We start from the raw sequence: 241,110 nt of genomic DNA on the forward strand, positions 1-241,110 counted from the left end.
TAAAATATATAATTGTGTAGATGTGGATCCCCTCTAACTTTTTGCCCCTTGTCTATTCAGATTAGCTTGCCCTTAATAATAAGTAAATTTGTTCCGAAGAAACTCTTAGTTTTTACTGAATGTGCTCAAAATACATTAAAAATTATCTTTATTCGCATTTGGCGCTGCTGGAACCAAGTTATTTTACTGATGAGCTCTCGGCGTATGCTACAGGCTGGGCCATACAGCGTTTGCTTTTTGAACCACCTATTTTTTTCTGAATGATAACACAAATGACATGTCAAATGTGTTCATAATTTACTTAAAGGTTTGACATTTACGTAATGGGACGGTATACGCTTGAACAAAATTGGGAAATATTGGAAACCTATTTCCAAAGTGGTGAGTCTTCTTTTTCTTTTCTGATTTTCACATCGATGGCTACGTCAATAAGCAAAATTGTCGGATTTGGGGCTCAGAAAATCCACACGTTACGGAAGAGAAGCAAATGCATCCACAACGAGTCACTGTTTGGTGCGGTTTTTGGTCTGGCGGCATCATCGGGCCATTTTTTTTTGAAAATGGGCGAGGAGCCGCGGTTACAGTAAATGGCGAGCGTTACCGTGACATGATCAACGAGTTTTTGTTTCCAAAAATTGAAGAGGATGACATGGACGACATTTGGTTTGAAGAGGACGGTGCAACTTGTCACACTGCCAAAGTTACACTCGAGCTTTTGGCTACCGTTTTTGAAAACCGAATAATCAGCCGAAATTCCGATGTCAATTGGCCGCCTCGGAGCTGTGATTTAAGCCCTACTATAAAGCCAGTCATTTGAACGATATTATTTTTCATTCATAAATGACAATGTTCAATCTTCAAAATAAAAAAAAAAATAAAAAAAAATATTAGTTAGTTTTTTTTTATAGCTGATTCAAAACGCAAATTTTACATGGCCCACCCGTTATAAGCTTGATTTTTAAAGCTAGAGGTGGCTTTCTAAAGCTTAAGCAGAGGCCTTTACTAATGCTACATCAGCAACTTATATTGTTTGCAATTTAAATGTTGTTGAATTTATCGGTGTGTGTGGGAAAGTTTTTGAACTGCCGCTGGTGTTAAATATATTAAGTTATAAACTACTTTCACAAATTCAGCACAATTTCATGGACTTCACATTGCCATTGAATGACAATGACAATCACTACCATCTCATAAATATATACCTATATACATACATACATGTGTATGTATCTACAACATTAATTTGGTTTCCTTACGCCCATCCCAAAAATAGAGAAGAACTCTCACTAATTTTTGTATCTTTCATGATACCCAATTAAAGTAGTCGATTTTCGAAATGGCAAACTTTATCAATAACCACGCCCTCTTTGCATACATATAACAACAATTTGAAAATTGCTATATTGTTATATTTAAGTAACCAATTAAAAACAACTGGTAAAATTTCACTTAACATTTAAAATTTTTTTTTTTTTTTTTTTGTCGTTTATTTGCAATCTATTTTTAAAATAATAAGCAAATTATCTAACTATTAACAATTTGACTTATATTATTGAGCTCCATTGAGGTCAATAATGATATATATGTATACTACGATTAATGTACACTTATATTCAGACTTATGTGTTAGATTTTAATACATTTTAATATTAGATTTATCTATTAGGTTCTGAATGGAATGTCTAATACATGATGTCTTTTAAGTCTATTAATTTCATTAGTTTCATCAAGTAATGCAATTGCTAGCGGGTTATCGTGATAACTTAATCTCTGTAAATATTTTGTGGTAATTTTTTTAATTTCATCTTTTATAAAGGGAATTTTTAGATCAGTATGTATGGCTTTATTTGTGACGAACCAGGGTGCACTTGTGATAAGCCTTAAAGTTTTTGACTGATATCTTTGCAGAATTTCTATGTTAGAATTGCAAGCAGTTCCCCACAGTTGTACTGCGTAGGTCCATACTGGCTTTAGTAGAGCCTTATACAGTGCACTCGCGGTAACTCGAATAGCCGCTAAGTCGAACGACGTGCTAACTCGAACACATTTTTTCCCCTATTGACTTCTTTGTAACTCGAACAATAAGAAAGCGCTATAACTCGAACAAAAAAACAAATTTATTTGTACACACATTCTTTTCAAACATGTACATTTTGTACATAGATACATATGTAATAGTATATGTATATAAATTATATGTATACTAGTGTATTGTCCATATGAATATTTCGACGTTAATATCCCGTTAGTTTTCTGGGAACAACATCTTGCATTGACCAAATTGCTTTAAATTTGTCATTTGTAGTATATCAGTGCACGTGAGTAATGGATCGTAAAAGGTTGAAGTGTTTAACATTAAAAGAGAGGGCTGAAGACCTTAACAAAATTAAACGTGGACGTAGTGTTACTTCTCTAGCGAAGGAATATGGGGTAGCCAAGTCCACCATAAGTCTTATAAAAAAGAAAGATAAGGCAATTTATGGCTTGCACTAACGCTACCGGCAACCATAAGCTTAAACTTCTCGTTATTGACAAAGCAAGAAATCCTCGTGTTTTCAAAAATTTTAACTGTCCGGTGGAGTACAAAAATTCCAAATCAGCCTGGATGACTTCGGCGATTTTCAAAGACTGGTTTCATAATTCGTCGTGCCGCAGGTAAAATCCAGATTCATTAAAACAATTTTTTTAACCAAGTTAAATGACTTTAATATTTGGGTAAGAAAATATTTGAAAGATGGGGGACTACCTGAGAAGGCTCTTCTTCTAATTGATATTGCCCCATCACATCCCAACGAAATCGAATTAAAGTCCGAGGATGGTTTAATTTTAACTATGTTTATGCCGCCGAATGTGACACCATTGATCCAGCCAATGGACCAAAATGTGATTCGTATAACGAAACTATACTACAGAAATTTTCTACTGGCTTCCATTTTCAACAATCGATCGAAAAATCGATATCGATGACTGTTTTTTTAACATAGCACACTCAATTGATAAGTCGAACAAATTCGATAAATCGAACAGCGCCTGTTTTAATTAGTTCGAGTTATCGCGAGTGCACTGTATATTAATATTTTGTTATTTAGATTTAAAATGACAATGAAGGAACTTCTGTTATCGAACATACAAATAAATAAATAAATAAATAAAGTTTCAGCAAAACTATGGCCCAGCCTAGTGTTTGAATGAGGTGTTGATACCCAAATGTTTGTATGTATATGTATATGCGAGCACAGAAAGACAAATAGAAGGGGCAGACGATAACAGCAATTGGCAAATGTGCCACATATTCATGCGCACGCATTCAATCGCGAGCTAAACGTGCAGCATTTGGCTGCCGTACAAAAACATTGAATTGAACTGTGGAAAGTTGTTGGGGAACACCAAACGACCTGTTTGTAGCACAGTGTAATAAAGTGTTGAGTTATTAGAAAAAAATGCAAGGCTAAGGAGTTTAACAAACATTTAAATTGATTTAAAACAAACAGCGAAAGCATAGGAAGAGGAAGAATAATGGCTTACAAGTACATATATGAAGTGCAAAGGCCAGCAAAAAGCGGAAACAGCGTTTATCTGTAGGCAATCCCCTGTTCTAAAAAGCCTTAACTGTAAACATTTTCAATGAAGCACTGAAAACATGCAAGAAAAACTTTGTAGTTGGGGACATGAATATATTATTACATTAATATTATTTTTCGTTTTGCTCTTTTTTAGATAAGACTTGGAGGACTACAACTTAACTCTATCGTCGCTATATGTGCAAATCAAAACGATTGCGAAACCTCTGATTTTCTGTTCATTTGCTTATAGGGTTCGCCGTCGCAGCTGGCGGTATTATCAGTCGGTTTGTCTTGGGGTATAAACCCTGCGCAGAAGTCAATTTGTGTCGGAGTAAACGCGGAAACAGCGAGTTATTTGATCAAACCGCCTTATAAATAAAATTAAACACCCTGAAGCGTGTGAGATGCATTTTTTTCTGACCATAATATTAGCCACAGAAATTACAAGAATGACAAATGTCTATGTTCCAATCCTTCTAACGAACAGACGTATCCCATTAGAAGTAGACATACAAGTACTTGATGCCACTTTATCGACAAAAAGAGTGGTCAAATACCTAGGAGTGCAATTAGACACAAGGCTAACCTACTGGGCGCATGTAAACCATGCTGCCACAGGAGCTGCCAAGGTAAGCGGCATGTGAAGTAAGCTCATGGCAAACCTTGGAGGTCCAACTCAGGACAAGCGAAAACTTTTAATGGACACGACGAACTCGATTCTCTTATACGGATGCGAAATATGGGTAGATTCGCTAAGGGTTCAATGCCGGCGGAAAATTCTGCAATCTGTGCAACGCACCTGTGCTCTCAGAGTGGCTTCGTCATACAGAACAGGATCTGAAGCAGTGGTGTTAGTTATCAGCGGAACCATCCCTATAGATATTGGAGCACAAGAGCGTAAACGGAGATGGGAGGCAAAACACACAGGAATCCCAGTACCACGCTTCTCCGATATTACAGTTCAAACACTCACACTTTGGCAGGCAAGATGGAACTCTGAACGGTATGGTAGATGGACAGCGAGACTAATACCCGATCTAAAAAAGTGGGTAGAAAGAAAGCACGGTGAGGTTAACTATTACCTCACACAGTTTTTGTCCGGACATGGGTCCTTTCGCAAGTATTTGTGGCGAATGGGAAAAGTGAGCCAACCAAACTGGATATGTGGAGATACTGAGTATGATGATGCGGAGCACACCTTCTTTAAATGGGAGAGGTGGAACGTAGAGAGAACAGGTCTGCAGCGAGCTATTGGTGTATTTACACCTGTAGAAATTATCGAGAAAATGATGATAGACGAAGAAAAATGGAATGCCGTCGCAAATTTTGTGGAGGATATTATCCGAAAAAAGAAACGCGAAATGGAAAGCTATGCTGAAGAGCATTGAGCATAGGTTTCTCATAGTTTCTCATAGGCGACCCTGGACGCAGGGTGAGTAAGTAAGCGTCCTTCTTAGGACGCCGTCTTGACACTCTACCGTGAAGCAATGCGGAAGCAGTCCCGGGGTGGAGGGGAAACTCCAAGAGAAGAGGAGAGATATTTTAAGTTGAATCACCACACACGTAGCAGTGACGATTATTATATGGTGCGAAGGCATTTTTAACCCAACCTCACCGCAAAAAAAAAAAAAAAAAAAAAAAAAAATCCTACAAACGAAGTTTCCAGCCACTGTTAGCAACAAAGAACGTGCCATGCCACCACACTTCTTCACTCAAAGATTTCGAGTGAATTATGCTGCACATATAAAGGTTCTAGAGACAATAGTCGCTGACATTCTTTATTGGATGTTTGACCGAGCTCCTGTGTGCGTCTGGATGTTTTTCCACAAATGGAAGGGACTAAAGCTTTATGTCCTCTCGGAATGGCAGATAGTTTTTGATAAGGAGCTTTATTATGACAGAACTTCTCACTGAGGTTAATAATTTGCCTAGCTTTGAGTCTGTCAATAAAACAATTCTTCTTTATCTTTGTCGAAATATTGTGTTGAAATAAATACGATTGGCTTAAACTGGATGAAACTAACCAAACATAAAGTCTAAAAAAGTCTAAAGTCTAAATTCTCCTCGAAGAATGACTCCGTGCTTACAGTCTATCTAATAGAAGCGTGATCCGAAAAATTAAAACTTGGAGTACCGTTATAAAAAAACATCGCCTATTTGTATTCCAAGCCCACATAAAGCAGTTTTTTAGAATCGAATTTGTCAAATAGTTTCTAAGTTATGGCGAGCACGTTTTTATTAGACTACTGTATATATATTATTTATATTCCATTGATTCTTTTCAAATTTAATCAATGATTGCCATTGTCTAGCATTCAAAACTAAATTTCTAGACTAAGATCTCTTCATGTACAGATTTTATAAGTTAATTCCAGCTGTGTTGGTGATATTTCCTATTGTACTTAGGTAATGTAGGTCCCTCCATTTGTGAAATAACATCCCCAACATGCCATAAATAGGGTGCAAGGGCCAATTATATATACAAGTATATGCATATGAAATCTTAAGAGAACATATATTTTATGATTTTGATTTTGTTTTATATCCCGATGGAGAGAATAATGAGATGGCGCCTATCGTGGTCCCGTTACTTTGCTCTCAGCGAATTTGGCAACTAGTTACGTGATTTTAGCTCCAGTATGGCCAGATTACCATTTTCGTAACTTGATTTAGTGTTTTTTTTTGTTATTTAGTCTCGGAGTTTTAGTTCTTTCTTCATGACATTTTTCTAGCTGTTCTAATTAAAATGTAATGTTTATAATTTTGTAAAATATACATTTTTTAATAATTATTTAAATAATTCACTCAGTTTTATTTAGCTTTACTTTTTTTAACATCTGGTGGCATTGCCCGCGACTGCAGGTGTTGTTGGTGTTCTTTTGCTTTCGGCAGTCAAATCTCTCTCTCGCTACTGCAGTGTTGCCTAGCTTTGGATATAAAAACGCACTAAAATGCCCATTCAAAGAAAATAACTCAACAAATTTTTATTGAATCACTTAAAGAACTTTGTATACGTGACAAATTGTCTTTAAAATGTGGGGTTTTTTTTTAAATAAATGTGTTATGGTTATGTACAATTTAATTTATGAGTTTTTTTTGTTAAGCGAGAATCTTTTGTTAATGGAACGACTTTTTTGCTATATTTGAAGTTATGTAACTAGATAAGGTACTCTTTTTGTAAAAATGTCAGTATGGTTTCTTTAGTATTTTCTGGTATTTTGTTGCTTATTTTTACAATGAATACAACTCTTAATGTCCTATGTCTCACTAAGGATTGATGACCGGAAGAAACGATTACACCTCTATGGTTTTAATTCGCATTCAATAAATTCAAACGCTTTTTAAAGTGTGTAAAAAGGTTTTCAATCTTAAGAAGTTTGGAGATAAGAAGATTTAATATTCTTGCATAACCTTAAATGGAGCCAAAATTTAAATTTGCACTTTCAAATTATCAAATTTTACAAGAGTAAAAATTTCATTAGCACTAAAATCTTCTCAGAGTGACATTTTTTAACCTTTTTTTGTTTAATAATATAGTTTGTTTTTTTAACTTAAAAGAAAGAAACAAACACGAAACTTAAAAATTTTTGCATTTTGGGTATAAAAAAGCATTAAATTTATTGTGAAGACCAAATGGGTGGCAACACTGCACAACTCGGCAAACGTGACGTCACGCACTCTTTAAGGGCGCAATCTTCTTTCTATCATTCTTGCTTTTATGTAAGGTGTGTACTCAGCACGGTTTCTCTTCAGCTAGCATATGAAAATTGATTCTTCGAGTTTCTCTTCACTTTGCAACAATTTATTAAAAATACAAAGTTGTTCAACTGCATTTGTTTCACGGATAAGTCTACTCTAAAAACTTCTATACCCTTACGAAATGCCTTTTATTTTATTTTTGATGCCAATGTTATCATACAGACATGGCATTAAACCCTTTTTAGGCATAAGTAACATACATACTTACCAACCGTTCCATTTCAAATGTGCCCACTGTGCGTGGCGTTTAAATTATGGGCGAAATGCCGTATTTGCTTCGTTTGCGATGTCGTAGCACGTGTGAGAATGTAAGGGTGCTAATAAGACTCAAAAGATCGAGGATGAAAATGTGTCGATTCGGCAAATGAGGCGAAGGAGTTTTCCTAAGTGCGGTTGTAAAAGTGATGCATTAAGGTGTACACATACTGTACGGAATACTAACTTGGACAGCCCACGAAAATAGTAATTATATTCCATCAATTTAAGTGCTATCCAAATAAACGCTATCTTAATTTAAACCGCCTAACTGTATGATGTGTATATATGTATTTTGGCCTATATGAATTTGTGTGTATGTACCAGTATTTGCCTACGAGAATTGGAAATATGATTTCCATATTTTCAATTTTTCTGAGTGAAGTATGCAAATTAGCTGGTTTCCCCAATCGTTGAGTCTGCATTTTTCCCCATAAATCGCTCGAGCGTTTTGTTTGTTCAATGGTTTTAGTATTCTTTGCTTTTTTTATCATACGCTTTCGATTCGATTGGCTGATAGGAAACCCCCAAAAAATTCTAAAATTACAACATGCAGCGCAATAAGTGCGCATTCTGTGACTTGAGCACACGCATATACACGAACAAATTAACTGCCTTAGTTTCAATTTGCCACATTGACACAGCCGCTTCACGAAATCACCTCATACAACAAATATTTCTAATGCACATATTTGTTCATATAAAAAATAATTCTCCAAAATGTCGCACAGTAACCAAAGTTTGTGGCACATGCCCCAATTTTGCCCAGCTCCACTTTCGCATAATTCAACTTTCCAAATGTTGTTGGTTGGGGTGTCCTTGTCGGCACGGCGCGTCAGCTTATCACAATTTGCCCGCCAACATTTCCCACGCAATTTCGTGCAATTCAGCAGACCTTGCACGAATAGCACGAACAACAACAGCAACTACAAATGCTGCAGCACTGACAACAGCAATAAAATCATGAAAAAACATTGCCTTTACTGGCAATGGCACTGGCTGTGACATTGGTGGTGGTGGTGGCGTTGGTAGTCGTGGCAGTGGGAATTGCCGTGATTTCAATTCATCTGCTGCTTCGTCTACTTTGGTATTTGCCGCATCAGCAGCAAATGTTGCTTCTGCACTCCTGCTATATACATACATACATATATTCTAGTATAATTTGGTCACATCTTGTGGGACCAATTTACGGCCTTCAGCAGGTTGCCATACTAAAAAGATTTGGTAAATACATATTTACGAAAGTCTGTAATAATAATCGATATCGCTTATTGGTCTGTTATCCCAGTTGTTTCAAACAGCACTCATTAATATGTAATACGTGGCTGACCATCATCACAGAGAAGTTTAGCTCGTTACAAATAGGCTAAACTAAGAAGTAAGAAACGGATTACGGGGAACAATCCATGGGGACGACATGTGGACGACAAGGACACCATAACATTATCGACGATTCGCTGTGTACATCTTTTCCGGAGCATTTTGGAGTATAGAGCAATATCTTTTACCGCTGTGCGGTTTCCGCCACATTTATGCAGATGGTGAATCTTTAAGTCAGCCCATCGACTGGTTAGATTCATAAAAGTCTGGGAAGTTTGCAGAGGAGTAGTGGATCCCTTGATCCTCGCTATCCGTTTAATCCTATATCTTGGCCTTAAGGGCAATGGACAATAATGCCTGAGTGCTTGGAAAAGCCTCCGGCAAGGGGGATACTTCATTACTTTCCAAATTTTTTGAACAAATCACTTAAAATAGTTAAAAGCAAGTAATTATTGTTGTTTTTCCGAGAATGGGAATTCTTACAATATATTATACTTATACAAGTATCATAAAATGTTAGCTAAAACTACTGATAAGGCCGAAATAAAGTAGGAGTTTGCTTCAGATTTTAATTAAAATTTATAAGAAGCCAAATAATATCTCGAAATAGGAAAATAAAATTCTTCTGAATGATAAAAAAATACCTACGAAAGACTATTTTGAGACCTCGAACTTCTTCGGATTCTTCAAAGGTAACAAATCTTCAGTCATACATCATCTCCATTGACTAGAGTTTAATTGCTTTGTACGGCGAATTTGTGATTTGCTTTGTAATGACGAAAGTTGAAGAAAGCATCTAGTGACGCCATAATATCCTGTTTCTCTCCGATAGTTAAATCGTTAATAACTGCTTGTTCGGTTATGCATGTAATAAAGCTTTACAGATGCTCATATTCTGCATTACAGTCAGCCACCGATAGAGGTTCTTTTTGCAAAATGAGTCGGATAGAGTTTATGCTAGTTATGGTAAAACTATAAGTATATATATGCATGTATACAGTGGCCGACATAACTATGCATACCCTACCTAAGGGAAAATTAAAACACAAATATTGTTTTCTATTATATCATTCAAATTTCGATTAACTTATTAATTTATTTATAATATAGTAACATTATAAAAACACAAATCAAAATATTTCAATTCCAAAAACAAAATATTATTTTCATATTTTTTTTTTATAAATGCCCAGAAACTTGTAGCGACAAAATTTGCGTACCCTTGTACTCTACTAGTAATAGTAAAAGTAATAACGTTATGCAAATGACTCAATACTTAGTGTTGCCGCCTTTTGCGTTAATTACAGCCAAAACGCGGCGTGGCATACTGTGAACTAATCTCTTAAGAAGCTCTTCAGGTATTTTATTCCAGGTCTCTTGCAGTTTCTGAAAAAATTCTGCTTTCTTTGAGCGGCAACTTGATCGATCGATTTTTTCGTATAAATATTGCCATAAGTGCTCGATAGGATTTAAGTCGGGGCTTTGAGCTTGCCATTCTAAAAGCTCTATTAAGTTTTGTCTAAAGTATTCCTTTGCTACGCGACTGGTATGTTTGGGGTCGTTGTCTTGTTGATAGCTGAAATTGTGTCCAATACCCATTCTTCGTGCCGAGTAATTTTTCCTTCAATATGTACCAGATCTGATATACCGCTATATGAAAAACAGCCCCAGATAAGCACACTTCCCCGCCAAAGGTAATTGTGCTTTGCACGCACTTTGATTGGAGCCTCTCATTACTTTTCGCCACACTTTTTCCCTTCTTTTTGTATTTTTAAACTCAAACTTACTCTCAAACCATATAACCCTCTCCCAGAAACTCAATGGCATATTGAAGTACTTTTTGGCAAATGCTAGTCGCGCTTTCATGTTTTTATTGCTGATGAAAGGTTTCCTGATCTTGTAATGACTAGAAAACCCCTCTTCACGAATTCTCCGCTGAATTGTTCGCTCGCTTACATTAATTTGAAGACTTTCTTTAATAAACCTTGCCGAAGTTGTCGGGTCTTTCTTAATTTCCCTTACTATTTGCGTGTCATCGCGAGAATTGGTTATCTTTGGCCGACCTGTTCTTGGAGCGCTCGCAAAGCCGCCATTTTTTTTTAACTTTTTATAACTCTCTGGATTGTTGACTTGCATATATTATATTTTTTAGCAATTTTGCCATACCCCATTCCAATTTTGTGGTCCTGAACAATTAGTTTCCTAAATCAATGCTTATTTCCTTCGACTTAGGCTTTAGAATATGCTAAAAGTATATTTGTTGTAAAATACAAGGTAAAATAAACACCAAAAGATTATTTCCATTACCTTTCCAAGACGAATTTGGGAAATATTTAAAACGAAGGACAACACACGCGGATATTTAAGTGGCATGCACACTTTTGTCGAATCCGAAATGCAACTGAGACGCAATTAGTGAAAATTATTCTGCTATGTGAAAAGATAACGGCACATTTTTAACGGCCCTGGTTTGCTAGCTCACACTTAGAAAAATAATGTGTACAATCTTAAATTCGAGGGGCAGATTACGGACTTATTTCCATCACAAAATATTTCTTTAAGGGGTAGTCATAGTTATGTCGGCCACTGTATATCTATAATTCTCACGTTTAATTTATTTTTATTTTAGCAGAAGTCATCAAACTCATAAAAAAAATGTAAAAGTTGGCTGCCAAACTAATGACAATAAGAAAACGAGCAGAACGGATCATAAATTGTACCAGACCTGTACCAGGATCACATCGTTATTGTTGCTTTTGCACGCAACATTTTTATTCTAATCAAGCAAGTTAAATAAATTATCGTTAAGATTTTATGGCCGATCATGGCCGATTTTTTATTATTGAATTCAAAAATGCTCGATGTATTGCAAATGCGAAAACATCCATAATTGGCAGGTTCTCAGTGCGATTTTTTTAAAACTCAAGTGCAACTCTTCTTAAGAAAGCTGAGGAGTAATTATGGTGAAAATACCGCCGCCTATAAGGTCTATCGTTAGAGGACTAAGTTGATATTTCTTACTTGAATAAGCTTTCAGTATCTTTTATCAAATAATCCTTAAGAATTTAAGAATTTCCCTTCCACAAAAAAGTTTTGCCAAAAGAGGTCTATTGGTACGCACAGTATTTACATGAATACTAAAAATACAATCTGGCAACTTCCGTTTACTTTCTGATGTTTTAAAAGTAGCCCACTACATGTTTTTGCGTCCAACCGACTGTGCCTTCGGTGTTGTGTCGCTTCCCATTTATTGTTGCACAATTGTTGTTCGTATGGCCAAATCTCACCTAATGGCGTTTTCCATCATTTGCCGGCTGATGCTGACGCTGACTTTGAGTTTGTGCTTGTGCTTGCGCTGGTGATAAAGCTGTTGTTGTGGCACTCCAGCAGCTGTGCGCCAATTGTTGGTGTGGGGAGGGGCGGTAGCACAAAAGCGCGTTTGTGTGCACACTTCGTTTTCTGTGTTGGCTGCCTTGTGTGCTATGGCGCGGCTGCTATTGGCATTTTGATGCTTTTGTTGTTGTTATCGTTGTTAGCACGGCTGGCACGGGCAGACTTAGGCATATACTCGTGCATACATACTTATGTACATATGTATGTGCATGTGTGGGAGTTTTCTTTAATTTTTATTCTGATTGTGCCGCGAAGTTTTGTGCCGAACACAGCTTGCACCACCTTCTCAAATTGAACCGGCATTGGCGCATTCTTTTTAAGATGACGTTAGTGTCAGGGAGCTGCAAAATTGGTGTACGAGTATGTATTTACATACACAAGTACTCTCAATTTTCGTTTTTTACTTTTTCTTGTTATGAAAATCACAAAAATGTTTGTTAAGATTTCCAAATTAGTTATGATGTTTTCAATAAAATGTACACCACCGAACAACCCCGTGTCTGTGAGATACTTCTCCTTAATATGTTGACACTACACATCTTCCCTTGTGGCTGGCCAGCGTCATGATGAAGTTCGACATATTTGAAAAATATCTGCGCTCTCTATCCATTTGAAAATCAACACCGATTTACTTTTATTTAGTTTGCACTAATATTGAGGCCATAGTTTACTATTTTTTAATTAAAAAGCAAAAGAATCCTAGAACAGTAAACACATATTTTTATTTCGTATTTATAGTTTTTGAAAAAGAGTTTTGCGCGTGTAACTTAAATACATTTTATAAACAGTGATATTCAGTGAACGCCCTGCATAACGGATTTTCGGTTTAACGAAGTAGCTAAATTATCTCATAGTCCAGTCAAAAGAGACAAAAAAAATAGCCAACTAAGTAATTTTAGGACTATGCGAGTTTATGGTTTTATTATGTAAAACCCATCACTGTGAACTTAAATTTGAGTTTTCGGGGTCGGGGGTTGTGTCCTGCGGCCGCCATCTTGGAAATAAGGGTGCAACTGGTTTTTGCGATTATCTCGTGAATTTCGAAAGTTACGAAAATTTTGTAAAATTCAAAACTTTTTATTGTAAAATTAATCATAAAAAAGTTATAAACAAAATTACGCGAAAAATGAAGGGATGAATTTTTTTCAAGCGTAATAACTTTTTTTTTATTGATTTTATGGAAAATATACATCAGAGCTTTTTTATAGAGCATTCTTTTGTGAACATTTTTGTCCATAAGTTTTTTTCGCTATCTTTATTTAGTCTTATGATTTTGAGCTGCTAAGCGGAGCAACCATTACATTAGCGAAGCGCGTACATGATTATACAGGCCGACAAAATTTAACCAACATTCAGACCCAGAAACCAGACTATATATTTCCGAAGGTTTATGATGAGCTGAATCCAAATCTGAATTTGGTGAGTTAGCACACTTATGGTGTGAGACAAAATTTTAAGAAAAATAAGACTCAATTCAAGAAAATTAGTAATCGACTATATCATGTCTATGTTATCTCAATCGATTTTCAGGTGTAGGAAAATTTAGAAACATGAAAATTTCAAAATGCGATATCTCAGCGAAAAAAAATGATATTTGAGCAAACTCAACGCCATTTGAAAAAAGAAGGCTTGTATTTAAAGATGCCATCCTTTAATTTTGGTGATCGATATAACGAACGGAACGAAGGTTGTTTATGTTTTTTCTTAAACTTCGCTTTTTTTGTAAAAAACAAAGGTTTCGTTAAGCTAACGCTAAGAAAGTGCATGTATAGGGTGGGCCTGTAAAATTTGCCTTTTGAATCGGCTATAAAAAACAAGAATCAATATTTTTTCAATTTTTTTTTTATTTTGAAGATTGAACATTGTCATTTATGAATGAAAAATAAAATCGTTCAAATGACTGCCACGACTGGTTTACAGTAGGCCATTCGATCAACCTAATTTTTAAGCACATTTTCGATTGTTTGGGCTCCAATTTCATTAATGGCAACTTCGATTTCGTGTTTTAAAGCATCAATCGTCTCTGGATGGTTCGCATAGCATTTGCCCTTAACGGCTCCCCACAAAAAATAGTCCAACGGGCTTAAATCACAGCTCCGAGGCGGCCAATTGATATCGGAATTTCGGCTGATTATTCGTCTTTTAAAAACGGTAGCCAAAAGTTCGAGTGTATCTTTGGCAGTGTGACAAGTTGCACCGTCCTGTTGAAACCAAATGTCGTCCATGTCATCCTCTTCAATTTTTGGAAACAACAAACCGCGGCTCCTCGCTCATTTTCGAAAAAAATGGCCCGATGATGCCGCCAGACCAAAAACCGCACCAAACAGTGACTCGTTGAGGATGCATTTGCTTCTCTACAGTAACGTGTGGATTTTCTGAGCCCCAAATCTGACAATTTCGCTTATTAACGTAGCCACCGATGTGAAAATCAGAAAAGAAGAAGAGGACTCACCACTTTGGAAATAGTTTTTCAATATTTCCCAATTTTAATCAAGCGTATAGCGTCCCATTTCGTAAATGTCAAATGTCATTTGTGTTACCATTCTCAAAAAAATAGGTGGTTCAAAAAGCAAACGGTATGTGGCCCACCCTGTATGTAGTTTGTCAAAAGATTCAAGGAATTTTTTTGGTGTAGTCTGTTTTATTTCGTGTGATGCAAATGGAAAGCGTTTATCATTGCAAACTAAATTAGAGATTTTGGGCGATTCCACCAATTAAGGTTATAGCCGCGAAATAAGGAGTTCCCAATAGATCGATTGACACTATAAAAAAACTTTAACTTAAAATCGAGAAATACGATAAAAATAAAAAACGCATCACATGAAGTAAACGGCGACAACGTCCTTGAATCGACATTGGCTCTTGCAGCAGCAGTTTTCCTTGATTTAAAACCTTGCTGTTAGTTATATTAATAATTAATATATTAATTTTGCAGTATTTAGTTGAGATCGTGGATATTTACGGAAGGAATTGTGCTGAGGGTTTTTCAGACTCCGATGAAAGCGAAAATGAAGATGATGGAGCACACATCTCGTATAAGCTACTCGTATAGGCCATACTGCAAATGAGGTTAAATATGATTGACTATCTGAGCAATATCAAACAACGTTGAACTGTCAAAACTTTCAAACGCAAGAAATCGCAGTGCAGAAGGACTTGAAAATTGTTAAAAAAAACAGACGCGTATGGCAGAATTTTTCGGTAAAAAATTAATAAAATGTTGTCGTTGAATTTAAGACAATAGGCTTCTTCGTTTCGCCAAGCTTTAGCAAATGGTGAATAGATAAAACGACTAGTATAAATAAACTTATCTTTGTAGCGCTGGAAAACAGCTGGCGAAAATTACATTTCTTTGCGAAAATAGTGAGTACCAGTTTTATGAGGTACAACAGCAGTCGCTTGCGGTGAATATTACGCGATAACTTTGTTGTTACTTTCACATTAAAAACTTTCGTCAAGTGAGCAGAGCCCTTAGATAGCGAGCGGAGAAGTGGCGAATCGAAGGCGCGTAATAACGGGTGATTTTTTAGCTATTATCTTTTTGAACAGTTGGTTTAAACAGCTGCAGCACGTTTCGTGTTTTGTTTCACTGTCAAACATCTTCAGTTTGGTCTATAATTTAACCATGAATCGTCTTTATTATAAAAATGCGTGTTCTGTTAAGAAAGTTTAAGATCCACTTGTTTATCGACAAATTGTGTTCAGCGACGAAGCTTACTTTTGGATCAATGGGTACGTAAATAAGGAGAATTGTCGATTTTGGAGTGAAGATCAGCCAGAAGAATTGCAAGAGCTACCAATGTATCCAGAAAAGGTCACAGTTTGGTGCGGTTTATGGGCTGGAGGTATCATTGGGCCGTACTTCTTCAAAGATGTTGTGAATCGTAACGTAACTGTGAATGGTGAGCGCTACCGTGAAATGATATCCAACTCTTTTTTGCCCACATGATTTGCATGACATGTGGTCTCAGCAAGACGGTGCCACATGCCACACAGCACGCATAACAATGGACTTGTTGAGAGGCGAGTTCGGTGAACATTTTATTTCACGTTCGGGACCTGTTAATTCAGACAAGCCTGCTTCAATGAACGCATTGGAAGACAACATTGAAGCATTTATATGTGAAATACCGGCCGAAACATTTTGAAGAGTATGCCAAAATTAGACTAAGGGGATAGACCATGTGAAGCGCAGTCGCGATCAACATTTGCATGAAATAATCTTCAAACATTAAATTATATGGATTAAACATTTCATGCATTTTTCTGAATTTTACGTGTGTTTTTTTGGAAAACTTTCCTATAGCTCTTAAAAAATCATCCTATATATACTTTTTTAAATGGATGCATTTAGTTATTTAATTGAAAGATGGTATTGTGGGTAAAAAAAATACTCGATTAAACGAATTTTTTTGATTTAACGAAGTAGGCGCACTACATAAGATTCGTAATATTGAAGGTCCACTGTATCACATAAATTCTGTAGTTAATTTGACCAGAAAGCCCCATTTTATACTTCGTGCATCACATTTCAGTATTTGATTCAGGATATTCAGGATTTGATTTTATTGGTTATTTTCATTCACAGACATGATTTTAAAACCCATAGATGCAGTATAGAAAACTACCCATTATAGCAAAATGTATTTAGTGTATAAAATATGGGGGCTTAAGGGACCTGTACTTTGCCTGTAAGAACTTAAAAAATTGAGATATTTTATTTGTATTAACATTGGAATGTGTTAGTGTGTCAAAGAGATATATGGAACATATTTCAAAAAAAGAAAAAAATGTGCGAATTGTCTGAAAGGCAGAGAGAGTGTTAATGCAAAAAAAGAAACGATCAAACACTTTCAGAAATCTCAACATTTTGCCAATTAAAGACGTCCAATTGCCAGATAAACTGCAAATAGAGAAAAATTCTTGATTTTGTGGTAACCACTGAAGGTTCCTTTTACAACTTCGTCAGAAATAAAAGCCAGAGTGCAAAATGGTTTTGGCGCAATTGTTGCAAATAGGACTATCAGACAGCAACTTTTAGAACGCAATCTACGGGGATGCAAAACTATGAAAAAAGACAATGTCACGTGCCACAACAGCCAACAAGAAGCAAGCGTTTAGAATCCATCAGAAAATATATTTATTCATTAACATCTACATAATATTGATGAGTGATGAATAAAATTGCATCTTATGTGGAACTAATAGCAGAACTTATGTCTGACGTCTTCGTAACAAATTGCTCTATCCAAGACACTCCTCAAAGATGACAGGGTTATGGCATGGGCAAGATGGACGGTTCGGTTCTTCGAAATTTATTATTGAAACACCTTGTGCCATATCTGGGAAAATTTCCGCTATCTATTTGTTCGCAAGAAGTTCCTAATAAGGCAACTTGCAAACACTTATTTAAAATGTGACAAGTCGAGAATGGAGAATCAGTGGTTTCAATATCGGAATATGCCAGTTATCGAATGGCGTTTTTGAAACCCGAACTTAAATCCGATCGAAAATTATGGACAATTATGTATAATAATAATTAAAAAAGAGTTGTGGCAGTAAAAGCAAGGGCTGTGCAACAAATGTGGATCATTCTCGTACAGAAGTTTATAGAAGTCCTAATCTTTGTGATGTTAGTCGTGACTTCGTAACAATGATATTCTTATATTTTTCGCTTTCATAAGAATTCATTACTCAAAGTTTTAAAACTCTTAATTCAATTACAGAAATCTTAAAAACTGTTTACAAACAAATATTTGCTAACATAAAAAATACATTCATGTAAACTACTGCGCATATTTACAAGTACATACATGTGTATATGTGTATGTATGTATGCCAGCGTATAATTTTTAATTAAAATATTTCCTCGTCATATCAATAATTTTTGCTGTGGCATCGTTCGCTTGCAGCAACATTTGGCCAGTGCACACAACTATGGCTAACCATTCATTCATATGAAATTACATCGATAATACCAGATCAACTACACAACCACATATACGAGTACACTGTAGCTGCAATAGCAAATGCTTAAGCGAGCAGAAGCAAAAGCAAAAATACAAAATAAACAAAACAGCACCGGCTGCTCTTGAGTGTCCACCGATGGCTGACACTTATTTCTTTGCTTCATTTTTGTATTATTTTTTTTTTCGCCCAAGCAAATGCCAATTTCAGATGTGCCGCGCGGCAAGCAAAGGCATGAGCAAGTCAAAGAATGTAAGCGAAAGGTGCATAGCAGCTGGAAACCGGCAGGCGCCGAAGGCACTCAAGCGGCTGCCGCAAACAGTGTTCACTCATCAGCCGTGGAACAGCTGTTTTGCCAACAACACAAGACTACCCCTACTAGCGTTGGCAGCGCGCATGCGCCACAAAAAGCCTTTTCCCAACTGCTACGGAAGATAACAGATGGAAACAGCTACAGGAATCGAATGGGTAAATGCTCACATTTGTATTGAGTGAGAGGGAGCGAAATTTAGAGAGACATACAAGTACAACCAACTAGTCTCTGATCTCAACACGAAAGGACACAACCAGACAAAACGGCATTCTAGCCAAAACGAACTTTCAACTATAAACGAAAAGCCAAAGACGAAAACGACGTTGGACCGTGAACACGTGAAAGCGGATGAAAATTTTCAGTCAAGCCAAGAAAAATATTGTATTTTTTAGAGAAACATTTCTAAGAATCACTACGAGTATATTTACGTAGAGAAATAAAACAGACTGACGGTATTTACTTGTGCAGCAGTGGTTTTATTCGTTGTTTCTCCTGTTTCGCTATGCTGCATTGGGAGTGTGTTTTCATAGTGTGTTTGCAAAGCCAAAACGACACAGCAGAAGCAATAGCAAAGCCGATGAGAATGTGGCGCTGGTGTTGCGGCTAGCTTTCGTTTCAGTTGAATTCAGTGCCATCGGAAAGTGCGTTGTTATTGGTTGTGTTCAACGGATGAAGGAAAAAAACGGCTCTGATTGTTTATTGTAACATTCAGCTCTATTTAACTTTTTGCTAGGTTCTTAATGGAACTAGGCATTTAGAAATCGTGAGTTATATATTGCAGAGTGCAAATTTGTGAGAAGCGGAAGGCCAGAAAGTTTGCGGCCTCAGTCTTTTGTGTTGGTGCTGCTTAAACGTATCCTTCACCGTGTGAGTTTATGAACCAGTGAAACACAGTTGACAATTTAAAAGAGCTCGCATGTAAACAAAGCGGATATTTACGAAAACACTTGCTCGTTTGCTGGAAGAGCGTGATAACTAAAAAAATTATAAATTCGAGGAAAACGGAATTAAAGTTTTCAATTTGCAATTCTTCCCTTACTAAGAATAAGGCATATCGTGTCAATAATATCGCAATTTTTTCAAACTGAGGAGGAGCTGGCGGTAATTTCTGCACACTTAATCACAAAACGAAAATTTTTTTCTCCAGCAAACGAGAGACATATGGAATTAAAACTAAAATGAATACTTTACGAAACCCTATAGACTAAAAAGTGAGATGATGTAATGTAAGAACAATGAAAATTACGTTTGGGAACTATCATGACACATATCAGCACAGCTGTTTTTCAAAAATATTAAATTAATATTAAAAAAAATCCGTGCTTATAACAAATAAACTGGAAGGAAACACAAAAGCCAAAGTAAATATACATAAATATCTATTAAAAAACAATAATAAAATTAACCAGCCAAAAATTAAAAACCAAAAAAAAAAATAAAAATAAAAAAAAAAACATAAATAAAAAGTGAGTTCAAATTATTTTCTGATGAAATGTAAATGAATTTAACTAAGAGACGAGTTAAAACAGATGCCCTTTTGTGTGAAAATTAAGTGAAGGCAACAGCAAAAAAAAAGATACCGCAGTCGCTAACCCAACAGCAAAAAATCTACTTAGGAAATTTGTAAAGCGCGGAACAATTTGAACAACAGCAATAATATTGAAGTGAGACTCGGAGCAATTGACAGAAAGTTTACTAAAAGTTGAAGGGAGGTCTTGCTGACAAAAACATTTGCACGTGGTTCGAGGTTGCTCGGTATATTGCGGGCAAAATTCATTCAAAATAAATAAAAAAAAAACTCTTACTCTTACACATACTCATAGAAGTAAGGAAAACAAAATAAAACAGCGACGTCAAGCAGCCACTGAACAGAATCTGCCCGCTCGTTGCTTTGCTCTCCCTTTCCACTTCATATGTTTCCATTCAATTTTGCGCTGTTGACGTGCTGTGAACGAACTAAAGAAGGATAGAAAGCAGCTGCAGCTGTTTCACTGTGTCATCCAACTGACTGCCCCACCAAACAAAACAAAACTAGCAAATACTCGTAGTAAATGAATGCATATGTATGAATGTATGTATGTATGTATATTTGTTGGAGCAAGTGAATGTGTGTACAAAGGTGAAAAATAGAGGAATAAAGGCGTAGATATTTGTAAATGCAGCTGAAAATTGAATACTTTTGAAAATATATCCGCTGTTACAAAATATTGCAAAACAGACAGTGCGTTTATAGAAGGCAGGCCTAACGTTAAAAGTCTTCGGAGCCTCTCTCTCTTTCGCATAAGTGTTTCTAAAACAAATTACAGTTTCAGTGGCAACAAGAAAAACATCTAATTATGTAGTTGCAAACTTCGTTTCAGTCGCCGCGAATTATTGAACTAAAAATTTCTCAAAATATCGGTCAATGGGAGAATATTTTTGTCCGCCTATCAAATTCATATCCATTGATTGAAGAGCACGAGCTAAATAGGATTGCATTTGGTGCGAGTGAATGGGATACAAATAAATAATTAAGGAGTGTGTACATATGTTTTTGGAGCACCACTTATCAATCAACGCCAACGCCGTTGACACCCGCCCCGATAACATTCACTTCGACACGTAATTGATCAAAAGCCGTACTCCACTCCATCACTTGAACTGCGAGAGTAGATGTATGTATGTATGCAGATGCTATATCCTGCCTTCGTTAGATGAGTTTGTCGAAGTTTGTCTTACACCCAGCACTTGTGAATTTATAGACATTTGAACTGGCGGCACTTTTATCATTGGCGCATTTGATTATGGTAAGTACTCATTTGTGGTTTCAAATTAAATTTCATAAAATGCAGCTCTATAAATTTTCAAAATATGTGGGTTTATAGTTTTGAAAGAATTAAATATGCTTTACGCTTAAAAATTACTTGGAAGGATCAATAAATCGTTGAAAGTTAAAAAGGAACCCGCTATTTGGCAATAAACGTTTTATTTCCGAATATAATCTTATGTTAGCTCGACACACTTCACCTAAAAAGGTCTTTGTTTTATCCACGACCTCTTTATTCGGCTCAAATCTAATGCGACTAAGCTATGGAGAAGATGCTTGGAAAGTATGCTGGGCGAAGGAGGTTTTCGTAGCCTAATTTATGCAGTTTTGTTTTTCTCGAATTGCTTTATGCTTTTTATAAGATAATATAACTCTGCAGGTATGCGTCGGTGATCATTTTACACTTTACCATTTTCAAGGTAGTCGATTTGAGAGATGCCGTTCCTCGGCCTCGATTTACCATTACGTGTGTACTCCAATTATGCGTATTTTAGCAATTTCCCCTCATTTTCAGTGACGTATTGAACTACATATACCTGTATTTGTAATTAACCAGGAAATACGCAAAATATATTGGACAAAGTGTGATTGAAATTTACAGTGCTCTCATAAGAAATATACTATAATGCCAAATTGAAAAGTGAGCCTGAGTTGTCAATCACGCCTGGGGAGTACGAGATTCATCATGCAAAATTTGACAAAATATCAAACAAATTGCTGTTTAATTAATTTTTATTAAATATTTATTTAAGAAGTCAGCTTTCAAACAAAGACAGTTGGTTGGTTAAAGAGATGATTCTTCCAGAATCCAACTGGCGCTTCCGCACCATTTTGTTGCCACATCCTCGCTACCAACTTGTTTAACGATTATTTACAGCATGGCTATATCCAGTCTGTGCGGTTTAAGAACCCTATTAGATTGCTGACGTTCTAAGCCAGACAGTTGTTCGAGATTCTCGAACAGCGGTTGGCCCAGGGTTAACATTCTATTCTTTTATAGGGCATGGCATTCACAGAGGAAATGGAAGATTGCTTCCTTTTTTCCGGTTGTTTACAACTGTGACAGTATGTATTGTGAGGGATTGCCATTTCGGCTGCTTGTTCTCCGATAGACCAGAAGCCAGTTATGAGCCGTTAGTCTCCAGGCGTCCCGTCGTTTCATGCTTATCAATGTTGACGACCGCTTAAGGTTGTAGGTGGGCCATAACGTTCTGCTAATTGCACAATAATTGCAATCTGCACAAAGTCAGTAAGAACTAAGATATTTTTTTACCAATTTTGAAATTATGTATTTTTTGTTTGATTTTCGGTAGCTCCACTAGAAACTCCTAAGTCCTTGTGAATACAAGTTTTTTAAGTGTCTGAGGATACCAGTTATCGTTGTGAGAACTTTAGACTACATAAGTTGCCCATTATGCTTATGATTTTGTAGGCATGTGTACATACTTTAAAACCTTAGGGAAGATGAAGCCAGAAAATTTTCTGCTGACATTTGATCTGATACTTGTTTGCAAATTTCATCTTCCATACAGGCGAATGCCAGTATGTCTCACAGCGAAGTCTTAAAGAAAGAGTATGTATATAATTTTCAAAACACAAACCGCCATTAAAAAAATATATGTAACATACAGTTTGTGTTTTTGAATTTCTTTTTTCAGTAGAGAGTAAGTCTGAAACTATTATAGTGGTTTTGACAAGTCACACCGTCTTTTCCTTCAGTATTGTTTGATTTTTCGTGCCACGAATCTGACGGCCGCTAGCGCTTCCTAATTTAATCATCGTTTATTAATAAATGTTCACGGAGTGCTTTGCACAACGTCCAATTCACAGGTTGTACTGCTTTGTACGACTGTTGTAGGTCAGAGGCATATTTCTTTAAAAATAAAGGAAATTAATATTTTACGATATGAAAGAAAACATATGTGGTTTAATATCGTATATATTATAAGTATATATTGTACAGGGTGAACGATATGAAATGTTACCAACTTCACACTGCTTGTATCTGTAAAAGAGCTCATGGCATCAACGTCAAAATTCTTCTAATGACTGTTCAATATATTGTTTATAAGCCATCAAAAGCATTTGCGTCACAGTTTTGTTGAATTTTTTATTCTGTGATGGATTTCAAACGTAATAGTGTGATTGCGTTAAATTTGGCTGGAAAATCACAACCAGTCATTGTTCGCGAGCTCAGTCACCTCAAAGTGAATAAAATGTTTGTGTATCGTACTATAAAACGTTACAATGATACTGGTAGCAGAATGGCCAAAGAACTGAAAATATCGCAAGACAGCATTCGACGCATTTTGAAAAAAGAGCTCACGGTCAAGGCTTACAAGATCCAAAAAACACACGATCTTTCACCCCAGCAAAAGAAAGTTCGGTGCGAAAGAGCAAAGAGCTTGCACGAACGTGGCGAATTTCCTAACATTGTGTTTTCTGGTGAAAAAAATTTCCCAATTGAGCAGTTCATAAACACTCAAAACGATCGTGTTTACTTGACCGAACGCTCATACGAGAATTTGAGCCTACGTATGGCCACTTCAAGCAATTTCCCATCGCAGGTAATGGTTTGGGCCGCAGTGACCGCTGATGGACGCTCTCCAATCGTTTTTATCGAGCCTGGTGTCAAAGTGAATGAGACTTATTATAGGGAAAATGTTTCACAAGCTGCTTTAGAGCCGCAAACATTTCGATCGTAGACCATGGACTTTCCAACTGGACTCGGCACCGTCTCATAAAGCTCGTGTGAACCAAGAATGATTAAAAAATCATGTTCCACCCTTCATTTCGTCCACACAATGGCTTTCGAATTCGCCAGATGCAAATCCGATGGACTATTCCATCTGGTCCATTTTGGAGAGCAAGGTCGGGACTAAAAAATATGCCAGTATGGATGCGCTGAAAAAAGTGATTATACGAGAATGGGAGATTTTAAGTAGAAAATCTAGGATTAAAAAGTATTATAATAATTATTTGAAAATGATTATAATTCACTACGAATATAGAAAAAAAGAGGTTGTCTGTAAAGTCGGTTTACTGACGATAGTTTAACGTGTCAACGTCATAAGAAAATATTGATGGAATGGTTGCATTTTTTGTTTTGATGTTATTTGTTTGATAGATATTTTGCATGTATATAGAGAAGGAGGTAAATGGAATCGTAATGAAATTGATCAAGTTACATTTAGACAAACGTGAACAATTACGAAACATTGATCGAATTCATGAAAATATGTTCAATTTCGATTGTGCATCAGACGTTAATAAGTCAACAACACTAAGAGGCAACATTATCGATTTGCCTTTTTCGAGACACTTTACACTCGAAACACTTCCTTTCATTTCCTACCTTTTCTATCATCGTCCTATACTCAACAGAGAAATGGTTCATTACCATGCACACAGGAAGAAGGCATATGCAAATACAAATGCATATGTGAATTTATATACATATGCGCATATACATACATATTCATACAAATGCATATGTAAATTTATATACATATGCGCATATACATACATATTCATACATATACATATATGCTCACTCAAGTAGGAGAGAGCCAGATGTCGAACGTTGCCGAATACGGGGGCCAATTGTGCTCTTTGTCGTTCATTCCGCGCTTTCGCTTGCAGTTCAAGCAAGGTAATGGCGATTGAGCAAGGTAACGGCGATTAAGCAAGATAACGACGATTGAGCAAGATAACGACACATTTTTTCGTGCGTGCAGCCGGCTAAGTCGAATTATGAGACGTTATCACGTCAAAAAAATGGTAATAGGGAATTAAAAATTCGCAAAGTATCTATTTTCGCTCATTATAATAATCTAAAGGGCTTGAAATTAAAAAGGTAAACGAGAAATTTGAACCGACTTATTCAGTAGGTACAAGATATGAAATCACCAGCTCCAGCTCCCATTCGCTCCGGCCGTAATGAAGAAAATAATTGAAGGAGATGTAAATGCAGCTGGAAATGCGCTTACCGGTGGTGTGACAGCCACGCAGTAGAAGAAATTTGTAATTACTCGACTCAACGCCCTTGGGCTATTAAACAAAAAGCAATTGAAGATATTACTTATGAGTAGAGAACTTTTTTACGCATGGACTTTAAAATATTATATGTGCTTAATAGAACTAAAAAAAAAAATCGAACTTTAAAGAGCCACGCAACTTTGCTAGGAAACCAATATTGGATTACACAACTCCTGATAAAAGGATTTGTGACAGACCTAGGCCAGAAGTAACTTTCCATCATTGGTGTAAATCATATATCGATTAGGAGATTCTCTCTTACCTAACACTTGTCCGGCTCATTTCGAAGCATAATCCTCCATCTATTAAAAAACACCTTTGGGTATATAACCCGACAGTAAGTTTCGCAATTGTTTTGTTTTGATTTTCTTTATTTTTGTTTTTCAATTGCTTATAAATAAAAATTCGTTACACTGTGCAACTGTATGCTGTAACTGTATTTCTTTTATTGATCTATTAGAAATGAGGTGTCATTTAAATAAAAATTCATTCAGGCTCCGCAGATTGCCTACAGTGGATTTTATTACTCATTGCTGGCGGATGGTCGTCGTACGCTGGACGCCGTGCGCTTCATTCGTTTGACTGCTTCAGCTATTTTAGCAGCTGCTCAATACAGCTGCTGTGCTCATATGTGGATATTTAAAAATAATCAACAGAAACATGCCATACATACATTTATTTATGTGGACATATAAGTATGGAAATATATGTGTATGTACATGTGAGATATGTAAGTGTATAAGTGTGTTCATCCCCATGTGTTTCGATGCCTAATTTTGACTTATCGACGTATTGACTGGTATTACTCGTATTAACGGTATATTTTCAATCACCATGCCATACTTAGGCGTTCATAGCTCCTTTCCTCTCTGTAATAAGTTTATAAGATACTAATAGAAACATTTTGAATATAAACAACGAATTTCATTAGGCCAGTAGCTTCGTGTACCCAACATCGTTTCTAAATTTACATTTCAACAAAATTTTAGTTTAATTGGTGCATTTGGCAAGGCTATATGTTGAAAGGCAGGTGTTTCTACATACAAATTTTTCTGCAGGTGTTTTTGAGCTTTAAATGCACGCATACAGTTCCGAAAAAGAGTAATGAGGGCTGACAACTTTTCTAATATATAACTATGCTATACGTCAGCAATGATGGTTTATTTTCTTAGTTGATCTGCGCACTCGTAATAAGCCCAGGGAACTCGAAAATAGTAATCTATACCAAAATCCATACTGGAGTATTTAAGAAATAAATTAAAAAAATGACAATTTTCTGAAAAACGTCTTTCTGTAAATTTCGTTCCTTTTAGTCTTTTATTCTTTTAAAGAAAAAAATAATTGAAAATGAGTTTCATGGATTGATTGGAGATTTTGAGGAAAGATCTTTGACTACATACTTATAAGATCTAACTTCTGAAATCCAAGTCATTGGCCATTCGTTACGCCATTCGCTCGATGCAAGAATTGAAAACTAATTGAGAGTTGTGCCGCATTTTTGTCATAAAAATATCTAGCGAGGATAGAAAGCCTCAAGAAAATGGGAAAATTCCAGAGATTTGTTTCCATGTTAATCAGCCGGCAGGTGTAAGAGGATTACAACCAGCATAGCTTTGTACACATTATTAAACCAATTGAGAAATGAGTCGGTATCTGTAAAACTTTAAGACTTTTATAATCGAATCGCTGTTCGAAGTCACAAATTTCGAAATACCTTTTTTTAAAAAGCATACTTAAAATTTACAATTTAGAAAATATTATTATTTAAATTTATCTGTAAATGAAATGTAATGTAGCTGAAATTGAAATAAACTTTAAGAAAAATTTAGGAATAGTCGAGATGAGAATTAATAGTAGAAATTAAGGAGACAAAAATAATTTATGCAAATGTACAGGGTGAACGATATGAAGTGTTACCTATTCAAAATACCATAACTTTCTTGTGTGAAACTAGTTTTTATGGACAAAATTGTTCGAAAATGATTACAATTTTAACATACATATATTCACTTTAGCATCTATGTGACCAGCGTTTGCCTTGACTATAGCCTTCAAACGGTCAAAAAATGAGTTGCATGCTGCACGAATGTGATCTTGAGGTATTTTGGCCCATTCTCATATAATCACTTTTTTCAGCGCATCCATACTGGCATATTTTTTAGTCATCACCTTGCTCTCCACAATGGACCAGATGGAATAGTCCACCGGGTTTGCGTCTGGCGAATTTGAAAGCCATTGTGTGGAACATGATTTTTTAACCATTCTTGATTCACACGAGCTTTATGAGACGGTGCCGAGTCCTGTTGGAAAGTTTATGGTCTACGATCGAAATGTTTGCGGCTCTAAAGCAGCTTGTAAAACATTTTCCCTATAATAAGTCACATTCACTTTGACACCAGGCTCGATAAAAACGATTGGAGAGCGTCCATCAGCGGTCACTGCGGCCCAAACCATTACTTGCGATGGGAAATTGCTTCGAGTGGCCATACGTAGGCTCAAATTCTCGTATGAGCGTTCGGTCAAGTAAACACGATCGTTTTGAGTGTTTATGAACTGCTCAATTGGGACATTTTTTCATCAGAAAACACAATGTTAGGAAATTCGCCACGTTCGTGCAAGCTCTTTGCTCTTTCGCACCGAACTTTCTTTTGCTGGGGTCAAAGATCGTGTGTTTTTTGGATCTTGTAAGCCTTGGCCTTGAGCTCATTTTTCAAAATGCTTCGAATGCTGTCTTGCGATATTTTCAGTTTTCTTCCACTTCGACGTGGATTTCGTTCAAGTCGAGCCTTCACTTTCCGAACCATTTCTGGCGTTGTTGCGGTTTTTTGGACCACCTCCATAGCGTTTTGCAATGCTACCAGTATCATTGTAACGTTTTATAGTGCGATACACAAACATTTTATTCACTTTGAGGTGACTGAGCTCACGAACAATGGCTGGTTGTGATTTTCCAGCCAAATATAACGCAATCACACTATTACGTTTGAATTCCATCACAGAAAAAAAATTCAACGAAACTGAGACGCAAATTATTTTGATGGCTTATAAACAATATATTGAACTGTCATTAGAACAATTTTGACGTTGATGTCATGAGCTCTTTTACAGATACAAGCAGTGTGAAGTTGGTAACACTTCATATCGTTCACCCTGTAGTTGGCTTGTAATGCTATCGTAAGACTGAATGCTATAAAAAATGGTTACATCTCGACATCAGCCACGGCGAAGTCGTGATCTAACTCACTGACCTCTGTCGAAACCGACTGCTAACTGCCATCCCTCAGTGAAAATGACTTTAAAAAAGTAGAACAAATTTGGATCAAGCAAAGTTATTTACAAACGCTAAATGCCGTAAAATTTGAATGCTGATATATCCAAAATTTTCGTGTATTCTTTTTTAATTAAAAATAAATGTTTTATTTCTTTAAATTCAAGACGCGGAAAACACGCTTTCGTGTGCGCCTAATATAGAATATCTGCTCCAGCTACAAAGCCAGCACACATCTACATACGTTGCACATACACACATTCATTTGTATGTTCGTATGTATTTGGCGCATAATCAAGTGTTTGTTTCAATGACATATGCGAGAAATTAAAAACAGATGAACTCAACAGCAATATAAGCCACCACTTTGAAACAGAGTATGCATATGCATATGTACATATGTATGGGACTACAAAAGCAATAACAACACGCAAACACACATTAAAAAGAAAACATTGATTGCTTATACCCTAAAGTAGAACAATTTTGTGGTAATAACAACTTGTAGTAAATACAAAACCAAAATGGAAATGGACGTATGAGTATACATACATCTATACATTTTAGCATTTTGTGGATGTGTGGATCTTGAATGGCTGCTGCTGCTGTAGATGACAGACGAAACGGCTGCATGTGACATTGAATTTAGGCCTTGTCCCCTCTTGCTTTTGCTGCAGTTCCGAAGCCTTTAATAGTGCTCATAGTGCTTGTGCTGATGGCGACTTAACTGTTCCTGTTCCGGTCACATTCGAAGCTGCATTTTTTTTTCACTACTTTCCATTGTTGTTGGGTCTGTAGAGTTGTGTTTTCATCGATATCGTTTAGCCAACATATGTAATGCTCATACATAGCTATGTATACGAGTATGGCGTACAAGTTGGGCTGGGTGCTGTTGCTAATGGCGTTTAACGTCTGTTTCTTATGGCACAGCAATCGCGAGCATTCACCGCACGATTTCATCTGTTCATAATTGCATATGCAATCGGCAGCAGGCAGCAGACAGCAGGCGATGCCAGTGCCAAAAGCTTTAGCTGTTGCTTATAAAGCGTTCATTCATATATACATAAATACTATACATATGTAAATACAATAGAAAAGTAAGAAAGTGCCAGTAGAGTGAATTTGGTTTGGCTTTCGATTTCATTCGTCTTTTTGAAAACTCAACAGCGCTTCAGTTCGATTCTATTGAATTTTAGTTAAGTAAAAACGGTCGAAAAATAATCTGACCTAAACTTATTTGATTTCTAAAATCTAAATTATAAATTTAATTTTTCTTATTATGGAGCTTTTAACAGCATTTTTAACCAAAGCAGATTCGAAACTCGTAATTGCCCCCTTCACTATCATATTTTGTTGACATTGTTGACTTATCTAATTAAATATGCTGTAAGTATTAATCTCTAGGTTCCTCCATTTGTGGAACAACATCAAGACGCGCACACAACAAATGGGAGGAGGAGCTCGGTCAAACATCCAAAAAAGGGAGTACCCGCCAATTAAAAAAAAGAAAAGAAAAACAGTATTAATCCCATAAGGAAGCACACACAAAGATGCCTGAACTGCGATATGAATAAACTCATAAATGGACCATTCTGCACAAATGGCTGCAAAATGATGAGACTCTACCGATACTATACCACAGATATTGGTACCTTACGGAAAACTTAGATTCGATATGAGTATACATTTCGAAGATGGTAAAGCTTTAGAAGACATTAAATGCCATTTATGTACGAAATCTTTACAAAAAAACATAATTGAAAAAAAAAAATATGCTGCAAGTAGATAGCGGCCATGACAAATCTATGTACTTTATCCTAATAAAATTTTAAACCATTTGAATCGTAGCAGACACCTCCCTTCAGCGACGCTTTTTTAGTACATACAAATCCTAGAAGTTTTTTAATTTTATTTCTCTTGAGCGGACAGTCCTTTCATATCACGTCCCTCCCACTACAAATTCAACATTTAATTTGCGCTCCTTTCCCTGGCAACTGTAGTACACTTTGCAAGACTTTATGGTCTTCTTGTCTTGGCCCGTCTGTCGCATCTCTTGAATGCCGTTGAGATCAGCCTTTTTCGTACGAGGACATTACCCAACTGGGTGGAGACACCTTCCGCATTAGGGCACCAGACATTCCAGGTGCATGCCCTCAAATCATATTCTTTAGTTAGTTTGCCATGGTCGTCATCAGGCCTCGTCCGGCTTTGCATGTGTTCTCATCGGAAAAGAATTTTTATGTGGCGATTCCCAAACCCAGCATACAACCAGATATTCTGTGGTTTTTCTGACCCAAATGGGTATTCGAAAGCTACCCAGAGGATATTTAGGTGAAGTACGGAAGTTGTGTGCATTTTTAATCGCATGCCAAAAGCGATTAGAGACTTTCTTCACTTGAGTAGACTTCTACCCGCGGAACCAGCTTGAGAAAGAAAAATGGCGGTTGCGCGAATCTGAAGAAGACTGTGTATTCTAATGTAGATCGCACCAAAGATGCTTAAGCGTATATGGATCAGTGAAACCCGAGCTAAAGCGACGTACGCATCGAAGTATAGAGTAAGACTTTGCGATAGCGTAATTTAATGGACCGTGAAAAAGAAATCTCGTCAACCGAACTCAACAACGAGTTACTAATATAATAATAAAAAGAGATAGGAGATCGAGACTTAGAAAGCGGTAAACAAAGCGGGTCGATTTAAAAATCGCTCATTGCTCTGTGAAAATCGTATTCTAGGGATCAAAATAAGAAACTTTGCCGAAGGTCGAAAGAAAAATTCCACTTTGACCCATTTAGAGGGCTTCAATCGAGTACAAATGTATGACCGACCCCCACTAACTTTGGACGGCCGATCCACCCATGCCAGTGGCACACCCCCTGGAACTCCCCTGAGGGGTTCCCCATACAATCATTTCAAAATATCACAATTTTTGGCCTTTACATGAGAAAATAAACTAAAAAGTTCGACCCAAATTGGGGGACATCAGAATTCGTTTTAGAGGTATGGTTCCTTCGGCAAAGTTTCTTATTTTGATCCCTAGAATATGATTTTCACAGAGCAATGGGCGATTTTTTTGCCTCCCGACCTCCGACTTGACGTATTCCTCGATGTGGCAAAGGCATTCGATAAAGTTTGCTTGTTAAACTAAAATTAATACTTCCCAAATGATACTACGAAATCTTTGAGTCGTACTTATCAGATCGCTACTTTCGAGTCAAGCAAGATGATGCTTAAACAAGTCTACGACAAATAAAGGCAGGAGTACCTCAAGGCAATGTTCTTTGGCCTCTACTGTACCTTATCTTTACACGAGACCTACCGTCTGATCGTATTTACGTCACAGCAACGTTTGCAGATGACACCGCGCTGATTGCGGTTAGTGAAAGCGAATCGACAGATACATTACAAACCTCTTTAAATAAGATCTCCCAGTGGATTACACTAAACCAAACAAAATCTGTACACGTAGTTTTCACAAACACTAAAATACAACTTATACATGGATGATCAACAGGTACCCAAACTCTGCGAGGTACGTAGTTATGACACTTGTTAGTAAACTTTGTTGTGTAAAACATGTTAAGAAAAGAGGGAAGAATTGGGTATCAAACTCAGAAACATGCAATGGCTCATGGGTAGCAGATCAGCTCTAACTACAGAAAATAAACTATTAATCTACAGCAGATACTAAGACTAGTGTGGAGTTATCCAAATCCAACAGTTCCAAAATAAGGTTCTTAGTTGCATTGTCAAGTCACCATGGTACTGCAGAAATTCCGACATTGAGTGCGACCTTAATTAAAGTGGCCCAGAAAGAAAGATAATAAACGACATCAATAAAGAAGCAAATGTTGTCATATTTAAGTTGCTTGTAAGTCATTTGCAAATATATAAACACGTCGCAATAAAATTAAATAAAAAAAATCTCAGCTGTTGAACCAGAGTTATCGACATCGACAGTTCTCATGCAGGTAAGAAAGACCCTACACATCTTCCAATGATGAAATTATGCACTATTCATCTCCAAAGAGAGTCCATAAATATTTTTATTAAAAAAAATAATTTATTTATGTATTTCAATTGTGTTTGCTGGAATTGCCATATTTGTCTCATAATTAAGTAAGTTGTTGTGCGATTCACTTAGCCTCGAAATATGGCTGTTATAACACCTGCTTAAATATTTTACCAGCTTTCGTCTACAGCGCGCATTTCTTTTCTTGCTTATTAGTGAATTTACAAAACCAAACAATAACTTGAAAAGCACGCAAGTGCAACTAAAAACATATGATCAAATACCCTGCAGAGACATTCACTACTAGCAAACTTGTACGCTTCCAGAGAACTTATTTCCATTACGAAGTATAGCATTGGAATGCTAGGATGTTTGGTCGAAAGCTGAACGGTAACCCATCGGACTATATTAGCGCTACCCTAGACTTCCGACTAGAGTTTAAGGTAATGTTTCCCACGGAAAAGGAATGGGAGTTAAATTTAGTAGTTAAGGAATATACTACCACACTTTACACCGATGGATCCAAGATAGATTGCGGCGTCGGCACGGGTGTATATTCGTAAGACCTTTAAGTCCTCTCGCCTGGTGAATTAGAATAGCGCCTTCTAAGCAGAAGTTCTCGGGATAAGCGAAGCTTGCAGGATAATCAGAAGTCATCCACAACAACTATCAGAAGCTTGTATTTTTTCAGATAGTCAAGCAGGCATCTTAGCTATAGTAAAGTCAGCAACAAACAATTCAAAAATCGTCAGACTTAGTACGCGCGATAGATATCACTCTCATCCATGTACCTGACCATAGGAACATAGAAGGAAATGAGAAAGCTGGCAAGACAGGGGCTTCCTCTAGAGTATTCGAATTAGTATCAGTGGGCTGCTCCCGAAGCGTCTACAAAAGAGAGATCATTTGGCACTTCCAGAAGTAGGCTGCTGACAGATGGACCAACACCAATACCTACAAAACAGCGAAGGAAACGAGGCCAAATTACAACAAGTTCAGAACTGACGAGCCGTTAAGAAAGCCAAGAACAGACTTGTTTTAGAATTACGTCAACAATAACCTGCCATTGGCCTATCGGAGACCATATTAGGAAGGTGGGGTGGCTGTATAACGATTCAAGAATATTTTAGGGAGATATACCTCCACTATCTGTGGAATCTGTCCTGGTGAATGAGGGGGAAACTGTCAATGAACAACTTGGTAGAAATTGCAGGAAAGAAAATAGATGGCATAGAGATGGATGGAGAGTTTTATGTTCAATTCCTCGGAGAGGAATCAAATTTGTATTCTTTGTCGTGATGGAAACCAATGCCTACTATACCATTAAAAAAAACACTCATTTCAATTTTACGTATGTTCTACATATGTGGCCAGTATAAATGGATACATGGAGATTTTTTTAAATTCGATTTACTGATATTTTTCGAGTTAATTTTTTTTTTTAATTAAAAAAGAGTATACCTACATATGTATATTCTAACAAAATTTTCACGGCTTGTCTATAAATGTTTGCAGGGTTTGTTGTTGTTAAGGAATTTTTTTCCAGAAATGTTGTTCAATACGTAGAGTTTGGTGAATATAAAAAAAGAAAGAATAAAGTGGTTTGAAATGGGCGAAAACAAAATATTTTTAATCCAAAGTATATGACACTAGTTTTCCTGTGGTTTTCCTGCAGGGTATGCACTAGTAGGTATATGAACCGGTATGTGTACATTCTCATTCGTATGTATGGGGTTATACCTGTGTACATAGGTGTTTTGAATGGCATTCGTGTCATCAAGTTTAGTCAAGAAATTGCAGCTTTTCTGTTGCAATCGAGACAACAGCACGAGTTAATTATCTTTAAATTACTTTGCTAATTTATTAAATCGTGTTAACGGGGAAGGAGGCAACGGCAATTGCCGCAGTCAAAGCAATTTACGATAGCACATCTGCATCGACAAGCCCTGCGTAGTTAGAGTTATATTATATAAGTAGGCGTTTGCACAAGTGGCATATGATTTTACTTTAATTTGTACGCGAATGCAGGGGTGGATTTGTGAAACTTCTGCATAGTTCGCATTTCTTTTATATTACGGCAATATAATCGCCGCAATTGATTGACCGCATTTGGTTTGAATAATTGATGCTCAATTTCTCAATCAATTGTATATATGTATGTATGTATGTATGTACTATGCACATTTGTCCGCTTATACGTTCGCGCATATATAACAGACTCTGACTCAACAAAAAATACCTTTCGTGTAGAAAGATTGTTGCACCCAAACTGATTCATGGATTACAAACTTAGATTGAAGAAAAAGAAATATCGAAATATGTGGCAATTAACATAAATAAAAGTGTGAAAAGTGAAGAAATCTATGCAGGAACCGTGGCTCCCATCAATCGCAATAATTCAGCATTTCACGCACTGCCTTGATGAAATTGCGCACAAAGATCGCGGATTATCCAATAACCTTATACAATTGAGCTGGCAAACGGCCGTATGTGGCACTAGAGCTTAGCGCTAATTACAGACCAAAACAGGTATTGCTCTTGCTGCAATTCCCAAGTTATCAATGGTTGGCGACTTATCTGTACCTGTTCCGGTCACATTCATGGATAGAAAATGCATTTTTTCTTAACGGCATTATTTTAGGGGGATTCTTAAAGTTTTGCAAAATTCTTTCATGGTGCGCGGATGACACAAATTGTATACTTTTCCAGTCCGCTCAATAGCACAATCAAAAACCCATGCAAGAAAATATTTGCAATGTCTGAAAAATTGCTGCTCCAATAGTATTTTAAATACTGGTACATATAAATATTTACTTGCAACAAAGTGCAGGAAGCCAAGGCGACCCCGTGCCAGCTGTTTATTGTTGTCTCTTTTAAGGCTGCTACAATTTTGCAACAGGGGTGCTCATGCCCTACTGCTTATTTCAGTAAAGGATTTTTCCATTTCTTGCTATTCTGCCATTATGCAAGGCATAGAGAATCCCCCTATTGTTGTTGCGTCAGTAGACTGCAAAGAAGACAAACGACAGACTATTACTTCGCTATAACTTCTCAGTCATAAAATATTTCATTGAACAGTAACTATGTTTTGCATTTTCGAATTCAGTTTTCGAGTCTTTGCCTATTAATTTTTAAAATTTTTTCATTTTTTTAAATTTTCATTTGGTTGTACTCCAATTCGCCCATATTGTGGAAGAAATGCGACTGAAGCATCGTTTGCGAATGAAGTGCGCCATGAAGTGGAAAAGAGCCTGAAGGTATCGGACGAATGATGTTTGCGGAATATCAAGCTGAGTAGAGTGACTGCCAGTGCTGTTTGTTAAGGTAGTAGTCTGGTAACTTACACGTTTTTTAAGGCTATGCTTGGGACATTTTTTGGAAGGGAAAATAAAATTCAATCGGTTTGATTTTCTGATATGTTATTAAAGGTATCAGAAGGTGTACACAAAAATTTTCTTTCTTTTTTTTAATGTTTTGATACTATTTTTGTACACTGCAGCAAGCGGCAAAAAAAGAGGTACAGTGGCTGGCCGGCGTGATTTCGTCACTTGTGGTCATCTGAAACAGAAAAAACAAATTGCTTATTAATCAGTGTGCTTGTCGTTCTGGCGTTCAAATGATTTTGACAAAAAAAAAAAAAAAATGGCGAACTTCGTAAGAAAATTGCTTTTTTTAAAGTGGAAATCGGATTAAAAAATGGAAAGTTAGGGACGAAATAAATTAAATCCACTACCCGCCAGAACTATTGATGTGTAGAAAAACATATCTAAATTTCAGCTCAATCCGTTAGATAGAAAATTTGTTTTCACGACGGCCATACGGAAAAACGTTGTTTTGAGAAAAACGCGTTTAAAGTTTTAGCGACTTAGCGCGCGCAAGTACGAGCCGCTCTCATGTATGTGCTATAATTTCGTCAATATTTCGAATTTCGGTCTAAAATTTGTACAGTATATTACCAATATATCGCACTGTCAAAATATGTAAAAAACCGAAATTCGAAATTTTCAAAATATATTAAGTTACCAGACTACTACCTTAAATTGGCTGGCCGACTTGCAAGTGAATCACCTTCGGGCTCAAAATTGCCTTGTTAAAGACAACTTTACCATCGATCACCTGTATAACTATATGAGTCAATCGGATTAGGAAATAGCAATCACAGCAAGGTCTGCAGATCAAAATTGCATATTCTAAATTTAATCTATAAATGTAGGTAAATATAAGTTTTAAAGTGTATGGATCAACGAAACCGGAAAGCAAGTATTGAATAAAATATTGATATGGTGCCTCAATTGTGTATGAAATAATTGTTTCGAAATAAGAAATCAAATACCACATTTGCGATGCATACGAACAACCTCTGGTTTAGTAAAGGCATTTTGCGTTTTCTGCATGCGATTTGCTATAACCGAAGTTTGACATTAAAAAAAGTATTTCATTCAAAATGACAAATACACCTGTGCGTTTCGAGAAAATTGTAAATTAGCGGTATACCACCGCGTAAAGCATTATCACACATGCAACTACATAAGTAGATACGTACACTAACGATGGAAACAACACAAAATAAATCATTATTGCAATGAAATGGCTCAACGCGCACAAGCAGACCTTTAAGCAGCAGGAATCAGCGGTAATTGCTAAAAATAAGCGGTAAATGAGAAAGCAAACACGCAACCGTTGTGGAAAAATTGAATGAAGCAGCAAGGTAAAAACTCCGATTGAGTGGTTCAAGGAGTAGAATTTCATACCAAGTTTTAGATTCCTTTTATAGAGCTTAGCTGTAACTTTTCTATTTGTGTTTCGAAATTTTTCGCAGAACTGAAGCTTTTCTGGATTGATTGATTTTTACACATTCCATTCTCAGATGTTCGCTAGCGAAAAAATTCTCACACATTTGCGGCTCATTTATTATTTTTCCACATTTTATTTCTTTGTTTGTATGAACCATTAAGAAGAAATACAAAACAGAGCGGGATCAATTCATCAATCAATCAATCAAGTGATTAGTGTGCTTAAGCAATTGACAACCCAGAGAGTTGAGCGAGAAAATAGTATGGGGAGCTTAACGGCATTCAGCTAGCGAAAGTCGTTGTCGAAGCAGCAATTGGCGCAAATGAGGGTGGAATTACGAGCAACACACACTACGTACTATACATACATATGTGTGTTTTTGTATGTGACGGGAAGAAATGTTTTTGATGTGAAAACGGTGGGTGGTACTGCAATTGGGATTCTGGCGACGGCAGCATTTAAAAATGCAGCCAGATGATGTGACACTGGGGCAAGCACAGGTGAGCCAGAAAATGGCACACTGATAACAACAACAAAAGGATATAATTTTTGGAACAGATGTAAGTATAGGGTGGGTCATGTAAAATTTGATTTTTGAATCGGCTATAAAAAAAAACGAATCAATATTTTTTTAAACTTTTGTTTTTATTTTGAAGGTTGGACATTGTCATTTATGAATAAAAAATAATATCGTTCAAATGACTGCCACGACTGGCTTTACAGTAGGCCATTCGATCAACCCAATTTTTAAGTACATTTTCGATTGTTTGGGCTCCAATTTCATGAATGGCAATTCCGATTTCGTGTTTTAAAGCATCAATCGTCTCTAGTGGGTTCGCATAGCATTTGTCCTTAACGCCTCCCCACAAAAAATAGTCCAACGGGCTTAAATCACAGCTCCGAGGCGGCCAATTGATATCGGAGTTTCGGCTGATTATTCGGTTTTCAAAACCGGTAGCCAAAAGTTCGAGTTTAACTTTGGCAGTGTGACAAGTTGCACCGTCCTGTTGAAACCAAATATCGTCCATGTCATCTTCTTCAATTTTTAGAAACAACTCGTTGAGCATGTCACGGTAACGATCCCATGTACTGTAACCGCGGCTCCTCGCTCATTTTCGAAAAAAAATGGCCCGATGATGCCGCCAGCCCTAAAACCGCTCCAAACAGTAACTCGTTGTGGATGCGCTTGCTTCTCTACAGTAATGTGTGGATTTTCTGAGCCCCAAATCCGACAATTTTGCTTATTGACGTAGCCACCGATGTGAAAATCAGAAAAGAAGAAGAAGACTCACCACTTTGGAAATAGGTTTTCAATATTTCCCAATTTTGTTCAAGCGTATTGCGTTCCATTTCGTAAATGTCAAACCTTTAAGTAAATTATGAACACACTTAACATGTCATTTGCGTTACCATTCTCAAAAAAATAGGTGGTTCAAAAAGCAAATGCTATATGGCCCACCCTGTACTATATTTGACGGAATTAAATTTTGACAATGTGAAACCCAAGATTCGATTAATTTAATGCGACAAGAATATACTTAAACAAAAATTAGCATACATGTTTGTCAGAGTAAAATTTCAAGCCAGCCGAATTGTTTTTTGCATTATTGCCATTCGATTAGTCAACATTCGAAGGTCACTATGAACATGAAATATCAAATGATAGAAAAAGTAATGGTAACACTCGATTGCACTTCAAAAATCCCAAGTTGAGGATAAACACCCACCAAAGCATGCATAGGCAAATATACTATGTACTACATAAGTATGTATACAACACTGTAGATGTCTACCACCACAGGTATGCATCCTACAAGTGCTTAGTTATGATAGATGCGATGACATCAAATGCGATGAGCAAGCGAAAACGGTGACGCTGACATGCGAGAAAGTCATTGCTCAACCCACGTTCGTTCTTTGCCACCGCCTCTGCGGCCAAAGACACAAACATGAATGGATGAAAGCATTTGTGGAATGAAAAGTGGCACGCACAACTGACGCCATTCGACAAACTGGCACTTTGGCCTAACCAGGCAAGAGAGTACAATGTTTTGGCTAGTCGATTAGAGTATTTTCGCTGATTACTTTGGTCTCATGCATTTAAGATTTGGCCAGCGCTTCAGGAAATGATAATTAGTGTAGCACAAAGTGTTGCTGGACGATGTACGTCGTCAGGGTGAGAAATATGAATAAAATAATTGTAATTTTACAGAAATGATAACTATTAATCTCTGACATAGAGCCACATCGTTGCAGGTAGCAATTTTTGCAGGTATTGAAAATATTTCTTATTAGTACTAAATGGCATTTCAACATGGAAAGGCCTAGGTACATACGTCTTCATAACATTTACAAATCATACAATTGTATTACGAAAATCGACGCCCTGTGAAAAGTGTTCATCGCGCGCTCAAGCCCACTTATTGTGTACATAACCGTCCTACCGAACGCACTATTCGGCAAACCATCGGCAAAATTGAAAATAATTTTACGTTATTCGATGATAATCGGCCGATTACACCACGTACAGCCCGAAGTGAAGACAATATTGTGGCTGTAAATGAGAGTTTTGCCGAAGACCCCAAAAAAATCGATTCGGCGCCGATCTGAACAACTTGGGCGATTTTGAGCAAATTTCTGGGTTTGAAAGCTTAAAAAATACAGCTACAGTTCAGTCGCTGTGCACTTAAAAAATTCGCATTTTGGGACCCGAATGGCGATGAGGCTAATTTTTGGCTTAATGGAAACGTCAATAAGCAAAATTGTCGTATTTGGGCTGAAGAGCATCCCGAAGCCATTCAAGAACAGCCATTAAATCCACTGAAAACAACCGTTTGGTGCGGCATATGGGCTGGATGAGTCCATAAAGTAAAGTCTGCTTTGTTGATAAATCAACTTCAATTGAGGCATTGGAAGTCAACATTACTAAAGTTATTTACGCGATAACGTTTACGGATGCCCGAATTACGGCGCCGTTACGGCCAACATTTGAAAGGGATTATAAAAAAAAAAAAATAAATGTCATGAAAGGTTGTACACAAAAATAATAAAGATTGGAATATTCGTTGTTTAATTTTAATTTAAAATTCGATACCTATAAATTGATCACTCTTTATTACCGATTATGGGCACATTAGCCAGTAGGAAGAGAATTAGTAGGAAACCACCATAGCTTTTGTTTCTTGCGATAAAAATATAAAATGTATGTATCTGATTAAAAACACGAGTATGTTTGAAAACAAAAAAAAAACATTTAAATAACTAAAATGTTACGAAAAAATGTTAAATTTTTGCATCTTCGCACAATTCAAGTCCTTGAGCTCATACCATTGAAATATGTTTATGAACTGTGAAAAATTAAGCCATCATAGCTATTTTTCGAAAAAAGTTGTAACTGTTAGTAATTATAATAATAATGCCTTCATAATCCTTGAAAAGAATTAAACTTCTTGATTGAACAGACGTGCTTTTATTGGCTCTTCCTTTGTGAAAGTTTCGTAGTGAATCTACCAATCGTACAATGTTTAAAAACGCACAGCGTTATAGACGCTTTAGCACTGCAACACAATACATCTTGTGCAATCTTAGTCCAACTTTGTTTTGCAAATATAAATACAAACAAAATAAAAACATAAAAATAATAAAAACAACTAGTGAAAACATTTAACATATAAAATGCCTGTGGGGCGCTCTCCTGCCAAAGGCAGGCTCCGCTCACCAGCGCAAAAGCAACTAACAAGTGCTTACTCCAGCTACAATATTCCATTCTCGGCAAGTGAAATAAAGAGTAAGTCATCAGCTGTACAACCTCACCTCGCAACCGCCGTTAACTCTATACCCACAACTCTGCTCTCATGGAACGAGCAATGCCAAACTCCAACTGATCTAATCAGCATTTCTCATCCCACCACTTGTCTGGTAGCTCTCACAAGCGCAACAACAATTACAACAGTTACAACATCAGCATCAACAAGCAGAACCGCTACTACTCTTCAATTTTCTCATACTCGCCAATCATGTCTACATGCCCAAACATTATGATATGATCGGAATATCAGAAGGATCTGTGAAAACCATTTTGAAAGACCATTTGGGCCTACGAAAAGTCAAATCTCGTTTGGTACCGAAAACTCTCAATTTCTTGGAAAAAAGTCGTCGCGTTGATGTGTGTGAAACAATGCTTTCAGACTATCAGGACAAGCTCAAATGTATCATTACGGGAGATGAGACTTGGATTTATGCTTACGACCCTGAAACAACCAACCAATCAAGCGAATATCGTGCTAAAGGCGAGGCCAGACCAAAAAGAGCACGTCAAAGTCGTTCAAAAATAAAGGTGATAATGACAGTTTTTTTCGATTTTCGTGGTGTGGTGCACTATGAATTCCTTCCACCTGGCCAAACTGTTAATAAGGAATAATATTTGAGCGTTATGTGTCGTTTACGTGAAGCAATTCGTCTAAAAATACCAGAATTATGGGCCAACAACTCTTGGTTTTTGCATCACGATAATGCACCGTCTCACACTGCACTCATTCTTCGTGACCATTTCGCCAAAAATTCCACGCATATCGTTCCGCAACCACCGTATTCACCTGATTTGGCTCCGTTTGACTTCTGGCTATTCCCAAAACTCAAGAGACCACTCCGGGGAACGCGTTTCGAGTCGATTGAGGAGATAAAAGCTAAATCGAAGAAAGTGCTGATGGCTATACCGGAAATGGACTATTTGGCATATTTCTGGGGATTGGAAAAATCGTTGGCATATGTGTATTTCATCGAGAGGGGATTATTTTGAAGGGGATGCAATTGATTTACAAGAATAAATAAAGATTTTTTATTTTACAACGAAATTCACCTTACTTTTTGCCCACAGTAGTAAGAAAGTGACTATGTTCCAAAGAAATGTTTACTTAGACACAAGTAATTTCACCAAAAATTAAACAGCTTACTAAAAACTTTAATAAGAAAAACATTACTTCTAGGGAAATAGAAAAGGATAGCTGGCTATTTACCACACTTGTGCGTAATAAAATGATTTACTTTGAAAGGTTTGTCAACAACAGAAATTGATAAATAAAGGTGAAAGTGTTAAAGGAATCAGAACTTTCATTTCCAACTGTGCAACGATGGGCTTGAGAATTCAAACGTGTTTGTACACGTGTTGCAGATGAAGCGGATGAGTCCCACTCACAGGCCATTCTCTCCTAGGTCGACATGCTCAAATATTGAACGTACCTAATTTCGATTATTGGAGAAGTTCTAAGAATGAGAAGGAGGAAGAGTCTTCTCTGCCACTGTCCTGCGTGGCATGCCACTAGATTTAGTTACTTCAGGTCAACGTTCTTCAATTATACTGATGACTTTAACGATACAAGTGCCAACCAGCTCAACGTTTGAATTAAAAACCAAATGTTTTAATGAAGAGTAGCAGGTATCTTCTGTGGTATCACAATGGATCGGCAAATGCCTGAGTTGGTTTAAAAATCGACTGCCACTTCTACCTATCTACCTACCTACCTGCATCTCAGGTGTGGTGGAGCTTGTTCTTATTTTCAACTTCACCTCAATTTGCAATCCTATATTCGACATCAATTGGAGGATACGGATTATCAACATATCAACAAATATCTCAAATATCTGAAAAGTAATTGTTTTATGCTTGTTGTGTACTAGTACTTTATGCTAGCTGTGTAAAGTTGACCAAAATTATCTAGTACTGGTTTACAATTCGTCAGAAGCAAATAAACTGGAAAGGAGTATTAGGTTTCTAACTACTCGTATGTTTTATATTATAAAGGCTTTATCAAAATGTACTTTTACACATATAAACACTTAAATAATAGGTTTACTTCATATAAATGCATAAATTTACACGCATAATCGTTCCAAAAATCAAAAACAGTTGATGTGGAACGAAAAAATCACTACGTCAATTGTTTGCACAACGAACTCAATTTGAATTATGACATGAACACTGACAGACTCGCTAAATGCTTTGATAGTTGATGGAGAGTTGGCTGCAGGCGAGGGTGTCAAGTGCCGTTTGCATTTGATAAGCCAGGAAATCAGTTTTCCAAATGCCGCGGCAAATACTCTCACGAAGTCGTTCTCCTACTCTCCGCTAGCAATCATCTACGTTTAGTCGCTGTTAATGACAGTTACAACAAGTACGCGCACCAATTTCCATAGATGTATGTACACATGTATATGTATACATACACACAAACACAAAATCAACAACAAGAATAACAATGCCAACTAAATATACGTAAACAATATTAGAAAGAACATCGCCACAAAACACAAAACGAATATTCAGTAACATTTTAATTTCAATGATTTTGTGGAAAACGTAGCTCGGGAGGGTGGTGTGCACGTTGCACTACGAGAGTTTGGGGGTTGCATACGGTATCGTTTGTCGTAATTTGTGCGGGGGTGGTTAAGTTGAAAACGGAAGCAAACCGAAAACACGTTAAAAATTTCTTATCTGCGAATGTCAGCTGACATTTAGCCGGAGCGCGTGGAAATTTCCATTACAAAGCTTTCGTGAGAATGTAGAAAAAAATACTAACAGAGAATAACAACATAAAATATAGTGCTGGTACATGTGTGCATAAACATACATATAGTACATACACCATTGCTCCGAAAGTTAGGCTGCGGAAGTGCTGCAAAGAAAAGCAAGTAATCACGAAATGTGTTCAAACAAAATAAGCACACTACAGAAAACATGAGAGTGGGGCAAGTTCATGAAAATTGGAAAAACGGATGAAAATTCGCCAAAAATGCCAAAAACACACGCAACGGTTCGAGCGAAACAAAGCAAAGCCATTCAAGTACTTACTAAATATGTACACACGTACGCATACAAATACTAATTTACTTGCTCTGAAAATATAAACGGAAATAAGAGAACAATTTCGAGCTCCACTGTAATTTTGTTTTAGCTCTTTTATTCCCTTTTTATATTAAGAGAGCTGCAGCTATTCACAGAAAATATGAAAAAAAAAAATGTGTCAGAGCGATTTACTAGAATTATTTTTTGCGTAAAGCAAGTAGAGAAAGTAAGAAATCTTAGCCAAAGGGCCAGTGAAGTGAAAAAACGGAAGTTTGGATAACGAATTCACTGACAAATTCTGCAGAGAGGTAAAAACATTTTGTCGTTCCAAAAATGCCTATATAAGACCCGAAAACGCAAATACGTTAGTTACTATCCACCAGACGTTACCTGAGTGTCCAATACGGGGAGGCCTGTTGTACCCGGGTAATAACATTTGCATTACCAGTTACACTAGTTTAAAGCCAAAAAAAACCCCAAAGAGCAGACAATCAAATTCCTATGTAACAGCGGTAGGTTTTTCTTATGTAGTTTTCGAGATATCTTCAAATAACGGCTTTGGATTAAAGAAAAAAAAAATGGATCAAACAAATTTGTAATAACTGGAGATTTCATTAACCGTTGAATCCGTTGAAACCGGTGAAGTTATACATCAAATGTAAGATGTGGTCTATTAATCCTTTGGTAAGATGGCAAAATGTTTGACTGAGACTTTCCTCTAATTTGCCTCGTGTGTATGTGCCTTGGTGCTGTTCAACAAATAGAGATCCCTATAGTTTTATATTGTATTTGTATGTGTCATCGCAATTAGAGGAAAGCGGAGAGGGTAGGGTAGTAGGGTTTGAGACAAATTTCGAAGGTTTCTTAAAATAATTTATGTCAGAAGATACATATAAGATAAAATTGTTTCAGTGTTTTAAAAATGCACAGTTTCGGTGTACCATAACTAGTAAACAGTAATTAGGGCTACTTTGAAAGTGATATATATCTCATAAACTATTCGTACTTGGTGCTACAGAACAAGTGTTAAATTCGATTATAGCTCGCGCTCTGGTAATTGTAGATCGGTTGGGTGAGGTTATTGTGGCAGTCGGCCTAGAGTAGCCAACTCACTTAAACCATGTAGGTCCGTTGTGGTACCACTGTGTAATATGGGAACCTTACTGTTTATTTTTCATGGACCTTAGATATCTTATGAATCGTCGGAAGGGTTTTATCCCAACACCGGATAGTTCCGTAAGAGGGTCAAAATGGTACTTTCCTAACAACCTTGCTTTACTGCTAGATACGACTGGACAATTACAGAGGAATTGTTTTTTCCTCGTCTGTGCAACTTCTGCACTATTCATGAGAAATAGATCGGAATAGATGAGAATAGATCGGTTAGAGAATATTATATTTATGTATCGATTCTTCAAAGTTCTGCTTTTTTAATTGTTTTTTTTTCATTTATAAAAATCACGTCACGTACAATCACGAGTCGAAACAACAACTATCGCTGCCTTCATGGACGTGGAACGCGGGTGATGGCTTTTACTTTTCGGATTTTCTACTGCTATACTCTGAAGAAAGATATTACAGATTCGCGCCTAGTTCTGATGCAGAAATTCGATTGGCAGGCAAATCTTAAAAGTGAGATGATTTTTGTACAACATTGCCGTAATCTTTCAATTGCTCCTAAAGCTCATATGAATCAGCTCTACATATGGCGGAGAGTACTTTTTTTTAAGTACTAATTACTTTTGTGCTAAAGTGTTTCTCGCAAGTACTCAGTTGGATATCGGGTACATGGTTAAAGTATTTCCTTGCGTTTCTTTCTTTTCGTTTTGAAAATGCAGGAATCATGCTTAGTAGTTTGGCAGTATTTGTACCTCTGAGCTAGGAAAACGAGTTCCACCAGAGTCCTATAGTGGCATTTCTGGCTACAACTTTAGAACCTAGATTCAAACGATTCACTTAAGATACCCGGTTGCTTATTCCAAAGCACTCCAAAAGATTAAAGAGCTTTTTAAGGCTGAATTTATCACTGATTCATGAAGAAAGAGGACACTGAGATGACTTATGATTTTTGAGAGCATCACCGAAGTCTCGTGCTTGGGCAAAAAATATTTTGACTAAACTTCGAGGTATGTAGCGGCACCAATTTCAGCATTATTTTAATCCACATGTCCTATCCTTTTAAGAGAGTTGTTTCTCTGCGAAAAATTTAGAAAAAGTCCAATACGACTAAGTATCGAATACATTTGTAGCATGAATACTTCTAAGAAGTACCTATAGGTATCGAGTACATGGCGGTACTATTAGTTAAGTTAGTTAGTTGAACCTTCTTCGCAAATTAGGCGAGGCGCGTTTGATCCATTAACTCGATCGAAATTCCATTTTAAAACTTGCACTGCTTTGGTAAGATAGCTTTCATTTTGGAATTTTAAAAAATACTTCAAAATGTTTTTCAAATGTAAGCGATACGTCCTATTCATCTGGGAATAGGATTCATGCGAGTTCCCAAACCGATGGTCCACCCCTATATAGTAACATATTTTCAATTAAAGAAGTTTCAGAAGAAGTTCCCGAGATATTAAAATTTAGTACTAATTTTCCTTAACTTTCCTTAGCGCATTTGCATCAAAATGGTTATCCAAGTAAACACGGATATGGGGAAACACAATGCATTTGATCTAAAGTACTAAAGTACTGCGATCGGAGATTTCGATAAAAGCCAATAAAGTCAAAATAATGGCAATTTTACTTATTTTCCTGCTTCTTTTCTTTTACTGCACTTTTAGACGAATGGTTGCTAATTTTTCGAAGTAATATCATGTTTAGTAACTAGCTTTTCGAACACAATCCAGCGCCTGGGATGCTTCTTTTATATGTGGCAATACCCCACTCCCGTTAACGGACACACTTATTTGGGGCACCGCGAAAGAATGAATTCCGTGACCGACCTTTCCATCGATCAATACGGCAATTGCATAACATTATACAAAATTGAGGAATCGTGTGTTATATCGGTTTTAGTTTAGTTCTTATCTATGAGTTTTGTAAGCCGCAAAGAGTAGGCGGTATAACAACAGAAAGAATGCGGACAAAGCTAATGACGACCAAGAGCATATGAAACGTTTCCTAATGAGAAGCCCAGACATGAATTTGCAATTCAAAGGTTTTTCAAAACCAAAAAAAAAAAAATCCAACAAATACAATTAACTTCAAAAAAGTATTGTCAAAAAAATAAAATTTAAGATAGAACTAAAACTTTTGAGCATCAATTGCTAAGTGATATATTGAAATAGCGAATATCTCCAGAAAGAACACTACTTCCAAAAATTTACAGTTAAGCGGTCGAGGTGAGTTCATCTGCATATGTTTCCACTTAGTTAAAGTACAGGAGGAAGAAGATGCGTTGGTTTATTTTTCTCCATACAAAATAGGGATGTTTTTCGCTATTTTACATATTTTAAGCATTGAGTAGGGGATTGAATCAAAATACTTTCGATTTTTAATTGTTTTTAAAATACGCTTTTCATTCGCCGCACGTAAATCAGTGTACAATTTTATTTTTAAAATATATAGTTTTGCACACGAGAGGAAATATATTATATAAATCGACGCTTATTTTTGATTAAAAACTCTATCCAATTCATATAAATTTTTTCGATCGAAAAGCTGGACAGCGTAGTAAGAGCGACAACCGAAAAACGCGTAGATTATCTGCACAGCGTTGGTTTTGCTCCCAGAAAGTCTGCTAGTGGTTTGGCTCGACACAGCCTACCGCCACCAACAAAAAATATGCGATGTTTGTACGCCTGAAATAATATCAACAACTTGGAATTTCGAAGGCTGGCAAACGAATTGAGAGCTAGATATGTATGTATGTAGTAACAGCAGTGATGGCAACAGCTGCCGCTTTGCCACAATAATTCACAATTTTCAGAATATTAGATGAAGCGCAGATGCTAGAAGTAGACTCCCCCTATAATATAGCAATGTGAGAAATATTTGGAGGGACGAATGTGGGTACGTACATATGCATGTACAAATGTGTGTGCCTGTGCCCACGATTACGCCTTTTGGGTGCGGATAATTGAGCCCATTTTTACAAAAATATTTTGAATAACGTACGCGTGCATGTCTGTACATGTACAAGTATACATACATACATATTAGGGCGGGTCGATTTAAAAATCGCTCATTGCTCTGTGAAAATCGTATTCTAGGGATCAAAATAAGCAACTTTGCCGAAGGAACCATACCTCTAAAACGAATTCTGATGTCCCCCAATTTGGGTCGAACGAAAAATCCCACTCTGACCCATTTAGAGTGCTCCAATCGAGTCCAAATGTATGACCGACCCCCACTAACTTTGGACGGCCGATCCACCCATGCCAGTGGCACACCCCCTGGAACTCCCCTGGGGGGTTCCCCATACAATCATTTCAAAATATCTCCATTTTTGGCCTTCACATGAGAAAAGAAACTAAAAAGTTCGACCCAAATTGGGGGACATCAGAATTCGTTTTAGAGGCATGGTTCCTTCGGCAAAGTTTCTTATTTTGATCCCTAGAATATGATTTTCACAGAGCAATGGGCGATTTTTTCGCCTCCCCACAAATCGACCCGGCCTAATACATACATATATTAGGAAAAGAAACACTTTGGTGGGACGTTATGTGTACATACCATAATTAACTGTGAATATTATAATCAGCTTAGTGTCTTTATAAAAATATTTTTAATTTTGATCTAATAGCCAAATATTCGACATATGTAACTACTCATTAGGCTTATATAATTATCTGTAAACAATAACAAATTTATCTCTAAGCGTATTCTTTCTCTCCTTTTAAGAGTAGTTGAAGAAAAAATCAACTTTCTTCCATCAGGTAATATTTATCATGAAAAGAGAGGGAAGGGTATGCTGTCACGTGCGTAGGTGTTTCAATTTATTTATTCATACTCTATGAAAATACAAGTTTCTTACAGACTATGGGCAAATAAAAAGGTTACATACAAAAACTTAGGAAGGTAAAAGAGAAAAGATAAGAGTTCAAATTTTTAGCAAACTCATATTTCGCTAAAGAAAAATCAATCAGGCTACAGTTGTCTTAGCTACCAAAGTCTGAAGGTTTATTAGAAGCAATCGATTTCACATAAGAATGAGTTTCTAAAATATTTTCCAATAAATTTCCTCAAAAACACTGTAGCGTACGCACGGGTTGAACAATTGCCAACTTCAAACTGCACAATTAACGGCCGGTGGGGGTTTGTTGGACTGGAAACTGAATTGAGTGCGTCGCCTTGTGGCATGGAGTATAGTTCAAGCAAAGCTGAAGTGTACTACAAAGTGGACTGCACTGGACTCAAGTGTGGTGAATTGTCTGCACTTGAAATGACGCACATTTCAGTCACATCGCATAGAAGGAAATATTAAACTAAATTCAGAAAAAGTAGCAAAAGGAAAGAAGTCGCAAAAAAAAAAAAATAACAAAACATTCAAAAACCGCGTAGCACTGCCAAATTGTGTTTGCCAAGTCTCAAGTGGACAAATAATTTAAGAACAGGCACACACGCATGCATATGTAGTGGGACCTGTCAGTAGCGCTATTGCGAGTTATTGTATGCAAGTGTTGAGTGAATTATGCAGTAGGCATATTGTACATATTTAATGTAAAGTCCCTGCATGAATATCCATTGGTTTCAAACTGGTTCAATCCTATCATTTCGCAGGACGCATTACTTCCCCTTCTCGCACGGTGTAATATTTTCGCTTAAATATGGTCCTTGTATAGCCTTAATGGTAGACATGCACTCCCTCCTAGTAGCAAATTTGTTCCAAATTATCCATTTTACCATTATGTTTAGGTTCCATTAAAGTTAGATTCCTCTTTTCTTAAATGTAATGTATTCAAAAGTGATCGTGAGTAAGTCGAATGGTCAACATAGAAACTAAGTTCCAAATAATTGATTTATTACGGAAAGGAGTGCCTGTAAAGAAAGTTTTCACGTTAGCCACATGACTGTGCAAAGACTAAGAGAAAATATAGAAGGAAGTGTTTTTAAGAATGAGATAGGCCGGCCAAGAAAAATTAGCCTTCCTATACTCATCATCTGACAAATGTAGGCACCAGCAATGATACAGCCGCTCTTAAAGTACTCGATATTGATGCAAGTCAGTGGACAGCTAGGTGAATCGCTTCTAAACTGGGCGTAAAGGCAACAGAGAAGAAGAAGAAACCAATGCTGACTAAACGCCGTTGCACAGCCCCTCTTAGTCTGATGCGAAGCATAAGAAAACCTTAAACGCGTTTTGCTCGAAAGTAGATTTCTCTGGACTCATAACTCGACCAATTCTCTTTGCTTGCAGTTTTAACTGAACACATAAATAAATATTCACAATCACATTCTGTATAGAAGTTCAAATGGATTTAAAAGACATATTACATACTTATTTAAAAGGAAAAAATTTGGATAATGTGTTTTTTTTTTTTTTTTGAATTGATCGAACTTTTTTCTATCGATACATCCCACCTACTTCTAAAGCCTACTAAGTTCTTTTCACATTTATAATCGAACATTAATTAAATAAATTGCGCGTACAGATGGTGGGCCTTCAAAAGAGGTATCCGTCGTTGTGTTTTATATTACTTTGAAGCAAGAATTTATACATTAATACTGCAAATTTTCCAGAATTTTGATTTATTTTATTTACAGTAGCCTAAGCCCGGACGGAACGCACATTTTTTGAGGTGCGCACACTAGTGGGCCACACCATATACCAACCTGTACAAAGCTGTGATATTAAATAAGTGTATATGAATTGAGACTGACAAGTGTCTATATATCTCAACAGTTTTAAGCCGACTCCGAACGGCAGATATTTTTTATGAAGAGCTTTTCCGTGGCAGAAATACACTCGGAGATTTGACATTGCCTGCCGAGGGGCGACCGCTATTAGAAAACACTTTTTCTTCATATTTGTGTTTCACGGAGATTCGAACCAACGTTCTCCGAATTCTGAATGGTACCCACGCACCTACTCATTCGGCTATTTGCTTCTATGATAATATGTACCTTAAATTGTAAACTTTTGTTCGGTGTATATCAGATGGTGGGCACTTAGATCCTTTAGTCTGAACACTCCATCGTTTCTGGCAAAATCGTAGCAAAATTGTTCGTGCTATGTTGAGACAAAATATTGATAAGTAAAATTAATTGATAAGTAAGATCGGAACATACTTTTTTTGATATTCTGTTCAGCGAAAGCACTGACAATTAAAAGTACTTTTTTTGTGTCTTTTGAAATACTTTGACAAGTGATTGTAAACTGATAAACCTAGGATCTTGCCTATTGCCTCGGTAAAAATCATACCGAAAGTAATTAGAGAGTGTAATATTTATCAAAATTGGTTTTCGACATGTGTGTAAATGAATAAACTGAATAATCGTCTGCAGTTGCTGGTTCGCGCAAACGAAAAAGGTCTCGAGTGCAAAGGGTTAAAAGCACCTTACCGAATTGCGGACACCATAGTAATATTTTAGATTTCAACAAAAGTTGTTTTGGATTTTGGGACTTACATAAAAATTAATAAAATAAAATGCAACTGTTCAAATTGGAAGTTGATGGCTTGTCTAAAACCTTATAACGATTACAAATTAGTGGGTGTAAAAAATCTGTGCAGATTGCTGATATATGGTTCCCCGCGATTTGGATCTCATGTTCTGTTTGATCGATTCAAAGAACATCTATCGCGTTCCCCCGTTTTAATAGCCGAAAGGAAGTAATGGAAAAATCGAAGACAGCTCTGATGGCTATACGAAAAATCGAACTCCAGAAAAGTTTTGAGAGCTGGATCAAACGCTGGAATAAGTCCGTGGCAAAATCTACTAAGCTTGTATTTTGGATTATGTGATTACATTTCGGGAACTTCTTGATTCCTCTGAATAAAGGAGGTAATATAAAATACCTTGGCATACTAAACATTTAAAGAAATTAAAGAACCTAAGTAATAAATTCTTTCGTAAATTCAAACAAACCAAAGAATCTGTTAATTATTTGGAGTTCTAAAAAATGCAAGTATCTATTTGAGTTTTTACATAATAACACAATTTGAGTTGTGGAGTTTTATAAAATCTAAAAAGCAAATGTGATCTGCCATACCAGCTCCCCTTTTTTTTCTATTGAAGGGGGGAGCCTGGTTTATAAGGGCAAAAAAATCAATTTTTTTTTCGTTTTAAGCTATTCCTAATATATTTCAGAATATTCACACAAAGTTACAGAGCCTAATTCTCAATATTTCCGAAGATACAAAACCAAAGGTCGGCGAGTGTTAGGTAGTTACGCTGTGACCGGACAGCTATAGTACAAACTTTATCTTCTTTTCTCGACTTTTCATTTTTATGATTTCTTTGAATTGGATGAATGAAAAAAAAAACTAATGAACCTTTTGAAATGAATCATAGCTTGTTCCCTTCAGTATTATTTTCGATTCTATTTGAACTAACAAAATAGATAAAAAATTTTTTTCAAGATTTTTATACCAAGTTGAAGTGAATTTTGTTTTATAGAAAGGCATTTTTTTCTTTAAAACCTCCAAAAAGTTGAAATTTTGGAATTTCTCTCAGTTTTCTTAGTTCATCTAGAATAAATGATCATGATAATTAGAAATCCATTTGAATTTTTTGCTTCAGATAATAATTACGAGCTGTATCTTGTACGCCAGTTGGAAACTCCAGCCTTGCAGCGCTCCACTAATTTCTATGTTAAACATTTTTTTCAACTTATTTTAACCAGTACAAAAATTTTTTATACTTTTTAAATGTTCATTAAAAGATAGAAAAAACTTTGCAGTGCTAAACTAATTTTTTCCTTAAAACAAAAAATCGCAAAGAAATGCAATTTTTAGATCTCATAAACCAGGCTCCCCCCTGAAGTGGCTAACCTCTTCGCCGATTTTTTAAAATCGAATTTTATTACTCCGTCTGTTAGTGATTGTGAGTTTGAGCATGATGCGAGTTCATCTATTGACTCTGGTTCTACCTTCTTAGCTTCTGATAATGTTGCCAAAGGTATTGCTAAACTAAAGAACAACAACAAACATATGTGGATAGTCTTCCGGTTGTTCTGTTTTAATTTTTGCTTTCCTACTCTCTTCAGTTGATCATCAACAGATTATTATCTATAGGTAAATTTTTTGATGAGTGGAAATTGGCTTTAATAACACCAATTTTTAAAAGCAAAAGCAATAGTAATATGAGTTATTATAGACCTATTTCCAAGCTTTCGACTCTCTCGAAGTTCTTTAAATGCATTGTAAAATATAAATAAATCGCCACTACGGAGAATTATTTTTTAATGCAGATCTTATTGAAGTGAAACTTCTTTAGCGGTGGTCTGATATTTGAGCGAGAATGGAGAGTGAATTGGAAAAAATGTAACGTTTAGAGATTTCGTTACGCGAGAGAGAAAAAAAGATACAACGTAGAGAGAAGGAGAAAGAGAGCTATACATTTTTTATACCTAAGACATAGGCTTCGTTGTAAGACAGAGTATACAGATCTATAACATAGAGAAAAAGAGAAGGAGAGCTATACATCATAATGTTACGCGACAGAGAAAACAAAAAAAAAATATCAGAAAAAAAGTTGCTGGTCATGTTGCAGCGCATAATATCAGTAAAACAGCGGTACCAATCGGACGACGCACATCAACAATCCCGCTTAACAACAACAAAACGATTACCGCTAAACGATCACATTTACCATTAGTTTGTGCTTGTGCGACGACCATTCTCACGTATTCTGAAGTTGTTTACGAATATGATAAAAAACATTCGCAATCATTAGTTTACGTTGCTTTATCACGAGTCACTTGTATTGAAGGCTTGTGGATTATAACGAACGGAAATGATTTTAGATTCTACCATGATCGTCAGTCTGTCTCATTTACAAGATGAATTCCGAAGACTATCGTTAAATAGACTGGAAACTGTGGATAAACAAATAATCGATTTCATGACTCAGAGAAGAGGGCTATCTGTATATACTCTTAATTGTCAGAGCCTACGAGCACATTCCGCAGATTTAACAGACTCTGTCATCCGCAAATCGAGTATAGTACTTTTGTCCGAAACTTGGTTAAACAATAACGAGGATATTAGTATACCAAATTTCAATTGCGTCATCAAATATAAACGACTAAATGTTAGAGCTGGCGGTGTGGCAATCTACCACAATCAAGATGATAGCGTAAATATCTTCACACCAAACATGAAAATGACTGCAAGGCAGTCTCAGTCATATTCATCAACAGTCACACCAGTTGGCGATGTTTGCATTGCAGAATGTCAAACCCTGAATGGAAAAACTATTGTCGTAGCCGCCATCTATATCTCACCGAACCAAAATCTTGATGACATAATATATTTCATTCACCGCTCACTACTGGTTTACAGTCAGGCAGGTGCAAATGCACTTTGAAGAGGCGAAGACTAAACTCCATTGATTTTCGGGGGAGATTTCAGCGTAAATTTCGGATCCAATGATTCTTTGCCGTTGATTCAATTTCTTCGAGAAACATTCGGTTTGCAGATAAACAATAACCCTAAAGAATCAACAACAAAATCCGGAGCTACACTAGATGCAATTTTCACACGTTATCTAGAAAATATTGAATCACGTACATATATTTCATATTTCAGCTACCACAAACCAATTATAACAGTATTACCAATTGAACCACCAACAGATGATAGCATAATGCATATATAGTTAATAAAATCGAATTTTGGTTGCACAAATTTTATACTGTTGTATTTCTTTTGAAATTATCCCTATCTCCTTCTCTTCCTCTCTCGCTCATTCTCTCTCTCTCTCTCTCTCTCTCTTATTCACATTCATTCACACACAGAAGTTTCACTTCTACCACGTGTACGATGCTGCACATGAGTTTTTTTTTAAACGCGATCTCTCCGAAAATGTGCGGAGAGTATAAAATATCTTTTGTACATCCCATAAACTTGATGGGCGCTCTACCATTTTCTAAAATTAAAAAAGAAATGCCGTTTTTTTAAAAATTGTTATATCGATAAATTCCACTTACTTCCCATAATTATTATAGGCGTGTTTTTGTGCATGAATGCATTGAAAATGTTGCAATTGTTCATACAACTGAAATTGACAACTCGCTAATCGAAAAGTGTGCGGTTTGCTCTAATCAACCTTTGTGACAGATTTTTGACTAATAGTCGGATGAAATGAAAGCACTTTGTGAGTCATTCGAAAATACTGTTCTAAGTACTTGAAATATTGAGCCTAGCAATTTAAGAATAGAAAAATATACACACGCCAGACTTATTCATGCAGAAAAACTCGCTGCATGACCAAAAATAGCCTGTCATCAGCTACACCTGCTGCCATGCACAGTTTTAATTGAATTCCTTTTAACAACAACAACTACTATAGCTTCCTAGTCAACATCTGCAAAAAAATATAAAAAAATGCATATAAAAAATATAAAAACTATGAAAATTGAGGCTCTACTGCGGCCACAACAGTCGCCGCTATTGTCGTCGAAGTCGACACGTGCCAGCATATGTTGCCATGCAGCAGACTAACAACTGCAACACCAATAATATCAAGGAAAACAACTCACATTGACACAACCTCAAAAATAGCAAAAACAATGCAAAGCCATCAGAAACGGACGATTTTACAGCATACAAATATAGCGTCGATGCATTGCAACAAATACCACCTTTCGCGTAGTGATGGCGAGCGAGTTACAAACTCACGTCCCACGAAGCGTATGTATGAATGTGTGTGTTTATATATGCAAGCTTTAGAGTTATGACTACTGCCAAAGGCCGAATTACACAAACATATGCAGCAAATGTTATAAAATTCTAAAGGAAAAGTTGAATTCTGTCGTTAATAAAAAATGTTTCAACGTGGCAATATCGTTTGCAAATGTGCCACCTATGCATATCGGTATCCAGCCGGTGATGTTTGCCACAAATGCGTTGGAGGAAAGCCATTAAATTCCATTCAAAGGGAGGCGGGGCCGACGTATACCTACGTTATCCAGGGCGCTACACAGTGGCACATTTAGCATGCAGACGAAATGCAATTAGGCAACTCGGCAACTCGGCAAAACAGTCAACACCCCACATGGCTGTCTGCAATCTGTGCACCACCTACCCTTCGCATCGCTACGGCAGCGATTTGTGCCAACAAGCGTTTCAGAGTTTATACGTTCGCAATAAGTGTGCGAGGCGAGGTGGATCCTGAGTAACTTTCTCGAGCATTGAAATTTGCAAACTCCTCGGCAAGTATGTCTCAGTCTAAGAATTTTACTTAAATTGTACACAGTTTGCCACCTCTTCTTCAGATTTACACTTTGCGTGCATACGTATAAGTGAGAGCTTGTCCAAGCAAGCACGTTTGGTTTAAATTTGTTTGTTTGTGAACTTTGGTGAAGCGATTGCTTTTGCTTGTGTTGCGAGTACGTGACTTTGGCCTTGTTAGCAATATTCAATTTCCTTGTGCTTTTCGTTAAATGCGAACTGCGTTGTAGTTGACAAAACGTTCTCACAGCTTTCCTTGAATTATCATGAATATTACAGTAATATTGTCCTATTGGTATTGCTCAGTACTTAACACATGGACTGAAAAGTCCCGGGCCTAACACATAGATGGCACTAGTTTTATTGCATTCAATTAGTAGGTATATGTGAGTATATATAATTGCCGCTTACACCCTACAGTTTTAAGCGGACTCCGAACGGCAGATATTTTTTATGAGAAGCTTTTTCATGGCAAAAATACACTCGGAGGTGCCTGTCGAGGGGCGATCGCTATTAGAAAAAAACTTTCGAACCTAATTTTTCCGAATGGTAGTCACGCGCCAACCCATTCGGCTACGACAGCTTAAAAGGACAGCTGTTAAAATTTCAAGATATTCTATTCATTAGTTCGTGAGTTATTGTGCTAAGAGTGACGCTACTTTTGTTATTTTCAAAACAATGGATTTCATGTTTTAATTTTACACTGCTTCTTGATGGGGGAAAATACCGTTCAAGCGAAGCAATGGGACTCTGCTCCATCAGAAACAAAAGTAAAACGATGGTTTGCTGACTTTAAACGTGGTCGTAGGGACACCGATGATATACGCCGCAGTGGATGTATAAATGAGGCGGTAACACCAGAAAACATCAAACATCAAAAAAAATCCACAAAGTCGTTTTGAATGATCGAAAAGTGAAGTTGAGTTAGTTAGCTGACATTGTAAAGATGTCAAAAGAACGTGTTGGCTTTATATACGGTTTTTTAATAAGGGCGGGTAGATTTTGAAATGGAATGTCGTGGCGTTTGCTGAGTAGCACGTAGCGCCGTCCTGCTGGAACCACATATCGTCTAGGTTCATATGGTTCAATATGGGCCATAAGAAATTGGAAGGGCCACCACGTCTACCGAAAAATGGGCGCAATGCGCGCAACGTTTGCGTTAATGAACACTCATTATGATAATAAAGTTTTATCATTTGAACGTGCTGTTCAATCGTGTAACTTGCCATGATGATTTGGCATAAACAACTGAATAATAAACAAAAGATTTGACAGATGTCACATATTCTCTTCCAGCAACTTTTGCAATTTCGTAAACTTGCGTTTTTTTTTTTGTAGCCAAATCACTCAATTATCTCTTTAGAGCTTTTTCCGGCGCGAAGTGACTCTAGTATTGCAGCTCTTCTGTCCTGCTCTCGACTCATCGCTTCACTAGCACTTACTCCGGCACTCCAATGTCAATCAAAAAATATGTCCCTTACAAGCGGTTTTAGACTTAACGCTACTGCTCCAGAGCTTTCGAAATGTTTTCCGGATTTACCTCGACGGCCCTGTATATCGAAAATTTTGAATTGCTTTTCTCGGCATTTTCATTATATTTTGGAAACGACACTCTTGCAGCAAATGCCCCTCATTTGTATATATTTCTTTGGGCAAACAATTTCTTTCAGTGGCCTAGTTTAATCTACCGTGATTACAGAAATCTTTTTTTTTCTAAATTGAACGGATCAAATCGTAACCTACATATTTTTGGCATTCTTATTAACCGTCAATCATTTATAATATCGAAGTACCTTTCCATTTTTTTCAAAATATTACATATCCACTCTTTTTTCAAGATCACAACCTAAACGCTCCAAACACACATGTAAATGTAAAATGCTTTTAATTTGACAGTTTTAGTAGCTGCATTAGTGACAGTTTTTCGCCACTCTGGCTGTAAGCAAAAAGCAAATCTAGCTCGACTATGACTAGGATACGGTACTCTTTTAATCAAAGTATGGTATGCTCTAGCTGGTATGCTCTAGTATGGTATGCACCATGCTACTTAATTCTCACTTAGTCCTTCTAAGTGCTTGCTGGGTATATTTTTAGTCCAATGTGGCACCAATACGCATTTGCTCGCACCCAAATTACAACAACTCATTGCGTGCCACCCATATTTGGCAGCTGCTGCCTCAGCTACCAATGCCAATATTACGCCTATTGCTGTTTTTTTTGTTGCAGCTGCGATAGTCGCAGCGATGGTCTGCACAGCTGCGACCATATGTGAGCAACAATTTTGAACAGCGTGCGCATTCGTAGACCAAGTGCGTCAGCTATGTATGTACATTGCTTCTAGGCTCTCATCTTTGGTAATAATGTCAAAGCATTTGCGTCTTTTGCGTTTTTCTGTTGCTTTTGGTGTTATTACTGATGTGGACGGTGATGCTGATGCCGATGCCGATGACGATGCCATAGAAGTTAGGCATCTGTTTCATATCCAAACGTTGTCATTTGGCCACTAGCATTTGCTTTTGGCAACGGTTTTGCTGTTCGTGGCAGCTGCGAGCCAACTAAGCGAAATGTTGCAGCTGTAATTGCGCCGAAAGCATTCCCATTATTGAAAATTGTAAGTGAACGAGTGAGTGAGTGTGCAAAGAGCGACGCAGCAACAAAAACAATTGCAGCGCAATGCCGAATTTGTCAGTTTGAACGCTAACAGCAGTCGCAACAAAAAAAAAAAAAGAATCTAGCAATAAGCATCAACCGCAACACTGGTGAGGCCTCAACCTCACTTTTAACAGAAGACAGATGGCGGTGGTGGAATGGCTTTGAACAAGTTAAGTAAAAACCATTAATTCTGAATGTTAAGTAGGTAAGGAATATGAACAAGTGCCACATCGATATCCACAGATTCCACATTGAAAACATGTCTCCGTGGGATAATTCCATGTGCTGTGTTTCACGTGATGTGAGAGTAAACCGATTTTTATGTATTGATCTACTACCAGACGTCTGGAATTAGTATTGTGATTTACAAGTCTGACTCTCTTTACTTTCATTCCGGAAGGACATTTGCTCTTCGTATCTATAGGTGCATTTGTAGACATATATATGTATGTATATGAAAATGTATAGCCTTGGAAGGCCGAAGGGTCATAGATGGATTGTGTGTTAAATACAAATTTTAGCTGGATGTTGCCACCTATTTGCACTAAAAAGTTATTTTTATAAGGTATATTAAAAATATACATAAATATTACAGGATGGGTATTAGGCAAATATTTTTTGATAGCGTTGCCACCTGAATATTTATTACTGCACAGACAACACACTGCTGATTACTATTGAGGTGGATATCAAATGAAAGCTGTTTAAATAAGTTTTAATAAAAAAATTGCTAACTGGTGTTGCCACCTATTTTTTCGAAAGTAAGAAATTGTTTACAAAAATATATTAATTGTAAAAATAAATATTTACAGATGTATATATGTATGTGTATAGCTTTAACCCAATAACATTTTTAAAAGGTGTTGCCATCTTATTTAAAACAACTTGAAATTAATAAGAGAATTAGCATATGGGTATCTCACAAAATAGTGGAACAACATCAAGACGCACACCACAAACAGGAGGAGGAGCTCGGCCAAACACCTAACAGAAGTGTACGCGCCAATTATTTATTGTTGTTTTTTTTATCTCACAAAATAATAAGGAATGCTTTAATAAAAATCATTTGTGTTTGGAGTTGCCACCTAACTTTAGATGCAAATAGTAAATAATAGTAGGTACTTTCATTTGTTTTATTTTGATGTGGGATTCACGTACATTTTAAATAAAAAGTATTTTTGAATGCCCGTACCCGAACACCGCAATCTGCTACAAACCGAAGTTGAAGACGAAATTTGAAGAAAGAATATATGAATTGCTCGTCAATATTAAGTCCTTTGAGGTTTTGAAGAGTTCAGAGATTTTCAAGTAAGCACTGATTTATTATATTACAAAAGAGAGGATCTTTTTGGCCACCCTATATTAAATTTGACTTCAATTGATTCTGCTGATGAACTAATTTTATAGATGACTGATCGGCAAAGTTAATGATACTGGCAGAGTCATGAGGACGTATAGGTCCCGCCATCTATCGTTACGGATTTGAACTAGGTATTATTTGAAGAATGGTAACACTTAGCTGTCATCTGATTTGACAGAAAATTAGTTTTATTCTTCCGCTGAACGAAAATGGTTGTGTATACGCTCAAAGATTGCTGGGAAATAGTGCGACATTGCTTTGAAAATCATGGTAATGTTGCAGAATGTGTCAATCTTTTGCGCACTGTCTCCGAAGATCGCATTATCAGCCGAAATTCTGATATCATTTGACCGCCTCGGAGCTGCGATTTGACCCCGTTGGATTATTATCTTTGGAGTGCCGTCAAAGACCAGTGTTATGCCAACAAACCGGCAACAATTGATGCACTGAAGACCAACATACGCGATGTCATAGCTGAAACTCAGCCGCATGCAATCGAAAATGTGTTGAAAAATTGGACCGATCGTATGGGATGGTGCATGGCTAGCCGAGGCAGCCATATGAATGAAGTTGAGTTCCATCATTAACCGGAAGGCTTATACTTCAAAATAAAAAAAACAGTTTGGAAAAATATTGAGTAGTTTCTTTTTTATAGCATTTTTTATTCCGTAAAGTTATATGGCGGACCCTGTATATAGATTACTAAGACAAGCCTATGTGCCTGGGACAAGGTTCTGTGCCATTTTATACCTATAATTATTTTCGAAATCGATGACTTGCATTGCCTATCATACCAAAATTCTACTGATGCAGTCTTCCATACATGCTAAGTTCGTCGTCACAATTAATTCCCTTAAAAAGTATTGATTTGACAGGATTTCAAAAATTCTCTTGACCCTAAATTGAGAAAACCACTACAAATTACTAAACTTTTGTTTTTGCTTGCAGTCTTTTACGGAGTGTGCTGTGTACACGGGTCATTTATCAGCAGCAAGACTCAGTCTAATAGACTTTGTTGCATTATGAACATGCACTGCTTCGTATCTTCGGATGAAAATCTTACTGCACCTCATTACTGATCTTTCACTAGTTTGCTTCCCAATATATGGTAGGGCACGTTTGTTATTGAAAAATTAATGGTTATTAAGTGACGAACTGCTGTACAAAATTTCAAAATTATTGATCAAGTTGAGTTATGGCGAACACGGATTTCAAACAGGTATAGAAATGTACGAACAAAACTCATAACTTTCATTTCGAGGCCTTATGCATTTAAAAAAATAAGAAAAATCGAAACACCTTAACTAACTCTCTTAATGCCCAACTTGGAAAAACTTCCTCTATCTGACCAGGATTAATGTTTAAAATTTTTAGAACTGCTGCAAGGGAGGGATCACGCGGTCTCGCATATTTATTGGTTTAATTTCTTTGCTCTTAGGAACAAAGCGTTGGCTAGCATCAAAATTTTTGTTTGCCAATTTTTTTCCACCCTTCTTTTCCGCAATAAATCTATTAATTCTTAGTGATCATCGTTGAAAAAATTACAATTAACAAGCAATATAAAGAAATACAAAAATGAGAGTGGGCGCAAAACTTTAACAATTGCTTTGCTTTACGTTTTTTACTGCTCGTTCTCTCGTGCTTGTTATATCAACTTGGAATAGCCTTGATAGAGAGCGCCCGTGTACCAATAAGATTACACAACAGGAACAAAAATATGTAATTTATTATAACTTCGAGAAGATAACAGTTGCTGAAATGAGAGGTGTTACTCTCTGTAACAGCATTGTTCGTTGGTGTGTGTAAGCTCAACCAAATCATAAATTTAACTGGCATACACTCACACACAGCTGCTCAAGTAAAGTGGAATAAAAAATGTGCCTAATCCGACGGAAAAATAAATAAATTTGCAGATGTAAAAATATAAAAATTTAAGAAAAGCAAAAACAGATAGAAGCAACTGAAATAAGACTTAGTAATGAGATCTATTGCTGCGCCGTCGAAAGCTGTGGGAGAGGAATCAGCTGCGCTTTCATCCCCACTTCCTTTTCACACTACGCTGTCCCTTCTGCAGCCGCGAGTAAGACCATTAAAGTCCACGACCGAATCCTATTATACTTAAACGACTAGCGGTAATGACCCGGCAGCAGGTGAAGTGGTGCAACGATAGCAAAGCAAATACAACAAACCATCGACTTATTACGTACACTGCACCCCCATGCCTTCCACTGATTTTCCGCCAGTTATTTTACTTCTGTTTTAATGTTTCAGTTGTTGCTGCAGCGTCATTTCGAACAAATGTTACCACTCAATGTTTGTCAGCGCCGTCAGCAACACCTGCGACCATTCTCTGAACAATATGTAAGCCGCCCAATAAGGCTTCAAATTCGCAAGGGTGGGCATAAATATCAGGTCAGTCAATAAGTTCGTGCGTATTTTACCCATAATTTCAAATTTGTACGATTTTTGCGTACAAAAAATTATTCGCGGAATGTAACGGAACTATGTATATATATTTTCTTTAATATATTGTGCACTCAACAAGTGATCTTAATCGCGGATAGAAGCACGTGTTGTTAAAAAATAAAATGGAATCTTCGTATTAGAGGCATATTTTGTATTTTTTTTTATAAAAGTGGTAAAAATGCAACAACTGCTGCTGCAGAAATAAACACTGTTCACGGAGAGGATACCGCGAGTGTAAGGACTGCTCAAAAGTGGTTTTCAAAATTCCGCAGAGGTAACTGCGACCTGGAGGATGCCCCGCGCGCTGATCGCCCTGGAGTCTTTAACTCCGACGCCTTGCTCGAACTCGTGGAAGCTGAGCCAAATTTGACAGTCGATATGATAGCTCAGAGGTTAAATTCATCGCATGGAACAGTTCACAGGCACCTGGTTCAGTTGGGAAAGGTTTCAAAGCTGGGGAAAATGGGTTCCGCATAGACCTTTCGTCACCAACCTTCAGCAGAGAGTGAATGTGTGTTCTCAGCTGCTGCAACGGCTTGAAAATGAAAGTTTTTTCAACCGTATCGTTACTGGTGATGAAAAATGGGTAATTTACAATAATCTGGTTCGCAAACGCCAGTGGTTAGATAAAGATGAAACACTAGAACCGACCCCTAGAGATGACCATCACCCCACGAAGATTCTCCTGTCTATTTGGTGGCATATGGCCGGTATTGTTTATTATGAACTTCTGGAACCAAACCAGCCGATAACTGCTGATTATTATTCCCATCAGCTGTCAAACCTGAATGAGGCACTTAACAAAAATCGACCGTCTTTAGTGAATAGACGCAAAGTTTTGATTCACCACGACAACGCAAAACCTCATACCGAAAGGCAAACATTAGACAAGCTGAACAAGCTCGGATGGGAGCTAATGCCGCATCCACCATACTCTTCGGATATTGCACCTTGTGATTATCACCTTTTCCGTGGACTTCAATCCCATATGAATAACAAGAACTACTCCTCAAAAGAAGCTATAAAACGAGATATCGAAGCGTATTTTGGCTCCAAGGACAAACAATTTTTTGAGCAGGGAATTAAAAATTTGCCTAAACGTTGGGAAGACATTGTAAATAATGGAGGAAAATATATTATTGATTAATAAATACTTCAAACATCTTTTTTATTAATTTTAAAACCACCTTTAAAAAACGCACGAACTTATGGACTAACCTAATACTTAGATGTAAGGTAGAGAATCTGAACAGATTTGCAACAAACAGCAATAGGTCTGGCAAAGCTTGTGCCGCAATAGCGGTACGCAGATTGGCAGCAAAACTATCTCGTATATGTGTACATATATTTTGTTATAGCTCGAAAAGGTAATTATTGTAATTATGTATGTGTGAAATCCGCAAACAAAAATATTAAAACGCTTCCGATCAAGTGGACAAATGAGTTTACAAGCAAGTTTATAGCAAAATCAAAGCAAAAGGTCCACCAACTATTCTGTCGCACACTAAATTATCGGTAAACATTGCTTTGGGATGCACATATGTATATCTACATATACATATACACGAGTGTATACATTAACGCATAAGCAATAAATAAAAAAAAATATAGTATGCTGGCTCAACAGTAGGTATCTGCAAAGCTGCTGTAACCATATAAGTTCGCTCACATTTTCACAGCTTCAAGAGGCGCACAGTTGTTGTTAGCCAGTTGCTGGTAGTGTGGCGTAGCATTTTTTGTTCTTGCGTAAGTGCACAAGGTGGCATGTGTGCGCCTGTTTGTGTTTGTGTGCGGGGTGTGGGTATCTGCCGAAAGGATAAAAATATTGAAAATGTGCGGTTGACATTCTCAAAGGGATTACAACACCAAATGCAAACGTTCGCACATCTGCAACTGAAAGATACGAAATGACACACCAAACAACAGCTGTGAAAAAGCGGCAAACACAGCATCCACTTTCTGAATATCTGCGAATGCTAACTCCTATTGCGAGAAACGAGTGCGGAAAAAGTACGTGAAGGGCCGTGTTTGAAGAAAAAATCTTTAATTTCGTGTTTACTCTTGAAGTGTTTTTAGTAAACAGCCGTTATATTAAATAAGTTTAAATTTAAAAACTGTTAAAAAGCTTTATATTTTTAGGTGAAGCCGGATTTATAATTTCATTAGCAGCTGGAATGGCTTCAATTGATTAATGATTACTTTCTTTCACCGCCAAATGCTTAATTAAATTAGTCCCGTCCAAAATCATTAGTGTCCCCGATTTGCTAGTTTGACCCCAGTTTTCGAAATAGCGGTATTTGGGAATTATTTTAAGGTGATCCGTTCTTGGTGCTAATCAGAAGTAATTGAAATTCTGCTAAAAATAGTTCTTTGCCGAATTTCAGAAGAATAGCACTAAAAATGCGCAAGTATTTCCTAAAAAGGCTAAAATTAATTAAAATATATATGTATTAAAATGTATTGCCATTCTATTTTTGTTTCATCGCATTTATATATGCTTTAAGAAAATGACAATGCTAAATGACAATGACCATACGGGCCACCCCAAATCAGTAATCACCGAAAATTAAATCGAAATTTTTCGTAAATTGATCAAAAATGAACCGAAATCATAGTTCAAATTTATGGAATCCTAGTTGATATCTCCAAAACATCGATTTATCGCATTTTAATTGATCATTCATTTGGACTTTCGCAAGATCTGTGCACGTTTCATTCCGCGCAAGTTAACTGAAGACCAATAATTGCTCAGAATTTAACATTCGAAAGCTCTCCTTAAAGCGGCTAGAAAAGACAAGAATTTACTTTACAACATTGTGACTGGTGATGAAACGAGGTGTTTCCAACATGAATCTGAAATTAAGCGTCAAAGTACCGAATGGAAGCTTCCAAAAATAAAGTCGATGCTTATTTGTTTTGACGATTCCAAGGAAAATGTCCACAAGGAGTTCGTGCCAATGGGCCAAACCGTCAATGCAATTTCCTATTTTGGCGTTTTGAAGCGTTTGTTGCATCGCATGCGTCGGAGTCGCCCTGAATACCCCGAAGGAGAAAGCCTCCGCTTATTGCTTGATAATGCATCATCTCATCGATCCACTCTTGTGACTGATTTTTTGACTAGAAATCGCATTTTAACCATCAATCACTCACCGTATTCGCCTGATATGGCTCCCTGTGACTTCTACCTACTCGGAAAATTGCATTTGGCCATGAAAGGAAAATGTCTTGCGTCCGTAGAGGCCATCCAAAAGGCTTGCACCGACATCCTGAAACACTCATTCGAAAAGCTTTTAGATAGCGCAAAACAGTGTGTCAAGGCTAGAGGGCACTATTTTGAATAAATAAACTTGATGTTATCAGAACAAAGCTCCTGTCATTTCTGTTTTAGCTCAGTCTTGTTTATTTTGGACTTCACCTTGGGTTTTTCAATAAGGGCGGGTAGATGATGAAATGGAATAAAATGGCGTTTGCTGTGTGGCACGTAGCGCCTTCCTGCTGGAACCACATGTCGTCTAGGTCCATATGGTTCAATATGGGCCATAAGAAATTGGAAGGGTCACCACGTCTACCGAAAAATGGGCGCAATGCGCGCAACGTTTGCGTTAATGAACACTTATTTTGATAATAAAGTTTTATCACTTGAACGTGCTGTTCAATCGTGTAACTTGCCATGATGATTTGGCATAAACAACTGAATAATAAACAAAAGATTTGACAGATGACACCAAAACAAAATGGCTGCCACAGGGCGCCAAAATCGACCCGCGCCAATTAAAAAACCCTATATATCGTTCATGTTTACTCAATTGACTGAAATGATGGCGTGATAGTCGCCTTAAATATAATATTGTATTTCTTTCAGTGTATGGGCCTTTTACGCTTACCTTATGCTACCAGCCCATTATCCTACAATCTGTGCTAACTATCGCTAAATTACTTCTAATCAGAGTCAGGCTAATTGTGTGATATCCAGTAAACCTCTCAAGAATCATATATTTGTTACCTCGTTTAAACTCTTCAAAATCTTTTCGGATAATGCGAAAATAAGTTGCAAATAATTCGATGTCTGAATTTGGTGCCTTATAAAAGATGGTGAGCACGTTGGAAGTGCGAATAGCTTTTCTCATTTTCCAAGTGTTCCAATCATTCATCATTAAAAATATTCGACCCGATGTCTATTAACGGCGGTAGAACAATTCCAATTTAAAAATTGTTCACCGTTTCGTGTTTTACATTCCAGAAATAATCCATTGCTGCCGATATTTTTGGATCACTTTACGAACCAATCATTTAGAAGTAGTAGTAGTAGAGAAGTCAACTTTATTTTGTGTTATTATTACACCTGCCTACTACTTGAGCTAGTTCACATATAAGTACATGATTGCGGAGAACATACACATTTTTGATGTTGAGTATAAAAACTAAAGTAAATTAAACTTGGAAAATTCGTGAATCGGGCTTCTTGTGCTGGCACCCACCTTTTGAAAGTGTCAAACGCAGACGAGAAATTTCAAGTTAAATGTACGAGTATTTTGCTGCCGACGGCAACTGAAATGTACCAACTGAAGTTGGAACTACCCAAAATCATCAGCGCCAGTAACAACAAAATTTAAGCAAGTGAAATTAAAGCCAGCGGGAACAAAACATTATTTCAGGCTCTTTACCTCACCGTTTTGCTTCCCACCAGAATCAGAAGGCCAAAAGGAATATGTAAGTAGAATTCTGAAAATCACTGCTTGCCAACACCGACGAAACAAACGAAACCCAACCACTCTGCAGGCAGATTGGGAGCAGAGCCGGAAATAGCAAAATGTGCATGCAGCACAATCTCCAACAAGTACCCATACATACGCACACGCTCACACAAAGGGTGGCATTGGTAGCTTCTGTCACTGGCAGGCAGACAGGCAGGCAGTCGACAACAGTTGGTGGCAAATTGTGCGCGCTTAATGGTTGGCAACACTTGTGCTGGCGGCAAGCGGTCGCCACTAAAGAAACAGGGAGGGGAGGGCACACGGTCACAAATCGTGCCACGCACTGGCCTATACACACACACACACACACACAGCACACTGGTTGCAATAGCATTCGCCGATAGCAGCGGCATTTTCATTGCTGCGCACATGGATCAGTGGCAGTGGCTGTGTCTGTGGCAGCAACATGCGCGCACTCCATATGCCCCATTCGTTGTGGCGCGCAATTATTTTCACAGCAATTGCCAACGGCTGTCGTTGTCATTATTGTGGCGCTTTTTGTTTTTACTATTGCTGCTAGAATTGCTGTTGCTCTTGTTGTTCTTCCATTTACTCTTGTTGTTATCGCTGACAGTTGCCTGTGGTTCTGCTGGCAGCTGTATTGGCGGCAGCGACAGCAGTAGCGGCAGCGGCAGTGACAACAGTTTGTGCTTCTGACAGTTTCCATTTTCTTTCTCAGCTCTGAAAATGAGTAATTTTTGAAGGGCACAAGTACCATTATATGCAAGAGTATGTGTGTGTATGCATGTATAGTTGTGATAACAATAACAAAGATTGCCACCTTCGGCGCTGACTGGTCCACTCTTCGGTAGCAATTTTCCATTTTCCCGCAGAAAAATCGCATTTTTCACTACCACTACTCAGATGCTACTGAGGCGTGTATGTATGTGTGTTTCATACGTATACACAAACGTATGCCTGTGCGAGCACTTGTAAGTACGTCCTTCGGTGCCTTCATGTTGGCGCTGGTGTTACAGTGTGGCATTTGCAACTGACATTTCGCTTCATTCGTCATTTTTGTGGCGCCGTTGGCAAGCGTTACATACAAGCGTGGTGGTATTGGTATTGGAAAGTGACTGAAGAACGGAAGTTTTGCAGTAAATACATACCTACGTATAAAACAAACTTGTGTTCACGTGAACAAGAGCGAATTGTAGGTATGTATGTAGAACATAGTGCTGATTCCACATATTTTCTTTACAGTAATTGCAACTATTGTGTTGTTTGTGCTGTCACTGCAGTTGTCACTGCTGCTCCGGCAACACAAAAGGAGAGAAAATTATGTGCGCTGCTGTTGCTGCCAACACCAGTCTCACTGCCAGGACAATTGCTATTACCGTCGTAAGCATCAGCACTGCTATGTTGCTTGTTGTTATTGCAGTGTGTTGTCAACAACAGCTGACATCGCACGTTCGCCAACACACGAACGACACACATGCATACATGTCTGTAGCAGCTTGTCAGAGGGAACCCCTCTACTACTTACATACATGCACATGTTGGCTTATTCTTGTTGGCGTTGTGCCATTGTTTTTATATTGAGCTCGCTTCTTTGCTTCAGCTGAGCTAAATTCAATTTCTGGAATGCCAACGATCCAGTCACACAGCTTTCGCACATACCCTACACCCATTTAAGTAACTAACAGCTTCGTTCCTTTTTGGTTCTTTTGGTTTTTGCTTTTACTTCAATTTCACATCCTTTACAGTTTTGCTTCTTTCAATTTTGCCGTTGATGTATGAAGTGCCCCTCGTGGTTAGTTGAACTTGTTATTTGTGCGGCAAGCAACTTCATTCAACGAGTCGAGTGAAATTGACTGAAGTGGAATGGATGCGAATGTTGCTGTCTACTTGCTTGTCACGACTACACTTGTTGGAGCAGCAAAACATGCGGTTTCTTAGTAAGCGGTTACTTGGCGTTTAAATAAAGCAAAGTAAAAGAAAACCAGTTTTTTATTTTTGCAGATTTGCTTTAGAAAAAGATGCGCTTTGTACCGCATATTTACAAAGAAGTAATGAAATATTTTAGTCATACGCTCTCTAAGTGGGGTATCTAGAGGTGGTCATTTAGCGTTTAAGCCTTGTTAAAGCTTTTTCTAGTCACGTGCTAAAAATAAAATAAAAGCTAAAAACAGCTAGAAAACTAAAAGAAGACACGTTATGCAAGTTTAGTTTCTTATTGTCTTTGCTGCCTTTACGGAGATTGTTTGAATACATTATTCCAGTATTTGCTTGCTTATGTAAAGTGAAACCACTTGACCTATTAAACCGTTCAACAGTACTAGGAGAAAATCCGCATATGCCCGATACCGGAACCCAATGGCAGTAAATCTGAGTTTTTTGTTTTTCATCACTTAGCCAAAATTTGTTTAAATTACCTCAACCTTTCAATAAGACCTCAGCATTAAAAATTATCCTAATGCCATAAAAATACAGGGTGGGCCATATAGCGTTTGCTTTTTGAACCACCCATTTTTTTGAGAATGGTAACACAAATGTGATCATAATTTACTTAAAGGTTTGACATTTACGAAATGGGACGCTATACGCTTGAACAAAATTGGGAAATATTGAAAACCTATTTCCAAAGTGTTGAGTCTTCTTCTTCTTTTCTGATTTTCACATCGGTGGCTACGTCAATAAGCTAAATTGTCGGTTTTAGGACTCAGAAAATCCACACGTTACTGTAGAGAAGCAAATGCATCCACAACGAGTTACTGTTTGGTGCGTTTTTTGGTCTGGCGGCATCAACGGGCCATTTTTTTTCGAAAATGAGCGAGGTTACAGTAAATGGCGAGCGTTACCGTGACTTGCTCAACGAGGTTTTGTTTACAAAAATGGAAGACGATGACTTGGACGACATTTAGTTTCAACAGGACGGTGCAGCTTGTCACACTACCAAAGTTACACTCGAACTTTTGGCTACCGTTTTTGAAAACCGAATAATCAGCCGAAATTCCGATATCAATTGGCCGCCTCGGAGCTGTGATTTAAGCCCGTTGGACTATTTTTTGTGGGGACCTGTTAAGGACAAATGCTATGCGAACCATCCAGAGACGATTGATGCTTTAAAACACGAAACTGAAGTTGCCATTAATGAAATTGGAGCCCAAACAATCGAAAATGTGCTTAAAAATTTGGTTGATCGAATGGCCTACTGTAAAGCGAGTCGTGGCAGTCATTTGAACGATATTATTTTTCATTCATAAATGACAACGTTCAATCTTTAAAAAAAGCAAAAAGTTTGAAAAAATATTGATTAGCAAATTTTACATGGCCCACCCTATATACGTCATAGATACGGTATATGGGTATGAAATGAGAGAAGAATATGAAAATAATTCAAAAATAAATTCTTTTTCATAAAAACCTTTGCCCAAAAAGAGAAAATGGTTTTTTCTTTTCTTTAAATTTGCCCTTCAATATCTACGATTATTTTCAAGGGATTGATTAAAAAAAAATATTGTGACCAAGACCATTATAGGCCGCCATAAGTTAACTAGTGGATTAATGTTAACCAAGGGCTTTTTATTTCATAGTATTAATTACACTAACGGTTCACTGTAGTCAGCCAATAGTTGAGACGATGAATTAAAAACTAAAACTATTGCAGCCTTTGAAAGCAAGATCAAGCAATATGTTTAGTTACTTACACTAACTACAATTCTTTGCCAGAATAAATTTTAAAACAAATAAAAATTTTACAAGAGCTGGAAAACAAATTACGGCTGTGACAATTAAGTTAAAATCGGCTTTTAATAAAAATAAGGAATTTGCGGAAAAGGAATCTGGTAACTCATTTCACCCGCTTAAACAATAAATAGTGACTTTGATATATACTTACTATATATACTGTGGGCAAAAAGTAAGGTGAATTTGGTTGTAAAATGAAAAAACTTTATTTATTCTTGTAAACCAATTTCATCCCCTTCAAAATAATCCCCTCTCGATGAAATACACTTCTGACAACGATTTTTCCAATCCCCGAAACATGCCAAATAGTCCATTTCCGGTATAGCCATCAGCACCTTCTTCGATTCAGCTTTTATCTCCTCTATCGACTCGAAACGCGTTCCCCGGAGTGATCTCTTGAGTTTTAGGAATAGCCAGAAGTCAAACGGAACCAAATCAGGTGAATACGGTGGTTGCGGAACGATATGCGTGGAATTTTTGGCGAAATGGTCACGAAGAACGAGTGCAGTGTGAGACGGTGCATTATCGTGATGCAAAAACCAATAGTTGTTGGCCCATAATTCTGGTATTTTTAGACGAATTTCTTCACGTAAACGACGCATACCGCTCAAATAATATTCCTTATTAACAGTTTGGCCAGGTGGAAGGAATTCATGGTGCACCACACCACGAAAATCGAAAAAAACTGTCATCATGACCTTTATTTTTGAACGACTTTGACGTGCTCTTTTCGGTCTGGCCTCGCCTTTAGCACGATATTCGCTTGATTGGTCGGTTGTTTCAGGGTCGTGAGCATAAATCCAAGTCTCATCTTCTGCAATGATGCATTTGAGCTTGTCCTGATATTCTGTAAGCATTGTTTCACACACATCAACGCGACGACTTTTTTCCAAGAAATTGAGAGTTTTCGGTACCAAACGAGATTTGACTTTTCGTAGGCCCAAATGGTCTTTCAAAATGGTTTTCACAGATCCTTCCGATAACAGTCAACCGACGATTTTTGAGCACTAATTCTTTCACTTTATTGACGTGTGGTCATCTGTTGACGTCGATGGTCGTCCGGAGCGCTCCAAGTCAACAACACGTTCTCGACCCTCTTTGAAGTCTTTGTACCACTTATAAAGATTTTTCTGCGACATGGTCGAATTACCAAATGCCTTCTGCAACATGCTAAACATTTCCGCAGCCGAAATTTCATTCCACAAACAAAATTTGATGGCACTTCTCTGCTCAATCAAATCAGACATTGTAAAAATCGAAAAATGCACTCTTGGTCGTTTGGTAAACACAAGCGTAAATATATTACTGACAATGACATTCACATGAAAGTTGGCCCAGATGTTATTAACAGTGCTGCCAACTCATGAAAAGAATAACTAGAGCGAAATTTTAATCCCGCGAAGTTTGACAAATAAATTCATATTACTTTTTGCCCACAGTACATACATATGTGTGTAAGTGAATACGCTCTGAATTTGTATTATTTTACTTTTACCAGTGTTTTTGTACTCTTTTTGAATAAAATTCAATATATTTTTATGAAAGAAAAATCGAGGAATTTATTTGTTTTTTAAATGCTTTTGATATTTGTTGTGTATATTTTAAGCGTTTAAACCATGTTTTAACGGAATATTTTTGGTAACTCTAGTAATTCAATTTAGCTCTTTGTTCACTTCCAACTACTATCGTCCAGGTCACACCTTAGCATTTGTTGTGAGTTCAGAAATTTAAGCTTCACAGAACAACCTACCAACAAGAGATACCATTTTATGTACTTTTTCTACCTAAGCACTCATGCATTTATGCACATAAATACTATATTTTCGTAGCAGCATTTTTTTCTTTGCCCCACCAAAGCGAAATTTGTTTACTTTTTGTCTCTTAGGGAAGTACATTACCGAAGTGAAAAGAAATGGAGTACATCAGCACTTAGTGGCTGTTTCAGTTGTTCTGGCGTTCTGTTCAGTATCGGTGATCAGTTTATGTCGAAATGTGCTGCCAATTGAAATGAAATGAATGCAGGCCGATACGAGACTGACGATGCTCCTGTTACACTTAAAACAACTATCTCAAAAAAAAAACAAAGTGATGTAAATCACTTCGATTTTTATGGTCCCGGGATCTCCGGGATCTCATTATTACAATCTCGGGATCCTGAGATTTAGATATTCATTATTTTGCCACAACTTAAAGCGATAAATTGCATTAATGTTGCTGAGGAAGCTCTCCTATAATTTAATAAATAATAAATAATAAATAAATGAATACTAAATATACTTTTTATTTAAAGATAAAATTATTTCATTAGCAACAAAACAAAAGACAGTAGCTAAAATTATAAGCTTTTAGTAACACCTTAGTGTGCAGGTTCCTATTTAGGTGGTTTAAGGTGTGTCGAAAAATGGCGAAAAAGCAAACAAATGTTTTGTGGTTGAAAGTAGTTAATATATCGATGGTTTACGAGAAAAGCGACACAACTCAAAATTAACTCAAATTCGGAGTTCTGCCGTTAAAAGCAAAAATCAACAACAGAGTTTATATATTTTTATCTGGAAAAGCGTCACAAGCGAATCTTGAAGCAATTCTGAGAGATGGTGTTAATTATCAATTCTCTAGAAAACTGACCCACCTCAGTATTTTGTATTTTTGAATTATGCCACTTTTCTCGAAAACCGCCGATATGTAACTTTCAATTTCATACAATTTAAGTGGAATAAGCAAAAAATAGTGGCATTTAATGCATATTCATTTATGTTACAATAAAAAGGAAAGTGCAGTGTTACTTTTTATATTAAAGAGAAAATAAAAATAAAAATGCTCAAACATGTCCGTATTCGCTAAAAGGATAAAGTAAATATTGCATTTTTCCCAGTAAAAGAAGATTTTTGTCTACGTTCTTCGAAAGAGATCAAAAATTCCGAAATTCGGCACTTAAAAAAATTGAAATACCGAAATCCCGAGTTTGACATCCCTACCATGTATATGTGTATGTAAGTAGAAAGGAAAACTTGAAAAGCATTTTAATGGACTTCCATTGAAAAGCAGCTACACGCAATTCCGTTGTAGAACGAGTATCCAACGCAACAACACAGCTCCATTCACAAGCAGTGAACACTTAAGTCACACAGACAGTTAAAAAATGTAAACTTTATCAGCCCTAAAGGAAATTGTGCACACTTTGTAAATATATATGTTACCGTGGATGTCCGAAATAGGAGAATGTCGACTGAATGTCAACAGATACCAAATACGTCGGTGAAATACCGAATATTTCATTGCACTGTTGTACATTCGGACACTCTCCGGTGTGTGTCGACAATCGCATATACCCGTATGCTCTGATGGAGGTCCGAAACAAAAGAGTCAAAAAACATGTGACTAGCTCTCTCCCGCCAAATCATTTGTTCTGCTCGGAGTCAATCAGCTGTGTCAGTCTTATGCAAGCTTTGATACCGCGAGCAACGTTTTCTTAATTTTTTTCCGATACCCTAATTTATATTAAATGGATGCTTCAGTAAATCGTGATCTTTTTCTTGAAAAGTTATATGCATTAATTGCGGGTAAATGAGAAGACAATTGCTTTTATTTTTCTCAAGAAAAGTATTCTAAAATAGTTTCTGTAGTGGTTTTTGCTAATATTAAATGCAAGACACCTTTGGATTACAAACGATTAAAACGTTTTGATGTTTTAAAAATTAATGATGAAGAGGTGTTAATTGTACCATTAAAACTAGAGGAAACGAACATATGTACAGTATTATGTTACTAATTAAGAATTGTGAAACTCTCACCAGAATAGGCCACGGAGGAAGAACACGTATGCTTAAAGGGTTGCAAGTTAAATACAAAAATATTACATATGAAGTCGTAATGTTGTATTTAAATTTATGCAAACAGTGTGAAAAGAAACACAGTCCACCTAAGAAAGGTACAGTTGTGAAGCCAATGGTTAGTTCTGAATTAAACTCAAGATGTCAAGTTGATCTGATACTGATAGATCTGCAATCAAACAGAGATGGCGAATATAAGTTCATAATGGTGTATCAAGATCATTTAACTAAGTTTGTCCAGCTACGACCTTTGAAAACTAAACGCGCTGAAGAAGTAGAGCATCACGTTCTTTCAATATTTTTAACATTTGGAGCACCAGCAATATTGCAATGAGATAATGGCAGAGAATTTAGTAATCAAGTGATATCCGAAATATGCGCTATGTGGAAAGATTTTAAAATAGTTCCTCGTCACAGTAAAACACACAGCTCAGTTGAAAGGGCCAATCATAATATACAGAATACTATATGCTAACTGCATGGATGAACAAATGAAATAAATAAAATGCAAGTAAATGGTCAGATGGCTTATCCTTTGTTCAGTTTACCAAGAACACTACATACCACGAAGGAATACGCCAAAGTCCTTATGAAGCCATATTTGGCGTTCAACCAAAAAGAGGCATGCATCGTGTTTTTTTACCTGGCGAACAAATCGCAAATATTGAAACTGAAGCACAACTTGAAGAATTTGCCAATACTTCTGAAACCGAAGAACAGCTCGAAGAAACTGTTAATGCTTATAAACAAAAATTGAGCATTGAAAAATATTGAAGAGCACCTACAACTTACAAAGTCTTCACATCAAATTCTGACTGAAAAACACGAGTTGATTTCCACAAAAAGAGCGGCCGCGAAAGAAAATCTTCTACTGCAAGCAACAAAAATGTTACAATCTGCACAAAAACAATTTCCTCCTGCTAAAATTGGTGATAATGTACGGATACAAGTCTCTGATGTCGACCGTGGTCGTACAGATAACCGAAATGTGTTAGCGGTTGTTGTTCGAATAGAAGACTCCGACTTCTATAAATTGGCAAATAAAAATGGTACCCCCAAGCAGCTTTACACACGTAATCAGTTCGTAATTTGTAAAGAAAAGTTAGTTTCCATAGATGAGATTTCTTTTCAAGAAAAATCGCTGAGAGAAGCAGCTGCAGCTAATTCAAGAAGCGGGGGGCAAGGCTATAGACGCTGTCATTGCAAAAGGAAGTGCTCTACAAATAAATGCAGTTGTAAAGGCAAGGGACTCTTTTGCAATTCGAAGTGTCATAATAGTTTAAATTGTTGCAATAAATAAGATTTCAATCACCTAAGTAAGTATTTTTTTTTATTACTATTATTTTCTTTTCTCATGTAGAATGTATCGTGTACCATGAACTACGGAGAAGAAAATATAAATCTCCAACATGTTCAACATTCACCATTAGTGCATGGTGACTGTCAACATTTAGCGGTGTAAGTCAGAAATAAGGGTATTTAGCAAATATTTCGGACATACACCAAGCGACTATGTGAATGTTGACATTCACCGGTGAAAGTCGACATTCTCCGGATTTCGGTGTTTCACTGTAACATATACATATATATATATATATACACAGGCAGACCTTACGGTTATTTCGTGTGTGAGAGAAAGAGTCTAAACAAGTTTTTATCAATTTCCAAAGAATGTTAACTTCTGTTGACTTTGTTGCTTGTAATACTTTTAATAAGCTTTTATAATACCAACAACAAATCTCATCACAAAATGTTAAATATTTTATAATTTATCAGCCATGATTGTTGTTTTTTACATTCGCGGCCTGATTTCTACTTGAAAAATATTTCAAAACTTAAAAGTAAAAGGCACCTATAATATAATTTTTTAAGAATCAGCCTTAAAAAATTATATTATAGGTGCCTTTTACTTTTAAGTTTTGAAATATTTTTCAAGTAGAAATCAGAATCAGTAAGAATCAGCCTTAAAAAATTATATTATAGGTGCCTTTTACTTTTAAGTTTTGAAATATTTTTCAAGTAGAAATCAGACCGCCTTTTTTTAAGAATCAGCCTAGGCCGATAGTCTTAGTAGCTAGTGCCTCTTTTTTGTAATATAGTTATTTATAATTATATTTCATTATTAATAAATAAATAAATAAGAATCAGCCTAGGCTGTACTTGCGCACCAAGCGTTTTGTAATAACCCAGAGGGCGTTACAAGGCTTCACAAGGTACTTTAAGTGACTTATTGCATTTAACGATTAAATAAAGGTTTAGAGGATTTGAAAGCACAAGCAACTGTGTTGTTAACTGTGTGAACTTGTGCAGAACCTTCCAAACACCTTAACTATATTTTTAATAGTTCAAAGTTTACGACATATGGAAATATGTCACTTGAAGCACCTTTGTGAATACCCCATATATAATATTTCCCAAAAGCCTTCTGGTTAGTACTCGTTAGTAATTTTATCGAAACTTGTCTTTACTTATCTGAAGTCTTGAGTGGCTTCATATTCACCCAATCTAGCGAGTTATATGCCTATCACTTTTGAAGCTCTTATCCTATATACTTAGATTGAGTGCATGCAGATTTTGTGCGTTTGGAAACAAAAATTATATTGTAGTAAACTTTGTTACTATTGCAGTATATTATCCACAGCTTTAATTAACCTGTCTTATTGGGTGATTGTGATGTGCCAGTTTACTCCATTCATCGACGTTGTTCGGATCCTTCATATCGCATTAGTCATAAGTCAAAAAACCAAAATTAAAAAAAAAATTTTCAAAGTTTTAACTTTACTAAACCTTCCTAAGTAAAAGTAAAGACATATTTTCATCTGTTAATAGATATCGCCATGCAATTGTGACACATTATAAAGGAGCTTAGGGTTATTTTCAATAAAAATTTTTTTGGCTTATGACTCTATTGAATTAAATGCGTTGTCTCTTTCCTTAACAGAAACCTTTCAATATTTGTTTAAATTTCTCTTCATAATGTCGTGGCATCCCTCCTTCATTAAGTGTTAGATTCATCAAAATCGGAAGTTATGTTTGGTCTTAAAATAATTTGCGTGAATATACGAATCGTGCGCGGTGGAAAGCTTGCATTTCCTAACAGGACGGCTTCTCAATACCAAATATATAAGTGTGAATATGTGCGAAAGAACGCTAGACATCGGCAGCATGTTAAAAATTTCAAAAGGAAATTTTCATATAATGACGGCTGTGATGAGCCAGGCGCAGAGAAAAATGTGGTGAGCAGTGGCGGTATTTTGATGACGGAGCACAGTTGCGGCGAGATGGCAGCTGCAGCTACATAGCACAAGTGGCTTCAATTTAAATCCCATTGAGGCAAAACATCTGTGTATTATTCTCAACAGGCAGCATGAAATACAAAACTAACAACAACAATAAAAACAAGATGAAGAGAATGACCTCATTGATGGCTAAATAATTTGAAAACTAAAGAGCGAATACATACATTTGCATACATGCACATACATACATAAATACTTAAAAGCTACGGAACTATTTAGGAAAAATATGTGTAAAGATGCAAATGTATGCGTATGTACAGCTGTTGACAGCTAATTAGAAACGACACTTATTTCAAAATAAATTTTCCATTTTCCTTTTAAACACGTATTTTCATAACTTTTTGCCAATTTTATTTAAACGTATGATAAACTTAAAAACTAGTGGAAAATAATTTAATCGCAATTCTTTATTAAATATATACAAAATATATTTTTTAAAGCATGTGAAATGCACGATTTGGATAGCGCAACTATCGAAAAACTGTTTCGTCAACTTTGCCGTGTGCTTTGGATTATTATCCTGTTGAAACTTCCATATAACAGTCAGATTTTCTTCAGCCCACGGCAACATTACATTTTTTAGTATATCGACGTATTTCTCCTTATTTAAAATTCCATCAATCCTATGGATTGGGCCAACACCATTCCACCAGAAACATCCCCACACCATGATTGATCCTCCACAATGCTTCACTACCCGTGAAACGTAGCGAGGATTGAATTCTTGGTTGATTGGCCGTCGAACATACCTTCTACCATCTGGGCCTATGCGATTTATCTTGGTTTCATCGCTCCAAACGATATATTTCCATTGATTTGGAGTCCATGACCAATGGGATCTCGCAAAGACTACTCGCCGTCTCCTTTGTATCTTGGTTAGAAGGAGTTTCATGCGTGCTGCTCTGCCATGCAGTCCAGATTCGACCAGACGCCGAGCAGTTGTCCTCCTGGATATTTCGAAATTATATTGATCTTGAATTTCCCGTTGGATGTCAGTGGAAGTCTTTTTTGGGTCTCTTTTGGAGATGATTGCTATCTTGCAGTCAATTTCTGCTGAAGTTTTCCGGGGCCTTTTCTTACGTGGAACATTGTCAACAGGCTTAAAAAGTTGGATATGTTTAAGGCGTTAAGAACCATTTTTTTTGAGCATTTGACTTGCTTAGAAATTTCACTGTACGACTTTCCAGCTTTACGAAGGTCAAAAATGGAGTTGCGCAGGGCAGGTGTACAGCTGCTGCTTTTTCCAATTATACATCTTGAAGACGAATATTTTAGTTGCTTTTAAACAACCAATTTAAAATATATACATACCAAAAAGTTGATTATATTACTATTAAAATAACACAACTTGCCGAATATGCTTCCATTGAACAACTGTTTCTAATTACTCGTCTCAGTTTATTTACCTTGAACTAAGTAACCCATGCACTGCGTTGAATAATATTAACGGTACTTCAATTACAAAACTAGGCGCATTGGGTAGTAAATAGAGTAACAAAAGCAATGCAAATGATTTTAAGAGAAAAAATAACGGTAAATTTAAACAGTTTAACATTATGCTCATCAAGCGTTTATCAAAAAAGAGCGTTTCTAATTAGCTGACAACAGCTGTATGTATGTATTTATGTCAGGCCAAAACTTAAATATTACAGTGTTTTATTTTGGCAAAACTCTGACCAAAAAGTAAGAGCCCATTTTCCCTTGCAGGATGCGAAATTCGAACTTACATTTTAAGGCTTTATTCTTAAATTATAAAAAGAGTTTCTAAAAAGTGATTCTTATCCGATTTGGATTCAGTCATGTGGCTCGCACCCAAACCAGATTTCATATCATAGTTAATTAAATTTGCTAAGTAATTACGCTTTAATTTTAATTACAACAAATACAAGCCGGTAGTCTGCACTGGTTGATTAGCTCTTACTAGCCGCTCTCCTTTGAGTGTAAAGTTCTGCTATACACTGCATTATAAGGAAACGCTAGCAACAGGTACAAAGAAATTACAAGTGCAATCAACAATGAGGCGAACAATTATTGAAGCACCGTGACATATTAGAAACGAGGACATAAACAAAGAACTGCAAATTTCGAAAATTAAATCAGTTATAGGATGTTATACAGGTGTTATTTTGAATAGCGCGCTATTTCGATAGATGTCACTTTTGAAGCTGTCATTTTTTGATATTTGACAAGTAGAAACTACGCCATTAATAAAACTGGAACGATACACGCTTAAACAACGCATTGAAATTATTAAAATTCAGTATAAAAATTGTGAAAATTTGGCAGAGACGGTTCGTAAAATTCGAACATTTTTGGGGCATCGTGAAGTACCTTGTCGGACCGCAATACAGAAATGGGCGAAAAACTTCGTGCTGTTGGGACAAGCTAGTGACGTGAAGAATAAAACCCGTGCACGTCGCTCAAGAACAGCCGAAAATATTGCTGTTGTAGCCGAATGTATTGAAGAAAACCCAGGTTTGTCCATTGCTCGTCGTTCTTTGGAATTAGGCATTCCACAAACGTCATTACACCGTATTTTGGATATAGTTTTGTGTCTTAAGGCTTTTAAAGCTGAGTTAAGACAAGAACTCAAACCGGCCGATCATCAACAACGTCGTGTCTTTGCTGATTGGGTCATTGAAATGCATGAAAATGAACCGGAACTCCATCCGTAAATCATCTTGAGTGATGAGGCCCATTGCCACCTCGGTGGCTTCGTCAACAAGCAAAATTGTCAGATCTGGGGCTCAGAAAATCCAAGAGTTATTGTTGAAAAGCCTCTCTATCCTCAACGTGTGACTGTTTGGTGCCCTTACTTTTTCGAAAATGAAACTGGTTACTGGAACAGTTACGGTGAATGGATGGAGCTATCGAGAGATGATTAACGATTTTTTATAGCCGGAATTGGATGGTATTGATCTAGACAGCGTTTATTTTCAACAAGACGGCGCTACGTGCCACACAAGCAACGAAATTATTGATCTTTTCGGGGAAACCCTTTATAATGCAACATATACTGAACTGAACTGTCTATACATCTTAGTCAGCTTGCAAAATCTTTTTAGGGGCATCAAGTAACACCCAACTATGTAGAAATTACCTACCAGCCCAAGGTAAGTTAAATAAAAACATCTACTAAGTAAATGCTGATAGGCTAAAACCTATTATTAGTCATTAAGGAAGAGGAAAGATGCAGTTATGATATATAAAGAAGAAATTTATTAATAAAAAATACAAAATACTGCGTTAATATCATATGGATAAATTGCAACAGCAGAATGTCGATGTAACATTGTAACATTGTAACGTTATCCCTTTGCAGAATTTTTAAATTTATACAGAGTTTAAAAATGTGATTTACATGCATAGATTTTATACCAACATTTAAATAAAAAACTAATGAAAACCAGTTAACCACAAAAATGTTGCGCATATTGTAAAAAAAAACTCTGCGTGCTAAAATCTTCTGCTAAGTGTACTATTTACATTTTTTATTGATAGATAGCACGGCATTTCTTAGTTATTTTCATTTCTATCCATTTCTCTCTTTCTAACTGACCAGTTTCTTTCCCGCACTTTAAAATTTATTCCATCATTACCTTATCAGTCTTATCTGACTTCTTGAAGAACTCCAAAACTTCTTCCCTTACTCGTCTTCGGGAATGGGGCTAATAAACTTTTTCACAGTCAACTGTGGCCTCTCTTTCAAATTCATTGTCTTCCCTTAAGATCCCAATTTGAGATTTAGTTGATGAGTCGAGGCCACATTCCGTCAAGCGAATGCTCAAGCAGAGCCATACACTGCGTTGAGTGTGTCGAAATACGTGCATGATGAAACTGCTTATACGTCACATTTATACGCCACCATAAATTTGGAAAAACTGACATCATCCCGCGTAAAGGGGAAGCTAAGATCTAAGGTCTTAATTTTTTCGAAGACTCTTTCCCGCAATACAGCGCGGCTTTTGCGCTTCGCTCGAAAATCTTGCCCCTGAGAAGCCTGAGGAAGATGGTGTAAAATGCTGCGAATTGATTCGTGAGACACGCTAAGGTCATGAGCAATCTCACTCATACTTAAATTTTTTTTTTTTTTTTTTTTTTTTTTTATTGAAACGTTATAAATATTTAAATACATTTCATTCTATTACACCTAGTTCACAACTATCAAGTAATATTATTTTATTAAATTCAACAGTATTTACAGGAAACACGTATATAACTGGAAGACAGCTGACAGAAATTTACATATATTTGTCAGTCATCAAAATTTCTGGAACAAGATCATTTGGTTTTTTTCGTTTAAGTCTCCGGCATTGGTCATCTAAATTGGCAAGTCGCCGAGCCTCCGGGTTAGTATGTTTTTCGAGTCTTTCGGCATGAGCTACAGCGTAATGTTTGACAACTTCTGATACTAATGACATCTTTAGGTCACGATGTAAATCAGTGTTCCTCACATACCATGGCGCGTTTACTGCGTTCTTTAAGAACTTGTTTTGAAATCGTTGTATTTTTTCGATATGAGTTTGTTTGGCACAGCCCCATAGTTGTATACCATAAGTCCACACAGGTTTAAATACTTGTTTATAAATTAAAAGTTTATTTTGTATGGAAAGAGGAGACTTCCTTCCAGTAAGCCAGTTTAATTTTTGCATTTTGAGGATTAATTCCACGTGTTTTATTTTAACGTGCTCTTTCCAGCATAGTTTGGCATCAAGCGTCATCCCTAAGTACTTCGCCGTATTGGAGTAAGGGATTTTCGTGCCAGAAATATATACGGGATTATATTGAATTTTTTTGTTTGTAAAATCCACATGAAGTGACTTGGCTTCATTAAGTTTTATACGCCACTTTGTAGTCCATTCGGTGATTTTGTTAACATCTTCTTGAAGTTTGCGAGAGGACTGTGTCTCATCATCTCCAATTGCTAAAATGCACGTATCGTCAGCAAAGGTAGCTATAGTGCTAGTCTCAGAGACCGGCAGGTCAGATGTGAAAAGCACGTAAAGTATAGGGCCAAGGATACTGCCTTGTGGAACCCCGGCTTTAATTCGCTTTAGGCTTGAATAAGAGCTATCGCACTTGATCCTGAAATATCTGTTATTTAGATATGAAGTAAATAGGTCCGAAAACTCCTTTGGAAGCAAGATTTTAATTTTATGGAGTAGTCCGTCATGCCATACTTTGTCGAAGGCCTGAGCAACATCGAGAAATATGGAAGAGCACACTTTTTTCTTTTCAATTGCTCCTTCTATCACATTTGTGATCCTATGCACTTGCTCGATTGTTGAGTGCTTTGCTCGAAATCCGAACTGGTGCATAGGAATAAGGCGTTTGTTTTCAATCAAAGGCTTTAACCGCTGCAGAATTATTTTTTCGAGTAGTTTGGACATTATAGGTAGCAAGGAGATTGGACGGTATGATGACACTTCGTGAGGACTTTTGCCAGGTTTTGGTATCATTATTACCTCTGAAATTTTCCAGTACGTTGGCACATATTTTAGCTTAAGGCATGCATTTATAATTTTTGTTAGCCTAATCAATGTTTTTTGCGGAATATTATTTAAGGTTTCAGCGGTGATAAGATCGAAGCCGGGTGCTTTTTTAGGTTTCAGGAGTTTTATTTCACGCTTTATCTCTGCAGGCGAAGACAAACAGAACTGGTTTTCAGCTTGATGAATATCTGTAAGCAATGGTGCATGATGTGCTTCATGAGGCTTAAATGTTTTTTCTAAGTGATCAGCAAAGACTTCCGTTTTTTCAATATCGCTCTTAGCCCACAAGCCATTGGGTTTTTTAATTGGAGGGTTTTGTATAGTTGGTCTTTTAAGGTATTTTGTAGATTTCCATAGGGAGTAGTCAGTACTTTTTTCCGCTGTTAGTTCCTGTACATAGTGATTGAAGGATACGTTTTTTAGTTTATTAATTTCTTCTCTTAAATGTTGAGTCATTTTATTTAACAAAGTTTTTAGCGATGGTTGTCGGGTTCGTTGCCACTTTTTTCTTAACTTTCTTTTTTCGGCGATAAGGGAATATATTTCATTTGGATAACGAAGTCCAGGTTGTTTTGCTGTTTGAGTTGGTGTGCTGTACCATGCGGCATTTTGGATTTGTTGGGTAAGCAATAATACTTCTTCAATAATTTCATTATGTGACGAGAGTGTATTTTGTTTTTGAACGTTTTGATTAAGCGTATATTTGAAATACTCCCAATCAGTAAACTTGTTGGTCAGAGTAGATGCTTGTTGTTTAAGTTCAATGCCTTCACTTAGTCTTAAATATACAGGTGAATGATCTGAATTTAGGTCTGTTCCTTCATATACTAGCAAGGATTTTTTGCAAATTTTTCTTACAATGAAGAAGTCAATTAGATCTGGAGTTTTATTTTGGTCTGTTGGCCAATAAGTAGGTTTGCCGGTGGAGATAAATTCACAGCCAGTTTCTCTTGCAGCTTTATAAAGTTCACGACCTTTAGTTGTTGTGAGTCTCGAGCCCCAATGAACGTGTTTTGCATTGAAATCTCCTCCGATTATGAGTCTCCCCATATGCTTTTGAAGTAGTTGTTTATACTGCTCTGATTTGATATTATGTCGTGGAGGACTATATACCGCAGTTAAGCATATTTCGTTCGTTTCGACATTTATTGCTATGCTAGTGGATTGAAATTCTTCAATGCAAACTTTTTCTTTTTCAATATGTCGTATACTATTTTTAACCAGAATTGCACTTCCTCCTCTGGCGTTGTTTAAAGGGTGATTTGTATAATAAGTGCTGTAATTTTTCATCTTTGCATATGTATGGGTTGTTAAGTGAGTTTCTGATATAAGACACACATCTACTTTTTCTATTTGAAGAACTAGTTCTAATTCGTTCAAATGTTTTGTTAAACCGTTCGCATTCCATGTCATAATTCGAAGAGATTTCTCCATCCTTATAAATTTTTATTTGCGAGCTTTTCGAGTCGATCCAGACGTTTTTCCAGAGATTTATAAAAAGTTTCTTGCTGGTTTAGGAGCGAAAGAATTTGGGAAAGTGAATCATTACTATTGTTTCCACTGTTTCGAGATTTGGGTATATTTTCTCTTGCAATATCTGCATATGTTTTAGTTTGTGCTGTTTGGACTTCAGTGCTGCGTCTATTTTCAGTGTATTTAACAAAAGCATTTCCACGGTTAGCTGAATTAGTTGGAGCTATTTTTGTCTTATTGTCTCTTATCTTTTGTAGTTCCTTTGCTACCAGGCATCCTCTGTAGTTTGCCGGATGTTCCTCCCCACAATTACAGCACTTGGGCATTTGTGTATCTGGTTTCGTGCAACTAACAGTAGCATGTTTGCCTGCACATTTTACACATCGAGGTGGCTTGCAACAATAGTTCTTTGTGTGGCCGTAAGATTGGCAAGTTTTGCATTGGGGTATCATTCTAGATGGCTTAAGAGGCTCAATTTTGACAATCGAACCCAAGATTTTTGTAATTTCGTAAATTTTTTTAATATCCTCCTCACATTTAAAGGATAGTATAAACATGTTTAATGGTTCTTTGGTTTTCCACTTAAGTTTATTTATTGCATTTGTTATTTCAAACCCCTGTTCTTTAAGATCTGATATTATAGATACTGGGTCACATGTGTGATGTAGGTTCTTTACTATAACTTTAATTTCTCTTGTTTGCTTATTTTCATAGGAGTACCACGGCATATTTGCCGTAGTTAAAAACGACGTTACTTTTCGATAATCCAAGCTGTTAGTTAGATTGAGTTTGTGAACGTTATTGTTTTCAAGTTTGATAGAAAAATCATTTTCTACTTGGTTTTTAATATCATTATACAATTTCTGATAATTGACCACACCTGTTATCATTATTGGTGGTGGTCGACGTTCCTTTGGTGCCGAATTTACAGGCAAAGATTTTATTTCGTTTTGATGTGCGGTTTGGGAGATTGGTAAAGATGGCAGAATTTCGGGTGATGTGTCTGCTTTGCGCTTCTTGCTTGGGCGCCTTTTCTTAAGAATCCAATCAGTTTCACGTGCTAATTCCTCTTCGTCGGTATGAAATTCTTCAATTATTTTTGGATGCACTTGAGCTGGCTCTTGACTTTTACATAATTTAATATTTTCATTTTGTAATTGCAAATTTTGTTGCTTCAAATGATCATTTTCTTCCTTAAGCTCATGACATATTCGCTCAATTCTTTCTAATTTTTCTAGCAGCTGCCTATTTATTATTTTTTGGTCAGATACATTTTTGATTTCGGCGCCTCCTCCCGGAGGCGGTGAATGAAACATACCTCAATTTGTTGATAAATATTTATAATTGCTGTTTTTTTTTATTTTTTATTTTTTTAACTTTTATTTTATTTTTATTTTATTTTTTTTTATTATGAACCTGGCAACCCTTAATGTGAAGTGTTATTGAAGGGGGTTTGTGTTCAGGATAGTTGAGTTAAGTTTTCGTTCCTGCAGTTGGTTTGTGTATTGGGAACTGACAACTTTTAGCGCAAACAGCTGATTTGCAGTAAATTTATTGTTCTATCAGCAATTGAGTGATTTGTGTTGAAGATAGCGCAATAGTGAATAAAAAGTTTTCAAAAGTTTTCGTTTCACTATTAAGTGTTGAAAACCCGATTTCAGCAATTAAATTTTTTTTCGAGGCGATATCACTCGCGAAAGCGGCACGCTTGGGGCGAACCTTACGTGACTTGCGCGCTTATAGACCGAACTTTTCGTGATTCCAACCGGAGTCTTTTTCTAACACGTCCACTCGGTAAGAAATTTGATATGTGTCCATACTTAAATGATGGTTTTCTAGCACTACTTCCTGGACTTTGTCAACGTTTTCATCCTTTGAAGACGTTGATGGGCGGTCAGATCGGGGCAAATCTTCCACTACTTCTCGGCCCTCTGCAAGAGTAGCCTTATATCACTCGTAGACGTGTATTGCAGGCTGGCTTAATAAGTTAATAATTTTATGTTAGTACATAGGAAGCAGTAAAGTTAGTTAAAGTAACTCTCAGATATATTCAATGAAATGATCGACCTATGGGTGGTGCTATGATCCTTTTTTATGAAGAGAAGTTTGGGAAGATCATGGGAAACAGGAACAGTTTGCCAAGAGCGTAATTATAAATTTAGAAGGCGACTTAACAGTAACAGTAGGGGACAAAACCAATGCTCAAGAGCTTTTTCATTCCTGTATCATTAAAAAACGTTATGGGATTCAGTGGATAACACCTTTTTTCTCAATAAATTATCAATTTCCCAAAAAAGAACTATAAGATTCAGGTATTTATTATAAAGGAACATTTAGAGAGCAACATAATCAAACAATAATAATAAAGCCTGCTTTTTTGCTCCTTATCATAATTGTTACCGTTTACAGCTTTTATCTCTTACATCTCTAATGGTCAAAATCAAGTGTCTCTCAAGCTTAAAACCAGCGATTTAATGTACCTGTTTCCCTGAAGTAAATCCAGCGCTGATATGTTTATATTGCATAAGATGTTTCAATGGGGCAAGCGAAAAAAATAAAATTCGTAACAAGCTTGGTTATTGTTTTGCTCTTCTGTTGCTATTTGTCATTGCAGGTGTTCAAATATCTATGGCCCCTTTTTTGAAATGTGAAGTCTTTTAAAGATTTGTTTTTTGGCTGCTTCCTCTTTTTGGTATATCTTTAAGCAGACATTACATATGTACGTAGCAGTTATCCATGCACATATAAGCGTACAAAACATTTTCAACTGCAGCTGTCACGTCTACCACGCCACGCCACCCTCCACTTTATCAGCCCAAATCATCGTTGCGCAGCTATCTTTATCAGTTAGTCAGCCAGACCCTGTGTCATTTCCAATTGCCGCCAGCCAAGGCGATTTTTAAGCAATTTATGAATGCAGGTGTTACTTTTCCAATCAGCTATGGGAACAAAAACAAAAAGAAACAAAACATAGCAATGGTGAATAGAATAATGAATGGCAAACGGGAAGAGGAAATCAGCGGAAAATGTTTTTCTCACAATAGCTCTTCACCCATTCACCACTCACCATTGCCCAAATATGTATGCATGTACATATCTTGCAAACGCCGCACTCCCTTCATCAATCTGTCTGTCAGCGCAACAGCTGCTGATGGCTGGTAATAGCGCACACATAGACATATATATACATGCACACCGTGTATACTCATACACACTAATACATCTGTATATTTATATTCCCACTGAAGAGAGCATGGCTACGAGTACATAGGCACTGCCTATGCTGCCAACACTTGTTTTGATGCTTCACATTGCCGAATGTTGTTGGCAGCAGCTGGTGCGATTGACGTAGCTGAAGCCGTGGTCGTTTTGTTGCTATTTATTTGCGTTGCTGATTTTTTAGCAATCATGTCTGGCAGCGACTGTTGCTCTGCATTCACTGATTGAATGCTGATTTCATCGCCAGCATCGTTTATTGTAATCAGTCAACAACAGTTTGGTTGCCGGACAGCCATTGGCGGGCTAAGAGGGCAGCAGACAGCCGGGCTCTATGAATGCAGGCAGCAACCAGTTGCTGCTGGCACTTACATATTTTTACATACATTAATGTATGCAGTAAAATACCAGGTTGCTCTGCTAGAACCCACATAGAGGCGTTCTTCCCCCTGTCGACTGTGCGCACTGATTGTTTCCCAGGATGTTGCCATCTTTGCAGATATCGCTCGATTTTTCTAGGGAAGCATAATTTGCATGCAATAGACCCTTCGTAAATGTTGCTTATTAGGACTATGAATAAGTTCGTTTCGGTTTTACAACAGATGGCGTAACTTGATTATTATTCCATCGATCCACATTTCCAAACATTCATTGGAGAGCTACTGTCGTAAGGCACAAACGTCAGTATAAGTTTTTTATTTGAAGCGTAAACAACAATATTTTTACCACACTTGAAAATGTCGAATTTCGTGCCAAATAATGTGTTTTTGCGGGGAATTCTTCTTCATTATTTTAATATGAAGAAAAAAGCAGCCGAAAGTCATCGTATCTTGGTGGAAGTTTATGGTGAGCATGCTCTATCTGAGCGAACGTGCCAGAAGTGGTTTGCACGCTTTAAAAGTGGTGATTTTGGCTTGGAAGACGAAGAACGCGAGGGTGCGCCGCCAAAGTTCATGGATACCGAATTGGAGGAATTGCTCGATCAAGATCCGGCTCAAACGCAAGAAGAGGTTGCAAAAACTTTGGGAGTTGATCAATCAACCATTTCCAAACGTTTAAAAGCCATGGGAATGATCCGAAAGGTAGGCCATTGGGTGCCGTATGAATTGAAGCCAAGAGACGTTGAACGCCGTTTTATGGGATGCGAACAACTGCTTCAACGGCACAAAAGAAAGGGTTTTTTGATCGAATTGTGACTGGCGATGAAAAGTGGGTCCATTACGACAATCCAAAACGTCGGGCAACGTATGGATACCCTGGCCATGCTTCAACATCGACGTCGGCGCAGAATATTCATGGCCTGAAGGTTATGCTGTGTATCTGGTGGGACCAGCTGGGTGTTGTGTATTATGAGCTACTGAAACCGAATGAAACGATTACGGGGGATGTCTACCGACGACAATTGATGCGTTTGAGCCGAGCACTGCGAGAAAAACGGCCGCAATACGCCGATAGACACGACAAAGTTATTTTGCAACATGACAATGCTCGGCCACATGTTGCACAAGTGGTCAAAACATACTTAGAAACGCTCAAATGGGATGTCCTACCCCACCCGCCGTATAGTCCAGACCTTGCGCCATCCGATTACTATCTCTTCCGATCGATGCAACATGGCCTGGCTGACCAGCACTTCCGTAATTACGATGAAGTCAAAAAATGGATCGATTCGTGGATTGCGGCAAAACCGACCGAATTTTTCACAAAGGGAATCCGTGAATTGCCAGAAAGATGGGAAAAAGTAGTAGTAAGCGATGGACAATATTTTGAATATTAAATTTGTAACCATTTTACGTCAATAAAGTTTCAAATTTCGAAAAAAAACCGCACGAACTTATTCATAGTCCTATTAACTACACAAATGCGTGCTGAAAACTTCTGGTCGATTACCTGTGGTTAGAGTTTCAAGAGATATATCGATATATCGACTGAATTTGATAACGCAACGTATACAGTCCTGTTCACTTGTAAGCCACGGTTTTCAAGTGAAGACTGTACCTTGCGCGAAAATAAACATGCATCAAAATATTATTCCATCTAACGGTATTTCGCACCAGTCAAACTTCAGCAGCTGTAATATTGCACTTGATTTATTGGTTCACTTGAATATAGGCACTTAGTTCGCGTGTTTTAAGCATTCATTGAGTTTGGTCTAAAACTTCCTGATTCTAATAAAGCAGATTCTGGGAAGCAGAAAGGATTAACAGATTGCAAAAAAGGACAAATCGCTATCTTGACCTCAGAGGGACTTTCAAATCGCTAAATGGCCAAAAAAATTGGTCGAAGTCCAAATGTTGTGTATCTTTATGGAAAACAAAGTGCCTCCTATGGTAAAAACTACAAAGGCAGAACTGCGAAGGAAATAACAAAGAAAATCACATTTGAATAAATTTTGCAAAGAACGCCGCCTCGATTTTGCAAGGGGCCATGGAGTTCTGGTACAAATAACGATCCCGGTGAATGGAAAAAGTAGTATTTAGTGAGGAAAGGAAGTTCAATCTTGATGAGCCTATTTCCAAGACTTAAGAAAGGAGGAAAGGTACTTGAGCCGACACCACAGCCGTGAAGGTGGTGTTATGGCATGGGGAGCAAAATCGTACTATGGCGCGTTCGAATTGAAAATTGTAGAGTACAAAATGACGGAACCATCTTTTCGTCAAATAAAAGAATAATGATTTGAACATAAATATTATTGAAAACCTATGGGAATGGGCAGGTTTATGAGAATGGGCAACAATTTGAAGACAAAAATGCTTTAAGTGCATCCTGATCAGAAATTTCATTAGGCTATCTGGAGAATTTGTACTAACCCATTCAACCAAGCAAATTTTTAAACAAGGTGACAGCACAAACTATTGTATTAAGCTTTAAATAATAAATTAAAAAAAACAAAATTTCCTATATTTGTTATTATCTTTTCTTATTTGGTTAGTGCCTCTATTCAAAAATATTACAGCAGCTGAAGTTTTACTGCTGCGAAATACAGTTAGATGGACTAATATGAAGTGAACTGGGCTGTATGTATATAACTACTTATATATATTGTGATATGTGAGCTTCCTTGAATTACGATTTTTGTGTGTCCATGTTTTCTGTTTCCGTTTCATCTAGGAACACCTAGTGACTTTTGGTTCACTTTCTATTTTTAACGAAGACTCTTTTAAATTTAGGTTGACCACAAAAGACGCCTGTGCATCACCAATTCTTTATCTGTTAAAAAATTTGCTATATATCAGAATATTGCTTTGCTATATTCGTAATATTGATATCGATTTACGAAATTTGCATCTCTAGCTGCGGCTGTCGCATGGGGGCGTTTCGCGTAATGCGCCGAAGCTTTATCAGCGCCCATTTAGCTCATTAAATGTCTGCACCACTAATTCGCATGTCAAGCAGTAATTTTATCATGGCCCCCTCATCAAAATCAACAACAATCCACCCTCATTGAAAGCATTTGTACGATTAAACTGTGAGAAAATCATCACTTGTCATATTTTTACATTTATATTTATTTAAGCCTACTTTTTCGTATTGAATCTATTTAAATATTTTTATTTATAACATATCGTGCATTTGCACCAGACCATCAAAGCTGAAAATAACTTACAATTATGAGAAATTTAACTCTAAGTATTCAGGTGGCATATATTTCGACATGATTGTTTCTACATAAATATATACACATTTACATAAGTATGTGTGCACATATATACATACATACATATATAAGTATACCTAATGGCATGGGAGGGAATTCGTTTTATTCCTAATAGCTCCTGGTGACGCTCAAGCATGCATGTTTTTTTTTTTTTTTTTTTTTTGTTTACGAAGGGGGAATCTTTCATAGATACCGTCAACTTAGACGGCATGCACGATTCATACTGCTTGCTAAGGGTACACCTCATTCGGGACCACGCACAGTCAGTAATTTTCATACTGTCTGGACTTGCAAAACAGTACCCCTACGTACTAAACCCTTGAACTCCGTCTCCTCCACCACTCTCCCTGCGGAACTGCTTCAACGTATTACTTCGCAGGGCTGGTTAGCTATATAGCTTCGTCAATGTCTATCGGTTAATGCGTCTCATTTGCTCAATGTATCTGAGTTCTTTTTGAACTCTAGTAGCGTATGCAGCTATCTCCTCCCACTTTTCTTCCGATTGCAACATGAACTCGATTACGTCAGTTGCATTTGGAATTATTCTTCCTGTGATAAAGCGTGGGCAGTAGAAACTGGCATGTTCCACGTCTTCTTCTACATTGATGCACACAGGGCAGTAGGGGCTGTCATCATGCCCGAACCTGTGCAGACATTTCCTAAAACGTCCATGTCCAGAAAGGAACTGTGTCACATGATAGGTTGTATCTCCAAAACTCCGATTTAGCCATGGTCGCAAATCGGGAATCAGTTTATAGGTCCATCGCCCTTTACTGGAGGTATTCCATCGGTCTTGCCACCTTGTTAGTGACACAAGCCGCTCTTCTTCTCTCACCGCTTTTTTATTTATTTCGGCATCCGCTGCACATCTGTCATAGACTCGCTTCATTTCACTCGCGAGAATATCCGCTGGTATCATACCAGCTATGACAAACGCCCCGTCATCCGATATTGTTCTGTAACCGCAACATGCCCTTAGGGCACTTAGCCTATATACAGACAAGCATGCATGTCCAGCAGCTTATATGTGTGTGTGTCGGGTGCATGACGCTAATATCTAAAATTTTTGATTTTCATCATGCAAAAGCCGACAACAAGTATGTGTGACACGAAGCATGGTGACGTGTGCCACCCGACACGCACACATATAAGCTGCCGGACATATATGCTTGAGCGTCATCAGGAGCTATAAGGCTACATAATAACGCAGGTTTACTTACCCATAATTTTATTGTTTGTACGTTGATTTACCATTTTGCAGCACTGAAAAAAATAGGCATTCAGTTTGTAGTCCAATGCATGTATATAAACACTTATATCCGATGGAAGGTGATAACAATACCATAATACTTTTCAACATGTATATTGCTTCGCTTGAACGGTATTTTTACCCATCAAGAAGCGTGTAAATTTAAAACGAAATTCATTTTGATCCATTGATTTGAAAATAACAAAAGTAGCATCACTCTTAGCACAACAACTCACGAACAAATGAATAGTATATCCTGAAATTTTAACAGCAGTATTTTTAAGGTTATTACTAACTAACTGAATGCAATAAAATTAGTGGCATCTATGTGTTAGGCTTGAGACACTTCAGCCGATATGTTACTTAATTACAAGTAATGATATTTTTTTTTATTTTTGTCTGAGATGCGGCACCATCACAAAATCACGATAACTTATCCTCTTTTCAGGTTTAGTTCTGTATAAAATGATTTTTTTTTTTTAATTAAGGACACGTGGACTAGGCATACTTGGAATAGCACGTAAAAAAATTAAGCGCACCGAATATGTCATACCTCCTAGGTGGAGGTGGAGTGGGTAATAAAGTGCATTGAAAAAGTGTGCTTTGTTTTAATTTAAACATAAATTCCAAAGTGTCATCTGAAAATCACTTATATGCGTGACAATAGTGTATTTTAAAAAGTTCAATAGCCTGCGGTCTACGCAATTCATTTTGCTCGAGACTTATAGCCAAAAATTCAAAAATTTATTTCCCGCGAACATCAGAAATATATTTTTATACGTATATCATTTCTTAAGGATACTTCAAACTGTAATAAATTTAGATTATTCTATTGGGTTTAAAATTTTACTAAATTAAAAAAAAAAAAATTCAAATACAATTTTTTTGCTACTGGTTTTTTAAACCAAGACAAATTTTAATATTTTTTTGCTTAAATTTAGTACTTTAACAACAAATATTTATTATTTGACTTTAGATCTTTCCTTATAATTTCCTAAAATACAAAAAAAAAAAATTTCTTAGCTTGATTAACACTAACTTGTAATTTTGATTAGGTTAGGTTGCAGCTGTTGTTCACTATAGTACATATCCACTCAGGCTCATAACCCATTCTCACGCCGGGTGGGGAACTTATCCTTATCTCTGCTAAAACCAGGGTGAACTTTTCAGCTCATTGAAAAAATTATCTCCGTAAAGTAGTAAATCTAAGTCAATGGTGCAGGAGGTGCGAGATCATCTTTTCCTCATTTAGACAGCTTCTATAATAGTCATGAGTCTGTACGCCCATCTTCTGGGCATGACTGCCTATTAGGCAGTGCGCCGTTATAAAGGTGTTTAGCATTCAGAAGCGGCCACAATTTTTGGGCGGTCCCGCGGTTGGACTCGTTACGCTATTTTTCATTCACTGTCTTTACAATTTTACAAAGTCTGAAAGGGTATGCCTATGTTATGTACTCATGTCTCATGATTCAATGATAAAATTACTAAAGGTTTGCTCACTAGTGACATTCGATTTTTGACACTCCCTTACAAAAGGTTGTATTTAAGAAGGTGAATAAAGTGGAACAAATTAAATCTTTTTTGGTAAAAATGGAAAATGGGAAAAGTATTTTCTTACATAAATGGAAACAAACTGCGAACGGTTTAAAAAATTAATTTTAGCGCAAATTGCCAAGAAATTATTTCACTTAATCCAAGATTTTATTTTCTGAATTAATTAATAAATTTAAAACCGATCGCGAAGTTGCAAAGCTTCGCCAATATGAAACTATTTTGTTAAAAATAAATAAATAATTGCACGTACAATTCTGTTAGTTGTTTGGCAGAGATCCTCCTCCTATTTGTAGCGCGTGTCTTGATGTTGGTCCACAAATGGAAGGACCTGCAGTTTTAAGCCGATTCTGACAGATGGTTTTTTAGGAGGAGCTTTTTCATGCTAGTACTGTGCTTTGCACTGCATCCATCCATGGTTAGATGGGCTTATTAGAAACAAGTTCCGTCGATCCAATTATCTCTGAGTCGTAACTCTTGGGGAAATGCAAAACATGAATTCCTTCTAAATCAACACATCACAAGAAATAAAGCTATGTAAATTCTCCACTCATCGATCTTGCAGTACGTCAAATACTCTATTATGTCCTGAATTAAGCGGTATGTATTCCATGTCATACTACCATAGTCCTGAACATACCGATGAAAACTCTTGAGCGAGTTGTTGCTCGTAAGCAGACCATTTTGAAAATTAAATGTTTTTTCTACAAATTTTACTTTTCCTCCGCTTTTACTAATCAACTGTAGTGTTTAGAGTCTTGCTAAGGGAGCCGATTTGTCAAGAGAGAACGAGAAAGCTGCTTACTGAGCAAACCTTTTATCATTGAATCAAGATATGTAAGAAAAACTTTAAATTAAATCTTAAGAAGTAGAAGGTATTGCCATATAGAAATAAATACATTAATAATTTATAAAAGGCCTTGGCTGCTAGCACTCCTGTTAGTTATTAAGTATAATAATTGTATTATTGTACCTAATCTTCTTCTTCTTAATTGGCGCGATAACCGCTTACGCGATTTTGGCCGAGCTTAACAAAGCGCGCCAGTCGTTTGTTTCTCGTGCTAACCGGCGCCAGTTGGACACACCAAGTGAAGCCAAGTCCTTCTCCACCTGATATTTCCAACGCAGAGGAGGCCTTCCTCTTCCTCTGCTACCACCAGCTGGTACCGCATCGAATACTTTCAAAGCCGGAGCGTTTGTATCCATTCGGACGACATGACCCACCCAACGAAGCCGCTGGATCTTTATTCGCTGCGCTATGTCTATGTCGCCGTAAAGCTCATACAGCTCATCGTTCCATCGCCTGCGATATTCGCCGTTGCCAACGTGCAAAGGTCCAAAAATCTTACGCAGAATCTTTCTCTCGAACACTCCAAGCGTCGCTTCATCGGATGTTGTCATCGTCCAAGCTTCTGCGCCATACGTTAGGACGGGCATGATGAGAGTCTTGTAGAGTGTTAGTTTTGTTCGTCGAGAGAGGACTTTACTGCTCAGTTGCCTACTTAGTCCAAAGTAGCACTTGTTGGCAAGAGAGATTCTACGTTGGATTTCAAGGCTGACATTGTTATCGGTGTTAATGCTGATTCCTAAATAAACGAAGTCTTTTACAACCTCGAAATTATAACTGTCAACAGTGACGTGAGTGCCGATACGCGAGTGCGCCGACTGTTTGTTTGAAGACAGGAGGTACTTCGTTTTGTCCGCGTTCACCACCAAACCCATTCGCTTTGCCTCTTTGTCCAGTTTGGAGAAGGCAGAACTAACAGCGCGGTTGTTAAGGCCGATGATATCAATATCATCGGCATACGCCAACAATTGTACGCTCTTATAAAATATTGTGCCTGAGCGATTAAGTTCTGCGACTCGTACGATGCTCTCCAACATCAGGTTAAAGAAGTCACACGACAGCGAGTCACCCTGTCTGAAACCTCGTTTGGTATCAAACGGCTCGGAGAGGTCCTTCCCAATTCTGACGGCGCTGTTGGTGTTGAGCAACGTCATCTTACATAGCCGTATTAGTTTTGCGGGGATACCAAATTCAGACATAGCGGCATACAGGTAACTCCTTTCCGTACTGTCGAATGCAGCTTTGAAGTCGGCGAAAAGATGGTGTGTGTCGATTCTCCTTTCATGGGTCTTTTCCAAGATTTGGCGTATTGTGAATATTTGGTCGATGGTAGACTTTCCAGGTCTGAAGCCACACTGATAAGGTCCAATCAGTTGGTTGACGGTGGGCTTCAGCCTTTCACACAATACGCTCGCTAGAACCTTATAGGCGATATTTAGAAGACTAATCCGGCGGTAATTGGCACAAATTGCAGGATCGCCCTTCTTATGGATTGGGCAGAGCACACTTAAATTCCAATCGGCAGGCATGCTTTCATCCGACCATATTTTGCATAGGAGCTGATGCATGCACCTTACCAGCTCCTCGCCGCCATGTTTGAATAGCTCAGCCGGCAGTCCGTCGGCGCCCGCGGCTTTGTTGTTCTTTAGCCGTGATATTGATATTCTCACCTCGTCATGGTCGGGTAACGGAACGATAATTCCGTCGTCAACGATTGGGGTATCGGGATCTTCACTTTCTCGGTGACATGCGTAGCTGTCACTGTTTAACAGGTTCGAGAAGTGTTCCCTCCATAATTTAAGATTGCTCTGTACGTCAGTCACCAGATCACCGTCTTTGTTCTTACAGGAAAACGCCCCGGTCTTAAAACCTTCTGTAAGCCGCCGAACTTTCTGGTAGAATTTTCGGGCGTTGTTCCTATTGGCCAGCATCTCAAGCTCCTCGCACTCACGTATTTCGGCCTCTCGTTTCTTCTGTCGGATAATACGTCTCTCTTCCTTTTTCAGCTCTCTTGTAGCGATCCCACATGGCTCGCGTTGCGCCCGATCGCAGCGTGGCTCTGTAGGCGACATCTTTTCTTTCGGCGGCAGCATGACATTCCTCGTCGTACCAATTGTTTTTTCGGGCTCGCCAGAATCCGATTTCTTCTTCGGCGGCGGTACGTAGGGAACGAGAAATGTTGCTCCATTGCTCGCGCATGCCGGTGTGTTGGGCAGTGCTCTCCGAGAGCAGGAGTGAGAGTCGAGTGGCGAATCTTCTGGCTGTCTGTTGTGATTGCAGCGTTTCGATGTTGAACATTCTTTGCGTAGGTAGATGTACGTTTTTTGCTGCACAGAGGAGTGTGCGCAATTTGGCTGCAACAAGGTAATGATCCTAGTCGATGTTGGCTCCTCGGATCGTACGTACATCTAATACTCTAGAAGCGTGTCTTCCATCTATCACAACATGATCGATCTGGTTTCGCGTTTTTCGATCAGGGGACAGCCAGGTAGCTTGGTGTATCTTTTTATGCTGGAATCTGGTGCTGCAGACTACCATGTTTCGGGCCCCGGCGAAGTCGATCAGCCTCTGTCCGTTGCCGGATGTTTCGTTGTGCAGGCTGAATTTTCCGACTGTGGGACCAAAAATTCCCTCCTTGCCCACCCTGGCGTTGAAGTCGCCAAGCACGATTTTTATGTCGTGGCGGGGGCAGCGCTCATAGGCACGTTCCAAGCGCTCATAGAAAGAATCCTTGGTCGCATCGTCCTTCTCTTCCGTCGGGGCGTGGGCGCAAATTAGCGAGATGTTAAAAAATCGCGCTTTGATGCGGATTATTGCGAGACGCTCGTCCACCGGTGTGAACGACAGTACTTGGCGACGAAGTCTCTCTCCCACAACAAATCCGACACCGAATTTGCGCTCCTTTACATGGCAGCTGTAGTAGACATCGCAAGGTCCTAGGTTTTTCTTACCTTGCCCCGTCCATCGCATCTCTTGGATGGCAGTGATGTCAGCCTTTACTCTCACGAGGACATCAACCAGCCGGGCAGAGGCACCTTCCCCATTAAGGGACCGGACATTCCAGGTGCATGCCCTCAAATCGTATTCCTTATTTCGTTTGCAGGGGTCGTCATCAGTGTTGGAAGTTCTCATCCGAGGCTTTGTTGCTGTTTTCATTGGGGGGCTTTTTAAGTGGCGGGTCCCAAACCCAGCGCACAACCAGCTATGCTGGGATGCTGCGCCTTCTCACGTTAGCTCACTCCCGAATGGGTGTTCGGAAGCTAACCAGAGGATACGTGGGCTAATCCCGGACGTTGTGAGCTGCTTGAACCATATGTAGAAGAATCGTCCTGGCCACTCCCAAGTGAATGGCGATCAGTAACTTTCCCCACTTGCGTGGACTTCTACACATGGAACCATCCTCCAATCATAATAAATAAATAAATAAATAAATTTATAAAATATAAGTATGCTACAGTCTCCCCCTTTGGAGTGAGGAACTCGTCCCGAGCACAAGCCAACATCTACTGGTTACCGCTTTTCCTTGGTCGGCCACACTTCTTCAAAGACTGGAGAGGATTGGGATGCTCATTTTTCCCCTCCCCGTGGAGTAAAGCTGCACCTAGTGCGTATGCACTGGCATCTGTTTTAAGGGTTTTCAGAAAAGAGAGTCGATAAGGTGGACTAAAAATAGGTTCGTGATCACTCGTATCAATTTTGTGCTCTGCATATGGAGTCGGTTTGTCGATTTTGCCAAACGCTTCTGCGTGATTATGAAGTACGCTGTCGAGCATGTCTTTTCTGCTCCTGATTCAAGTCCTTACCATCAGTAGATTTTAGTATTTTGAAGTCTATGGAATAAAGCCTCGTAAAATCGGTGTCATCATAGTTTGAGATATTGTAAATTAGATCATTAAATAGTGACGGCTGCAGCTTTCTGTCTGGGGTTAGAGTATCGGCCTTTTGTTTTTTGAAACAGTTTTCCGGCGTGTGACCTTTCTTTCGACAAAAATTGCAACGTAATGCCACTTCACTGTTAACACTCTTTGCAGTTTGATCGGAGTTTCTACTCCTACGTTCAATTAAAAAAAGTTAGGCTTCTCGAGCCTCGCTGAGCAAATCTTCATAAGATGATATCTTCCGTCGGCTTACTCTTTCCCGGATTTGTGCGTGCACCATACCAAACAGCATGTCTAGTTGTTCTGCTTCGGCAGGGACGACATCTAGTTGCGAAAATAAAGCTCGCTTCTTCTGAACAAATGTGTCCGCCGGTTCCCTCTTTTGTTGCTTTAAATCAAACCAGGTCGGTTTTGAAGGCGAAAAACTTTCGCGCAGTCTACATGTAACGTCTGCAAAATCAACGACTTGCTCCTTAATGGCACGCCACCATTCTGCAGCATCACCCTGAAGTAGCATTATCATTCCTTTAACCGCGTCCACATCCGTAATTTTCTCCACCGCTTTGAAAGTTGAAATTGTCGCAATGACCTCTTCCACTCTTGCTGGACTACGCTCACCATTATAACTACACGTGGTAAATGTTCCTGTGCGGTCATTGCTGGTGTGAACTAAATTCATCAACCGTGGTAGGTAACCCCGCATCAAGAGATGATTCGCATCCTTAAAATATTTTAAGTTTTATTACGAATAGCGTCTTATTTTTTATGTAGGTTTAGTTCGGCCTTTTATATGGGAATCAATCGAAAGTAATATGTAATACTGTACACAATTGTAGGTCCTACAAAAATATTTTCCGAGCACTTATTAAGGTATAGAGTTTCACAATGATTTCAAAATGATTTAAAAGACTAAAAAACAAAATTTCGTTGGAGTAAATACGAGTGAAATGATAACAGATGGTTCGTCGTTGCGCGTGCAGCATTCAAAAACTACTGGAGGGACTTTGATCAAGGGCGACATTTGGAAACATCTCATTTTAATGTAAATATTCATGTTAATTCTAGAATATTTGTAGAAAAACTGGTCTGGTTTGTGGTTGAAGTTGAATGAAGGACACTGCAAAAAAGGACACTGCAAACTTTTACATAAATAAAGTTTGAATTCAAAATATTTAAGGGTGAATTTAGAAACACTTTTGCTTAACTTCTTATATTTTTAGGATGCAATAAGTAGATATTTATCATCATTTATCATTTTCATTCCAGATGGCTCTTGACGGCAAAACAATAATTAAAGAAGAAATCACAGATAAGGACGCTTATGAGGCTGCAACATCCAATAATCCTAGCCGACGGAATAAAGGTTGGTATTAAATAAATACTTACCAAATTTTTTTTTAATTTACATATAACACGGGTTGCGGCTATGGAATTTCGATTTTGTACTCCTTTACATGACCGCGCCCTTCTGCTGGGTAAAGATATTTCCCTACATCATTGAGAAATGAGTTTACTCCTTCCCGGTAACTCATCCATTTTCATTTGAATTATTTTTGATGTGGCGATCTTAAATAACAGTTTAATACCGCGCAATTTGTGTTTGAGTTCTTGAATGCACCATATTTTTTTATGTGGAGAAAATGAGCAACAACTTTTCTGACGATTTTTTTTTTAAATCAACGAAAACTTCGAGCCATTTCAAATTTGTCTGTGCTTTATTACATTAAAATAAAATAGTCTATAAAATAACGTCCTCATTTTTTATTATAATTAAAACTTTGAAACTATGATTTTTGACGAATTTCTTTATGAAAATTTGACGATTTTTTATAATTCTTGCATAATTTGGAACTTTGATTCATATGATATTTGGGGTAGAATAATTAGAACTAGAATAGATAGAACTTTATAAAAATCAAAAGAATCGGAAATTTGTCTTTTCTGGGGCATACCACTGATTCCATGAAAGATACTCGTATGCAACCGAAATCGATCGGAGATTTAAATGTATACTTTTTTGAGCGAAAACGGGCAGTCCGTTTGCGAGTGAAGTGCCTGATTTCGAATACTCCGAAGACTTGGCATTTTTAAGCGAAACGTCTTCGCAAAGCGTGTAAGTAAATCTTCTCAATATTTTGTGTCAATATGTATTTATATATGTATGTGTGTTAATTTGAATATTATAGAACATTTTGACGCATGGACAGTCTAGGAGGAGCTTCGACGTCAGCTTCGTTCACCCCGGCTGTAATTATTTAAGATTTGGTATAAGCTTCGACATTTTTTAACATACACCTTTTCCTGTTCTACTCCACACGTTGACACTTAGTACATTGGCAAAGCGCTCCAACAACTCTAGTGCGGCTCTGCTATACGCTTGAAGAAAATTGGGAAATATTGAAAACCTATTTCCAAAGTGGGGAGTCTTCTTTTCTGATTTTCACATCGGTGAAAAAATCCACATGTTACTGTAGAGAAGCAAATGCATCCACAACGAGTCACTGTTTGGTGCGGTTTTTGGTCTGGCGGCATCATCGGGCCATTTTTTATCGGAAATGAGCGAGGAGCCGCGGCTACAGTAAATGGCGAGCGTTACCGTGACATGCTCAACGAGTCGTTTCCAAAAATTGAAGAGGATGACATGGACGACCTTTGGTTTCAACAGGACGGTGCAACACGTCCCACTGCCAAAGTTACACTCGAACTTTTGGCTACCGTTTTTGAAAACCGAAAAATCAGCCGAAATTCCGATACCAATTGGCCGCCTCCGAGCTGTGATTTAAGGTCGTTGGACTATTTTTTGTGGGGAGCCGTTAAGGACAAATGCTATGCAAACCATCCAGAGACGATTGATGCTTTAAAACACGAAACCGAAGTTGCCATTCCTGAAATTGGAGTCCAAACAATCGAAAATGTGCTTAAAAATGGGGTTGATCGAATGGCCTACTGATAAGATAGTATTTTTCATTCATAAATGACAATGTTCAGTCTTCAAAATAAAAATAAAAGAGTTTGAAAAAATATATTGTAGATAAGGTTTTTTTTTATAGCCGATTCAAAAAGCAAATTTTACATGGCCCACTCTATACAAGGATATAAAATATTAAGACCGATAGTCTTAGCTACTAGTGCTTTTCGCAACATAATACTCATATATTATTTAAAGTTCATAATTATATTTCTAATAAATAAATAAATGTTAAACATTAATGAACAAGAACTTATTTCGATTTTGATTTTATATTAGTTTGGGAAAAAAGAAAAAGATTTTCTCGTTAGATGGCTGTAGGAATCGATATCTCGTGAAGCATCGATGAAACAATTTACAGTTTATGCTCGTTGCCAAGGTGACATTTCACCTAAACATATTCTTTTAGTTTTTTTTTTTTTTTGAAGTAAAAAATGCTTTGCGTGTTTCAGGGGGTTAACAATGGAAGCCAACAAAGAGAAAATTTTACAGTTTTTCTTTGATAAAGGCGAAAATGCAAGCCATGCCGCTGAAATTGTGAATGGTGTTTATGTTGCCGATATTGCAACAGCTAATTATGGGCAATTTTGGTTTCGTCAATTCCGTTCAGGCATTTTTGATGTTAAAGAAAATGTCGCGAATGTCGGCAAAATCACAGGAATAATAGAAGTTGACCGGCATGTTAGTAGTCGTAGCATCACCCAGGAGCTAAACATGGACCATGAAGCAGTTTTAAACCATTTAGGCAAAAATAATAAATTTCTTTTTCCACAAACTAAATTGTTTTAATTTAAAAAAACAAAACAAAAAAAAAATAAATAATTGGAGTTGTTTTAAGCGGTTATACGCAGTTATGACTTTCAAAAAAATCGATTTTTTTTATTGCATTTTTGTAATGTACATATATTCATTGAAATTTGAAGTAGATCTAAGCAATACTTTCGGAGTTATACCTAAATATGTAGAGATGCCTCGGCACGTTTTAAGGTAGGTATTGAAACTTTAAACGTGTTTTTTTCAAAACGGCATTTTTCAAGTCGGTGTACACGATATCTCGAAAACGGCTTGTTTGATCGGTCAATCTTTAAAGATACATTTTCTAGTAATTAATCGTTCCTTTTGTAAATCTGATACTTATTTTCCATTTTATAATCAATTTACGTCCAAATTTTAACGTAAAAATCGAAATCATTTCTTTTAAAAGCTGCCATTTTGTGAAAATTCACTATTTTGATTAGCCGAACGATTAATTACTAGATAATCTAATATATTAACAAAATTTGTTTGGTTTTTTGATTTCAGATAATCCAATCCTGAGTTACGATGTACACCGTAAATCGTCTTTTTTTAAAGGAGGTTCCAGAAATCGCCTGCAGCGCGCTCTATAATCAACATTTTCATAAATAAAAAATTTTGTTACGTTCTTGAAGGATGCTTTTATAACCGCCAAAAATTTGCAAATTAAAATATTCTGAAGTTTCTTCAGGATAAATCCTTGACAACCCGTCTTTTATTTGCTTCATAACTGCGTATAACCCCGTAATTTACTATATGTACATATAGAGGTAAAACGAAAAATATCCAAATGCTAGTAAACCTGTAGTAATGCTGTAGTACAACCTGTTAAAAGAATACAATTAGTTATACTATTATGCTTAAAAATACTTTTCCTGTCAAAATATGCCAATCGCTTCTGGGGCGAAATTTGTTCAACTTTCATTTTTACGTTTCTTCTTATTTGACAAGCAATGTGGCTAGCAACATTTCACGCTCTGGAGTTAGTACTAGCACAAATCATTTAGAACGACTTTATTGTCAGAACAGGAAAAATATGTGTATTCCTATCGGTTGAGCAAGCAGTTTTAGTAACAATAGTCATACTCTTCCACAGAAAGTAGGCGGCAAGGCGCATTCATTAAAGGTGGCAGCACTAGACCAACAACAATGTTCTATGCTTGATTGTCAGAGCAAAGTATTGAGAAACTAGAAATCAAATAATGAATTCGCCTTGTTTCAATCTGAGCTGACAGCCACATGGACACGGCGAAAGCAAAAACAAAAAAACCACTCAGCTGATTTACCAACACCACCTTTAAATAGATTCGCCTTGGTAGGCGGACTGTATAAATTCGAACTTACAAATAAAGTATGCATACACATAACTGCCAACTACCCGCTTTGAATACTAATAATGCTTGAGAATTCTTACAAGAATAGCAAATAAAAAAGTGGGCAAACTATCTTCGTGTGAAATAACACATTACGTCAGCAAATAACATTCAAGTGAAATTTATAATTGTGGGAAAATATTAAAATAACACGACCTGTGGCTGAAAATAAAAGAAGGAAAACACCGACTGACGGAATGCTCTTCCAAAGCTTAAGAAAATCAAACACACAAAAATGAATACAATAAAATAATCCTTCTTAATAATAGCAAATACAACTTACACACATTTTTATGTATGTATGTATGCATAATGATGGAAATTTCGCTAAAAATAACAATCATGTAACAACAAAAATATAAACAACAAAGATCATGCAAACTGAGGAGAGATTAGTTTTGTACGAGTTCTATTCCGAATTGTGGAAGTTATTTCATTCGTCGCCTTCGCCGAGTACACTCCAATCCTGCATTGCTGGGAAAGCAAACAGGTGTCTGCCATGGCTGTTTGTGAGTTGTGTCATGCAAATTCTAAGCAAACACATGAACCGGAAAAACATCGTCATTCACCCCACTCATCAAAGAACTAACCGACCAAAAAAATTGTATAGAGTGATTCAAGGAAGGGGATGAAAAAGTGGGTTGTTAGCGCAATAAGCACATAAGTGACAATCTCAGCATTGGTAAATTTAAGCCTGTGAAGCCTTTTCATGTTTAATGCTACTTAACATAGCGACCCCAAAAAAGAAAAGATTATTATATTTTGGTTTTCTCGCACTACTTTTGCAAGTCTTTAATATTTTTTCAAGGGTTTCTCTTGAGCCTGCTTCGTCAGCAAAATGGGACGAAATTCAACGGATTCAATTCAGCAAATGAAAGAAGAAAACCAATCAATAGGTTAGGTACTTCAAATTGGTCGCACATAGTCTCATTTTAAACACGGATATTGAACACTCTAACTTATAAACAATTATCCAGCGATTTATTTCCTTCTTGAATGGCTCATTAATCGCCTAAGCGCAGATGGACATTTAACATATTACACCCTTCGACTTTCGCCCTTTTAGGTTGGTATATACTGAAGTATTATCAGATATTACGAGTGTAAATGTAGGATATTCTTACGAAATAACTAATAATTCAAGTAATAACTTAACTTTAATTGGCGTGAAACATAAATGATAGAAAATGTTTTTCTCTTTCACTATTATGTGCCACTTGTTAAGGCAGCCTACTCAACTAACAGAGAATTTCTCATGTGTACAGTTAAGTGTTCACGATAATAAATAGCAGCGTGATGCACTGCAAGGTTTTGACTACCTATTTATTTTTTGTTAAATTTTTTTGTTTATTTTTATAAAAATATGGCTTGTACTATAAGAGCAATCTTATGACTTAAAATTTAATTTGTGTAAAATCGTGAAAGATTAAAAAAAATTGCATCAAAATTTCAAACTTTTTAACCCTTTCGAACCGGAAAACAACCAGCGAGAGCATTTCGAGTTTAGTGATATATCTAGCTACTTGTTTCTAGCCCGCTGTTGTTTTCTTTAGCTAAAAGTTCGATCATATTCGTTGAATTTGGTGCACTAAGCCAGTATTTTTGAAAGGTTGTTTGTGTGGTGTTCTGTGTTAATTTTTTTGTTTTTGATATTAGTATTGGGTTCAGATTTGTTTGAAGGGGATTGATTGTCGCGAGAACGTTTTAACTATATAGGATCGTTGTTGGTTTTTTCCTCTCTTGCTTGTTTTCCTTCGTTCTTATTTCAATTCATTATAAAGGGTATTTCGGAATTTCGGCTGATTATTCGGTTCTCAAAAACGGTAGCCAAAAGTTAGAATGTAACTTTGGCAGTGTGACAAGTTGCGCCGTCCTGTTGAAACCAAATGTCGTTCATGCCATCCTCTTGAATTTTTGGAAACAACTCGTTGAGCATGACACGGTAACGCTCGCCATTTACTGTAACCGCGGCTCCTCGCTCATTTTCGAAAAAAATGGCCCGATGATGCCGCCAGACCAAAAACCGCACCAAACAGTGACTCGTTGTGGATGCATTTGCTTCTCTACAGTAACGTGTGGATTTTCTGAGCCCCAAATCCGACAATTTTGCTTATTGACGCAGCCATTGATGTGAAAATCAGAAAAGAAGAAGAAGACTCACCACTTTGGAAATAGGTTTTCAATATTTCCCAATTTTGTTCAAGCGTATTGCGTCCCATTTCGTAAATGTCAAGCCTTTAAGTAAATTATGAACACATTGACATGTCATTTGTGTTACCATTCTCAAAAAAATAGGTAGTTCAAAAAGCAAACGCTATATGGCCCACCCTTTATTAATAGTAAGTAAGTAATTAAACTGTCTACAAGTTTGATCTAACAACTTGAAGTTGGTTCCGAACTCATACCCTTCAGATGTTCTTCCTCCTAAACATAAGCACGAAATATGGAGCCAAACAATTTTAGCTAATTCAGAAACAATATTATGAAAAACAATTCATGTAACAGAGGTACACATTTTGGCTTCATTTAAATAAAAAGTTAGTTTAGCAAAGTGATATAAATCCAACAGCTGTTAGCGATTATAAATAGTCATATGGATGTATGTAATGGATGTCGTCTGTAACAATTGCACAAAACGGAATTGGTTAGGTTGGTCATTGCCGCATTTGCTGCCACAGTAAATTTTGAACAACTTTCGTGCGATACAAACAAAGGGTAACATATGCGCAGAGCATAGAGTAACACAGATGCTCCCCATTCGTACATACATATGTACAATGTACATACTACATATATAAAAGTGCTGAGCAATTCGGTTTAACCCATTCACCATGGCTGCAATGCCATTAGCAAACATAAATTTTGATAGTTTTTTGGGAATTTTGAATGTTGCCAACGAAAAAAGGAGCACAAAAATTTCCAGTGCTGAAGAATAAAAATTGAACAGGAGGAATATGTTACTATAGAAAAAGTTTAGTAAGCAACTTTTACATTGTTGTTGTGCCGCAACAACCACAAAACTTTGCACACCCACAGCTCAACTAAATACATACCTCGAGGCAGCAGCTGCCACCGTTGTGGCAATTCTAAGCTTCGTCATCAGCAGCAACAAGAAAAAAATGTCTAAAACAAAGATTACAATAACAGCATGAATAGAAGCTTCTTCTTCATCATCCAACAGTTCAACTTTTGTCCCAATCACCTCCTACTCAATGACCTTATCAAGTATAAATATTTGCCACAACTGCCCATTTGTTTTATATGTACTCGTATTTGTTCATTTGTGGGACGGCACTTGTGCATTCTCGTCCATTCTCATTTCGTCCAACGCGCACCCTTGGCCTACTGATATCATATCGAGTGTACGTAAAATTCGATGTGAATATCGCATGCCGGGTCGGTTTAGTATGAACATTAGGCTGCACCAACAAAGTGGTGGAATCTGTTTACTTCTCTGATTTCTTAGTTTCCACTCCTTGAAATGTTTCATTAGGTCTTATTATGAGCAAAACATTCCAATCGAACAAGGGCCTCAATACACTTCTGGTGTGATGAAAATGATTTTTTTCAAAACTTCTCTAAATTTTAACAAAATAAGGGAAACAGGTGACCGCCGTATGGGTTTGTACATAGCACAAATGCCGCACGCCACAAATTGCAGGTGTATCTCAGCAAAACATCTAAAGAATGATATTCGTGCCAAGCTAAACATACTTTTTAAAATGAAAATAAATAAGATCAATGCTCCAGCATTTCAAGTTCCATCCTCTTCAAGTCTCTCACTTTTTTATATAATAGCTTATTTCACAAATTGCAAAAAACTTCATCTTAAATAATCCATAATTGATTTATTTTTCATATTTAGTTCAAGTGTAAACAAGTTCGAGTTTTTCTTCCGATTTGTGGTGAACTTTTTGCTTCATACTACCCCCGAATGGCGAATGGCTTTTGGTAAAAATTCTTTTCATTAAAAAACTTTTATTTGAAAAAAAAAACTGTTTCTATCATATTGCTGTTTCATGAAAGCACACATTCCGCTATGGGGGATCAGCAGTGATCGATTAACACTGAAATGCAGCGTAATTAATATAAAAACTAAGATTTTCCTTCAGAAAAAAAGTAAAAAGTAAAGAAAAACTATGCCTATACATATGTACCTATATATGTACATATATGTACGGGCAAAGAGTAAGGTGAATTTATTTGTCAAACTTCGCGGGATTAAAATTTCGCTCTAGTTATTTGTTTCGTGAGTTGGTAGCACTGTTAATAACATCTGGGCCAACTTTCATGTGAATGCCATTATCAGTAATATATTTACGCTTGTGTTTACCAAACGACCAAGAGTGAATTTTTCGATTTTTACAATGTCTGATTTGATTGAGCAGAGAAGTGCCATCAAATTTTGTTTGCGCAATGAAATTTCGGCTGCGGAAACGTTTAGCATGTTGCAGAAGGCATTTGGTGATTCGACCATGTCGCAGAAAAATGTTTATAAGTGGTACAAAGACTTCAAAGAGGGTCGAGAACGTGTTGATGACTTGGAGCGCTCCGGACGACCATCGACGTCAACAGATGACCAACACGTCAATAAAGTGAAGGAGTTAGTGCTCAAAAATCGTCGGTTGACTGTTAAAGACCTTACTGATATGATCGTAATATCAGAAGGATCTGTGAAAACCATTTTGAAAGGCCATTTGGGCCTATGAAAAGTCAAATCTCGTTTGGTACCGAAAACTCTCAATTTCTTGGAAAAAAGTCGACGCGTTGATGTGTGTGAAACAATGCTTTCAGACTATCAGGACAAGCTCAAATGCATCATTACGAGAGATGAGACTTGGATTTATGCTTACGACCCTGAAACAACCGACCAATCAAGCGAATATCGTGCTAAAGGCGAGGCCAGACCGAAAAGAGTATGTCAAAGTCGTTCAAAAATAAAGGTCATGATGACAGTTTTTTACGATTTTCGTGGTGTGCCGCACTATGAATTCCTTCCACCTGGCCAAACTGTGTAATAAGGAATATTATTTGAGCGTTATGCGTCGTTTACGTGAAGCAATTCGTCTAAAAAGACCAGAATTATGGGCCAACAACTTTTTGTTTTTACATCACGATAATGCACCGCCTCGCACTGCACTCGTTCTTCGTGACCATTTCGCCAAAAATTCCAAGCATCTCGTTCCGCAACCACCGTATTCGCCTCATCTGGCTCCGTGTGACTTCTGGCTATTCCCAAAACTCAAGAGACCACTCCGGGGAACGCGTTTCGAGTCGATTGAGGAGATAAAAGCTGAATCGAAGAAGGTGCTGATGGCTATACCGGAAATGGACTATTTGGCATGTTTCGGGGATTGGAAAAATCGTTGGCATAAGTGGGGGGATTATTTTGAAGGGGACGAAATTGATTTACAAGAATAAATAAAGATTTTTCATTTTACAACCAAATTCACCTTACTTTTGCCCACAGTATATACATATATAATTGACGCTCATATATCTGTTAAGTGTTTGGCCGAGCTCCCTAAAAGGAGGGACCTACAGCTGTAAGAAGCTCTTTCTGGCGGAAATATGTCCATTCGCCTACGGTCGGACCAGATTTGACTAATTTTCTTTTGTTTTTAAATGCAACCAATTAATTGCAAAAATTATATCATTAAGAATTAAAACGGTATCTTCAACCATAATTCAATTAAAAGAAATAAAAGTGAACTACCCTAATATGTCTACGTATGGGAAAGATGTAGATATGTTTATTGATAGTGGATCTGTCTGGTTCACTATGCATACTTGCTTGTGCATATGGGGAATGTGTGATTCAACTGTTTGTCCCATCTGCTGGCAAAAAGTATTTGCAAAATTTTTATGACAATTCACATATTTTCTAAAACAAGATGTTGGGCACTTTTCTTTCTCCACCTTTCTACCATCACAAAAAACTATGCAATGCACTGAGCAAAATTCTAGCAAGTTGTGCTGCTTCACAAAACTCTTTCGTTACAATTTATTGTATTTGTAGAAGCCCCAAGCTAATGTCGCCTAAGCACTTTTGTTTAAAACCAAACTGAATCGCCTAGTTTGTGTGTTATGTTAGAGAGGCCTTTATAAATGAAAGGCTGACGTTAGCCTGCCGGTGAAGAAGAATGTACATACATACGTGCATACATACATTTATTGATATACGGTTAAGTTTGCATTTGCCGTTAGTTTGTCTAAAATTTGCACAGCTGAGTCCATACACACGTTGATTGCATGGGCGACTGAGGCTGCTACTAAAGGGGCTTTCACCCAAATCATCACTATCTCTTCCTAGGCTGACTGACCGCTCATCGAACAGAGGATTAGTGATAAGCAATCGGCCAGGGAAATTTCAGTGCTCATTGGTGAATATATAGTACATATGTATAAGTACATATGCGCATATGTGAATTAAGCAAAGTGTGGTAAAACTGTGGTTTGATGGCGATGGCAAAGGTACGAGTACCCATTACGGTGATGGCTATTGATGATGATAATAACAAGGCTTTGCAATCTGAATATGGTCAGTATTTCTAATATGTTCAAGCTCATAAATATACAGTGGTAGTCAGGTAAATATTACCAATACCGAAATCTTGGGATCCTGATACTTTTTCTTAGAAATGCCTATTGCTGACCCGCTGATGTATCACTATAAAGCTGTGCCTCAGAAAATTGTTCCTAAATAAACGCATATCAGTATTTTTCGAAGCTTCTGCTCACTCGCGTTATATCTTCCAAAAAGCCTTTAAACTACTTTGGAATTGTTTGCATCTTCTGTAGGACGTCCCTATTCACAATAATACCTAGATACACAGTGGGAGCGGTAAATAATATTATAAATAGTTGAATAGTTGAAAAAACTGTAAAGGACTACTCTCTTCTTTCTAGTCGCGTTCTTTTGCAAGTCCACAATATTTCTTCCCGTAGATTTAAAGTTGTTCTAGGACTCAGCAGGAATTATTCTTAAATTGTAACAGGCTTTCTTGTCGGGCATTTGTAAGTTTAACAAAATCTTCGCTTATGAGTCTAACTGTGAAGCATGTAAGGTGGAAGAAGAAACATAAAAACACCGTTACTCTAGAATGTTCGCACGAGCGTACCTCTGTGTGAATATAATTGCCAATACAGATTATCTCTTTTCTTGGCGTGTACACCCTTTTTGGGTGTTTGGCCAGCACCTCTTCCTATTTGTAGTGTGCGTCTTGATGTTGTTCCACAAATGGAGGGGCCTACTGTTTCAAGCCGATTCTGAACGGCAGATATTTTTATGAGGAGCTTTTTCACGGCAGAAATACACACGAAGGTTTGCCATTGCCTGCCGAGGGGCGACCGCTATTAGAAAAATGTTTTTCTTAATTTTGCTGTTTCACCGAGACTCGAACCAACGTTCTCTCTGTGAATTCCGAATGGTAATCACGCACCAACCCATTCGGCTACGGCGAACGCTCATTAACGATCTTCAAATTTGACAGGAAAATATACAGTAAGCCTCAAAGCTCTGTTCTCTCAAATGCGCTTTCCGCTGTTTACAATCTTTACAAACTTTATTTATTTTAATCAACATTCCAATTTTGTTTAAATTAAGAAACCATGTTCCTACATTAAAGAAGGTGAGATAAAGGGTCTTTCAAAACGGATGTCACTAGTGAATAATTCCCAGACGGTACTCTATTTTATGCAACGCTAGAATAACGCACTAAAATGGTTGAAACCTATTATGAATTGGTGAATTGGTTCCTTGAAAATCATCATTAGTGAAGAAGCCCATTTCCCACTGTGTGGATTTGTCAACAAACTAAATTTCCGCGTCTGGGGAGAAGAAACCCCTCGAAATGTACTGTTTGGTATGGGTTTTAGTCTGGGGGAATAATTGACTCGTTTTTCTTCGAAGATGACGATTTTATGTAGCCTGATCTTGAAGGAATAGACTTAGACGATCCTTATTGTCAACAGGATGGTGCCACAAGTCACACAATACGGAAAAACATTGCATTATTGCGATCTGAGTTGCACGTAATGGTAACATAAACTGACCACTTATCTAATCTAACTATACTAGACTACTTTTTGTGGGGTTTTCCGAATGTGAATAAGGTAACAGCGACTCCAGAGCTGAAGTACAACATTCGCATCGAGATCGCTGAACTTAATGCGATAATGTGGGAGCGAGTCCTTGCACATTTTAATTCTCCTATGCCAGTTGGTAGACGTGCTCATGGTGCACATTAAGTGATAACATTTTTCACATATAATTGTTAAAAGGTGTTTTTTCAATAAATCAGAAAGATTCTAAATTTGTATATGTTTTATTTTAAAACAACATCCAGGCGCGTCTATTGGACAGCCTTTATACTGCAACTGCGTTATCAAGCGCATACAAAAGTAGATGCATAGATTCCCGGACGTATTACTTCTATGCGTGGGAATGTGGGCAATTATGGGAACCCTGCAGGGAAAACTACTTGTGCCTAGCTAGAGCACTTCTGACTGGTTCGTGCTCCTCCTATTTCTTGCATGAGCAGCTAGATGTTCTGGTACTAAATTTCACACTTGCACTTGTTCATGTATAAGTACAAACATACTTGTTTAATACATAAGAATGAAATTGTAATTTCACTCCCAGAGTTGCCGTTGTCGCTGTCGCAATTTTCGTACCATAAGTCTTATAGAGCATATTGTTCTGTTGAATATTTGTTCTGTTTTAATTTTTTCCTAAATTACCCAATTTTGAATTAAACATTCATATTTGCTTAAACTAAAATTTGATCCCGTTTCAAATGAACAATTTTATGCTTTAGAACATTATCACATTCCGAAAAAAAGATATTGAAAAGGAAAAATCGGCATAGATAGTTTATCCCCTTTCTGAAAAATTAGTAAAAAATTGAAAAGGAGTCGGTGTAAACCATAGAATTTTTTTGTTATTTTATGAATGGTATTTAATTATTTATATTTTTAACTTAACCATTCCCGTGGATTGACAGCTATTTGTGCTTAGTTACCGAGTTCTTTATACTCATATACCATCCCATATCTCTTGGTATTTTTTTTTGTAAATCTTTAATTTAGTAATGATGCCATTCGTTATGATATTTTCAGGTTTTAGAAAAACAAAAATCTGTTACAACCAAAACCATACAGAAATAAAATATCATACAACTTAACTTAGTATTTTCAACATAATTGTTGGGGTTTTCACTAAAGCTTTGACAACCAATATCTTAAAAATTATAAGTTTCCTGAATCCATGTACGAATTAAGGATACTGCCTGTGCCATACCGTCCGAATCCCAATGAATTGTTTTGCTTGCGTTCTCGAAGTTTTTAATCGAAAAAGTAAATATAAAATATTTGACTGATGTGGCATTTGAATTTATGTAGTTTCACAAGTCGTTCCTTAAGATGGGCCTATTCTTTTCCGACTGAAACACACGACAATCAGTTTATAATCTAAATCAAAATACGTTTAAGCAAAACTACACTTGTTTAAATAAAAAAATATTTACTCTGTTTGCGTAGATGCGTCAACCAAAGATGGGCCGTCTCGAGCTTACTCCAGCAATGCAACATTTCGATAGGCATCGGAAGAGCATTAATAGAGAACTTCGCCTTGTTCTGATCTTGCCCGATAGCGAAATCCGTTGCCGAAAAGTGGTACACGCAAAGTTTTCGCCTGGTACTTTCTTTTGCCTTTGTTTAATAGCGATTTTTTGTTCTGTAAGAGAACACATATTTTTTCTATTTTGTAATTTTGCTGAAGGTTTGAACAGCAGTAATAAACCACTCGATATATTTGTAATAATTAGGTCGAAATCTCCCGACTTGTGTTGTTTTCAAAAAAAGTAAGAAGAATGATTAAATTATACGTAAGAGCGAAATGAAAGGTTATGACATTTACAGTAATATTTTGCTAGAATACTGTGGGCAAAAAGTAAGGTGAATTTATTTGTCAAACTTCGCGGGATTAAACTTTCGCTCTAGTTATTTTTTTCATGAGTTGGCAGCACATCTGGGCCAACTTTCATGTTAATGTCATTATCAGTAATATATTTACGCTTGAGTTTACCAAACGACCAAGAGTGCATTTTTCGATTTTTACAATGTCTGATTTGATTAAGCAGAGAAGTGCCATCAAATTTTGTTTGCGCAATGAAATTTCGGCTGCGGAAACGTTTAGCATGTTGCAGAAGGCATTTGGTGATTCGACCATGTCGCAGAAAAATGTTTATAAGTGGTACAAAGACTTCAAAGAGTGTCGAGAACGTGTTGATGACGTGGAGCGCTCCGGACGACCATCGACGTCAACAGATGACCAACACGTCAATAAAGTGAAGGAGTTAGTGTTCAAAAATCGTCGGTTGACTGTTATCAGAAGGATCTGTGGAAACCATTTTGAAAGACCATTTGGGCCTATGAAAAGTCAAATCTCGTTTGGTACCGAAAACTCTCAAATTCTTGGAAAAAAGTCGTCGCGTTGATGTGTGTGAAACAATTCGTTCAGACTATCAGGACAAGCTCAGATGCATCATTACGGGAGATGAGACTTGGATTTATGCTTACGACCTTGAAACAACCGACCAATCGAGGGAATATAGTGCTAAAGGCGAGGCCAGACCGAAAAGAGCACGTCAAAGTCGTTCAAAAATAAAGGTCATGATGACAGTTTTTTTCGATTTTCGTGGTGTGGTGCACTATGAATTCCTTCCACCTGGCTAAACTGTGTAATAAGGAATATTATTTGAGTCGTTTACGTGAAGCAATTCGACTAAAAAGACCAGAATTATGGGCCAACAACTCTTGGTTTTTGCATCACGATAATGCACCGTCTCACACTGCACTCGTTCCAAGTGACCATTTCGCCAAAAATTCCACGCATATCGTTCCGCAACCACCTGTATTCGCCTCATCTGGCTCCGTGTGACTTCTGGCTATTCCCAAAACTCAAGAGACCACTCCGGGGAACGCATTTCGAGTCGATTGAGGAGATAAAAGCTGAATCGAAGAAGGTGCTGATGGCTATACCGGAAATGGACTATTTGGCATGTTTCTGGGGATTGGAAAAATCGTTGGCATTAGTGTATTTCATCGAGAGGGGATTATTTTGAAGGGGATGAAATTGATTTACAAGAATAAATAAAGATTTTTCATTTTACAACCAAATTCACCTTACTTTTTGCCTACAGTAGTACTTTAATCCATTAGTTCTCAGATAAAAGGGTAAAAACGACCCTTTTTTAAGAAACCTTTCAAAAAAAAGCAGTTTTGGAAAATCTTAAAGATTTGTTTTACTACTTGCGGCTTTTCCTGCAGGGTAGGTGTTAAAAATTAGCATAATTTCTGAATGTTTGCAACACTTTTATAATATTGTAAATATTACTTGCGTCAGGGAAAACACATCTGTTAAAATAACTATGTTTGGAGGTTGACAAAATTCTCATGGCAATGAATATATAATGAATTTTAAGTGTTGTTGTTTGGTGACGACAAATTTGTATGGGCGTACTGTGTTCTATTGTTTTATCACCAATTTAACAATGAACGCTGTTGTGCAAAGCTTTTGCAGCTAAACAAACCCTTAAAATTTCCATCTATTAATTTGAGGTGGATGAGAATTTACTCGCTTTGTTTAATTTTCTTTAGTTCTTCACAAATTCATTTGGTGAACACAATTAATTATAAATTTTAATATTAGTGAAGAAGTAGGCATTAGTTGATGGCCGTAATACCACTGACGAATGTGAGTTTCTTAATAAAAATTCTAACCTCTTACTTAGTGTTTTGATATAAAATTTAAAAAAGGGCATTTTAAAAGTACGTGAAAATATTAAAATAATACACTATTTTTTACTCTGACTAAGAGTCATAAAATTAGCCAATAAAAAAGTATAAAAATGTAGCTTTTTTCATAAATGTGTTCAAGTAATCGAGAGCTACGTAATTTCAATTAATTAAAACGTATATTAGAAGTGCCAAGATAAGCCAAGTCCTCCTCCACTTGGTTCTTCCAAAGCAGTGGAGGTCTTCAGCTGCCACCAGCTGAATACTTTCAGAGTCGGAGCATTCGTATCAATTCGGATGACATGCCGTAGCCCGCGGAGCAGCTGGATCTTTATTCACTTTATTCGCTTCATACGTCGCCATAAAGCTTATGAAGCTCATTGTTCTATCGCCTGCAATATTCGTCATCGCCAACGGAAAGGCCCATAAATCCTTCACAGAATCTTTCTTTCGAACACTCCATGGGCCGTCGCATCAGATATTGTTATCGTCCAAGCTTCTGCGCCATAAATACAACAAGCATGATGAGAGACTTACAAAGTTTTGTTCGACAAGAGAGAGGACTTTACTACTCAATTGCCTCCTTAGTCCAGAGTAGCAATTTTTGTGAAGAGAGAGTCTCCGTGCGATTTCAAGGCTGACGTTATTATTGGAAACAGATGAAGCTCTCTGCTTTTCCAAATTTATAGCTGCCAACAGTGGCGGGGTTACTAAGGTGCGAATGCGAATGCACTGACTCTTTGTAAATACTTCGTTTTACCTCCGTTCACCTTCAGATGCCTTCGCTTTGCTTCTCTATCCAGATTGAGTAAGACAGAACAATCAGCGAGGTTGTTAAGACTGATGATGTCGATATCATCAGTATACGACAGTAATTGTACTCTCCTGTAAAAGTTCAGTTCTGCAGCTATAATTATCTTCTCCAGCATGAACTTAAAAAATCGCGAAATAGAGAGTTGCACTATCTGAAATCATGTTTGGTAACAAACGGTCCAATTCCGACGGAGCTGGTGGTATTGCTCACCGCCACTTTGCATAGCTGTAGTAGTGTTCAGGGTTACCAAACTCAGACATCCTTTTCGCGCTATCGAATGCGGCATTGAAATGGACAAAATGGTGCGGTGTCTGGCGATCCCCTTCTCGCGGGAAAATAATATTTGATCGATGGTGGATTTAGCAGGTTTAAGGTTTAGTGTGCCTGGCATTTTTATTCCAAAATTGACAAATTTTAACCCAACTTTTTGAAATATCAGTTGTACTTTCAGTGTCGAATTCTTTTTATCTGATAACATAGTGTTATTATAGCATAGATAGGTGATTAAGTAGTTCGTTAAGATACGCATGAAGAATGAAGCCAAGCAACTGAAATCGACTTCCATATTACAACTGAAGGTACCGGACCGTCAACTTTTTGCTTCAAATGGAAGATATGAGATGTACTTACTCATTTACTTATGACAAGAGCTGAACGTGGCTAAGCAATTCTTGCACAAAGCATTTTTCATTATCTCTAATTCCATGTGTTTGAAAATTGTTTCGTAAGCAATACCTATAGCCAGTGGCGAACTGCAAACGAGCCAAAGTAAAAAATCAGCCCTTTCATTCAGCCATCTGACAGTCTAACTAATCAGACAACTATTCATTCTACCATCAGTGTTGTTTGGACAGGCTAATGGAAATTCTCATTCTCAACCACAGAATACGTACATATCACACACTTGTACATACCTCGCACAGGTGCTCATTCAGGTTTATGGATATGTGGGCAGAATTGTTTGCCTATTGTGCGGGTCCGATAACGATGCTGGCAATGATGTCAGCAAGTGGCAAGTGCCAGCAAGTTTGTGTGTTTGTTAGTACGTGATGAAATTCGCCTCACCATCATGCGCCGTGGCATGGCAAACCCAAACGGCACTTGTCGCAACTGATGGCAGCTTCTTTCGTGCACCCCTTCAATCACCTTCATATTCGCATTTTCCTTCAGCTGGAGTTTGCTTTTGTGATAATAATTTGTGGATTCAGCTGCAACAACACTCACTCTTGCATAGTCGCAACCTCAGCAGCAGCAGAGAGTAAAGATGGTAGCAGCAGTAGCTTGCAATGTTTGCTGACCCCCTATACTCGTATATACGTAAGAAGATGCGTTAGGCAGGGCCGTACTCCATACGTAAGATTTAAAAAAGTATTAGAAACTTTAAATTTTCTTTGAAAAATATTGACTGTGGTGACTTCTTTTTAACCAAATTCAAGTTTGGAGGTTTAAACGTATAGTATTTTAGATGGTAAATAGTGTCAAAGTTGCCACAAACACCTGACATTAACCCATCGTAATTTGAACAATACAAACAAAATTTTGTTATCATCAATTATAATATATTATTATTAGAGACGTTTAGATATTTTGCTTAACGTAAAAATTAGCACCTCACTTACACAGTGCCAGAAGGTTCTATGTATTAGGGGATACCGAAAGTTTATGAATGTTTACATCTGCCGCAACAAAATCTAAACAAATAAAATTTAGCTAAAATTAGGGTTTTTATGCAGTTTTTAAAGCTGGGGATTTTTAAAATACCTTGTGTAGAGGAAAAAGTTAGTAAAATTCGATAAAATACAATAATTATTTTCTGGAATTCTTCTGTAAAATTATGGTATATACAGTTTTTGGGGCCGAGGCATTAATTTTTGATGTCTAAAAGGTACGTTAGCTGGCACTACCGTCATTGGAGGGCGATCGCTCTTGGAAAACATCTTTTCTATTATTTGATGTGTCGTATCCGCAATAGGCTCCGTAACCAACTAAAGGGTATCCGCACAAACAGACCCGACTATGGTGGCCACCATATCAGTAAGCTTGTAAGATAAAGTTATAAGGATAAACAAAAAAAAAAAATAGTTCCAAAACGTTTGTGTTCTCATATCACCGCCATCCTCTTTATTTAAAAAATATTTACTGATACCAAGTAACATTGACAAGACAGTAGCAGAAGAGAGAAAAATCTATAAACAAAATTTGACAATTTAGGGACCTAATAAATAGACCAAAATGAAATCAGCTCTCTTTAAACGTGCCTTGAACGGTACTATTTTTCATCCACTATTTTTCAAGTGCAATTACACAATAATTATATCAGTACAATCTCTATGAAGATTTGACGTTAACTTCACCATAACTCTCATAAACTAGTTGAAATGCTTTTTGAAGAAAAATTATTGCCTTTTTAAATTTTTTTTAATTTAAATTTGGAATGTATGAAGCTTTACAGTCCATTAAATTTTATTTTAGAATTTTCTTCCATTCTGCCGTCCTTCTTTCGACTTCAAACTTACACTTTATTATACTAAAATTAATTGGATTACAAAAAGTTTTTGCTGATTAAAAAGTTTAATATTTTGATGACAATTTTTTTGGAAATTGGGTGACAGTTTGGAACAGATTTGTGAACTACAATAAATCAAAAATAACCCCACCGATTGCAATATTATTGTTGCACTAAAAAACATCAAAATATTTGCTATTACTCTGCATTCATCAAAAGTACGTTCACATATGCATTAATTACCAATAAATCCACAAAATTAATATACCCGTACACATATGGCAGATTAACTGCAAAATTGACAAGCAGCCGTCATTATTGTTGTGAAAGGTTTTTCTTCATAGAAATTATTTTGGTGGAATATTTCGGTGTTTTTGGCTGCTTTATTAGCAGTCGTAGTTGGAGGAAATCCGTAAACGACATTTACTGAGGTTTCAAAAAATTATGGCAGCAATACGCATTAGAAATTCGATATTATATTTTATAATTAGTGATAAGAGGGCACGTGTTTATGGACATTTCTACGAGTTTTTCAACTTTCACAAATAATTGTGAACTTTGTAAAGTTTTAGAACGAACAACTCTAATGTATGTCTGTATGCATGTAAATATACGTGTATGAAAGTTTGCTTGTTAGTATAAATGTGTAAATATTTTTAAGCATTAGAACGTGAGCTTTGTCGGAACCGAAAGTGTACAGCTTTCACCATCTAACACTCAAACTTTCTTACAAGCTACAGCTTTCTTCTATACTCGTACAGCGATGGCTGTCACTGTGGAATGCGCCAAGTTTGCGATATGTCATCATTCAATGTTTTTGTCGTGTGCCACTGCTGGCATTAACAATTAGTTTTTGTTGCTCATTCTCATCCCTTTTTGTTTGTGCTCAACTCTGCTGTTTTGTTTGCATCTTTCTTGTTGCAGCTGTTGTTGTTTTAGCGCGGTTCGTTTATCTCGATTTGCTTTGTTTGCACAGCAAATTGTCTTCTGTCGGCCAACCGAGCGGTCGACCAAACCCAGCTAGCAAACCCAAAAGCCCACATAACAGCTCTGAGGCAAAATTACACCCACACCCCCTCTACCAGCATAACACATACACGCACACTCACACACAAATACTGTTGACATAAAGCAATTCGAGTGGTGTTGCTCTCTTGTTTGCGGGTGCGACGGGTATGTGAACAGCAGAGCAATCAATGCATAAGCAGCAGGTGGACTTGGATTGAAGTGGGTGAGTGTCGGCGTATATGATGGATCATGTATCCCTGTTGGTTATTCTCTACAATACCATTATTGTTGCCATCAGTTGTTTACATCCAGCCATGCGTGCGAATACACATGTTTGTAAGTATGAATGCATGTAGGCATGTATGTGAAGGAGGAGAGCAAGTTTATTGTAGAGTTTGCAAAAGACATCCTGTTGTCATCATTGCTTCGTTACCCCACTTTCATCTTTACCCCTATATTCGTCAATTTGAAGATGCCTCAGCTGTTCGTAGTTTAATTCGAAATTGCTTTACAACAATGTTTAAAATTTACATCAGTTTCTAGCATATCAATTTCAACAACCAACACGAGCGGCGTTGCTTGCAGTTTCTAGTAATTTCTCCATAAATGCACTTTTTATTTTATATGCAAGTATAAGTTTTACGTGTGATAATTTCACAAACATTAAAACAAACTACCCTTTAATGTATTTTCACAAATTTTCTTATCTAACACACGCTTGTAGATACATACATACATACATATAAAAACGTGAAAAACTTCCTCTAAAGACCATCACTCAATGCTGCCCCGATTTTAACACTTTGTACACCGTAACACACTGTTACACCGTAAAGCTTATTGGTCGTAGATGGTTTGCATGTAAGACTCAATTTGGCTAGGTGCTTCCACTTGTTTGTGTTTAAAAATATAAATTTATAATTTATTACAAAATAAACGGAAGCATTACGGAGCTAGGATTTCTAAGAAAATTCAATTCTTAAATAATTTTTTGAAAATATTGTTATCTGAGTTTGATTGCAGTCATAGCAACTTGTCACAAATTTCATTTGAATGTTCAGATAAAGATATCAATGGAAAGGTCCTTAAACAAGTTTTAATAAAATAACTAGTTATATTCTGCTAATTATTATTTTTATGGAAATTACGAATTTTACTAAAAAACAGATTAATTGTAAGAAATTATGTATATGCAAGGCTTATATTTGTACATATGTATATACACGCAAACATTTCGGTCGTAGACCATGGACGTTCCAACAGGACTCGGCACCGTCTCATAAAGCTCGTGTGAACCAAGAATGGTTAAAAAATCATGTTCCACACTTCATTTCGTCCACACATTGGCTTTCGAATTCGCCAGACACAAATCCGATGGACTATTCCATCTGGTCCATTTTGGAGAGCAAGGTGAGGACTAAAAAATATGCCAGTATGGATGCGGTGAAAAAAGCGATTATACGAGAATGGGCCAAAACACCTCAAGATCACATTCGTGCAACATGCAACTCAGTTGTTGATCGTTTGAAGGCTATAGTCAAGGCGAAAGGTGGTCATATTGAGCTAAAGTGAATATATGTTAAAATTGTAATCATTTTTGAACAATTCTGTCTTTGAAATCTATAAAAACTAATTTCACACAAAAAAGTTATGGTGTCTTGAATAGTTCACCCTGTATATGTATATTTGGCGTTTGCTCTCTTTTTGTGTACAGTATGTTCTGTTTTTATGCGGCTTTTTTTTATGCGGTTTTGAAATAGTGCGGTTTTTTTTAATTAAAAAATGCATGTCGACCTATCGGGAATTGTACATATAAACAAGATTCTAAGCCAGCTAAGCAAAACTCATCACAGATTACATCAGAAATGCTAACCCTACAAGTATGGAACCGCCTGCATAACCATCTAGATCAGACGTGTACATTTCCTCAAGTGACGTAAGTGATTTTACGCCAAATCCTCAACGAATGCGCAACATGTGGGTATTGTCTGATTCTATTTCTGACGTAAATTTATTTTTCGATTCTGACGTTTCTTAAATAAAGATATAATTTTCAAAAATACAATATTTTGTTTATGCGATTTTATTTAATTATTTCAGATTCATGCGGTCTATGGAACGTATCTATAGTTATAATATGGGGCTAGTGCCCTTTTTTATGCGATTTTATTACATTATTTCAGATTTATGCGATTCTTAGCACTTTTGAAACGTATCTATAGTTTTACTATAGAACTGGTAGCTTTTTTTATGCTGTTTTTTTTTTATGCTGTTTCTTGCGGAACGTATCTACCGCATAAAAACAGAATCTACAGTATTTGGTCGATCTTCTCTTCCTATTTGTGGCGAGCGTCTTTTGTTGTTGTTCCACAAATGGAGGAACCTACAGTTGTAAGCCGATTCCCAACGTCAGATATTTTTTATGAGATTATTTTTCATGGCAAAAAATACACTTGGCAACCGCTAAACTAAACTGTTTCTATCATTTGGTGTTTCATGTATGAAGATTCGAGCATGTGCTCTTTCGAATGGTAGTCATGAACCTCGTAATTTAGTGCTGTAAGAGTTAGATAACTTTAATTAAATAATATTTTTGATAGGCGTGCCAAAAATATTTAAATTAATGATAAAATTTAATTAGAGATTAGGAAATATTGGATTTTTTAATAAAGAAAAATGACATTTTTTAATATAAATGATCGGATGTTTATTTCATTGTAAAGACGAAGGTATGCCGTTAATAGTAGAAAATAATATCAGGCAAATGACCACCATGACCACGCTTACAGCACAATATCCTTTTCATGCAATTTTCCATAGCCGAATTGCCCTATGTCCTCGATAGCCTCACGAATTCCATCTTTGAGGTCTTCAATCGACCCTGGGCTGTTGGCGTAGACCTATTCTTTCACGTGGCCCTAAAGGAAAAAGTCACAATTGTGATCACCTCTTCGAAAGATAACACGGTCCGAAAATTTTTTAGGTAAAAGATCTATGGTTTCGTTGCATGTGTGGCACGTAGCGCCGTCTTTTTGAAAATAAACGTTGTCCAAATCAATACAATCCAATTCCGGCCATAAAAAATCGTTAATCATCTCTCGATAGCGCAATACATTCCAAAATAACACCTGTTATTGGAAAACCCTTTACAGTATTAAGCAAAATGTGTTCAAAATAATGAACAAAGCTTTAAATATAATTATTTGTGCATAGCGCTGTCATATGAAAACACATTTTTGAATGGCTCTACCACTTAATTCTTTATTCACTAACTACAATATTAAAATTGATACATATATTAAAATAAAAAACAGTCAACGAATAACTGAAACTGTTTATATGCCTTTAAAATATTAACTTAAATGCTTAAAGAATTTTATTCTATACGCGTATACCCTTTTTGGGTATTTGGCCGAGCTCCTCCTCTTATTTGTGGCGTGCGTCTTGATGTTGTTCCACAAATCGAGGGACCTACAGTTTCAAGCCAACTCCGAACGGCAGGTATTTTTTGTGAGGAGCTTTTTCATGGCAGAAATGCACTCGGAGGTTTGCCATTGCCTGCCGAGGGGCAACCGCTATTAGAAAACACGTTATCTCTATTTTGCTGTTTCACGGCGATTCGAAACTACGTTCTCCGAATTCCGAATGGTAGTCACCCACTATATTGAGGGTTATAGTCCCTTTAGAAAAAAACTCTACATAACGAAGCAAAAATGTCTATATAATGAAGTGCATATTGTCAGTATTGGTTTAATTGTTGTAAAAATTACTTATTCAGCGAAAAGCAAGTTGATTTGCCTCCACAACAAAACTGCAATCAAAAAGCTCTAAACATTTTTCGGGGCCATGCACTCTACATCAAATTATGTATTTGAGGGCATGGGTACATATGTAAGTAGAAAAATCCATTGACTGCTTTATTTAAAAGGACACACAAATCGAATAACAGAATATTTCTGAACCAGTTTCTTCTTCATCTTTACTTAGGATTATTATCTTGTTTCTAACAAAAGCTTATATACGAGTGCATATTAGTATGCAATAAAAAAAGTCAGTGTATTAATGATCAGATGTTGGGCGTGTAGTGTTTGCTTTCTCGGTAAGCACCAGTTTTGCCAAGCGGTCGTCGGTCATTCGACATATTGCTTCCAATCTCGTCATCTTTTGCTTACTCTTACTATATATAAGAGTTCGCATCTCGATAGTTGAGATAGAACGTTCTGTAGCTGTTATGTCTACGCGTGTCCTAATGGCATACGTCATTAGTCGGACTCAAGTTTTATAAGCCCTTGTTCAATACTCATTTGCAGCAAACTCACATCGTAATGGATAACGCGTCTTTAGTACGAAAATAACCAGATTGATGCTTTTTCAATTTCATAAAGTAGCATTTGAAAATTATCTGCTGAGTCTGAGATAAGTACGGTGTCGTCTGAATAACAAATTTTCTTTATTTTCGTGTTTGATAATTTATTTCCTCTGGAAACATTTTTAACGTCGCTTATTATTTCATACATTATAAGATTAAATAGCACGACTCGATCAAATGCTTTTGTGGGATTTACGAAGTAGAAGAACGCAGAATAGTTGTATTCTATAGCTATCCGTCTTAAATAAATATTGTTTCAGTTGTTGATCGGTTCATTTTAAATCCTTGCTGCTCTTAGCTAATGCCTTTGTTTGCAATTTCTGCAGCCACAATCTTACTTAGTAGTTTTTGTACCGCATTCGGAAGTGTTATCCCGCGACAATTGTCTGATGCTTTTTATCCCCTTTTTTTGAAAAGTTCTAATTGTTATGCTTTCTCTCCATTCCTGTGGAACTTTGGTTTCGCGTATTGTTTTTGAAAATAGTTTATATAGCTCAGGTTTAATTTGCTCATGACCAGTTTGAAAACTTTTAATGATGTGCTCATTAATAAAATATCAAAACAATGTATTTTTCTCTTTATAGCGTGATCTGGAAATAAAACCTTCAAAAAAAGTTATAGTACCCTTGGCCATTTTTATTTCGTATATCGTGACCTACACGCTTGAGTCACGCGTTGAGTCACTTCCGCAGCCAAATGCACCTCGTTCCATTCGTCGTTGGTTCTCTTCTTCAGTGGCACTACATTCTCGGGCGGGACGTGAATAAGAGTTCAATTGAATTGTATTAATTTAATACCCTGCGACAGCAAATTTTGTCCAAGTTACCAATGCATATTATTTTCGCCAGTCCAAATATAATACCTTTGAAAAACTTATTTAAGGATTATTGATATTACCTAATGAATTATTTAGAAAAAATGTATTTTAAATGCATACAAATGTAGTGATATAAACCTCAACTTCGTCCTTCTTGCTTGGAAATGTAAAAATGTAGAATGTAAAAATGGTGTTATAATATACATATGATAATACGGATCGCTCCATTTCTTTGTGTTTGGCATTCCTTTGAATAGACGAAGTCGAGTGATTTTCCTTTCCTATCACGCCGACGCATCAACTCACACGTCAAGAGTTGTGGTCGCAAAATTATTGGAAATAGGGTTCCAAGTCGTTTCACATTCCGCCTATTCTCCAGATTTGGCTCCCTAGGACTACTATTTGTTCCCCAACTTGAAGAAATGTCTGGCGGGAAAAAGATTTTATTCAAACAAGGAGGTTATTGAAGAAACGAATGGCTATTTTTCAGACTTGGACAAATTCAATTATTCAGATGGGGTGAACAAACTAGAATAGCGATGGACGAAGTGTATAAACCAAAAAGAGACTATGTAGAAAGGTTCATCAAAAATTTAAGTAGTTTTCATTTTTGCATAAACTTTTGAAGCGACCCTCGTGTAATATACGAAATTTCCCTGGCGAAAAGCAAACAAAAACTTGTTTAATAGCTGGATATATCTCTTTGTCTCTTGTCTTTGGACGTAGTCCTTTGAAACGTTAAAGCCTTTAAAAACTTAAATTGATGAGAATATGAAAAACCGTAGCATCTTAATATATGTGCAAACACAAGCATGTTGCTCCTCATTACATATTCCAGTTGTTCTCAAAACATCCTGTTGGACTGTTGGTTGGTTGTTTAACAGTTACTTACAGCAATACTGCGGTTTAGGAACCTTATTAGGCTGTTGACGTCTATGCCAGACAGTTGCTCGAGACTCTCGAACAGCAGTTTGCCCAGGGTTAACATTCTGTCCTTCCATAGGGCAGGGCATTCACAGAGGAAATGGAAGATTGTTTCCTTTTTTCCGGTTGTTTACAACTATGATAGTATGTGTTGTGAGGGATGCCCATTGTGGCGGCTTGTTCTCCGATAGACCAGAAGCCAGTTATGACTGCCGTTAGTCTACAGGCATCCCGTCGTTTCATGTTTATCAATGTCGACGATTGCTTGAGGTTGTAGGGGGGCCATAACGTCCTGCTGATTTTGCATTTCGTCTGGTCTCTCCATCTACAATCTGCGATTCCAAAGTATTTTAGGGAAAGTGCACTCTTGCACCTAGTGGTGTGAATACCGATTCTGCAAGAGCGTTATTCATGGCAGATCCCCTTGCCAGTTTATCCGCTTTTTCATAACCTTCAATGCTCCGATGTCCCGGGACCCAGATTAAGGTAACTTTATGGTTTTCACTCAAGGTGGTGAGGCTGTTGGACTGTATGCATAGAAAAATTACAATCCACTTATCACATTTGGTTTTACGCGTCATTATGCGTACTTGACTATGAATATTTCTCCTAATTCAATAATTTTTGGTAACATTTTTGCTCAAAATGGTATTCGATCCGCTAAATGTGTAAATAATGTTTCCGTAGTTTATTTAAACTTCAACAAAACAGGAAATGATGAGTCCGAGTCGCAAAAGGCGCATCGTTACTCTAATCATCAATTCGGCCAGCTTATCGTGAGAAGAAAAAATGAACCCAACCCAAGTTTCACAGAATAGGATACTGCGTAAACTTGAGAAGAACTAAAAACATATGAAAAATTGGTTTTTCGGCTTGAATTTCAGATTTTGAGCGCCAATCCAAAATTTCGAGTATAACCTTTTTTCTTCTATACTAAACCTAAACTTTGTCTCGAAGATTCACCTGTGCACTAGATTTATACATTCTTAGCTAATTTCATAATACAAATTGGACGGGCTCAACTATGTAACGGTGAAGTTAGGGCTAAATCGTATTGGGCTGTATGCACCGCAGAACGTTATGGCCCACCTACAACCTCAAGCAATCGTTGACATTAATAAACATGAAACGACGGGACACCTGCAGACTTACGGCAGTCATAACTGGCTTCTGGTCCATCGGAGAACAAGCCGCCAAAATGGGCATCCCTCACAACATATACTGTCATAGTTGTAAACAACCGCAGAAAAAGGAAACAATCTTCCATTTCCTCTGTGAATGCCCTGCCCTATGGAAGGACAGAATGTTAACCCTGGGCAAACCGCTGTTCGAGAGTCTCGAGCAACTGTCTGGCGTAGACGTCAACAACCTAATAAGGTTCCTACACCGCACAGACTGGATATAGTCCTGCTGCAAATAACTGTTAAACAATTCGGTAACGAGGATGTGGCAACAAAATGGTGCGGAAGCGCTAGTTGGATTCTGGATGAATCACCACTCTAACCAACCAACCAACCATGCACCGGGTTACAATTATTAGTAAATCAGTCGACGGAATTCTTTATATTTAGAAACTCCTTTCCATGAGCGAAACAAGTAGGCTTCCAAGTTTGCCTTCCTAGTGACCAAATGCGTAATAAGTATCTAACATATCCATGAATAGGTAATTGTATAGGTATTATTGTGTATGTGCAAATGAGCAATGTCCCTGCAAGAATATGCACTACTACCCGGCCAATGTATCTCTGGGTATGTGTCACCATAACGAAGGAATTTTCCTTTTCCTATAAGCAACGTGAGACTTTCACATGGCGATGAAGTCTCAATTGCTGCATCCCACTTCAATAATTCGTATATAGTAAGTGTTAAACTCGACAAGTTGGAATTCAAATTCAGAATTTTCATTTCATGTTCAGAAATATTCATTCCACAATTACCATTTCCACAAAATTGTATTTGAAATTCAGAAATTTTCAGTTTATTTTCAGAAAATTTCAAATTAAGTGCAGAGAGGCTCTTTCAAAAATGACTCCTATAGTGGGTGCCAGTAGTGAATAATTTCTAGACGACACCTTTTTATTATGTCATCTTTGACATTTCTCAAGCAGATACTCGTAGATGTTCAATTTTACAAGGCAGCGCGTTAAAATTATTGAAACTGCATATCCCAAATTCGTCATTTTTTAGTGGAAATAAGGGGCCGCCGTAGCCGAATGGGTTGATGCATGACTTCCATTCGGAACTCGGAGTACGTAGGTTCGAATCTCCGTGAAACATCAAAATGAAGAAAGAAGTTTTTCTAATAGCGTTCGCCCCTCGGCAGATAAAGCCAAACCTCCGAGTGTATTTCTGCGTTGAAAAAGCTTATCAATAAAAATATTATGTTTGCCGTGCGGAGTCGGCTTAGAACTGTAGGTCCCTCGATTTGTGGAACAATAGCAAAAAAAGTGCACGCCACAAATAGGAGGAGGAGATCGGCCAAACTTACATTTATATATTCTCAGCAAAACGTCCAGTTTTTGGTCTGCCAGTACTTTTTCTATCCTCGGCAGAGCCAGTTTCTTCAAACTTTTTCACCAAACTTGGAATTGTCGACTCATTCGGAGGATATAGGTATATATACATAACTGGACATTTTGTTGAAAATATTGCTGTTGTATCGCAAAGTGTTGCTGAACAATCTTCAACATCTATAACTTGTCGGCCTCAGTAATTAGGCACTCATGAATCGACTGTTTGTCGCGTAAATACCAATGTAAGTAAGGGAAGTTACTGAATTTTACATGAAAATTTTTTAAATTGAAAAGGAAATTCTGAACTAAAACTGGAAAAAATCTGGTAGGGCGATCTGCGTCCCATTTTTAGAACTACCTAAGTATTATATACGGGTATAGTTCAGTAAAAAGCAAGGAAAACTGAATTCAGAGAAAAGATAAATGAATTTTCCAACTCGTAAGATGAAGGTCAATGGATGAAAATAATTCTTGGGTAACCCTTCTTTTCGTCTTTCACACTGTCGCACTGTGCATGGATAGCGAAATGGTTCGCAATAATGCTCAGTAAGAAATGTGTTTCACTACTGCAAATATTTTCCGCAGGGATGCTACGTAAATTGGATGGCCATTTTTTCCAGTTGTAGCACAATCATTGTCACTCCCCTCTTTTGTGTAAAATTTAAGTCTATTGTTGTAGCTCGAAACTCTTTTAAAGTTTTCCATGTTTGAACATGTGCCAGCAAAATGCAATCATGTATTTGGCAACAAATGTTGAAACACGTGTTTGCGCTTTCAACACCAGCACTAACAGCCGACCAACAACTGCAACTACAGCAGCAGCATTGACAATCGAGAACGACAGCAATTGCAACAAGAACACGAGTGACAGGGAAAAACTCGTGCGCAACTGCAATTTGTCCAGAATGTTACTAATTTATTTGCCATGTTCGCAAATACCAAACCACGGCCATTGCCTGCTGCCCCCAGTCGAATTGAAATGCGTAATGGCCGGCTAGTGTTAGCCCTCGCCGTACTCGTGTGGCATGCCGCATCCTATGAAAGCACACAACTCGTGCTCATAGTTGTGTGGCCAAGTGCAGCAATGAAGCAGGGACGATTGTTGCATTGGTCAGTTACCCTCGAGGCTGAGAGGGTAAGTGGAAAGGACCATTGTAAGAGATTTCTGAAGTTGTTGTATATATATATATGCAACAATGCAACAGACCAACGAAGCGAAATGCCTTCTTCATGTTGCAACTAATGCATTTATGATGTGTCAGCTGCTGGCATGTCCTTTCGCATGCACCACCAGACAGCAACGTATTTATCCTTCGGGTCAGCAGCAGCAGCAGAATCACTGAGTCTGCGTCAATGACAGAAACAACGTAACACAAATCTCGGCATTTGCGGTTGCGCGAGCACACGAATGCAACGATGTATCATCGGAGAAACTGTTGGACGGACATGCGAGTTGCGTGTTTCGGGTAATGCACAGTTTGAACATGACAACTCGGCAGCAACAAAAATCCATACAATATGCAGCAAAGCCTCGCCCTATTCAACAAGCTCGCCGGCAGTCCAGTTGACCAGCACTGGTGGTCATGTTGCAGCTGCTGGCCAAATTTCGTAACATTTTCAGTGGGTAATGAGCAGCAATGCTTTGTTGTTTGGTACAGGCATTTTCCCTTTTGTTGATGTTGCGGTGCTTGCGGCACACTTGTTCAGACAAAACACAACCACCTAACGCTAATTACAACATTTCTCATTCATTTACAATTTTGCTCCCTTCTCATTGCAGCAAACTCTTCCTCGAACTCCTCATCCGGCAAGGACTCAAATAACAGTAGCACTTCGCATACGAACGGCTGCTCTGGCGCGGGCAGTGCCAGTGGAGCGAGTAACTCTAGTTCGACTAGCTCAAATCCGAACGGCAACGGGGCGCGCAGTTGTCGCACCCCTGACTCTCCGGAGAGTGCACGTGCTATTGCGCCGCGCTCACCCATGTCGCCACAACTTCATCACTCTAGTCTGGCACCACCACCCCCGCGTCCGAACCGTAATGCCAGCACCTCCCCGGTGGTAAATGGAGCCACGACCACTACCACACCACCTCCATTGCCCACTCCACCTACACAAGCAGCTCTGGCAGCTGCCGCTGCTGCTGCAACTGCAGCGGCGGTACATGCCGAGCAGTCGCGTCTCCTAGGTAAAATTCGCAAGTTCCTCGGCTCCCTAGTGCAATTAGCGCAGGAGGTTCATCCCGAAGTGAGCGATCGTGTGCGCGCTTTAGTACTCTCTCTAGTCAGTGGCAGTATAAGCATTGAGGAATTTCGCCTAACTCTGCAAGATGTCATTAACTTGCCATTACGCCCATACGTCATTCCATTGCTTAAAAATCACATTTCGCTGCTGCAGCGCGAGATAGGCGAACTGGCGCGTGCTAACAACCAGGTAAGAAACACTCTGCAATCTGCGTGGATATTAATCACTTATTTATGGCTTCTTAATCGGCCACCCCCAGACTTCGCTTCAATACGTCACAACCAATGAGAATGTTGTAATGGAATTCTCCCCACATGGACCGTCAGCCGAATATAGTGACATGTTTGTGCATATGGATGCGGCACAGGCTGCTGCAGCCGCAGCTGTAGCGCAAGCTGCGGCTTCGAATGCTGCCAGCACCACCAGCCTCGTCTTCAAGCGTCGAGCTTCAGACACATTAATGGAGCATCACAATGGAGTACAAGACTGGAACGAATATATGGCCGCGTATCCACCTACCAAACGCGCTTTGCATGCACACTCGGCTCACCTGAGCGCTACATCAACAGATGCACGTCTTGCATTTGCCAATCAACCAACAATTTTCGATTATTCTTCTGCAACTAGTAACGCGACAGCTGTTAATCAATCGGAAGCCAGTTTTAATAGCCTAATGGAAAAGGTAAGACCTCTAATCCGCTAACCCTGACTTAAGGCCCTTTCAGAAAACATATTATTTGATCAGGCAAATCACAGGGAAGAGCGTGACATACGTATTAATAGTGGGACGGAATCTGGAGCGCAACGGCACCCCCCACGGACTGGTCTTTCAACTGCAAGCGGCAGTGCGGGCGGGGGTGGTGGTGGCAGTGCAACAATCGGTGGAGAAGAGGAATGGAAGAACATTCACACTATGCTCAATTGTATATCAGCAATGGTGGATAAAACCAAACGAGCCATAACCATATTGCAACAACGAGGCGTGGAGCCACAACAGCCCAACTACGGTGAATTGACGCCAGCGTCATTAGTCGAAATACGGCGCCAGACAGAAGAAAAAGTTTCAGAATTCAAGCGCAATGCCGAGGAAGCAGTCAATCAAGTAAGCTTTTAGCATTACATTTGAATGCTAATTACTGAACCCTATTGACCTTAGGTGAAACGTCAAGCAGTGATCGAGATACAACGCGCAGTAGTGGCTGCGGAGACGCGAGCTTCAGAAGTAATGGCCCAAGAGCGTTTACGTATGGAGAAGTTCTTTATGGAGATGAGTCGCCATTCGGGTGGGGTTCACAGCTCGAGCGCAGCAGTGGCAGGAGTAGCAGCAACCACGGTGCCAGCCGAGCGTGAGTTGGACAACAAATCTCCCTCAATCACAACTGGACAAAATGTAAGTTGAATCGACATTGAATATGCAACTGACTCAAATTTACATTGTAAAATTTCATTTAAGGCTTGCTGGAACTGTGGGCGCAAAGCAACTGAAACCTGCTCCGGCTGCAATTTGGCCCGTTATTGCGGAGCATTCTGCCAACACAAGGATTGGGAGCATCACCATCAGGTGGGTAATAATAATTAGCAATATCTACATGCATGGAGTTGAAACTGAAATACTTGCATATATAGTGAGATGAGAACATGTGATTAATTCCTTTTTAGATTTGCGGCACCACACGCTCGACTGATCTCTCTGCCAAACACAGCGTATCACAGGGGATTCCACTCTCGGCTACAATGCGAGGTTCCATTTCGAGATCCCCGCCCAACCAACCTCAAGCAACGCAACCAACGTCGCAGGTGCCACAGCCGCAGAACTCGGGCAGTGGTGGCGTTGCGCCACCGAGTTCTCTAGTGGCGAATGGAGTCGGCTCCAAATGACGCATTCGCATGATGAAGCCGAAGAAAAAGTACTTGTGCTAGTCAAATTAAACTAAAAATTACACATAAATTAATTAGATTAAACTCCAACATAAACACAATTCATTAAATTCATGTATAAAAATGAAAAAAATAAAACGAAATCAAATAAAATAAAAAATATGAAGATTGATAATCGAAGCGCTCAAAAGAAATATACAGTAAAAGTTTTAATTGTAAAAGCACAACAATATCAGAAACATAATCAAAATAGATTTTAAAAGTTTAACAAAAACCATAATGGGAAAAAGTAAAATTAAAATATTTCAAATTCACTTAAAAATGGCAGTCTTCAAACTTCAAATGTTATTCAAACATTTATGCACCGGTTCTCAAGTTAAGTCAGAATGAATGCACCCATAGCGAAATATAGAAACTTAGGTATTTTCGGTTTTACGATTTACAATTTTCAATATCCTCCAACAATAATTCAGAGAACTAAAAGCTGTAAGCCGAAATGAAATCAAGTAACTCTAAAATTAAAGTAATTTAACTAAAAGTAAAAAAACCAAATAATAAACAGATATACGGTAATTTTAGTAACTTATTTATTACGTATTATATACATATTTAAATAATCTTAAATGTATTAATTTATGTTATCGCTCAATAAAATAAATAAATAATAAATTATGACAAACAAAACATTGATCACAATATTGAAATGCGTGTTGAATCATTAGCTTTATTCGGTCCATGTTGTGGTTGCGACATTAACGAAAACGTGAGTATGATAATTTGTTTGTAAATCGTTTCTCAAGTCTTTGCTAGCGAGTTCAACCTTCCCTTTCTATGCAACAACCAAGTTTAAAAAAAGTTTGTTATTGTACCCAACCCCAAATGGAAATCGTTGCGAAACGTCAGCTGACGGGTGGTCGTGACATCAAAAGTGACAATCGTCAAAAGACTTTGCCTGTTGGTCGTTGGGTTGGAAAAACGTACGTAAAGACATTTACTTCAGGCCGAGCATCTGCAAAGTAATAAACGGCTGGGGCTAACGCTAACACGGATATTACAGCTTTTACTTTTTTCCTAAGAAATTTTCGAAGAGTCTCCACACATGATCTACTTCTGTACAATACTCTTCTAAAACTTATCAATATTCTAATTCTTGCTATTCATCTGATGAAATTTTCACGTAGCTCAACAGTTTTAGATATCGACGCTTAACAAACTCCGGCCTTTCTTCGCCCGGTAAGTAATTAATATTTATCCGTAAGTACAGTTTTACAGCTCATTGACTTTTTGCGAATTTTTGTGCAACGGGTTTGAAAATCGCAATGATTTTTGACATTGTTTTTTGCTGGTGGTCTTTATATGAAAAATTTCCATCATTCGTTGTACGGAAGAAAATGCATAACGCCTTAAAAACATCAAAAATCAACTAGTACAATACGAACTTTTAGTTTCATTTCTCATGTAAAGGCCAAAAATGGTGATATTTTGAAATGATTGTATGGGGTACCCCCCAGGGGAGTTCCAGGGGGTGTGCCACTGGCATGGGTGGATCGGCCATCCAAAGTAAGTTGGGGTCGGTCATACATTTGGACTCGATTGGAGCACTCTAAATGGGTCAAAGTGGGTTTTTTCGTTCGACCCAAATTGGGGGACATCAGAATTCGTTTTCGAGGTATGGTTCCTTCGGCAAAGTTTCTTATTTTTATCCCTAGAATACGATTTTCACAGAGCAAAGAGCGATTTTTAAATCGACCCGCCCTAGTGTACATATATAATTATTATTTTAACAATGAGGATTCACCGGTCCAATCGGATCACACTCATCTGCGAGTCTCACCGCTCCCCCAAGAAGATCAGATCAAATTACGGTTGAGTTGCAGTATTTATGTTTCCTCAATGTGACGGGTAAGTCGAAGTTTGGATAATTTCAGTCGAGGTACCTTACTGATGTGGTGTGGCTCAGATATGTAGATTAAATTCGTTTCTCCAAGCTGGATAGCTTTCTCAAGATGCAAGAGTCTTAGATCCAAATTATCAACAGAAATTATCAGAGGTAAGTATTATCGGTCTGCAGCGATTATTTAATTAACTTTCCGAAATGGTTTTTGTGTCCGGTCACTTGGGCATCATACTTTGATTCAAATACTGGTTGTATGCAACAGCATAAGGGAATCGAGATAGTTACGGATATGTAAAGGGTGACTTTTTAGCTATTATCTTTTTAAACAGTTGGTTTAAACAGCTGACGCACGTTTCGTGTTTTGTTTCACTGTCAAACATCTTCAGTTTGGTCTATAATTTAACCATTACAAACGAACAACGCTTGCAAATTATTGAATTTTATTATAAAAATGCGTGTTCTGTTAAGAAAGTTCATCGCGCGCTTCTTCCATTTTTTGGTCAGTTTAATCGACCCACTGAAGCGGCTATTCCAGCTATTGTGACTAATTTAGAACCAAATGTACATTATTGGACATCAAACCACCAACACGCTTACGTAGAGTGCGAACTGAAGAAAATATCGCAGCTGTATCGGCAAGAGTTAATGATGACCATCAATTATCGATTCGTCGCCATTCGCAGTAATTGGGCCTCTGTTACTCAACAAGGTGGAAAATTTAGCCAAAGGATTTAGGTACATCTGGTACAAGAATTGAAGCTGAACGACCTACCGCAACGCAGAATTTTTGGCGAATGGGCTTTTGGAAAGTTGGCCGAAGATCTACTTTTTTATCGAAAAATTGTGTTCAGCGACGAAGCTCATTTTTGGCTCGTAAATAAGCAAAATTGTCGATTTTGGGGTGAAGATCAGCCAGAAGAATTGCAAGAGCTACCAATGTATACAGAAAAGGGCACAGTTTGGTGCGGTTTATGGGCTGGAGGTATCATTGGACCGTACTTCTTCAAATATGCTGCGAATCGTAACGTAACTGTGAATGGTGAGCGCTACCGTGAAATGATATCCAACTTTTTTTTGCCCAAAATGCAAGAGCTTGGCTTGCATGACATGTGGTTTCAGCAAGACGGTGCCACATGCCACACAGCACGCGTAACAATGGACTTGTTGAGAGGCGAGTTCGGTGAACATTTTATTTCACGTTCGGGACCTGTTAATTGGCCACCCAGATCGTGCGATATAACGCCTTTAGATTATTTTTTGTGGGGCTATGTTAAAGCTCATGTCTATTCAGACAAGCCTGCTTCAATTAACGCATTGGAAGACAACATTAAAGCATTTGTAAGTGAGATACCGGCTGAAACATTGGAGAGAGTATGCCAAAATTGGACTAAGCGGATGGACCATTTGAAGCGCAGTCACGGTCAACATTTGCATGCAATAATCTTCAAACATTAAATTATATGCACTGTGCTATCGATTTAAATAAAAATTGTATGTGTTTTTCTGAATTTTACGTGTTATTTTTTGAAAAACTTTCCTATCGCTCTTAAAAAATCACCCGTTATATAATATATAATATACCAAAATGTTCGAAATGCGGAGAAGAGTCATTAATATATTTCAATGGACTTTGGACAAGTATTACCCTCTGCCCATGGTATGTTGATATTGGAAATGAGCCACATCGCTCAATAACCCTTCCTTTTGGAAAAATGCATGCATCTCGATAACGACTTTTTTATATGCTAAAATTCCCGAGTCTGTCTGAACCAAACAAACTGGCCTTAGGAGGCCAGTGACCGCCGTAGCTGAACGGGTTAGTGCGTGACTGCCGTTTGCAAATGTTTTTTTTCCAATTACGATAGCCACTCGACAAGCAACGCAAAACCTGCGAGTGTATTTTTGCCATGAAAAAGCTCCTCATAAAAAACCATTTGCCATTCGGAGGTGACATGAAACGGTAGGTCCGTTATGTTGTGGCTGCCGCGCATCGCTTTTATAATGGTGTCTCTGATCTGGAAGGTCAACTGCCGAGACAACAATTTTTATACGTACTAGACAGGCACTTATGAACATAATTTTAACTAGAGAGGTATGTACAGTGGTTTATGGCTAAATAACGCTTCTAAATAAAATGTAGAAAAATACTACAAAGAACTGCACATTTTTTAAAATATACGAACTATGCAATTTGAGGATAAATCCTTACGCACTTTCCTAGACAATATACATCAACATATATTTTTAAAGTTATCATTAAAATTTTCGATGAAAACGGTTTAAAATTATATGAGTTGAGTTTTTTTGTTTTGAGATAAACGCGTATAAAGCCACAAAGGGGATTCACTGCGCACCGATAGTTAATGCACAAAACTCACAAATCGAGTACTAAAAGTTTTCTAAAAAAAAAAAACTGAAACTAGGGTGGCCCAATCTGTTAACTTAATACACTGGAGTGACTCCCTTTAAGTATAAGTACAGAACTATTTAAACTGCCATGCATGGGTACATTTACAAAAATGTATTTTAGATGTAATGACAGAAAGGGTTTTTCCTAAAAGCGGTCGCCCCTCGGCAGGCAATGGTAAGCCTTCGGGTACATCTAAACTTGTCAAAGAAGCAAAGGTTCAATAATTATATTTCCATCGGTGAGAACTTAAATTTCACCACAATATACATATATGTACATATGCATATGTACGTATTACTTTATTGCATTGATAAATGTTTTTATATGCACATATGTGTATGTGTGTATTTAAGTAATGCCATTGAGGCCACTTTCTTTAACACACATCCAATTTGCATTAAAAAGAACAATAAACTAAAATATTGAAATGCCGGTGACAGCAGTTTTGTCGCACCAGCAGTAATATGCAAAATTCTTTGCACTCGAAGTAGCATCGCCGCAGCAGCGCACAGGTAAACAAAAGGCACTGCCAACCGCAGCAAAAGCACAAAAACGCAGCAACAAAGGCTCAAGGAACAATGACAAAAATGATGGCAATATCTGAAAGGAGAAAAGCATACATACAACAAAGAACATCAGGAAATACACACACACACACACACATACTCAATGACTGCGCAAACATACCGGTTATATCAGAAGTAAGAGCAGCGACAGAAGCGCCAACAGGGACGTCAACAACAGTTCGACAACAACGTTTGTAAACTATATGCACCTTCACACACACATACCCACACATAAGTACGTTTTTGGGCGCTCGCATGCATACAACAAAACTGCTTATTCTCATATCAGTCCTTTAATCGTGTCTGCCAGCTTTCGGTTTTTCAGTCTGTTGTACAGGTATGACTGCTTTTCATACCGTTTATATTCCCTTGCTTCGGGCGATAACATACGATAAATGCATGTAAAACAGAAAATGAAATGACAGGCGGGAGGACGATGCGGCTCCAAAAGATTGTGCGGCCGCTGAGGAGCGGGGAGTGTATTTGAGAGTCTCATACTCGGATAAACTTTTGAATATTCACTCAAGTGCCAAAAACCACCAAACCAGAAACAAGACATGAACACAAGAGGTACTCAGGTAGCAAATTTCCTTGTTAGTGCACTGCTGAAGGTGATTTGGAGTTGAAGTTCGCATTTGCAAGTGTACATTTGTGTTTATTTTCAAATACTACAACTGATGTGGCTTTGTTCAAATTTTTTGTATAGTGGCGACATTGGCTTACAAGTAATTTCCAAAAGGTGGGGATTAAAAAGTTAATTATTAATGCTTAGGAGTATTTTGCAACGACAGAGCACAATGCAATTTATGACAATAGATCGATTGTTCTCTAACGCATTTATGCTAAATTTAATTAATATTTTAATCCTATTTGTGGTGTGCGTCTTGATGTTGTTCCACAAATGGAGGGACCTACAGTTTCAAGCCGACTCCAAACGGCAGATATTTTTATGAGGAACTTTTCATGGCAGAAATACACTCGGAGGCTTGGCATTGCCTGCCGAGGGGCGACCGCTCTTAGGAAAATGTTTTTCTTAATTTTGGTGTTTTCACCGAGATTCGAACCGACGTTCTCTCTGTGAATTCCGTATGGTAGTCAAGCACCAACCCATTCGGCTACGGCGGCCGCCAACATATTTACATATTCATAATATGAATTAATTAATTTTTGAAAATACCTCATTTATACGGATTTGCTTCGAAGTACATTGCTGCTACTGAGACTTTTCAATCATTATCATCAGTTTCGTTTTGTAGACAAAAACTTTGTAAGTTATCGAATGAGGCATTTGCTACCTTAACTGACACCTCTGCCAAAGGTTCTGATGTATCGCCTTCATCTTCATCGTTGCTCTTTTCATTCGTATCGGTCGCCGATAAAATTTCGCCATCGGTTAGTGATCCTGAGACGGCAACATCTTCATCCACTTGAACATAGTCGGAAAAACTCACACCGCTGATATCAACTACTGGTACCATTGATGGTTTTTCATCATCCATAATTATTTGCGCATTGTATACCAACGAAGTGATTCGTGCGGAAGCGTGCGTTAAAATGTGTCTATGTTTTATGCGTAACACGAAACCAAACAGTAAAGGTATTTTCAGGAGAGTCCCAAAATTTAAAGTTCTTACTAACACACCAAGAAACTTTGCAAATTTGTATTGTCCACTGTTTTTCCATATGAGTTCGAATTACCGCGTCGTTGCAATGATTTTTTCGTTCGAATTACCGAGTGCATAAAAATTTATGTAAAGGGTGGTTTAGCTTCAAGGCCCGGTGTTGATTTTGAATAAAATACAATTTTTGACGTGATAACGTCTTATAATTCGATTTAGCCGGCTGCATGCACAAAAAAATGTGTCGTTATCTTGCTCATGCGTCGTTACCTTCCTTGAACGTTAAACTATCGTCAGTAAACCGACTTTACAGACAACCTCTTTTTTTAAGAAATTATTGTCATTTCTCTTTATTATGATGATATTGGTATGGCTCAATTACGCATAGAAAAAAATATCGGCCAAATGGCCGACATGGCCCCGGCGGCACACCTCCATCCGATGGTCCAAATTTTCGATGACGCTGAGGCATAACTGAGGTTCTACGCCGAATTATCTCATCCTTTAGCTCGTGAATTGTAACTGGCTTATCGACGTACACCTTTTCTTTCAAATAACCCCAAAGAAAGAAGCCCAACGGTGTCAAATCACATGACCTTGGCGGCCAATTGACATCGCCGCGACGTGAGATTATTCGGCCATCAAATTTTTCGCGCAAAATTGCCATTGTTTCGTTAGCTGTGTGACAAGGGGCACAATTCCTGCTGAAACCACATATCGTCCACATCCATATCTTCCAATTCGGGCCATAAAAAGTTCACTATTCACAGTAACTGCGTGACCGGCCTCATTTTGGAAAAAATACGGACCAATGATACCGCCATCCCATAAACCGCACAAAACAGTCACTCTTTGTGGGTGCATTGGTTTTTCGGCAATCACTCTTGGATTATCATTCGCCCAAATGCGGCAATTCTGCTTACTGACGAATCTACTAAGGTGAAAATGTGCCTCATCAGTGAAGATTATTTTCTTCACGAAGTGCGCGATATGCATTTTGATTTGAACGCCCATTTTCATAATAAGCCTGAATAATTTTAACGCGTTGCTCGATTATATATCTTTCCTTGGTTTAAATTGAGTTAGTCTGAAATTGAAAAAATGCCAAATGAAATGCAGAAAAAACTTGACGTTTAGGTGTGGTTCACATTCAACATCGGCCCTTGAAATTTGACCACCCTTTATAAAGAGATTTTGTAGGGGACTCATAATAACTTTGAATTAATGAGAGGTTCGAAATATCGCAGGTTTGAATTAACGAATGTCGACTGTATTTTGTTTATAGCCGCTCAGCTCTCTAGTGGCATACTTAGGTTCGTCTTTGAAAAGATAAGTATTATTATGTTGCATACTTTTTGGCGGTATGCTTTCGAATACAATGAAATTACATTCCAATTTGTCCAATTCAGGTTAATTACTTTGTTTTATTCTCTATGGTTGGTGAGTCGAAAGGAGCTAATTTTATTTACTCCCAAGGTCAGATGTGAGAATCATCACTAAACTCATGCAATTAGATGAAACGGACTATTACTTTTTTTAAAGAACTTTTTTATGAAAAAAAAATTCTACAATCTATAAATTAAGAATAAAGCATCTATAAAGTCAAACAGTGCGGAATAAAAAATCGTTATGTTCGAGCTAATATCTGAGTTTCTCCGTTGAAGAGGTTAAGCGACTTTAGCACTTCCGAATCGCAGGCACGCACCAAGCCATTCGGCTACGGCGGCCGCCAAATACATACACGGTTTTATTTACTGGATCGCTTAGAAGTAGAATTAAGGCCAACAGTAAGTTTTTGAGCACAATTTGACTACTTGTCAGCCGATTTAGTGAGCTGGTTTTTATCTTGCGAAAGCGTAACAAGATGGGTCAGAGGGGTCTGCAATTTTTCAAGATATTTTTCTCTGCTAGCTTCATCACCCACAATCGGTATTTTAAGATCTCTATATCTCTGATATAGTTCTTAGTACCTTGGATTGTACTCTTTTTATAAATCGATGTTGGTTTAGCACGTGCCCTGAGTGCCTCAAAGCTGTACACCACGCATCCATATTGGCTCTACCATATAATGGGACTGTATAAAGCACTTGGTAGTCTAGTTTTATTGTATACTCCCAGTTCATTAAGTAATATAAGCTTGAAGTTTTCAAGAATGTGTCTGTCCAAGTGCATACCAAGGAGCAAAACGTTGTTATCTGTGTACGTTATTCAAAATAACAGCTAACGTGTTTGTCTCGAGGGTACATATCACTTGTTTACATTTGCGTCCATTTGCGTCCATTTACTTCAGTTCACTAGTTCCCCATCTACTCCTCAACAAGCTTTAAGGAGTACTTTTCTAAGACTTTCGATGCCTCTGTTGGGCTTTTGTTTCAGTATTTAATTGCGGTATCATCCGTGAATGTTGAAGTTGACACAATTTTACTTATAGGAGTAGCAAATGTACATAAAAGGTTTAGCGTTAGACTAAAAGTGCTTCCCTGTGGCAATAAGATCGTTAACTCTTGCCATAGATCGTCTATAAGAGAGATACGGTTTGAAGATGTTTTCGCGTCAAACCATGTCAAATGCTTGGGCAATGTCGAGGAAGTTTGACTAGCTGTTTGTTCGATTGCCTTTCTTATTTCACTGGCAATGCGATTAAGGGTACCCAGTGGTATAGAGCACGAAAATTTCACCTATTTTCTCGATTTTTTTTTGCCATTAAAAATTTAAAAAACAATGTTTAAACTTTTCGGGCTTATTAGTACGTTCATTGAGCATACAAAAAAAAAATTTTTTTTACTTTTGAACCAATATTTATTATTATAAAAATGCCGCTGAAGATGACCCTCTCGAAAGATCGAACCCAGACGGCGTAGATGATTTCGAGACTTCTACTGATCTGAAACACAAAATTCAAGAAGATTCTTAATCAGAAAGAGTGCGGTTATGGTCGGAACTAGAACAAATCGAAAAAATGGAAAATTGACAAAATGGCGCACTTTTGAAAAAAAAGTTCGTAAAATCGGGTTTTTTTTCACTAGTTTTTTAGTTAAAAAAATAGGAAATTATTTAAATAAAAGTATGATTCTAGTGCCGACGATAGCGATATATGTTGTGAACAACATATCCAAGTTTCAAGCGATTCGGTTGAATAGTTTTTTTGTTTTCATCCCCGCCGTGCCGAAAAAAGTCGTTTCGAGATAAATGAGTTTAAAGTTTGAGGTGCAGGAGCGCGCAGACCGCTCTCTGCCTAGTAATGCGCTATAAAAGCTATAATATTGGGAATTTCCACATGAAAATTTCACAGCATATTCTTAAGATACTGTGCTTTGGAAATATCGAAACAACAAAAAATCGATTTTTTGAAATTTCTAGACCACCAGGTCGCCTTAACCTGTTCCATAGATCCATGTTTGTCACGAAATCCAAATTGATGTACTGGCTATAATGCCATGGCTATTAAGGAATTGCTTCATTTTAGATAACAGCGCCTTTTCAGAATATTAAACATGAAGCACAATTTGATTCAAATAACATCGCCGCCTAGCGGTACATTTTCGGTACGTTTTCGTTTAGGAGTAACGAGTCCATTTTTCAACTCTGGAATCATCTCTACTTTGAATATGCAATTATTTATTTATTTCAGTCACCATTTGCTATTTCGAAAGGCTGGTAGACGAAGATTTGCTATTCTTATTCTATAGAATACTCGTACGTTAGTATTAGAAAAGCCAAATAGTCAAATTCAGATAAAACTCGGTGACTTAAAAGTTTTATTAAAAGCCCTCTCATTGACTAACTAAAGTAATCCATAGTGTTGTCCAGATATTGTATGGGGGAGTAGGATTTAAAAGCTACTTGCGATTTACTGTTTTGTGAATCTTATTGAATTACTGATCCTACGCCTCGCAGTATCAAGCAATGGGGAGGAAAAGCAAAACCAAAACACTTAAGGCCGCGTTTGGCAACTTTTGCTCTGGCGGCTGCCATAACCGCATGAGTTGGTGCGTGACTATCATTCGGTATAGCCTGAGTTCGAAACCTGTTGTGGGCATGAAACACCAAATGACAGAAAAGGTTTTTTCTCACATCTGAGTGCATTTCTGTCATAGGAAAGCTTGTCGCGCATTTCTAATCAAAAACCTGTGAACGGTGCCAGCGTATGTAAATATTTATGTTCACCATTAACTTTTTTACAAGGTATTCGAAAAGATTAAATATTGCCAAGATACAAGTAAACCTTTATTGTTATACAGCTTATAACGAATCTTCGAACAGAATAATTGCATATCACTCAACAATTCTAAACTTAACAGTTGGTTTCTACTTCACTCGTACCACCGCTGGCTGTGTTCAAACCCTCAGCTATTAATTGTGTGTTATTGTCTATCCATCGTATAGTGCGCAACTCCTCTCCATCACGTATCTTCACGTCAAATCGGACACAACTATTATTTGCTTCCAACTTTTCCAAGGCCTCTTTCCAAAACTTCAGCTCACATTCTCGATTACTCATAGGTATCAGCTGATCGCGCAGATGATTCACAACCACTTCGCGTTCATCAGGACTGTCACTCTCAATCGCACGCTGCCGTAGCTCACGAATAATATTGTTAAGTAAATTTTGTACAGCCCTTAGGCGTTGCACCTGAATTCGATGCACATACAAATAAGAAAGGAAGATCAATATAAGCACACACATCAGCAGGGCCACGTGTCCAACAAAACTTATAAACGTACGCGCCTTAAGCAATAGAGAACAAGGTAAAGGCAGATACAGCTGTTTCAGAACAAAAAATGTATTCCTGTTGGAGAGTATCTTGTCAACTCCGTTGAAAATGGCTGGAGACCCTCTTTGGTCGACCATATCAATATTCCATTGCGGATTGCAGGTGATTAGATATTGTGCATCTCTAACGCTGCGCATATCGACTGTGCTACCCTCTTCGAGCAGTGATCTGGTAAATTCGGTCACACTCATAGCTTCTGGTTGTGCGTGATCGTAACAAAAATGACGCTCGGCGCGAATACGTAACTGCTCCATCAAATTGCGCACAATCGCCAACGCTGGCTCTAGACGCGCTTTATCGATACACACCAATGGCGGTCGCAACAAAGGATTCCCTGGATGAAGTCTCTCACAGGTTACATAATGCATGCCATCTTCATTAAAGTGCTTCCACTGATTGTTGGTTTTCATCATATAGATAAATGTGATGACGAATAAAAATAGCGTAAAGCTCCACCACACACTGTTTGTGTAAATCTCTTGCAAGCCACATACTTTGTAAATCATACCGAAATACCCATTTGAGTTGTTGTCACTTGACATGGAAAGCAGTTGGTTTGTAGTTTGGTTACGCATTCGTATATTCTGCCCTGGTTGATATATTTCATCGGCGCTTTGCGTGACGCTGTCAATGGTGGCGGTTTGTTCCAACCGATCGAGTTTTACGGAATCGCTAACCTCCCGCGTATTTTTCTCCATGTTGTGCTCACTCCAGTCGTTGTCTCTTGTAACCAAGTTTTCCTGCTCCTGCTTGGCCCGTAGCGTTACACACACATTTGCTGAGTGTTTCCGACTTTTTAGATTTTTTATATGGTTTTTAAGTTTTTTCACTAAAAAACCACGACTTGTTTCCGTTATGGGGATATTCGGGAAACCGTATTCCTGCAACTTGCGGCGAAGCTCAACATCGGTTAGACCCTCAAAATTTTCTAAAGACATTTCTGTAATGGAATTAATGGAAGAATTAAATAATTAAATTTTCAAAATAAAGCACTTCACGACCTACAAAAAAAAATCAATACAAAAGGGATTAATGTGAATGAGTCTTTGCGACGACAATTATACAAAAAATTTATCAAATACAATTTTTAATACTGAAATAATTTTTTTTATATTTTCTTTGTGTATTTTCAAACTACAAAATAGTTTGTTTTTATAAAATGACTGAACCGCTTTGATTGATTTTCCACATCAGTTTTTGAAAAATTTTTAAAAAGATCCAGTATTTATAAGGATTCTTCTACAAGTCGTAACATATCCTCAAGCGTGAGCTTAAATATAACCAACAGATATCCTCCAACATTCATCCTAATATCCGTCACGAGTCATATGATTTCAATAGAATGGGGGTTATTTCGCGTCGCAAAGTTGAAAATGAACGGAATTAATTCGAGCTGTTGTAGATTTTCAAATGTGCAAATTCATCAAAAACATGCCCACTAATAGCTGATACAATAAATGTTAGAACGTAATTTAACTTCTTCTCCTATCTGAGAGAAATCGTTTTTCATATTTTTTGCAGTACCAATTTATTAAAAAAAAATATATATATATTAGGTGCGCTACTAAGTTCCCGCTGTTTGCCAATAGATGCCGCCAGCAGTGTGCTAGTCGATTCTAACATGACCTAAGCTCCACAAACGAAGCTTAGACATACTTATGGTAAACAAACTGCTTCGACACACACTTGGGTTCCTTATGAGTTAAAACCAAGGGATGTTGAACGTTGTTTTTTCGCCTGTGAACAACTGATCCAGGGAAAAATGGATTCATTACAGCAATCCAAAGAAAAGAAAGTCATGTGGACTGCCCGGTCATGCTTCTACGTCGTCGCCTCGGCCGAATATTCACACCGCGAAGGTTATGCTATGTATTTGGTGGAACCAAGTGGGTCGTTATTTATTATGAACTGCTGAAACCAAGCGAAATCATCACTAGGGATCGGTATCGATATCAATTGATTAGATTGAGCCGAGCACTGCGCGAGAAACGGCCGCAATACGCGGAGAGACTAAAACCTACCTTGAAACACTAAAATGGGAAATCGAGGGCACATGGTCTAGCTGACCAGCAGTTCCATTCATATGAAAACATCAAAAAATGGCTTGATCCGTGGATAGCCTCAAAAGATGAACAGTTTTACTGCGACGGTATACGAGATCTACCAGAAAGATGGGAAAAAGTAGTAGCCAACGATGGACACTACTTTCAATGATTCACTTGTAACCATTTTTTCAGAATAAAGTTGTAATTTCGTCAAAAAATAGCGAGAACTTAGTTGCGCATCTAATATATATAATTAAAGCTACCCCTCTCTTTGGCTGAGCTACTTTTATTTGTGGAATGCAAAACCAAACATAACAGTGTATAATTCAAAAGCTAATGCATTCCAAAAGAAACGCACAATAAACGCCACCTCGAATTAAATTAAACACAAAAGAAAGCGATAGAATCGACCTTCTGCATTCAATCCACTTTAATCCAATTAATAACAAACGGGAGCTATAAGAGGGATATGGGACAGAAAACTTTAGAGATCTGAGGGCATATTTAAGAAACATCTTTTGTACCCTTCCTATTCTTGTGATAGCAAATTGGTGATAAGTCTCCAAATAAATGAAGCTTATTCCAACCTAGATCGAACAAACGTCGTAAACATTATTTCATTGTGTATGGGTCTGAGGAAGTTTGAACTGTTGCGTCCAACAAAGCCCAAGGTCAAGTATGATTTTGAGATAATATAATTGATATTACAAGAAAATTAAAATTAGAGTCAAAAATTCCTCCAAGGTCTTTGATCTCATCCACAGATTGGAGGGCAAACCTCCGAGTGTATTTCTGCCATGAAAAAGCTCCTCATAAAAATATCTGCCGTTCGGAGTCGGCTTGAAACTGTAGGTCCCTCCATTTGTGGAACAACATCAAGACGCGCACACCACAAATACGAGGAGGAGCTCGGCCAAACACCCAAAAAGGGTGTACCCGCCAATTATATAATATATATATATATATACATGAATTTTTGCACCAAGAAACGAGTTCATTAAGGTCAGTCTCAGTCTGAGTCTCATAATGAGGCAAAAATGTTTAAGTAATCTCCATACAATTGGAGGCTGGCAAATGAAAAGCATCTATTGATATCATTTATAAATAAAACGAATACAACCTTGAGATATCACAGAAGTAGCAATGAAAGGGGCAGAAGATTCACCCTCAAATGTAACAAGAAAAATCGAGTGAAAGTCTAGAGATTCCAGTTGACACAAAAGAGTTCTATGTGACATAATGAATATAATATAATATAATATAATGAAAACAGCTAGATTGGAAACAGTGGACCTGCCTCTTACAAAACCATGCTGGTTGAAAGAAATTAGAAAATTTTTCTTTAATAATAGTTTCGAATAAGTTGGAATTAGTGAACAGCTTTGAAATTGGTCTACAATTACGCATATCATATGCAGGAGAATCGTCCCGGCCACTCCCATGTGAATGGCGATCAGTAACTTTCCCCACTTGCGTGGACTTTTACATATGGAACCATCCTCGCTACGAACTCATTACCCAACCTAATAGATAATTCTAGAGAATTTCGTTTGTGCTAATCTGTTTACCAAAAACTTTGTTGTTGTACCAAAACTAGTGGATACACTAAGACTTACGTAGCTATGATCAACAAGAAGGATATTTGGTATTTTTGTAGGTGTGTATGTATGTATAACTACTGCGAATGGACCTCACAATTGCAGATGCAATAGTCCAGTTCCCAAAGTGTATGTAGATTCTTACGACATTTTTGACTCGAATTACGAAATAATAATTTGCAAAGCACTGTAAGAAATGTCCTGTTTTTGGTTTATTTGTATAATAAGTATTTTATGTACACTTGCACATTATTTAAAATTGGAAAAAAAAAATAAGTTTTACCTGCGCAGGCCACACAAACCATAGAGTGGGAGGCAACAGTAGGCTACAGTGATTGTTCCATTTCAATCAACATCTGTTTCTGATTTCAAAGAAAGTATTTTTTGACAACACAAACAGGATGCCAACCAGGACTCAATCACACTCCAGTCAGCAGCAGCAACAACCTACGCGCTGACACACAACAACCTAACTTATGCATGTATGTTGATAGATATTACTTATGTATATTTACAAAACTTCCCAACAAGAAAAATGAATAAGTCAATTCCCGCTCCAAACTCGATTTTCGTGTATTACATACCATACTTCTGGCAAATGAGTCGAAGTTCTCGGGTCGACTGGTGCTGCAGTGCTGCATTATTTAGGCAATAGAGGTAAAGCTCCACTAAAACGGATATTATCCGCTCATATAGTTATAATTACATAACACATGGGCTGAAAAATCTCGGTCCGAACACATAGATGGCACTAGTTTTATTGCATGCACCTCTTTTTCAGTCAGTACTAACCTTAAAAAGACAGCTATTAAAATTTAATTTCTAATGAGTAGAATATTACTTCGTGAGTTATTGCGCTAAAAGTGACTTTTGTTATTTTCAGAACAATGGGGGAAAATACCGTTCAAGCGAAGCAATGGCTTAAGAGGTATTATGGGGACTCCGCTCCATCAAAAACAACAATAAAATGATGGTTTGCTGACTTCAAACGTGGCCGTAGAGACACCGATGATGCACAACGCAGTGGACGGTAGCGCTAGAAAACATCAAAAAAATCCACAAAATCGTTTTGAAAAATCGAAAAGTGAAATTGTGTGAGTTAGCTGACATGGTCAAAATATCAGAGATATTGCATGACCATTTGACTATGAGAAAGCTCTGTTCAAAGTGGGTGCCGCGTTTGCTCACTGTTGACCAAAATGTTGTCATTGAATTTCGAATTGCTCCCACATCCACCTTATTCGCCAGATTTGGCTCCCAGCGACTTCTGGCTCTTTGCAGACCTAATGAAGAATGAATGAAGAGGTTATCACTGAAACTGAATCCTATTTTGAAGCGAAAGATAAACCGTTCTACAAAAGTGGTATTGAAATGTTAGGGAAACGCTGGAATGATTGCGTTGTTCATGATGGAAATTACGTTGATGAATAAACCTAAGTTTGAACAAAAAAGCGTGTTTTCTTTGTTAGGTCCGGGACTTTTCAGTCCCTGTATTATGTATATTCAGTCCTAAGAAAATGCCCTCCTTATTAGCGATGTTACATGTGGACCCTTCTTTCCATAGTGATAGCAATGCTTTATAAATAACTTCAAACTCCAATCAAAATACCGTCATATGTGACACATTTACACTTTGTGTTGTGTGACAAGTCTCTTTAGTCATTTAGATCTGGTCTTTTGGGATTCAATGAATTTTCCTACAGGTCACCTGCGCAATGTCCTACTCAACGATAAATACACGCACACATATATTTACGTAGAGACAAACGAATTGTCGGGTATGCATGAGAGCAGCTCCCATTCGATGCCAGATTTACTTACTTCGTCTTTCTATGCTTTGTACTGGCCGCAGTGAGGGCTGCAGAATGGGGCTAAAGAGCCTCGCCATCTGGCAAAAGTTAATGGTAAACAGCGGTACGGCACGGCGTGTGCTTATTTTGCTTCTTTTTGTGAATGAAATTTGGAAGCCTTGGTTGGGCAGCCTGCTGGTTTGGTGTTCACTGACTGCATTTGACGATATAAAATGAAAACGATAACAATTGCATATATGTATGTACGGATCTCTGTGCTTAAACACAATACGGTTATAAGCTTTTGCGCCTGACGCGGCATTTGGCACTTTTAAGCGCGTAACATGTGCCAATTACAGTCGCTAGACTCTGCACGAACCTTTTTCCTTACATCACAGACTTCTTCTTCGTCCTCTTTCACCAAGGCGCTGCAAGCTGTTGCCTTCAATAAAAAAAAAGCTTCAAGTTATTTTAGTATTTGGCATTTGGGTCATTAGACGACACCGGCGACATGCAAATAATAACAAACGCAAGAGAGTGTTGAGTAAGTAAAAGTTGGTGAAAGGAATTTCGACAAAATTTAGATTTTATTGTTCTTTTTTGCTAATTTTTATATATTTCGCACATTTCGCATTTCTCTGTTATTTTTGTTATATTTGCGATGCCATTTAGTATTCAACTGCCGCCATATGGAAATTATATGATACCTAAAAGCGGAAGTTTAGAAATAACTTAAGGGGTTAGGGGTAGTCAGAGGCCCGAAAAAATGATGATTTTCAGCAATTTTTTTTTGCTACTTAATTAATTTATTTAACAAAAATAAAAACATAGCATAAAAACATCATGTTTTAACTTGTCTTCACCAAAATTTCAAAAAAAAAAAATTTATAATTGCAAAAGTTATCGCTGTTTGTGTGAAGTCCGTTTCTCCAGAAGTCCCTTGCGGTGAACATCACAAGTCCTTGCAGATTCATCTAAAACCAATCGGACAAGAAAAATTAGTTTTATTAATAGATAATCTTGTGCCTGATCGAAGCTTTTTTTTTTGTTTTTCAAAATGAACAAAATGGCGGCCTCAGAAAATTTTTTCCAGATTTTAGAGAAAAAAACCAACAGTTAATTGTTAAAAAAAAATCGAAATTTTTGAAAAAAAAAAATCCTTCGATCAGGCACAAGTTTTTTATGTTTTTCAAAAGCTGTATAAATTTTATTGAAATCTACGTAGCGGTTTTTAAGTTACAGTGTTCACCAGTTTGAAAAACATAGTTTTGAGAAAAACGCATTTAAAGTTTTGCTATCGGCTCCGGAGCGGCCGAGCGCCCTTTGTTAATTGTTGAATAACTTGAAAAGTATTTGTCGGATTCACTTCAAATTTTTACACAATATTTTTAAAGCATTATACTTTAAGAAAATGCAAAAAAAAAAAAATCAATTTTTTGAAAATTCTGACTACCCCTAACCCCTTAAACAAATCAAACTCGCAGTGAATTTCAATTACTAATTAAATCCTTGGATGATCCTGCTAAATTTCTTTGATACATTTTTTATAAAAATATAGTTCATAGTATAACAAAATCTTCAAAACCAAAATTCCAAACTTTGCACAAAGTTCTCAAAAATTTTACAAATTACGAAAAAATTGTTATCACAATTTAACTTTTTAATCAGAATCTTGAAAACAATTCTAGGCATGGAGTTTTATAGCCCATTAAAGTTTAGGTGGGCATTTTCTTCCATTCTTCCTTCGGTAGTTATTTTTTTGACTTCGAACTTACACTTTATCATACTGAAATTGATTGGGATTTGGAATTTGCTACACAGTTCGGAACTTATTTTCAGAGATTTTTATTATGCAGTTTATTCGAGCAGAACTGTATTTTTACATGTGACAAAATCCACTGGTTGGGAAAAAACATGCAAATCAAAAATTAAAGACGTATTTGTTATTGTGTTTCGTATAAGCCATAATTTGTCTTATCGACAGAGCAGCGCATGCCGGGTGTTTGTTGTATTCGCCAGTATGATTGTATAAAAGAGCCTGAAGTCAGAAATAATGAAGTCTTAATAATCGGATTAAGAGAGAATCGTGTTGGATATGCTAAAAGGGAGATCAATCCTAGACTTCAATTAATACAAGCCTTCCATTGCCATGAGTACGGTGGTTGCTATCATCATCGGGCATTGCCTAATGGGAAAGCATGGGAAACATACGAATTGGTTTCACCACATTGCGATTTAGCGGGAAATTTCAGCCCAAACCAATGGTATGACAAGAGGCCTTTAGGCTTCAACGTTACCTAAACTAGATATGCTTTGAGATCATCCTGTTTAAAAAATTTACGTAAATCATCTTCATTCGTTACGGTAGCTCAATTTATATACAAGCTATTGAGTGCACAGACGGACAGACATGCAGATATAAAAGTTAATTTATAGTTAATTTAAAGTTAATTTACTTTTTTTGGTTCTTATTTTCCTCATTTATCAGTGCCAAAACAACACTTTTTTTACTTTTCACAACAAACAAGAAACTCTATCCCCAGGATTCTTCTACATCTCTGTTGCACTATTACATAAGGAAGCCATGTAAAGAAATTGATTCATGAAATCAAACTGGGACGCCGAAGGAGGAATATGAATATAGTTATGAATGGGCACATACACTTCGAGGAATGAAGATGAAGGGTTTCTGCGAAATTAATTAAGTTATAGGGTTGTTATCTAGTTCCATAGTATCATAGCGCCTTTTACAAATGAATTTCTCTAAATTTGTAATCGCATGATGTAAAGTACTGGAACTTTGAGCATGATCGGTTCCGGTGGGTGTCTTAGCTGAATGCTTTTACCATCTAAACACCGCCAATCAATGTTGTTCGTTAAACATATCTGCAGACAAGTTCGCTTTTAATCAAAACGACATTCTAACAAGTGGTTTGGAGAACTGCGCCACCATAAAGCATTTGTGTGTGGCATTCATACATTTGCACATGTGTGAGTAACTAAATACTTACATACGTTTGGCGCACGTCTAGGGCGAATGGGTTGAAAAGTAAATTTGTAAAACAATCAGCTGGATGTGAGCAGCTGTTGTCAGTTCGTTCGCGAGAGTCATACTCAACGGCTGTACGTTTCTGGCGTTGCAAAATCGATTCAGTTGTGAAAATCAAAAAGGAAAATATTTAACAATGCAATAGAATAACAAATAAAATCGAGGTGACAAGCAAGTAAAATTGCCAAGCGTAGAAAGTATCGAAGAAATTCGACAGATAGCAACGATAGTACAAGTGCTAATAAAGAATATAAAATACTTGGCGCGTCATTTGTGATTATTTCATGGTGGAACGATTAAGGTGGGTGCGTCATACAATGCGTTCAACTTAAGTAAGGCCGCGCTCACGCGAACGTTAGAGCGTGGTGTGTGTTGTTTTCTAAGTGCTTTACAGACACATACACCTATGAATTTTCATGTACATATATACATATATGTATGCATGTACTTATAAAGCTTTTCAAAGTAAATAGAAAAACAAAAACAAACCCATAGTGTGAATGCAACTATCAAAGACAGCTGCGCAGTACTGATAACAGGTGGCTGTGTTAAGAGGGTAAAGCGAACAGGAGCGGTGTGAAAACGAGTGAAGCAAGGGAAACAGCTGATCTAAACCATTTACGAAGAGGTAGGTAATCATGTGGCCAGAGAGTAGTGTGACTATTTAGTGTATGTAATGTAGACGATTTGTAATTGATAGTTGTTGTTATCGTTTCATTTCGTTTTACATCACTGCTAAGGTTAGTATTCCGTTTCGTATGAATGAATAGACAAACGTAAATATATGCACTGATGGATTTGTACACTTGTACACTATTGCAGGCTGTAGTTTTTGTATTTGATTGCAAAAATCTGTAAATCTGTTTCTATAGACAACAATGAAAGCGTGATTACACATTTAAGTATGCAAGTGGTTGCGGAAAAATGCTTGCCCATATGTTCATAAGAGCGCATATACACATGCAATTATTGTGTATATGCGCTAGAATAACTTGAGCTTTATATTTAATATCTCAGTTGAAACAGATTAATTCGGATAAAATTTCATTTCTGTTTTAAAGACTTAAAGCTGTTTTCCATTATTAACCCTGTTCCTCCATAGTGTATCTGTAAGCAATAATAGTCGAGTGCCAGAGCCGGGTAATAACAACAACAACGTTAAATTTCAATTTTGATTGGCTGCCGGCAAAGGCAGTTATATATATAATTGGCGCGTACACCCTTTTTGGGTGTTTGGCCGAGCTCCTCCTCCTATTTGTGGTGTGCGTCTTGATGTTGTTCCACAAAAGGAGAGACCTACACTTTCAAGCCGACTCCGAACGGCAAATATTTTTTATGAGGAGCTTTTTCATGGCAGAAATACACTCGGAGGTTTGCCATTGCCTGCCGAGGGGCGACCGCTATTAGAAAAATGTTTTTCTTAATTTGGTGTTTCACCGAGATTCGAACCTACGTTCTCTCTGTGAATTCCGAATGGTAGTCACGCACCAACTCATTCGGCTACGGCGGCCGCCAAGCAAAGGCAGTTATATCACACATTTAATATACTAAAGCGTGGGATGTCTATGGACGTGGGTTTTATTATAAGGCGGTATGAGCAGAGCCTTTTAGGTAAGCCTCTTCTAGTGGCGTAGGTTTGGCTTTTATGTTAGACACAGAAACGTATCCGCATAATGGATGCAATTCAAGAGGGCGAAGAATATCTTTTGTTGCACACCTCAAATGTTTCATTTGGATCTTGATTAAAATTTGTGCAATTTTTTAATATTATCTTTCATATTTTTTAAGTTAAAAATCTATATTATTAAAAAAGTGTATAAATAATTACTCATAGCTGAATATAATAATACAATAATTCATAAATATAGAGATTTTTAAAAATCATATGCGTGACTGTCTAGCTGCCTAAAGGTGTCACCAATGCAAACACATACACATGTACCAGTAGATATTTCAACTTCAGAAGTATACATATACACATTAATATGATTAATTCTTATCTAGTTCTACTAAATAAAAGACGAAAGCCCTGACAGCCAGTGATTAACACTACTTATAGGAAATATATTGTATATTTAGAAGTGTTTCTCTTGTACTCGAAATGACTAATATTGCGCAGAGTTAAGCTACTCCGATAATAATAAACGAAATAATAGTGCGGCACACCCAACTTCTCAAGTTTCACGCGGTATTTCTATTTCCATTTTATGCCCTGGGTCTTATCTTTACAAATTTTCACCTCGATGAAGACGCCTTACGCTGCGCATTTGACGAAATCAGTTTTTGTGCTAACGTAAATGTAAAGTAGATATTTGTTTAAATATCTCTGTTTACAAACAACTTTTCACTTTTCTTGTTCATATATAGTAACCTAACCTAACTTTTAATTTTTGTATACAAATCTCCGCTATTTTGACATTTTTTTCTAGTTCTCTCACACATCTCATCTACATTTACGTCGCAGCAAAATAACGCTCATGTTTTCACTTCAATCCGCGCAAGCTTGATTCAGTCTTGAACATTCATGTATGTATACATACATACATACATATGTACGTATGCATTTGCATGGGTACCCTCTGCAGTGAGAGGTCAAACTGCGCAGCAAACATTTTAGTTCAGCAACTGGTAATTGATGGAAGAAGTTATACTAGCTCCAGAGTGACCAGAATTGTGCCAGTTGCAAAATATCCAATTAGCGTTGTATTGAAAACAAATATTCTTCTATTAAATAAGAATGATTCAAACGTACGGAAGTTCAGACAATCAATCCCAAAAATTCAATGTATTATTATTTCAAAGGTTGCCCGTGTAATCAATCGAAAAACAATCTATACGATAACAAAGTATTTAAGGAATAGACAAAATGTTACCGATTACTGTAATTTTAGAAAACTGTACCTGATTTAATATAGTAAATAAAACATTTCATAATAATAATATAATAATTCAAAATAGATTTAAATTTGCATTTATCAATTTGTATTTACTGTTTCAACTCGCCCAAGATTAGGACTATAATTTTTGCTATCTATTATGAACAAGTTTATTTTATGTTTATACAGATACTGACAGTTGGCATTTCGTAGCGCATGGCCATTTTAAATTTACAACAACAACAAAAAATACGAACTAAGCAAACTGGTAGTATAGAGAATTTGCATATAGAAAAGATGCGTTCCTTAACATTTTTACCATTTGAAGTGATCAGTTATTTTGGATTGAAAATTTTTCCTCTTTTACCCTCCAACAAAATTTTCCAATACATAAGAGTCCTATGCGCTTAAGTAGGAAAGCTGCGGCACTCTGGTTCCTGCAAGGAAGTGGGGGAAAACACAACAGAAAACGGGAGCGGAAAAGGCTTTGTGTTGGCGCATTTCAACTCCAAAGCCATCGAGTGGGGTATGCCAACTACGAATTCAAGAGGCAGGAGGGTTCTGGATATGGCGGCCAGGCTCGGATTGACGATAATGAACACAGGAGGAGTAACCACATTTAGAAGACCCGGTTGCGAAGAAACAACACCAGATATCACGCTCGTATCTGGTCGCATTGCTGGACTAGTAAAGACATGGAAAGTCCCCGAAGACTTCACGGGCAGCGACCACCAATATATTTCGTTCAGAGTAGAACATAAGGGAACACCCAGAGCGAATATAAGGAAATTTGGTATTCGGAAGTGGAATGTATCAAAGCTTGACCGAGGAATTGATAATAGACACCGTTGATGCACATTCCCGCGGAGATGCAACCCTTAAAAGCGTCACAGAAGTGGTGAGAGCTTCAACGCTTCGCATCAAGCTTGTAATAAAGCGATGCCGACTCTGACAAAGAAAAAACATAAAAGCTCTGTTTATTGGTGGACGGTAGAAATAGCCGAATTGGTAGGTGAATGTCTTCACCACAGATGGAAATACACTAGAGCCAGACAAACCCGTCAAACCACTGAGGACGCAGACGCATACAAAGTGGAATGAAGCAGCTAAAGGCCTCTATTGCAAATAGCAAGAAAGAAAAATCTGAGGAACTACGGGCAGATCTAAATATGGACCCCTGAGGCTTGGGTACAAGATTGTTGTGAAGAAACTGGGAGCCAGAATACCTACACTGGAACTAAGCCCGAGTCCAGGTCACGAATTCAAAGAAGGCATTAAGCGTCAAATAAACGTGACAGAAGAGTCTCTAGTCACTACTCAAGGAGATTGCAAAAATGCGACCACAAATCACAAAAAGCAGCAACTCGTGTTAATAAGCGAGAAGAAAGGCAACCTGAACCTCCCATCAGCATATCAGCTAATATGCATGCACGACACAGCAGGCAATCTCCTTGAAATATTGATCAAGCTTCGTTTGGGCGCAGCCATAGATAACACTGGACTATCAGCAAAACCTCAAGGCTTTAGATGCGGATAGTCTAAAATAGGGGCAATCGAAGCTGTTATAAATAGCGTAGGAGCAGTGCGACAGGGCAGTATAAAATCCAGAAGCGTAGTCCTTCTTACCACCTTAAATGTAAGGAACGCTTTCAATAGCATAAAATGGGCGGACATATTGGCTGCGTTAGAGTTAAAGTTCGAAAGCGGCTCAATACCGATAGATTTACTAGCTTTTTAAAGGAAAAGTTGTGGGCATTAAATAAAGAGGGAACGGAAGAAAGAGCTAGCAAACCTTCAGCGCACGAAATAAAGGATGAAACGCTAAGACTATGGCAAGACCACTGGATTAACGAAACACGCGTCAGATGGACGGCTAGACTCATAAAAGACGTCGCCACACGGAAAAGTAGGAACTTCGGTGAAGTAAGTTTTTGTACAATCCAAATGCTTTCGAGGCACGGGTGTTTCCAGAAATACCTGTTCAAAATAGGGAAATGTGAACACCCCACATGCATATACGGTGAAGCTGCCGAAGATGACCCTGAACACACATTCTTCCAATGTATGCGTTGGGAACAAGAATGTCGAACGCTGGAGAATGCAATCGGTCATATAACAACTGAAAATGTAATCGACAAGATGCTGAGTAGTTCAATCCGTATAAAAAAGAGGGACCTCGACGCAGGCACTTATGCATAGACCTTTGTAATGAAGAAGATTGAACGCCACTCTGAAGCAATGCAAAAGCGATGATGCATTCGGTATTTTAAACACCCTCATCCGCAAAAAAAAAAAGTACGAAAGTTTCAATTTCAAATTAGCAGGATATTACGGCCCACCTACAATCACAAAAAACGTCAACTCTGATAAATATGAAACATAGGTGAGCCAGCAGCCAATATGGGTATCCGTTACAATTTACACTGTCATAGTTGTAATTAACCGGAGGAAAAGCAAACTGTCTTCCACTTGCTATGTAAATGCCCTGCCCTTTGGAAGGAGAGAATTCCAACACTTGGTAAACCACTGTTCGAGAGTCTCCAACAACTCTCAGGCTTAAACGTAAACAACCTAATGAGGTTCTTAAGCCGCACAGACTGGATATAGTCACGGTGTAAAATAACCCTTAAACAAGTTGGTAGCGGGGACACTAACCAAATAAAAGAATTGCAAGTAACTTTTTTAATTGTTCTATGAAACAATTAATAATAATAATTACCCTACTTTGTTCATAATTGAGTACAATAGTACTCTTAAGAAAGGAATGGTTAATCGTTTTGGCGCACTACCGGTCAAATAGGTCACAAGAGCCTCGGAGTACAAAAAGGTATATTTTACGATAAAGTAGACTTAAGTAACTAAATCGAAAAAGGTATTATAATAAGGCTATAAAATAAAAATTGTATAAGAATTCTTTGATTTAGAATATTTTTGATAGAGTTGACACCTATGAAAAAAGCTAAAACGAAACAAAACTGAATTCAAATTAGATACTATAAAGTGAATACTAAATATCGATTCCAGTCAGGAATCCATGTGATTTAGCTTGCATTAATCCCGAAATCACGGAATTACTTTCAAAATATCCCGAAATTCGGGAAATCGATATTTTTAAAGTTTCGGAAATACTGGAATTGGCTTGTATTAATCTTTAATTACCTTAATCACTACTTCTTCTACACACGGAATTAAAACTTTCCGCTAATATTAGCATTATCCCGATAAGAAACGATGTGTTTGAGCATGCTTTATCAGGCTATTTGTTTTAAAGGTTGCCATCTATTAAAAAATCGAAAACTATAAAAGTTAAATAAAGACAAAATTTATAAAAAACCCTGCGGAGTTTATTCATTCATTTACTCTTTCGGAAGTGGTTTGAACGGTTTATGCGTCCCATGCTCCGATGCATTAGAACAATAAAAGGATTTAATAATACTTCATATTCGTTGGCTCTAATTTCGTTGTTCAGTGTTTTTTTTTTGTAGTCCGTACGAAATCATACATTACCATATTTACTTTACTCTCTTTTCCAAACTGGAAACCGAATAGGTTTGGTGGTGAACGAGGACAAAACGTAGTACGTCCTGCCAACAAACAAACAGTCGGCCCACTCGCGTGTCGGCACCCACGTCACTTTTTACAGTTATGATTTCGAGGTTATAGAAGACTTCGTAGTCGTAAAAGACTTCAGCCTTGAAATCCAACGAAGAATCTCTCTTTCCAACAAGTGCTACGATTGTATAGTAAAGTCCTTTCCCGATGAACGAAAATAACACTCTACAAGGCTCTCATCATGCCCACCCTATAGTATGGCGCAAAAGCTTGGACGGTAACAACATCCGTTGTGGCGTCCCTTGGTCCGCCTGTTGTGCGTTGGAAAGGTCAGGTGGAGAAGAACTTGGCTTCTCTTGGTGTTTTCAACTGGCGCCGGTTAGCAAGAGAAAGAAACGATCTAAACGCGCCTTGTTAATCTCGGCCAAATCGCTTAGAGGTTATCGCGCCAGTCAAGAAGAAGAAGAATAATAAAATAATAAAAAAATATGATCAAAAACACTTTTATCACTGTTTCTCAGAAATTTTTCAAAATGATAAAAGGATATCTTCGCATGCAGCACATCATCATCATCATCATCATCTTTTGGCTCTACAGCTCTTTGTGAGCTTTGGCCTGCTGCACGATTATAAAGCCTTTCCTATTCAACAGTCACCCTCTCCTACACGCTGGTACATCCTGTCGATAACAAACGAGGCACTGACGACCGAATATGGGTGGTATAACCCTATAACCACTTGGTTGAACTCCAGCCCCACTGACGTAGGGCTGACAACCCACTCAGCGGAAACTTATTGTCATGAAAGCTTCGCCTGCATGCAGCACATATTTTTGATTATTAGTTTTTACTTAAATTCATAAAACAATTAAAACGAATTCAGTGTTAATTGCAACCACTACACTGTTAATTTTTTACAATTGTTAACTTTTAATTGTGCTTAGAATTAAAATTTGCCCAACTTTGTCCTAACCGAGCATACTTATCTCAGTAAGAAAATAACATACGGACGTATATATATGTATGTATTTACATATGGCTACAAAAATTGTTCGCTATAAAGAAAAATCCCCATATGGAAATTTGGTATTATAGTATAAAAACAAAATACACTAAAAGCGTAACGAGAAAGCTACATTCTCACTTTGGATTCGCAATAGAGAAGACTTCGTTACTCAAAAGCTTATTAGAGAGAAATTTGGTGTTAGTAGGTTGATGGTAGGGCACGTAAACGCATATACACATATACACATAGACCTAATAATCGAATAATGAATGGAAATACACTTGTTAATTATATTGCGTATGACAGTACCAATCGTTCTGCCCTTCAATGTTCCCTTCTAGCGTATTTCTGTAGAATTTTCTGCTTAGTAATTTTTACCTGCTTTGAACACTGGAGCTGCTGTCAAATCTATGATGTGTATGGATCTACACACATCCATACGCACTCAACAAAAATACTTCTGCATAGTTGTTACCTTTGCCAACACTAAAGTCGATACAACTGCGTTGCGTTTCGAATACAAATTCATTGAAGAAGTCGAGGTCCACTAAATTACTAGACCTTCCCTCACATGTGTATGTGTACGTACGTAGTTACCGGCAAAGCTGCTTAGGCACTTCTAACCACATATACAAGCATATGTGTTCCACATACATACATACATGTATACTTGGTTTTTTGTTTGCGAAGATGCCAAGCATGGTTTTACAGGTATGTATGTATGTATGTATATATGTGCGTAAATACCAAATAAAGCCAATATTGCCTTGTGCTTACCAGTTTGAAAATGACGGTGCGGCAAATTGTGATTTGATCGCCGCTTGTCTCGCTTTTAATGCGAATGCTTACTTTTTGTCATTAATTAAGGTTCTCCTATTTATGACTAAAAAAAAAAAACGAAGTAATATTGCATTCATTTAGAGTATTCTGTTAATTGTTACTTATACAGTTAGTAAGTTGTGCAGTTTTTATGTGTGCACTCATTAATAATTTCCACTAATTCATTTTCTGGCAAAAGTCCATAGTCAAAATTGGAGCATTCATACTTACACATACCCATATGCACGTATGCTCACAAGCTCAAATCATAAATATAAACAGTTATGTGTTATCGCACAGACAAATTCACTTCTGATTAGACACAGTATAGAATTCCATTAACAAACTTAACCAAACTAAGTGACAAGTGTAATTTTTCGACAAATGCCCAAATTTAGAAGCTAAGACTAATTTGAAGCCTGTGAAATATGTTATCATACTTTCTAGATTGTCTAAAATGTCTATGACAGTGAAAAAAATAATTAAATTATGCAAACCTATATACATACATACATATGTACATACATAAATTATGAAAGTATTTACTTAGTAAAGAGCTGGCATTGCTTTCGATTTCCTCTACTAAAGGGTTTTTCAATTGGCGCGGGTCGATTTTGGCGCTCTGTGGCAGCCATTTTGTTTTGGTGACATCTGTCAAATCTTTTGTTTATTATTCAGTTGTTTATGCCAAATCATCATGGCAAGCTACGCGATTGAACAGGGCGTTCAAATGATAAAACTTTATTATCAAAATGAGTGTTCATTAACACAAACGTTGCGCGCATTGCGCCCATTTTTCGGTAGACGTGGTGGCCCTTCCAATTTCTTATGTCCCATATTGAGCCATATGGGCCTAGACGACATGTGGTTCCAGCAGGACGGCGCTACATGCCACACAGCAAACGCCATTTTATTCCATTTCAACATCTACCCGCCCTTATTGAAAAACCCTAAGTAGAAAATAAAATAACCTTCTTCTCCAATCCCCAAATTCCTCTCACTTCTTCCTACATGCAGTTTTGCTCGAACATACAAACGTATACGAGTTCGCTGGAGGGCTACAAACTTTGATTTTATGACGTAAATGTGCAGAACGAAATTTTTTTCAACTTTTAAGGTCCTGTTATTTGCTTATTTAATATGCCTTTGTGCTTCGAAATCGATATATAATGATATTAAAGGCAAAGCATAATTAGCTTAGCTACCATTTTGTTATGAAGTTCCGATAGCAATCTCAAAGTCCATAAGATATAGTTTTTGCTACAATATAACGTAGCATATGTATGTACCTGTAGCCACAACTGCTACTAAATCTATTAAAATAATAGATAAGCCTGCAGAACGTGTTAGTTCATAGGATCGATCTTATGTCAGTGGCATGTAAACGAAAATTGACCAACGTAGAACGTGCCAGCAGTCGCAGCCCCCAAATTCATTAATGGGTGAAATATTGTTTTACCTCGCAGAATCGTGTCAGCTAATGGATTTCTTCTAGATAAGGCTGCCCCTCGGCAGGCAATGGCAAACATCCGAGTGTATTTCTGCCATGAAACAGCTCCTCATAAAAAAAATATCTGCCGTTCGGAGTCGGCTTGAAACTGTAGGTCCCTCCACTTGTGGAACAACATCAAAATGCACACCACAAATAGGAGGAGGAGCTCGGCCAAATACCTCACAGAAGTGTTGGCGCTAATTGTTTATTTCGTTTTTTTACCGTACTTGTATGAAAAAGTTTCACATTTTTCTTAATATAATTGAAAATATTATTTTTTTATTTATTTATATGTAAGAGTAATAGTTATAAATAACCAATACACTAAAATTTAACAAGGACTCTGGCTACCAAGGCCTTCGGCTTGAGATTTATACTTATACGACTAATTTTAGATAATTTACATTAAGTAGGTATTAAAATCAAAAACTCGGTCGGATGAAAGTAACAATAATTTTATATATTTCCTTTAGCTAAGATTTGAAATTTAAGGAAAGCGTTAATATTATCTGAGTTTGCTAATTTTAGATGGTCAGAGGGTTTTGCGGCTGCCAAAAACTGTTGTTCGGATCTGACTTAGGCCAGGGCTTTCGTCCAGAAGATAATTGAAAATAATTAATTATAGAATTTCAGAAAAAAAAATTGTTTCTTTTCCAAACTGGGTTCTTTTCTTCAATTTTTACCTTCAGTCTTAAAAGTTACAATAATATTCAGAATTTACTGTTTTACTAACTCGTCTCGGAGCCCAAGATTCAGGTTCTCACCACCCTTCGCCTCTTGTTTTGACTTAAGTATTATTTTGGTGAAAGACCCAAGTTTCACCCATAGTGATGAATTCACGCACAAAATCCTCTTTATCCTTTCGAAAACGCTCTAAATGTTGTTTAGAAAATGGCATTCCAATTGTTTTTGTTCCATTGTTTGTACCGATTTACACGGGGAAGCATTTGGACGGGAAACGTTTTGTTCATGGGAGAAGGACATATAGGGGAGGGAAAGCGCTTTTTGTTTCCCGTGTTGACGACACTATTTGTGCTTCTTATTTGTATTGTCAAACTTAAATAAGTAAACGTCAAAAGCAATGAATCTTGCCGAAAACAATTTTGCCCACGTGATCGCGACTGAAACATTAAAAGAGAATTTCCAGTGTCTCCCTTTCCAGATGTCTCTGTGTGTAAATAGGGACATGGCGAATGCGGCACCCATTATGCTCACAGCTTTCGGGAATCTAATACTTCAGTCAAAATATTGCTTACACTGCCCAATGAGATGCTTAAATCTCTTTCAGTCATTCGACGATTTTCCAGTACGCCTTCTGGTATTGTTGCTGTTATACGTTCTTCTCGTGAATCGAAGATCAAAGCTTATACGACCACGTTTACTATAATTTCAGCAACCCATCTTGCTGCTATACTAATCGATGGTGAAAAGTCCTTATACGCTTTCAACAATCGTTCATAAATGTCCTTTGCTTTTAAACTTTCCAAAAATAAAAATTCAATGGGTCAGTGATACTTGATATTTTCCATTGCAGAAAATATTGCGACGTGCCAAACAAAAAATTAAATGACAGATTGTAATGAAGTTAAAATACGTTCATATAAAGAGTGCACCGATATAACGAAAAAAGTAGGCTAGTAGCAAAGTTCTCACTCATTGAGCAAACTAGTCGTATATTATGTTCATGAATCAAACATTTTCGCTTGCAATTTCCTGGGAATGGAACTTGCTGATCTGGCTTCACGACTTCCAAGTATGTATTGTGGAATCGTTCGCATTTTCTCCTTTTCACCTCCATTTTGGCTGTAGCACAACCGACTTCAATAAACACAAAACTGCCAATAAACTTGTTGAAGCGATTATCCGCCTTTAAACCGCTGTAAACAACGTGAGGTATGGCTCGCCAAAGACATCCAGCGGAAACAAAATTTTCATCAGTTGCTCTCCATATAATGTTTATGAGTTAATATACTTCACACTCTGCAAATTTTATTATACATATGGAAACATTTATGCTTTCAAAATAAAATTAATTAAAAATAAATTTATAGCTATAAATAAAATTATGGCAAAATAAATTTAAATAGAAAACATTTATAAAAATAATAAATAATAAATAAAATAAAAATAAATAATAAAAAACATTTATAGCTATAAATAAAATTATCTTCAACGTCAGGCCCGATGAAAAATGCTGGATTTTGTAGGAATAACTCAGCGATATGTCCATAAAATTACTATTGTTTTTGTTGTATTAATTAGCTACTGAAATCAAACGTTAGCAGAAACATATCTACAGCAAAATTACAGCGGCGCTATTGAAAAAAAGTTGAAGGGGGAACGCCACTGTGAAAATTCAAAAAAATCATTTTTTTTTTGCATAAATTGTTAGTATAACTACTCAAGAAAATATGGAAAAAATTTTAAAGCGGAATTCGCTTTATACCCGATTCTATGGGCACTTAAGTGAGCGCGCGTCGGTTCGGCCGACATTTTTAGTTTTTTGATTTCAGATGATTATTCATTGCTGTATCGCTACCACCAAATGACGTCATTTTTTTTAACTCGTTACGTTTATTTACATATATTTGTTAATTTTCAATATTTTGCAACATAGTTTAATACATATATAATAAATTGCCATTTGTCCGATCGTCGAATAATCATTCCTACTTACAAACAAAAGTTCCCAACAATAGACTATTTTTTGACCCCCCACAGTGGAGTTCCCTCTTAAGGTAGTAAAACCTCTTGTGGTTGAAATTATTAGTAGAAATAAGTGCAAGTTTTGTAAATTCGGTACATTAGCATACATACGTACGTACATGGTTTAAGTACTTCATAACGGATTTTAAATAGCGCCCTAAAAATGTTGTTCCAATGCAAAAATATTTTTAAGCTTTACATTTTTATGATGGCTAAATTGAGCAGCGAGCAAAGTTAGGAAACTATTAAAATCCAAAAATTTTTAATTTTTTAGAGACACCTACTCCAGTTTTTGATCGTAATGACACAGTCCAAACACTCAACATGAACAAACTTTAACAATAATGTAAGGGAAGCCTCCAGGCTTCACATTGCTTAAAATTGGTTTAATTGTTTCACAAGCACTTTAGGCAAACAATTTTACTAGGGGTCACCGAAGATGAAAAGCTGTTAGCGATACTACGGGTGTGTAAGAAAACTTGGTGCAAACTAACGGGAACACAGTTAATCAGGTCAAGAGACCTTAAGTTTAAGGCACTATTAAGTGGCCGGACAATCTATTTCCATACCCTCAAATCTTTAAGCTGTCTGCTATGGTTTCTATGAAAGGTCTGTCTGCTATGGTTTCATCCAAGACTTTGTTTGCTTTTTCTTTGTAAAGTCAGACGGCTACTTGCAGCCACATTTACTGGTGGATCGATGCTTAAAGCGAATGCATGGAAGTAGCACACTAAAGCTTCCTTTCTTTATGTAGTGACCTAGGACTCCCGTTGGTTACCGCATGTGAAACAAACGATACTCACATTGCCCAGAGAGCGCATACTCTGACATAAATATAAGTATATACTGTGAGCAAAATGTAAGGTGAATTTGGTTGTAAAATGAAAAATCTTTATTTATTCTTGTAAATCAATTTCATCCCCTCCAAAATAATCCCCTCTCGATGAAATACACTTATGTCAACGATTTTTCCAATCCCTGAAACATGCCAAATAGTCCATTTCCGGTATAGCCATCAGCACCTTCTTCGATTCAGCTTTTATCTCCTCAATCGACTCGAAACGCGTTCCCCGGAGTGGTCTCTTGAGTTTTGGGAATAGCCAGAAGTCACACGGAGCCAAATCAGGCGAATACGGTGGTTGCGGAACGATATGCGTGGAATTTTTGGCGAAATGGTCACGAAGAACGAGTGCAGTGTGAGACGGTGCATTATGGTGATGCAAAAACCAAGAGTTGTTGGCCCATAATTCTGGTCTTTTTAGTCGAATTGCTTCACGTAAACGACTCAAATAATATTCCTTATTACACAGTTTGGCCAGGTGGAAGGAATTCATAGTGCACCACACCACGAAAATCGAAAAAAACTGTCATCATGACCTTTATTTTTGAACGACTTTGACGTGCTCTTTTCGGTCTGGCCTCGCCTTTAGCACGATATTCGCTTGATTGGTCGGTTGTTTCAAGGTCGTAAGCATAAATCCAAGTCACATCTCTCGTAATGATGCATCTGAGCTTGTCCTGATAGTCTGAAAGCATTGTTTCACACACATCAACGCGACGACTTTTTTCCAAGAAATTGAGAGTTTTCGGTACCAAACGAGATTTGACTTTTCGTAGGCCCAAATGGTCTTTCAAAATGGTTTTCACAGATCCTTCTGATATTCCGATCATATCAGTAAGGTCTTTAACAGTCAACCGACGATTTTTGAGCACTAACTCCTTCACTTTATTGACGTGTTGGTCATCTGTTGACGTCGATGGTCGTCCGGAGCGCTCCAAGTCATCAACACGTTCTCGACCCTCTTTGAAGTCTTTGTACCACTTATAAACATTTTTCTGCGACATGGTCGAAACACCAAATGCCTTCTGCATCATGCTAAACGTTTCCGCAGCCGAAATTTCATTCCGCAAAAAAAATTTGATGCACTTCTCTGCTCAATCAAATCAGACATTGTAAAAATCGAAAAATGCACTCTTGGTCGTTTGGTAAACACAAGCGTAAATATATTACTGATAATGGCATTCGCATGAAAGTTGGTCCAGATGTTATTAACAGTGCTGCCAACTCATGAAAAAAATAACTAGAGCGAAATTTTAATCCCGCGAAGTTGGACAAATAAATTCACCTTACTTTTTGCCCGCAGTACAATCCTTCTCATATATAAAGGAATTGCTGTTGTTTGTATTTTCTAAATATTTGGAGACATTCTATTTCAGATTGAAACTGAACTATAATGCAAGTTTTGTTGGTGCTTAACTTTAGGCAACGAAATGCCACACGCCTTGCCACAATCCTTTCCGGAGTGTTTGCCCTCATATTGTTCAAAGACAGCGTTAAAGCATGCCTGATTCTAGGAGCTGCATTGGCGTTATTGCTCAGGAATCCAACCTTTGTCTACGCTTTCGGGACCACTATTAAACGGGATATTGTGTAAGTGTGTTAACCTATCTAACTCTACAATAAGTGTTGGTATATTTGTATGTATGTATGTATTTCAACTTTCAGAGCGGGATACCGTTTCGTCCGGCTGAATCTTTTCATAATGTTTATGGAACGGAGGCAATGGGCTATAGCACGCATATTTCAAGAACGCGCGAAAATGCATCCTCAAAAGCCATGCTTCATAATGGACGACCGATCATTAAGCTTTCAATGGGTGGAGGATTATACTAACAAAGTGGGCGCTTATTTCAAAGCGCGCGGCCTGCAACGAGGCGATAGCGTAGCTTTGATCATGGAAACTAGACCAGAGTATGTGTGTCTCTGGCTGGGATTGTCGAAGATTGGTGTTGTCACAGCATTAATCAATTCACATTTGCGGCGTGAAACGCTGCTGCATTCAATACATGTGGCAAATGCACAAGCCATTATTGTAGGCACCGAACTTACTAAAGCATTCGAAGAAATTTACGACGACATAGAGATCAAGGCGTTACCAGTGTATCAATATAGTGATGATGAACAACGAGATATTGATAACTTTAATCTCTTAAACGGTAAATTTGACAACTCCCTGTGTCTAATGGGCATTAACACAAACTGATTTTATTGCCTACAGGTGCTATTGACCTCTCCAGTGCCTTGCAAGTGCACCCGGTTGAAGATCTGAGTGCGAGTATTGCCCTTTGCAATCCTAAAGACAAACTACTCTATGTGTATACGTCGGGCACTACGGGCATGCCGAAGGCCGCAGTTATAAATAATCTAAGGTAAGTAAATTTAAATAAATGCATGTACGTGTGTATGTATAACTTTTCAATGCAATAAATTAAGTTGAAAATCTACAATTGAATTGAATGTGCACAGGTACTTGTTTATGGCCAGCGGAATCTACCATATGCTCGCGCTGAAAACCAGCGATGTCATATATAATCCCTTGCCACTTTATCATACTGCAGGGGGTATTCTTGGAATTGGAAATGCCCTGGTGCATGGATGTACCATCGCCATGCGTAAAAAGTTTTCTGCATCAAATTTCTGGAAGGATTGCATCAAGTACGATTGCACAGTGGCGCAGTACATTGGTGAATTGTGTCGGTATCTTCTATCCACGCCACCGAAACCAGAGGACACACAACACCGTCTACGCTTGATGTACGGCAATGGTTTGCGTCCACAAATTTGGTCTCAATTTGTATCCAGATTCAACATTCCAAACATTGGCGAGGTCTATGGATCCACTGAGGGCAACTCGAATCTTGGTATACGAATTGTGTAAATATTCTATCAAACAAAGAGAAATAAGTTTTGTGTGACTTTCAAACCTTTCAGCCAATATGACCAATCAAGTGGGTGCTGTAGGTTTTGTGCCACTCATTGGGCGTTATTTTTATCCCGTACAAATTATTAAATGTGATGAGGAGACAGGTGAACCCATTCGAAATGCTAATGGCTATTGCCAACGCTGTTCTCCTGGTGAAACCGGGTTGCTAATAGGTAAAGTGAATCCAAGACGCGCGGCGACTGCCTTCAATGGGTATGCTGACAAGAAGTCGTCGGAAAAGAAGCTGTTGCGAAATGCATTCAGGGAAGGTGATCTCTTCTTTAACTCTGGTGACATGGTGGTTGGCGACATCCTGGGATATTTCTATTTCAAAGATCGCACTGGTGATACATTCCGTTGGCGTGGTGAAAATGTTGCAACACAAGAAGTGGAAGCGATTATCACAAATATCGTTGGACTGCAAGATTGCGTCGTCTATGGTGTAGATGTAAGTAGCGCCTTTAAAAAAATGTGCTTTAGTTCTTGTATAATGTTGCATAGGTCCCCTACGTGGAAGGCAAAGCGGGAATGGCGGCTATAGTAGACCCCGATCGCAAAGTAGACATGCAACATCTATCAGCAGGAGTGCGCGGCAGTTTGCCGGCTTATGCACGGCCACTTTTCATCCGATTGATGAATGATATACCGCGTACTGCTACCTTTAAACTAAAGAAGAGAGAGCTTGTACGAGAAGCTTTCGATATTCATCGAACTACAGATCCTATCTATTATTTGAACAAAGATGGTATATATCGATTGCTAACACAGGAGCAATTTGAGGATTTGTTACATGGCAAAGGCGGACTGTAAAAACAAATAATTGAACAATATTCTAAAAATAGTTGGAAAGTGAAATTTTAATGGTGGCATTTTGGATTGTGAAATTATTTGTACACAAAGAGTTGAGTGCAATAATGTACAAAATGAACAAATTTAATGGCCTTAGTCCTTAGTCAATGTAAAGTTCCATATCTAGCGCTGGCTGTCATATTTGAAATGTCATAAAGAAGTTTTGTTTCAGGGTAGTGTTGATATCAAAAATGTTTAACGAGTGTGTGAATATTTTAAAATGAAATTGATTGATAAATAAGAATGCGGTTTTGTAAGTTTAGAGATATAAATACATGTATATAATACAACAACTGGTTACCCCTGCATGTTAGTACAATCTTGATTTTAATGCAATAATCGAGATAAAATGTAAAGAATATTTGTTGAACGAAAAAAAAAAAATGTATTGCCGTATTTTACAAAGCTTCTCACAAAATCTTACTATACTATTTTTAAAGAATATGTATTAGTTTTCCAACCGATTTCAAGGTTATGAAATATTGAACTCTCTGTAGTATTTTTTACAATTTAATGTTATTGGTAATAAGAAAGAAAATAAAATTGCAGAAATTACGAAACACGGTGGAGTATTTAAATATCTCAAGTCCACCAAAATGAGAAAGGTAAGAAATTATAGCTTAGTTTGCATTGCAATTATATCATAACTAGATAAATGAGTACAATTAGCCATGTAGTCTATTAGTTTTTTCCCGAATACTCTTTGTTTAGCTTACAAACACCTATCACACGAAAGTTATATAAATCCTACTTGCACCTATGCATCCTATGCACAGTTTTTCTTTTATAAATACATTTTGGCGCACACACTTCATAACGCATACTGGTGAGCAAGAAATGACAAGGAGACGGTGCTGCATAGCTTTTAAGTGCTGCGAAATTGTTGACGCAGAGTTCAGAATTACTGCTGCGACGACGAAACTAAAAAATGGAGAGAGAACAATGTTTCAATTCCTAATCAATTGATATAACGATCAAGAACGAGAATTCTTCAAAATCAATGAGGGCCTTTGCGAGAGGCTTAATGTTTCTGAGGGTCTTATAAGACGGTTTGTCTTTGTAGATACGAGGGAATAAAAAGAAGTCATTCCGGGCCAAGTCAGGACTATACGGCGGATGACCCATTAATTCAATGTTTTGGGTGCTCAAAAATGCAGTTGTTTGAGCCGATGTGTGAGAGCTCGCATTGTCCTGGTGAAGAGTGATCCGTCTTTGGCGATTGGTTTTCCTAATTTCTTGGAAGAAAACTGGCAAACAAATGGTTGTGTGCCACTCAGAATTTACTGTTCTGCGTTGTTCTAGTGGTACGGTTGCGACATGTCAAGATTTTCCGAAAAAACAGGCGACCATTTGCTTGGAAGTGCTTCGTGCGCGTACAACTTTTGTTGGATTTGGCTCATCTTGAAATACCCATACAGTCGACTGCTGTTTACTTTCGGGCTCATACGCGTAAATCCATGTCATAGACGTGTTTCGAAGCCCCGCGATCGTATTTTTTGAGCATTTCCTTCGACCAATCCACACGAGCCTTTTTTTGAGCGATTGACAAATTGTGTGGGATCCAACGCGAACAAATTTTTTTGACAGTCAAATGTTTATGCAATTATGAATGTATGCTGGTCCCACTAATGCCTAAGATTATCTCAATCTCACGATAGGTCACATGACGATCTTGCAATATCAGTTCGCGCACAGCATCAATGGTTTTCGGAACAACTAATTTTGGACGACTTTCACGAAATTCGTTTGGAGTGAACTACGACCACGATTGAATTCACCATACCATCGATAAACACTGGTCCTTGATGGAGCTTCATCGCCAGTAAATGAATTAAGTTCATCCATGCAATGTTGCTGAGTTAATCCACGTCGAAAGTTGTAAAAAATAATCGCGCGAAAATGTTCACGATTTAATTCCATTTTTGGACCGAGATGAATCTTTTAACTTACTGTAAACAACACAAATAGCGCTGGTATTTCAAAACGTTCTGAGTACGTAAAAGCCAGAAAATGTCAAACTTTGCGAAACAGCTGTCAGTTGCCAGATTCCAACACCAGGGTTGCCAAATCCTGCCAAATAAAAGGCACCCCTCGTATAAATCCGGTGCAATGCGCAGAAAACAGTTTATGTCGGAGAAAACATGAGAACAGGAAAATTAAATACCCTAAAACGCCTGAGATGTTATTAGTTTTTTTTTTCTTTTCGAAAAAAATGTTACCAAAACCAATAACCAAGGCCAAAAGACCAACCACAGAAATTACCAGAATGATAGATGGCAATGTTATAATCCTACATAGGTTCATATTGTTATGCCCATTGTTAGGTTTTAGATGTTGTGGGCAACAATGGGCATGCGATGCCACCATAGTTATTTACTTAAGGATTTCGCATGAATTTTGCTGCATACATCGAGGTACTAGAGATAGTAGTGAAACGCTGGTTTAATATTATACGCGGTGTCAGCCCATACATCTGTCAATAAGGCTATGCTCCTTAACACAAAGCGCTGGCGACACAAGATTGGATAGCTGAAAATATGGATGATGACATAACACCGAACTTATGTCCGCCCAACTCCCCAGCCCTTAATCCCCTGAATTACTACGTATGGGGCGTAGTTGTGCATGAAACCAATCAGTATCCCCATAGCACCATTTCTTCTGAAAACTACAATTAATACCGTTATGGCCAATATGAATAAGGAGCAATTGATTCGGGCATGTAATCGCTTATTTACCCAGATCAATGAGGTTATTGCAGCAAATGGATATTTTATTGAATGATTTTTTTAGATTTTTAAGTTAATATTGTGTAAAAATACGTGAAGTTTGATTAAATTTTAAAGGTAATTATATTATCAAGCTCGTCAAATACCGTACGCAGCCTTTATATACATATACTTATATATTATTGTATATATTAGTGCGGATAATTTTTTTCGATATCGTTTCTAGTGGGCTCAGATTTTATGAAATTACAAGATGGCGCAAAAGTAACCTTGCGATGTTTTTTGGCTGTAATTTAAAACAAAAATGAAAAACTTTGATTCCTCTTGTGGATTATTTTTATTTGGTCTTTTAATTTTTTTTACATCAAGTCGAGAATATGATGTCATGTAAATGGCCGCCGCCACAGTTGATTGCCATTTGAGCCCTTTTTATGGCATTTTCCATCGCTTTGGCCAAAACTTCCGGCGATAGGTTCTCACATTCTTGACGGATATTGTCTTTAAGAGCTGCAAGAGTCTGAGGCTTGTTGACATACACCCGCGATTTCAAAAAGCCCCACAAAAAGAAGTCTGGAGCGGTCAAATCAGGCGATCTTGCTGGCCAGTGCAAATCGCCAAAACGGGAGATTAGGCGCCCGGGAAATGCATCCTTCAGCATATCGGTTGTGACACGTGCAGTGTGTGCGTTGCACCGTCCTGTTGGAACCACATGTTTTCCAATCCCAATTCATCAAGTTGCGGCAAAAAGAACTCGTTGATCATTGCTCTGTAGCGCTCACCATTCACAGTAACCGTTTGGCCCGCGACGTCTTCGAAGAAAAAAGGTCCGATGACTCCTCCAGCGAAAACAGCACACCATACAGTGACTTTGAGCGGGTGTAATGGCTCTTCGTGGGTTACACGCGGATTTTCAGTGCCCCAGAAGCGTAAATTTTGCTTATTTACGTACCTGCAAGATGGAAATGGGCCTCATAACTCATGATTATTTTTGATGAAAAATCATCTTCCTCTTGGTGGTGATTAAGGATGGCTTGAGCGTATGTTAGACACGATTGGTGGTCAGCAGCTAACAGCTGATGCACCGTCTGGACTTTGTACGGAAACATCTTCAAAACTTGTACCATAATTCGCTGTAAAGACCGTCGACTGATACCCATTTGCGTGGGACGTCGTCTGGTCGATGTCGACGGCGCTTCCATGACATCCTCGGCTACAGCAGCAATATTCTCTGCAGAACGGTTACTCCGAGGTCTGCCACGCCTGGCAGCATCTGATGTTGGGCCAGTCTCTTCGAGGCGAGCGGCTAAACGTCGCAGTGTTTTACCAGTAGACTTTGGACGGCGAGGAAATCTGCGACGAAATTCACGTTGGGCCAAAGTCACCGACCGATTATTGGTCAAATAAATAGTCAGCAATATTCCGCGTTCTGGAGCAGTGTAGCGTAACATTGTTTATTAACGTGTATTTCGCATGTGTTTACTACACAAATGTCAAAACGGAACTGACATTAGGGGCCAATCGCAAAATTTATAGCATTTTCCGATAGGAGGATTACTTTAGCGCCACCTGTTATATGGCAAAATTCATTAGAGCGTAACTCTAAAGTCCAATTTAAAGAACTGCAAGGTGGCGTTAAATGTTAAAATTTTGTTTATGGTACTTTTAAAGATTTAGTTTTATTTAAGTGTATTTTACAATATTAAAATATTACGCGTAATTTGGCTTCATAGCGCTATATTTCCTTTCTTTGTATCAAAAGAGAATTCCGAACATGTACTGGATATGGAAGAAAAGTCTTAGCATCGTAAGTAAAAAAATGCTAAAAAATCAAATCAGTTTTTCAGAGTTTCACTTAATTGGCCTTGCCCGGGGCGACCTATTTTAAATAATTTGAGGTCCTTCAAAATTCAGATTTTTATGATCGAACTTAGTTTTTCGTTTCCAATATTAGTAAAAAATGTTATAGCACATTCCGGTTTTATAATAAAACGTATTGCAATTCCTACAAATACCATTTAACGGCATTTCTAAAATCTTTTAGAGCTGAATGCTGGTTGGCTTCGACCTTTGTCATATCTAGAAATTGAAATGACCACTATTTAAATAAGACCAAAATGCTTGCTGCCGGCCTATGCTGTGAACTCATCGGAATCAGCTACTAATTGCAACTCGCTGTTATTTTTAATTGGATTCGCGGATGGCATCGCGATGGTAATGGTGGCAAAACATATCCACGAAATTTAGAGGATCGCCAGCGAATCAGTAAACAGGATCAAGGCTTGGCCAAGCTCTATGAAGTTGGAATTAGCCGAGTATAAGACCAATGTAGTCCTAATAACCAGCAGAAAAATAATAGAAACTATGAATGTAAATGTTGGGACTGAAATATAAGTTCAAAACCCGTTGTTAAATAACAGCGACTGATGATTGACAGTCATTTACCTAAAGCATATTAAACAGAGCAAATATTATAGATTTTATGCTGAAATCGGGTGATAACTGGAAAACATACCCACAACGATTGAAGACACGCGGAGGTTCATAGACGTAATAACAATCAGCCTGTGAGTTAACCAGCCCCGTGAGATAATACCTTTTTGACAGTTCCGCGGGGAGAGTGGTAGATTGTGGAGAGGTTTTTAGTTCATAGGTGTAGATGTGAGGCTATACTATAGCGTTTTTCAATAGGTGCGCTTCAATTTCTTTCCGATAGGGAGGGCGAACGACGCAATATTTTTTATTTTTCGCTTGTCATTTGTAAACTTCATTAGTATACATTTCATCATGGAACGCTACACACTTGAGCAACGCTTGCAAATCATTGAATTTTATTATAAAAATGCGTTTTCTGTTAAGAAAGTTTAAAGTCGAAAAATCATCTTCAGTGATGAAGCTCACTTTTGGCTCAATGGCTTTGTCAACAAGCAAAATATGCGTTACTGGGCAGAAAGCAATCCACGCGTGATTCATGAGGCACCGTTGCATCCCGAAAAAATCACTGTTTGGTGCGGTTTTGGTGCGGTTTAAAAAAGTCAAACCGTTTGTGTTTTATTCAAAAAAAAAGTTGAAGCGCTCTTACTGAAAAACGCTTTATAAGTCGTGCATATTGCGATGCCGGCAGTACTCTTGAAAGTTTCCTCTTCACGGGCGTCATCCAGGGAAACAAAAACAAAATACTTTAACCCAAGTATGTATAAACACAGACCGACTTGAAGGCCGATATTATCCTCTTGACGGGCAGAATTTTCCTTTTCTCCGTCTGTTCCTTTAGATAAATTGCAGTTATATACGGATCCAACTTCGGAAATGTCATCTTTTCATCATCAATATCAGTATCATTTGGTAATTCATCGCCCAAATCAGAGTTTTCTAAAATTCAATTACTTCTTCGTTCATGTTTGCACATCAAGAACACAACCGAATGAGTAAAAAATGGCCACCTTGATGCAAGAATAAAGATGAACTCTTGACACTTCTAATCACGCATACAAATATAAAGCAGTTGAGTTTTAATATGATTTGCTTGCACGTGGCACGAATGTACACCAAGAATAAAATACTACCGTGGGCAAAAAGTAAGGTGAATTTATTTGTCAAACTTCGCGGGATTAAAATTTCGCTCTAGTTATTATTTCCATGAGTTGGCAGCACTGTTAATAACATCTAGGCCAACTTTCATGTGAATGTCATTATCAGTAATATATTTACGCTTGCGTTTACCAAACGACCAAGAGTGCATTTTTCGATTTTTACAATGTCTGATTTGATTGAGCAGAGAAGTGCCATCAAATTTGGTTTGCGGAATGAAATTTCGGCTGCGGAAACGTTTAGCATGTTGCAGAAGGCATTTGGTGATTCGACCATGTCGCAGAAAAATGTTTATAAGTGGTACAAAGACTTCAAAGAGGGTCGAGAACGTGTTGATGACTTGGAGCGCTCTGGACGACCATCGACGTCAACAGATGACCAACAGATGACCAACACGTCAATAAAGTGAAGGAGTTAGTGCTCAAAAATCGTCGGTTGACTGTTAAAGACCTTACTGATATGATCGGAATATCAGAAGGATCTGTGAAAACCATTTTGAAAGACCATTTGGGCCTATGAAAAGTCAAATCTCGTTTGGTACCGAAAACTCTCAATTTCTTGGAAAAAAGTCGACGCGTTGATGTGTGTGAAACAATGCTTTCAGACTATCAGGACAAGCTCAAATGCATCATTACGAGAGATGAGACTTGGATGTATGGTTACGACCCTGAAACAACCGACCAATCAAGCGAATATCGTGCTAAAGGCGAGGCCAGACTGAAAAGAGCACGTCAAAGTCGTTCAAAAATAAAGGTCATGATGACAGTTTTTTTCGATTTTCGTGGTGTGGAGCACTATGAATTCCTTCCCTCTGGCCAAACTGTTAATAAGGTATATTATTTGAGCGTTATGCGCCAAAAATTCCACGCATATCGTTCCGTAACCACCGATTGAGGAGATAAAAGCTGAATCGAAGAAGGTGCTGATGGCTATACCACAAATGGACTATTTGGCATGTTTCGGGGATTGGAAAAATCTTTGGCATAAGTGTATTTCATCGAGAGGGGATTATTTTGAAGGGGATGAAATTGTTTTACAAGAATTAATAATGGTTTTTCATTTTACAACCAAATTCACCTTACTTTTTGCCCACAGTAGTACGTGCCTACGTACAAACTCTTTGGCTTATTGGGCAATTTTGACCCACATATACAGCAGACGTAACTGCTTCTGCCCAATGTAGGGAAGGTATAAAAAAAGACAAAGTTCCTTAAATTTAGTTTAATGAAAAGTTTATTGTAAAAATGATTCATCCACTGATATGAAAGCTGTAAAGAAACAGTCCTTTCTAAAAGTGCATTGGGAAATTTTGGCCCATGAATACAGAATAAGTGTTAAATAACAGATTGATAATTTTTTAATGTCATTTACCAACTTCGACTTTTTAAACCCTTGATGGTATTACCAGAAGCTATGATATTATGAAAAAAAGAAGACGAATATTACAAGAGATATTAGGGACTAAAGCTGAACTATGTCATGACCTTGGCGGCCGCCGTAGCCGAATGGGTTGGTGCGTGATTACCATTCGGAATTCACAGAGAGAACGTAGGTTCGAATCTCGGTGAAACACCAAAATTAAGAAAAACATTTTTCTAATAGCGGTCGCCCCTCGGCAGGCAATGGCAAACCTCCGAGTGTATTTCTGCTATGAAAAATGATATGATATATGTATCTGCCGTTCGGAGTCGGCTTGAAACTGTAGGTCCCTCCATTTGTGGAACAACATCAAGACGCACATCACAAATAGGAGGAGGAGCTCGGCCAAACACCTAACAGAAGTGTATGCGCCAATTATTTATTTATTATGGCATGACCTTTTTAGACTAGTCGATAGATGAACGCACTGTTGCAGCCCCCTTCTTCAATACCTTTAGAGAATGGCCAAAGCTTATAATAATGTTTGCTTTTTTCACAATAAGGCATATAAATTGCATGCACGCAGGTTTCTATAGTTTCCTGAACTTTCAGTGATGGATACTAACGGGTTTTCTTAAGAAAATTTAAATTTTTCAAAATGCTTTTATCCACTTAAAAGCGAGTTAAACACTGCCATAAAATATAAAAAGTTTACAAAGGCAAAGAAAAATGAAGAAAACGAAAGCCTCAAGTTGTATATCAGAAGCCACGAATGACGCTGCAAACCAGCTGTCGAACTGCAATAAATGTTTATCCTGCTACTTAGAAAAATATCGGAGGAACAAGCAAGAAGCAGGCGGTCGAGAGCTGCTAACAAAGCAGCAGGCAGGCAAAATGGAAAACATGAAAAATGCAGGAAAACTGCATATTCGTGCGTTCGAGAAAATCGCGCCCGTAAAGTATTGGCAACAGCGCAGAGCTAAACCGATAATGGATTCAATACATTTTTTTTCTTCAAAAAACCATAAAACTATGGCAGCCACATACACGTAGAAAGAGCTTACCCACACAAACGCAAATATGCCGGCGCAGTGGGTATAAATGTTATGCAATGCACAAACATTACGAATACTGCGGGCTGCGTTCGAAAAAAGCGAAATATTTGCTACCAAGGAATATTGGAAAGTGTTAAATCCCAAGAAGATTAAGTTTTATTTCATTGGCAACAAAGCGTAGAGGGAGAGCCATGGAATCAGTGGCAGCAGCAGAATATCGCCAACTATGCAACATTAACGCCATTTCCGACACAACCAACAGCTGAGCGCGTTCCCACAACACTATCACTGCCAACAACACAGCAACACAGGATATGACCAGGCAAAAGTTGGGGTTGTTGTGGGTACTGTGATATTTGAAAATGAAGGAACAAAAAAAAACACATTGAGCGCTAAACTAAAATAAATAATGAGTAGTGGTGTAAAGATTTGGTAAAAGCGAGTTTGTGGGAGCGAATAGAGCTGCCAGTAGAAGCAAAGTAAAATAACAATATACCAGCTAGTTAAAGCCAAGTATAAACAACAACAGCAACTATATTTATAACAAAAACTTCTCCAGAGCTGCATGTGCTTACGTATGTATTATACTTCTGGCCACCCTATCAACCGCCTCTGCCAATCTCTTCTCAGTGCTCGCAGCGTTCTGCGAGCTGTTGGCAAAAAAGAAATACATTGCTTGTGGGGTCCAAAAACCGGAACCGGAAATGTGAGCTGCCAATTTGAGTTAAACAAAACACAAAGTAAATGTGAGTTCTGGCGCAGCACCAAGCAGCTTGTTGCGGGCAGGCAGGTGTTGGTTGCGCGAGATATTTTTTAAACGGGGCATTACTCGCAAATTGTTTTGCTGCTTTTGTTATTATTGTGTAAGTATTCTGTGTTTATTTGAGTGTAGCACTCATGTTTTTCTCCTTTTTTCTTGTTGTCGCCAAACAAACACGCATGGGAAAAATTAAATTTTCCAATAATTCGCAAGCTTTGTCAGTTGGCGACAACTGTTGTTGCTGCGGCAGCTATGCCTGAGTTCTGTGTTTTTGGCTGGCGATTGGCGCAGCTGCTCGGCGCCTGCCGTTGAGATTAAATCGTTCCAAAGTGCCCGCAAGCCAGTGGGGCCTGTGCTGTTGCCGCTAACGCTGCTGTCGCTGCGTACATGCGATGTATGTCTGTTTGTATGTATGTATGACTTTGATTTAGTTTTGTGTTATTTTCGACATGGATATTGTGCAGTTCCGACGAACATACCTACATATACATGCAAGCACATGTGTATGTATGTATTTATATTAGGGAGGCTCAATACTGTATTCGTTTTTAACTTTATCTAATTTGCTATACTCAACTAGAGAACGATCGATATTCCGATTCGGCTTCGCCCCAATTCCACAACTTAAGTTCAATTCGATTTCGATTCGGTTTTGGCAAAAAAAGCCGAACTTTTTATTCCCTTAGTAAAAAATGAAAACAGCTTTTGATTTCGGCATAATAGCCATATGATTTCCAGTAGCAGATAGTATAGAAAAAAATATGTTTCATTGAATGAATGAATTGCACACTTGTGTTAAAGAGCACAGTTACTCTCTCCCACGGGGGACCTCTCAACGCCTTAACCGACGATTTAGATTCGAAGATGTTGAGCCGAAGTCGTAAACAAGTTCGCGCAATTTAATTTACTTTTAATCCATACCATGGCACACGTAATATTTACGTTTAATCCGATCATCGAGCGCCGGTCCGTCATTGTAGGTTAAAGGGTTAAGCAGGCCCCTTTCATGATCGGACACTTTTTCAGTACCACAAAAATCCTTGGGCATTTTTCAATATTTTCTCTCCAGCGAAAAATCCTATGATAACAGGGCGCGGATATTTTACCCACCAAAGCCATTTTACTTCACTCATAAGTGGACAACTTAAAGCTCTACCCTGGAATGTCAAAATTAATATATTTCTGAGATGTTGTTTATTTTATATAAAAGTTAATATTGAAATAGTAATTGCTTCTGAACAATGGCTCTGAATACAAATTAGTAACCGAAATGGACGACTTGCTTACTGATTATAAAGAGACTCATTTAGTTACAAGAAACTAACAACTTTTTCTACATAACTTTATGACCTAATGTAAAAGGTGTTCAATTACTTTCTGATCTTCAAATGCATTTCCGAGATATTGAAGTTAAAGTTAAAATATTTGAAACTATTTTAAATCAAAATTTGTTCATTGCACATTGCGTATTTCTCAATATTATTCAAAATTCTGTTTATTTCGTCCTATATTTATTTATACATTTGTACCTATATTCTAAGCAATTTTTCAGTCACTTAAGTGTCCACGCTTGCAAGGTGAAAATGCCGATAAGTTACGGTTTTCAATTTACAATTAAAAATTACTCAACTATGAATATTAAATATCTGCTATATTCACAGAAATGCAGAATATGTTATGAGCTGTAATTATTATCATTAAAGCTTATGTAGCTTTTCTGGCTTTCTGCACTATCTGCTCGGTAGATGGCAGTAGTGATCGATATCTCGTAAAGCATAGATCAAACCATTTAAAGTTTGTGCTCGTTGTCAAGGTGGCATTTCACTGTCTTATTTGCTGACTTTTCTATGTATAATCTCGGCTGATAGGTGACCCTTGACCTTTCATCCGAGATATCTTCATCTCTAAATTCTGTACTGTAAAGGACAAAATTTATTTTACGGTTAAATCTTTAACTAACCCAAACAGACATGGTTTTGTAACTGGCCGTTCTACAGCTACTAATCTTGTTGTTTTTAGCGAATTCTGTATGTCATCGTTTTCTAAAGGACTCGAAGCTGATTGATTTACACTGACTTTTCTAAGGCATTTGACAAAGTGTCGCACGAGATTCTAGTACACAAATTGGCTTGCTTTTACTCCGCCTTTCTGCAATGACTGAAGTCATATTTGGCGGAAAGACGGTGCGTGGTAAAAATTGAAGGAGTTTTATCGAACCACTTTGTAGCTACTTCAGGTGTCCCCCACGTGGGCATCTTAGGGTGCCTTCTTTTTGTCATTTTTATCAATGATGAAAATGTTTTACTTTTCCTAATTTCTTGCTCTTCGTGGATGATTTAAAAACTTCTCACCTGTTAAGGGGGGAAGCTGGTCTAGAATTTTGAAAAAATCGAAAAATTTTTTTTTGTCTTAAAAGGTGCTTTAGGGTCTTAGAAATAATATACCAAATGAGGGATGCCAGCAAAAATGTCTAAATGCCCAAATTTTTCATTCGACGGCAGTGCCTCGCAGGTATGCCCCGAACGCTACTTACAACTTTAAACGCGTTTTTCTCGAAATCACTTTTTTTAAACTGGCCGAAGACATAACTCGAACAAATCTTTACCGATTCTTACGAAATTTTGACAATACATTCGAAATACCTTTCTCCGGAGACGTACGTAGGATTTTTTATTTATATTACATAGTTTTTTTTTTAATCAACAATTTTATGTCGTTCTTTATAGTGAAAATTGTAACTTTTTGTTCAAACGTGCGCCATTTCGCGAAAAAACAAAATATCGAAAAAATCCTACGTACGCCTCTTTCTGTTGTTATATAGAAACTAAAAAAATTTTATTTTTTGATCCAGGACAAAAATTAAGGAGTTTACGTCTTCGGCAATGGACCCACTAGAAAAAAAGGCGCCTTAGGAGAACTGCTGGACAGCGGCCATTTTGAAATTAATTCAGACGAAAAATTTTGTATTTGTACCATGAAAGCTATATTATTAAACCTATTTCACAGATTTTCGATTGATTCCTTTGTTGAGTCAAAATAAATTCATAAAATATGCCCATTTTTTGCGCTCTAGACCAGCTTCCCCCCTTAAGAACTCAGAAGCTTCAACTCGACTTGGACAATCTTCAACGTTAGTGGATGAGGTCGCGTTTGTCTTTAAATATTAAAAAATGTCTTCATTTTACATTCTCGAGACGCCAGTACATTTTTAACACTTCCTACACCATTTCTAATAATGCACTACTAAGTGTAATAGAGTTTAAGTAGCTTGGAGTATTATTCGATACGAAATTTTTCTTTAATTTATTCTTTCAAAATCGTATTCGGTTATAGACTTTATTCGTCTCAATACAGCCGAATTTTCTGATCCGTATACCTATAGCCTGCTGTTTACGTTCTCACTTAAAGTTCGCTGCTATCATTTGGAGACCTTACGACCAACTTTCGATTAATATAATAGAGCAGGTTCAAACAATTTTTCTTAGGCAAGTTTTACGTTCCCTACCATTTGAGTCCCCTGCTTCATCCTATAATTCTCAGATAAAGTTAATTAATTTAGATGCTCTAGAAAAGAGAAGGACAGTTCACTAACCTTCGTTTATTTCCAGTGTTGTTAATGGCATCGTAGATTACCCAGATTTGAGCGAATAGCTTTAATGTCTCATAAGGAAGCCTTCGCAATTTGTATCCTTTTTATGGGGAAAACTTTAAGACTAAATTTGCAAGTAATGCGCCTATTGCTCGTGCACTTCCGAACTACAATTCATTATCCAATTCCAGCCTGCTTTATTTCGCTTTATCTAACATAGTTGTAATATTGGAAGAAATTTAAATTTAATTACTTATTATGATATTTATATTGATTGCTAATATTTTAGTTGCCAAATTTAGTTTGCTACACGCATTTTCGTGTGTACTTGCGTGTGAATATAAGTTCCCAATATACTTTAACAATATTGTATACAATTTGCGCAAACGATGCGCTAGTTAAAGTTAGGTTGGATGGCAAACCCGAAGAAGCGGAAGTATGCTTGCCAATTGAGTGTAAAAGATAAAAGTAACATAAACTTAAATTTTGGATAAACTTATGAGCCATATAACTCTTAAAGGTTTAAATTCAATAAGAGAATGATACGAGATGTTAACTCAATAATTACCTCTTTTTTGGTTTATTGGGTTGTTTATATTCATTCACGTGGTTGCATTTGTAATCGAACAGCCCCACATTGCTTTAGATTTTTACAACATACTTTTGGGCGCAATCTCTTCATCTTCCTAGAACGATTGAGCGGGAAAAGCAATATAAGTAGTTAGTTGATGGAAAATGTAAGACCCGGTTGTAGAGGGAAGGAGGAGAACTTTTTTACATGAGTAGACTGCATTGCGTTATTTATTGATCGCTGAGGAACTAAAAACTCATTATTTTAGGTTGATATCCGTGTGAGCTCCTTCTGTCAATCAGCAAAGAGTACCACGTCCGCATGATTGTGAGCCATATGAAGCACCAGGTGGAGCTCAGAAAAGAATTCATATGATTTGTTAGAATACACAAAATCAGCTACACAATGCATACGACTTAAGTTAATTGTAGATATGAGAGCAAACGGCATGCTCCACTATAGCGCTTCCATCTGTTTTGCTATTATCCCACAGTGGCATCTTGAGAAACACAATACGCGGATATGATAAAAGAACATCGATAATTCCATAACAACTATAAGGCGTCCGTTTAAGTCTCGCCAGCAAGGCTACATTCCTGAAAATTTTTCCGAAAAAGAAGAAGAACTGGAAGGAAAATAAAGCTTAGCGTTACGAGAAGAAGAAGCATTTTTCTCTTTGTATGATTGCAAAAGAGACGTAGCAGATGCATTCTCCGGTACAAAAATTGGTGTCCTGTCTTGAGCAGGGCGTTGAACTTTAATTTTCAAACAAATGTGCAAAATTTAGTATTGAACTTTTGCCAAGCAAGAAAGTTTATATTACTTATAAAAATGCTTCTCTGAAAATTTATATTTATTTACAAATACAAGCTGGTGAAGGAAGATATCAATGACACGAATAGGTTAGGCGTATCTCCCTGGATAGTTCATCAAGGTGAACGAATGAATCTAAATCAGAATTGGCTTTTATCTTTGGCCTAAATGCGCTGTTTTCCCCAGCAGCAACTATTTATTGCTATAGGCGCATCTCGTCCTTAAAATATCTTACCGAACTCTTGATCTTAGATTGCTAATTAGATTTTTTTTTATGAAAGATTCATTGAATTTAAATGAACTAGCCATCGTCCATTATGTAAACACCTTCCTATACTGTCAGTTCTACCTATTATTCAATCATATTGTTGTAGTAAATAGTTTTCTACATGTGCGAATGTATTTCAATGTGAATGAAACTCATTTATTCCCCAGTTAGGATCTGTTGTTGTCGTTTTCCGAATCTGCTTACCCTGTTTTTCATGCAGCGCTATTTATTGTTGTTATTTCTCTTGTTTCCTCTAAAGCCCAATGCTACTACTCGTACAAATATTTCTGCGGGTGACACCATTTATTGAAAAAAATCAAACAAACGGCCACTGCAACAACAGCAATAAGAACCGCTATTGATACCATACGAGCAACAGAAAGAAATTAAATTTTTCGTTTTTTCTCTTTCCACTTTTAATTCATTTTTTGGTTGGGAACAGACGTATTTTGGAAAAATTGAGAAATTTGCTCAGAATCAATTGCATGCTGGCAACAAAAGCAATCCAAAACACAAAAACAAAACACTCAAAAATAAATTGCAAAAAGCACAAACAAAACGTGTGTTGTTGTTATAGCTACGTAAATACATACTCATGCCTTATTCTGCGTCAGAAAAGTGCGCCATATAGCATGTACGTGTATGTACGTATGTGTAAGTGTAGGTGTGTGAAATCCTTCATGTGAGAGCAACTGGACGCCATTTGTGTGCCGATGGGTGAGAACTTGGCGCAGTGGCGCTGAGTTTTGCATTTGACAGCTTCGTAATTAACTGCTGCATTGTCGGTGCGTATTCGGAAAGGTATTTAGTGTACATACATACATACGTAAGTACATGTACACAACCATATTTACGTAAGGGCTTCAATATGAGTGAATGGAATGTTGCATAAAATAGGATGATAAGCGCATAGTTAACAGTTTTAGAAACCTATAAACTAGAAATTAGAGAAAAATTAAGTCAAAACATTGCTCAACATTTTAACGGTAGAAAAAAAGAATTCTTCAGTCTACAAATTTAAAAAAATTATGAAAATAATTATATGTCAAATTTGTACAGATAAGTATTTTTTAACTGAACCAAAATTTGAAAAAAAACAGTTCACAAATACTGTTTTTTTTTGTTTTCTGGAAAACAAAGTTTAAAATTCTTCAAGGATGCCAGAGCTTTCCAGTTGGATTTATAAGTTCTTTCTTATAAAAATATTACAATTTTTGCTCTCTTCTTCCGCTTAGTATTTTTATATCATTTACATTATGCAATTAAAAAAAGATGAGGACTATTTATTTTTGACGTGATAACGTCTTATAATTCGATTTAGCCGGCTGCACGCACGAAAAAATGTGTCGTTACCTTGCTCATTCGTCGTTACCTTGCTCATTCGTCGTTACCTTGTTCATTGTCGTTGCCTTGAATGAACTGCAAGCGAAAGCGCGGAACGAACGACAAAGCAAACAAAGCAAACGAACGGCAACGTTCGACATCTTGCTCTCTCCTACTTAAGTGAGCATATATATGTATGTATATGCGCATTTGTATATAAATTCACATACTTGTATTTGCATATGCCTTCTTCCTGTGTGCATGGTAATGAACCATTTCTCTCTTGAGAATAGGACGATGATAGAAAAAGTAGGAAATGAAAGGGAGTGTTTCGAGTGTAATGTGTCTTGAAAAAGGCAAATCGATGATGGTGCCTCTTAGTGTTGTTGACTTATTAACGTCTGAAACGAGAAACGAAATATAATACAATAGAGCTCCCTTTCAATATTTGTTGTTTCATGTGGATAAATCTTTGTCGCCCAGTGTTATAATACGTTGCCGGTTTAGCGTGGCATGTTGGCAGTTTGACGAAAGGTCATGGGTTGGAACTTCCGGCAAGTGATAGCAAGGTGTTAGAAATAGCGGTTATCCCTCGACAGGCAAGGGCAAACTTCGGAGTGCTTTTATCTATTTACAGTTAGTTCCGAAAATTAATTTTATTTAATTCAAAGTAAAAAATGTGTAAAAATAATACAAAATTAAGAATCACTTTACTTTTGCTCGATATGACCACTTTTTGCCTTGACTATGGCCTTGCGACGATCCAGAAAAGAATCGCAAGCTGCCCGAATGTGACTTGTAGGTATTTTGTTCCACTCTTGGACAATCTCTTTTTTCAGCGTTTCGAGACTGGTGAATCTTTTAGTTCGAACCTTGATCTCCAAAATGGCTCAAAGAGAGCAATCCATCGAATTTGCTATTCTTGGTTCACTCAAGCTTTGTGAGATGGTGCCGAGTCCTGTTGTAACGTTAATGGTCTGCCAATGAAATGATTGTTTGCCCACGGCTTCTAATCAACCTCCAGAATACTTTTCCGATAATATTTCGCCTTTATCTTGACGCTAGGATCGATGAAAATGATTGGAGCGGCCCAAACCATTACCTGTGGCGGATGCTGCCTCTTGGTGGCCAACCGATGGCCTAAATTCTCGTATGAACGGTCGGACAAATAAACTCTATCATTTTGGGAGTTCAAGAATTGTTCACTTTGAAAAGTTTTCTCGTCAGAAAACACAATGGTCGGAAATTGGCCGCTTTCGGCCAAGCGAAGCAACTCCTTCGCTCTTTAAAGTCTGGTGTGAGATCATGCATGATCTGATCTGATACACGGTCAGATATTTTCGGTTCTCTCGCCATTTGATTGGCACTTCGTCGGGGATTTCGCTCAAATCGCTTCTTCACTTTTTGAACCATTTCACGCGACGTTGCAGTCTTTTTATGACCCCCTCCATGACCATCATTCGTACCGCAGCTAGACAATCTATCCCTCAATCCTCGGTCAAACTACTCAAACCATTCCCTCTCTGGTGGAACAGCGAACTAAGGCTAAATAAACAAGGAACATGGCAACAGTTTAAACGAAATCGCTCACCGATAAACCTTGTCGCCTATAAAAAAGCAAACGCTCTTTTCAGACGCAAAGCCAAAATTGCAAAAACTCATTGTTACCAGAAATTCACTAGCAGCATCAACTCATCTTCCGAACCGAAAAAAATTTGGGTTAATATAAAAAGGCTATCTGGTTAGCCCTCTTTTTCCCCCTTTCGTCCTTAAATAGCCCTAGAGGCAATCTACTACATCCTCAAGACATAGCCCTAGAATTCGCCAATAATTTCAGTAACTCCTCCTCTGATACCAATTTCACCTCAGAATTTTCTGCTAAAAACTACCCTTACTATCCTGTACTCACTCTCCCACTCATCAGTTATCTCCTTCGGGCAAACGGCTTGACTCTGAACTTTCTTTACACGAATTGAAAGTTGCTCTATCCTCAGTCAAACGTAAAACTCCTGGTATAGACAAAATATCCTACTCCATTATTAAACACTTCCCTTCTCCCGTCCTCTTCCGCCTTCCGCGTAATTCCTTTTTGCCCAGGACTCGAAGCTAAAAGACAACAGAATTTCGTTGGAACTGACCCCACCGCCCTTCTTATGAACCCATCCGAAATAAACTTAAGAACCATGTATGGATTCCTAAAAGACGCCGCCCTACTCCGAAGGATTTTAAACCGTACATACTTCCCGGACAGCTGATAGCCTCTGATGCTAGTGCTGCATGACAACCCCAGTTTATATAATACATAGTTATTAACATTGTATAAGCTTAGTTAAAAAAAAAATAATAATTTTTTTCATTGAAAATACAACAAAATTTTTATTGTACCTTAATAAATTATCGCCCGAAATAAATTCGCATAAAGAATTTTAGCATCGAGAATATTAATTTAACATTATTTTTACAAAATTTAGCACCGCTCCTTTTCTATGTTCTGAGTCCGGATCATTAGAAATTTTCTAGGAAATTAGTCTCTATTGAAAGAAGGATTTTAGCGATATTTCTGGGAACCGTCGATCACAGATGGTAGCCTATACATTTCCAACCGGAGACATAAATGTATCATCGAGGTGGTCATCACATTTATACGATCAAGATCAGGAGAACTACTACACTCCAGACTAATAAGTATTTTCGATATTCAATGTTCGGTGTTAGCGACTTAATAAGTTCGCTTTTTCTATCCTACGAATTCGTCAATTTTAAACTATTTTCAAAACCTACAGATACATTACTACTCCCAATCAAGACTACCCCACATATTTTGCAATGCAATCACGCGGCGCCAACGGAAAGCAATGGAGGCAGAAACTGGTTGCCAATGAAATTAAATTATTAATAGAAATTAATATACAATTACATTCTGTGATCTGAACCGGTTCTGAAATTAGCACTGTTATTTTAATAATTTTGCCTTAATTTTGCAAAGCAGAACTGCGACAAAACAGAATTTTGAATACAGAATATTGTACCCAACATCCACATAAATGTATGGTAGCTTCCTAAAGATATTTCCCAGTCGTATCCAAAAAAAATAAGTGAAGAGAAGTGCTATTGATCGCATGGCAGGTTGGCAGCCCTTTTTGCTGCCCAAAAGCAGATACATAGTAACTCTGTTTGTCATATAAATCAGAGCAGTATAAAGCACCAGCATGCACCAAGCGCTTTTAATCTAATCTGAATAAGAGAAAACGCAACAATTTTTCAGTATTGTTCTAAATCCTCGCCAACAAGAATTTTCTTTTTTTTTATTTCGATGCGATACTCTTCACTGCACAATATCAATTCGCATAAATCTTTCCCGTAAAATATTTGGTATAATAAAAATCGCGCAGTGAAATATATTCGAATATGCACGAAAATGCCAGATGACTGGGAACAGAAGCCAGAAGCCATAACCGAAGGGTCAACAGAATCCGAATTGTTTCAATTTGTCAAAATTTCCATACGCAACAGCATTAAAAGTGTCATCAAGTAACACAAAATCCCAACAACAACTGTCGCCGGATAATCAATGGAAGTGGAAGTGGAAGTAAGTGAAGAGAGCATTTAGTGGCACATGTCGCAAGTGTGGCGCATTTTATTGTGTTCACACGCTAGCCCGCTGTCTCAGAATGCTGCAAAAGTTAAATAAAGCGAAAAATATTCGAACATAGCCTCCTCTGTTACTAGCCAATGGGTGGGTGTTTGGTAGGAAACTGTGATCACCGAAATTGCTTAATAATTTTTATGTAACGCCTTCTGAAATCGATTAGCAATAAAAATTCAAATTTTCCTGTTATACGTAGGTATGTATTATGTGCGCTGTGCTGCTAGCGTAAGCCAAAAAGCTCGTAGACACGCTGGGGACACCTCCGTACCTTCATACCTCCACCCCACTGCAGTATTTGCTGTGAGAAATGCGAGTTTTGGCCTAAATGCGTGGTTTGTTTTGCTTGCGACCATTCGGAACACGTTGCCAATATGGAGCTATAAAGTATTACGGCCGCTCCAACACTTGCACGCAAAGCCAAGCCACATTGCCAAAGTAATGCGACACAGGCGGTTGCGACAGCTAATATTGTATTAGCAATTGTTTGGCCGGGTGCTGCTAAATCGCGGCTACTCAAACTTCCAGTAAGAGGCCATTGCGCAATTGCTGTTGTTGCTTGCGAAATTGCGTGGTACAGTGGTTCTTTTGCCATAAATAATGGCACTTTTGTCATTTATTCACATAAATTGCAGCAGACGCACCAACGTTATTCCAGAGTCCATACTTACAACGGGGCACCCACCTTGGTGCAGGGCAAATCGCCAACTAGGCGCCATTACAGCACAGTTTCGAGAAATCGCTTTGCAAGGGAAAAAATTCAGCATGAGCTGAGGAACAATCATCCTCTATTTGTGAACTTCTTAACGAAGGCGATGGTGATGGAATTTTATTTGTGTGCACTACCAATTTGACTACTATCAGCAAACAAAAAAATGTAAGCATTTGGAGGGCACATACTATACAACTACAGGCGTGGTGCCCGTTTGCCCATACACATAATTACCTACTGCGTGTGGATTGTCCCACTCGCTTCGAAGTTTTTATCTGATCGCCTCACCTGCAGGATGCTCACGAATGTTCGCAAATGACAAACGCAATCAGCGCGAAAAAACCAAAAACAAAAAATAAACCTGCGAATCATTTGATTTGCGGTACAACAACGCGATATGGAAGTTTAAGAGCTGGTGCGAGTACGGAGGTAAAAGTGTCATAAATTTAACTACCACATCGGGTTGTTCGCGCTTTAAGTCGCAAATGACCATGCAGTGAGCATGGCCTTGTTTTTCACACCGCAATCGGTCTCGCATATTAATTTTTATGTATTTTTTATTGTTGCTGCTATAAAATCATATGTACATACACCGGCAAATATTTTCGGAACTGTGTCAGTTGATGTAAGATTTACAAATATATCTATGTTTATGAGCACGTTGGTATGTAAGGAATTTTTTAAAGGTAATTTTAAACTATGTTTCCTGCAGTTTCCAAAAGTTGCGGAAAAAGATATCAATCTTTTCAATTTACTATGCCTGCTAAGTATAAATAAAGACACATTTTCATCTAATGAGTGAGGGAGTATCTATGTTACAGCTGGGAAAAGAGTGTAGATCTTAGTGTTACTTTTAAATTTTTTGAACACCCTATTCATGAAGAAGGACGGAAATTTGTCGAGCTCCATAATCTGTACAAAACTTTAGGAAAACTTCAAAAATGATGGGTCAATTGTCAGAGAAGACTTATTTCAACTAAACACCGTTTGATTATACCCAAGTCAACACAAAAAATGTTCTTAAAAACTTATTTTAAATGCTTAAAATATGTCATTAAATTGTGAATATATGTTCAAAAACTGCTTTTAAAATCCTTATAAGCCTGAAAATTTCCATTTAAATTGTATAAATTACTTACAGTGCGCCTCATTATTATAAGACAAGGACTTATTAACAAGTTTTGACCATTTCTTTATTTCTTGTGTAATTTTAATAATTGTGTATGAAAATGTAGTCCATTCTCCTGCAAAAACCATATAAAACCAAGTTTCAAACTTTGCACAATTTAAAAAAATTCATCAATATTTCCATTTTTCCAGAATTTTTAGAAACATTTCGAGTACTCATTGATCTCTGAGATAATAAAGTGCAAGTTTGAATGGGCTAAAAAATCACATAGTCGAAGTTCTCTCAAAAGTTAAGTCTGTATAAATATGAAATTACAATACTTTTTTAATGGTCAGTTTTATTTAATTATAAAAATATTAAAAAAAAATTTAATTTTCATTCGAAATGGTCACCATTTGCTTTTACTCAAGTCTTCAAACAATTAGACCATTCAGCTATTGCAGCACGTACAATTTCCATAGGTATTGACATCGCTGCTCGAACCAACTTCTGCGAGGTCTTCGGCAGGTCATCTTCTCCAATTCTGACCACAAACTGTAGCCTAATGGACTCTGATCTGGACTACCAGACGACCAATCTCCTTGTTTTTTAGCCACTGCTGGGTGGTGTTTGACTTAGGGGCTGGAGCGGAATCTTCCTGGAAGAACCAACGTTCTCCATTGAAGAGAGTATTGCTCAACTGGTGGTGGCCACGTTGAACCCTTGGAGAAACATTTTTTGCGTCTTTAGAAGTTTTAGTATAGTTTTTGTCTCATTTGTGAGAAAACTATTTTCATGGCCGTTGACTGCGTGTCACCAAGAAGCTTCTTGCATCTGTCACGTCTAATTTTCTTCAAACGCGTTGTGAAACGATGACCAGTTGGGCGACGGAAGGCTTTCATGTGGAGATCATCTCTAATTTACATGTATCTGGTGGATACATTCATTTCGCTGACCAAGATTTTCTGCTTTCTAAGTGGATTCCCGCGAATTCTTTCTCGAACGGCTTTTATGGCTGCACTGGGTCGAACCACGCGAGGACGACCACTTCTTTTTCTGTCTTGCACATCAGACGCACTTTTACCACACTTTTGTATGCAATCACTGCAATGCGATTTTTTTTAGCTCTCCACTCTATTGTTAACAAGCGAAATTTGCCACGGAACTGAGTACAATTTATGAGTAGACAATGCATACGAACAAAAGCAAAAATAACGGAACTTTTTTTCTGCGAATTCGTTCTCGCCGTAAGCATTGTAAAATTTGTCACAGAATTTATGGCAAGTATAGAAGGAAGAAAAGTTACATATATTTTTTTCGACGGTGTAGCTCTAGTTGGGTATAAATCAGAATTTAAAGAATTTTGTGTAATCATTTGAAAAAATCTTCTAATTTGATTTTAATATTAAAATAAGGAGAAATAAGTTTGATTATTTTAAATTTTATTTGAAATTCATTTAAGTGTGCGAGCCTACCCGAAATTTCCCTATATGAAAATTTGTATAAAAAGGCACATCGCCATAAAAAGCAATTTATCATGCGTATTCTCTTTACTAGATGTCCTGCAAGATGTGTTAATCTAAATTTATGACTTGGGCACACATTTTTCCGGCGCTCTGGAACTTGTCCTCAACAGCGCTGTGAGCGAAATGCTCACATACATACATACATATATAGGTATTTGTGCATTTTTAAAACAAATATGTAAAAAATAAAAATAATGGCGTTTAATCCCTAAACTGACAAAAGTGCACAAATACCTAAATTGACATTGAAATCTTTTTAAATTCACAAATCTCACAACTTTGTGTTAAAAATTCTTTAATTTGTCTTCTGCCCTATTCCTTTTGTTTCGTTTTTACAAATGTTTCCAAATAATAAGAGTCGCAATCTGGCGCCATCGATAGTCCCACCCGCGGCTCCCTCTTCCCAAAGCCATTATGTAAATGCACAACGATTCCAAATCAATTAGAAATATACAAATTTGACAGCCAAGTAGTCTAACCGGCGAAAAGTTTTACGAAATGTTTAAGCTGCCATCTGGTGCTAATACTTGTACACACTTACAAAATTTATGACTTTGAAACGAATTGCTTTAAAAATTGGACGTTTTTAGAGGTGGCAGATGGTATCAGCTGCTGTGCCAAAGATATTCCACGATATTTTACAAGTACATACATACATATGTACTTATCTGAGAATATTTATATGCATTGCGACTGCTTTCATTTAGGTATTGACTAAATTCTTTATTATATTTCTTAAATCCTACTCTAACTCTCATGCAACATTTAAGTATGACCTTCGCGCGTTAATCTTTTAGGGAAAGTAGTGCGTCTCATCCTGAAATATAACGTCCGTTCTTAGAGAATACTGCTCCTCAATGACAGGTATTAAATGCCTATTTAAAATTGAAATGTAAGCATCTCCGTTCACCCGACCATCAATAAGAGTCAGTGCTTTTGTTCCGTCATAGCTGAAGCAGCCCCATACCATTCTACCAACTGACAGTTTTATATCTTTCGCCAGATCTGCGCCTCACATGGTGGATACCATCCGATCCAAAGAGGTTAAACTTGGATTCATCCGAAAAAATCACATTCTTCCAGTGCTCGACAGTCCAGTTTTCATGAGTTGTGGCCCATCGGTATCGTTTTTGACTCATTTTTTCGTTCAAAAACGGCTTTTTTGCGGGATGTCTTCCTACAAAACCGGCATTTATCAATCTCCTACGCACAGTAGATGAATGTATTTCGACGGAAGTTGCATCCAAGAACTCCTTCCTGATGTCTGCCGAAGATTTGAAACGGTCCTGGATACACATCCGCTTAATCATCCGGTCTTCAGCAAGCGACGTCTGTTTTCGTCGTTCAGATCCTTTCTTTCGCTCCGTTGAAGCCGTTTCTGCAAATTTCTTTAAAAAATCGGCAACAGATGATTTGCTGAAGCCTACTTTAGCAGCAATTTGACGTACGGACAATTTTTGCTGTGATAGTGCAATAATTTGCCCCTTAACGACAGCTCCCATTTGCTTCGATCTTAGCATATTTTTGATATTAACACTTGCCACGTATCAACTATTTCACTTATTGGTTAAATTATGATACAAATTAATTCAAAACTGTTCTATTTATACACAAAATAAGCTACTTACCGCCAAGAAGCTTTATACTCAAGCCATAGAAATTTAAATAGGGTAAATTAGCTGTCCGGTTTTTTTTGCACAGGACTGTAATTCTTTCTTTCATAATATTTCGTTTTAGCACGGACAAGTCTTTCGTGCTATATATCTTTGCTGCCAGCAGGTAACATCAGTCCACGGAAAGAAATTAGTTCACGTTAAGGAAGCTTGCAAAGTTATTTTGTGACAAAGTGCTATTTTGATCAGAGAGCCTTTACCGGGGCCTATATGTATTTTTGCAAATAATCGAGCTTAGAAGCGTTCAAAAAGCAAACAGAGTGCACCCACGCAAGTGCGCGCACTGAGAGGGTGAGATCAGCTCCTATCAAGGCGAACCTATTTTTTCTTTCGTCGTATACATTAGGATGACAGCACAAAATGAAATGACGAAAAGCTGTTCCCTTCGCACCATTTCATTTATACTTTCTTTTGGCGTGACATTCCAATATGCAAAACGTTGTTGTTGCTCTAGTGCCACAGCCTTTAATGAATTCACCTTAGCTCTTATTCTGAACGCTGTTTCTTTAATCAAACATGCTTGATTTTTTTACTCGATGGTCTGCGTATTATTGAGAGAAATTAGTTAAGAATAATGGAAGCGGGCCAAGTGATTAGTGATATCACCTTGTGGAATAAAGTGGTTGAAAATGATGAAAACAGAATTATAACAAAACAAAAAATGTGGGACTCTTTCTAAATCTCCTCTCCGCTGCCTTAAGCTCCGTTATAAGATCTCTGATGGCGCGCCATGACATGTACATAAACCATCTAGAGTAATCGACCTTGTTCGCAAAGTTCGGTTGCTCTGTTATCAGTCGCCATGGTTACGTCAACTAGATCTCTTGGAGCTGCAATTTGACGTCTTTAGATTTTTGACTTTGCACTCAATAATCTGCAGTTAATTGAAATGAAATAAGATGGAGAAGTACCTGTTTCGAATTTGAAAGACGAAATATAATATAACGATTGAAGACTAACCAAAACGAAAACTTCAATACATCCGGAGATAAAACTATTTAAAATTTTAAAAATAAAAAATTAATTTTTTTTTTGGAAATAAAATAGCCGGAACATGCAAGAATAAACCATACCTTTTCAAGGTTGGGCTGAGAAACTTGACAGCCAAGTTAAAACCGATACGTATGGCAAAACTTAGTTTCTTTTGATTGACCAAACAAAAAGTCCTCCCTTAATCCAACATTGCATATGATTTGGCAGCACTGTATCATTTTCGTTTCGATAAACTGTTAATTAGTGGCATTGCTTTTCAAAGTATCCCGTCTGAAAGCATGCAAAATAATTTGATACCATTATAGGGCTTGTCGTTCAAACTGTAATTTCATCGCTTTTGAAGGCAATGCGCCCAAAGAATGCGAAATATAGGGCCTCTTCTTTTCGCCAAGAGTTAGCAAGTGGCGAATAGATGAAACAACAGGTAGAAATGAACATATCGCACCCTAAATACAAAAGGGTCACAACTCAAAATGTACCTTCTGCTCAAATATGAACGAGACGTTATCAATAAAACGGTCCGCGAATGACATATGGCAAAAATAAATTTTTTGTTTTTTGGTAGGACTGTTATAAGTTTACATAGCAAATTTCAGCGTGATATGTCACATAGTTTGTTTTCTGTGCTACTGTAAACAAGTCAAGCTCGAGTGTGGAAAATTTTGAGTTGTGACCCTTTTGTATTTAGGGTGCGATATGTTCGCATCGCGAGAACGGACCTGCTTTAAATTACATGTGTTGGCAAGGCAGTGCGTCTAATGAGCCATAGCCACACTCGCTAGCGGTGAATCTTCATCGATAACTTTGTTGTTGCTTTCGCATGCAAATTTGTCGTCAAGTTAATCGGGCATAGAGATAGCGAGCGAAGAAATGGCGAATAGAAGACGCCTATAATTAAAAAAATATCCCTGCTTATACTTGGAAGCACTGGCCTAAGCATATTACTTGTGAGCCAAGCCGCTATAAACAAAGTCGCTTCAGCATCGTTTAACTGTTATTGCTTATATTTTTAAACCTATCACGGTTTCCAATCTGCTCAATTTTGTATTTATTAATCGCGTGGCCAATCTACGAATGTGGTAATTACATGACTCTGTTACGTACCTTATATCAAGCCTACTGTGTGTACTAAGCTTCGTTCAGATGCCACTTTTATGTAGACGAATGGATGCACACCTATATGCTTTTTGTTGTTCACGGATATGGCGTGCAAAGACGTCCTTACAGCAAAAATAAATTTGTTGGATACTCCTACTATGGCTTCAAAAGTTATACATATCTAATAAATATGTATGCATAAATATGCAAAAATTATATATGTACATATCTTAATTCATAACTTTATAATCGCATGGATAAGGCGCGAACTGTTGTTCTAATGTGGCCAAACACAAATGTGAATTTTCACCTTAGCGCGTCTTCGTGCGTTTATTGTCCATGCCCATTTGATACGTTTGATTTAGCTCTTAAGACTTCTGGAAACTCAGTAAACTAAAAGCGCCCCTCCCCCACACATAAAGTTTCGAGTTCATATTTGCTACAACTGAATGTTATATTGGAAGTAGAATGTAACAACTGTTTCGGCACATCCTTTTTTCATTTTTGAAAATTATCAACCGGGCGCGAACGAAGAGAGACACCTACTTACAAAATTTGTTTAAACCTCTCACATTTCGTTCGAGTTATCAGAGGCGCAGACAGCCATCCAGCCGGACAGAAAAACATGGCTTAAGGTGGGAGCCTGGTTTATAAGGTCAAAAAAATCAATTTTTTTTTTCGTTTTAAGCGATTCCTAATATATTTCAGAATATTCACACAAAGTTACAGAGCCTAATTCTCAATATTTCCGTAGATACAAAGCCAAAGGTAGGCGAGCGTTAGGTAGTTACGTTGTGACCGGACAGCTATAGTACAAACTTTATGTTCTTTTCTCGACTTTTCATTTTTATGATTTCTTTGAATTTGCGTACATGAATAAAAAAAAAACTAATGAACCTTTTGAAATGAATCATAGCTTGTTCCCTTCAGTATTAAATTCTCTTCTATTTGAACTAACAAAATAGAAAAAAAAAATTTTCAAGTTTTTTATACCAAGTTGAAGTGAATTTTTTTTTTATAGAAAGGCATTTTTTTCTTTAAAACCTCCAAAAAGTTGAAATTTTGGAATTTCTCTCAGTTTTCTTAGTTCATCTAGATTCTAGAATAAAAAATTATGATAATTAGAAATCCATTTGAATTTTTTGCTTTAGATAATAATTACGAGCTGTATCTTATACGCCAGTTGGAAACTCCAGCGTTGCAGCGCTCTATTAACTTCTATGTTAAACATTTTTTTTAACTTATTTTAACCAGTACAAAAATTTTTTATACTTTTTAAATGTTCATTAAAAGATAGAAAAAACTTCGCAGTGCTAAATTAATTTTTTCCATAAAAAAAATCGCAAAGAGATGCAATTTTTAGACCTTATAAACCAGGCTCGCCCCTTAATAAATTTCTCGCGCCATTCTTCATAAATCAGTATATGAAGATATACACACATAATTCATTTATCTATCTAGATTCCATTATATGCCCGGGCTTCAGCGATCAACACTAGTCCTCCAAATCGTAGTCATGATTTGGACAAAGGGGGACAAGTGAATGGGTTTGCGTTAGGTTGTGCAAACATTAATACTATAAATACAAATGTAAACATACGCAGGTAAACACACAGAAAACTACTAGGAAAAGTGTAACTGCATACATACATATGTACATACCCTAAATACATGCAAAGCTTTACGCTAAACCTGATTTTCGGATTTTAAAAATGTAGAAAATAGCCAACCCTGTTTTCCAATTTATTGGTCAACGTGAAAAGAGGAGAGGTGCCACAAAAGACTGACCAATGTGAAATTAGCAAGCGCACGCGACAGGATTTGCAACTGGAAAAACAACCGCATTGCCAACAGTAATATCAACATAACGACGTAACGGTGTTTGTTTACTATACATAGCTACTTATACAAACATATGTATGAGTATATGTTCATGTGTATTAGACCGGGGTGATTTCTATGGCATACAATTTTTGGAAACCGTGACAAGTGCTTTGGTTAAGATTTTATTTCTTGTTGTAGCATTTGCGTAATATGGTCTAAAGCCGAAGATTGATGACAGGTATAACAGAGAGATAAGACAATTAGCTATCAATAAAAACATCAGCCCTATGAAGAACAACAGCCCTATGAGAAGAATACAGAACATTTTGAGTGAAGATTCGTATTTAAAATATCAAAATAGACTGGCTAAGCCAAAGCTTACACCACGACATAAAGTATGATAGCTAAACTAGAATTAATCATCACAAGTGCTGAGCGGATGAATGGTAATTTTTAGCGATTAAAAAAAATTTAGTTTCGATGGGCCTGATGAGAAGAATTGAGAAGATATTCACTCCCGAAACTTCCACGGTGACACTCTTACAACCTGGGGTGCTTTTAACTACCGTGGCAAGGGCCCAATTTGTTTTATTTTGTGGAAGAATTGCAGCGTTGGACGTGTCAAAAGGACAATGCTCCATTCCACAGCGCTAAGCGTACTAAAAAGTTTTTGCGCCGAAAAATATTCCCGTGCAGAAGTGGCTCGCAGTTAGTCTAGAACTATGTCCAATGGAGAACCTCTAGAGCATTCGTAGCAAGCTAGTTTACAAAGACGGGCGCCAGTTTAATAGCCCATTTAACGTTAAGATAGCACTTAAAGAGGAACATCCAAAAATCTACCTTAGTGTACTTCAATCACTCGTAAATTCAATGCCACGACGACTAGTATCAGGTACAATAAATAACGGAAGGCGTGCATTTTTTTTATTTTGTCAGGATAAATAGCAACTGCAACACTCAAACAACATCAAGTCCATTATACTGCACTCGGGTTCCCTTTTTATTTTTTTTAAATCTACCCAACCTCCGAAGAAATCTGAGTAGAGCTTGTGGTGCCTAAGGTGGAAGCCAAGGTGGTCGCTTCTAACACCAAGCCTGATTCGACACATGCTAGGCAGAGTGCACTGTCTGAGATACCCATATTTTGCATGTGCTTTGCCCATAGAAAGTGGCCCGTCAACAGTCCAACCAGCTGCCCACAGTCCTTGCAGCTAATGATAGGAGGATCTGCAACAGTCGGTCGGACACGACAGGTAACATCAGTACAGTTTCCTTCAGCCTGCCAAGCTCGCTTGTGGCTTAAAGTAACAACCCATTTGCCAACCGTGGCTTTGATGGCTGCAGAAGGAAGTGACAGAACGCTTTTCAACTTCTAAGGCCAACTTCTTTGGCTCAGATTCCATCCTAGCTAGAGAGTCAGAGATCTCGTTAATCGCGATAGCCACGTATCCCGGGACCCATGTTAGCATTAGGATATTATATCTACCGACACAGTTAAGCCGGGATTTACAGGACTCAACTACCCTTGAAATGGTTGGAGGGCTGCCTAATGCCAGTAGCGCAACTTTGCTGTCGGTGCATACAGATCTGCCTCTCTACCTGTTTTCCACAACTAAGCTCATTCATTGCTTCTTGAATAGCATACAGGGCATACATACAAGCTATTAAATATTATTTTATTTGTTTTCTTCTCTTATGCCGAAAGGTAAAAATATTTAACCTCTGATTATTTTACTATAAAATAAATCCTTTATATAGAATTTTCAAAGCATATCACTGAATTTGAGGCAACATTTGACGCTTAATTCAACAAATTTTCAAATTTTATTTAAGCTTTTTGAATATTTTTTCAGATCTAAACTCGAAATTTGGCAATATTTCAAAAACGATTACATCTTTTTATAAGTCCAACATCTGCCATAAAACTCAAATTTTGGAACCACGAAATTCATATTAAAACTTTTCGCAATAACGAGAGCAATCACAACTTCAACGTGGCAAAGTTGCCTCGGCCTAATGTGTACGAATTTATGTAACATACATATATGGCTGCGTGTACGCGTGTGTGCCCACGTTTCCAATGTTTGTCAGCCGATTTACCGCCATTCGCTATCGCCTTATCACACATAGCCATGTATTCATTCCTGTTAGTGCTGACTAGTCTGGCAGCACTGTGAACACGCGCGTGGTTTATGCTGAGTGCTACGGATTAAAGGCGGCTGGCCAAATGTGCAATATTAAATGCATGGGAATAGCGATGGTGTAGGTAAGGTTGCAAGAGTTGGATTGTAAATATCAACAAACACGTTGAATGCCAAAAAAATTGCATACACAGCCATTTAACGGTCGAACCAACTGGAACCCGCAGGCGTTTCGCGAAAAAATGCGGCAGCCCACCGCAGTACATCAGAGCACCCGCTCTACAGATTTTCATTTGTTATTGATTTTGGAGTAGGCGTGTACCCATGGCAAATCAAGCTCATCGCAATTTGCGGGCTATTTTGGAAGAGACAATCCAAATTCATTTGCCAAATTTGTGTTGCCGTAGCAATAAAGTCGTTGCTAAGCTAAATCGACACTATTGTATACATCATTGACCAATTTTTATACCCCCGCACTTGTGTCCAAGGCCACTCCAGTTTTGGTCAAAATGCTTAAAATGGCGAGAGGGACCGATTTAGTCATGTCTGTCTGTCTTTACATATTATAGGGTGGGCCATGTAAAATTTGCTTTTTGAATCGGCTATAAAAAAAACTAATCAATATTTTTTTAAACTTCTTCTTTTAATTTGAAGATTGAACATTGTCATTTATGAATGAGAAATAATATCGTTCAAATGACTGCCACGACTGGCTTTACAGTAGGCCATTCGATCAATCCAATTTTTAAGCACATTTTCGATTGTTTGGGCTCCAATTTCATGAATGGCAACTTCGATTTCGTGTTTTAAAGCATCAATCGTCTCTGGATGGTTCGCATAGCATTTGTTCTTAACGGCTCCCCACAAAAAATAGTCCAACGGGCTTAAATCACAGCTCCGAAGCGGCCAATTGATATCGGAACTCCGGTTGATTATTCGGTTTTAAAAAACGGTAGCCCAAAGTTCGGGTGAAACTTTGGCAGTGTGACAAGTTGCACCGTCCTGTTGAAACCAAATGTCGTCCATGTCATTCTCTTCAATTTTTGTAAACAAAAACTCGTTGATCATGTCACGGTAACGCTCGCCATTTACTGTAACCGCGGCTCCTCGCTCATTCTCGAAAAAAAATGACCCGATGATACCGCCAGACCAAAAACCGCACCAAACAGTGACTCGTTGTGGATGCATTTGCTTCTCTACAGTAACGTGTGGATTTTCTGAACCCCAAATCTGGCAATTTTGCTTATTGACGTAGCCACCGATGTGAAAATCAGAAAAGAAGAAGAAGACTCACCACTTTGGAAATAGGTTTTCAATATTTCCCAATTTTGTTCAAGCGTATAGCGTCCCATTTCGTAAATGTCAAACCTTTAAGTAAATTATGAACACATTTGACATGTCATTTGTGTTACCATTCTCAAAAAAATAGGTGGTTCAAAAAGCAAACGCTATATGGCCCACCCTGTATTAGGAATTTTCTTACGTTAAATCCAAATAATTCCTCTGAGTTCGAACTATCGTAATTTTTAGATATGCAACTCGTATCTTCTTCCAAGTTGTGTTGTTGTAGCAGCTTACTAGACCCTGTCTGTGCGATGCAGTCACCTGTTGTCTTCGTCTCGCTAACTGCTGTCGCCATCAAGACTAATTCATATTTTTGTTGCCATTTCATTCGTTCGCTATTGTTGTCAGTCGGTTCGCGATGGAAATCGGTCAATAACAACGCTCACTACCCATATAACGTTAAATTTCAAAAATGCGAAAAAACTGAATACCTTTTTTATAGTTTAAGCAAAATTACAAAAATTTAATACAAATGATAAGCCCATGAAAAGAAATACGACGCAAGTGCAACGTTGAAAAAAGTCTGTGCCACGACGTGTGTCTCGACTAAGACTTAATAAAACTATCCTAAACTTGATCCACATACCTCCCTCCATTTAGATTCGACAAACTTTTTTATATGTTAAGACTAAATTTCCGTCCGTCCCTCTAATGTTACAAGTTATAACTCTCAGCAAGCTTAAATTCAATTTCCCAAAAATGTGCGCGGGTATATAAAGTTCGGTCCGGAACGCATTTGGTTTTCCTTAATTGTTTATGTTTGTTTTATAAATAAATATATGTATGTATCTAATGTTATTTGAATAAGTATGGTTGCTTTGCTGAAATAAGTACTTTTTTTAATGCTGACACTGTGTTTATTATTTTAATAGCAAACCAATAACTTTAATGGTGTCTCACTTGAATGGGTTGTGGCATACAAATAAACTCTAAGATACTTGTGGCATTTAGGGAAATTTAGTAGTAATAATGAGCTGAATTAATTTGTCGTGCTTCCGTTAACTAAGGTTGGGTTAAATACATACATATACGAGTATGTAGGTATATGTATATAAAATTGGCGTTTACACCACTTATTGGGTGTTTGGCCGAGCTCCTTCTCCCTTTTTGTGGTGAGCATCTTGATGGTTTTTTCACAAATTGAAGGGCCTACAGTTTTATGGCGCCTCCGAACGGGCAGATGGTTTTTTATGAGAAGCTGACAGATTACAGAAATACACTCGGAGGTTTTCTATTACCTGCTAAGGGTCGACCACTATTAGAAAAAACTTTTCAATCATTTAATATTTCAAGCCCGGGGTTTCGAACTTGTGCAGACCACAGGCCATCAATCCTCTTATTTTGCGGGAAACTACTTCACGTGTCACTTATCTAGTTAGCATATTTGCCTCCCAGTTTCCTACAATGTCACTGTGACATGGTACACAGATGATTCTAATACCAAAGAATTCGGATGCGATCGAAAGTGAACTCAGCCATTCTCGACGAGTTTCGAGGTCCACATCATCGAGCCCAAGACCTTAATTGTTTTACACAAGTGAGGAGCGAATCAGATGCTTCCTTGATTGCGTCTGCCTTTAATGTAGTACACTGTAGTGGTCCGGTAGTATGAACTTGAGTCTGATGACGCAATACTCCCCCACCAACCCTTCTATCCAACTTCGAGGCATTCATGAACAGATTCACCAGGCTCTGTCTTCGAATACTGTACCCCACCCAATATTTGATGGAATTTGAATGAAGAAAGCCCCGCTTGAACTACGCAAGGGTGTACATTGATCAATCACTAGAGAGATGAACTCAAAGTTTCTGAGAATACTTGAATGCCGGTAATTGAGGCACATTAAGCATTGCGTAAGTACTAGAGTAGCACTGGTTCGAAGCGCTCAACTGATTTCAATGAGAGCATACCTTTGAACTTTTTCCAGATTTTTCACCGACGTGGTCATCTTTAGAAAGTTTCACGAGACAAGGACCCATGCAACTGAATTGGCTTTATCATAAAGCCAAAATACAATTCTAGGCCAAAGGCGATTGTTGCATTTCGTATCCTCTCCTCAATGTTGGAATTCTACGTTAGCTTCTACCCTGACTAAGGTTACAACGCACAGTGATTCAGGTATATGGGCTAATCGGACAAAAATCACTACTCCTGTATTACTTTACCGATTTTAATTTATTAAAAGCAGTTGTGTAGATCATGTATAGAGTTACAACTGTAGCATGAAAAAAAAATTTCTGGCCTAAGTTAGGAGGCAGGAAGTATAAAAGAAAAATTTTAGAATATTAAACATTGAACTTTTAATAATATTAATTTATTTAAAATAATTATTTTTGCTATACATTTCAAAAAATCAAAATTATGTTTCCTCTTTAATTAGCTAGAATATTTTTAACGCATTCACCAACTTTATATAATAAACTTTAAATAATAAAAAAAAAAAATATTTTTCAGTATTACAAAAAATATACTTAACAAAGGAAAGGAAGAAAAAGAAAATTATTTCGTTAGTTACTATCTGAAATATTTTCTAAATCAAATTGATTTACATTTCCCTCTAAAATATAGGTTTTAATATCCGAAAAATTAAAAGAATGCGAAGTGGTAGTCTTTCTCAGAGAAGATATAAGGGGGTCTGATGTTACTAGTAAATATGTCATAATATCTTTATTAGTGTTTATTCTAGAATTTTTTCGTGTATGATAAAGACGACTATTTCGTACCTCCTTATGCCTAGCTTCAAGTGCGTCTTCTGCCAGTTGCCCTATTGGTAAATCAAAATGTTTAATGATCTCTTCGCCATGAACTAATAATTTATGGACACTGGAAGGCATATAAAACCAGTCATATAATTCAATGTAAAGCTCTCTTTTATTATTTAAAAGTTCTCGAAAATTGTCGATGTTAATTTGTTTTCCACAAGACACAACACGTAATATTTGAGAAAATTTAAAAATCAAATTCTCATCAATGCCCGTTATTTCAGAGCTTATTTTGGGATTTTGAAAAAACCTTCTTGCCGTATTCCCATCATTAGTGGACCCGTAACCTGGCTTAGATTTATTCACAACTAAGCCTAATTTTCTTTTAAAGTCGTCTTGAATTTTTTTCTTTTGAATATCAAATAACGCTTTTTTTCTGTGCCTTTTACTTGCCAATTTCTAAAAGGAAGCCTATAAGCAATATGTAATAAACATTCGAAGCTACGGATCCACGAATGAAGAGATGACATCCCAAAATTAAAATTTTCGATTTTAACTGGTTGTTTAAGAACTTCTTTTGTATTCATTTGTTTTGGTGTAGCTCCACAAATGAAGCAAGTTTGAGTAGAATTAGTCTCTGATGAGGTATTAATGCAACTTCCATCAAGCATTGTAAAGTGAAATTTAAAATTTACAGTGTAATTTTTGTTTTGAAAATTTATAATTATAGGTTTTAAATCGTTTATTTCTTGCTGCAGTCTCAAGCCTTCTGTTTTAACTAAATTGGAATTTTCTTTAACAAAAATAAATTTAATTGGTCGACAGAAAAATGTTGACGAAGAGCGAGGATTATTCCAAAACATATAACCTTTTTCATCTGACAAGTTAAGGGGTGACATAGCAACTAAAAATAAATATTCGTCAGCCATTTCTGTGGAGCTAAGTACTTGTTTGTAGGTGCTATGCCCAGAGCTTCCATCGAATCCGCATTTACATGTCAGAGTTAAAGTTTCACTTTTTATATTGTATATCCTTTGTCTAATATTGATTTTAACATACTTTTTAATGTATAATCAAGAAGTTGTTGTAGATTTATTTCAGATCCTTGTTCTGTGGTTATAATATCTTTTGATAATAAACTGTCTCGAAACTGTCGCAGTTTATAGATGCTAGGTAAAAATTCTGAATGCACACTATTAATAATTGATCTAAGTAAGTTATATTTTCTCTGAGAAAGATTTAACTGAAGATAAAGCGCTAAAGTTTACTGTAAAGTCAATGAATGTTTTTTGAATTCCTTAAACTCAACCTGACTATTACTTTTTTTAGATAATTCTTTTACCGCAAAAGAAAGCTCCTCCAAGTTGTATTTTGAGACCAGTTCTTCGATTCGCCTCTTTTTAGTCTTCTCACTTGACTCCCCAAAAGCTACATAAGGTCTTCCACGAGAAGTGCTTTGTTCAGCAAAAGTGTTACCTGGAATAGCTGGTTTTCTTAAAATAGCTTTTAGTGATGAGGTCATATATATTTCAGAGTTCAGCCATTTGCTTTCTTTGGCTAAAAACTGTTCTTTTCTGCAAACATTTTTTTGCCATTTAATATTTATTTTTCCACAAAAAATGCCAACAGATTTTTCAAATTCCCGCTTAGTTGCTTTCGTGACAGTCTGAAGTCTCATTAGGTTTAGAACCTTTTCAACTTACTTATTTTTCCTTTGTTTTTTGGGCAATGAAATCCATATATCAACCAAATCTTTATTTTTCATATTTGACAAAGTACCTAAAAAATTAAAATTCGGAATAAAGTACAACTTTGCGCAAAAAAAGACCTATACCTTTAAAAACAGAACAGTTTAAAATATCAAATAACAACAAATTTGGAAAGGCACCTTTTGGGACCTTTTACCAAAAATAGAGTTTTCTAAAAATAATGACTACTTTACAAAAAAAATTAAGAAAAATACCAAACATATATTAAAATATTTACATAACTTGCTGAATATTTGCCATAATAAACGAGTCAAACTATAAAATATCGAAACGTTCAGAACGAACTACCATACAATAATAAATGTTGATCAAATCTAAAAAAAAACAAAATAGGATTTTATTTAGGTAGACTTTATCATAATTTTACTGATAAGGAAACAAAAAATAAAAATAGTTTTAGTTTAGTTTTTCTAAAACATTGCTTTTAATTTTTTGATTTTTGTCTATTGTTTAAATCACTGTGCAACGGCTGCATTAGTACACTTCCGTTAGGTGTGACGGCTGCCGTAGCCAAAGGGATGGGTGCGTGACTACCATTCAGGAGGGAATAGATTCGAATCTCCGTGCATGAGCATCAAATAATAGAAAAAGTTTCTTTTAAATACATACATATATTTACTCAAAATTTTCAATTCTTATTAACATGTCCTAGCAAAAAACGCATAAAACTAGGTATCAACTGCACATGCGAGTCTCCGACCACATTTCGATTCTCCAGTAAGTCTTTTACAACTAGAATTGTGCTTAGAGCACAAATGCAGATATCAATTGGAGTAAGTTCAAATTTTAGGTAATCTTTCACCAGAGGCGTTGGAAAATTTCTGGTTTGTAGTCCTTTTCATTTTTATGTATTATGAATCCTTTTATTTCAATTACTTTACATTTTACGTTTTATTTTACACATTTGCTCGGTTAACTTGTCCTACACATCAGATTTTTAACCAGGTCAGAACCCAGTTTGCTTGCTTTGTTTACTTCATTTGACAATGAAAAAAAAGGCACCAGAACTGTGACACCTCCTATCAATATGCCGTTTTACATATGATATTTTATCTTACGGTATCATGATATTAGCACGACAAGTTTTGAATAAAACCTGTTTTTTATTTTAATTTATGTAAGATTTTTGAAATATTTATTTTATTTCTACTACTGCATTCGTCGGAATATTTGTTGACGAATACGTACGAGTATCCACTCACCAAACGAAACGACTAGTGAAATTAGATTGGAGGAATGATGAACCGATTCTGAAAATGAAATGACTTGTGACTTTTCTAAATTTCTAAAAAACAAGTTAAAACAGAAATATTGCTCTGTGTGTGCAAACTAAGTATTTCGCCTAGGATTGTAAATATTTTAACCGCTTATTTGCTTTTACTAAAAACTCTAACGTGTGTGCGTGTGTGAGTAATTGGAGCTAACATCCTTTTTGTTGGATGCTTGGTCGCACTTTTCCTCATGTTTGTGGTGCTCATCTTGATGTTTTTCCACAAAAGGCCTCTCTACAGCTTTATGAGGACGTTTTAAGAGGAACATAAAGGAGGAAAAGGAAAAAACTCTTTCTCCCTATTGGTGTTTCATGCTCTGTGTTTTCGAACCTGTGCACTTCCTCAAGCACCAACCTATTTAGCTGCGGCGGCCTATATACATACAAACATATATATGTAATATGTAAATTAAACCATAATTAGGGTGTAAACAAAACATTATCTAAAAATACAAAAGCTTTCGATGTTCTCCTATATTACAGTAAATTAATTCTGAATTTGAAGCATTGAGCCAAAAGACAATAGGCATATCGTAGAATCCGACCATTATTAAAATCTGAATTGAACTCGGCAAAATTTGTGTTTAGGTGTCGCGCATTTCTATAATGTCGATTTCATATTCGAATACAAACTTATATAGTTTTAGATGTCGTGCCAAGGTATTTATTCTCATTTGGTTTTTACTTTTTGCTTTCAGATTTCAACATAGACTGATTGTTTCTCAGGTGGATGAATACGCTTTCACAGAAATAGTTTTTTTCAGAGCCTTACTCATGGTTGGATTGTATATACAGGGTGGGCCATATAGCGTTTGCTTTTTGAACTACCTTTTTTTTGAGAATGGTAACACAATTGATAGGAGGATGGTTCCATGTGTAGAAGTCCACGCAAGTGGGGAAAGTTACTGATCGCCATTCACTTGGGAGTGGCCAGGACGATTCTTCTACATATGGTTCAAGCAGCTCACAACGTCCGGGATTAGCCCACGTATCCTCTGGTTAGCTTCCGAACACCCGTTCGGGAGTGAGCTAACGTGAGAAGGCGAAGCATCCCAGCATAGCTGGTTGTGCGCTGGGTTTGGGACCCGCCACTTAAAAAGCCCCCCCCCCAATGAAAACAGCAACAAAGCCTCGGATGAGAACTTCCAACACTGATGACGACCCCTGCAAACGAAATAAGGAATACGATTTGAGGGCATGCACCTGGAATGTCCGGTCCCTTAATGGGGAAGGTGCCTCTGCCCGGCTGGTTGATGTCCTCGTGAGAGTAAAGGCTGACATCACTGCCATCCAAGAGATGCGATGGACGGGGCAAGGTAAGAAAAACCTAGGACCTTGCGACGTCTACTACAGCTGCCATGTAAAGGAGCGCAAATTCGGTGTCGGATTTGTTGTGGGAGAGAGACTTCGTCGCCAAGTACTGTCGTTCACTCCGGTGGACGAGCGTCTCGCAATAATCCGCATCAAAGCGCGATTTTTTAACATCTCGCTAATTTGCGCCCACGCCCCGACGGAAGAGAAGGACGATGCGACCAAGGATTCTTTCTATGAGCGCATGGAACGTTCCTATGAGCGCTGCCCCCGCCACGACATAAAAATCGTGCTTGGCGACTTCAACGCCAGGGTGGGCAAGGAGGGAATTTTTGGTCCCACAGTCGGAAAATTCAGCCTGCACAACGAAACATCCGGCAACGGACAGAGGCTGATCGACTTCGCCGGGGCCCGAAACATGGTAGTCTGCAGCACCAGATTCCAGCATAAAAAGATACACCAAGCTACCTGGCTGTCCCCTGATCGAAAAACGCGAAACCAGATCGATCATGTTGTGATAGATGGAAGACACGCTTCTAGTGTATTAGATGTACGTACGATCCGAGGAGCCAACATCGACTCGGATCATTACCTTGTTGCAGCCAAATTGCGCACACGCCTCTGTGCAGCAAAAAACGTACATCTACCTACGCAAAGAATGTTCGACATCGAAAAGCTGCAATCACAACAGACAGCCAGAAGATTCGCCACTCGACTCTCACTCCTGCTCTCGGAGAGCACTGCCCAACACACCGGCATGCGCGAGCAATGGAGCAACATTTCTCGTTCCCTACGTACCGCCGCCGAAGAAGAAATCGGATTCCGGCGAGCCCGAAAAAACAATTGGTACGACGAGGAATGTCATGCTGTCGCCGAAAGAAAAGATGCCGCCTATAGAGCCACGCTCCGATCGGGCGCAACGCGAGCCATGTGGGATCGCTACAGAGAGCTGAAAAAGGAAGAGAGACGTATTATCCGACAGAAGAAACGTGAGGCCGAAATACGTGAGTGCGAGGAGCTTGAGATGCTGGCCCATAGGAACAACGCCCGAAAATTCTACCAGAAAGTTCGGCGGCTTACAGAAGGTTTTAAGACCGGGGCGTTTTCCTGTAAGAACAAAGACGGTGATCTGGTGACTGACGTACAGAGCAATCTTAAATTATGGAGGGAACACTTCTCGAACCTGTTAAAAAGTGACAGCTGCGCATGTCATAGAGAAAGTGAAGATCCCGATACCCCAATCGTTGACGACGGAATTATCGGTCCGTTACCCGACCATGACGAGGTGAGAATAGCAATATCACGGCTAAAGAACAACAAAGCCGCGGGCGCCGACGGACTGCCGGCTGAGCTATTCAAACATGGCGGCGAGGAGCTGGTAAGGTGCGTGCATCAGCTCCTATGCAAAATATGGTCGGATGAAAGCATGCCTGCCGATTGGAATTTAAGTGTGCTCTGCCCAATCCATAAGAAGGGCGATCCTGCAATTTGTGCCAATTACCGCGGGATTAGTCTTCTAAATATCGCCTATAAGGTCCTAGCGAGCGTATTGTGTGAAAGGCTGAAGCCCACCGTCAACCAACTGATTGGACCTTATCAGTGTGGCTTCAGACCTGGAAAGTCTACCATCGACCAAATATTCACAATACGCCAAATCTTGGAAAAGACCCATGAAAGGAGAATCGACACACACCATCTTTTCGTCGACTTCAAAGCTGCATTCGACAGTACGGAAAGGAGTTACCTGTATGCCGCTATGTCTGAATTTGGTATCCCCGCAAAACTAATACGGCTATGTAAGATGACGTTGCTCAACACCAGCAGCGCCGTCAGAATTGGGAAGGACCTCTCCGAGCCGTTTGATACCAAACGAGGTTTCAGACAGGGTGACTCGCTGTCGTGTGACTTCTTTAACCTGATGTTGGAGAGCATCGTGCGAGCCGCAGAACTTAATCGCTCAGGCACAATATTTTATAAGAGCGTACAATTGTTGGCGTATGCCGATGATATTGATATCTTTGACCTTAACAACCGCGCTGTTAGTTCTGCCTTCTCCAAACTGGATAAAGAGGCAAAGCGAATGGGTTTGGTGGTGAACGAGGACAAAACGAAGTACCCCCTTGTCTTCAAACAAACAGTCGGCGCACTCGCGTATCGGCACTCACGTCACTGTAGACAGTTATAATTTCGAGGTTGTAAAACACTTCGTTTATTTAGGAACCAGCATTAACACCGATAACAATGTCAGCCTTGAAATCCAACGTAGAATCTCTCTTGCCAACACGTGCTACTTTGGACTAAGTAGGCAACTGAGCAGTAAAGTCCTCTCTCGACGAACAAAACTAACACTCTACAAGACTCTCATCATGCCCGTCCTAACGTATGGCGCAGAAGCGTGGACGATGACAACATCCGATGAAGCGACGCTTGGAGTGTTCGAGAGAAAGATTCTGCGTAAGATTTTTGGACCTTTGCACGTTGGCAACGGCGAATATCGCAGGCGATGGAACGATGAGCTGTGTGAGCTTTACGGCGACATAGACATAGCGCAGCGAATAAAGATCCAGCGGCTTCGTTGGCTGGGTCATGTCGTCCGAATGGATACAAACGCTCCGGCTTTGAAAGTATTCGATGCGGTACCAGCTGGTGGTAGCAGAGGAAGAGGAAGGCCTCCTCTGCGTTGGAAAGATCAGGTGGAGAAGGACTTGGCTTCACTTGGTGTGTCCAACTGGCGCCGGTTAGCACGAGAAAGAAACGACCGGCGCGCTTTGTTAAGCTCGGCCAAAATCGCGTAAGCGGTTATCGCGCCAATTAAGAAGAAGAAGAACACAATTGATATGTCAAATGTGTTCATAATTTACTTAAAGGTTTGACATTTACGAAATGGGACGCTATACGCTTGTGGTGAGTCTTCTTCTTCTTTTCTGACTTTCACATCGTTGGCTACGTCAATAAGCAAAATTGTCGGATTTGGGGCTCAGAAAATCCAGACGTTACTGTAGAGAAGCAAATGCATCCACAACGAGTCACTGTTTGGTGCGGTTTTTGGTCTGGTGGCGCCATCGGGCCATTTTTACATTTTACAGTAAATGGCGAGCGTTACCGTGACATGCTCAACGAGTTGTTTCCAAAAATTGAAGAAGATGACATGGACGACATTTGGTTTCAACAGGACTGTGCAGCTTGGCACACTGCCAAAGTTACACTCGAACTTTTGGCTAACGTTTTTGAAAACCGAATAATCAGCCGAAATTCCGATATCAATTGGCCGCCTCGTAGCTGTGATGTAAGCCCGTTGGACTTTTTTTTATGGGGAGCTGTTAAGGACAAATGCTATGCAAACCATCCAGAGACGATTGATGCTTTAAAACACGAAATCGAAGTTGGCATTCATGAAATTGGAGCCCAAACAATCGAAAATGTGCTTAAAAATTGGGTTGATCGAATGGCCTACTGTAAAGCCAGTCATTTGAACGATATTATTTTTTATTCATAAATGACAATGTTCAATATTCAAAATAAAAATAAAAGTTTGAAAAAATATAATATAGATTAGTTTTTTTTTTTATAGCCGATTCAAAAAGCAAATATTACATGGGACACCCTATTTTTACTTAAAATAAATCCGAGTTAATCGAGTAATTTTTTTATGTTTACTTGGGCATGTCACTGAATGCAGGCTTCAGTTGGTTTTCTATAACCACAATAACTAGATTCTGTAGTAATAACCTAATTTTTCTGCATTGAAACCAGAATTGGATGAGCACCAAAAGGATAACGGCAATAAGGGTACGCTAGCGTCGACGTTTCTCTTTTTCATCATAGGGCCAATGTAGAAGACAAGCAGCTACGCCATAGCAGTCACCTGAATGGTTTTAGGGATTTTTCAACCCCCACCTAAACGCCATTCACATTTTGCATAAGCTTCAGGTGAAAAGGACTGACTTCCAATCTAAAACAGATGCGGATCAGGGATGCATTCGCTTCTTTGCTTCCTTCCAGGTAAGACAGGTGATGACGCACCTATCATTTAGTCAGTTTGGTGTTGCTACGTTGGTTGAATAACATAAAAACCTTCATTTGTCCACAAATTTAGTTGCATCACATCAATATTCCAAGTGAAAACACACTAAATGTACGCTTGTGAATTACTCGTTGCACAACAATAGCAATAACTATCTGCCATAACCGCAATTAGCTAGTGAGTTGAAGCAAATTTTTTGTCAATATTTCATTGAAACCATTGTGTCTGATGGATTTGCAAATTAATGTCAACAAATGATCTATAAATATTACACAAGTTGCTGTGAATGTACATACATCCGTGCGTATACGTAATTATAATTACAAAAGCGTCACACAAACATTGGAAGCACGAAACAAAAAAACACTGAAATAATACCAAATTTCAGAAAAATTATGCATAGCATGAAAATGAAATATAGAAATATAAATATTATTTTTCAATCAGCAATCAGCGACAACAATCAGAGGCAATTAAAAAATTGCAATGACCTAAGGACAGACGCAGGTACAGCGCCGTATCACGAACAGATATAAAATTAATTTAAATGAAAACAATTACAACTACAACAATTGCATTTATTTGCACTTTACTTTTTCCGGCTTGCCTATATTTGTTGTATTGGCGATATGTAGGGAAAGCCTTTGTCTATTACAATTTGCATGACATTTTAAAATTTTGTGCGATTTAAAATAAGACTGACAGTGGTGAAAATTTGCAACCAGATTACGTTTCCACATCATTCGAAATCATGCTACCGGGATGACCCGGATTTATAGCTATCACTCTGGCAACATTACCAAAAAATGTTGGAGAGTTTTTTATGCCCTTACAACAATAACAGCCAAACGGATTAGTTTCCAATCACAAACAGTGTAGTAAAAGTTGCGAAAGGCTTTTCGAGGCTTACGTTCATTCTGTGTACGTGCTTAGATTACATGCATATTCATTTATACATGCACTTATACATTTTTGTTTTTTCTTCTCAATAACATTTTAACAAGTGCACAAATTCACAAAATGCATATATAGACCAGCCAGTTGATGTGGCTCACTTTTCGATGAGTTTATACAATAAGTGTTTTGCTTTCGAACTCGCAAATTGCAATCCAATGTTTGCGTTTCTGCTCGCATTTGCATACCAGCTTCCCGTATTTCGCGAGTTGTTGCTATTTCGCGCCTGTGTAACTGTGCAAGCCTACAATACCTGCATATATTAATGCATTTACGTATGTCTACACACACATACAAATATACATATAAGATATAAGTAAATACTACAAATATACACAGAGTAGTAATAGAGAGTGTACGAAGTCGTGTGCGTTAGCACTCTTCTCTTTCTGCTTGACTGATGCGAAACTTATCACCTTCACTAATCAGTTCCAATAGAAGCCTGTCTTTCGGGCTTATGCCTCAAAATATCAGTTAATGCAACTATATGAAAAGACCTGCACAAGCGAAATTCGACGCGTACAAAACGCCTGAAAGTAGCCAAATGTATTACTTCTCTACACTTTTGTATGTTCGTTATATATGTAAATATGATGCATTCATACTTGGAACCCACGACAAAACGATAGCTCCTCAACATTTTAACCAGTTTTGAATGTTATTCTTTTCTGTTCTAAATAACACTGTGCGACAGTGAAATTATACTTTTATGGAGACCTAGTACAACTTGTAGGTTTTGAAAAACTAAAAAAAATGGTATAGGAGAAATTTCCAATACACCCCCAAAATCTCATTTTATGGCCATAAAACCGTTTTTCAGTAGGTTGATGTGAAGAATCACTCCTACCTTCGCCAATTTCCATCCGATTTCGAATTTGTTTTTTTAGTTCGACAGAACAAAAACAAACCTTTTTGACAGTGTGTTGACAATTTTTCTGAAATGACAACGGACGAGACTGTAGACGGAAGTATTTGGAATTTTTTTATTTTTTCTCTATTTTTCCAACTTTGACATAATTTTTACGATATTATCCGTTAGTGAGGATTTTTTTTAGTACACTACTGTTATAGTCAATTTAATTTTGCGTCGAATGAGCTATATTTGACTGTAATTGAATTAAAATTAATAGAGTTGTGTGAGTTTTAAGACCTTTGTTTTTTTTTTTACTACCCATAAAAGTATACTAAAATTTTTTTTTTTTTGTCACACAGTGTAATCATTATTTTGTATAAAAGTATAGCTCATTGTCTAACAAAAACCATATAAATCTAAATTTCAAATTGTATACAAAAATTAGAAAAAATTCTAGGAGCCTTCCATCTCAATTCTAGGTTTTTTATTTGGAATTTCTAGCAAAATTAATGTTGCCTGGAGTTATTCTTTCCTCTATTATTTCTTCAATGGACATTCTTTCAGATGTGTATCTCGGGCAGGAGAAGAAGACATGTTCCGCGTTCTCACTACCGTTGCCGCAGAACGAGCAGTCTGCTGCGTCCTCATGGCCGAGTCTTTGAAGATACTCTCTATAGCATCCATGTCCCGTCAAGAACTGTGTGAGGTAGTAATCTGTGTCACCGTGACCCCTCTCAACCCAAGCCTGTACGCCCCTGATAAGTTTGTGCGTCCACCTCCATTTTGTCGCTAGGTCCCAGCGATTTTGCCACTCAATTATGCTAACCCGTCTTTCTTCCTTACGCTCTTCCGACGTTAGTCGCCTGTTTAGGCTTTTGGCTTTGTCGTAGACTCTACCCAGTTCAGAGGCTATTATATCTGGTGGCATGAAACCAGATATGACACATGCTGCTTCAAACGACACTGTCCTGAAAGCACAGGCAACTCTAAGAGCACTTAGTCTAAAAACCATTTCCGCCTTCTTCGTGTATGTTTTTTGTCTCAGGGCTTTACCCCATATGGGTGCTGCATACATGAGTGTTGACTGGGTAACTTTAGCTAGGAGCGCTTTTCTACTCTGAGTGGGACCACCGATGTTGGCTATAATTCTTGACAGTGCCGCCGTCACAATGACTGCCTTTCCGCATGTTTTTTTAATGTGCTCCTTGAAGCTTAGTCGAGCATCGGTCATTACACCCAAATATCTTAATGCCGCTTGTGTCGTGACGTCAAACCCATCAATGTCTAGTGTGGTCGTTTCTAACTTTTTTCTACTCGTAATGAGGACTGCTTCTGTTTTTTGCGCTGCTAGCTGGAGTTTAACAGCCGTTAGCCATTGTTTGAATTTTGTTGTTGCCTCGCTGCATATGCTCTGAATCTGAGGGATTGTTTTGGCGACTATGGTCAACGCAATGTTGTCTGCGTATCCTATTATTTGCACTTCCCTCGGCATTGGGAGTTGCAGTACCCCATCATATAGTACATTCCATAGGATCGGGCCCAGTACAGATCCCTTCGGTACTCCGCCCGTCACTGCATATCTCTTAGGACCTTCATCTGTATTCTACAGAAGAACTCTTTCCGACAGATAACTGTTTATAACCCATACTAAGTATGCTGGCGTTTTTTTCTCTTCAAGAGCCTTTATAAAATGGGGCCAGTATGAGTTGAAGGCGTTTGTGCATTTATAAAAAAATTGGTTTTGTACACAACCGTAACGTTTCTTGTTCCAAAATAAAATTGTACCTCACTCAGGAATCTTCATGCTACAAATCTCAAAGCCTATTTTGGGTCTGTAGAAAAACTAAGTTCGTCTTATCGGTGTCAATTGTGACATGAATTAGAACACGACAGTCGTTTTCCCCTAGTGCAAGCTGGTATAGATTGCAAAACCCAAGTGAAGAAGCGACCCCCTTTTACCAACAAGAACAGCAACGAAAGTTTTCGAAGCTATCCTTGTTATCGATTGGTATTCGAAAGATGGAGCCTACTTAATCAAGTATTTCTGCGGCTTGACCAATATTTTCAGACATCAGATAAAATCAAATGGCACGAGGATTCGAATTGACTTCACTAGGGTTTAGAAGAAAAAGTTTAGTACCTTAATTTTAAAATGTCTTTCGAATTTATATTCATTGCTTAATACATTGTGAAAATTTTCTGCAAAAACAAATTCAAAAAAAAAAAAAAAGTTTTTTTCGCCTTCCAGGTGGTTCAAGAGTTCTAATTTCTTTTGAGCAAATTGTAAAATCACCATCATAAATACAGATTTACTATATAAATTATAGTGAGATAGCCTGTACCGAAGTCATACGACTTGTTAAGCGACCAAAAAAGTTTTAAAGGACTTTGAAGATTTAGAGGACCACATTTTCAATTCATTGCTTAAAATACTTATGACTATTGACTCACACTATGATATTATCAGGCCAGACCATAAGTTCGTGCGTTTTTTAAAGGTGGTTTTAAAATTAATAAAAAAGACGTTTAAAGTATTTATTAATCAATAATATACTTTTCCTCATTATTAACAATGTCTTCCCAACGTTTAGGCAAATTTTGTTAATTTATTAATATAATTCAATGCTCAAAAAATTGTTTGTCCTTGGAGCCAAAATACGCTTCGATATCCCGTTTTATAGCTTCTTTTGAGGAGTAGTTCTTGTTACTCATATGGGATTGAAGTCCACGGAAAAGGTGATAATCACAAGATGCAATATCCGGAAAGTATGGTGGATGCGGCATTAGCTCCCATCCGAGCTCGTTCAGCTTGCCTAATGTTTGCCTTGCGGTATGAGGTCTTGCGTTGTCGTGGTGAAACTTTGTGTCTATTCACTAAAGACGGTCGATTTTTGTTAAGTGCCTCATTCAGGTTTGATAGCTGATGGGAATAATAATCAGCATTTATCGTCTGGTTTGGTTCCAGAAGTTCATAATAAACAATACCGGCCATATCCCACCAAATAGATAGGAGAATCTTCGTGGGGTGATGGCCATTTCTAGGGGTCAGTTCTGGTGTTTCCTCTTTATCTAACCATTGGCGTTTGCGGAATTTGTAAATTACCCATTTTTCATCACCAGTAACGATACGGTTCAAAAAACTTTCATTTTCAAGCAGTTGCAGCAGCTGAGAACACACATTCACTCTCTGCTGCAGGTTGGCGACGAAAAGTCTATGCGGAACCCATTTTCCCAGCTTTGAAACCTTTCCCAACTGAGCCAGGTGCCTGTGAACTGTTCCATGCGATGAATTTAACCTCTGAGCTATCATATCGACTGACAAATTTGGCTCAGCTTCCACGAGTTCGAGCAAGGCGTCGGAGTTAAAGACTCCAGGGCGACCAGCGCGCGGGGCATCCTCCACGTCGCAGTTAACACTTCGAAATTTTGAAAACCACTTTTGGGCAGTCCTTACACTCGCGGTATCCTCCCCGTGAACAGTGTTTATTTATGCAGCAGCAGTTGTTGCATTTTTACCACTTTTATAAAAAAAATACAAAATATGCCTCTAATACGAAGATTCCATTTTATTTTTTAACAACACGTGCTTCTATGCGCGATTAAAATCACTTGTTGAGTGCACAATATATTAAAGAAAATATAAATAGTTCCGTCATACCTAATATTATGAATATAGTGGATATATGTATCTAGGTATTAAATTATTTTTCTTTTTTTACCTTTTGCTTTTCTTCTCCTTGTTATTTGATAAAAACATAAAAAATATTCTCACGAAGAAAGTATACACAATTGATGCTATACAAATTTTTTATATTTGTGCTGAGGAACATTTATTTAGAACCTTTTTTAATAGCCGGATATATCCGCTTTCGTCTGATATAAATGTTAATATCACAGAGTGAGTATAAGTTGTTAAAACCATTTTTTCAAGTTTATTACCTTAAAATTTAAAAGTCCTTTAAAATATTAAATTGGTAATTAAAACACGCTCTGGTAACCCAATCATCGAAAATATCGTTCAAATCCTAGGGTTGAACCGGCAAGCAAGCACTTACATACATACGAGTACATTATTCCTCAAGAAATTCGGTAAAATAAATTTATGGATCAAATTGATGTCTGAATTAATGAATGAATTGGATGATGAATAATTTGCTGAAACGTAACGAAGTCGACTCATTTTGGAAGAAAATTTCATCTATCATAGAAGCAAAATATTCAGAATTGAGAAACTTCAGGCACTTGACTAAAAATTCAACTAAATTTTGAGTTAAGGAAATGAATAAATTTTCGGCACTTTTCAAAGCTTAGCCTGAATCTGTAACTAAAGCAATATTTCTGAAATAAAGTAACCAGTATAGTTCCGGTAATGTTATACAATTTTTTTCAAATAAGTATAGCCTGAAAATACTTATGCCATATTGAAACAGTACATCTTAAACTATTTAGTATTTTACTTAATATCTACTTAAAAATGTGCATACACATTTATTAAAGCATATGCATATCCGACTGTATATGTACGAGGGGTGCCTTTTATATTTCGGGATTAGAGAACAAAAACAAATCTTAATCATCGAAAATCACTTTACTGCTTTTCAAAATATTCTCCATGAAGATCTATACACTTTTGCATGTGTTTGAACCAATTGTCGAAGCACTTTTCCCATTCTGAATGAGGTACCTTCAAAACATGCATTCTGAATGCAGCAACCGCTTCTTCAGGTGCCGAAAAACGTTGACCTCTCAGTTTGTTTTTTACGTACGGGAATAAAAAGATGTCATTCGGTGCGAAGTCAGGACTATACGGCGGATGACCCATTAATTCGATGTTTTGGGTGCTCAAAAATGCAGTTGTTTGAGCCGATGTGTGAGAGCTCGCATTGTCCTGGTGAAGAGTGATCCGTCTTTGGCGATTGGTTTTCCTAATTTCTTGGATGACAACTGGCAAACAAATGGTTGTGAACCACTCAGAATTTACTGTTCTGCGTTGTTCTAGTGGCACGGTTGCGACATATCCTGTTTTTCCGAAAAAACAGACGACCATTTGTTTGGAAGTGCTTCGTGCGCGAACAACTTTTGTTGGATTTGGCTCATCTTGAAACACCCATACAGTCGACTGCTGTTTACTGATGATTGACCATAATTCATCACTTGTCACGATGTCATAGACGTGTTTCGAAGCCCCGCGATCGTATTTTTTGAGCATTTCCTTCAACCAATCGACACGAGCCTTTTTTTGAGCGATTGACATTGTGTGGGATCCAACGCGAACAAATTTTTGTGACAGTCAAATGTTTATCCAATATTGAATGTATGCTGGTCCCACTAATGCCTACGATTGCCTCAATTCACGATAGGTCACATGACGATCTTGCAATATCAGTTCGCGCACAGCATCAATGGTTTTCGGAACAACAACTGATTTTGGACAACCTTCACGAAATTCGTCTTGGAGTGAACTACGACCACGATTGAATTCACCATACCATCGATAAACACTGGTCCTTGATGAAAAAATGGTCCCGAAAAAATGAATTAAGTTCATCCATGCAATGTTGCTGAGTTAATCCACGTCGAAAGTTGTAAAAAATAATCGGACGAAAATGTTTACGATTTAATTCCATTTTTGGACCGAGATGAATCTTTTAAGTTACTGTAAACAACACAAATAGCGCTGGTATTTCAAAACGTTCTGAGTACGTAAAAGCCGAAAAATGTCAAACTTTGCGATACAGCTGTCAGTTGCCAGATTGCAACACCAGGGTTGCCAAATCCCGGAATATATAAGGCACCCCTCGTATATGTCTGTGTATAATGTATGCGCTTGCTTTCAACTTTCCTCTCCATAAATAAACGCTGCTCTATTTGGTTAGGAAACAAGAATTTTATGTTGAGCGAATATATTTCATATTATTTCAGGTTTCGCAAATACTAGCTTTGATAGTACATATGTATGTATGTATGTATGGGTATATGGTGGCAAACGTTGTCCAGAATGTCAACAAAATTATTTGAATTGACAGCGTGTTGATTTTCGACAAAGCAACAAAATCTCTGAACCGTGAATAGATTGCAGCGATGTCTAATATCGTAGTTGAGTTCCATTGAAAACAATCAATTTTAAAAATATATACATAATACATATATACATATATGTATGTATACAAATTTGCATAGAGTAGATATGTATGTACATATACATATGTACGTTTATGTCTATACATGCTATATTATTTATTACGCATAGATTCTCATTCATGTGTGTAGCTATAACACCTGGAGCAAAAAATTTAAATTTAGAAAAATAGTACGCTATCCAAAAATTGCGTTTGTGTTTTCACTATTGTGTTTTTTGGCGGAGCTATTACAAAAATTGTTGCAGACTTTTAGGCTTAAGCAAATATTTAAAGTGTGCATCTATAAAACGTTCATACGGCTGGAAGAGTTTTTAGAGGCTTTTTGTTAAAGCGTCGTATGCCCATATAAGTTGGAAAAATAATACATATGCAGATATATGTACATACATACAGTGGAAAGCAAAACTGTCCGTTTCTTATTCGGACACTTTTGCCCTGATTGCGGTATTTGCTGAAAATCAATTAATGTTGCCAATTCAATATTTCGTCCAAAGGCCTTTATTTTTAAATATGCTTTCAATATGTTTTACCATACTCTCTACCAACCTTTGGATGATATCATGGTCAAGAGCTCGCCATTCTTGTTGTATTCTCTCCCAAAGCTCGTCAACTTTTTTTTGGAGGGTTTTCATATGCTCCCAGCTTTCTCTTAGCAATAGTCCATTAGTTTTCTATGGGATTCAGGTCTGGACTTTTTGCAGGCCATTCCATTGTCCTAAAAGTTTGGTTTTGTAGCCAGGTCGAAACTATTTTAGCCGTGTGCTGCGGATCCGTGCCTTGCTGAAAAACAACTTCTACGGCTGCATAAGCACTGACGCCAACAAAATCCGGTAAATTTGTGTAGAAAATATTCAAATAATCCTCCTTCTTCATTATATCTTGGATTCTCACCAAAGGTCCAATGTTCCACCAGTTAAAACATCCCCACACCATAATACTGCCGCCACCATGTTTCATCGTTTGCTTCACATGGTGCCTTTGGATGCGGTCATCCGGCCTATGCCAATAATATTCTTTTCCATCAGACTGGCATCTGTTCATTTTCGTTTCGTCGCTCCAAATAACCCGTTTCCCGTTATCTACCGTCCAATTTTTGTGGGTCTTACAGAAATGAAGGCGTCTTTTCACATTTCTATCGGAAAGTGCTGGCTTCTTTTTTTCACACTGGCTACTAAACCAATTCTCTTTAATGCGCATCTGGCCGTCCAGGAACTGACATCCTTGCCAATACTTTTTGGAGCATTTTTTGGTGTCTTGATGGCCTTATCATATAGCAAACGCTCAATCTGCCAGGCATCACCATCAGAAAGCAGTCTTGGTCGACCCCCTTGGTTATTATTGCAAGCTACATTACATCGTTTTATTATATCATTTACCGTAGATTTACTTAAATTTAACTTTTCAGCAACTTTACGGCATGAATTGTTATTTTTCAACAAATTTATCAGATTGTTTTCAATGTCTTTTGACGTTTTCCTCATTTTTAAAGATTTTTTATTTTATTGAATTTAAAATCAAGTTAATCACTTCACAGGTCAAACAACAATGCAAAAATACAGCAATAAATTTCACGCACTTCTTTAAGGAGAATTTTGCATAAAGACCTCGGTAGGAAGGCTTACAAAAGTTCAATTGGTGCAAGAACTGAAGCCTAATGACCATCCAATGCGTTTTCGGTTCGCTCAATGGACAGAAAATCGTTTGACCGAAGATGAGCATTTTTACCGAAAAATCATCTTTTCTGATGAAGCTCATTTTCACACGGGTTAAGCCCGTTGGACTATTTTTTGTGGGGAGTCGTTAAGGACAAATGCTATGCAAACCATCCAGAGACGATTGATGCTTTAAAATACGAAATCGAAGTTGCCATTCATGAAATTGGGGCCCAAACAATCGAAAATGTGCTTAAAAATTGGGTTGTTCGAATGGCCTACTGTAAAGCCAATCGTGGTGGTCATTTGAACGATATTATTTTTCATTCATAAATTACAATGTTCAATCTTCAAAATAAAAAAAAAAGTTTGAAAAAATATTGATTAGTTTTTTTTTATAGTCGATTCAACAAGCAAATTTTACATGGCCCACCCTATACATATCGCTCATTTGCTGCAACGTCGTCATAACTCAAAAATCGCAAAATTTTAGTTAACATCACTAATATATCGGAAATAATATGTTTGATCAACTGACAAAGTGTTATATCCGAAGTTTTAACATTTCACGCAGCATCGCGATGGATGCCTTTTGCTCTAATTACATATCCTGTTGCGTCGTATTTGCAACAACGTATTATCTCAGTTGTGCGTCGGCTTTTGCTTGGTTAACATCGTGAAATTCTCTAGAAAAGTGTCATATTTCGCTTTGTGACAATATTAATAAAAGGTAAGTTCACTTTTATATCTCTTTCTCTATCGTGTATATTGCATTATTTTAAGATATGACGTTGTGCATGTAAAAATTTGAGTGAATTCCTGTAGTGTTTTTGAGTGTTATGACGTTTTTGCAGAAAATAATAATTTTTATTTCAGTACTATTTTGTCTTGAAACACTATTACAAATAAGATGTATTAGTGAAGCAATAGTGTTTTAAAGAACTATTCACTGTTATGACATTCTTGCCCTAAATATTTTTTAAGTATAAATTATTTGCTATGAATCATTTCCGCTTATGTCAGTATTGCGTAAACGAAATGAGAGTAATTGGGTAAGAAATGTTAACAAAAAGTTGAGAATTAGTGGAAAAGAATACAAAATGAGGTCTACGTGTCAAAAAGTTCGAAAAGAGAGAAAAATTGAACCCCCATGTACAGAGAAGTGTAAGCGAAAATGTTTTGAAAAATTTACAGAAGAGGAACGGATGGTAATTTTTAGATCATACTGGGATTTGGCTATGTACGAAAAACAGAGAATATTTATTCAGAATAGTATGGAGCTCATTCGGTCTAAATATCGTTTTGTGCATGAAGGTGGTACGAGAAAGAAAAGGGAAAATAATAATGGATTCTATTACCATCTCAATGGGCAGAAAGTTCCGAGTATGCAAACTGTTTTTTAAAAATACTTTGAATATTAATGATCGCCCAATAAGAACTGTGCAGGAGAAACGAAATAAGGTGGCAAATGTTTTACTGATGAAGGATTGTCGAGGAAAACATGGAAAACAAAGAAAAATTGAAATTATTTAAAATGAATATTATTTTTTACGTGAATTTATGTTTCTTTATTTTTGTACCTGAAGTAATATGTTAATTTTTATGTTACAATAAAATATGCAATGAATGCAATAAATTTTATTTAATATCCATATTTTTTTCTCTTATAATGTTTAGCAAGGTGCAAATATAATACAGTCACAAGTCAGAATTTGCAATAGGTTTTTAGCTATAAAACTTTTTGTTATTTGCAGTAACGTCACAATTTTAATTATGTCAGACCATAAAACCTATTTTTGCAGCAACAACGTCATAAAAAAAACTCGGAGTACTTTTGAAGCTACAGAAAAAAGTCCATTATACATTTCAAGCTTTTATTTACATATACGTCTTAACCAGATGCTATTTCAGCAAATTTGACCATAATCTTCTTTTCATACACAATTTTAATATATATAAAACAATTTAAAAACTGAAAAAAGCGTCTCCTGTAAAATCACAATTTTTGAGTTATGACGACGTTGCAGCAAATGAGCGATATATTGAATAATGTATGTATATTTGTGTTGTTTTCATTACCTTTCTTTCTTAATGAAAAACATCCGCACAGTTTTGCTTTCCACTGTACATATACGTATATTTGCGTGACCGGGCTTCAAAACTAATATCTTGACTTGCATTGGTGCGTTCTTCATAATGTCATTTGGTAGAAATGCCAGTGGCTCAGTGTTCCGCTTTGACTAATTTCTTTTCTCCATAGAAAATGCACTAGAAAACCAGTTACTGCAAGTTCAATCATGAAGCTGCAGTTCTTTCTTGAACATACGCTAGTATATATAATATAATGTTGGTCTATATATAAATCGAATACTATTTATTAACCTTCGGTAGACACACGTATTTTTTTACGTAAGCGACCAGGGCCATGGAGAGAGTATTCGGGCCTCGGGGGAAGCTTGAGATGCGGGCCCTTCAAATTTTTTTTATTTATCAAAATGCGTATTATGTTATAGTGATATAACATTTAAACATTGAAAAACTCATTCATAAAATTTTTGATAGAATTAATTATGAAATATTGATTAAAATGAATTTTAGAAAACTCTTCAGCAGATCTGAAATAAAAAACGCAGTTGAAAAAAGTTAAAATTTCTTATTCATTTTGTGAGCCTTACAAATTTTTGAAAATTGCTGCCACGATGCTTAGAATTTTGCTTTTCTTGCTTTAGCTGAGGCAAAAGCTCTTATAATATCATCGAAGTCGAGATTCCTTGCTAACTCAGATTCCAAATACAAAGTTGTCAATCCTGTTACTCGACTCTGAGTTGAACAAGAACGATGATAACGATTGATAAAGCGCTGAACAATCTTTCGGCGCCGGCAACCGATACTGGCAGGGTGCAGAATATTCGAAAAGCAATGCAGATGTTCGGGAACAGAGTATCCAAGTTTTTAGCTGTGATGGCATTCAACAAGTCGAACGGAGGCATACAACATTCCGAATTTCCAGTAAAATTCGCCTTGTACACACTCTTCAAGTGACACATCTCAATTGAGATTTCTTCCGACACATCAGAAGCGTATTTTTTAGCAAAATTAAGAGCTGTTGTCTGAAGTTCTGCTTTTTCAATTTTAGGTACTTCACATTTTACGTACTTCATGAAACTAGTCATGTTGAATATTTATGTAAACTGAATTGTCATAAATATTCAAAATAACTTGTTTTATGAAGTATCTAAAATGCGAAAAGTGTTCACTTATTCAGAACGTATATGTTTTAAACTCAAAATAATTGACAAGATTACTAGAATGTAACGTTATTTCACACAGCAAACTTTTCTTGAAAGGGGCCACGCATTAGTTGCCGAAACATAAAAAAATAAAATAAAAGTGTGAAATTGACTGGGGAAACGAATTTAAACAATTATTTATAGGTATAATAAGATACCCAGTGAAAAATCAAAAATTTCTAGTCTATAAAAAGTATTATTACTATCTCTACATTTAATTCTTTATCAACGTAAGGACAAATTGCTTTAAAGAATAACTACGTTTTAAAATTGGTCTTCATTTAAAGTACAACTATCTAAATTTAATCTAATCATCACTATAATTATTAATTACCTTATAAATCCGTAGCATAAAATGTTCTATTTTAATAAGAGCTCAATAATATACACTTTTGTATCACCATATTATATTTATTCTTCGTAATCGTGATCATAACATTCGATATGGTGACGCCAAAAAAAGTCTGTGACGGAACTCTGGTAGAAGTATTATTTACTATATTTTTTCAAGCAGGAAATTTCTTGGAATTACCCTCGAGTCCTCGAGCCCCTCTGAAAACTCCGGGCCCGGGGGAAAAAGTACCCGATCATTTTGCTGACAGCGGCCATTATTTCTGCCATGAAAAAACTCCTCATAAAAATACTGCCGTTCGGAATCGGCTTGAAACCGTAGGTCCCTCCATTAGGGGAATAACATCAGGAGCTCGGCCAAACACCCAAAAAGGGTGTACGCGTCAAATATATATATATATATTATATATATTTAATTATATAATTCCATTCTAGTAAGGATTGATATTTTTTTAGCAATTATGGCATTTTGGTCAAAAAGTCGGCCTCTAAAAAAACGAGGTGGACAATTTTTATGTGATTTGGATGATGAAATAATTGATTTTGATGACGATGATAGTGTCCTAAAGCTGTCAATATACCTACAGTGTACACTCTTCTGGAGGTTGATTGTACATGCAACAAAAAGTACGGGAACTACACAGACGGCAAATTTCACCTAATCACTTTTTTAGATTTACATAGATTTGGTCCCCACCAACTACTGAGGACTTACTGCATGAATTAGAAGAGTAAAGTTGGCGTGGCTAAAATATAGCTAACGGTATATTTCCAGATATTAAAAATAAATAAAGCGCAACCCATCAAACATTTCGTGGGGTGACTCATACCCCAGTGAGTTTATATGTAAGTATATATATATTAATTAGCGCGTGTGTTTACCGAAGGTTAATATTAATGAAAGCTGGTGCTGTGTGTCTGCATGAGAGATAGGTCTCGGTTGGTCCGGGTTCAAAACCCACTGTTAGTATGAACCGTGAAACAATAGAAAAAGTTGTTGCCTTCATCAGGCAATGCATTTCTGTCATGAAAAAGTTTCTCATAAAAATCACCTATCTTTCGGAGGCGACATAAAACTGTAGCTTTCTCTATTAGAAGAAAACAAAAGACCTACACCACACATTACCCAAAAACCAATAGAGAATGTACTAGCCAATTATATTTATTTCATTATAGAAATTATGTGAAACACTAGCCGCGACACTGGTACAGGGTGATGAGATATCCGGAAATGACATCTACATTTTCACTGACAGCCAGGCGGCGATAAAATCCCTCACAAAGCAGTCGACAACCTCCAAGGTAGCCATGAAATGCCGCACATCTCTTAACGAGATGGTTGAGTCATTTCGCCGAAGGATAATATGGGTTCCTGGCCATGGCGACATTGAGGGTAACTGTAGAGCCGATGAACTAGCGAGACTCGGCACCAAGTTGACCGATGAGTGCATAGACAATGACATAGGCATTCCCTTACAAACATGTAAGCTACTTATCTTTGAAGAAATCGTAAGGAAAGCAAACTAAAGATGGCGTAATGAAGCCACCTGCAAAATCGCCCATCAACTGTGGCTGACTCTTAGTGCTAAACGCACAGAATCTTTGCTAAGCCAAAATAAACACAGTCTTAGCACACTGATTTCAGTCATAACGGGACATTGCCTAATAGGTAGGCACGCCCAAAGGATGGGTGTGCAAGCACACGACTTCTGTAGAAGTTGGCTTGATGAGGAAGAGGAGGAGACAATCTTGCACCTTCTGTTCCATTGTCCTGCTCCATCCAGACGGAGATTTGCTATTCTAGGCAAACAATTTTTTAACGAATTGGAAGATCTCAGTTCCACAGAAATAGGAGATCTTCTAAAATTTTTGGAAAGCGCACAATGGTTTTAGGAGAAATAGGGAAAGCTCCCCCACGCGGCATCACAATGGGTTATGAGCCTGAGTGTGTCCCACAAGACAACCGCTTCAACCTAACCTAACCCAAGTCGCACGAAAGTGGAAACCTTTATAAACAAGCTTTTCAAAGATGATATTTAAACAAAAATTTGTAGCTAAACTGTATACACATGTATGATCGGATTTTGATAAATTTTTGAGCATAACTTTATTTTAATTAGAAATCATTACAAGTACTTTGGAAGAAGCTGCTTGATAGTCACTGCCACAAACTTTTAATACTTTCTCCCATTTCAAAGATTGATCCCATAAAGGGCTAGCGATAAAAAACAAAACATAAGGGCTAAGTTTTTAGGAAACTATTAAAATTGATGTACAAAAGTCTACCTTAAATGAATAAGAAATCATGTCTTGTTTATATGAAAATGCAAAATATGGGGGTCATAAAACTTGCATAACTGAATGCTGAATTTTGAAAAAGACGCACACATACCAAATGTACTCTATATAAGGGAGAATGGGGAGTTTTGAGACGGGTTTTGCTTTTGGACCCGTATTACTCAAAATCTTAATATTCTGCATATGTCAACGATGGAATCTTTAGTCAATGAATACTGGAAGCTATGGCTATGGCCTATTTAACAAAACTACAATTTTCCTTAAAATTAAAATTGTATATAATCATTAAAATATAATACAAAATACAAAAATGTGGGGAGTTGTGAGACACCATGGTTTAAATCAATAAAAATGACTTATTTTAGTTGTTAGTTCTTTATTAAGATGAAAAATAAAAAAAGAAAAGACAATTGTTATAAAAAAGTGTATAAAAAATGCAATGCCATCAATCTGATGATTCGCAGTGAGAACATGTATAATAACCAGTTCGTAAATTGGCACACTTTAGGTGCACAGCTCGATCGCATACATTGCAATGAATGGAGTTGTTTCTGCTTAACTTTTTCGGCATTGCACCTTTGCAGATGATATATATACAAACAATGCATGAATATTGCGAGGTACTTATGAAAGATGCGTTAAAACGTCGAAAAAAATGGTGTCTCACAACTCCCCACATTTGTTGTCTTACAACTCCCCAAATCGTTTTTTTTATAAATGGCCGCGTAGTCATAAACACATCGAACGTTCATGCCCAAGTGAATGTGTAAATTCAAAGCTAATAGGACAATTAATAATTTGTATATATTAACATTTGCAATTCGCTTCAACAACTGATCGAATGTATCGCAAAACAAATGATGAAAAAAACTTACAGAGAAGTTCCAAAACACAGTAACTGGAGAGACGCGTCGAATGCGTGTAAATATGACCAATGCTAGCTGAAAAGTGAGATCGCATCGAGAACACTTGTTGACACTTAAAATCGAATGTAAACAAATGAATAATGCCGAAAGGTAACAATGTCTCACAACTCCCTGTGTCTCACAACTCCCCATTTTCCCCTACTATTTATTACACTTTCTTATTGAGATGAGCTCTTTTCAAAATTTATCATCCATTTATAGGTATTACCCTTAAGGTGTAATTAGATTCAAAAGATATTTTTTATATTTAAAATAAATTATCAAAGTATTAAAATTTTGGAGTGAACATTATAAATATACATTCTGTTCACATGCTTTTAGTCCATAAACGAACTAAACCACGCCACATTCTTCCCTTCGAAGAACTCTCTATTTTGTCTGGAAACACTGTAAACTTGTATAAAGAGCAAAAAAGAATTAGTCGTTGTATAAAAAGTTCTTCCTAATAATACTTATCAAGGCAGTCAAAATATATTTTCATTTCATTTTAAGATTCCATAGAGATTGCTCTCTTATTAAAGAATTTGCAGTTGGTATATTTTTCGTCAAAGTCTCTTGTGGCCTTTATAGAGGGAGAATAATTTTTTGAGGTTTTTTTCAGGCCATTGATACTAAAGGCGCTGGAAAGCTTAGTCATGGAGCGATACTCGGTAGAACAGCGCGTGAAAGTTATCTAAACATTTTATGGAAATGGTCGTTCTTCAAGAAGTGCATTTCGCGCATCACATGATTTTTTCGATCAACCGGTCGGTGTGTAGGTTTCGGGCTGACGGAAACATTGGACCAAACGTAATTCGAAAATCTTCAGCGCATGAAACAATGTTCCTTTTGGAAACGAAATTCCCAGGACGCACTTTCTCACGAAAAAACGAACTAAAATGACCACCAATACCTTTCGATTTGACATCATTGGGTTTCTTTATTTGGGGCTACGTGAAAATAATGAAATAGACTATTTCAAAGCTGAAGAATGAAATCATACGCGTTATAAATGATAAATGGTATATCCCAAACTATGACAAAAAGTCATGGACAACTTTGGTACAACTCAAAACCATTATGAAATAAAACAATTTTGTATTTCTTATTTTTTTTCTGTTTAATTAAAGAAAATATGCGGTATTATTGTTCCATACAAATTCTGTGCCGTTTTTCTTATCAAAATGTATCAGAATGCAGAAGAGGGCACAATTTTTGCTTGTCGTCACTGTAATTTTTCGACTATGACAAGAAAAGAAAAAATGTCGATTGATGAAAGGAGGTCACAATGAAAATCTTTTCGTTACCAAAAGAAGAAGGTATGTATAAATACAATATGTAAATTAATATACTAAGGACAAAACATGATTTTCTGATTTATGTCATTCAAATAATAGGACTATGAATAAATTCGTGCGGTTTTTTTTCGAAATTTGAAACTTTATTGACGTAAAATGGTTACAAATTTAATATTCAAAATATTGTCCATCGCTTACTACTACTTTTTCCCATCTTTCTGGCAATTCACGGATTCCCTTTGTGAAAAATTCGGTCGGTTTTGCCGCAATCCACGAATCGATCCATTTTTTGACTTCATCGTAATTACGGAAGTGCTGGTCAGCCAGGCCATGTTGCATCGATCGGAAGAGATAGTAATCGGATGGCGCAAGGTCTGGACTATACGGCGGGTGGGGTAGGACATCCCATTTGAGCGTTTCTAAGTATGTTTTGACCACTTGTGCAACATGTGGCCGAGCATTGTCATGTTGCAAAATAACTTTGTCGTGTCTATCGGCGTATTGCGGCCGTTTTTCTCGCAGTGCTTGGCTCAAACGCATCAATTGTCGTCGGTAGACATCCCCCGTAATCGTTTCATTCGGTTTCAGTAGCTCATAATACACAACACCCAGCTGGTCCCACCAGATACACAGCATAACCTTCAGGCCATGAATATTCTGCGCCGACGTCGATGTTGAAGCATGGCCAGGGTATCCATACGTTGCCCGACGTTTTGGATTGTCGTAATGGACCCACTTTTCATCGCCAGTCACAATTCGATGCAAAAAACCCTTTCTTTTGTGCCGTTGAAGCAGTTGTTCGCATGCCATAAAACGGCGTTCAACGTCTCTTGGCTTCAATTCATACGGCACCCAATGGCCTACCTTTCGGATCATTCCCATGGCTTTTAAACGTTTGGAAATGGTTGATTGATCAACTCCCAAAGTTTTTGCAACCTCTTCTTGCGTTTGAGCCGGATCTTGATCGAGCAATTCCTCCAATTCGGTATCCATGAACTTTGGCGGCGCACCCTCGCGTTCTTCGTCTTCCAAGCCAAAATCACCACTTTTAAAGCGTGCAAACCACTTCTGGCACGTTCGCTCAGATAGAGCATGCTCACCATAAACTTCCACCAAGATACGATGACTTTCGGCTGCTTTTTTCTTCATATTAAAATAATGAAGAAGAATTCCCCGCAAAAACACATTATTTGGCACGAAATTCGACATTTTCAAGTGTGGTAAAAATATTGTTGTTTACGCTTCAAATAAAAAACTTATACTGACGTTTGTGCCTTACGACAGTAGCTCTCCAATGAATGTTTGGAAATGTGGATCGATGGAATAATAATCAAGTTACGCCATCTGTTGTAAAACCGAAACGAACTTATTCATAGTCCTATTATTTGTCCTTCACTGGAGCTTTATACGCAATCGTAAATATATGAAAGTCTGCCTAACACACGAAAACTAGCAATTAGCCGAAAAACGTTACTGATGTAAAGTAAGTCCGAACTGAGTGCAAATATTTCGTTTGGCAAGTTTTTTTGGGTCGACTTCTCGCCTGTCCATTTGGTTTATTTTAAATACAGAGCATCGCCATTAAGTTGACGCTTCCACTCGAACAGCTTATCAATGGTAGAAATTAAATGCAATGGTTTTTACAGGCTGCCACTCCAATCAAGCGCTGAATCACACCAGCAATAGCACTCAACGAATTTAAGGGATTAAAAAATTTTATTTCCAAAGCCTCTTTTATTGGCAATCCACAGTTACCGTGGGTTTTGTTAGTGCGCGACGCCATATTTAGTTTTATTGTGGGGAGTCGTATTCAAAAATGTTTTTGGTAGGTGGCAAAATTTAGTACTATTTTAGTATGGGATTACCAAAACCTTTAGGGGGGATGTGGGGATGTTTACTTGGCTCAACATTTTCATATTAAATTAAAATATAATTATTTTGCTGGATGCTCTTAAAAATTTCTCAAATGAAGATTTTCTTTGCTTTTTGCGTGGTATGTTCATAAAGTCTTCCTATCGTTTAAAAACAATATAAACAATTAATATTTTCGATTTTTAGCTTATTATTAAAGTATATGAAAGGCGGCCGCCGTAGCCGAATGGGTTGGTGCGAGACTACCATTCAGAAAAACGGAGAACGTAGGTTCGAATATCCGTGAAACATCAAAATTAAGAAAAAGTGTTTTCTAATAGCAGTCGCTCCTTGGCAGGCAATGGCCAATCTCCGAGTGTATTTCTACCATGAAGAAGTTTTTCATAAAAAATATCTGCCATTTGGAGTCGGATTAAACTGTAGGTCCTTCCATTTGAGAAGCAACATTAAGGCGCACGCCACAAATAGGAGGAGGAGCTCGGCCAAACATCCAAAAAGGATGCAAGCGTCAATTATATATATATATGTATATATATATGTGATGGCGGTTCACTAAGAACCCGTGCTTGATGGTAGAGGGCGTTCCTGAGGGAAGTAGGTATTAGCATCATGTGCTGTCATCTATCAAATGACGGCAGAACAAGTTTCACACTGATTGATGGGATAGTTTGGGCTTGGCAGCTATTCGAGTAAGACGTGTTTCGTGATTTTCGCAAAGATGGAAAATGAGCAGTATCGTTCAGTAATTCGGTGTTTGTTTTCGAATGGGAAAAAATGTGAGGAGATAAAAGCAAAGTTGGATGCTGCCTATGGGGACGCTACGCAATATATGAGCACAGTTAGATATTGATTTAACGAATTAACGAAAAAATTGAAGCGACATGGCCGCATTTGGCTAAAAAGAAGGTGCTGCTTTACCACGATAACGCACCTGCACTTTCATCCGGAGTTGTCGCCGTCAAACGGCATGAATTGCGTTAAGAATTGTTCCTGCCGTATTCACCCGATCTCGCCCCCTGCGACCTTTTCTTGTTCGCTAACATGAAGAAATGGCTCGCAGTGAAAAAATTTAGTTTAAACGAGGTAGTCATCGCCGAGGCAGAGGCGTATTTTAGGGAGTTCGACAAATCCTATTTTGGAGAGGTTACAAAAATAGAAATTTTTTTAATTTTAGTTTTAAAAAATTTTTAAATTTAAAAATGTTTTAAAAATTTTTAAATTTAAAAATTTTATTCAAAAATTAGAAAAATAACACAAAATTTTTATTTGCATTTCCAGCGTTTTTAAGTAGACTCTTAAAAAAGATTATTGGAATGAAATTTTATTGTGCATTTAATTTAAGGATAATAAAGTGTAAGCTAAGGTGCTGGAAAATCCCATGTTTTGAAATATATTTAACTACATATGGATGTATTGTATATCAAAAAAATAAAGTAAGAACTTAATAATGGGAAATACTCCTCTAATGGGCGTCATGAAGCCATTTTTTTTTTGTCGGGACAACTAGCAAGAGCAGCATTAAGTGCATTGTACTGCACTTGGATTTCCTTTTAATTTTCTTTAAATCTACCCGATCTCCGAAGAAATCTGAGTAGATCTTGTGGTGCTAAGGAGCCAAGATGACCTCAAACCTGATTCGAGCGAAGGCGGGGCAGAGGCACAGGAAGTGGTCCGCCGTCTCGTCCTCCTCTTCACAAGCTGGGCAGTTACGCTGGCTGAGATGCCCAACCTTTCCATGTGCTTCGCCCATAGAAAGTGGCCCGTCATCAGTACAACGAGCCGTCTGCCCATCTTAGCTAAGGAGTCAGAGGTCTCCTTTCCCACGATACCCACGTGTCCCGGGACCCATGTTACCATCAGGCTGTTATGTCTACCGACATAGTTCAGCCTGAATTTACAGGACTCGACTACCCCTGATATGGTTGGGGGGCTGTCTAAGGCCATGATCGCAGCCTGGCTGTCGCTGCAGACACATATAGATCTGCCTCTCCATCGGTTTTCCACAACGAAGTTCATCGCTGCTGGATTCCACATAGATCCCAGAGCCGGAGCCAGAGTCCTGAAGCCATCCGTGAAAATGCGAAAACAGTGTTTGCGGGGCTCATTTTAAGAGTTTGACCACAACTGAGCCTCTGGCAGCACTACTCTCTATCTCTTTTCAAGTACGACTCTTGATGACATGGAGTCAAGGGGCATGGGGAGAATTGTTGGGTCGAAGTCCATGCTTTCTCTGTTTTCCAATTCCGGACAAGGGCCGTACCAGTTCCTACTGTGTTTCTGCTTGCAGATGTCCATCAAAGCCTCTCCTTGGATGAAAGCATCAATTGGTGGTAAACCAATCAGAGCATCTAATGCCGCGCCTGATGTAATCGGAAAAGCCCCGGTGCAACAGATGGACACAGTGCGTTGTAGTCTCGATAAGGTCCTCCTGACTCCCACGAGAGAGAGTCTACTCATTCAGGCCACTGATGCATAGGTGATAATAGGTCTGCCAGAAAGCTGTCAGTGCTTTTGATGTCTTTGTTTCAACGTGTGATTTCCATAGGAGCTTACTATCGAGGACAAGATATTTAATTTCCTTGGATAGCTGGATTGTGACTCCTTTTAGCTTAGGCAGAACGAGTCCATCAAGCTTCCTCCTTCTGGTGGAAGTCTTGGTGGTATTTGCCGATAGCCCATTCGCACAGCACCAAGTGTCAATCAGATCCAGAGTATTCTGCACTTTCCTGCAGATGTTCACAAGCGAAGAGCCTGTTACCAAACGGGCAACATCGTCCGCATATGCTTGTGCGTAGTCTCCCGAATCGTTTAAGGTGGTGAGTAAAGGATCGATTACATGCACCAGAGCAATGGAGACCGCACACCTCCTTGGGGGCAACTTCTATTAACTCCGGATGACATCAACAGGTCTTCCTCTTCTCGTACCGAGACGATTTTTTGGCCCAGCATCGAACGATGATGACACCATTTGCTCTTCACACCTAGTGATCCATTATATTTTGTAAATGGTATAAACGAATTTAGTCACGTCAATGTTAGTGGGAAGTTGTGTCAAAAATTAGTATATTAAATGTGAGTAATGAAGACATCCCTTTGAAACAAACTCTCCGAGGAATCAGACTAAATCCAGCAGTAGACTTTGAATAATATTTCTTCAATGTTAGGAAGAAATGCTTTACATTTTATTTAGTTACCTGTATAGATATGTAGTTGTATCTACGTTTCCATGTGGTTCTCCAACTGGCACATTGTACTATGTGATCCTCAAACTTTTGCAGGTTATGTATGATACACTTTTGGATGTATTGTTACGTACTAATACATTCACACAATTATCTTACCTCCGACTATGTAAAATGCCTTACAAATCCCCACAGTGCACTTCACTCTCAACTATTTGAAGTTTTGAGGCGAATGCTTGTTTTGTTTCTAATTTTGGATGGAGAAAGGCGACAATTTTTATTCTTTATTTTTTGTAGACATCAGTTCTGCTTTCAGCTTTTCATTTGAAACAGGAAAACTTACTATTTATGTGCACACATTTAAATTGCATATGGATGTATGTATGTACGTGTGTATGGTTGTGAAAACGAATATTCGAGCAGTAAATGTTGCATCGTAAAGATGCGCTAAGTTATTTTTGAAAATTAAGTTGTGTGTGCATGTGTATGTATGTACATTAAGTGTTTAAGTGTATTAAGGTGATCCAAAATGTTTGCAAACTCTTTTTTTCAAGATACTTCCAAACTGTTTCAAGTTGGTTTTAAATTAAATACAACTATTTCGACAGCTGGGATTATCAAAAATAAGAATTTATAGGAGTTTTGCTGTAAATGTTGAGGAATCGAAATTTATATGCAACTTTAAAGTTTTATCGTTCAATTGAGAGATAAGCTTCATTTTCTTCTGCCGACACACATGTTAGGAAATTTTTTTCAATTGAAAGAACCAAATATCGTAAAGTGATGAAATTCTTGTTTTTGGAAGTTTTCTCAGCAACAGAAATCCATGAAAAATGGGAAAAGCGTTATGGAATCTGCTTTTTCACTTTCAACTTGCAACGATGGGTTTCAGAGTTTAAACGTGCCCATACAATAAAATGAATCACGTAGCAGTGATGGCATTTAACCCCTTCCGAGCCATTTAACTCGACGAAATTACGCGTCAACGCGTCCTAAACAGCAATTATGAGACTCGTGACTAACTCTGGTGGCATACAGATAGAAACTAACATTCAATCTCGATCCAGGCTCGTGATTTTTATGTTTAGCCCCACGATCTATTCACGAGCCTGGCTCGTCATATTCATTGGGGCCAAAATTTTCATCACGAGTCAGACTCGTTAAAGCACGGCAAGGGGTTAAGTACAATAGTCGTTTTTAAGTACAGTTAATTTGAAGAAACACAAATATACAGTTTGTTGGTTTTCAGTACCCACATCAACAAGTTTTCTCAGTAAGATTTGGTTTGTCTTATTATGTGGTACCATATTTAGTTTAAAATTAATATTCTGAAATTTCAGAAAAGGTTTTTCAAAAATCGAAAAAACAAACTTCTTCTCAAAATTAAGTGTCTTAAAATTATACCAATCATATGCCCAAAATCAATTATATTCAGTGAAGCAAACAATATACATATTTCATTTGATATTAAAGTAACTTCCAGGCGTTGAAGGGCAAAAGGCAGAACAATTTAGTGTACCGAGCAATTTCAGATTTTTCGGGGATTAAAAAAATGGAACACTTTTTAATAAGTCAACTAACCAATGTTTTTATACCTAGAAGATTTTGAGCTGTCACTGAAAATAGTTCATTTCCAGACATTCCCTTAGCACTCTTCTCTGTTCTATAAAAACGAGTGTGGGAATGTTGAAAAAAATAAAAACAAGATCATCCCTAATATACATACATATATATAGATATGCTTTTTTTTCAGTTTACTGCTGAGCATTATGGATTAGGCTCGTTCTATGCTGTTATGGAGCAAATTAAAAGTACATAGTAGATTAATTTCGAAAACAGCGCATTTGCTTTGCAGAAGACTGCTTGATACTTATTTTTGCAATTACGTAATTATGAAATTTGGCTTGAAAACTTGGGTGGTTCCTTGTAGAATAAGGAGAGCTACATGGCGACTGATGTCCAGAGTTGCACAAAGAGTGTGCAGAAGAGGCAATTATCCACCCTGCTGAATGGCACTAGTAGCAGCAACAGCGCCCCATTATCCGATTAAGATGAAACATGAATATAAAGAGGGCGACTGAAGTAAATAGAGCTGCGAGGGCTGACGAAGTGCTAGATGTATGGGCGACGAAGAATTGATAAGAGACAAACCTAAACTCCTATGAAAAATATAGTCGGAAAAAGCATGCCAGGCAATTAGAATTAATGTTTGTAAAATGTCGCTTAGCAAAGACCACTCGGAGCCATTTGACGCCAACCGATATTTCAGACTGGGTGACATCCTTTTGCGTGACTTCAGAATCTGAAAAAGTGCTACTTTGATATGAGTGGGGAATTCCTCTTTCGACTAACAAAACCACACCGTATGAACTTCTAACCTTGTATAGAGCAAAAGCATAAACGTTGACATCTGAAGCAGTGGTCTGTAGTGTGTTAAGGGAAAATTATTCGAAAGATTTACTAGATCTTCCTCCTTCTTATTTGGTACTACAATTGTTTGTTAATTTTACGAAGTTCCATCAGTAACTCCTACCAAGTGCAGGCAGAACCTTCCGTAGATGATATTTCCATTGCTCGTGCGCTGTCAACCCCAGGGCGAAGAGCCGAAGGAGCAACATCTTTTTGGGCACGTACGATATGTTCAAGTCCTTTGGCTAAGTCCATATTATTAAAGAACTTCTCCAATGAGCAAATCATGAATAGACCTGGGGCTTGTCATAAAGGCGATGCAGGTAGATCTAAAAGAAAATTAAAATGTTTGACATACTTGCCAACAAATGAGTGAAACGTTTCTATTTAATGGAATTGCATGCAAAATTCTTTTCATAACATCATTTCAATTTGAACAGCAGGTGATGTTAGAAGGTATTTTATGTAGAAGCGTCCCAATTCTCAATGGTTCTTATTACCCATAAATTGGAATAAATAACATATTCGATTATTTTAGATGCTTTATGAGGTTTGCGCTTCGGCCTCATGATCTTTTGTACTCTCTACTGATCACAGTATGGTCCCTCAGATAGACCAAATCCCTATCATGTGCAAATGACTTCGTAGTCTGTGGTCTATGAGAATGCCCCCGGGTATTCTCGGTTTATCCTTGGGGAAGGTTATGAGTTTTTTAAACCTCTTTTGGTTGTACCCTCCCAGTAGAGATTTCGCCTTGCGTGGTCACACTCCTAAGCTTCTCCCTGATAGTGCGTTGTCCCATAGCAAGGAAGGGCTCGGCTCCTATTAAAGGCGAGGCCGCAGCCTCTCTCTCCAATGCGTCCGCTATTTCGTTCCCGGTTATACCCCTGTTAGCTGGATGCGATTGTGCGTTCCTAGTAGATTAAGTTTCTCGATACACTCAAGCACATACAACTGCGTGGGGATGATACTTTTTTTATTCTTTTTATTTTTCTTCCATTATAATGGAGCGTTATAATGATAGATAATAAACATGAGATGGTCTGATTCTTTAAAGTTGCATATAGGTTTGAAATGGGAAGTACAAACAGTCCAGTCCAATGTCACAATCCTTATTTCTAATAAATAATTATTCACCAGAAGTAGCGAAGCGTGCTGATTGGTACAACTTCTAAAAAGTTAGAATTACCATTTGAAAGTGAGATTCCCTCTTTTTTTCCTTTCTTCGGCTCCAGTCCAAATTTGGTTTATTGGGCCCAATAGAGACGTTTTCGAATTTTTGTAGAAAAAAGTGGTCTTTGGGCCGGGCAGCTAACGTTTTTTTTGCGACTTGAAGCCTTCACTGAACTTCTAACTGTATAAATTTTGATTTTGTTGGCTTCTATGAACTCTCTGCTAAAGTCTTTAGAAGTTTCGAATATATTTTTAAAGCTCTAGACAAGCGCTAAATCGTCTGTTCATACGATCTCGTTTGTACAGCATGCAATTTTCTATATGAATATCTGAGAAAAATTGAGAACTTTTTCAATATGTTGTCGGTTTCATATTCAGCAGAATTATCAAACTACAACAACAACAACGCATTACATGTGTTTTCTCCATTACATAAGTTTTAAAAAGAATGCTGTTTAAATAATAATACAAATAGTTTTTGAAAGTAATATACAAAAAAGTAAAGAAAAATTTAATATGTAAACGTTGATATGCTTTTCATGAATCATAATCATTCAATTAATCATTAAAATATGAGTGGTTAAAACGCGCTCTTAAATATACTAGTGTAATTTTTCACCATTAGAAAGTGAAT

At 37.5% G+C, this 241,110-nt stretch overlaps 3 protein-coding genes across 6 annotated transcripts; 2 read left to right on the top strand and 1 right to left on the bottom strand.

Annotated features, from left to right (window-relative positions):
• Positions 1-19,150: 19,150 nt before the first annotated feature.
• On the top strand, positions 19,151-134,788 carry LOC128866017 (protein CBFA2T3). The gene is made up of 8 exons (XM_054106473.1): positions 19,151-21,356; positions 101,349-101,445; positions 131,749-132,401; positions 132,472-132,894; positions 132,958-133,314; positions 133,369-133,602; positions 133,666-133,773; positions 133,872-134,788. Exons 1-8 carry the CDS (start codon positions 21,354-21,356, stop codon positions 134,088-134,090), a joined length of 2,094 nt encoding a protein of 697 aa, XP_053962448.1. The 5' UTR covers positions 19,151-21,353; the 3' UTR covers positions 134,091-134,788.
• A 4,587-nt stretch (positions 134,789-139,375) lies between these two features.
• LOC128866483 (long-chain fatty acid transport protein 4) lies at positions 139,376-171,461 on the top strand. Of its 3 annotated transcripts, none has more exons than XM_054107275.1 (7): positions 139,376-139,702; positions 168,507-168,720; positions 168,796-169,286; positions 169,349-169,499; positions 169,597-169,991; positions 170,062-170,501; positions 170,555-171,461. In XM_054107275.1, the coding sequence occupies exons 2-7, from the start codon at positions 168,524-168,526 to the stop codon at positions 170,861-170,863; spliced, it is 1,983 nt and encodes a 660-aa protein (XP_053963250.1). In that variant the 5' UTR covers positions 139,376-139,702; positions 168,507-168,523; the 3' UTR covers positions 170,864-171,461. The 3 variants fall into 3 exon arrangements, with proteins under 3 accessions (XP_053963250.1, XP_053963248.1, XP_053963249.1); XM_054107273.1 differs by lacking the exon at positions 139,376-139,702 and adding an exon at positions 153,867-154,467; XM_054107274.1 differs by lacking the exon at positions 139,376-139,702 and adding an exon at positions 153,867-154,140.
• On the bottom strand, positions 144,786-146,490 carry LOC128866485 (inner nuclear membrane protein Man1-like). Of its 2 annotated transcripts, none has more exons than XM_054107276.1 (2): positions 146,363-146,490; positions 144,786-146,297 (listed from the first exon to the last, which is right to left on the bottom strand). In XM_054107276.1, exon 2 carries the CDS (start codon positions 146,293-146,295, stop codon positions 144,877-144,879), a length of 1,419 nt encoding a protein of 472 aa, XP_053963251.1. In that variant the 5' UTR covers positions 146,296-146,297; positions 146,363-146,490; the 3' UTR covers positions 144,786-144,876. The 2 variants fall into 2 exon arrangements, with proteins under 2 accessions (XP_053963251.1, XP_053963252.1); XM_054107277.1 differs by having other exon boundaries at positions 146,359-146,490.
• Positions 171,462-241,110: the final 69,649 nt, after the last annotated feature.

Source organism: Anastrepha ludens, chromosome 6 (genome assembly GCF_028408465.1).
Source record: "Anastrepha ludens isolate Willacy chromosome 6, idAnaLude1.1, whole genome shotgun sequence".
Lineage (NCBI taxonomy): Eukaryota > Metazoa > Arthropoda > Insecta > Diptera > Tephritidae > Anastrepha > Anastrepha ludens.

What these genes read in the sequence shown, in the direction of transcription:
- LOC128866017 (XM_054106473.1), top strand. An exon ending in CCGAGGAAGCAGTCAATCAA is followed by an intron (nt 133,315 to 133,368) that starts GTAAGCTTTTAG and finishes TATTGACCTTAG; the next exon opens with GTGAAACGTCAAGCAGTGAT. An exon ending in CAATCACAACTGGACAAAAT is followed by an intron (nt 133,603 to 133,665) that starts GTAAGTTGAATC and finishes ATTTCATTTAAG; the next exon opens with GCTTGCTGGAACTGTGGGCG.
- LOC128866485 (XM_054107276.1), bottom strand. Translation starts at nt 146,295, where the DNA reads ATGTCTTTAGAAAATTTTGAGGGTCTAACCGATGTTGAGCTTCGCCGC.
- LOC128866483 (XM_054107275.1), top strand. Translation starts at nt 168,524, where the DNA reads ATGCAAGTTTTGTTGGTGCTTAACTTTAGGCAACGAAATGCCACACGC. An exon ending in TAACTTTAATCTCTTAAACG is followed by an intron (nt 169,287 to 169,348) that starts GTAAATTTGACA and finishes TATTGCCTACAG; the next exon opens with GTGCTATTGACCTCTCCAGT. An exon ending in GCGTCGTCTATGGTGTAGAT is followed by an intron (nt 170,502 to 170,554) that starts GTAAGTAGCGCC and finishes AATGTTGCATAG; the next exon opens with GTCCCCTACGTGGAAGGCAA.